This window comes from Oryctolagus cuniculus, chromosome 8, assembly GCF_051225735.1.
Source record: "Oryctolagus cuniculus isolate XC-2025 breed Fujian yellow rabbit chromosome 8, ASM5122573v1, whole genome shotgun sequence".
NCBI classification, from domain to species: Eukaryota; Metazoa; Chordata; class Mammalia; order Lagomorpha; family Leporidae; genus Oryctolagus; species Oryctolagus cuniculus.
The window spans coordinates 12637640-12857645 of NC_142874.1; the positions used below are offsets into that span (position 1 = coordinate 12637640).

The following is a 220006-nucleotide window of genomic DNA, read 5'->3' on the forward strand; positions in this document are numbered from 1 at the left end:
AAACCCCGGTCGGCTTGGGGTAATAGACGTTACTTTCATACAAGGAAGGCTCCACAAACAACCCCAGAATCTTTTTTTTTTTTTTTTTTTCCCAGACGCAGTGTCAGGGGTCTCGCCTCGCGCCCGCACCGGGACCTCAGCGGCCAGTCACCTGCCGCGCTCCTGGCTCAGAGCCCGGGAGCCCTGCCCTGCGGGCTCGCCCCGTGCGCGCCCCTGTCCAGTGGTTCGTCCTGCAGCTCCCCGGGGCTGGGCGGCGGTAGTGCAGCCCGCGGAGCCGCGGCGCGCCCGCTCCTCTGGGGGGCTCCCTCGCGCGCGCGCCGGCGGACACTCCCTCGGCCCCGGGGAAGGTGAGGCGAGAGGAGGCGGGTGCGGAACCGGCCGCCCCCCGCCGCGCCGCGCCCGCCAGCTCCGCCCGGGACCCGGCAGACAAAAGAGGCGGCTGCGGCGGCTGCGGAGCGAGCGATGGCCGGGCGGCGAGGCTGCGCGCTGCTGGCGCTGGCCGCCTGCGCTTGTCTCCTGGGCGCCCAAGCCCAGGAGCCCGGGGCGCCCGCGGCGGGCATGCGGCGGCGCCGGCGGCTGCAGCAGGAGGACGGCATCTCCTTCGAGTACCACCGCTACCCGGAGCTGCGGGAGGCGCTGGTGTCCGTGTGGCTGCAGTGCACCGCCATCAGCAGGATCTACACGGTGGGGCGCAGCTTCGAGGGCCGGGAGCTGCTGGTCATCGAGCTGTCCGACAACCCCGGCGTCCACGAGCCGGGTAAGGGCGCCGCCCCCGAGGGGCGTCCCGGGGGTCGGCCCCGTGGTGTGTGCGAGGGGGAAGTGGGCTCGGGATGTCCGGCTCCTCGGCCCCCAGGCCACCCTTTGGCCGCAGGGGCTGCAGGGCTGCGGGTGGCAGCTCCCGGGCCGCGGATCCCGGCGCGCGCGGAGCCGGCGGCCGTCGCCCTCACCCCCGGAGAGCAGTGGTGGGTGGCGGGGAAGGCGTTGGCCGCCCTTGCGCCCCGGGGTCGGGAGGGACGAGGGACAGGGAGCGATCGTCGGTCTCCGGATCCCCCGAGGACCGGCGCCCCGGGTCCTGCGGGCTCTGCGGAGCCGTGCGTGCGCCCGGGAGGCGCGCTCAGGAAGGGGGCCGTCCAGGCCCGCAGCCCAGCCCGGTCAAAAACGGTGCCCCAGTTTCTCCGCCTGAAGCGGTGGGGATGAATGGTGTAGGTTTTTATTCCCGCATAGCCCTGGCGCGCATCCTGTCTCCGACTGCCTGAAGGCGCGTTGCACGGACTGTGTGCTCAGTGGGACCCGTTGAGTATCACTAAGGGGCGTTTGGAAAAATGGCCTTGGGAGGTTTTTTTTTTTTTTTTTTTTTTTTTTTCATTATGTTTCTGCTCTTTTTACGTTTTGCAGCCTCATCTTCGTTCTGATTAGCAAAGGTAATGCAGGAGTGAGCTGGGCTGATAGTACCAGCAAGGAATGCTTCATTTTTTTTTTTTTAGGGTCAAAGCAAGCAAGAAAAATAGGCTAAAAACTCTAAATGCAGGCCCAGAATAGGCGATACACAGAGACATTTTGATCTTCGTATGTGTAGCTATAGGTTGTTCAATAACAGATCTCCAGGAAGTATTTCTCTATTTCTCACATTCAGGTAATGTTAAGTGAAAGGATTTGTGTAAGTTTTCGGTCAAAACCCTAAAATCCGACACGAGAAAACGTTTCATATAATGCACTCCAGCAGGCCTCGGCATATAGAATTAGAAATTTTTAAAATCAGTTTCTTTTTTGTTATCTGAAAATAAAAATTTAAATGTGACACTAGAACCAAGTCCAATAACCGAACTCAAGACATCCCAGGAACAGGGAAGGCCAGTCTAAATATTTGAGACTGCTGCTGCCTGCTTAATTGGAACGCGTTGTTACTCTTGTTCTGGATTGCTCCTGAGAGTTGTTTTTTTAACTATTGCTACTTCAAAGAGGTTATGTGAAAGCAGATGTTTAACTTTTTTTTTTTTGGTCTGATTTCAACTTCAGAAATAAAATCATGCTACTGTCTGAATGTGATATGCTTTTGAAAGTAAAAGCAATGCTCGAATATCTGGAATGTATAATCTATCAAGAATTGTAAATCCCGCTTGTAGACTGCAAGCCTGGGTAGGTAGAGCACCCAGCAGGCCTGAATACCCATCATGGAATAATGCACATTATGGGAAAATATACACTATGTAATATGGGAAAATGTACACTATGTAATATGGAAAAAGTGAATCACTCTGTAGCTGAATAACACAGTGCCGTACATAAAAGGTCTTATTCCTTGGACACATACATAGAGTTCATTTTACAAAGAAGAATTCAGAAATATACAACACAGGCTTTACAGTTCATTGTTATGTGAGGGAGACTTTCAGTCCACGTATGACTTATAACAGGATGCAAAATGTTTATTCATTGTATTTTTTTAAAGATGTTTTTAAAAAATTATTCATCTGAGAGACAGAAGAAAGGGAGAGAGACAGAGAGAAAGGTCTTCCATCCACTGGTTCACTCCCCAAATGGCTTCAAGGGCCTGCGCTGAGATGAGCTGAGCTGATCCAAAGCCAGGAGCTTTCTCTGGGTCTCCCACATGGGTGCAGAGGCCCAAGCACTTGGGCCATCTTCCCCTGCTTTCCCAAGTGCATTAGCAGGGAGCTGGATAGGAAGTAGACCAGCCAGGATTTGAACCAGCACCCATATGGGATGTGCTCACTGCAGGTGGAGGTTTAGCCCACCATGGCACAGCATTGGCCCCTACCCTTTTTTTTTTTGGACAGGCAGAGTTAGACAGTGAGAGAGAGAGATAGAGAGAAAGGTCTTCCTTCTGTTGGTTCACCCTGCAAATGGCCGCTACGGCAGATCCGAAGCCAGGAGCCAGGTGCTTCCTCCTGGTCTCCCATGCAGGTGCAGGGCCCAAGCACCTGGGCCATCCTCCACTGCACTCCCGGGCCACAGCAGAGAGCTGGCCTGGAAGAGGGGCAACCGGGACAGAATCCGGCACCCCGACCGGGACTAGAACCAGGGGTGCCGGCGCCGCAAGTGGAGGATTAACCAAGTGAGCCGCGGCGCCGGCCATCCATTGTATTTTTAAAAGCAGAAGTAAACTGTTATGAACCAACAATAAGAAAACTACAAGGGTGCTTCCCCTCACCGTGCCACGTTTTAGGAGGGGTGACTCAGAAGTCTGCCGGGAACTAGCAAATGGTGAGGTCTCATCAGTCTAGGACTTTGATGGGACCTGAACAGTTTGACCTAACAAAGTCTTGGATAAAGGAAAATGCGTACCATTCTTAAACGGCATCCACATTCCGTTTAGACTAAGATATACCAACAAATGGAAAACGGACATCCACACCCATTCTGAGGTAGACACAGGCTCCTTTCACATTTTGAGCGACTGTGCTTTCAATATGGGCCGAGTTTTCTGGATTGCACAGTGGTACTCGGACAGCTTTGCCCTTGGCTCCAGCATTGGGAGTTTAAAGGGCAGCTGAAGGGTAAGGAGGGCGGCAGGCAGGATTGTGGGAAGGACACAGAGAACACGGGGTCAGGGGGACGAGGTTACTGAAGGAAGGATGGGACACGTACAACCGATGGAGGTCTACACGTTTCAACAGAGCTGGTGTAAATACGCCTGAGAGGCCTCCACTTTTGAAAGAAGGCAGCTGTCCTAACGAATCTCACCTCAAAAATACCCTTTCGGGTTTGAGCTAGCTTTTTTGACCCAGCTTTAGGAAATCACATCTGGCTTAACACATTTATTTATTTGACCAAAAATCTGATAATGAGGTTGCTGGTATTCATTTTATTTTCCAGCAACAGACAGAGGTCAAGTTTGTTACTTTTTAAAATTTAGACTCTTTTTCTGAACTTTGAAAAGGAGTAGCTGTTTTATAAGGAGTTAGTTATTGTAATAGAAATCAGCAAATCAGTGACTATGAGAGGGTACTTCAAAACGTCATGGGAATTAAAAGATAAGTTAAAATTTTAAAGCCCATATTTAGGAGTGTTCTTCAAAAAGTCTTTGGAAATGTGTTATGAAAAAATATGCATGGATTTCATTTTTTACACCAAAATATACTTATTTTTAAATCCCACTTTTCCACGATTTTTTAAAAATAGTATCCTCACACATATAAAACCCTCCATTGTGGTAGAAGTGTCAAATGAGAGGTTTACTTGGTTAGATGAGCAGTTGACGGTCAGGCATGTTTGTTGACACCAGAGGCTCTCTTCCTGAGCAGAAAAAAGTGATCTTTATCCTTGTTTGGTGTAGACTGGGCTTGAACTTCTGAATGTGTTTCTCTCAGTCAGTCGTCGACATTTGAATTCATCAAAGTTGCATTGTGCATTGACAGAGAGGACTTTTCCGACCTCTTGTGTGATGTCCCGGTGGGCATCAGCTGGTTCTTGGCGAGTTGGATTTTTAGTCATCCTTTGGTATAGCTCTAGAGATCTGCAACGCTCAGCTGGAGCAAGGTTGAAGGTGTCAGCCAGCCTCAGCGAGCAGAACCCCGAGCGGTTTTGTCACCTCCCTGTCCTCACACGACAGGAGTCTGGATCCCGGTGGGTTTCCTAGATGCTGGGAGTTGGCGTTGTGGCCCTTTTGGGACTGGGGTGAAGGTTGTGTTCTGACTGGGCCAGTGGTTGCCTCTGAGTGCTCAGATGTGTTCCCACCAGTTCTGATACCTGCCAGGCGTGACTGTTTGCCCCAGTTTGCTTTCCTTTTACTTGTATTTAATGCTTTGCTTCATATTTCTGCACAGAAAGACTCACGTGTTCAAACCCGGGCACATGCTTTCCTAGGCATACATATACATCATTGCAATACTCATAAAAGAAACCTTTATTAATTTATGTGTCAGTAATAGAATCCATATTCCCAGATGATTCCTCCCAGTTAAAGTTAGCTTGTTTAAAATATTGTTTTTTAAAGTTTCACAAAAGGCTTATTATTTCAAAAAGCTTTAAAAACACAGAAATATTGTTAGCAAAATACAGTGATAAAAACCCAACATATTCTAAAGACAAACTGCTTTGAGATACTTTTAAGTACATTTTTGAAAGTTGGAAACTTTTTTTTCTTGCTTTGTTTTGTTCATACTTCCTTATTTTTTATAATTGCTTTTACTTATATAAATAGAACAGATTTTAAGCATTTTATAGGTAAAAATTTTAAGAATGTAACAATACTTCCCTACTTTCTTCCCTCCTCAAAATACTAATTCTTTTACATGTAGTTCAGAACTGCTTTTGGAAAGTAAATCTGATTTATAGCTGGACTGCTATCTTCAAAACATTCTTTAGTGCTTAAATTTTTCTTTCTCAAATGCCAGAATGATTATTTTGGATCTTTTCCTCCAAAAATCTGTTAAAATTTAAAGAGTATGAATGCCAATGTACATTTGCCAAATATTGTGATGGAACATTTAATGCTGGCAAAAGTCCTTCACAACTTGAAAAAAAGAAGTGGAGATTGGAGCATTTGTATTGGTTCTCTTCCTAATAGGTTACTATTGTGTTCTGTGAAGTGATTACAGCTGAGTAGTGCCTTATGCTTGGTGAAGACAGATGTGGATTCTGGAGAAAACTCTAGATCTACCACGCTTGGTCAAGAGTTATTTTTAGACCTGAGTGAGTCATCACGGCTTTTACCAAAAAGAACCTCTTGATTGACTTGTGGGCTGATGGAGGAGAGGGGAAGTTGGGCCTGCCCCTGACACTGGGTTCTGTGTTCACACAGAAAAGGCAGTTTTCTATGAACACGAACTTGGAAGTGGCAGAATAATCATGGGCTGGCTTACTCCCTTAGGGCTTACGATTGGGGTAAATTCCCCACCTTTACGGACTTAAAAGGACCCTTTTAGTCCATGTAAGGTGTGACACATAGTCCAGGTTTTCCCAGAGTATATTCAATAGAACATTAATTCAGTAGGGTTTGATAGGTTTGTTTCAGATCTCCAAATTAGATGTATCACGGAGGGGCTTCACAAAGTTCAAGGAAAATGGAATTAAAAGGGAAGTTTATTTTTGGTACACAAAATTTGGAAATCCATGCATAGTTTAAAAAATACATATTTTCCATGAACTTTTTGAAGACCTCCCTCATAAGCATGGATTTCAAGTGTTTTTGAACTCAAGTAAACGAATCTTTTAATTCTACTTTCCCTGAACTTGTTGAAGTCCCCGTGTATACTATACAGTATTTTCCTATCTTCTTTCACAGTGGAATTCATTTTTTTTTTTTTAAAGAGTTTGTCTTGGAACTAGTGTTACACTGTCTTGAGAAACAGTGCCTTAGCCCCTTGTCATTTGTTACGTTATTAAGAATTCGTTTGGCCATTCTCTAACAGGGAGTCTCCTACAGGGAGTTCTTCAGGAGTCAGATCATATGTTTTCCTGTTTTGCATGTGAACAGCCAGCATGGAGATTATGTCGAGTCAACTGATTGACCTGAGACTGATTCTGATGACCAAGGAACTAATTTCAGTTGGAAAGATGAAGCTGAGACACACGTATTCCAACTCTTATCGTGAAAATGGGTCTATACTTTTAGCTTTTGTTTCCTTCTTTTTCTTGACTATAAAATGAAACTACTTTAAAAATTCACACCCCACTTTGGCTGAGAGGCCAAAGTAGTAACATATGAGGGTACTTACAAAGGTTTGCGGAAAATTATGCAGGAAAGAATTTAGCGAATAAGCTTGCCTCTGATTATTAAGAAGATGGACTAGTTTGTGGAATTGTTTCCTTTCTTTCAACTGCCCTGGGAAATGTGCCTCACAGGCCTTAGGCTGAGTCAGCTGTCTTGGCTGTGTCCACTGTGAGATCTGCTTCCGCTTGCCTCCAGCCATGGTGTTGTGTGGGCCTGGTTTGGAGCCCTGAAGGGTGTTTTCCCTCCCATTGTGTTTTCTAGTTCACAGATGTTTGCCTTTGATTGATTTCTAACATGTGGGGCAGTCCTGCTTCTTTTGTGCCATCTGTTTGCCTCACCCAATGGGAACAGACTGTTCATCATGGGGGCGGGGACATTTGCTGCAGTGGTAAGACACTGCTTGGGAGACAGGGTTGGGGCACAGAATGATGTTAAGTCATCGTTGGGGACATCTGCCTCCAGTATGGAGTGCCTGGGTTTGAGTCCTGCCTCCCCTTCCTGGCCAGCATTCTCACTAATGCACCCTGGGAGGCAGCGGATGATGGCTCAAATGACTGGGTCCCTGCCACCCACGTGAGAGACCAACATTGAGTTCCTGGCTTCACCCTGGCCTGGCCCCAGCGGTTATAGGCATTTGGGGGAGCGAACCAGCTGATGGAAGATCTCGCTCACACTCTTTGTCTCTGTGACTTTCAAATAAAATGAAAAGAAGTACATAAACATTTTTAGAAATTGGTCGTCATTATGTGAGAATGTCTTGATGATTGGTCCTTGAGATAATTAAATCTAGGGCCATTCCAGTGTTTTCACTGGCCATCTAACTGATCTAAGGAATTTGCGATGAAACTGCTTAGGAACTGGCTTTGTGTTGAGCAGATGTGAAAGAGCTTCCGCGTGTCCTTTCAGTCTCACTCTGCCCTGACTTCCATGCCCCTACCGTGTCTCCGCAGCTCTTGGGAGAATCATCGTGTAAAGAGGTTTACGGTGCAGGCTTTGATGCAGGGAATTTGAGTGCAGATTCTGGCACGCTGTTTTTCATTGTGCTCATGGGCAAGTCAGTGAATTTCTCTTTTAAGTCCCAAATTCGTCATCTCAGAAATGACAATACCAAGACGGTTAAATGATCTGACAATGACAAAGTTCTTAATAAAGTACATGTGGCATTTTCCATTGTTGATTGAGGTGTTCTATCAGTGAACTGTAATCTTCTTGTGCTCAGAACTTACTCACGAGAACTTAAAGTTCATGAAAATTGGAATGCAAAGATACGTTTATTTTGGTACAAAAAAAATCGAAATTCACACATACAGCAGATTTTCAGAAAGTGCACAGAAAATATGTATTATGAAGCAGACTATCCATAACTTTCAAAATCTTTGTGTCACAAAATAAACATCTTTCAGTTTCGTGGATTTCATTCAAAGTCACACATCTTCACATTTTAATTGTTCCTTCTCTCATGAAATGGTATTCACATTGTACTTGAAAATGCCACGAAAGCAAAAATTTATCCAAGAGCTGGCTGATGGGTCACACGGGCCTAGATTTGAAAGGTGTTTAAATGTACTCGTTCTTTCCCTTCTCATTAATTATTCAAATTGCTCTGAGTCCATTGTTCTATGAATGTTCCTTTTATTTTAAAATTCAGGAAATGGTATTTTCTAAGTGATCTAACAGCCAGCTCATTCTCATAAAACATGGCTGAAGCGCAGAATCTGTGTGTGTTTTCAGAAACTTTTATTATTTTCAGACGATCTGTCTCCAGCTTTAACCATCCCCAGTTGAGTAACTCTTGAAGGATATGGGGACAAGTAGAATATATAGGGTTGACTCTTGAACAAAAATAAATGAGTTAATTATGATAATATTCCCTGGAACAACTCTGTACTGCTAGGAAAGACTTTGTTTTTTATGGAAACCTGTTTACCATAACATCACTACTAATCATCATTGTTCTGTAACAATAATAAAATCTCTTCATTTAGAGATATTTCAAGGGCTGCTTACCTTCTTTTTTTTTTTTTAAGAAATATTAATTTATTTAAGAGGAAGATTTACAGACAGAGATGTCTTTCATCCACTGGGTCACTCCCCAAATGGCCACAACAGCCAGAGCTAGGCTGATCTGAAGCCAGGAGCTTCCTCCAGGCCGCCCACGTGGGTACAGAAGCCCAAGCACTTGGGCCATCCTCCACTGCCTTCCCAGGCCACAGCAGAGAGCTGGACTGGAAGTGGAGCAGCCGGGACTTGAACTGGTGGGACTTGAGCTGGCACCAGAGATGGAGGCCTAACCTATTACTCCATAGTACCGGCCCCAGGGCTGCTTACTTTTAAAAAATGAGTGCAGGTCCTTAATTTTTTAATGATGCTGAATATAACTTTTAACTGAAGTTCAGGTTGCTATAAAAGTCGATTGCTGTGGTTTTGCATGTCAGGATAGTAGGGAGAGGCCACGATTATCGCGTTCATTGGCTCAATGCTGGCAGCTCCTCTTAAGTTCAGATCCTAGAGTGATGCCATCTGATTGGATTCACCCTATTCCTCTCCCTACACCACCTAAAACAAGTAAATCAAGAAAAATCTTTGTATCACTACACAGGTTCTTTTCACCACCAGTATATAAATTCCCACCCCAAGAAAGTCTTATACAAAGAGCTGAGTGCAACAACTTACTCAAATCATAACCTTTGCTTTGAGTTTAGGAAAACATCAATATAAACAGTGAGTTATCACCTCCCTGACCAGATCCCTAACAACCTTTTTCTTTGTCCTGTTTCTAGCCAAAGGGGTACACCCTTTTATCCTAACCATTATAAAATTTTACAATGTGGCATTCCATGCTGCAAATCAGCTTTCTAAAGTGAAAATAAAACATAAGGCTTTGTTAATATACCTAATGCTTTCAATCTGATTTAGAGAACGCTTAAAGGATACCTGCTATGGACAAAGGCCTTTCAAAAAGATTGTGGAGCAATGGAATTGGAAGATAAGTGTATTTTGGAGCAAAAAAAAAAAAATTGAAATCCGTGTGTTGTTTTGTCATCATACACATTTTCCATGAACTATTTGAAGAGCCCTAGTATATTGTATTTTACTTTGTCTGCCAGTCACCGTTTAGGGCAACACCCTTGCATAACTTGAAGTGTATTACATTTCTTGCTTTGGCATAACTCTTTTACATGTTGAACTTAATTTGCATACTGAACAACTGGTGGGCACATTACTTGATTCTACAAAACATCTGTTGCATGTAGATGCAGGGGTCTCTCTCTCCTCTTCTTGATACAGCAAATGTAAAGACAATGCCTATAAGGGAAACTATGACAATATTAAAGATATTTGCATAATAAAATGTTTTTTGCCCTTTTTATCTTATAGATTGTGGTGTTAAACATTTGATTCTGACGTACAACAGTCCTGTTGAAAGAGCTGTATTTGTCTGAAATCATAACATTGGTCAATTTTTCAACCTAGATTTTTTTTCTTAAGTTTACTAGAGGAGACCAGGCTTATTCATTGTGGGAACTTCAATGTCAAGTCAGATTCCCGACATAATCGGCAACATGGGGATTGTATTAACACACTTTTGGAAACTGCACTCGCTCCACAAAAGCAGCAGGACCTTTATAGAGCTCACACAAGAAAATCTGCTCGTTCAATGTACTTTATCAAGAGCCAAATTCAGTTTTTGGAAAATTCCAAAACTATAAAAACTAGATAATTTTCATGTGGATATTCCATAGACATGTAGTGGATATTACTATGTGAACATATAGACTAAAATACTATGACATTTTGTCTCGGTTTTGTTTTCTTAGTTATTTGAAAGAGAGTGAGTGAGTGAGTGAGTGAGCTCCCTCCCCAGCTGCTGGATCAACTCTCCAAATGCCCTTAATGCCTGGGGCCAGAGCTGAAGCTGGGAGCCAGGAAATCCATCCAGGTCTCCCAAGTGGGTAGCAGGAACCAAATTACTTGAGTCATCCCCTCAGCCTATCAGGGTTTGCAGTATCTGGGAGCTGGAGTCAGGAGCCAGAGCCAGGAATGACCTCCAGGCACTCGAATGTGAGACATTCGACCTCTTAAGTTCTAGGCTAAATGCCCCCTCCATGTCAAGGCCTTGATGATGGCAAGATAATTGTGAATGCAGAAATTATCCCAAATTATTTCCAGTTTCCAATTGGGTTAAGCTTCTGTATTTAGGGATTTTATTTGCATCGATAAAATGACTTCATTTTTGTTTTGACATCTGTTCACAGCTATTATCAGTAACTGGAGAGTTTTCTCTTTTGTTTAAGTGGTTTATTCCTTTTAAAAAATCGTTCTGCAAAAGTTTTTCCTTTCAGGAAGTTTTCTTGAGTGAGGAGTGTCTTCTCTATGTGTGGTCAGATATTCTCCCAAGGGGCCGGCACCGCGGCTCACTAGGCTAATCCTCCGCCTAGCGGCGCCGGCACACCGGGTTCTAGTCCCGGTCGGGGCGCTGGATTCTGTCCCGGTTGCCCCTCTTCCAGGCCAGCCCTCTGCTGTGGCCAGGGAGTGCAGTGGAGGATGGCCCAAGTGCTTGGGCCCTGCACCCCATGGGAGACCAGGAGAAGCACCTGGCTCCTGGCTTCAGATCAGCGCCGTGCGCCGGCCGCAGCGCGCCGGCTGCGGCGGCCATTGGAGGGTGAACCAATGGCAAAAGAAGACCTTTCTCTCTGTCTCTCTCTCTCACTGTCCACTCTGCTTGTCAAAAAAAAAAAAAAAAAAAAAAAAAAAAAAAAAAAAAGATATTCTCCCAAGGGTTTAAGTAGTTGGGCTGAATCTGCTTTTGCCCTTTTGAGGAGATGGCAGGGTTTGGGCCAGTGGATACTGATGTGGCCCCACGTTTTCTCCTCTGACTCCCTGTAGAGGTCCCCCTCTTCTGTGGATACTCTAACAACAGTGGTCCAGTGCCGGCATGTGGTGAAGCGGCCGCCTCGGACGCCTGCATCTCACCCGTAGCGGAGTGCTGGTTCCAGTCCTGGCTACTCCACTTCTAACAGATGGAAGATCTCTCTCCGTCACTCTGCTTTTCAATTAAAATGTAAAAAAGAAATCTTAAATAATGGATAGTGGCTGACTACCAGTTGGGAGGGTTTTGTCTGATAAACCTGTGTCATGAGCACACTGGCTGTGTGTAGGCACATTGGGCTGTCAAATGTTTACCCATAGCTGACCAGCTCTATAAGCCACCTCCAGATGATCTTAAATTCTTAGTTCTTCTGGCGCCATCACAGCTAAGGAATTAGATAACGAAGGGGCTGTTGTTACGGCTCAGCGGGTTAAGCTGCCGCCTGTGACATCACACTTGGCTGCTGTGCTTCTGATCCAGCTCCCTGCTACCGTACCTGGGAAGGCATTCGATGGTGGCTCAACTGCCTGGGCCTCTGCCTCCCCTGTGGGAGATCCAGGTGGAGTTCCTGACACCTGGCTTCATCCTGGCCCGGCTCTGGCTTTTCTGGCCATTTGGGGATTGAACCAGCGATGGAAGGCCCCTTTGTATCTCTGTCTCTGTCAGTGTACCTTTCAAACAAAAAAAAAAATATTTTTTTTTTAAAAAAAGAAGTCTTCAAAAGAAACATCAGGCCGGTGCCGTGGCTCAACAGGCTAATCCTCCGCCTTTCGGCGCCGGCACACCGGGTTCTAGTCCCGATCGGGGCACCGGATTCTGTCCCGGTTGCCCCTCTTCCTGTCCAGCTCTCTTCTGTGGCCCGGGAGTGCAGTGGAGGATGGCCCAAGTGCTTGGGCCCTGCACCTGCATTGCATGGGAGACCGGGAGAGGAACCTGGCTCCTGGCTTCGGATCGGCACGGTGTGCGGCCATTGGAGGATGAACCAACGGCAAAAGGAAGACCTTTCTCTCTGTCTCTCTCTCTCTCACTGTCCACTCTGCCTGTCCAAAAAAAAAAAAATATCAAATACATACATTTCCTTCTTTTTAAAAGAACATTTTGTCACTGTGAGTTTAACTTGTTCCCTGTAAAAATACACATAAATTACTCTTATTTTTATGCACTACGAAATCTAAGTAAATATACTAAGGAGAGTTATGTTCCAAGGAGGACAGGTAAACTTGAGAAGTTGATTTCTTCAAGAGGCTGTTTTTAAGAGGTTTCATGGAACTGTGCAGGAACAATCTGAACACGGAGCTAGGCACATTTTGGCTTGCTCTCCATTGCCATTGTTTGTCACACAGGGGCAGCCTGCTCTCAGCTACATGGAAGAGACTAATTTCTTTTTTTACCAGTGTCTTTGCACTCTCCATGTCATTTCTGACAAAGAACGTTCGTAAAATGAGGCTTTAAAATATGGCTGTAGGTTCAGTAAGAAGTAAATAGTTTGAAGCATTGCTTGTGCTGGAGTTTTCTTTCTCTCTGGAGAACCATCCTTCTCGTTCATTTCTTAGCCAAACATAGGAAACCTCTTAGAAGGTCCTGGTGACTTATAACCATTTATAAATTAAACACTATAAAATTATTTGGCATATAAACATTATTAGAATGTCACTAAAATCATAAATGAACATTAGTACAAACATTTGATGAGAATCATAATTTCAGTTAAATTTAGCATGCATTTTTATAATGTCAGTGCTTGATTTTCACATTATCAAATTATCAAGTGAAATGCCCTCTCTTTTTTATTATTTATTTGAAAGTCAGAGAGAGAAGGAGGTAGAGAGAGAGAGAGAAAGATAGATCTTCCATCTGCTGGTTTACTCCCCAGATGGCTGCTACGGCCGGAGCTGCACTGATCCGAAGCCAGGAGCCAGGAGCCTCTTCTGGGTCTCCCACATGGGTGCAGGGGCCCAAGGACTTGGGCCATCTTCCACTGCTTTCCCAGGCCATAGTAGAGAGCTGGATCAGAAGTGGAGCAGCTGGGACTAGAACTGACGCCCATATGGGATGTCGGCACTGGAGGCAGTAGCTTTACCCACTACGCCACAGCACTGGCCCTCATCTCATTTCTTAAGGAGCAATTGTTTTGGATTGTCTGTGTATTCCTGGAACCAGGATAATGGCTGCTCTTTTTGCTGTAGACTGTACCGTGTATCTGCAGGCTCTGTAGTAAGTCACCATGAATTACTGAAAGTGATTAATTGTAGCGGTGCTGTGGCGCAGCTGGTAAAGCCGCCGCCTGCAGTTCTGGCATCCCAGATGGGTGCCAGTTCAAGTCCTGGCTGCTCCACTGCCGATCCAGCTGTGTGCTGTGGCTTGGGAAAGCAGTGGAGGATGGTCCAGGTCCTTTGGCCCCTGCACCCAAGTAGGGGACCTGGAAGAAGCTCCTGGCTTTGGATTGGTGCAGCTCCGGCCGTTGTGGCCAATGAAGATAGTAGCATAAGGAAAGCGTTCATACCTCTGCCAACTTTTCCAGAAGGCCGAGGAGTCTCACTTGTAGACCATTCTACATATTCCATGATGTTCTCTTTTCTCAAATCAAGGCTCTGAGAATGCTTCATTGTAAAAAAGGCCCTGCTAACCACATGCAGGTATAAATCACACTCATTGGACAGATCATCAAGAAAAAATACATTCATTCATGCAGCAGGCATTTATAAATATGAGATGGGAATTTTTTTTAAACCAGTTCACATTCAAAAATCAAACTGAGTAGTAAAGGGGAGAACCTGAAATACTGTTTTCCTCATTCCAAATGTTTCCCCGCGTTTCTTCTGCATGACTTACTTGTTAGCATCAATACCTAAGTGTCTCCTCTTTGAGTGCTGTTTTGCAAACTGAAGAGATATTTCAAAAAGGATCAACTAGCAGCAACGTTTTCCCAAGGACTCAGTAGGAGAGTGTTAACTCTAATTCTACAGGAAGAGGAGGGCATTTGGCCTAGTGGTTGAAGACATGGGTTGGAAAGCCTGAATCCCATGTTGAACTGACAGTTTAAGTCCCGTCTCTACTCCATCCTAGCTTCTTGCTAATGCGTACTCTGGGAGGTCATAGTTAGGGCTCAGATTCTTGGTCCCTGCCACTCATGTGGGAGACCACGCGAGTTCTGGCTCCAGGCTTCGTTGCAGTCCAGCTCACACTGTTGCAGGCATTTTTTTTTTTTTTTTGACAGGCAGAGTGGACAGTGAGAGAAAGAGAGACAGAGAAAGGTCTTCCTTTGCTGTTGGTTCACCCTCCAATGGCCACCGCGGCTGGCGCGCTGCGGCCAGTGCACCGCGCTGATCCGATGGCAGGAGCCAGGTGCTTCTCCTGGTCTCCCATGGGGTGCAGGGCCCAAGCACCTGGGCCATCCTCCACTGCATTCCCGGGCCACAGCAGAGAGCTGGCCTGGAAGAGGGGCAACCGGGACAGAATCCGGCGCCCTGACCGGGACTAGAACCCGGTGTGCCGGCGCCACAAGGCGGAGGATTAGGCTAGTGAGCTGCAGCGCCGGCTAGGTTGCAGGCATTTGGGGAGTGAACCAGCAGATGGGAGCTCTCTGTCTGTCTCTTGTATCTAAAAAACTTTCTAGAGGGGATTGAGAGCAAGAGAAGAGAGAAAGAGGCCATCGAAAGAGGGCTTCAGAAGGAGGGGGGAATTTGAGCATAACTTAAAAGATTAATACAATCTGTAAAGTAGAAGAGAGGACTTATTTTAAGTCAGTAAAAGATCATTCACACTTCTAATTTTTTATGTTTTCCCCAATGTGGTGACATATAAACATCGAATATATGTTGTGCCAGTTAGTTACACTTCATTAACATGAAATTTTCATCTTGTTAGAGAACATAGTTTTTTTGGATGTTGTTCTTTGGGGTCAATCTCCTTGATCAAGAGAGTAAAACTATTTGTGATGGAGAGTGTACTAACATTCTCTCTCTCTCTCTCTCTCTCTCTATATATATATATATGTATATATACATATTTACATCATATAGAATATGCTAAATTTTATATAGATATACATGTTTAATATATAACATGTATAGTTATGTACACATTTTATATATAGAAAAGTAAGCATATAATATGGCTATCTTATATAAGTATATTAAGCATATAGCTTTTATTGTGGTAAGCAACACGTGATTACTAATACTTTTCCCCGCTAGGTAAACATTATTGAACACTCTGTTAGTGATAGAGTAACAACATTTAGTTAATTTCAATTTTGTTAGGCAAATTTCCAGCAGTTAAATATAGCTCAATTAGTGTTCTGTTTTGACTATGCAATTCAAAAACTATGAATAAAACAAAATAACCAAAATAAGAACCACAAAAACAGTGACTTGGTGTGAGTTATGGGAAGAGAATTCCACCCATGGCTTTCTTCTTTGCGTTGGCAGCTGTTTGAGGCATTAATCCAGCTGCCTTTGTCTAATACTTGCATAATGATCATGTAGCTTGTCAGATGCTTTGGGGAGAGAAATTCACTGTGGCTAAATATTTTGAATTTAATTTTTTCAATTATAGGTTTTTGATTAGGGTAAATTTATTTGGAATTACTCTGACTGTTAAACTCAGTTTTCATTCGTGTTCCGTAGAATTGTGAAGCATTTGGGTTATCGGTTTCTTGTTTCCTCGCTGGAAGGAATACTCATAGAGGATGAGGTTGAGACTCAGAGAGGGGTTAAGTAAGCTACTCAAGGTTATGAAGCTAGGGACCTCGAACCCGCTTCCTGATACACAGCCAGGCACTCCTTTGTAGAATGTTTCCCCTCGCAGTGGACATCACCATTTTTCATGTGGTCATGGAGGGTCATGAGTCGTTGACATGGCGTGGAGTCTGTTAGGGAGCTTCCTGACCCCAGTGCTGTAAGTGGCTACGGGTATCTGGAGGTGGACGGACAAGGCCTGGGGTGGCAAAAATTCAGGAAACGACTGAAATAAATCACTCCAGTGTGCTCTAAGTGCATGCAGAAGATGTTATTTTTCTTGGCAGTAGAAGCCACTCTCTAAGAAGAAACAAGCTTTTGTTGGATGCTTACTCTGAATAATGCTTTGGAGGACTGGGCCTTCAGGGTTGACAAATGAGCCCAACTGACTGAAAAGGAAAAGGACGGATTCAGAGGCCATGGAGAGAGAGAGAGAGGGAGAGGGAGAGAGAGAGAGAGAGGGAAAGAAGCACTGAGGGCTGGTGGTGCAGGAGAAACTTTGGGGAATGACAGAAATGCTGGCTGGGACATCAGCAGGGTCTCTGTGCTGTGTGAAGGTTATTACCTGAGAGTTGAGATGAAGGCCTTGATCTTGGGTCAGTGTAGGTGTGAGCAAACCCAAGACTGTATGAGGACTTGTGAACACATCTCAGACAGCCACGACACCCCCGTGCTTCCTGGAACACACGGGGGTAATTTTGAGGCCAAGGGGATAGAAGTCAGGCACCTGCCATGTCACTGACCATTTTCAGTAGTCTTGTGATCAAATATTGCAGTTGCACTCCTGGTTCCAGGACATCATGAACCCTGGGAGATGGCCTGTGGGAGGGTTGTGTACACCTTGCAAAACAAACCATGTGCTGTGTTGTAATGGAGAGTATGAATAATCAAAATTGGGTGAGGGTTCCTTTTAGAAAATTGTACGTGTGTTTATTTTCCTCTTCAAGTGCGTCGCCATCTTATCTTGATTCTATAATATAGAGGACTTCAGAACATTTATGGACAAATTGAATTAAAAGTATGTTTATTTAGATTCAGAAAAGTTTTGAAACTCATGCTTGGTTTTTCATAATACAAATTTTATGTGGACTCTTTGAAGACCAACTTATTTCCAAACATTTTAGATTGTCTGCGTTTTCACCAGGTTGAACAAGATCACCTCTCTTTTGTGGGACATATGATCATTTCAACTTAAAGATGAAACGGAATTAAAAAGATTTATTTGTATTTTGAACATTCATACTAGATAACTTAAAGGCTGTAACACTCAAAATATTCTCTTCTTGGCCGGTGCCGCGGCTCACTAGGCTAATCCTCCTCCTGCAGCGCCGGCACACCGGATTCTGTCCCGGTTGCCCCTCTTCCAGGCCAGCTCTCTGCTGTGGCCAGGGAGTGCAGTGGAGGATGGCCCAGGTGCTTGGGCCCTGCACCCCATGGGAGACCAGGAAAAGCACCCGGCTCCTGCCATCGGATCAGCGTGGTGCACCGGCTGTGGCGGCCATTGGAGGGTGAACCAACGGCAAAGGAAGACCTTTCTCTCTGTCTCTCTCTCTCTCTCTCACTGTCCACTCTGCCTGTCCAAAAGAAAAAAAAAAAAGTGGAAGGCAAAATTGCTTTTCAGGATACCCAGATTTGAGGTCAGTGTAACAAATTTGGGTTGTTACTATTACTGAAGTAGCTGATCGTCAAGGCTTGGAGGACTTGAGATTTTATGCTGGGTAGCTCATTTGCCTTGAAAAATTCAACACTTTCCTGAAGCAGGTGTTGCCATGGTGACAGAAAGTCTTCACCACTGAGCACGGAATTCATTGGTTGAGTGTCTGCAGACTCGCTTGTCTAATAGCATTAATATATTACCTCCTGCTGGGTTTTATTGAGGAGACCATCTGGCATGAGCTGTATTTAAAGGTATGGTTCTGTCAGGCAAAGAATACCAGGTGATACACACTGAGGTGTTAAAAATGGGTTTTGCAGGAATTAGTTGTTTTAACCAAGCTGTGTGTAAGAAGTTTCACATCTAATTGCTACCTGTTATAGCCAATTAATTCATGATTCTAGGCTTTGACACTAGGAATTAAATAGGTTTGCTGTTGAGCTTACTTATATTAAAAATTAATTGCCTAAATATATTCCAATACATAATCATATTAATCTTGATGTGCCTAAAAGTACACTCAGTAAACTGTTCTCTCACAGTACATATTCATAAGCCAAAATTATATATATATTTAAATATTTTATTTTATTTGAAAGAGAGGGAGGAGAGAGCTTCCGCTTGCTTGTTCATTCTCCAGATGGCTGCCAGAGCCAAGGCTAGGCCAGGCTGCTGCCTGGAGCCAGAGACTCCATCTGGATCTCTCATGTGTCTGCTGCCTTCCAGCTATGTTAGCAAGAAGTTGGATTGGAAGTCCAGAGTAGCAGGACTTGAAACTGGCATTCTGATATTGGATATGGGCTTCCCACGCAGTGACTTGACCCACTGCACTGCAACACCAGCTCCAGAGATACACTTTTTTTTTTTTTTTTTTTTGACAGGCAGAGTGGACAGTGAGAGAGAGAGACAGAGAGAAAGGTCTTCCTTTGCCATTGGTTCACCCTCCAATGGCCGCCGCGGCCAGCGCGCTGCAGCCGGCGCACCACGCTGATCTGAAGGCAGGAGCCAGGTGCTTCTCCTGGTCTCCCATGGGGTGCAGGGCCCAAGTACTCGGGCCATCCTCCACTGCACTCCCTGGCCACAGCAGAGAGCTGGCCTGGAAGAGGGGCAACCGGGACAGAATCCGGTGCCCCAACCGGGACTAGAAACCGGTGTGCCAGCACCGCAAGGCAGAGGATTAGCCTAGTGAGCCGCGGTGCCGGCCCAGAGATACACTTTTAAAATGATTATTGAGGATGTTTGATATTACAGAGAATAAATAATTTTTCTTTTGCATTTGAGGCAATAAAAATCATGTATTTTAACATAAGATATATACAGATGTCAAATACATCAACTATAATAATTGTGACTATTGATTCAAAACAATAACTACCCGTTTTGCATTTATTAAAAGAAGGTTATTTTTTATTTGGGAGGGAGGGAGGAAGAGAAGAAGAGAGAGAGAGAGAGAGAGAGAGAGAGAGAAAGAGGGAGAGAGAGATTGAAAGAGAGAGAGAGAGTGATCTATCTGCTGGTTTGTTCTCCAGATGCTAGCACTGGCTGGGAATGGGGCCGTTGGCCAGGAGCTCAATCCAGGTCTCCCATGTGGGTGTCAGGAACCCAACCACGTGAGCCTTGATGAGATGTGGAACATCTATCTGAGTGGGGGAGGGTGCGTGTTTGGGGAACATGGAAAGGCACGCTTTTATATTGTTAAAGACTGAGTGGTGCCACAGGACGTGGCCCTAAAGCTGTGGCTTTCACAGCAGCACTCTTTCAAAGTGTCTCACGACGGGTTCTAGTAACTTCTCAATAGGGTGATCTTTTGTCTTGCTTGCTCCAGGGTCATAGTCAGTGGCCCTGAGGTATTTGTTAATATAGTCCTCTTTTATTTTCAAAACGAGCCTGGTTTGGATGATAAGTTGAGTCTCCCTAGTTCTTAACCACCAGTTGTAATGAGCAGTTTTCAGTCTTCACCTTGCTTTTCTTGCTTTATGCAGTTGATCACTCTTTCATGATAACTTGAGACTCCACTTCTTGATTTGTGCTGGATAATTCTCCTGGATCTCACCTTTTGCCTTCTCGGACTTCTTTTGAGGTGCTGCTCGGGACTCTGTTCTTGGTTTCTTCTCACCGCACACCTTCTCTTTAGACAAGCTCACTCGTAATGATAGGTGCAGCTAACTGTAAGCAAAACTCGATGTGAATATCCTTTGCCTCGTGGGTGTCTTTCCTATAAGTGAGGGTCAACACATGGGCAAGAATTCGAGGGTTGGAATAAGGCCAACATAGGTCATTAGCTCTGCTGTTTTATAGATTAGAGACCTTGCAGGAGGTCTCAGTTTCTATTCTGTAAAGTCATGAAACTGTCACCTAAAGTTTATGTGCGGGTAAAATGCAATGCATAAACATACACTTAATAAATGATAGGGATTATTGCTCCCTAAACCTTAGTCTCCCCTAATGGTTGCCTGCCTTGATGAGATGTGGAACATCTATCTGAGTGGGGGAGGGTGCGTGTTTGGGGAACATGGAAAGGCACGCTTTTATATTGTTAAAGACTGAGTGGTGCCACAGGACGTGGCCCTAAAGCTGGGCGGAAGGATTCAGACACAATGATGGGCAGCAGGGGCTTCTGTTGTCTTGTGAGTGCAGAGGACTCTCTGGAAAGTAATGTTGTGATAAGATTAGCTATTTTAATAGTAAGCCAGATATATTAAAAATAAGGCAGGGAGGTTGGCCAGGAGGCTGTTGAACTCATACAGGCATAATTTTGACATTTTATTTATTTGTGAGGTAGAGAGAGAGAGCGAGAGGGGGAGAGAGGGAAAGCGCTACCATCTACTGGTTTGTTCCCTAAAGGCCTGCCATGATCGGGGCTTGGTCAGGCCCACGCTGATTCCACCAGAGACGGCAGGCTTCCAACCACTTGAGCCATCACCTGCTGCTTCCCAGGGTGATCATTAGAAGGAAGCTGAGACTGGGGACATGGCCAGGACGCAAATCCAGGCGTTCCCATGCAGGATGTGGTCATACCACATACCAACTGCTACACCAAATGCCTGCCCCGATTCTGGCATGATTTCATGCGAACTTTGAAGAGGATGGTGACAATGCAAGGAAGAAGGTAGATAGATAGATAAGGAAAAAGGATAGATAAGGAAAAAAAGATACATGTCCAGTTTGTTTTATGTTTCGTATCAGTTCTCTCTTTGAGTTATGACTCATTTTCATCAAGAAGATATGCTTAATACATGATAAAGCTTCTTTTTTTAAGATTTATTTATTTATTTGAAAGTCAGAGTTACACAGAGAGAGGAGAAGCAGAGAGAGAGAGAGAGAGAGAGAGAGAGAGAGAGGTCTTCCATCCGCTGGTTCACTCCCCAATTGGCCGCAACGGCTGGAGCTGCACCAATCTGAAGCCAGGAGTCAGGAGCTTCCTCCAGGTCTCCCACATGGGTACAGGGGCCCAAGCACTTGGGCCACATTCTGCTGCTTTTCCAGGTGCATTAGCAAGGAGCTAGGTCAGAAGCAGAGCAGTCAGGACTGGAACCAGCACTCCAGTATACAATGCTGATGGCCCAGGCGGTGGCTTACCCAGCTGCAAGACAACACCGAGCATTTTTATCGCCTGAAAAAGAAACCTCTGTCCATTAACAGTCACTCTTCATTTCCCCATTTCCTCCCAACCCAGCCCTAGGCAACCAGACTGACTTACCTTTTGTCTTCACAGAGTCACCTGTTCTAGACATTTCGTATATATCCAACCACCAAAATGTGTCCTTTAACTTATTTAGGTTAGCACAGTGTTTTGAAGCCTCATCCATGTTGCAGCATGTCTTAGTACTGCTTTCATTTTTGTGGCCAACTAATATTCCATTAAATGAGCTGGCTTCAAAAAGTTTGTAGAAAATGCATAGAATAGGGGACCGGTGCTGTGGTGTAGTGGGTAAAGCTGCTGCCTGCAGTGCTGGCATCCCATATAGGCGCCGATTCGAGTCCCGGCTGCTCCACTTTCAATCCAGCTCTCTGCTATGGCCTGGGAAAGCAGTAGAAGATGGCCCAAGTCCTTGGGCCCCTGCACCCATGTGGGAGACCCAGAGGAAGCTCCTGGCTCCTGGCTTCAGATGGGTGCAGCTCCTGCCGTTGTGGCCAATTGGGGAGTGAACCAATGGAGAGAAGACCTCTCTGTCTCTCCTTCTCTCTCTGTGTAACTCTGACTTTCAAGTAAATAAAATAAATCTTTAAAAAAAAGAAAATGCATAGAATAGAAAAACTGTGCATGATTTTTAAAATGTTTTTTGCAGTCAAACATTTTAAAGATTTACTTTTTGGGAACTGGTGCAGTGGCATAGTAGGTTAAGCATCCACCTATGGCACCGTCATCCCTTATGGGTGCAGGTTCGAGTCCCAGCTGCTCCACTTCCCATTCAGCTCCCTGCTAATGCACTGGAAAAGCAGCAGACAATGGCCAAAGGGCTTGGGCCCCTGCAGCCACCTGGGAGACCCAGAAGAAGCTCCTGGCTCCTGGCTTCGGATCAGCTCAGCTCCAGCCATTGCAGCCATTTGAGAAGTGAATCAGCAGATGGAAAACTCTCTCTCTCTCTCCTTTTTCTGTCTATCTCTCAAATAAATAAATAAATCCTTAAAAAATTTTTATTTATGTACTTGAGAGACACACAGGTGGGGGAGAGAAAGAGATCTTCTATCTACGGGTTCATTCCCTAGATGGCTGCAACAGCCAGCGCTGAGCCAGCCTGGGACTCCATTCGGGTCTCCCACGTGGATGGCAGGGGCCTAAGCACTTGGCCGTGTTCTGCTGCTGTCTCAGGCATATAAGCAGAGAGATGGAGTGGGAGTGGAACAACCAAGACTCTAACCAGTACCCAAAGGGGATGCTGGCATTGCAGGTGGTAGCTTAACCCGCCGATCCACACAGCTGGGACCAGCAGCCAAAAATCTTTTACTTTATTTTTTTCCCACAAGCTTTTCCAAGTACCCTCATATAGATAGATGTGCCATATTTTAATTCTCCATTCATCAGTTGATAGACATCTGGATTTTTTCCAAATTTTGGCTCTTTTGAAGAATAATATACAAGCTTTTGTGTGGAAATGTTTTTATTTCTTGAGTACACACCCATCAGTGCCATTTCTGGATCATATTGTAACTGACATTTTCAGGAACTCCCAGGCTGTTTTCAAAACTGACCACACTATTAACCTTGTCATCATTAGTGTATGAAGGTTCCAATTTCTCCACATACTCACCAGTTTCTTTTGGTTTTAGCTGGCCTCTGTGTTAAAGTGATATTTTTGTGGTAGTTTTGATTTGAATTTCTCTGATGCCTAATGATACCAAGCATCTTTTTATGTGCTTATTGGTCCCGTGTGTGTGTTCTTTGGAGAAATGTCTATTCATTTTTTTAAAAGATTTATTTATTTATTTGAAAGTCAGAGTTACAGAAAGAGAGAAGGAAGGGCAGAGAGAGAGAGAGAGAGAGAGAGGGAGAGAGAGAGAGGTCTTCCTTCTACTGGTTTACTCCCCAGTTGGCCACAATGGCCAGAGCTGCAAGGATCCAAAGCCAGGAGCCAGGAGCTTCTTCTGGGTCTCCCACACGGGCGCAGGGGCCCATAGCAGAGAGCTGGCTGGAAAGTGGAGCAGCCGGGACTCAAACCAGCGCCCATATGGGATGCCAGCACTGCAGACAGCAGTCTTACCCACTGTGCCACAGTGCTGAGTTAACTTTTATATGTGATGTGAGATAGGGATTCAACTTCTTTCTTTTGCATATGGATATCCAGTTGTCCCAGTAAAACTTATTTAAAATTATTCTTTTAAAAACCCACCCCCAACACAGTATATTTTTTTACCTGTCATGAATTGGTTTTATTGATTTCCCTAGATATCCAGACTTTCTAAAAACTCAAACTGCAAGGTGTGAAGAAAGTTATCTCTTTCCAACTGAGAGGAGTTACTTGGCGAGTGATTGCTATAGTGTAAAGCTTATATGGGTATCATAACGTATTCCCAAAAAGTATGGCAGAATTTGGGAGAATTGTGGGATATTGCTTTCTAACAAAGAGTGAAATTCCTACCGTGACAAAGATATAGCAGGGATTTGAGGTAAGAGGAGGGTCCCTAGAGACAGCAGTCAAGATTACTGATCTAAGCTCGTCCCTCAGTGATGTTTTCTGTGGCTTCCTCCTCACCCATTACCCATATCTATGGTGTCTGTAGGTGCATTGAGGTTTCCTTCCAAATGGTTGCATCCATTCTTCCCTTTCCATTCAGTTCAGTTTTTGTCAATGAGTGACTAGCTCCGGGCAGCAAAGTATTTTTAGACTGTTGGCTCAATACCAGGGGTTGAAGATACAACATATGAGGGCAGTCACCCTTTTTGAAGACATGTTGTATGTTAGGCATTGTTTAGTATTCTGTCCATTTCATAGATGGGGAGAGAAAACTTAGAGATGGCGACTGACTTGCTTAATGTCGTCAGCTAATATGTGGTGCTCTATGAAAACTTAAAAACTTCAGGCCGGCGCTGCAGCTCACTAGGCTAATCCTCCGCCTTGCGGCGCCGGCACACCGGGTTCTAGTCCCGGTCGGGGCGCTGGATTCTGTCCCGGTTGCCCCTCTTCCAGGCCAGCTCTCTGCTGTGGCCAGGGAGTGCAGTGGAGGATGGCCCAGGTGCTTGGGCCCTGCACCCCATGGGAGACCAGGAGAAGTACCTGGCTCTTGCCATCAGCTCAGCGCGGTGCACTGGCTGCAGTGCGCTGGCTGTGGCAGCCATTAGAGGGTGAACCAACGGCAAAGGAAGACCTTTCTCTCTGTCTCTCTCTCTCATTGTCCACTCTGCCTGTCAAAAAAAAAAAAAAAAAAAAAAAAAAAAACTTCAGACTGTCTGCTTCCGAAATCTATGCTTATTTCAATAATTCCAATCTTGAGTCTGCATGAGAATTATCTGGAGAACTTGTGAAAATACAGTTGCTGGGGCCCCACCCTGTGAGAGTTTTAGATTCAGTGCATTTGAGGTGTGGTCTGAACGTTTGCATTTGAGGTGTGGTCTGAACGTTTGCATTTCTACCCAGTTCCCAGGGCTGCTATTGGTGCTGCGTGGGGGGCCACACTCTGGGAGTTGTTGTGTTGCACTGTGATGAGCTTCCAGGAAGGGAGTGCAGAGAGGGAGAGCACAGGGGAATAATGTGAAGGCAGTCATTGTTACGGGGGCTACGGGTGCGCAGAGGAGGAAAACATTAGCTCTGATTGGAGGGTTGGGAAAAGCTTCTGTGAGAGAAATTATGGGAATGGAGTGGTTTATGGATAATATCAAGCCTTTTTTTCCGACTGATAAAATCACAGCACAGCAATGCCCTTTCTTCGTTTTATATGCCCTTTTTCCCAAATATGCCTAAAGCAGCTAAGCTCTCGAGCGCATGAGCCAGGTCACTGTGAGGGAGGGGGAGGTTCTGAAACGGCTGACGTGAGAAGCGTGGGGAGAGCAGCCAGGTCACTGACTTGATGCTATTTGTATGAGAAACAAAAAATAAATAATGAACTTAAAATTGAGATATTTTTGACTCTGAGGCTTTCAATGTGCAAATAGCATCTCAATAAGTAAAACACCAGTAGTGCAGTATACCAATGCTTTCCTAACAAGCTGTGAAATACTGTGTTGATCTCACTCTGGAATAAATGTGTATAGGCCAGTCTTTATTGCAGTATTTTTTTTTAAAAAAATACCACTTATTTATTTATTTTGAAAGTCTGAGTTACAGGGCGAGGGGGAGAGATCTATCAAGTGGTCTACTCCCCAGATGGCCACAATGGCTAAGGCTGGACCAGGCTGAAACCAGGAGCCAGGAGCTTCATCCAGGTCTCCCATGTGAGTGGCAGGGGCCCGGGCACTTGGCCCATCCTCTGCTGCTCTTCCCAGGTGCATTAGCAGGGAGCTGGTTTGGAAGTGGAGCCGCCGGGACACAAACCAGTTCCCATATGGGATGTGGCATTGCAGGCTGTCACTTAACTCGCCATGCCACAATGCTGGTCCCTATTGAAGTATTTTATATTGTAGAATATTTATACTTTAGTCTCACTCAGAACCCTTCATATTGTTGAATTCTTTAAGATACCATTGCAGGTCTAGTGTGGATGGGATTTAGAGAGTCAGAGGATTGTGTACTGGTCCTCCCCCTTTCTGAAGCACTTTTGTCTGTCAGCCACAAAAGTTTATTTATTTATTTATTTTTAAATCAGAGATCTTAATGGGTCAGTCTTGAATTTTACAAACAACTCACTCGGAACAACCTCAGTTTATAAAAAGTGAAAAATAGTCACTGGGTCCCCCAGCCAGAACAGGCTCCTTTTTGGTGTAGCGTGATTATGAATGGTCCTATTCACGGCTCTGCCCAGAGGAGAAAATCATACCCGCACTTGGGTGAGTAAATGAAAAAGACCAGAAGGCTCTCAGCTGCCAAGGACCCGGCTATTAATGGCGATTTATTTTTATTACGCATTTGGAATCTGGTCATCCCAGAAGGTCCTGAAATAAAAGCTCCGCAATACTTAATTTAAGAGGCAGAAAGCTTACAATTTTGTAACTATTATAGACAAAGAAAGAAATGAAAAGATAACACAAGGGAGGGGATCGCGTTTATCTTTGCACGTGTTCCTATCCCAAAATGGAAAGTAGAAAAATTTATTAGAAGGTAGTTTAAAGACCCAACTGAACAACTTAGATAAGCTGGGGGGAAGGAGAAGATTTTGCTTAAAATTAGTTTCTTGGGGCTAGCATTGAGACACAGCAGGTTAGGCCACAGTTTGCGATGGTAACATCCCTTATCAGAGTGCCGGGTCAAGTTCTGCCCGTTGTGCTTCCAGTCCAGCTCTCTGCTGTGGCCTGGGAGAGCAGTGGAAGATGGCCCAAGTGCTTGGGCCCCTGCACCCACGTGGGAGACCTGGATGGAGCTCCTGGCTCCTGGCTTTAGCCTGGACCACTCCCAGGCATTGTGGCCATTAGGGGCGTGAACCAGAGGATGGAAGATTGACCTCTCTCTCTCTCTCTGTCACTCTGCCTTTCAAATAAATAAATATTTTAAAAATCAGTTTTATCTGCTCCCTCCCCCATTTGTGATACTGCTGTGGCTGTTATATTTAGCAAGGGAAGCAGGGTGGTTGTGAGTGCATGCGTGTGTACATATGTGTATGTGTGTGTGCAGGCGTGTGTGTGTGTGTGTGTGCTTGCACTGTGGGGTTTCCTTTCTGTGGATGCTTCAGGATGTGAGTTAAATGACAGTGATTTGTGGAGAGCCAGGTTTCAGGGGATGTCACAGGTGACTTCCTGGCCGCACTGCTGATAAATCCAAGAGTGGAGAGAGCGGTCCGCGGAGGACCTGGCAGGGTCTTTCCTGTCCTAGAGGAAAGAGAGATGCGATTGTTTCAGTCTTGTGAACTGAAGAGGGAAATCTGGCTCATGATTTCTGAGCTGGCTTCTTTCTCACCTCCAAAGCAATAGTCCCCGTTTTTCTCCTCTATGGAGAGAAAGTATTAAAACAAAAAGACATTGTTGGAAAAGGCGTTTTTAAAGCAGTGTCAGGCAGGCACCCAGAGCTTGTTTATTGAAAATGGACTCCCCATCGACTTCTTCCTTTCATCTACTGTCTCTGTCTCTCTCCCCCCTGCTCTTCCTTCCCTCCCCTCCCTCCTTCTCTGATCTGTTGTTGTCTTTACTTTATCTCCTTAGAGAGCTCACAGCTGCCTGGTAGCTACACTCAACATTTTGCACACTTTGCAAACCAGTGCCATAGACATTGCTAAATGGTCCGGCCAGGAACAGCCTTGGTCAACGAATGCATCCTCCCCTTCTCACTTCCTGTGGACTGCAGATGGAAACCAGCTGGCTTCTCTCTTGTGGCCATGGCCATTTGAATTCTACTCTGTATGGTCTTCATGGAAACCCTGGGCTGTGCTTGAGGGTGTTTTCTCATGGGTATCTAGAAACCTGTGAGGGTGTAGGGTCCATGGCAAACAGGTTTTGTTTATCTCATCCAGTGATGAATACAATACAAATTACAAAAATCCAAAGTCCAAAGTGCGCTCTTATTACAGCGTGTGGTAAATAGTTCAGCGGGTTCTGGTTTTGCTCAAGGAAACACTACCCCTGCTGCTGCGATGTAAGGAGAAAACCTTTCTTTACTGGAGAATGGTGTGGGAGGAGACCAGGGACACAGTGTCTCTCAATTCCTCCTGGAGAGTGGAACCGTCTCTTTAATATGCAAGCCCTTCTGTGCACTAGGGAACCAGTGCTTTTCTTTGGTGTGGTAAATCACTGCTTAGCTACTACCATGGGCTGAGTTACAATGTCTTTCAAAGGTGTTGAACCTACATGCAAGGCAAGAACCAAGTTCAGAGTGGGACAGCCTCCATCTACAAGCAGAACAGGCTTAGGAGGCTGTAGGGGGCATGCAGATCCCAGCCAGCCTGCAAGTTAGGTTTATGTACATGTGCAACAGAACCAGTTGTGTCTGAGATGGTAAAACCCATTATGGGAAAACCGAGGAAGAAACTAAAAAGAGAAATGCAAACTTGTCTTTTCATTTTTTAAAAGATTTATTTATTTATTTGAAATGCGGAGTTACAGAGAGGTGGAGGCAGAGAGAGAGAGAGACAGAGAGGTCTTCCATCTGCTGGTTCACTCCCCACATGGCCACAATGGCCGGAGCTGGTCTGATCCAAAGCCAGAAGCCAGAAGCTTCTTCTGGGTCTCTCACGTGGGTACAGCGGCCCAAGGGCTTGGGGTCATCTTCTACTGCTTTCCCAGCCCATAGCAGAGAGCTAGGTCAGAAGTGGAGCAGCCAGGACTCAAACCAGTGCTCTTATGGGCTATAGCGCTGGCCCCAACCGCAGCGGCCATTGGAGGGTGAACCAACCGCAAAAGGAAGACCTTTCTCTCTGTCTCTCTCTCTCACTGTCCACTCTGCCCGTCCAAAAAAAAAAAAATAAATAAATAAAAATAACACACACACAAAAATATGGTCCATGTGACGGTGGGGGAATTACAGACATTAAACATCTTTTACAGTTATGTTGAAACTTTTAAACTCTGAAGTCCTTACAAAACATTTGTGGACAATGGAATTAAAGACCAGTTTATGGCCAGCGCTGCGGCTCACTAGGCTAATCCTCCGCCTTGCGGTGCCGGCAACCCGGGTTCTAGTCTCAGTCAGGGCGCTGGATTCTGTCCCGGTTGCCCCTCTTCCAGGCCAGCTCTCTGCTGTGGCCAGGGAGTGCAGTGGAGGATGGCTCAGGTGCTTGGGCCCTGCACCCCATGGGAGACCAGGAGAAGCACCTGGCTTCTGCCTTCGGATCAGCGCACTGGCTGCAGCAGCCACTGTGGGGTGAACCAACGGAAAAAGGAAGACCTTTCTCTCTGTCTCTCTCTCTCTCACTGTCCACTCTGCCTGTCCAAAAAAAAAAAAAAAAGAAAGAAAATCAGAGTTACACAGAGAGAGGAGAGGCAGAGAGAGAGAACAGTCTTCCATCCGATGGTTCACCCCCTAGTTGGCCCCAACGGCCGGAGCTGCACCGATCTGAAGCCAGGAGCCAGGAGCTTCTTCTGGGTCTCCCATGCAGGTACAGGGCCCAAGGACTTGGGCCATCCTCCGCTGCCTTCCCGGGCCACAGCAGAGAGCTGGATCAGAAGTGGAGCAGCCAGGAATAGAACCAGCACCCATATAGGATGCCGGCACTTCAGGCCAGGGCATTAACCCGCTGCACCACAACGCCGACCCCCCAGCCATTTCCTTTCATGGCGTCACAACCAGAGTGATTTCTCTCAAACACAAAATCTGTTACCTGGGGCCTGCGTTATGGCACAGTGATGCCGGTGATGCCAGAATCCCATGTGAGCACCTGTTTGAGTTCTGGTAGCTCAACTTCCAATACAGCTCCCTGCTAATGTTTCTGGGAGGGCAATGGAAGGTGGCCCAGTGCTTGGACCCCTGCACCTACGTGGGAGGCCCAGCTGGAGTTCCAGGCTCCTGGCTTCAGCCTGGCCCAGCCCCAGCCATTGCAGCCATTTGGAGAGTGAACCCAAATGTGGATGGAAGATTTTCTCTCTTTCTCTGTAACTCTGCCTTTCAAATAATAAAAATAAAATTTTTTTTTTTAAAAAAGCTGTATGTTTCCTCTGCTTAAAACTCTCTAGTTATTTATTTGTAGACTTAGGCCAAAACCATAACTTCTTAACCTGCTCTTGGGATTTTTCTCAGCGGCCCTGCAGCCTCACATCAGGCCCTTCCTTCTCTGAGCTCTTGTCAGAGTCTTGTTGACTCTGTCCTGTAGCAGCAGGTCCCTCTCTCACCTTTCCTCCCCTCAAGCATTCTTCCCTGTCCCTCCTCCCTCCCACTCAGCACTTTTTCTTGAGTGGCTCTTCCTGCTCCTTCTTTGGGTCTGCACCTGGATGTCATTGTCACTGCATGACCATCCCCGCCCTCCCTGGCATGGGCACCCCATGGTGATGGTGGCAGAGCACAGGGGGAGGCAGATGGAGGATGGGGGTCTTGTTTCACTCAGCTTTCTCCAGCACCCAGCACAGTGTCAGAGAACGGACAGTCAAATCAGTGAACGGACAGTGGGAGGGAAAGTGGGAGACAGAGAGAAAGAGAGAGAGATGGAGAGAGAGAGAGAGATCTCTCATCTACTGGTTTACTCCCCAAATGACTGCAACAGCTGAGGCTGGGCCAAGCTGAAGCCAGCAGCCTGGAACTCCATCTGGGTCTCCCACATGGGTTCAGGGGCCAAGTACTTGAGCCATCTTCCACTGCTTTGCCAGCATAGTAGCAGGGAGCTGGATCAGAAGCAGAGCGACTGGGTCTTGAACTGGCACTCCGTTGTGGGATGTTTGTTTTGCAAGCAGTGGCTTCATCTGCTGTACCACAACATGTGCTCCAATAAATGTCTTTTTTTTGACAGGCAGAGTGGACAGTGAGAGAGAGAGACAGAGAGAAAGGTCTTCCTTTTGCCGTTGGTTCACCCTCCAATGGCCACCGCGGCACCGCGCTGATCCGATGGCAGGAGCCAGGTGCTTCTCCTGGTCTCCCATGGGGTGCAGGGCCCAAGCACGTGGGCCATCCTCCACTGCACTTCCTGGGCCACAGCAGAGAGCTGGCCTGGAAGAGGAGCAACTGGGACAGAATCCGGCACCCTGACCGGGACTAGAACCCAGTGTGCTGGTGCCGCAAAGCGGAAGAATTAGCCTAGTGAGCCGTGGCGCCGGCCTGTCTTTTTTTTTTTTTTTTTTTTAAGATTTATTCATTTTATTTGAGAGGCAGAGTTACAGAGAGAGAGGAAGACATAGAGATAGAGATTTTCCATCTGTTGGATCATTCTCCAAATGGCTGCAATGGCCAGGCCTGGGCCAGGTTGCAGCCAGGAGCCAGGAACTTCATCTGGGTCTTCCACATGGGTGCAAGGGACCAAGTCGTAGGCCATTTTCTGCTACCTTCCCAGACACATTAGCAGGGAGCTGGATTAGAAATGGAGCAGCCGGGACCTGATCCAGAAGCACAGTCTAATGAGAAGTCCCAGGAGCTTGGGAATCCAATTGCTCTTAAGTGAATTCTGGCTTTATCGTGTCCTACCTTTGGGCTTTAAGTAGATACCTAAGTTTTCTGAACTTGCTTGCTTAAATAAAATCTGAGATCACTAAAATGCCTTGGAAATTGTGTGTGGAAAACTGACTTCTAAGCAGATAATTGGAAGTGTTGTGATATCAGCACAGAGTCTGTGAGAACACAGAAGAGGGGCAGGTGACACAGCTCCAGAGTTGCACCTTGTGATGGAGGCCTCCTTGTCTCAGAGCTTCGGGCACGGACATGACATGCCGGGGGGAGATACCTGAGCATCGGGCAGCTGTCCACCTTTCTGGAAATGCTCAGTCAAAGGTCTTTCTGAGCGCAGGGAGAGGGCAAGTGATCTTCCATTCATGAATATTTATGATTCTATTCTAAGTTGAATTATTAATAGCATTTGAGAAATAGTCTATTTTAATGTGGACAAGAGAATGTTCAGTCTGAAATATTTCCTGAGCTTATTTATAGTGTACTGGGGGAAGAAATCTTGGTTTTGTTGTTTTCTCAAACTGTTTATATGTTTTTTCTTGTAAGTGAATAGCAAAAAATAAAATCCATGAAGGATTTAGAATCTTTTTAAAAAAATCTTTTAATTTTTTTATTTAAAAAAATTTTAAATTTATTTGACAGAATTATAGACAGTGAGAGAGAGAGACAGAGAGGAAGGTCTTCCTTCCGTTGGTTCACTCCCCAAATGGCCGCTATGGCCGGCGCTGCAACGATCCGAAGCCAGGAGTCAGGTGCTTCTCCTGGTCTCCCATGCGGGTGCAGGGCCCAAGCACTTGGGCCATCCTCCACTGCACTCCCGGGCCAGAGCAGAGAGCTGGACTGGAAGAGGAGCAACCAGAACTAGAACCCGGCACCCATATGGGATGCCGACACTGCAGGCAGAGGATTAACCAAGTGAGCCATGGCGCTGGCCCGGGATTTAGAATCTTTAAGACGATGTAATTCATGTTCTAAGCATCTACTCTTTGCAAGCTACTAAAATGATGTGATGAACTGCTATCTGAATAGAATTTTAATCTATCAAATTGTTCAGATTGAATTTATCTTACAAATAATTCTGCATCTTTGAGTAAAATCTATTTTATTTCAAAGGAAGATTTTCTGTGATAAATATAAAAAATATAAACCACGAATAATCTTATAATGACTAGGATAACCTCCTCCTAAAAGAAGGGTGAGTTTAAATAATATGGGTATGTTTTGACACACCTTAGAGCTGGGTATTCTTATTTGAAACACAATATTTATTATGCTGCTTCTTTTTTTTTTTTTTTTTTTTTGACAGGCAGAGTTAGAGAGAGAGAGAAAGGTCTTCCTTCCGTTGGTTCACTCCCCAGATGGCTGCCACAGCTGGTGCGCTGCGCCGATCCGAAGCCAGGAGCCAGGTGCTTCTTCCTGGTCTCCCATGCCAGTGCAGGGCCCAAGCACTTGGGTCTTCCTCCACTGCACTCCCGGGCCACAGCAGAGAGCTGGACTGGAAGAGGAGCGACCGGGACAGAATCCGGTGCCCTGACCGGGACTAGAACCCGGTGTGCTGGAGCCACAGGCGGAGGATTAGCCTAATGAGCCGTGGGGCTGGCCCTTATTATGCTTCTAATCATGGTTTTCTTGTATTAAAAGCAATGGGGCAGGAGCCATGGCACAGTGGGTTAATCCTCTGCCTGCGGCGCTGGCATCCCATATGGGCACCGGTTCTAGTCCTGGCTGCTCCTCTTCCAATCCAGCTCTCTGCTATGACCTGGGAAAGCAGTAGAAGATGGTGCAAGTCCTTGGGCCCCTGCACCCACATGGGAGACCCGGAAGAAGCTCCTGGCTCCTGGCTTTGGACTGGCGCAGCTCTGGCCATTGCAGCCAGTTGGGGAGTGAACCAGTGGATGGAAGACCTTTCTTTCTCTCTGTTTCTCCCTCTCACTGTCTGTAACTCTACCTCTAAAATGAATAAATAAAATCTTTAAACAAACAAACAAACAAACAAAAAACAATGAGGCAGTCAGAAAGCCAAGACTATTTCTTATATAAATTGTAAATGCGTATGTTCACAGCCTGGGATAGTCTTCCCTGGTAGACTGGCTCCATAATTATGGTAGTTTGATGAACATCAACAGGTTACACAACTTGAAAACGTGCTGAACAAAAACAACATATATATATGATATGTATATGTATGTATGATATATAGTACAGTGTAGTACATAAAGTATATACACACATGCACACAAAGGTACTTACAGTTCATGGGAAACGGAATTAAAAGTTTTATTCTGGCACAAAAAACAATCAAAATCCACGCATACAAGGGATCATCAGACAATTCATGGAAAATGAGGTTAAAGTTGGTGCACAAACTTTTCCATGAACTTTTTGAAGTGCCCTCTTGTATACGTAAAGTAATTCAGAAGAATACATTCCAGACTAAAGTGAAGCTTATTTCTGCAGGGAGAGCTGGTCATTTCTTTAGATATGTTTGCATTTTGAAGTGAACCACAGTACTTCGCAAAATGCCGGGTTGGGAGAGCAGGAAGCCACCTTTAAAAAGTTAATACCAGAAATATGAGTCTCTTTCGGTCCCCTACCCCCAGCTCTATTTTATTTTATTAAAAAAATTAACAAACTTCAAATTGTGCGTATTTATGGGGCATAATATGATGTTTTGTTACATGGGTGTGTTGTATAATATCCAGTCTCAGTAAAGGTATTTATCCTTTTAAGCTTTTAACGTTTCTTTATAATAAAAGCATCAGAAATTCCTATCTTCTAGGTTTTTATAAATAGAGAAGTATACAGTGTGTTAACATTATCTACAGTAGTCCTGCTGTGCCATGGAACCCCAGGATTTCTTACTCATGTCTAGCGATAACCTGGTATGCATCAGTCAACCTTTCACCAACCTTCCTTCCCCACTGCTCTTCCCAGCCTCTTGTTGCCACCTTTATATTTGTAGCTTCTATGTGATGACCTGTGTTTTAGATTCTCCGTGTGACTGAGATCATGTGGTACTTGTCTCTCTGTGTTTGCCTGATTTCAGTTGAGACAGTGACCTTGGTTCCATCCATGTAGTTACAAACAACAAGATTTCATCCCCTTTTATGCCTGGATAATATTCCGTTGTGTAAAAGTACCACATTTTCTTTATCCATTCATCAGTGGATGGACACTTAGGTTGTTTCCATTTGTTGACTATTGTAAATAGAACTGCAATAAACTTAGTAGTGAAGATGTCTCTTTGACAAATGGGTTTCATATGTGTACACACACACACACACACACACACATTGTTTTCCACAATCCACATTTATATTCCCACCAACGGTTTCAGGAGTTCCCTTTTCTCCATATCCTCGCCAACACTTGTTATTTTTTTCTGTTTGATAACAGCCAGTCTTTCTGGGGTGAGGTTATATCTCACTGTGGTTTGACTTGCTTCTTGGCGATGATTAGTGGTGTTGAGCATTTTTTCAAGAACCTGTTGACCATTTGTACATCTTCCTCTAAAAAATGTCTGTTTAGATCTATTGCCTTTAAAAATTAAAATTTATTTGCTACTTAGTTGAGTTCTTTATATATTTTAGATATTAACCCTTTGTCAGATGTATAGCTTTTGGCAAATATTTTCTCCCCTTCTGTAGGTTGCCTCTTATTTTGTTGGTTGTTTCTTTTGTTGCGTAAAAAAGCTCCTTAGTTTGTTGGAATCCCTAAGAAAGCTCTTTAGTTTAATGAAACCCCTATTGTCTACTTTTGCTTTTATTTCCTATGCTTTTGGGATCTGATCCAGAAAATTCTTGCCTATTCCAATGTCCTGAGTGACCTGTGTTTTCTGGTAATAGTTCCAAAGTCTCTAGTCTCACATTTAGAATTTTAATCAATTTTGCATTGATTTTTGTGTCTGGTAAGAAATGGTATCTAGTTTTATTTTTTTGGTGGATATCCAAATTTCCCAGAACCATTTATTAAGAAGACTATCCTTTTTCCCATGCAGTTTCTTGGCAACTTTCTCAAAGATCAACTGGGTGTATATGTGTGGGTTTAATTCTAGGGTCTCTATTGTGTTCTGTTGGCCTGTAGATCTGTTTTATGCCAGGGCCATGCTGTTTTAATTACTGTAGCTTTGTAATTTATCTTTTTTTTCAGTACCAATAAGTCTTGACTTATTCCTTGTATTTCCCCAGGGAAAGGAGAAGGGATGGGGAGAATCAGCATATGTGTCACAAAGCAATTAGAAAATGGGAAAAGAAGTACCCAGTACAGCAAAAATCAACCTTCAAATAAACTCACCCCTGTGATGGGGTCACCAAACCCCAGGGGGCTTAGTCTCCTGCAGTTCAGGAATGAAGGGTGGGGTCAGTGAAAGAACAGACTCAAGCTCTCCTCTTCTCCCTCCCTGTCTCCTGTAAATTCAAGATTTCACACAAAGCTTTGGTTTCTAGCAGTAAACATGGCGTTACATTCCTCTGTCTCCTATCAAACAATCTTGCGGCCACTTTGACATAAGTTTCTTGTAGCTGCATAAAAGTTCCTGAGTGACTTGGATGTACATTCATAGTTCCCTTCTTGGTCTCCAAACCCCATTTTCTACACAGAAGGTTCCCAGTAGCCTCTCTTCTTTAGGATATAAATTGAGGAGGTTTGACCCATCCAGATATATCTGTGTCTCAAGTCTTTGGCATGAATCACTTCAGGAAATGGTCTTGACCCAGGAGGTTGCGAACAATGGGTTGGAGGCTTCCTATTTTCTTCAGGATTTTTACATGAATCCTTTAGATGTGTGAAGACACCCGGCAATTAAATGTTTACGTGTGGGTATGTAGGTTTCCTTTTGCGGATGGGGGAATGGAGAAGAGGGTAGGGTGGGAGTCAAATTTTAAAGATAGAAGATCCAGGAATAGGATAGGGGAAGGGGAACGTGAAAGAAAAGATGGTTTAAGATCCCCACTTCAAGAGCGAGCTCCCCCAAACTTATGTTTCAGATCCTTTAGCCTGGTGCAGAACCTTCTATCTAAGATGCTTTGGCTGTTTTTCTCTCAATACTAAAGAAAGTTTATAAACAATAAAACCTCAAAAGAACATGGAGAAAGACCAACACATTATATTTACACAAACTAGGCCACCTGGCAATCACCAAGTCAGAGACTCAGTGAAGTCCTACAAAGCCCATAACTAAAGGGGGCAGCGTTTGGGGGAGAGAGGCACCCAGGACCAGACACATCACCCAGTGTGTTCTATTGCATTTGTCCCGTTTTAACACAGGGAGGCAGGTTTGCGGTGATCTCTCAGCGTGTAAGTGAAACCCCCTTTTTCTCCTTTAGTTACCACGACACAGTAATCACTGCAGTCACAGGGCAGTGCAAGGTGTCCGGTGCATAACGAATCTTCCCAGGCAGACGAATCAGTTAATTCACAGGCTTTTATTGGGGTTCTGCCCCCGGGCGAGGTTCCCCGGTCCCAACAGAGCAACAAGAGTGGGGGCCGGGGAAGTCGCGCATCAGAGATTGGGAGGGCTCCTTTTATAGATTCAGGGCATGGGGGTTAAAGGTTGAGGCGGATCTGATCCTCACTGGTTGACCTTTAGGCACCTGAGGGACCTTGACAAGGACTTTCTTGCCCGGAAGTACAGGTAGGGACTCTCCATTCCCGGAAGTATAGGCCTTCCTCCTTGCGGATCCCAAAGCTACCAGGCAGGACACTGGCTCTGGACATGACCGAGGTCCTCACTTATGGATCTTCCTGGAAACCAAGAATTTGGAAAGGAGTTTTTGGTCCTTGCTTCTTGTTTCTATCCCTGTACAACACAGAATGGGTACAGGGTTATTGGTCTTCAGATTCGTCCTTGCCAGCTCTCATTTTTCACATACATTTTTTTTCTATTTTTTTTTTTTATTTTTTGACAGGCAGAGTGGACAGTGAGAGAGAGAGACAGAGAGAAAGGTCTTCCTTTGCCGTTGGTTCACCCTCCAATGGCCGCCGCGGCCGGCGCGCTGCGGTTGGTGCACCGCGCTGATCCAATGGCAGGAGCCAGGTGCTTCTCCTGGTCTCCCATGGGGTGCAGGGCCCAAGCACTTGGGTCATCCTCCACTGTACTCCCGGGCCACAGCAGAGAGCTGGCCTGGAAGAGGGGCAACTGGGACAGAATCCGGTGCCCTGACCGGGACTAGAACCTGGTGTGCCGGCACCGCTAGGCGGAGGATTAGCCTAGTGAGCCGCGGCGCCAGCCACATACATTTTTGACACACACACACACACACACACACACACTTGGTGTGCATAGCAGGCCTTGCCTAAATCTGGTGAAGGATGGCTCTGTTAAGTGAAGCAAAAGACCTGTGTCCTAGGATCAGGCAACCCTGACCGTGGCCTCCTCTCTGGGCCTTTCACCTGGCGTGGCCTGCCTGAACTTCTCTGCACCACCTTCTCCTGTCCAGACTAGTTTTCAGTCTTCCAGGAGGAGGAGATTAAGTCATGAGAAAACCCCATTAACACTTTGTCTCCCATAAAACATTTTCAGGGTGGAGAGGGTTTCAAGAGGACACTGGCAACAAAGCCAGCTCTCATTGGCAAAATGTGGTGATTCAATAGGCCGTGCACTCCAAATAGTTGCTCTCTGTAGTGAGAAAAACAGCAAAAAGCTTTCCTGTTGTGCAGACCTGGAGCTGCTGCAGAATCATCCCAGAGATTGCTCATGGACCTGAGAACACGGTGCAGGAATGCGGGCCTTTGATGAAAATATACAAACATACACTCCCAGACTATTTATACTAAGAAAAACAAGTTCAAATGCACAAGGTGTGTCCTTCTCTTACAGTTAGTGCGGTTTGCATCCTGGAGGAAGTGGGACCCAAGGCGCAGCTATCCAAGGGAGCAAATACGTCAATCACATTGGCCCAGAATGGGGTCAGGAGTGAGCTCAGGAGCAGCGGGTCTGCGACTGTTCCCCTAGCCACCCTTTTTGCCCATCGTCACAACCCATTGCTTGGGACAGTTCCCAGCACCCTGTCCCAGGATCGAGTTAGGAAGAAACAAGATGTGGGAAACATCAGAGACTGGGGGCGGCACTTGGCAAGATGAGTCTGACCTCCCCGGAGCTCTGTTCTCTGCTACCAGGCAAGTCTAGAGGTTCAGTCTGAGGCATTGGCGGCCCGGGCTAGAGGCCTTTGGGCTTCATCAGGTGCTGGATCTCAGCACCAGAGATCCAGCTGTGAGCTCTGGGCTCTGAGTCACCGCCTAAGCTCCCTCTCCCAGCCTCTCTGCTGGCAGCAGGTGTACGGGTACAGGATGGTTGGCTGTGGAGGCTCCAAATATTCACTCCACAGGTGTGGTCTTGGGCAAGGACTTGGGCACTCAGCCTGATTTTTTTTTTAATATTTTATTTATTTGAAAGGTAGAGTAATAGACACACACACATGCATGTGTGTGCACACACACGCTGATTTTATATCCACTGGTTCATTCTCCAAGTGGCTGAAATGGCCAGGAGCTAGGATTCCAGATCTCAATCCAGGTCTCCTGAATGGGTGGCAGAGGCCCAGGTACTTGGATCATCCTCTGCTGCCTGCCCAAGTGCATTAGCAAGGAGCTAGATTGAAAGTGGAGCAGCTCAGACTCAAAACTGTACTCAGTAATATGGGAAGCTGGTGTTCTAGGCGGTGGTTTAACCCACTGAGCCACAACACTGGCCCCCTGAGGGAATGTTTTCTCAGTGGGCCTGACACTAGGATTCAGCTCCCTCTCCCTCTCCCCTGTGGGAGGCGACTCTATGTGTTGTTCTTTGGGACAGGGAAGGAGTGACATGGGCAACTCTTTCCTTAGTGACTTAGTGTCTTAGTGTGTGAATAGCTGTTCACTCTGGTGGCTCTGTGGGGAGGTGGTCACGGGAGGAACTTACTCAGCCAGCATCTTGGTTCTGATCAAGACTTTGGATTTGACTCTTGAATTTATTTCATCTTTAGTCTTGCTGCTAAATAATAAATAGGCAAAGTTAGTGAAGATGTTAGAAGTACTACTTCTGGAAATATCTCTGGACCTAGTGGTGTATGGAAAAAGTTGTGGGAAAGCTCTTTCCTGTTTCCATGGTGATGAGTTAATCTGTCTGTTCTTTAAGTCTGGGGGCAGCAGATGGTGAGATTCCTCTGTGTCACTGTGTGGGACTTGTTGTAATTCTCTAGCAAGCTGTTGTGTAAAAACTGACTTGGATTACCTTTTATTTTATTTTATTTTATTTTAAGATTTGGTTATTTATTTGAAAGAGTTACACGGAGAGAGAAGGAGAGGCAGAGAGAGAGAGAGAGAGAGAGAGGTCTTCCATCCGCTGATTCACTCCCCAATTGGCCGCAATGGCTGGAGCTGTGCCGATACGAAGCCAGGAGCCAGGAGTTTCTTCCAGGCCTCCCACGTGGGTGCAGGGGCCCAAGGACTTGGGCCATCTTCTACTGCTTTCCCAGCCTATAACAGAGAGCTGGATCAGAAGTGGAGCAGCTGGGACTCGAACTGGCGCCCATATGGGATGCCAGCACTGCAAGCAGCAGCCTTACCTGCCATGCCACAGCGCCAGCCCCCAGATGATCTTTTAGAACTTCTCCTACTGGAGGGTATTTTTTCATTTGAATTAAATTGAGTGAAATGAAGGCAGCATTATGCATAGGAGCCATTACCATAATCATTAATATTTTCTGGGTACTATTCTCCCTTAAAGTATGTTTTGGGACAATTAATAATGACAAATGCTTAAGCTTTCATCATGAGTTATAACTTTTTAGTCAACAATCACATTTTATGTCTCCCTTTTGTTCCTTATTATCACCTTATTTTTGTCATAACTCAAAGGTGTATAATTTAAAATATGTAGAAATGTATAGGCCAAAATTAATATAAATATATCCAGATGGTGATATATTTATTGTCACATTCAATCTCTCACTGTCTCATTTAGGTAATGTGGGAGAATGTACCAAACATTGTTATGCTGTACATCTAATCCTCAGATGAGACAGGTCTTTTTTTGCTTGTCTTTAGTTCAATTTTCTATAGGATCTAGATGCAGTAGAGGTGAACATTCAGTGTGAAATGGGGAGTTAGAACCTGGGGTTGAGTTCTCCAGTTCCAGGCGTGGCATTCATGCTTTTGGAAACTCTGGTCCTGGACTAGACCAGAGATGTTCCTAGTTATACTTCTCTGCCAACTCAGCCCGTCCATACTCCTGTGCCAACTCACCGTAACTTTAAATGAGACTCAGTCATTGCCTTCATGTGGGGCATTAGGAATCTTTCTGGCCTCCTAAATAAAACTCAACTCAGCTTCCCAGGTTGGCTCTGGAGGGAGAAGGTGCGTGGGGAAGTGTTAACTAAGCCTCTGGCCCTGACGCTGCCTGCCTTCCCTCCATTCACCTGCCCCTCTGGGAGTGCTCGAGAGTTCGCACTGTCACTGTTGCGCTGCCTGGGGAGGAGGACACGACGTTCCTCAGTGCTTTTCCCCTTGTGGGGATGGGGGTTGTGTCAAATACCATTTTCAGTTTCCAGTGGCTTGACTCACAGCGGAGTGAAACACACAGAAGAGTCCTGGAGGCTTTGGGGTCACAGACTGGGAAGCAGCGAGGCTGAAAACGCAGCAGACAATTTATGCTCAACCCAACTTGCTTGGTCCTCAGAGCCCCACACTGGCCCCTCCAGGCTTGCACATGCTCTTTTCTCTGCCCAGGCCCGACTTCTCCATTCGTCTGGCTCTGTTGCTTCCATTCACTGGATCTCACCATGGGTATCACGTCCCTCTGCCTCTCCAGGCCTTGGTTAGGTTTGTCCCTGTAAGGTCCAGTGTCTCCCCTGTGCCTCCTTGTCACTCTGTTTCGTGGTTGTTTATGCGCTTAAGCCATAGACTCAGGGGTGGTGAGGACCTTGTCTGTATTTGCACACTGTGTTCTCAGCACCACAGACAGTGCCTGGCACACAGTGGGCGTTCACTCTTGCCTGTTGAACCACTGAATCAATGAGTGGGATCCCAGGGAAAAAGGAGTCAGAATTCTATGATTCAGCTTCCATTCACCACTTGGGATGCACCTTCCCGTGTAACCTTGCAGGGCTGGGGTTGGGTTTTATTTAGAAAGTTGGTAGGTTTCCTTGCAAAAGGTGCAAATTAACCACTGGGTTTAGGCAGCAGAGAGAAGGGTCATTTTCTCAGATTGGAAAATAATGTGTAATTGATTAGGCTGTGGAAGAGGGGATGAGGGTAGGGCAGAGTATCAGTGGGGAACAAATGTACTGATGGTTAAGAAAATTGGCAAATTGTTCAATTTTTCCTACTTTGGGCTTCTTTAAAAAAGATTTATTTATTTGAAAGGCAGATCAGCAGACAGAGGGGAGTGGGGATAAAGAGAGAGAGGGAAGGATGGATAGAGGAGGAGGAGGAGGAGGAGAGAGATCTTCCATCTGCTGGTTCACTTTCCAAATGATTGCAACAGCCAGGCTTGGCCAGGTCAATGCCAGGATAGCCAGGAACTCCATCTGGTTCTCCCACGTGGGTGGCAGGGCCCAAGTATTTGAGCCATCTTCCACTGCTTTCCCAGGTGTATTAGCAGGGAGCTGGACTGGAAGTAACACAGCTGGGACCTGACAAGTGTTGTGATATGGGGTGCTGGCATTACAGGTGGTGGCTTAACCCACTACCCACTGCACCACAACACCAGCCCCTGGACCTGTTTTTTTTTTTAAACAAATGAATTTACTAGAAGTCAATATCCAATTTTCCTTACTTTTTTAATAAATGAATTTTCCAGAAGACAGATCTAGCCATATAAAGTACTTGGGTTAAGTTAAACATGATTTCCTTGATGTTATTGGATGCCTCATGACTCAGAGACAGAGCTCTTCATTACTGAGCAATTTCTATGGGTCAGGCCTTCAGAGGGATTTTCTCCTTTAACACAACAATGAACTGAACTAGGAATTATACTTCCAATTTACAGGGCAGGAAATGGGCTTAGAGGGATTTATGAACTGCAAGGGTTGTAAAACTAACAGTGTGGAGCTGGTAAATACCCATTCATTCATTCATTCCAGAAATATTTATTGACAATAGCTGGTTTTAATCATTGTCTTTCTATTTTGATAGTAATACTTTTAATTTAGAATTATGACTTTAATACAGAGAAAACTATGTAGATATATAATTATAAATGTGAAGTCTCAGTATTTTACTTAACCTACAGTGTCTGAGGCCTTATGTTCAGTTCTTTTTATTACAACTTTAACATCTTGTCTGTCCTTTTTTCCCTTTTAAACCACTGAATCTCCAGCCCCTGAAATGGTGCCTGGAGCCTGCTGGTCACTTAATAACTTAAAGTGGACGATGGGGTGGGCTTGTGGTGCTGTGTTAAGCTGACTCTAAGGACATCAGTACCCCATACTGAGTTCCAGTTCCAGTTACTCTGTTTCCTGTCCCACTCTCTTCTTGTGCATCCTAGAAGGCAGCAGATAATGGCCAAGGTGCTTGGGCCCTGCCACCCACATGGGAGGTCCAGATGGAGCTTCAGGCTCCTTCTTTAGCCCAGCCCAGTCCTGGCTGTTGCAGGCATTTGGAGAGTGAACTCCAAGATGGAAGATCTCTCTTTCTCTCTCTCTGTCTGTCTCTGTTGCTCTCACTCTCACATAGATGTACATAAATAAATAAACATTAAGAAATAAGGTGGATGAGAGAATTATGGCTTTTGTTGTTGTTCTGTGTTAAGGGCATTTCGCAGGTCCGGCGCTGTGGCTCACTTGGTTAATCCTCCACCTGTGGTGCCAGCATCCCATACGGGTGCTGGGTTCTAGTCCCGGTTGCTCCTCTTCCAGTCCAGCTCTCTGCTCTGGCCCGGGAGTGCAGTGGAGGATGGCCCAAGTGCTTGGGCCCTGCACCCGCATGGGAGACCAGGAGAAGCACCTGGCTCCTGGCTTCGGATCGGCGCAGCACCAGCCAGAGCGGCCCTTTGGGGGGTGAACCAACGGAAGGAAGACTTTTCTCTCTGTCTCTCTCTCTCTCACTGTCTATAACTCTATCTGTAAAATAAAAAAAAAAAAAGGGAATTTCGCTAACTCTTAATTATGAAGGACTTCAAGGACTAAATTCATGTGCCACTGCTATGCTCAACAATTGAATTCTTTTATGAAGAAACGTGTTCATTTTATCTATTTGAAAGGCAGAGAGACAGAAAGAGATAGCTTCCATCTGCTGGTTCACTTCCCAGATGCCAGCAACAGCAGGGGTGTGCTGGGCCAAAGTTTGGAGCCATCCTAACTCCCCTGTGGGTGTCAGGGACACAGGTACTCAAGTTGCCTTCTGTTTTTCAGAGTGTTCAATAAGGAAGCTGGCTTGGAAGCAGATCAAGGACTCCAGTTCAGGAACTTGGATGTGGGAATTGGAGTGCCCGAGTCACGTCCTAACAGCTGCGCTAAGTGCTTTCCCATAGAATCCAAGTCTTAGGGCATCTGAGAGTAGCTTGAAGAGAGACGACAGCAGATCCTCACGCAGAGTAGTGTGTTCAGCAGTTGAATAATTGTGTTGTCTTAAAACACAAGTATCAGCAGCCAGTGGTGAAGCAAACACATTTTGTGTGAAGGAGAATGTAGCTCTCTGATTGATATTCAAGGCCTGTTAGAAAAATGAGGAGGGGCCAGCACTGTGGCATAGCAGGTAAAGCCACTGCCTGCAGTGCCGGCACTCCAAACGGCCGCAGGTTTGAGTCCTGGCTGCTCCACTTCCGATCCGGCTCTCTCAATGACCTAGGAAAACAGTAGAAGATGGCCCAAGTCCTCGGGTCTCTGCACCTGTGTGGGAGACCCTGAAGAAGCTCCTGGCTCCTGGCTTTGAATCGATGCAGCTCTGGTCGTTGTGGCCATCTGGGGAGTGAACCAGCAGATGGAAGACTGTCTGTCTGTCTGTCTCTCTCTGTAACTCTGCCTTTCAAATAAATAAATAAATCTTAAAAAAAAAGAACGAAAGAAAGAAAAATGAGGAGACAAAAGAGCTCGGTGAGCTCAGAGTCAGTGAGCTTGGAGCAGCTCCCCAGAACCACAGAAGGCCAGGAGGTGGGGAGGAAAATGCCAGACAGCAGGATGTGCAGAGCAGTGCACAAGCCAAGAAATGTCCTATTTGGCCCTGAAAGAGGCAGATGGCAACAGGAAGTGTTCCGTGAGGGGAGATTCCGCTAAAAATCACAATGATGTAAAATTCCCCATCTGCAGCTCAAGGTTTCGGGGAAAAATTAAAACTCTTTGCTAGAATTCCAGGGCAGGGTGATAGGACAGAAACAGAATATTAAGTAAGTGTGTATTTGTGGCAGGATAATCAAAATGTGAGGTGGATTATTCCATTAGAATACAAGTTTTGTTGGCTAAGAGATTGTGACCAAAATTATAAGAAGTGCTTTGTTTTGTAGAAAAGCGGTAGGATTTGTATGAAACCTGTTCCTTTCACAGTTTGGATGGAAAAAAGAATTCCCTTACGGATGTTAAGAAGTTGCTAAGGTAGCATTGATAATTTCTGTGCTCAGTCCATTCTTTCTTTCTTCTCCTTTTTTTTCCTTTTCCTTAGAAAGGCCTTTGGAATGGGCTACTATGAAAGAAATAACAATGTTGAGCTTTATGGTAAATAATCTTAATTTGAAAATTGAGAAGAAAGTATAACAGAGAAAACCTATTACTTGGAATGGCACGGGGGACATGTCAAAAAATTCAGTGTAAATGAATATATAGAACTGGGTTGGGGTGTAGTGGACCTAGTCTTCTGTGCTTGAATTTTTTTAAAGGCTGTGTTTCTTTTCTTTTTTAAAAGATTTATTCATTTATTTGAAAGTCAGAGTTACACAGGAGAGGAGAGGCAGAGAGAGAGAGAGAGGCCTTCCATCCTATAGTTCACTCCCCAATTGGCCACAAGTGGCCAGAGCTGTGCTGATCCGAAGCCAGGAGTCAGGAGCCTCTTCTGGGTCTCCCATGTGGGTGCAGGGGCCCAAGGACTTGGGCCATCTTCTACTGCTTTCCCAAGCCATAGCAGAGAGCTGGATCGGAAGTGGAGCAGCGGGGACTAGAACCGGCGCATATATAGGATGCTGGCGCTTCAGGCCAGGGCGTTAACCTGCTGCACCACAGCACCAGCCCTTTGTGCTTGAATTTTAATTCAGAGCTCCCTTGTTTTCACATGACCGCGTCGTTCTTCACAACTCAAGCCTCTTCTAGCCCATGGAACCATTTCTTCCATGTGCTTGAATGTACATCTCTGATTTCATGCATCAAAAATATTAGGTGTTCCCTTTTCTTCTTTAGAAGAAACAGTCATTTAGTATGTTGGGTTCTAATCTGTTTTTGTTGTTTTTTCTTAGCTTTGTAACCACATGTACTTAAGAGTAAGTTTTATATTTTAAATGTAAATGAATAAACTATTATGCTGGGAGGTGGGTTGTGTGGTGATACCCTTTTCCTTGAGCACTGAAGGCAAAACATTAAAAATAGTATACAAATTTGTTATACTTAAAATTTTTATTTATTTGAAAGGCATGCGTGTGCACGTGCACACACACACACACATATACACACACACATGTATCTTCCATAAACTGGGTCGTTCCCCAAATGCCAGTAATAGCTGGGGTTGGGCTGGAAACTCGATCCTAATCTTTTATGTCCATGGCAGGGATCCAGTTAGTTGAGCTGTCACCTTGTTGCCTCCCAAGATGGGCATGAGCAGGAATCAGGGACAGAGCCAAAGAAACTGGATTCAGGAGCAGAGCTGGGACTTGATCCTGATGTGCACCGTGGACAGCTTAGCTGCCAGGCCAACACCTGCCCCTTCGCAGCAGTCGAGGAACAAATGAGTTCCACTGCTTTCCCACGCATGTTAGCAGGAAGCTGGACTGCAAGTGGAGCAGCTGGGACTCAAACCGGTGCTCAACTAGGAAGCTGATGTCACAAGCTGTGGCTTAACCTGCTGTGCGATGATGCAGGTCCTGAGTTGCATACAGGAATGCTCACCACTGATTTGACTTGGGCTAAACATTTGTGCTCACATTTTCATCCAGCTCATAATTCTACTTGCGATCATATCCTGATCCTTAACCTACATTACATAAGTAAGGTGACACATTTGTATAGTCAGTGCTCCCTTAAATTAGGGTCTACTATTTTAAATAATGCACAGCTGTGCCTAGAATTCCAGTTTAATATATTTTTCTCTGTTCATTACTAGGTCCATTTTATTATTTCTGGTAATTAGTTATTTCTTCCTTTCTTTTTTCTTTCTTTTCTTTCTGTTTTTGTTTTTTTTTTTTAGTAGATTTGCCAGGGATTTGTCTCAACATTTTGCAAGCTGTTCTCAGAGTACTAAAAAAGGCCAAATAGGCTTGGGAAATTGTACCAAGTACTCTTCTTGAGGACATATTAACATAAGAAAAGATTCACTAAGTCTTAAAGTGGAAGGGAAAACTTTTGAAGTCTCTTTAATGGTTAAAAGAATTTAATTTATGTGGAGGAACACTTGTTCTTGGCACAGCTGTTACTATTCTCTGGGATAGATTTTGATTTTCTACCATCCATTTGAGAAGTCTATTTCATTATCATTATTATTACTCTAAGTAAGGAGCATTGGAATTTATTTATTTGTTATTTTCTTTTTTATTTATTACTTTTACATTTATTTTAAATTTCTTAGCCTTCTTAAGAAGATCTTTCCATTGTTTTACAACTTAAAATTTAGTTTGTTTACTCTTGTGTTTCAACAGAAAAAACTTAAAGCTTGACAATATCTGAGTATGCCTTTGACCAATCATAAAGATATGGACATTTAACAACCTCATTATTGCTGCTTTATGAACTATCTTGAATTTTTTGTTTGATCTATTTTTTTCTTTTTTTTTTTTTTTTTTTTTTTTTGACAGGCAGAGTGGACAGTGAGAGAGAGAGAGAGAGAGAGAGAAAGGTCTTCCTTTGCCGTTGGTTCACCCTCCAATGGCCGCCGCTGCAGCCGGCGCACCGCGCTGATCCGATGGCAGGAGCCAGGATCCAGGTGCTTTTCCTGGTCTCCCATGGGGTGCAGGGCCCAAGCACCTGGGCCATCCTCCACTGCACTCCCTGGCCATAGCAGAGAGCTGGCCTGGAAGAGGGGCAACCGGGACAGAATCCGGCGCCCCGACCAGGACTAGAACCCGGTGTGCCAGCGCCGCAAGGTGGAGGATTAGCCTAGTGAGCCGCGGCGCCGGCTGATCTATTTTTTTCTAAATAAACATTTAAGAAATTTGGATTTTATGCCTCTTTAATTTTTTTTTAATTTCTAGTTCCACTATGTAGTTATTAGAGAATTAATCTTTCTTCTTTGTAAAATTTTGCTCTTTAACATTTACCAGAATTTCTCTTTGACCAAGTTTGCAGTCCGCTGCTATGTTTCATGTATATGTCACAGGGTGAATCCCCTACTTCTAGATTATCACAATGGATATGTTTTGTTGATTTTATTTTTCTTTTAAAATTCTGGGTTGTCCTTGTTTCTTCTGCTTGACAGGTGAAGGCAGTGTGTTTCTTGTAATTGCGTTGATTATTTTATTGTTTGATTTGTTACTATGTAAGTGTGTGTCTTAACTAATTGTTGATTATATTCTGTTTATACTTTCAAAGGTTTTGTTGGATGTATTTTCATGCTTCAGTATTTAGAGTGATTTACGTCCTAGATATTGTACTTTTTCATAATATAAAATGCTCCTTTTCATCTACTTAGTGTTTTTAAAAAATCATTTTTGCATAAGTGTTTTTCTTTTCTTTTGACAGGCAGAGTGGAGAGTGAGAGAGAGAGAGAGACAGAGAGAAAGGTCTTCTTTTGCCGTTGGTTCACCCTCCAATGGCCGCCACGGCCAGCGCACCACGCTGATCCCATAGCAGGAGCCAGGTGCTTCTCCTAGTCTCCCATGGGGTGCAGGGCCCAAGCACTTGGGCCATCCTCCACTGCACTCCCTGGCCACAGCAGAGAGCTGGCCTGGAAGAGGGGCAACTGGGACAGAATCCGGTGCCCTGACAGGGACTAGAACCTGGTGTGCCGGTGCCGCTAGGTGGAGGATTAGCCTAGTGAGCCGGGGCGCTGGCCAAGTGTTTGTTTTTTTTAGTTTTTGTTTGCATTTTACTTTTGCTTGATATGCAAGTATATATTTGAATTTCTTTTAGTTCCATGTCATTTTATTTTTGGTCCATTTATGAGAAGTAGAAGAATGTGTTATTGTCTCATTGGGTTTTAGTCTTTTCTCCTTTTGATGGGAAAAATACAGTTATTTGGTATCTTTATATTGATTATTATTATACTTATTGTATATAATTCATTATAATTATATAGAATTTATAATATTTTATACTACATATACTATATATACTATATAATTTGTTATAGTTATATATCAATTCATATTATTTTTACATTAATTTTTTATATTTATTGCTGTAATTACCATGCTTGATCTACTTAGTTTTATGCTTTTATTTTTGTTAGTTTGCTTTCTATTCTGCATTTTGTGATGAAGGCTATCTCTTTTAGTGTCTGTAATTATTTCAAATGTAGAAACCTCTTTTTCATTCCACTCTTGCTTACTAGAAAGATTGTACAGGTTTAGATTATAATCCCCTGATTATTATGAAAATAGAAACACTCTCTGAACATTTGATTGTTCTTTATACTTAGAAGTTTTTCTCTGATTCATAAGACATTATGAAAAACTGGAACCAGTCCTACTTTACGGCACCTTCTGCTTCGTTAATCGATCTCTTGAGTCTGAGAAATTTATGGAACCTCACTCAAGCCGTATTTTGTATCAGTCTTCCCTTTAGGTGCCAGCTTCCTGTTTAGAAAAACAGAAAATTAGAGCTGCCTGTTTCTTTGCTGGATAAAGAGGAGCAACAAAGAAAACAGGTCTCCGAGTTTGAGTTTTGGGCCTCTGGCTTCAGCTTCAGCCAGCCCCGCTGCTTCCGGCACTTGGCAAGTGAAATCAGTGGGTGGAAGATCTCTGTCCAGACGTCTTTCCAAGAAATAAAATGAATGAATTAATTAATTTTAAGAAGTCTGACAGAGTTACTAGTTATTGGCAATACATTAAAATCATCCTTATAACGAATTAAACTCACCTCTGTTTAAAAGCGGTATTTCCTCAAAAAATATTTAATTCCAAGTGAAGTCCAAGAAGAAAGTTTTAGATCAGTGGTTCTCCACTGGGGAAAGTTTTGCTATCCAGGGCACATTTGGCAACCCCTGGGGAGATTCTTGGGAGTCCCACCCAGTGGTGGGAAAGCGAAGGTGTAACTGGCTGCTGGTGGGAGCGGCCATCCAAGCTGGCACTCACTTACAACAAAGTATGATCTGTCACAAATGTTACCGGTGTCAAGGTTGTGCCTGTTGTGGCTTACGTAACACCTATTTTTTAAAAAAAAAAATTATTTTATTTATTTGAAAGGCTCAGTTACAAAGAGAGAGAGAGAGATCTTGCATCTGCTGGTTCGCTCTCCAAATGCCTACAATGGCTGGGGCTGGACCAGGTGGAAGCCAGAAGCCAAGAGCTCCTTCTGGGTCTCCCACGTGGGTGCAGGAGCCCAAGCACTTGGCTCATCTTCCCGCTGCTTTCCCAGGCGCATTAGCAGGGAGCTGGATCAGAAGTGGAGCAGCCGGGACTCCAACTGTTGCCCCTATGGGATGCAACATCACAGACAGTGGCTTTACTCAGTACATCACGCCACAGCACTGACCCTAAGTAATACGTATTAATGCTGGATGAATTACTAAAAGACTTCAGCAATACACTTTTTATGGGGATTTCAAAAAGTTTGTGGAAAATTGAATTAAATTGAGTTGCTTATTTTGGTGCAAAACTTTTTGGAACCCATGCCTAGTTTCTTCATCTTCCATGAACTTTCCTTTGCATGAATTTCAAAATTCTTTTGCTCCAAAATAAGCTTATCTTTTAACTGCGTTCTTCATGACTTTTTAAAGTGCCTCATATATTGTTCTCTGTTTTTTTTGGCGCTCAGGACTCTCACAAATTGTGATCTCAAGTCTTCAGTCAAAACAAAATAACTCATGATTTCCCACACTGAAAAAAAAATCTCTAGGGGAGTGTTTCCCAACCCTAAAAGTTCAAAGATCTATTCTTAGTAGTTCAAGGAAAAGCTTGTGTAAATCTGTAAATACTCTTCCTTCAAGAAGGAGAGGGCGCAAACTTCATCTTCGTATTTTTAGAAAGTAAGAGGAGGTGAATGATTGGCCTAGTGGTTAAGACAGAGTTGGGGTGCCCACGACCCACAGTGGAGTGAGCGCCTCATTTCCGCTCTTGGCTCTGGGATTTCAGCTTCCTGCTAGTGCGGATCTGGGGAGGCAGTGCTGATGGCTCAGGTTCTTGTATTCTTGTTACCCATGTGGGAGACTTGGATGGAGTTCCCCGCTCTCGGCTTTGGCTTGGCCCAGCTCTGGCTGTTGTGGGCTTTTGGGGAGTGGATCAGCTGATGGGAGTTTGCACTTGTGTGTGTGTGTTTCTGCTTCTTAAATAAATTAATTAAGAACAAATTAAACGGGGGCCAGCGTTGTGGTATACTGAGTTAAGCCACCGCCTGTGATGCCGGCACTCCGTGTGGGCGTGGCTTCAAGTTCCAGCTGCTCCACTTCGCATCCAGCTCCCTGCTAATGCGCCTGGGAAAGCAGCAGAGGATGGCTCAAGTGCTTGGGCCCCTGCACCCACATGGGAGACCTGAAAGAAACTCATCACTCTTGGATGGCCCAGCCCTAACCATTGTGGCCATTTGAGGAGTGGACCAGTGGATGGAAGATCTCTCTGTGTCTCTGTAACTTTCAAATAAATAAATAAAATCTAAAAATAAATAAATAATAAAAATAACCCTGAAAATCAGGTGTTGGAACAATTCTTTTTATTCAATTTCAGTTTAAAGTTAGCCTTTTTATTTTTATTTTTATTTATTTATTTTTTTTATTTTTTGACAGGCAGAGTGGACAGTGAGAGAGAAAAACAGAGAGAAAGGTCTTCCTTTGCCATTGGTTCACCCTCCAATGGCCGCCGCGGCCAGCACACCGTGCTGATCCGAAGTCATGAGCCAGGTGCTTCTCCTGGTCTCCCATGGGGTGTAGGGCCCAAGTACTTGGGCCATCCTCCACTGCACTCCCTGGCCACAGCAGAGAGCTGGCCTGGAAGAGGAGCAACCAGGACAGAATCTGGTGCCCCAACCGGGACTAGAACCCCGTGTGCTGGCGCTGCAAGGCGGAGGATTAGCCTAGTGAGCTGCAGCGCTGGCTAAAGTTAGCCTTTATATATAGTGACATACTTTTGTTTAAAGAGGGGAAGAAATGCTAAGCAAGCATCCATTAAAGCAATTAAGTCCTCCTAGGTGACCCATGACAGATACTTCTTGCTTCTTTCTATGTTGCTTACCCTCTTACGGGTAGCATCCACAATGCCCAGAGCTTGCTGGACATGCAGGTGTGGGCCCCAGCCTAGACTTACCCAGTCAGAATCTGCATGTGTGCTAAAAGGTCTCCAGGTGACCGTCATGCGTGTTCACATTTGCAATGCATCTCTTTTGGCCTTGGCTTTATTTTCAATTCAGGTACTCTATTTTATGTAATGTAAAGTCATCTAAGCTGCCTCAGATTCTTTTAGAAGTAGGAAAAGGCAAATATCTTTTGTGTTTGTCTGAAGTGGGCTATTTTGATGTATGAAAGAAATACAGAGGTGTTTGAGAAAATTCAGAAATTACTAGTCATTCAGCCACAGCTAACTATCTTTTTGTCCTTTTTCTAAACACACAAAGGATATCCAAGATGTTCATGAAAAATGCATATTATGGGAAAAGCTGCATAGATTTCAAAACTATGTTACCACAAAATAAACATCTTTTACCTTCATTTTCCATTAACTTTGGAAGTACTCTTTTGTGTGTATGTATATGTTATAATTTTGTCCTGCCTACTTAAAGTATTTTTTTTTGTTTTGTTTTGTTTTTTCTTGACAGGCAGAGTGGACAGTGAGAGAGAGAGAGACAGAGAGAAAGGTCTTCCTTTGCCACTGGTTCACCCTCCAATGGCCACCGCAGCCAGTGCGCTGCGGCTGGCACACCGCGCTGATCCGAAGGCAGGAACCAGGTGCTTCTCCTGGTCTCCCATGTGGTGCAGGGCCCAAGCACTTGGGCCATCCTCCACTGCACTCCCGGGCCACAGCAGAGAGCTGGCCTGGAAGAGGGGCAACCAGGACAGAATCCGGCGCCCCGACCAGGACTAGAACCCGGTGTGCCGGCGCCGCAAGGTGGAGGATTAGCCTAGTGAGCTGCGGCGCCGGCCCTACTTAAAGTATTGGATCATAAACATGCCTCAACCATTTTCTGTAGTTATTTGTAAGATATTTGATGGTTGCATAATATTTCATTTTATGGATGTAGCTTATTTATTTAGTCATTTTATAGGTTATATTTTCTAAGTCAAAAATAGAAAAGTAAGAGCAAGTCAGTGCAGGCATTGGAGAAGAGCCTACACTTTATTTCCTGAAAATGAAACCCTGCAAAGGACAGAACTCCCTGTTCATGATGCTTCACTCTCCAGGCTCCGTCAGAAGTCACCCACCGAGGAGGGGATGCAATGCTCACTGTCTCCCACGGGATTTCCTCTAGAAACAGGGGAGACTGCTTTCCACGTCCGTCAATCTCCAGGCGTAGTCCAGTTCCAGGCACCCATACCTTGCACATTTGATATGTATTTTAAAAGTGAAAATCATGTGAATGTGTATTGTGCTTTATAATCTAAAAATAGTGTTCTTTAGCACTTCCTAGTGAAATCAACAACTTCTTAAATTCTTCTTAAAATTTTGTATTTGGGGGCCTGACCTTCTGGCATAGACGGTTAAGTTGCTGCCTTAAAAAAAAAACTTGTGGTTGGCCGGCGCCGCGGCTCACTAGGCTAATCCTCTGCCTAGCGGCGCCGGCACACCGGGTTCTAGTCCCGGTCGGGGCGCCGGATTCTGTCCCGGTTGCCCCTCTTCCAGGCCAGCTCTCTGCTGTGGCCAGGGAGTGCAGTGGAGGATGGCCCAGGTGCTTGGGCCCTGCACCCCATGGGAGACCAGGAAAAGCACCTGGCTCCTGGCTCCTGCCATCGGATCAGCGCGGTGCGCCGGCCGCAGCGCGCCGGCCGCGGCAGCCATTGTAGGGTGAACCAACGGCAAAGGAAGACCTTTCTCTCTGTCTCTCTCTCTCACTGTCCACTCTGCCTGTCAAAAAATTAAAAAAAAAAATTTGTGGGTCCGGCGCTGTGTTGTAGTGGGTAAAGCTGCCGCCTGCAGTGCTGGCATCCCATATGGGTGCTGGTTCGAGTCCTGGCACCTCCACTTCTAATCCAGCTCTCTGCTATGGTCTGGAAAAGCAGTGGAAGATGGCCCAAGTCCTTGGGCCCCTGTACCCATGTGGGAGACCCAGAAGAGGCTCTTGGCTCCTGGCTTTGGATCAGCACAGCTCTGGCCGTTGTGGCCAACTGGAGGGTGAACCAGTGGATGGAAGACCTCTTTCTCGCCCTCTCTGCCTCTCCTCTCTCTGTGTAACTCTGGCTTTCAAATAAATAAATAAATATTTTTAAAAAAAGGTTTTGCATTTTTATGTGAGAGGCAGAGACGGAAAACCAGAGAGAGAGAGAGAGAGAGAGAACGTACTAGGTCACATCAGTTGGTTCACTGCTCAGGTTTCCAAAATGGCTCTAGTTGGGGCCAAAGCCAGGAGCTAGGATCTCAATCCAGACCTCTCACATAGGTGGCACGAACCTAATTGTTTGAACTATCACCACTGCCTCCTAGGCTGTGCATTAGCGGGAAGCTGGACTTAGGAGCAGAACTGAGTCCTAAGTCCAGGAACTGCTGCAGGACGCAGGCGTCCTAACAGCTAGACTAAATGTCTGCCCACATGTTGTGTGTTCTTAAACTTCTTATCAAGGTTGAACTATTCCCAAGTGGAAGGATTGATCTTCTGCTCGGGAAATACTTTGTTCTTTTCCATCACAACATAAGGACAGCTGGTCTCCCGTGTGTGTGTGTGTGTGTGTGTGTGTATGTGTGTGTGTATGTGTGTGTGTGTGTGAGAGAGAGAGAGAGATACAGAGAGAGAGAGACCTATTGTACTTATTCCTTGTGGATTCTGTGATGCAAACCTGGTGTTTTTTTTTTTTTTTAAGATTTATTTATTTATTTGAGAGGCAGAGTTACAGAGAGAAGTAGAGACACAGAGAGAGGTCTTCCATCTGCTGCTTCACTACCCAAATATCCACAATGGCCAGAGCTGGGCTGTAGAAGCTTCTTCCAGGTCTCCTATGTGGGTGCAGGGACCGAAGCACTTGGGCCATCTTCCTCTGCTTTCCCAGGCCATAGCAGAGAGCTGGATTGGAAGTGGAGCAGCTGGGATTAGAACTGGTGCCTGTATGGGATGCAGGCATTGTAGACAGAGGCTTAACCTACTATGCTACAGTGCCTGCCCTACTTGGTGGTTTAAAATAGTAGAAGAAATTCTCCACAGTTCTAAGGCCAGAAATTTGAAAACAGTAACACTGGGCTAAATTACAAGGGGTCTTCAAAAACTTTGTGGAAAATGCTTATTATTAAAAACCTATGCATGGATTTCAAATTTTCTGCACCAAATATACTTTTGTCTTTTAATCCCACTTTTTTTTTTTTTTTTTTTTTTGGACAGGCAGAGTGGACAGTGAGAAAGAGAGAGAGACAGAGAGAAAGGTCTTCCTTTGCCGTTGGTTCACCCTCCAATGGCTGCCGCGGCCGGCGCACCGCGCTGATCCGATGGCAGGAGCCAGGTGCTTCTCCTGGTCTCCCAGGGGGTGCAGGGCCCAAGCACTTGGGCCATCCTCCACTGCACTCCCTGGCCACAGCAGAGAGCTGGCCTGGAAGAGGGGCAACCGGGACAGCGCCCCGACAGGGACTAGAACCCGGTGTGGCGGTGTCGCAGGTGGAGGATTAGCCTAGTGAGCCATGGCGCCGGCTTAATCCCACTTTCTAAAAATTTTCTGAAGTCCTCTTCTACAGATATTGTCAAGGCTGCTCCTCCCTCGGCTCTTCCAGCTGCTGGTGGCTGCTGTCATTTCTTGTCTCAGCCGCTGCCTGTGTGTCCTGTTGCCTTCTCTGCCTGTGTGATCTCCCTCTTAACAGATACATGTGTTTAGTTAGGGCACACTCAGATAACCCAGGAGCGCCCCTCATCTCAAGGTGTTTAACTTCATTACATCTGTGAAGGCCCTTTTGTTTTTGCCGTGTAATGTTCACTGTATTCAGGATGAGGCTGTGGATACCTGCCGAGGAGCCATTTCTCAGCCTATCACATCAATCTTTACTCTTTCTTCTAGCCAATCCTGTAACTCTTCTGTCCTGTATCAGGCATTAGTTGTCTATTGCTACCTAATAAATTAACCCCAAATACTCAGTGGCTTAAAAGAACAATACTTTGATTTCTTTTGTCATAATTCATTGGTCAGCAACTTGGGCTTGGCTCAGCTGGCCAGTTCTGCTAATCTTGCCTGAGTTCATTTGGAAGCTGGCTGATTTGGGGGCTTCACTGTTGATGCTAGTGGCCTTACCAGTGGGCCAGAGGGGGCTACACAAGGATGTGCACTCAGGGAGTTATGGTTCCTTGGGAGTAATTAGTTTAATAACTTCTAGAATCTCTTATTGCAATATTTTTGGAAATCCAGGTCTATACAACAGCATTTTCAGGGTAAGTATATTAGGAAGATACTTTTAACATTTTTAATGTATTTATGGGGATGGGGGCATGGAACTCCCATCTGCTGGTTCACTCTCCAGATGCCTTCAACAGCCAAGACTAGGCCATGCCAAAGCCAGGAGCCCAGAACTCAATCCAGGTCTCGAACATGTGCATCAGAGACCCAAGTACTTGAGCCATCATGGCTGCCTCCCAGGGTGTGCATGAGCAGGAAGCTGGAGGCAGGAGTGGGGCTGGGTATTAAACCTGGGTACGGTGACATGGGGTGTGGGGATGCCAGCTGGCAGCTTACCTGCGAGACCAGCACTCTCCCCACGTTCTTTAAATATATGAAAGGGCTTCCAAAGAGTTCTAGGAAAGTGGGAGTAAAAGATCACTTTATTTTGTTACAACCCATTTTGAAATCTGTGCTTAGTTTTTTTTTTTCTTTTTATCAAATGCATTTTTCATGAACTTTTTGAGGACCTCTAGTGTTTTCAGAATTATTAAGCTTCTTTCATGTTGCAAATACTTCAAATTTATAGGAAAGATTAAATGCACCTATACAGAATACCAAGCAAGCTCACGTAGCCAGGAGACATCTTAAGTCCTTGCTTGTTTTTCCTGTGTGTTTGGACTACGTTTCCATGCTGTATACATGACTAACTGTTAGGTAAGAAGAATTTATGATGAACGTGTAATCCTCAGGTGTGTCATGTCCTCTGTTGGCATGAGCCTAGCCATGAAGGTGTTGGGAGTCTTTTTGCAGGTAATGTCCATGTACCCAGAGAATGTCTGATTGTTTGAAAACTGAACGGAAATATTGAAGAAACATAGAAATACTGCCATTATTGTTACTGTGCTGTGAAGTGGATTGATTGTAATCTTGTTTATTTTTTGCCAATTTTAATGGCTATAGAAATCACGTAGCCTGAAGGCAGTTTTCATTTTTTTTTTAAATCACTTCTTGCAAGTAACCATATGTGGCCAAATGGATTGCATGTGTCGACTGTTTTTGGAAGAAGTAATGTTAGTCATACTTACTACAAGACCTTCTTGTTCCCTGAGGAAAATGTCACTTTGGGGAGTACGCACACATTTTTTTTTAAAGTTGTGCCAAACAACATGTGACAAAGTAACATAAAAATGTGTTTTTGTCTTGATTTTCCAAATGTAAGTGCTTGTGTGGGATTTCAGAATGATGTTCATGGATGTACTCCACAGGGTCCTGTGACACTTTGAAGGTAACACACTCAAAGTGTTGTCAGCTAAAATTTAAGCCTCACTGTTTCTGGCACAAATCCCAAAAGGAAGATGAGAAGGGCTTTCTGGAACTTACTATATGATTGATGGTTGGAACTGTGTGGTAGTAAAATACACAGTTTTCATCCTGTGTTGGAATTTGAAAAAAAATGTAAATCTATATGCATGTGATTTTTATTTATTATGAAATATGCTTTAAAAGAAATGTAAAAAAAGTTATTTAAGGATACAAGTCGAGTATCACTTTTTAAAAATATTTAGAACCAGAATATTTTGAAATTTTGATTTTGGAATATTTGCATATACCTAATAAGATATCTTAGGGATGGGACCCAAATCTAAACACTAAATCCATTTATTCTTCATTTACATCTTATACAAATAGGTAATTTGATATAATATTTTTGGTGCACTTGCATTTAAAAAATATTTATTTATTTATTTATTTGAAAAGCAGAGTGACAGAGAGAGGGGGAGAGAGAGAGAGAGATCTTCCTTCTTCTAGTTCAACTCTAACTGCTTGCAAAGGTCGGAGCTGGGCTAGGCTGAAGCCAGGAGCCAGGAGCCCCATCTGGGTCTCCCATGTGGGTGGCAGGCGCCCAACACTTGGGCCATTTTCTGCTGCCTTCCACGGTGCATTAGCAGGGACCTGGACTGGAAGCAGAGCACCTGGCACTTGAACTGGCGCTCCAGTATGGGAATTGGCGTCACAGACAACACCTGACCCCACCGCACCACAATGCAGGGCCCTGGGCTTGCATTTTTAACTGTGACCTGTCACATGCGGTCAGGTGTGGAATTTTCCACTTATGATGTCATGTTAGCCTCTGAACGTTTTAGATTTTGGAGCATTCTGGATTTTGGATTTTTCAGATTTTTGAGGGATGCTTAACCTGTACATACTTTTAAGACCTACTATGAGGGAAATTTAGGGTGAGGAAGTTGTATTTTTTGCTGTCTATAGGATTCTTGATTAACAGTTTTTTCTTCTCCTGCTTTAAATGCATCGTCCCCTACGTCCTCCAAAGTTTTTGATGATAAATCTATGATCATCTTATCCAGGATTCTGTGTACCTCATGAGCCTGCCTCCCAGGCCCTGCACTGGCTGGAATCAGGGATTAGAACCAGGACTCAAACTCAAGAACTTTTACTTTTTTTAAGACTTACTTTATTTATTTAAAAATGAGAGTTATGGGGGGGTCTTGCATCCCGTGGTTCACTCCTTAAATGTCTGCAGTTGTTAGGGCTGTGCCAGCAGAAGCCAGGGGCCAGGAGCTGCATCCAGGTCACCCGAGTGAGTGTAGGGCCCCAAGCACTTGGGCCATCCTCTGCTTCTTTCCCAGGCATGTTAGCGGGCAGCTGACCTGGAAATGGAACAGCAGAGACTCGAACTGGGGCCCATGCAGGGTGTTGGTGTGGCAGGAGGCAGCCTAACTCACTGTGCCACATCACTGGCTCCAAACTCAGGCACTTTTATATGAGGTTCAGGCACCCTAACTGGCATCCTGTTAGGTCACATGTCTGCCCCCGAAACATACTGTAAGTACTGAAAACCCAAAAAGCTGAGTGGTGGAGGAAGATTTGTGTGGTCTCTTCTGACCCTTGGAATGCTTTGTGAGCATAGCTATGTGCCCAGTCATTTGTGCTGGGCTTAGATAACAGATGTGTGGGCAAGAAAACACAGCAGGAGGAGCTGAAATGAACTGCAGAAATTTTGGAAAACCTTCTAATAAAATAATTTCAATAGGCAAATTTTGGAGAATGGAATGTGAATTCGAGTTATGCCTCCCTGTAATAAATATGTTCCAGGTGGCTTTTTCTAAAGTTCATTGTCAGTTCCTGCTCTGTCCTCCTAAACCTGTTCATTCTTTGCTTCTGTACTGCCTAAGAAGTGCCCCCGAAACTCCAGATGCTTCTCCCAAAACACCAGATCATTATTCTGGGGGCATCTTTCTCACACCAGCCATCACCAAAGCCTGGCAAGTCCACAGGGTTCTTTAAAATGTTTATGGAAAAACGGTTGTTATGAAAAAAACCATGCATGGGTTTTCATTGTTTTTGCACCCTTTCATTCCATTCTTTTCTTATGGACTTTAAAGAGTCCTCTTGTATGTCATGCATTTTCTTACATCTGCCTGCTGCTTCTCCTGCCAGCATTTCCTGCTTGGACTCCTGCAGTGTCTCTACTTCCCCTCCTCACCTTGTTGGGCTCTCTGAGTCATTATCCTCACCAGCGGTCACCAAACATTTTCTGTGAAGGAACAAATCACAGACACGAGGGGACTTCAACACATTCATGGAAAATAGAATTAAAAGCCAAGCTCACTGTGGTGCAAAAATGTATGAAATCCATGCGTGCTTTTCTCATAATATGCATTTTCATGATTTTTTTTTAAAGGCTCCCCATCCTTCTAGCTGTGTAAGTATCAACTACATAGTCCTGCCACCTGGAGACAGCAGCCATGGCTAATGTCTCACAAACAGGTGTGGTGCGGTTTCAGAGAAACTTGATTTTCCAAAGAGGCGTTTGTTGCCCTGGTCACAATTTGCTGGGGGTCCTTGCTCTGCATTGTAGGTAGTGAACCTTCCGAAACGCCAGTGAGTCCCTCAGGCTGTTACTTCAAGCCGAATTGTGTGGCTCCTTCTCACGGCTGCAGGGCATACACTGGCAAGGGCTGCCTCCCTCAACCTGCTTCTCTTGAGCCCTCCTTTCTTGTCCACTTTGCGCTTGTCCTGGTGGCCTTGTGTGCTTCAGTTCTTCGAGAGTTCCTCCCTGACTTAGGGCTGTTTTTTCTTCTTCCTGAAAATTTCCTTTTCTGAACTCCCACTCAACCTTCTGTTCTCAACTTAAAAGTCACTTTCTTAGGGAAACCTTCCCCACCCTTTTAGACTGACTTAGGTTCTTTCTGTTGTGAGGGTACTTTAAAAAGTTCATAGAAATGGTATTAAAAGATAAGCTTATTTTGGTGCAAAGTTTTTTTGAAATCCGTGCTTATGAGAAGTTTTCAAAAAGTTCATGGAAAATATGAATTATGATAGAGCTATGTGTGGATTTCAAAACTATTTTTTAAAGGTTTATTTTTTTTATTTGTGAGGCAGAGTTATGGGGAGCAGGCAGAGACAGAGAGAGAGGTCTCCCATCCGATGGTTCACTGCCCAAATGGCTGTAACACAGGAGCTGGGCTGATTCGAAGCCAGGAGCCAGGAGCTTCTTCCAGGTCTCCCACATGGGTACAGGGCCCAAGCACTTGGGCCATATTCCACTGCTTTCCTAGGCCATCAACAGGGAACTGGATTGGAAATGGAGAAGCCAGGACTTGAACTGGCGCCAATATGGGATACTGGCATAATAGGAGGCTTAAGCTATTATGCCACAGCGCCAGCCCCTCAAAATTATTTTGAATCAAAATAAGCATTTCTTCTAATTTCATTTTCCATAAACTCTTTGCAGTACTTCTATATGGTTTTTCATAACTTTTATTTCAATTTTAATTAAATAAATATTTTTGGGATTGTTCTAACATTTAGTCCCTTGCCAGGTAGTAAAGATCCAAGGTCACATCTGAGTTTCCAACTGTGAATTTTCAATATTGAATCCAGTGCCTTGTATAGTAAGCATTTAGCACACATTTAAGCTATAAATTTTATGTGTGATGTGAAAGGCAGTATTAAAGAAACAGTTTGTTGGAAGTTCGCAAATTGAGGTGAATTACAGAAAGTGTTCAATGAACAGCCATGGAGGACATGCAGCTTTTTCAAGAACTTATGGCTGAACCACATGAAACTGCCTGTGTGAGGGACTCCAAAAAGGTTGTGGAAAATGGAATTTAAATATATGTTTATTTTGATGCTGAAAAAAATGAGATCCTTGTATAGTTTTTTTCATAATATGCATTTTCCATGAGTCTTTTGAATACCACCTTGTATTTGACCATGCGTCATGACCTACACATTTCATGTGCCTCATTCTAATACCAAATGTCAGGTTATCTCTTCCTTTTGCTGTCTGACTTCTAGCATCCAAACAGCTCGATGGAATGCTGAACACTAATATGGGACACAGCAGACACCTGGGACATGTTGTGTGCAACACTGCATTCAATAAACTCTTGATGGAGGTGAGATCCTGGAAGCAAGGAAGAGAGAATCAGCCAGGAGCCAGGCCATCAGCAGAAACAGGAGCTGCATTAGCACCTGGTAGCTGAGTGTGTGATAACAAAGGATCTTCACAGGCGGTCACCAAAACTATAGGAAAAAGGCAGAAAAGCAATAGTTTCAGTAACTTTTATAGCGCCAGTGAAATGAAAGGGAACCATGATTTTGCACATGGTGGCTTTTTTGAGAGAGTTGAAATACTAATGTCTCTCAGGCTGCAAAAGAAAGCAGATCTTGGACAAGAGTGTAGAGAAGCAGCAGGGGAAAGAATGAAAGCTTGAAATGGGGTTTATAAGAGCAGATGTGAAATTAATTTATTAATGGAGCATGTTCTAGGTTACTTAAACATTGGAAAATCATTATAAACACGATTTAAAACAGTACTAAAATTCTGGAAAACAGAAAAGTTTCCATATAGTAACTGAGTGTGATTCTTAGGATATAAATTGCGTGACCTCTTATGCACCATTTTAGTTCTGGGATTCCATAAAAAGGTACAGAAAGGAAGCAGAACATAATTTACACCTTAATAGTAACATATTTTGTATTCCACAGATCGTACTATTTATACTTCTCCTGTCAAAGCAAAAAACCTAACTCGGTGTTAATCCTGGTTAAAGTCAGCCAGGGGTCTTTGAGGTGGTCCCAGGTCACACACAGTTGGGTTAGATGAAGACATTCCCCAGGGTGAGCTCCCCTTGATAAGGAGCTGTGAACACGCGACACAGCGGAAGCTGGGTTAAGGTTCTGCCCGAGAGGAGAGCAGCGGTCAGTCCTCCCCTTCACCTTTCTGATATAGAAAGCCCCCATCCCCCATTACAAAGCTACATCTCCACCCCTACCTCCACGCTGCATGGGACGCATGTAGTGTGCCGTATTATCCAGCAGGCCCACGTACCTGTCTTGTTTTTCATATGCACGTAAGCTGTTCAAGAGCTTCTTCACAACCTTTGAAAAATGTTTAACTTGCTGGAAGGAAGCCTTAAAAAACTTGTAACTCCTGGCTGTTTGGAAAGCCTGGTTTTTGGTCATGAGACCACCTTGCTCTTGGCGTGGCTAACCCAAATAAATTCCTCTCTGCTTACAGCTCTAACTATTGTCTGGATGTTTCCATTGGCAAACACGCTAGACAAGAACCCTCAGGTTTTCTGCCCGATTACACTAAGTGTTCTGACATTTATTTAATTTGTTATGTATCTTGTACATGTGAAGTACTGATGTGTCATTATACTGCTCACCCTTTGTTTCTGAGTTTGCACTTTCCTTCCTGACTTGAATCAATCCCAACAGGGCTTTTGCTCTTACTATTCCATTAAAGAGTGTTGTTAAACCAGAACTCTTGAGATTGACATTGGTTGGCCCAGATGGACTTAAATCAAGGTTTCAGCTTACTCATACATCCTTCCGGATTGCCCAGAGCTGCTCTCTTAACTCTTCCTCCTCCGTCCTCCTGCTGTTATAATTGAATTTAGGATATTACAGGTTTCTTTTTTTAGCACTAGCATCATCGTCATTCTAAGAGAGTGATTACAGTTCTCACTACAGTACCTGGGTTCTAGTGGACCCTGTTGGTCATTCTTCCTTCTTGAAACAGGGGTTCACTTGGTTTCCTTCCAGGTTCTCTTCCTACCTCTTGGCTGGTTCTCTGCTTTCTCTGATAGTTTCTCCTCACCACCCAAACTCAAGATTTTAGGGACTCTAGGGCTCAGTCCTTGAGCCTCTTTGTGTGTACACAATTCTTAGCTCAGTGACTTTCAAACTTACTTTGATGCCTTTGTGCAAAAAATACATTTTATTTCACAGCATTCCCCAACACACACACACACACACACACACACACACACACACTGGGTACAAGTCCTCACAAAGCTGCACTTTGATCTTTCCCTTTGTCTCTTTTTTCTTCTACTTTCCCTCCTTCCCTCCGCTTTCCTTCTTTTTCCTAATTTATTTTAAAAAATTCCTCTTCGCATCACTAAATTGATTTCCTCATCCACTTAGTGGGTCACAATTGCAGTTGAAAAAACATTTTTGTAAGTGGTTTAGAAGCCAGATTTATGCTTATATATATTTATATAAGCAAATTCTGCTCTGCATGACAATGTGTGACCGTAAAAACAACTTTGTCACATAGGAACTGTGCAGAGTAACCTTAATAATCAATGGGAAAAGTTATGATTGTTAAATTTTTTGTTCAAACATTAAGAACTTATGTACTGGTGTAGTTGTGACCCAATAAAACTTTATTCAGAAAAGCAGGTGGTCGACCCATGGACCGTGGTTTGCAGAATCATTTTAGACACAGAAAACTCTGTTTTCAAATAAATCTTTGGACTAAAGAGAAAGCTTTAATAATCTACTTTAGACCATCTGTCCTAATTTTGCAAGCCCTATGGTTATCTACACTGCTAACCTATATCCACAAGTACAAAACATCCCACTTCTTTTTGTCCCTTTCAGTGTGTCCAGAAGAGATCTATTTATCACCTATTTCGTGGTTTTTTTTTGTTTTTTTTTGTTTTTTTTTGTTTTTTTTTTTTTTTTTCCCAATTGTCGTAAGAATTATTAAGCTGGTCACCTGGCTTTTGTCCTCGAAAGAAAACAGTTGTGTTCTCTCATGTGATATTCTTTCTTCCAAAGTGAAATGAGCTCTGTGACTTTTTCTGAAACCTAAGTTTCCACCGCGTTCTTCGGTTTTGTAGCCTTGGTTATGCAGTGCAACATATGGTAGAAGTTAGTATTTGCATCTCACAAGTAAACAGGACGCTTTGTGTAGAGCCAAAGTAAATGCTTTCCAGTTGTGTGGACACTTGGCATTTTCAGAACAACAAACTGGTATAGCAAGAGCATCTACTTTCGGGATAGGAATCTGGATTCTGGTACTGCAGCTTGCCAGCAAAGTGATCTTGAACAAGTCATGCCCCGTGGTTTTCCCTTTCTTGTCTCTCTGGTCCGATTGTTAATTCCAGGTCTGTACCATCACAGGCCTGTGGAAGGACGGTGATGATCAAATAAGAAAATAACATATTGAAAACACTTGAAAAGCATGATATAAATATAAGTTTTTTCTACTTGATTTCCTTAACCTGTGTGTGCTATAGGCGTGGTGTACCAGAATTACTATCTTTATTTCTCTACAGTTTACCAGTAGCCTAAGCATTACCAGCTTGTTTTCTGAGTAAAACCAATTCAACTACTGACTGCTTTCCTAACCTGAGATGAGAGGCCCTGCTCTGCCCCTAGTCTAGGCCCCCATCCCTCTGTACAGGGATGTCAAAGAGGAAAGATATTAAGCCAGCGGGTTCTGAAGACTTTGTGGTACAGGTGCCTATAGTTACACACATCACAAAAGGCCCCACCTTGTATCTGGGAGTTTTGTAACTTCATCCCTCAGGGTAGTGTCTGATGCTTTTATTTTGCTTGAAATGTCCCAGACATTTCGTCTGTTTCTTATCATAACACGTTTAGAGAATAACATTACGTAGTATTGGACCAGACTTGTGCAGGGCCTGGCCAGTTTCCTATTTGGTCTGTTTTAGAGACTGCCAATGTAAAAGTAATTTTAATAATTTATAGAATGGTCCTGTTTTGTACTTCAAGTGAAGTAGTTCTCTAGAGAAATTCAAGGATTAAAAATACAGTTTGTTTAGACTTCAGGAAAAATTGAAACCTTCACTAGTTATTATTCAGTACTACTTTGTAAAAATAAGATTCATTTATTTATTTGAAAGACAGTGATAGAGAGAGATAGAGTGGGATCTTCCATCTGCTGGTTCACTCCACAGATGGCCACAACAGCCAGGGCTGGGCTGGGCTGAAACCAAGAACCAAGAATTCATTCAGGTCTCCCATGTGGGTAGCAGGGGTCTAAGTACTTGGGCCATCTTCTGCTGCTTTCCCAGGTTCATTGGCAGGGAGCTGTATTGGAAGATCAGTAGACAAGATTTGAACCAGCACTCTGATACAGGATGTGGGCATCCAAGTGGTGGCTTAGCCCACAATGCCAGCCTCTCTCTACTACTTTTGGAATTCAAAGTGGGACTAGTTATGGAGTTTCATAGCTCAAGTGATTTATGTAAGTTGGACATTGTATTGGAATTCTTATAGCAAGTGACGGACATTCTACCACTAGAGAAAAAAGTAAGTATAATGGCTCACAGAAATGAAAAGTGCCGGGAAAGAACTAGCTGAAGGCATGGCTGGATCCAGAGTGGAGTTCTTGAAGGCCTTGGCCTTGAGGACTCCGGTTCTCTGTGTTACCAACTCCTTTCTCACACAAGCATTTCTCCTAGAAGAATATGTTCCCATGAACATCCTTAGTTGAGTTTTATTGGTGTGGTGTGCATCACATGCTTGATTCTGAAACAGTTGTTATGGTCAGAGAAGAGGAGAACATTGGTCGGGCAGTCCTGGGTCATATGGACCAAGGGTGAGGAAGTCACAATGTAGTCACTCAACAAGGGGAAATTGATTCCAGTCCAGCAAAAGCTTCACATGTCTGCTTCAGATGTCATTGAAGTACCATTTTCAGGCATCTTTATTTAGGACCTGGCTCCTGGATGAGTCAGCTCTATTCTGCTGGCACCTAGGTCCTGAATCTCACCTGAGTTTATAATTTTCTAAGGGCCTGGGGGTAGGGAAAACATTAAATAGAAACCCTTCGGGCCAGGCACTTGTTAGTATTTCAGGCTGTCTGTTGGACCCTGGAGATACAAAGATGAAAGGGGAGAGCATGGCTCTGACTCATGAGGCCATTCTGTCTGAAAAAGGACAGGCCAACATACAGATTCACAGCGACCCAATATCTGCCATGATAGTTAGCATCATGCCTTGGGTATCGTGGGAGGAAAGCCATGGGACCATCTGGGAGCAAAGAGTGGAATATGGAGAGAATTCTGGGAAGGTTTCCTGGAGGAGCTGATGTCTGAGCTGAGCTCCGGAAGACGGGTAACCTTTTCTGGGGGAAGAAGGGGAACAGGGCCTCTCTCGGGGAAGGAACATGATGCAGCGCAGTGGAAGTGAGACAGAGCAAGGTGTGGATGACAAGGGACAAATGGTTTGCTACAGCTTGAGGGCGAAGTGTGAACCAGGGAGAGGCTGGGGGGCTGTGAATCACTCTAAGATACTTATTGCAGTTTGGGGGTGGGAGATAAAGTGGGAGGGAGGGAAGGAGAGAAAGAGAGAGAGAGAGAGAAAGTGTCCCACCTGTTGGTTTACTAGGGAAAGCCAAATCCAGAGGCCAGGAACTTAATCCAGGGCTCTCATGTGGGTGGCAGGGACCTACGTACTTAAGCCTCCCAGGGTGCACGTTGGTGGGAAGCTGGGATGGAGAGTGGAACCAGATCTTGAACCCAGGCACTCTGAAATGGAGTGTGGGTGTCCCTGAGTGGTGGCTTACTCTCTGTGACAAATACCTGTTCACCCCTTCCCATACCCCACCCCACATGTTTTGGCCTAGAAAAAGCACAGGTTTAATTGGGAGTTCAAAGAAGCCTCTGAGGCAGGAGTCATGGAAACAACTGTGCACTTGTCCTTCCTTGGGGACACCATGGTGCTGAATCACGTCCCCTTCCCCTGATTCGGTTCATCATTGGAGACACCATGGTGCTGAATCATGTCCCCTTCTACTGATTCGGTTCATCATTGGAGAGAACATGGTGCTGAATCATGTCCCCGTCCACCGATTCAGTTCATCATTGGAGACACCATGATGCTGAGTCATGTCCCCTCCCACCGATTCAGTTCATCAGTAGGTTTTTACTGAGTGTCTTCTGTGTCATTGTCTCTGTGAGGAGACTAACAAGACTAATAATGAACAATGCAATTATAGCCCCTGCTCCAATGGAGCCTGCAAATTGGTGAGGAAGTCAAACGGGTAATTTAAAACATGGCAAGTGTCACAAAATTGCTAAAATAAAAAGGTATTTCAAAAAATTTGTAGAAAATCGAATTAGAAGATACTGATTTTGGTGCAAAAATTTTGAACTCCAGACATAAAAGGGATCTTCAGACAGTTCATGGAAATGCATAGTATGAAAAAACCATCTGGGGATTTCAAATTTTTTGCACCAAATAAACTTATTTTTTAATTCAATTTTCTCATGATTTCTCAGGAAGTACTCTTGTGGAATTGGTTTTAAAAAGATGGAATATTCTATTGAGGTCGGTGGGTTCATCCTGGCTTTAAGGGTAACATGTATTAAAATTGTTAAGGTGTATGCCAGTATGTGTGACTGGGAGAGTACATGGAATAGATTTTGGATTTCTTGGGATTCGTGAATGGTGGAGTTTATGAGAGATTTTCAGGAAGTGCTTTCTCAAAGGATGGGCACCGGTGGCCAAAAACAGAGGTAAAGATCCTTAGTAAATGCTGGTCGTTGAAGTTCAGCAGCCTGGTGCAAATGCAGAGTGAGGCAAAGCAATCCTGACTGATGAGTCCTTGTGTGTGTTTTCCCCTCCAATAAACCTTTTATTTAAGGAATACAAGCTTCATGCATTTCATGACTACAACTTTAGGAATAGAGTGATTCTTCCCACCAGAGCTGCCCTCCCACTCCCATCCCTCCTCCTCCTTCCTCTTCCTCTTCCATTTGCAGTCCCATTCTCCACTAAGATCCATTTTTGTATAACTTTGTACACAGAAGACCAACTCTACACTAAGAGTTCAACAATTAGCACACACACACAAAAAAACTGTTGCTCAACAGTCCATACAGTGGCTGTTCAAAGTCATTGTATCTTGAAGTTAATTTCAGTTCTTCTTCTTCTTCTTCTTTTTTTTTTTTTTAAGAAAATTAACTTTATCAAAGCACCCAAGAATGATACATCTTTTGGGAGCACTTAGACATAGTTATAATACAACTCTTTGAGGACAGAGGTCCTACATGGGAAGTTAGTGCACAGTGACTCTTGTTGTTAATTTTTTAAATTAGTTTTTATTTGACAGGCAGAGTTAGACAGTGAGAGAGAGAGAGAGACAGAGAGAAAGGTCTTTCTTCCGTTGGTTCACCCCCAAAATGGCCACTACGGCCGGCACTGCGATGATCCGAAGGCAGGAGCCAGGTGCTTCCTCCTGGTCTCCCATGAGGGTGCAGGAGCCCAAGCACTTGTCTTATTGTTAATTTAACAATTGACACTTTCACATATGATGTCAGTGATCACCTGAGGCTTTTGACACGAGCTGCCTAGGCTATGGAAGCCTTTTGAATCCACAAACTCCATCAGTATTTAGACAGGGCCATAAGCAAAGTGGTAGTTCTCTGCTCCCTTCAGAGAAACGTACATTCTTCTTTGATGGCCACTTCTTTCCACTGGGGTCTCACTTACAGAGATCCTTCATGTAGGATTTTTTTTTTTTTTTTTTTGCCACACTGTCTTGGCTTTCCATTCCTGAAATGCTCTCATGGGCTTTTCAGCCAGAACAGAATGCCTTAAGGGCCGATTCTGAGGTCAGAGTGCTACTTAAAGCTATTGTCATTCTATAAGTATGCTGTGTGGACTGCTTCCACATTGGAGCATTCACTCCTTTTTAATTCTGTTATTATCACTAAACACCTAATCCCATGAATATGAAAACTTTAAAACTTAGGATGGTATTTTTACCACCCAGCTTAAGGGGATTTGGAGTCTCGGTCAAATTTTTAAACTGTACCATTAGAAATAAGTCCATAGGGATGTATGCAGAACTATACAGCTTTACAGTTACAAACTTCATAAACCTCATACTCATAACTTTAGGAACATGGTGATTCTTCCCACTCTGCCCACCCTTCCACCCATATTCCCACCTCTCTTCCTCCTCCCTCTCTTATTCCCACTCTTATTTTTGACTGAGATCTATTTTCAATTGACTTTAAATATATATATATGTTTAACTCTATGTTAAATAAATAGTTCAACAAATAGTATAAAAAAACTATTCATCAACAGTCAAAACAAGGGCTGTTCAAGTTACTGCTTTACAAAGTGTCAGTTTCACTTCTACAGATTGACTTTTAAGTGCTCTATTAGTTATCACAGGTCAGGGAGAATATATGGTATTTGTCCCTTCGGGACTGGCTTATATCACTAAGTATGATGTTTTCCAGATTCATTCATTTTTTTTTTTGAAAATGACTGGATTTCTTTCTTTTTTTTTTTTTTTTACCACTGTGTAGTATTCTATGGTGTACCTGTTCCATAATTTCTTTATCTAGTCTTCAGTTGACAGGCGTTATGGTTGATTCCATGTCTTAGCTATTGTAAATTGAGCTGCAATAAACATGGGAGTACAGATAACTTGTTCATATGCTGATTTCATTTCCCTTGGGTAAATTCCAAGAAGATGGATGGCTGGGTCATATGGTAGGTCTATATTCATATTTCTGAGGTATTTCTCCACACTGTCTTCCACAATGGCTTTACCAGTTAACATTCCCACCAACAGTGGATTAGGGTACCTTTTCCCCACATCCTTGACAGCATTTGTTGTTTGTTGATTTCTGTATGAGAGCCATTCTAACTGGGGTGATGTGAAACCTCATTGTGGTTTTGATTTGCATTTCCCTGATGGCTAGTGATCTCTTCATATGTCTGTTGGCCATTTGGATTTCCTCTTCTGAAAATTGTCTGTTTAAGTCCTTTGCCCATTTCTTAACTGGGTTATTTGTTTTATTGTTGTTGAGTTTCTTGATCTCTTTATATATTCTGGTTATTAATCCTTTATCAGTTGCATAGTTTGCAAATAATTTCTCTCGATCTTTTGGTTGCCTCTTCACTTTCCCGAGTGTTTCTTTTGCATACAGAAGCTTTTCAAATTGATATGATCCCATTTATTAATTTTGGCTTTGATTGCTTGTGCTTCTGGGGTCTTTTCCAAGAAGTGTTTTGCCTGTGCCAATATCTTGCAGGGTTTCTCTGATGTTCTCTAATAATTTGATGGTGTCGGGTCATAGATTTATATCTTTAATCCATGTTGAATGGCATTTCTCTTGTGCATATTTTAGAATCTTTTATTTGTTTTACTGTGGGGAGTTTGATTACAGTGTGTCATGGTGAAGATCTTTTCTGGTCATGTCTATTAGGAGTTCTATGTGCTTCCTTTACTTGGATGCCCTTTATTTCTCCAAATTAGGGAAGTTTTCTGTTATTATTTCACTAAAAAGGCCTTCTAATCATTTCTCACTTTCTACACCTTCAGGAACTCCTAGGACCCGTATATTGGGTCATTTGATAGTATCCTCTAGATTCCTACAGTGTTGTTTATTTTCTAGTTTCTTCTTCTTGTTTTTCATGTAACTGTATAATTTCCTGCATGTGTCTTCTGTGTTGGATAATTCTTTCTTCTGCTTCATTGATTCTGTTGTTAAGGCTTTCCACTTCATTTTGTATTGGTTCTATTGAATTTTTCATTTCTAGTATTTCATTTTGATTTCTCCTTTTTTAAAAAAATTTTTATTTATTTGACAGGTAGAGTTATAGACAGTGAAAGAGAGAGGCAGAGAGAAAGGTCTTCCTTTCGTTGGTTCACTCCCCAAGTGGCAGCTGTGCTGATCCAAAGCCAGGAGCCAGGTGCTTCCTCCTGGTCTCCCATGCGGGTGCGGGGCCCAAGCACTTAGGCCATCCTCCACTGCCCTCCATCCTCCCCTGCCCTCCCGGTGCCACAGCAGAGAGCTGGACTGGAAGAGGAGCAACCTTGACTAGAACCTGGCACCCATATGGGATGCCAACACTGCAGGCAGAAGATTAACCAAGTGAGCCATGGTGCCGGCCCCTTGATTTCTCTTAAAGATCTGAATTTTGGGGCTGGCGCCATGGCTCACTAGGCTAATCCTCTGCCTGTGGTGCCAGCACCCCAGGTTCTAGTCCTGGATGGGGCGCCGGATTCTGTCCTGGTTGCTCCTCTTCCAGTCCAGCTCTCTGCTGTGGCCTGGGAAGGCAGTGGAGGATGGCCCAGGTCCTTGGGCCCTGCACCCGCATGGGAGACCAGGAGAAGTACCTGGCTCCTGGCTTCGGATCGGCACAGCACTCCGGCAGCAGCGCGCCAGCCATAGCAGCCATTTGGGGGGTGAACCAACGGAAGGAAGACCTTTCCCTCTGTCTCTCTCTCTCACTGTCTAAAAAAAATCTGAATTTTGTGGGAGAAATTTTCTTTCATATCAAGTAAGGATTTCATTAGTCTGTGCATTTGCTTCTGATTACTTCTAAGTAATCCTATGATCAATGTTTTGAATTCCATTGCTGCTGTTTCTTCAATCTTCATCTTCACGATCTGATATTGAAGTGTTGTATTGTTTTGGGGGCATCATGTTGTTTTCCATATTCTTGTTTCTTGAATTGGTGCATTTATTATTTGGCATTTGTGGAGATACTCGTTGGTTTCTTCTTTGTTTTTTTTTTTTTTTTTTTTTTTTTTTTTTTTCGCTGTGACAGGTTTTATCTTTGGATTATGCCTCTGTGAATCAGTGGAGTGGTTTTTATTTATTTATTTTTACAGTGAATACCTAGAGGTTTGAGGTGGGTGTGGCCAGGGAGCTCCGTTTGGGGCTCCAGGGTGAAGGCAGTGTCTAAGGTGACACACCCAAGTGGGGCCTGGTAAATCTCTTTTTTTCTAACTTTTATCAGAGGGGAGGTTTGTTCTGCTCTGTTGGCATAAACTCTGCTCACCCCCTCTCTTCAAAGAAGACCAGTGCCTGGATGCTACCCCCAGTGGGTAGAATATTCATCTGCACTGCCACAAGGACCACACAAAGGATCTGTGCAATCCTTGGTGGGAGCACAGATTCTGCAGCAATGTCCCTCACCAGGAAACCAGGGAGCTCTGAGCATGTGGAGCCTCCCACAGTGACTGCCCAAAGTCCCAGCCACACCCTGAGCCCTCCCACGCAGCCTCAGTGTTTTCACAGTCCTGGCACGCAAGCCTCCCACAGTCACAAGCACCCAGTCCCTTGTTAGTTCGCCCCACCAGACTCAGGAGTTTTCCACTTGTCTGGCTGCTGGGCACAGACAGAAGCTGGCACAGCTGTTACGTATGTCCAAAATGGTGCCCACTGTCTATCAGCTTGTTATGGGGACAGCATTGCAGGGTGATCAGGTGGAGAGAAACGTGTCCCCCGTTTTTTTCGCCTCTAGTTCGGCAGTTACATTATCTCCCACAGGGCTCCAAGCTGGATTCCCTCCATGCTCTTCCTGCAGCTTTATTGCCAGTGGCTTGGGCTGCTACAGTCTGGTCTCACCTCACTTTCCAATGCTGGTGTGGAAGCTCTTGGCTGCTGGGGTCCTGAGCTGTGGGTATCTATGCCCTCCACGTAGGTCCACTGTGTTACTCCAATTTGTGTCATTTCCTCTCCTGTTTTCTCCCTAACTTTTCCCTGACACTGCACGCCATGTTTTTAAAAACTATAGCAGTAGGCTCCCTCCTTACTCCTCTACCTTAATTCAATCTCCCAGTCCTTGTATTTTTTTTAAAGATTTATTTATTTATTTGAAACACAGAGTTACAGAGAGAGAAGTAGAGACAGAGAAAGAGGTCTTCCATCCACTGGTTCACTCCCCAATTGGCTGCAATAGCTGGTGCTGCGCCAATCTGAAGCCAGGAGCTTCTTCCAGGTCTCTCACATGGGTGCAGGGGCCCAAGGACTTGGGCCATCTTCTACTGCTATCCCAGACCATAGCAGAGAGCTGGATCAGAAGAGGATCAGCCGGGACTAGAACTGGCACCCATATGGGATGCCGGCGCTTCAGGCCAGGGTGTTAACCTGCAGCGTCACAGCACCGGCCCCTGTATTTTAAAAGCCTGAGTGTTAGGACAGACGCTGTGGTGTAGTGGGTTAAGCTGCTTTCTGCAGTACTGGCATCCCACATGGGCACTGGTTTGAGTCCCGGCTGCTCCACTTCCCATCCAGCTCCCTGCTAATGTGCCTGGGAAGGCAGCAGAAATGGCCCAAGTGCTTGGGCCCCTGCACCCACGTGGGAGACCCAGAAGAAGCTCCTGACTCCTGGCTTCAGCATGGTCCAGACCTGGCTGTTGCAGGTCATTTGGGGAGTGAAGCAGTGGATGGAAGTGCGCGTGCTCTCTCTCTCTTTCTCTCTAACTCTGCCTTCACATAAATAAATCTTAAAAAAAAAAACAACAAGTGTTGTTTTGAGAGGTGTCTGATTTGTAGTCACGAAGAGGCTCAAGCCTTCAGACAATCTGCCTCGTAGAATTCTGACTTAGAAAAAGGGGAATAATGAGAAATATTTGATTTTGCTCGTTGAAGTTGCTTTTGGATAAATGGTCTAGCATCCTATTCAGAAAAAACAACCAGCAACCCACCAACCCACCCAATATTAACAACAACAATAGTACAAACAAACAAACCCCACATTTTTTGGTAGTTGCCAGAAAATGACCTTAGGTTGAACCAAGTGTAAAATTTGGTAAGGCAGCAAAAAGCTCATGTGAAAGGAGATGGGAGGTAGAAGAGGAGGGGCAAAGGGTGGAATTAACTGAGGGACGGATAATAGACCATGTCTTGGTTGTTTATAATTTTGACTTATAAATCAACAGAAATTCACTTCCTAGTTAAATTGCTAGATATAAATTATTCATAGAACAGCCATCTGTGCTTTCTACTGCTAATTTATCCACATAAAAGAAACAATATGTTGTGGCAGAAGTCTGTTGGAGCAATTTTTGTAAAATGTGACTCATATCACTTTAAAGATTTCCTGCAGTTTCAAACTTTCATCTCGGTGACAAGAGATTCTTTCTGTGTTTCTTACACATCAGATGTCAGAAAGACTAGTGATAAAAGCAGGATACCGTTACTAAGGAGATGCGGTGTGTTTTCAATTGCTGCTAGAAATTTCTATATTTGAAAAGATTGAGGTTGGGGCAGCAGTTTGATCAGAAAAGAGGAGCGGCTGACATCAAATCTAGGTAGTATCAACAGATGAAAGAGTAAGAGGGGGTAGATGTTTTGTGTGCAGTGACTAATATGCTGCTTGGGACACCAGCAACCCATAGCTAAGTTCCTGGTTTGGGTCTTGGCTCCTCTGCTTGGTTCCAGCTTCTTGCTAATGTGTGCCCTTGGAGGCAGCAGGGTATTTGGGTCTCTGCTATCCACATGGGAGAGCTGAACTGACTTCTGGGTTCCTGTCTTCAGCCTGGCTGAGCCCTGACTGTTGCATTTGAGGAATGATCTAGAGGATGGAAGATCTCTCTGTCTCTCTTCCTTTCAAATAAAATGAAAATAAATAACAAACATTTTTAAAAAGAATAAGAAAATCTTCTAGATAAAAGATTGTTGAAGGTGATGGGGGAACCTATGGAAATATGAGGGGGACTAAAGCACTCCCCAGATTAACTCATTAACCCAACGAGTGAGCAAAATGCAAGTCACTTGCTTATAGGGTTTACTTCTCTGATTTTCAGATTTTTAAAATTTTAACACCTTGCTCAAGGCCTGTCATTTGTATAATGCAGTTATTCAGTTATGCTTGCACAGCTTCATGTAAGACTTCTATACCACCATTCTTGCTCACGGACGTGTGTGTGTTTTCTGTTTCCACTCTCTACGAATCTCCTCCAAGTTTTCAACATAGTGTGAAACCTTTAATCAAAAGGCTCCCAGCGTTCTGCCAGTGGGGAATCCCTGGGAGGCAGGGAGAATGGTGGTTTTGAAGTTTGTCTTCATCTTCACAGAAAATAACTGTGTCTCTAATAATCTAGAAGTTAGATCAGTATAGGTGTTCACAACGTGGAAATGTATACGCGGTATTCATTTGCAGCAGAAATTAACCCAAAAAAAGCTTCAGAATCTCCCCCAATGATTCACTCCGTACTTTTAAGCTATGATTTCTAGAGCAGTGTCCTGATTTTCAGGATTTGGAGAAATGCCACTTGATGTCATGATTCTTGTGAGCATCGTGGGAATAAACAAGAGTAAACTTCTGTAATAATGTGTGTATTTAAGCCGTGTCCACTTTATAAGACTTCCTCCCTATACGCTCCCCGCTGAGCCACACGTGAGCGTCCAGGCTGCAAGAACTCTAAGGAGTCAGCTGGAAAATGCGACTGCTGCTGCTGTCTCTGTGATCTGGAAATATTTTCCTTGCAGAGTTTCCCTCCGTGATATATGAGGCACTGATGGGAGGCATCAGCCAGGCACTGGCTGATGAGCACTGGAAGGTTCCCTCCAAGACTTGGGCCTTCTCTGTTGGCTGGACACACGGGTGTGCTCCTTCTTTCATGTACGACATCAGCAAATCTCATTAGGACATAAATCTTATGCATTCAGCTCTGACAACCTCATCCCAATAATAAAAGAATAAAATGCTACAGCAGGATGTCACTGGGTGGTGAACTCATCAGTGCAAATACACATCCAAAGGGTAACAAAGAGGGGGACAAGGGATTGAGACATCTCTGACTGTGCCCCTGAACCTTGCTGCCAGATGCCCCGTGTTGCTAGGTAACCACATGTCCTTCTGTGCAGAGGATGGTCCAGGCTATACCTATTTCCTGCATCTCAGAACACCGAGACCCTTCATGCTCTCACGAGTCCTGCTTTGCTTGGTAATCTGGTGAATAGTAAAGTTGTTTTCAATGACTCAGCATAAAGAAACTTTGGGGATTGTGGATGTAGAAGAGGTGGCTCGTATGTATCTCCTTAACGCAGAGGCCAGCTTGGCAGCACTTGGCGGCCTTGGCACTCCTGTGATGTAGCTCCATTTTGCTACAGGAGGGGGCCATGAATCGAATGTTCTGCTGCAGCTGCCTCTGGAGCAGGTGCAGTCCTTGAGTTTTTGGAACTCTCTCAAGCCAGCCTGTAGGCCAGGTAACCCATTTTCCTAGTAGTGTTCTAGAACCAATAATGATGACTCTCACAGTGGGGCATTTTCCCATGCCATCTCAGTTTGAGTTTCTTCCAATGATTTATTCCATCATATCTGGGCTTTCCTTTATAACTCCTCTTTTTTGCGTTGTCTCTGAGGCCGTTGACAATTTTGGGCCATCGTTTGAGGATGTGTGGGCATTTTGACCAAACCAAAATGACCACTGTTGCTCCAGTTTTAATGTTGCGGCCCTAGATTGTGAATGTAGATACCTTTCAGGTAACCCCTGTCAATGCTTCTCATCATGATTGGTCATCTCTTCCACTGATAATGGGGAGTAAGGAAGGCATTCCATATTTTCTATAAAAGACAGCATTCATTTTGTAATTCCTGTTGATTAAATAGCATTTATAGTTTGGCAGTCTCTTCTGATTTTTCCCCTAAGGAAAGTTGTTTCTTACAGCAAAACAATGAGTTTTCTTTCCAAAATGTAATTGCAGCTCATGCTGGTGTGCCCACAGTGCTACTTCCAAATTTCCTACTGAAATTCCTCAAACTTGACTCTCACACAGACAATTTGTATAAAAGTGCTAAATTCCAAATTTCCAGATTATAACCAAAAAATGCATAAATATAAAGGGTTAGAACTGTGGCAGCCACATGCATCTGTTTAAATTACTTGAAATTAAATGTAACTAAAAATCCAGTCCCTTGGTCACACTGGTGGCATCGCAAGTACTCAAATGTCAAAGATACAGAAAATGGGCACCCTTGAACAAAGCTCTAATGGACAGTGATGAGTGTTGAAGAACAGGCAGACTTTGTAAAAATATTCTTGTATCCTTCTGGTGAAAATGCAAGTGAGGCAACCTTCAGTGTGCCCCAATTGTGATGCTGTGTCATTGTCATCACAGCTCTGGGAGAGTCCTTTGGGTCACCATGAGGAGGAACAGTGAAACCTTGAAGTTGTGCAGCCAACCCAGAACGCAGAGCTCAAGAACTGGAAGGCTTTGTTTCAAGAAAGTAAGATCCAGGTCTATGTTGACATGGTTGGCCCTGTTGTAACCCTGGGGCCTGGCCCACCAAAGATACTCAAGGCCAATTAAAAGGGCCTGGCTAGAAAAACATGAACATCCCTGAGGTTTAGATCATTTTGGGGGCTCCTTGGGGATCATAAGAAGGAGCAAGCAATAGAAACTAGCGGTGTTGTCAACAGAAAAGCCGGCACAAGGAACACAGTAAATTCCATTCTCAGTGGCTCCTCTCTTCTTCTCTCCCTTTCCCTCCTCCAATCCCAATGCCGTTTCAAATAGCTAATTTTATTGGGCATTTATTTATTAAGTAAATTTATTATTTAATACATGACTTCAATAAATATTTAGTAAATAAAATTCAATCTTTAATAAATAAATTTAAGATCGATTAAATGCCAGCCACTATTCTAAGTTCTTTTAGTAGGTTTAAAAAAATCTGCCCCAAACTCTATTTTATTAATTTCTTAAGGCTACCATAACAAATACTGTAGACTGGGTGGCTTAAACAACAGGAGTTTGTTTTCTTACAGTTCTGGAGTTTAAGGTCAAGGTGTTGGCAGGTCTGGTTTCTCCTGGGGACTCTCTTTTTGGTTTGTGGACAGCTGCCCTCTGTCTGTGTCCCCACATCTTTTCTCTGTGCCTGGGCATCACTTTCTGTGTTCCAATTTCCTCATCCTTCAAAAGCTCCAGTCAGATTGGTTTAACACCCCTCTGGACGGCATCACTGTATGTTGATTACATCTTTAACAGCCTTCTCACCAGATATAGTCACGTTTTGAGGAACTATGGGTTAGGGTTTTGCTATCATACTCATTTGTCTTCTCCCAACACAAAATGTGTTGAAAACCTAATTACCTGGCTTGCTAACATAGGGGCCTTTGGGCAGTGATTGGATCATGAGGGTGGAGCCCTTATGAGTGGGGTTAGTGGTCTTACAAAGGAGACCCCAGAGAGCTTCCTTGCCTCTACCATGGTGTGGTGACATGGCTAGAGAGCACCAATTGTAAACCAGAAGGGGGACCCTCAGCCAACACCGAATCTGCTAGTGCCTTGATCTGGGCCGTGAGTAGTGAATGTGCGCTGTTTATAAGCTACCCCAAAAATGGTATATGGTGATAGCAGCCTGGCTGGGCACAGAGAGTCTTCAGCTGGGACATTCTGTGGGCTCTCCACTCATAACACCTGTAAAGAAGCTATGGCCCTGAGTCACATTAGAGTTGAAGAAGCTGAGGATACATGGCTTGCCCAGAGTCTCACAGCCAGCAAGTGTTGGGAGGCAGTTAGAAATCTGACCTGCCTGCTGTCAGAACTTGGATTTTTAACCACCAGGAGAGGTACTGGACTTTCTGTTGATAGCACCTTTGGGTTTGAAGCTAATTAGGAGCAGATACAGCCACACTGAGGTGGCAAACTGGGGGTGGCGATGGCCAAGATGGGACATGGAGACAGCCATTGTTGCCACTGGTTCCACTGTCCTTCCTTGGACTTGACCCTCCTAAGCCCCAAAGTTCCTGCTACCCCAGGCTTAGCCTCTCTCCTTGGCCTCTTTGCCCCCCAGTTTTCTCTGCAGAGGGAGACTTCTCACAAGGGGGGGGCTGCATCCTGTGCTGTGGCGAGGTTCTCTTGTAGCAGAACTGCATTCCTCAAAATTGGAAGTTGAATGCTTTCCATACTTTGGGTTCTTGTTTAATAATGATAAGAAAAACGTATCCTGACTTCCATATCTATGGTCCTGTTTCCTTTTTTAATAGTATATAAATTTATTTTATTTCTCTCTTTTTTTCTTAGGCATGACAGAGTTATTCTATTGTTTTGTATTATTGATGTTATTTATCTTTTATACTGTTTTTCATAATTCTTAATAATATTAATTTTTTTCTTTTAGCTTTTTAAATCTTTGCTCCTATCTTCTTTTGGCTGATTTTGGTATTTTCCTTGAACTTGAAAAAAATAAAAGACACAACAGAAAAGTTAACAGCTTTTAAAAATAGTACTAACAATAAATTATATATAGAAGTGGAAAAATGTTCTTTCACAATTGTATAACTAGAAATAGAGTTAACAAAAAAGATGCAACACCTATGTGAAGAAAGATGTATGTTATTGACAGAACTTGAATAAATGGAAATTGAATTCAGAAGAAGACTTAAAATTTGTGAAAACATAAATTCTACAAAAATTGATATTTTCATTTAATGAGATTCCATAGGCTTATGTGTTTTTGAAATGAAAAAGATTATTTCATCTTCGTTTGAAATAACGAATGTATAGTAATTATGGAGAAGATAACAGAAAAATTTCTTACATTGAATTACTAGTCCCACCAGCTATGAAAATCTAATTTCAGGGCTGGTGCTGTGATGTAGAAGGTTAATAAGCTGCCACCTGCCTTGTTGGCATCCCATATAGGCGTCGGTTCAAGTCCCAGCAGCTCCACTTCTAATCCAGCTGCCTGCTAATGTGCCTGGGAAAGCAGTGGAAGATGGCCCAAGTACTTGAACCCCTGCACCCACGTAGGAGACCCCAAAGAAGCTCCTGGCTCCTGGCTTTGGACTGGCCCAGCTCCTGCAATTGTAGCCATTTGGGAAGTGAACCAGCAGATGGAAGACTCATTCTCCCCCCCCCCGGCCCCGCCCCGTGTATTTATGCCTTTCAAATAAATAAATATATCTCTTTCTTCAAAGAATAAGTACAGATTGACTTTTTGATTTCCGCATAGGAGGGCGAATATGCAGTACTTGTCTTTCTGTGTCTGTATTATTTCACTTAATGCAGTGAGCTCCAGTTCCATCCACTTTGTTGCAGATGTCAGAATCTCATTCTTTTTGATAGCTCAACAATATTCTACTGTGTGTGTCTGTCACGTTGTCATTACCCACCCATCCCTGGTAGACACCCAGGTCGACTCCTTATCTCGGCTGTGGTGAGTCATACTGCAGAGGACGTGCTTGTGCTGGTACCGGTTCCCTTCTTCTTCTTCTTCTTTTTTTTGGGGGGGGGCTATTTATTTATTTAAAAAAGGATTTATTTATTTTTTTATTTAGTAAATATAAATTTCCAAAGTACAGTTTATGGATTACATTGGCTCCCCCCCCCCATAATTTCCCTCCCACTCGCACCCCTCCCATCTCCCGCTCCCTCTCCCATTCCATTCACATCAAGATTCATTTTCAATCATCTTTATATACAGAAGACCGATTCAGTATATATTAAGTAAAGATTTCATCAGATTGCAGCTGGTACCTGTTTCTTACACGAACTTCATTTCCTTCAGCTATATAACCAGAAGAGGTAAAGCTGTTTTAGGGAACTCCATGCTGTTTTCTATAATGATTTACTAATTTACATTCCTACCCACAGTGTATAAAGGTCCACTTTTCTCACACACTCACCAGAACTTGTTAGTTTTTGTCTTTTTCTGATATTAGCTATTCCAGCAGGAACGAGATTACACCTAGCTTTGTTTTGCATTTCCTTGTGGCTAGTGGTATTAAGCATTTTTGCATCTATTTATGAGCCACTGATATTTCTTCTTTTGGGAAATATTTGTATCTTTTGCCCATTTCTTTTTTTATTTTATTTACTTATTTTAAAATGTATTTGAAAGGCAGAATGGCAGACAGAGAGGAAGAGAAATAGATCTTCAATCTCCTTCCCAATCATCTTCATCAGCCAGGGCTGGGCAGGGTACAGCCAGGATCCAGGAACTCCATCCAGGTCTCCCACATGGGTGGCAGGGACTGAACCATTACCTGCTGCCTCCCACGGTGCACAGTATTGTCAGGCAGCTGGATTGGAAGCAGAGGTGGGACTTCATCCCAGGCACTCAATATGGGATTCAGAGGGCCCAAGCCATGGCTTAACCTGCTGCTCTCAATGCCCGTCTCCTTTTGCTCATTTCTGAACTGGATTTTTTATTTTTGTTGTTATTTGAGTTTATTATATATTCTGGATATCAATCCTTTGTCAGATGACTAATATGCAACTGTTTTCTTTCTGTCAGTTGTCTCTTTGTTGATTTTAAAAAAAGATTTATTTATTTATTTGAAAGAATTATAGAAAGGGAGAACAGAGAGAGAGAGAGAGAGAGAGAGAGAGAAAGAGAGAAATCTTCCATCCACTGGTTTACTCCCCAGGTAGCTGCAACAGCCAGGACTGAGCCAGACCAAATTCAGGAGCCAGGAGTTTCTTTTTTTTTCTTTTTTTTTTTTTGTTTTTGTTTTGGCAGGCAGAGTGGACAGTGAGAGAGAGAGACAGAGAGAAAGGTCTTCCTTTGCCGTTGGTTCACCCTCCAATGGCCGCCGCGGCCGGCGCGCTGCGGCCGGCGCACCGCGCTGATCCAATGGCAGGAGCCAGGAGCCAGGTGCTTTTCCTGGTCTCCCATGGGGTGCAGGGCCCAAGCACTTGGGCCATCCTCCACTGCACTCCCTGGCCACAGCAGAGAGCTGGCCTGGAAGAGGGGCAACCGGGACAGAATCCGGCGCCCCAACCGGGACTAGAACCCGGTGTGCCGGCGCCGCTAGGCGGAGGATTAGCCTAGTGAGCCACGGCGCCGGCCGGGGAGCCAGGAGTTTCTTTAGGGTCTCCCACCTGGGTGGCAGGAACACAAATACTTGGGCCATCTTCTGTTACTTTTCCCAGGCCATTAGCAGGGAACTGGACTGGAAGGGAGGCAGCCGGGATATGAACTGGTACCCATATGTGATGCCGGCATTGCAGGCAAAGGCTTTATTGGCTATGCCACATCGCTGGCTCCCAGTCTGTTTTTACTTTGCTGTGCAACTTCTTAGTTTTATATAATCACGTTTGTCTACTTTTCGCTTTTGTTGCCTTTGCTTTTAGGGGTCTCATTCAGTAAATTGCTTGGCATTTTGAAGTGTTTCTCTTGTTTTCTTCTAGTATTTCCATAGTTTCAGGTCTGATATTTAAGTCTTTGATTCATTTTGAGTTGATTATAGTATGGGATATACTATACATAGAAAGAGATAGGAGTCAGGCCGGCGCTGCGTCTCACTAGGCTAATCCTCCGCCTTGTGGCACCAGCACCCCGGGTTCTAGTCCCGGTTGGGGCTCCGGATTCTGTCCCGGTTGCCCCTCTTCCAGGCCAGCTCTCTGCTGTGGCTCGGGAAGGCAGTGGAGGATGGCCCAAGTGCTTGGGCCCTGCACCTCATGGGAGACCAGGAGAAGCACCTGGCTCCTGGCTTTGGATCGGTGCAGCGCCGGCCGTGGCAGCCATTTGGGGGGTGAACCAACGGCAAAAGGAAGACCTTTCTCTCTCTCTCTCACTGTCTAACTCTGCCTGTCAAAAAAATAAAAAGATTATTTTGGTGCAAAAATTTTTGAAATCCTTGTATAATTTTTTCATAACATGCATTTTCCATGAAATTCTTGAAGAGACATTGTTGGAAGAAAATAACAGCATTTCTTAATCTTGAAATTGAAATACATGGTGAAAGTATCTATACGGATAGAACTATATAGGCTTTTGTTTATGTTTGTTTGGCTTGGCTTTATGCAAGTTCACGTGGAATTTTTCTCATCATTTTAAATACATTGTTTTTAAAGGTTTTATTTATCTCCATTTTATTTGAAAGAAAGAGATAAACAGAGAGAGAGAGAGAGAGATCTTCCATCTGCTGGTTCATTCCTCAAATGCCTGCAACAGCCTGGGCCAGGCTGAAACCAGGAGCCAAAAACTCAATCCAGGTTTCCTATGTTGGTAGTAGGGACCCAACGAAACCATCATCTACTGCCTCCTAGAGTTCACATTAACTGGAAGTTAGATTGACAGCAGAGGGGTGGGACGTGAACCTGGTACTCTGATATGAGTTGTGACTGTCCCAAGAGATGACTTACCTGCTGCACCAAATGGCCTCCCCAGAAAATAAATTCTTTTCTCTTGCTAAGCTTTGGGTATGGTTATTTATCTTTTTCTGAGTTGTTAAGCCATTAGAAAATCTTTTAAAATAAGACTGATATTTTCAATGATTTTTATCATCAAGTTTGAAAGCAGACAGTTCTTTGTTTTTTTTTTTGTTTTGTTTTGTTTTGTTTTTGTTTTTGTTTTTGTTTTTTCACAAAGAAATGTTTCAGTAAGGATCTTTTTGACAAGGTATCTTAAGCCATCCAGGTTGGAATCTTATATGGTTTTAAAAGAATCTCAACCGCCATAATCCAAAAGCTGCACCTATGAAATTTATATTCATTAAATAAAAGTTTTCTAGGCTGGCGCCGAGGCTCACTAGGCTAATCCTCTGCCTGCGGTGCCAGCACCCCAGGTTCTAGTCCCGGTTGGGGCTCTGGATTCTGTCCCAGTTGCTCCTCTTCCAGTCTAGCTCTCTGTTGTTGCCCTGGAGTGCAGTGGAGGATGGCCCAAGTGCTTGGGCCCTGCACCCACATGGGAGACCAGGAGAAGCACCTGGCTCTTGGCTTCCGATCAGCGCAGTGTGCTGGCCATGGCAGCCATTTGGGGGGGTGAACCAACGGAAAAAGGAAGACCTTTCTTTCTCTCTCTTTCTCTCTCTCTCACTGTCTAACTCTGCCTGTCAAAAATAAATAAATAAATAAAAGTTTTCTAAAAAACAATCACAAACTTATTAGCAAAAACAATGACAATGTTCAGCATAAAATTTTATGTTGGTGTTAATGTTTACTTTGGAAGCACATGAAATTAAATATTAGTTAATATTTAGTAATATAGTAATTCTCTATTTCTTCATTGAAGTCAGGTGCCTTATATTTTATTTAGCAAAATATTTCAATATTTTAAATTTTGAATGGCTGTAGAATGTTTAAGTAATAGAGATCCATTAGTGGACCCCTAAGGGGAGGGACAGTTGGAACACAGTAGAAACTAATAAAAAGTATTGTATGTTCAGAAATCTCAGGTCTTTGTTAGGGGCTAAGTTTATCTGTTTAGTTATCTACTTGACCTTGTGGGAGATTTTGCCTTTCACGTTACTACTTTCTTCTCTTCATAGAAACAAATTTCTCTAAAGGTCTCATCTTAGTCTCCAGAGAAATAAATGAGTAGCAGAAAATGGATGAGACTGAGTGGCAGATAAAATTAGAATAATTGCAGTCAGTAAAAATCTTGAAAGTACTTTAATGAGGAAGCCACAAACAAAATATGATACTGATACTCTATGAGGATCCATGATTACTCATAATTTATTCATAAGTGCATTAAAAATATAAAGCCATGCATAATTATTTAATGTATATTTAAAATTTAAATATAGAATTTAGAAATGAGATGAGCAAAACACTGCATTCTGAATAGTCTGGAGCATTTTAGGGTTATATTTCAGGAAACTCTATAATATTCTCCCTGCCTCGGATTTTATATGCATTAGCAGATACTGGTTTTGGTCATGCAGTTTGGCACACAGAATGAGTCTCAGATCTGAGGCCATTTAACTGCCCTGAAAATGATCCCATGTCACTTGAGTGCTTAAATTGGTTGGAATAACCAACCATAGGAGAAGAACTCAAGGCTTTGTGTTTTTTTTTTTTTTTACCATCTATTTAAGAGTAATATTCTGTCTCTCTCTCTCTCTCTGCTTCTCTGTAACTCTACCTTTCAAACCAACAAATAACTCTTTAAACACAATGCTCCAAGGATCTTCTGGGAAGAGATGGTTCACAGTGTTTACATTGTTGGTTTTGTCGCAGGTGGTTAACACTGTGACCTCTTTATCTGCTTGTTATAATGCATCTGTCCATGCTCTAACTGACGTTTTCCACCCACACAGGTTCTGATGACATCACTTTTACTCATCCTCTTATGTACTTAGTTTTGCATGGATGAGCTGTTCATTCGTGGGCACAGAGTTGGTTGGTAGCAATAGACGAGTGTTTTTCCACTGCTTTTGTAATCACGTCTTAGGTGACTGGTGAACTGTTTTCTCACTGTTTCAGAGAAAAGGAAAAAATGTCAGCTGACCTTTATTGAGAACTATTACATATAGCACCACCTTAGACACTTCAGTCCCAACAGTCAGTCAAACAGGAGTTGTAGGCCCTGCTCTGATAGAGTTAACGAGATGTTTCAGAGGTTGTCCTGTCAACTTTAGGGCGTGCCTCTTAGCTTTCTGCTTGTGGGGGAACTAAAGGCTTCCCAACAGCCATCTTTCTTTCCTTCTTTTTTTTTTTTTTAAAGGATTTATTTATTTATTTGAAAGTCAGAGTTACAGAGAGACAGAAGCAGAGAGAGAGAGAGAGAGAAAGAGAGATCTTCCATCCACTGGTTCACTCCCCAGATGGCTGCAGTGGCTGGACTTGGGCTGATCCAAAGCCAGGAGCCAGGAGCTTCTTCCGGGTCTCCCACGTGGGTGCAGGGGCCCAAGGATTAGGGCCATCTTTTACTGCTTTCCCAGGCCATAGCTGTGAGCTGGATTGGAAGTGGAGCAGCCGGGCCTCGAACCAGCGCCCATATGGGATGCCGTTGCTGCATGTGGCAGCTTTAGCTGCTAGGCCACAGCGCCGGCCCCCCTCACCGCCTCTCCGTCTTTCAATAGCTCTGAATGAAAGAGTCTGTGCTTCGGCTCTCCTGCATGCTCCCTCTCTGGACCTTCCAGTTCCTGATGCTGGTTTTGTCCTCTGGAGCTTTGCAGAATGAATCAAATCCTTTTCCGCACAGCCACCTTCAGCAACCTGAAGAACCTTCCACCTTAAGGAGCTTGATGCTGCCCACAAACCTTCCCAAGCTATGCAATGAACTCTTCATGGAAATGACTCTGAAACACAACTCACAACCAAATATGCTAATGTCAGAATCAGCTGAGACCCGAGCCGGAATCACTGTGTATGAACCGGGTCCATTCATGCTGCCTTCTCCCCTTCCAGTGGCAGCTCATTTAGCTCTGCTTATTCTTCACCCCTTAGATAAGTCTATCTTTACATTTTGTCTTATTTTGCTCAATAAGAATATTAATTAAAGACAGCAGAATCTGCTGAGAGAATTACCTAAAATAACTAGAAACAAATATTCTGATACCATAAGCATTCCGATAAGCATTTGAAGTAGACAGTAGCTATTATAGTACTTTTTTTTTAACTTTTATTTAATGAATATCAATTTCCAAAGTACAGCTTATTATAGTACTTTTAAAAAAATAATGCTTGGTTTTTCTGGATGGCTAATAGCTACAGAAAGATTTCAAGTCATGAAATTATCATTAAAACAATCTCTATCTTGGCTAATATACATATATATTAAAACTGATCACTTGAGATTTTCTTAAATAAGTCAAAGTTCATCTTATTTTTCTTTTGCATCTAAAGGTGTTCATAGGCAGCTTCTCCTGGGATAGTAAAAACAATGCATTTCACATTACTAATCTTAAGTAACTAATTTCTTTGAATTTTTAATTATGAATTTGTGTATAGACATAGAAATGACATTGCCTTTTCCATCTCAAAGATGATCTTTTGGGTCAACATTGTGGAGAAAACAAGAAATTTCAAATACCTGATAGTATTGCTGATAAACATTCCAGAAAAAAGGACTTAATAGGTTCAAGTAAAATTTCTTCATTGAATTTTTATAGCTGATTTTAGAGCAAAGGGTGATATGATCTGGCGAATCAGTAATTGCCAGAATAATTAGCAAAAAAAATCTCTGAAGTCCTTTTGACCTTTGGTTCCCCCAGTAGAACTGATCATGGTGCAATGCTTTACAAAACAGCTTTATAACTACACAAGAAAAAAGTAAAAGCGCAACCAAGCCAACCTCTTTTGATTCTTTCAGCATCAAGTGAAATATTTTTTAGAAAGTGGTATTGTAAAGGCTAGTCTAGCTCTATTTCTGTGTTTGAGAATTCCCCAGATTTTTGAGAACTTAGTTTCCCCTTTGGAGACTCTGTGGTGAAACTGAAAGCTATTTATCCCAAGAGATTGTTTCCATGTGCAGTGGTGTGTTGGAGTAGACTTGCGCTGGCTTGTGAGAATCTATTTTTTCTTTTAAATTATTTTTGTTTGTTCATTAAATTTGAAAGGCAGAGACACACACAGAGAGAGAAAGAGACAGGGAGAGCAAGCTGCCATTCACTGGTTCACTCCCCAGATGCCCACAACAGCCTGGGCTGAGCCAGGCCGAAGCCAGGCGCGGGGAGCTCACTCCAGATCTCCAGCATGGATGGATGGCAAGCACCCAAGTACTTCAGGCCACACCTGCTGCCTCCCAAGACGTGCATTAGTGTTGGAGCTGAGCAGGCACTCGAACCCAGGCCCTCCAGTGTGGAATGTGAGCGTCTTAACTGCTAGGCCAAGTGCTTACTTCAGAACCTGTCCTTGACTTTCAGGAAATGTGTGAGCCAAGTGACCTCACGTTGGCAGTTCCAATTTGGCTATGGTGCGAGTATTCACACCATGGGAGCAGGCAGTGCTGCGAATCAGAACTGATTATTAAACATTTGCCAGTGTACACCACACTGTGTGGGTATTTGTAGTCAGTTCCCAGCATACTTTTTGTAAAGGCTCCAAATAGTTTGTTTAAAAAAAATTGAAGCTGTTTCTGTGAATAGTGGAACTGTGACAAATTGTTTACAAACTCGTGAGGCTGGAAATCTTGTTTTTTTTTTTTTTTTTTTTTTTTTATATCTCTTCAATCATAATCTTATTGTCATTTATTAGAGAACATTCAACTTAGAGAAGTGGCTAATTTAAAATTAAAATTTTCAAAAATAATTCTGAAATATGTCTCTGCAGAATCGTTGTGTGCTGCATGCCATTTTGACTGCCCATTAAAAAAAAATCAGATGCAGGCTTGGCCTCTGGCCTAGTGGTTAAGGTGCCTGAGTCCCACGCAGTGCGTCTGGGTTAAACACCGGGCTCTGCTGTTACTTTCAGCTTCCTGCTCGTGCAGATACCGGGAGGCAGCAGGTGACGGCTCGAGTAGGTGGACCCCCGACGTACACCTGGGAGATCTGGATTGAGTCTCAGCTCCTGGCTTTGGCGTTTGGGAAATGAACCAGCAGATGGGAACTCTTTTTCTATAGCTCTTTCAAGTAAATACCTAAAAGTCTTAAAAATAATATGAAAACTTCATTTTTAAAATGTTAATTTAGTTGCTTTAAAATATGATTCTGAAGGAAGGAGAGGAGAGAATATGATGCTTTTTTACATTGTAATTTCTTTTGCAACGATTTTTTGTTTTTCTTGGCTGTTTCTTGGTTTCTTTTCCCGCCTTCTCTATTTTTTTCTCATTTCTTCTGGAGAAAAGGAATCTATTTTTATAACCATGCCCAGCCTCTTCCATTGTTTATTTGACCCCTGGAGAGTGGCAGTTCCTTGAGGAATACGCTCAGCGTTTTAGGCTGCTCGGATGTGCTAAAACATGAGCCAGTTAATGACGTGCTTATTGACAAGTTCTAGGAAGCTTGCAGAGTTCAGTTTTCTGTGGGGCTGGTTCACGGGCTATAACAGATTAGAATGTCAAACAGATGGAAACAATTAGTTGCACTAATGTCTTAACCCCAGGTTTACCAGTGAGGGAGGAAGATCATTGAGTAAAAGGCCCGTCTGTTTCAGAGATGTTTCCGACTCGCTTGCATTTAGTGGTGCGTAAGTCAGATCAATTCAGCAGTAAGCTTCTTTGAATAGCCGTTCACTGTTTATTTCTCAATTTCATTGCTCATGTGCTTATCACGACGTTATTGAGAAATGGAGTTTTATTTGGGATCCTATTGCTACCTAGTACTATGTTTAGCATGAGTGGACTTCAAAAAGTACCGAAAAATGGAATTAAAAGAAAAGGGTTTTTTTTGCCAAAAACATTGAAATCCATACATATGAGGGTCTTCAAAAGTCCATTTAAAAATAAGTGTATCATGAAAAATGCCTTTATAGATTTCATAAATTTTTGCACCAAAGATAAACCTATATTTTATTTCGCAAAAGCTTTTTGAAGTTCCCTGGTATATTACTTGTGGCAGGAACATGTATTTTGAAAGTGCCAACAGCTTTGAGAATTGTGTAATTGGGGGCTGGCATTATGGCATAGTGAGTAAAGCCACCACCTGTGACATTGGCATCCCATACGGGCACCGATTTGTGCCATGGCTGCTCCACTTCCATTCCGCTCCCTGCTAGTAGCCTAGGAAAGCAGTGGAAGTTGGCCTGTGTTTGGGCCTCTGCACCCACATGGGAGATCTGAAAGAAGCTTCTAGCTCCAGCCTGGCCCAGTGCTGGCCTTTGTGGCCACCTGGGGAGTGAATGAGCAGTGGAAGACCTCCCTCTCCCTCTCCTCCTCTCCCACTCACCCCCTCCTCCTCTCACCGCCTCCTTCCCCCCTTCACCCTCTCTGTAACTCTGAGTTTCAAATAAAAAATAATATAAAGAAATAAATCTTTTTAAAAATTGCATAATCAGTGAGTTAAATATATACTTTCCAAATTTGTTAGGGTACTTACATTTTGACTAAAGCTTGATGTTGGAGGAAGAACATATCCATTTCAGTGTGAGACTCCTTTCTATTTTCAGAAAGAAAGATGGGGAAATTCTGTTACTAAAATCAAGTTCTTTCTTAAAATATCCTTAACCTACTTTTTTTTTTCTAAATGACGATGCCGTACTTCTTGCATAGAATTTCACAACTCACTTTCTTTTTTTTTTTTTTACAGGCAGAATGGACAGTGAGAGAGAGAGACAGAGAGAAAGGTCTTCCTTTTTCCGTTGGTTCACCCTCCAATGGCCCCTGCGGCTGGCGCACCGCCCTGATCCGAAGGCAGGAGCCAGGTGCTTATCCTGGTCTCCCATGTGGGTGCAGGGCCCAAGCACTTGGGCCATCCTCCACTGCACTCCCTGGCCACAGCAGAGAGCTGGCCTGGAAGAGGGGCAACCGGGACAGAATCCGGCGCCCTGACCGGGACTAGAACCTGGTGTGCTGGCGCCGCAGGTGGAGGATTAGCCTTGTGAGCCGCAGCGCCAGCCACAACTATTTGTTACCTCATTTTCCTTTAGCGATTTTTCCCTCTGGTGTTTTCTTGCCATATGGACGTCATTGAATGACTGACTCTAAGATTTAACAGCGGTCCTTGGGGCCAGCGCTGTGGTGTCGTGTGTAAAGCCGCTGCCCGCTATGCCGGCATCCCATATGAGTGCTGGTTCGAGTCCCAACTGCTCGAATTCCCATCCAGCTCTCTGCTATGGCCTGGGAAAGCAGTGGAAGATGGCCCAGGAGCTTGGGCTCCTGCACCCGCATGGGAGACCCGGAAGAAGCTCCTGGCTCCTGGCTTTGGATCAGCGCAGCTCTGCCCTTTGCAGCCATTTGGGGAGTGAACCAGTGGATGGAAGACCTCTCTCTCCCCCTCTCTGTAACTCTGACTTTCAAATAAATAAATCTTTAAAAAAAAAAAAAAAGAGCAGTCTTCAAAGCTAACTGATCAGTTGCTGTATTTAGTGTTTAGCCTGCCTGCTATGTCCAAGAGGAGAATATATTGGAAAAGGAGGTAGACTAAGCATTGGGCCAAATAATGGAGTGATATGGTCTCTTTCATGGTAAAGATGGACAACGGCCCATTTCTTCCAAGTTCAGCCTACTGAGTCCATAGACCTATGCATTAGGAGCTCTCTGATGTCTTTAAGCTATAAATTCTCTTTACCATTTGGGGACATTATTAGCTTGCCTTTGGCATTAAACTTTATCCACATGGATGTGGGTTTTTGGGGGTGTAAAATATGAGCTTTTTATTTTTATTTTTTAAATATTTATTTATTGGGACCAGCACTGTGGCATAGTAGGTTAAGCTTTTGCCTGTGGCACTGGCATGACATACGAGTGCTGGCTAAAGTCCTGGTTGTTCCTCTTCTGATCCAGTTCTTTGCTATGGCCTGGGAAAGCAATGGAAGATGGCCCACGTGCTTGGGCCCTGTACCCACATGGGAGACCTGGAAGAAGCTCCTGGCTCCTGGCTTCAGATCAGCCCAGCTGAGGCCACTGTGGCCATTTGGGGAATGAACCAGCAGATGGAAGATCTCCCTGTCTTTCTCTCTGTCTCTCTTAAACATTTGTTTATTTATCTGTCTGAAATCTCTGAAAAATTTATTTATTTGAGAGGTAGAGTTACAGACAGAGAGGGAAACACACACACACACACACACACACACACAGAATCTTCCATCGGCTGGTTCATCCTCTAGATGGCCATGTCTAGGGCTGGGCCAGGCTGTAGCCAGGAGCCAGGTGCTTCATCCGTATCATCCGTATTCCCATATGGGTGACAGGGACCCAAGTACTTGGACCATCTTACGCTGCTTTTCCCAGACCATTAGCAGGGAGCTAGATGGGAAGAGGAACAGCCAGGCCTTAAGCTGGTGGCCATGAGGGATGCCGTCGTCACAGGCAGTGGCCTTACACACTATGCCACAACACCAGCCCATGAGCATTTTATTTTTGAGGCGTCAGATGTTTCTCTTTCTTAAAGTAGAGGTCTTTTATTGGATCATGGTAATACCACACATCAGCTCCTACCGGGATCTGGTTTCTGTAGCTGGACAACGCTTAGCTCCTACCGGGATCTGGTTTCTGTAGCTGGACAACGCTTAGCTCCTACCGGGATCTGGTTTCTGAAGCTGGACAATGCTTAGCTCCTACCGGGATCTGGTTTCTGAAGCTGGACAATGCTTAGCTTCCATTTGTCAGCGTGCTGAACTGTTCTTTCTCCAGAGATGCCATCCACACGCGCTGACATCCTTGTTGCTAACCTCTGTGGCTTGCTGCTTCGATGCAGCTGAATTTGAAGCCAGGTCAATGTCATTCCCTTCAAGGGCTAGCTCATCTCTCTGAGCTTGAGATACCAAACAACCAACACCTGGCCTCAACCGAACCTTGCAGATACGTTTTTCACCCAAGAAATTCTGGTTTCCAGCAAGAGACCCATTCTCCTGATGAAGGCAGTGAGGGGGAAGTGAGTGCACACAGACCTCATCCAGTAACAGAGGCCGGTGTAGCACCCTTGATCGTGTTTGGTCCTCGACTCCAGACAGCGCGCAAGGTAGTCAGGGCCTTTCTCCTTGCCTGCCACTCGTCAGCCTGCAGCCTCTTTTTCTTTTCAAGGAGCCTGATCCTACGTGGATGTGACTGAAGTCTCAGCTACCGCGAGTGTGTCCCTTTAGGGCCATGGAGACATTTCCTGGAACACGGACAGTCTCATTGCTTTGCTGACAGTGGTCTTTCTCACAGTAGCTGTGGCAAAGAATGGACCTTGCTTTAAGTTTCTTTCTTTTCTGATTGATTTATTTTGTGATCTTTATAATATATAAGTTGGGCAAATTGAGAGTTAATTTGTACTTCAAATTCTTTGCCCACTGGAGTTTGGAATTAGTGTTGTTATTTCTTCATGAAAAGTGTGGAGCTAATTTTAAAAACTTAGAAATTATTCTTATTTTGTTCTGATGGGAAGGCAGATCCAACCAGGTCCATTACCTGTTCTGAACAGCATATAAAACTATAATATCCGGCCCCGCTAGGCTGGGCTGCGTTTGTCAGATGATTGCTCTGTGTCACGGGAAGTCGCTGGAAGATCACGACATGACATTGTGGGGAGATGGATGCAGGGAAATACTCTTCCTGCCTAGCCACGCACCCTGTGCAAATAGGACTCCTCCTCCATTGCCAGATCAGCATCAGGATTACTGTGCAAGAAGCAGAGGTGAGGTCAAGAGTGAGCGAGACCACACATGAATGCACAGACAGCCGTCCCCAAGTGTCCCGGGAGCCCGGCTTCTTGCTGCCTTTTGCTCCCGTTGCCAGGAGAGAGATGCGCTAGCTCTGGACTGCATGCATTGCCCAGTGCCTCCACCAGCAGTGACGCACCTGGCAGCTGCAGCCCTGTGGAACCTGGGGTTTGTCCTTCTGTAAACACCGTAAACAGGAAGGCATACGTCAGCCATCTCTCAGCCTGCTGTAAACCCGCTTTTGTAGCTGCAGAAAAGAACATTAGGTGGTGATGAAGAGCTCTCCCTTTTTAAAAAAAAATATTTCAAATAAACGGAAGGGACACGGACAGAGAAGGGGTTCCCTCAAAACCCAGTGTCTTCCATTCGATTCCTATTTGTGGATTAAGGATGCTGCAGCAAAGTCTCTTTGGAGCTCATTGTTTAGAATGTACAACAAAAATAGCCTCCGAGAGCTGCTTGCCAGGAGAGAGGCTTTGCCGTGACCATGGAGATTAATCTTCTTCGTGGGAAATCAGCTGTTCACAGCACCGCCACAGAATGGCTCTTCCTGCCTGGGTGTTCCGTGGAGTGGCCACTCCTGGGCTGTCGCCCCCTGATGCCCAAGTCCCTTGCACTGTTCCAGGAAGGCTGTCCATGGCTGTGGCCATGGCTGGTTGGGGTGGGGGAAGCCAGACTTCTTCATTTATTCATTTACTCGTGAATTTACTGAATCATTGTCTGTGGCGCTCTCACTATGTTCCAGACTACGCTGGGCACAGGTGACACATGAGTGAGCTAAAGCTGACGCCATCCCAGTGCTGAGGGTCCTTGCAGTTCTGGGGGGGTCAGTAGGGGAGCCAGATGGCCCCATCATTAAATGTATGTTTGCAGATTGAGGTATGAGAATTGGCAAAGGGGCTGGAACTAGGCGACAGTTACTCTGAGGAAGCTGTATGTGTGCGGTATTAGGATCTGAGGGCAGGGTGTGTGTCTGAGCAGAGAACATTCCAGGCAAGAGAGGAGGGAAGGCATGGGACCTCAGGGGCGACAGGAATACCCCAGGCCAGACTGAAGAAGACAGGCATAGAAGTTAAAATTGATTAGGTTTGTGAGCTGTTAGACCACGCCTTCGGCATGCCCCTGTGTGACCGCATGCCCATAACTGGCCACACCTGAGCGCCCACCGGCCAATCAGGTTAATTAACCACTCCCCTTTGAAAGTGAATTAAAAGTCTGGGACAGGGTGTGTCCAGCCACTTACCTACTGGCCTCTAGCCGGTAGGGGGCTGGCTGCAGCCCTGCGCCTCCAGGGTGCGAGGCCCCACCCGCCCCATGCTTCCTGGCCTAGATGCTTTTCCACGTGGCTGATTCCTGGTACTCGGTATGAACCCAGATCTACCTCTCTCTAATAGATAAAGCCCTCACTCTCCTATGCATCTTTTTTTTTTTTTTTTAAGATTTATTTTATTTATTTGAAAGAGTTACAGAGAGAAGTAGAGACAGAGAGACACAGAGAGGTCTTCCATCCGCTGGTTCACTCCCCAGATGGCCGCAACAGCCAGAGCTGAGCTGATCTGAAACCAGGAACCAGGAGCAGGGGCCCAAGGACTTGGGGCATCTTCTACTGCTATCCCAGGCCACAGCAGAGAGCTGGACTGGAAGAGGAGAAGCTGGGACTCGAACCAGTGTGCATATGGGATGCTGGCACTGTAGGCCAAGGCTTTAACCCACCGTGCCACAGCGCTAGCCCCTCGCCTATGCATCTTTTGCACTGAATAAAAGCTTAAAATGTACCATGCTGCCTCATTCATTTATGCCAGTATTCAGAATTCTCTGAATATTAGGCAAGAACATACACAGGCTTATTAATATTGGGAACTTATTAATAAGCATATGGTGATATTGTATGGCACCCCAAATTCCAATAACATGTGGCACCCCAGATGGGACTTTCAGGGAACTTTAAGGGACTACATTTTGATACATATTTTAGGGGGCCAAATTCTGATATCAAGACCATGTAGCAGTTAGAGATCTTGTAGAGAATTTTGTGTCAATTGTGAAGGCAAGTGGAAGGTTAGTGATGGGTTTTCATGTACCAGTGACCTGATGAGTGCTGTGTTTTGTAAAGATAACTCTTGCGGGGCCGGCACTGTGGCACAGTGGCACAGTGGGTTAACGCCCTGGCCTGAAGTGCTGGCATCCCATATGGGCACTGGTTCAAGACCCGGCTGCTCCACTTCCCATCCAGCTCTCTGCTACGGCCTGGGAGAGCAGTAGAAGATGGCCCAAGTGCTTGGGCTCCTGCACCCACGTGGGAGATCCGGAAGGAGCTCCTGGCTCCTGGCTTTGGATCGGCGCAGCTCCGGCTGATGTGGCCAATTGGAGAGTGAACCATCAGGTGGAAGAATTTTCTCTCTCTGCCTTTCCTTCTCTCTGTGTATAACTCTGACTTTCAAATAAATAAATAAATCTTAAGAAAAAAAAAAGATAACTCTGGCTTTGAGGGAAAAGGGGCCTGGAGACAGTCCTGAGAGGCAGGTGGAACACTGCAGCTTAACACCGTGGGACTGGCTAGTTTCGGATCCGACGTTGCTCGGTGCTCCCTCCCCTCTGAGCAGTGCTCAGGTGCTATGGGTCCTCCCCCAGACCCTGTATTCCTTGCGTTTGGAGACACACCTTATTTGCTCTTGGGGCTTCTGTAGCGTCCTGGACACCAAGATTTGCGTCTACTCTGTGTGTCTTACAAAATGCCGTATTTAAACAACGTGGCTAAGTGACTATGAGTTTGGTATTTCTTCTTGAAATGATTTTCAAACACTTGCTCCCAGAGAAGTAATAGGCAATGTTCAGTGTGCTCCTCTCGGCTCCTGGGTTGTGGGCCAAGCTCAGAGCTGCACCAGCCTCTCCCGCCTCCCTGGCTGCTTGCTCTCCCTTTCTTTACATAAAGGGCTACTGCAACTCCTCCTGTGCCTCAGTGAAATTAATACATTGGGGGGAGGTGGTACAAAGTGCGTGAGAGTCACAGGAAGAAGAGAGTTACTGTCACTTCTGAACTCAGAAGCCAAGGAACTGCTTCCTGTCATGCCTTCTCGTTTGTTCTCGCACCTTCTGGGCGAGTCTGGTTTTACTAAGAATCTCTCCGTCCAAGTCAAATCCGAGGGGGTATAAATAGCACTGCTCCTACCCCCATCTGACCCGCAGATGAAGATTAGCATAAACTCAGCTGGAGAGGTCAACAGGAGGACGAGGGCCTGGGTTCTGGGTTAGTAGCCACTGAAATCAGACACTCAGAATCTCAGGCGAAGAATCTTTAGATACCGGGGCATTCGCGGGAGAAAAGGAATTCCGGCTTCTTTGCTCGTGCCAGGAGCAGGCGGTCCCAGATGGGAGAATCCTGGGACTGCAGAGGCTGGGCCTGTGGGCTGGATGAGCATGAAAGGAGCAGAGTGCCAGGGTTACCTTGGGCCACTTCGTTCTGCGCTCTCATTGCTCCTGCAAAACCGCGTCGGAAAGCAGCAGAGACAGGCGACTGCGATTTGTGTTTGGGTGCCGAGCCCTTCAACACAACCTGTGCTCTTCAGGCAGCCTTGGAGCCATAATGAAAACACAGTCCCTGCCTTCCATAGTTCAGTGAGCTGTTGTAAAGATAAACTAGATTATGTGTGCTAAAGCACCATGCAACGACAAGATAAAATGGGGGAGTAATAATACCATGATACCATGGAAAACAAGCGCAGCAAACACGTAGCTCTTGCTTATTGCCAGGCACTGTTCTGAGTTTACATTCACGATTTCACTCAGTTCTCACTGTAACCTTTTGAGGGAAAAGTCTGTTGCTATCTTTATATTTCAGATAGGTGATGAGAACCACGGAGACCTGGAGGAACTCTAAGTAAGCCATCCAGGAAGGACTGGTGCTAGGATTTGAACCCAGGCTGATTCCTTTTAACCACTATGGTTTAGAGGGGAAAAAAAAAGCCACAAAAGCATAAACTTTTGCCCACACTAGAAGACCAGCATTTGAATCCTGGCTTCACGGGCTGTGTTGTGTGGTCAGACTCTTAGGCAGCCTGGCTCTCATCAATGAAAACACTTGTAGATGTTTGGTGGGGATCAAATAAGAAAACATGCCAAATATAGTGTTTAGCCAACAGGAGTCATGTTAGCAGCTTATTAATAGATTTTGGTGGTGGGGTAGCCTGGTCAGACGGTCATTAAAAAAGAAATACCACAGCCCAGGTGGATTGAACAACAGGTTTATTTTCTCATGGTTTTGGAGGCTACAAGTCCAAGATCAAGGTGCCGCTGAGTGGGTTTCCACTGAGTGCTGAGGGCTCTTGTCCTGGCTTGCCATCACCTTCCTGCCATGTCCTCACATGGCCGTTCCTGTGTTGAGTGGAGGGAGGAGAGAGAGGGAGGGAAGGAAGGAGGGAGATAGAAATAGAGAATAGAGTTATCTTTTGTCTCTTCTTCTAAAGACATCAGTCATGTTGGATTATGACCTCACCTTTATAACCTCAGTTAACCTAAATTACCTCTGTAAATGCCTTATCTCCAAATTACAGTCACACTGGGCACTAGGCCTTCAACCTATGAATGTCGGTGGACACAGTTCAGTCCCTAGCAGGTGGGAAGCTGAGGAGAGAGGGCTAGGAGAGAAAGGATGTTTCTAGAGATTTAATGTGCAAGGTAGATGTCTCAGGCATCGCCTCAGGGAGAAAGGAAGCTGTGGCTATGTGTCGTCCGGCAGTAGGGAGAAGAGATCGTCACCAGTGTGTGCTATTTGCTTTCTCTTTGGTATTATGGAAAACGTCTTTCTATTTTCTATTTTTGATCTTGCCAGGTGAGCCTGAATTTAAATACATTGGGAATATGCACGGTAATGAGGCTGTTGGAAGGGAACTGCTCATTTTCCTGGCCCAGTACTTATGCAACGAATACCAGAAGGGGAATGAGACAGTCGTCAACCTGATCCACAACACCCGAATCCACATCATGCCTTCGCTGAACCCCGACGGCTTTGAGAAGGCAGCATCCCAGGTGGGTGCCCGGCTGGTCAGGTGGGGCTGGCCTTCCTCGTGATCCATGTGCTTGTACGTATGTACGCAGCTGTAAGTAATGCTGTCATCTGGAGTTTCCACAAGGCTCACTGGAGAGTAAAAGTGGTACAGAATTCAGCTGGCTGGTAAGAAAATAAGCCAAGAATGTGAGGGGTTAAAGAATTTCTTCTTCAGCAGAGACTGAATGAGAAGTTTTGTTAATCAGTTAATTTTTTGATAATGTTTTTCTTGTGTTGTTAAATAATTCCGATTAATTCATCCTCGTTTGTGACTAGATAAATTTCCTTCTAAAAATTTGCCAGTATGAAAAATACTGCTCTGTATTGAAGGGGAATCCCTCGGCTCGGTCTGGATGAGTCAGGGACACAGCGCCCTCTACCGAAACCAAGGAGGAAGAGCTTCTGGCCAGACCAATGTTTTAATAGCTGTCTAATCTTTGTTTAATCATGAGAAAAATTTAAAAACACAAATAAAACAGAGGCCAGCACCGTTGCACATTAGATTAATCTTTCGCCTGCGACGCTGGCATCCCATTTGGACACCAGTTCTAGTCCCGGTTGCTCCTCTTCCAGTCCAGCTCTCTGCTGTGGCGTGGGAAGGCAGTGGAGGATGGCCCAAGTGTTTGGGCCCCTGTACCCATGTAGGAGACTGGGAAGAAACTCCAGGCTCCTGGCTTCAGATCGGCGCAGCTCCATCTGTTGTGGCCATTTTGGGGGTGAACCAATGGAAGGAAGACCTTTCTCTCTCTCTCTCACCGTCTGTAATTCTACCTGTCAAATAAATAAATACAAATCTTAAAAAAAAAAAACACAAATAAAACAAAAAATAACTCGCCAATAAACTAAAAATAATGTGATAGACTTTGGCTGTTAGAGAGCTAGAAATGAATGGTATTTAAGAGAAGCTATAGAGTGTATTCTCATTTTGATTGGACAGGATTGGGGATATAATATTTGCGGTTTTCTTCAGTTTGAAATAATTTTTCTATTGTATGGGAACACAAGTAAAGCTTTTAATTTTTATTTTTTAAAGTAAATATTTTTGTGTGTAGCTGCAATTAAGAAAATCCAGGGACCCAGTAGTTTGATATCTACTCACAAAGTGAATTTCTGTAAATAAGTATAATATTGATATGCTTTCCAAAGTTATAGGAGAAAAAATCTAGTAAGAAAATTAAGTTATTTGATGTCTTAATGTGATCTTGATCTTATAAGACAGATGAGTAAAAGATTATCATGGTTGTTTGGTGTCTTACAGATTTTTATTTCTCACAGTCTAAGGTATATAGGAGTACATGACTTAAAAATCCATCATAGATTTGAAGTAATTTGATCATAAAACAAAATTCACATTATAACATTAAACCGAGTATCTTGGAAATTCATTAAGTTTCTAGGTTGTAGCACAGTGAAAGGAAGCATTTAAATTGGACAGAAATTCCTCAAATCGCAAGACTCTAGAACTTTTGTTCTAGAGCTTGTTTTTCTTCTTGAGGACTACTGGAAGGAGATGTGTTATTAAAACATGAATTATTCATGTTGGACTTATTTTAAGCTTCTACTCTTATTTAATGATTCTTTTAAATATTTAAAAATAGTTTGCTATGATTTAGAGGCAATGAATATTTTAGTTAAATCTAAATACAGAATGTATGCTATTATTAATTAATATATACTGAATTTTTGAAATTGAATGACACATACCTCTTAAATACTTATTAACACTTAAAATATGATTCATCAAAAATATTTTCACAATATCCAAACAAGTACCTTAAATCGATACCTTCATTCTTTTGTAAGTAAAATGCTGAAAATTGCATTATGGGAGGATATCATTGAAACGAATACTTAATCCTTATTTTAAACTTATTTTAAAAACCATGAATAGAGACCTTATAGTTACACAATGCCGAATAACTGAGCATCTTTGTGATTTTTTTTTCTTTTTTTTAGCCTGGTGAGCTCAAGGATTGGTTTGTGGGTCGAAGCAACGCCCAGGGAATAGATTTGAACCGGAACTTCCCAGACTTGGATAGGATCGTGTACGTCAATGAGAAAGAAGGCGGCCCCAATAACCATCTGCTGAAAAACCTGAAGAAGATTGTGGATCAGAACGCAAAGGTCGACCATACGTGTCGTCGTCGTTTTCCGGGCTGTGTCCTCTAAGCTAAGGCGATGGGCCCTCACGTGTTTGTTCTTCCTGAAGGATGCAGGCGTGCGGCAGGCGTCTGCCCTGTCACCTGCTGTGGTTTCAGTTACCCACCACCATCTCAGTCCAAAACGATTAAATGGGCAATTCCAGAAATAAACAGTTCACTAAGCTTTACATTGCGAGCTGTTCAGAGTAGTGCGATGGAACCTCGGGCTGTCCCACTCCATCCTCCCTGGCTGTGAGTCGTCCCTAGAGCATCCACACTGTATCTGCCACCCCACCATTCAGTGGTGTCTCTGTTAAAGAGATCAGCTGTCATGTTGTCACAGGGTTTTGTTCAAGTCATTCTTGAACAGTTTCCGGGACTGGGACCCCGATGTGTGAGAATAGTGACGTTGGCTATTTTATTACAGTATATCATTATAGCTCTATTTTCTTGTGAGTTATTGTTAATCTGTGACTGTGCCTGACTTACAAATTAAACTTTATCAGAGGGATGGATATCTAGCCAAAAGCATCTTATAGAAAGGGCTTGGGAGTACCTGCAGGCATTCACTGCAGGTCTCAGAAAAGGGGCGAAGACTGTCACGTGTGGAGTAGTTAACTCTGACATGAAAGTCATGGCCAGCGGGCTGGTGCTGGACGTGAGTCCTGCTCTCTGGAATTGGGTTCAGGGGTGGGGACAGAAGGGAGGAACCCAGAATGGGCATCTCAGTCACCACGGCTCTGGATCTGTGTCCCTGTAAGTTCTCTTCAAGGTCTCCCGGCTCCATCGCTCTAGCTCCAGACCTTTGGTGGAGCTCCATTCTCAGTTTCACCTGCTCGCTGGGTCCCTTTGCCCAGTGGAACCCAGGGCCGCAAGCTTAGCTTCTCTGGAAGCAACGATTTTCTCTTAGAGTCACTATTCTTCCATTATCCTGATCATGAAAACCTTTGATTTTTCTGCTCCCCGCCCTCACCAGCAGTGAGTTCCCACAGCTCCCACCTCGGCAGTCTCCTTTCCTTTGCAAAGACACCCCACGGCTTTAATTCAGGTCCCCACGGTCTGCTCTGCCGGGTGAGACTCCTACTCTTTGTGTCTAGCCTCTCTCCATTCTATTGAATCTTCCCAGAGTCCTCCATAGTGAACCTCTCCACCTCCCCCACCCCCAGTCACTCTTTTGCTTCAGACCTTGCCAGTGGTCCATAAACTGAAGAATGCTGACAGAGTGAAAAGCCAGTATGGGAGAACAGTGTGATGGTGAAACTCGGAGACCCTGACTCAAGTTCTAGCTCTGAGATTTGCTGTGTGAACTTTGAAAGGTTACTTGACATCTCTGTGCTTCAGTGTCTTCATCGGGGATGTGGAGACGGTAGCAGTGTCCATCTCATCAGATGCTCATAGAGACTGAAAGAGTTAACACGTGTAGGGCGTGAGGTCGGGAGCCAGAACTCTTATCATCTCCGTGTAATTTCTCAGCGCTTCCTGTTAGGGGGGTACTCAGGACTAGATGGACACATACTCACTCAGCACTGGTGTCTTCAAACCAACATTGTTTTCAGTGCTGCAGAGAAGCTGAGCCCACAAGGAAGAAGCGCAGGAGGCAGCTCTCAGTTCCTGCTTGGTTGCCGCAGGCAATTCTTGCTCTAAGTGGGAGGGGGAAAGAGCCATTTCCCCACCCGTTATAGCTTCAGGGTCATTCACAAGTCCCTTGGCCCCTGGAAGCTGCCAGCTGGCTCACCCCGTAATCTGGCTTGGATGCTTGGTACAACCACACCCTCTCCTTGTTCCCGGGATTTTGTTTTCTGACAGTTCAGTGCCTGGCTCTGAACTGTCCCCAGGCCTGGGATCCCTCGCCTTTGCTCCCAGGTCCCCCTCGGGCAATGTCTCTCTGCTCTCAAGGATGCGTCCTGAGAAGCCTTGCTTTGTGTTCTCCAGGGCGGTGCTCACTGTCGCGGGAGCATTCCTCCTCTCACCGGGATTTGTTTATGTGGCTGCCTTTCTCCATGAGTCTGCATCTCACCCCCTTGTTCCCAGGGCCTGCTATGACTGAAGGTGCAATCCAGTCCCACAAGCAAATCTGAAAAATGTAGGATGTGAAAGTGCAGTCACAAACAATCCAGGCTGGGACACTGGGGAGAGGGTCCTCAGGCAGAGGGTCCCAGATTGTTGACCTAAATTCTCGACATTCTCCTGCCTGTGTTTAGGATTCCTCCCAGAAACCTGGGCTCAGCCTACAGGCGGAGGCTGGTCTGCCTCTGGGCTGCCAAGGGCTAGGCTCTGGCCAGACCTTCTAAGTGAGTGACCAGAGCTTCCCTGCCTGGGAGTCACAGACACACTCGCTGCTTCTCAGCCCCCCTCCCCCCAAAGTACCTTTTCCAGGGAGAGGGAGAGCTGGACAGGTGATGGCCAGCAAAGAGGGTACAGACCTGTTAGTATGACTTCAGCAGAAACAAAACGCTGGCCTCAGACTTTCCCATCTTTGTCTTTGTTGAACCTGCCTTTGTTACATCTGAGAAACAAGGAAAATCATTTCTGGCACCTGTCATGGAAGAATTGTGAACTAAACTCATGTTGACCAGATGTGTGATTGGCAACTTTGTGCAAGTGACATTATTTCCAGCCTGCACCACCTTCTCCATCCCAGCTTTAACCGGGATAATATTTGTGTAATCTCTAGATAATTTTGTATTTCTAGCTTGGGCAATATTTGCTTAAATGATGCATGCTTATTGGTATTATTATTATTTTTTCACTTAAAAGAACATCTTTATTTGACCTTTATTATACAATATTACCTTTAATTTATAAAAATCGCATTATGGAGGACATGACTGAAAACCAATTTAGGGGTAGTCAGTGGGTTCTAATTTAAAATGTTAGAGATGCAGATTCCAGCTGATACGGCTCCATGGAGTCTGGGGTGTGTGCTGTGGCCTTGGTGGTGGAAGGAGTTGACATTCTCCACGAGCCCCTGGTGCTCCGGGGGGCCCCCCAAGACGGGCTGTGAGGCCGACACTCTCCTGGCCCCTCTGAGCCTCTCTGCATAGAGCTTCCTCTTGCTCTTCTTCCTACTGGGTCATATTTCTCAGCCGCTCTTGAACTGTCGGTCCAGCTGCCTCCCCTGTCATCCAGGCTCAGTGGATGGAAATGCATCCCATAATTTGTTGAGTTTATACTTACCTTTAATGGTTACCGTTGTGAAGAAACCTAAATCAAATGAGGAACTTCAAACAGTCCATGGAAAAATCGGGGAGCAGCTGTTTGGCCTAGCACCGTGCCTGGGTCCCACGTTGAAGTGCCCGAGTTTGAGTTCTGGCTCCTGCTGCTGGCTCCAGCTTCCTGCTAGCATGCTGGAAGGTGGCAGTGATGGCGCAGGCGATTGGGTCCTTGCCACCCATGTGAGAGACTCAGACTGTATACCCAGCTCCAGGCTCCAGCTCTGGCCCAGCCCGGCCTCAGTTGTTGTAGGCATTTGGGGAGTGAACTGGAGGATAGGAGGTTTCTCTCTCTCCGTCTCTGAAATAAAGAAACAAAAAAATGTTAAAGTTTATAGAAAAGTAGAGTTAACAGATATGTTTAATTTGATGTAAAACTTTTGAAACCATGCGTAATCTTTTTATGGTATGTATTTTCTATACATTTTTAATACCACTCCTAGAGTTTCAACTTATTTTGGGAGCCAAAGTCATCTAATGATACAGCCTAATATTTGAGCTGCATTTACAGTCTTTAAATGGAAGTTTAAAGTTAATTAAGTATTTATTTTTATTTGAGAGACAGAGACAGACGCACATAGATATTCCTCCTCAAACGCCCTCAGTAGCTGGGGCTGGGCTGGCAACTTAATCTTAGTCTCCTACATGGCTGGCAGGGAGCCAAGTCCTTGAGCCCTCACCTACTGCCTCCCAGGGTGCACATTAGCAGGAAGTTAGAAATGAGAGCAGAGCCAGGACTTAAAGCCAGGCACTCTGACGTGGGATGAGGGCCACTCAAGTGATATCTTGGCCACCGTAGCAAATGCCTGCCCCCAAGTGCAGGCTGTAAGGATAGGCCACAGCTGCTTTTAGGTTACACAAGGGGCTTGATCTTAGGGGTGTCTTGGTGTCTTCTCGGTGGGCCACTTAAATGTGAGGAGTTCTCACAAAGTTCTTTAGGTAGCAAAGTTATGAGTAATTTTAATTTTCTTGTTTGTGACTATCTGTCCCCTCTACAGTTTGTGCAGTGAGCATTTGTTAATAGTGAGGGTAAAATCCACCAACCAGACAAATAGCAAAAATAATACCCTAATCTTTTTGTAACCAACATACAATAAGTTCACGAATTTTTGGAGTATGGTATGATAATACAGCAAACACATTGTGGGGTGATCAAATCAGGGTATCTACTGTTTCTCTTTCCTTAAACATTTACCATTTCTTTGCATTGAGAGCCTCTGGACTCCTTTTTCTAGTTCTTTATACAACATGCAATAAGTTGTTGTAAGCTATAGTCACCCTGCCATGTTGTAGAACATTACAACTTATTCTTCCAGTTAGCCATGTTTTGCTACCCCTTAACAATATTCTAAATCACCCTTTTCCACAGTTCTGAGTAGCACATGTGAAGAATAGGAGCGTTTTCTGCAGTGACGCTGACATACTAAGAGTAATGTGTGTCTTCTGGCTCCTGCTTTGGATTGGAATCCTCACCTGTGTGGGCTTGTGCATGGTATTTCACACCCCCAGCATCAGATTCTCCCCTGGGAAGTGGAGCTCCCTGTCTTTGTATATCCAGTGAGGTGTTATGAAGTGCAATAAAATAGCATATATGAGAGCTGTGCATCAGCCAAACTGGGATACACGAATACATGATCTCACCCTGACCACCAACCCATATGGATGCCTTTAGAATTGCTGTCCCAAAGAACAGTACAGATCACATCTCCAGGGACAGCTTTTTTCTTTTTACCACAGAAATACTTGGAGTTTTAGAATCTCCCCTACTGCTATTAAAAGCTCATCATATAAAAGTATCAAGCTTTTGGCTCCAGATTAATTTTTTGGTATAAATTTTTCTCCTTTGTTTTGCTTCCAAGATATGAGGGGATGTGAATCATTCAAAAAACTCAACATGAATTCCTGAAACGTGTGCTTTTGTTTGTAAATTTAAGATGATCATTCCAAAGTAAACTGAGATTTTATAGGTACCTCTAAAATAGACCCAGACTAATATTCTTTTATAGGGACAGTGTTTGAAGTAGTAGAAGAAAACTGGAAAAACAGTAAGCCAAAGTTGGAAATAAAAATCTACCACGTGTTTGAAGAACCTTAGATGAGGAACTCTGCTCTGCAGCCCAACTGTTATCTTCTCTCCTTATCTTATTCTTAACTATTACGAGCCGAGATGCATGAGCTATGACAGATCAGCTAAAGCTGTCCCGACATTTGTAACTGATTTGCAGGTTTGTTTTCAATTTACCAAAGAGAGAAAAACGGACAGAACTTGTAAAGAAATTTAAGTGCTATTGAAATATTTTTATTACACATCTGAGAAAGATAGATATGGGGGCTGCTGCTCTTACAGGAAACTTTTTCCCAATGAAAACAACTGCAAAGTGGTTGAAATAGGACCAGGTTCCAGTTTTTTTTCTTGACCTTTCCTATGTCTTTGCTGTCATGAGAGCGTACCAATGACTCCAATTCATAGTCCTTTTCCCCTCCAATCTTTCATATAGCTTGCTCCTGAGACCAAGGCTGTCATTCACTGGATTATGGACATTCCTTTTGTGCTCTCTGCCAATCTCCATGGAGGAGACCTTGTGGCCAATTATCCCTACGATGAGACCAGGAGTGGTAGGTATTCTTGCCTGTCCAGCTGGTTCATGGTTTGCAATGACTATGCTCAGTGAGGGTATATAGGATGACTTGTGTGATACTCTGTTAGATAACCAGTCATTAAGTGATAGACATATGTATTGTTTAACAGGAACATCCCCTAATAATTTCATTTAGCAGTGGCACATCTGTTCGACAGAAAAAGACTGTAATGTTTTTTCAAAGCTTAGGTGAAGAGAAACAGGATTTTTTTTCAAAGGTGTATTTGTTTAACTTGAGAGGGAGAGGAAGAAGGAGAGGAGAGGCAAAGTGGCGGAGGGGAAGAGTGAGTGAGTGAGTGAGAGAGAACCTTCCTGTTCACTGGATCAGTTCCAAATGCTTGCGACAGGCGGGACTGAGTGAGTGGCTGGGGCAGAGCCAGGAGCCAGGTGTGCAAGTTCAGTCTCCCACGTGGGTAGCAGGAACCCAATAACTTGAGAGATCAGTGCAGCACTGCTGCCTCCAGTGTCTGCATTGGCAGGAAGCTGGAGCCAGAGCCAGAGTTGAACTCGGGCATTCTGATGGGGCAGCCAGTGTTCCAATGGCTAGGCTAGATTCCTGCCCCCGCCCCCAAACATGATGCCGATAGAATACTTCTGAAAAGAAAAGAAGACAGAAGTCAAAGTTGGGTCGCTCCTGGTCACTGGTAAAAGGGAGCGATTACAGAAATTACATAGGCTTGTGCGCCAAGGACTTCCACACAGAGACAGCCTCCTGGTGCCTGGGCAGGGCGCCGTGACTCTGTGCATCTTGGTGTGTGCTCTTTCTGGGGATGCCAGGAAGGGGAACTGTTGCTTGGTCTCCTCCATGAGTTTCAGTTGCACCGCAGGTAGCGCAAGCTTTAGCTAGTTATTTCAGCTTAATTTTTCTTGCTCCTGCATCGTATCCATTCCTGGGGGCCTTGAAAGAGTTAGCACTTTGTAAACATGCGATGATGCTTTTAGATATCAGGAAGCTTTGGGAGTTGAAGAAAGGTTAGCAAAACAAAATTGTTAAATAAACTTAGGAATTTTGTAGCTTGTCAGGAGCTGGGAAATTTGTAGGCTAGGAATACAAGGGGAGCTCCAAAAACCTCAAAAAACTCCAAAACGTGCAATTGAAAGATAAGTTTATAGGAAATTTGGAATCCATGCATAGTTTTCACATAATACAGTTTTCTGTGAACCTTTTGAAGTCCCCTCATATTTTATAGTACATAAGTAAGAATTCAAAGCATAAAATTGATATGATGTATTTCTTCAATGTACATAGGAGATTTAAAACGAAATCTAAAGTAGAATACTGAATAGCTTGTGTGAGAGTGGTTCATAGAGTCAGTGAGGTTTGTGCAGGTGCATTTTTAAATAGCATTTAATCAGCAGGATTGTCTCTGTTATCCTTACCTGAGTAAGAGTCCATGGGAAATGCATATGAAAAAACTATGATTGCCAAATTTATGGCCTTACCAGCTTTTCTTGTGAAGCTCCAGTTAGTAAGTGGCATATGCATTCTATCCAACTTCTCCATGGCAGTGCTAGGAGTGGAAGTTACAGAACCTAAGCACAATGGGTAATAGTTTAGTACTTCACCCTTTACCCCACTTCCCCTGGTGACATAGCTGGAAAAAAAGTACCAGTAAAAACTCAACACGGAATCGCTCCTTGGAAAAACAAGCAGGGTATTTTGATCAGTGTCGAGTCCTTTCATCTTGAGAATTATTTTTGCAGGAAGTGCTCATGAATACAGCTCCTGCCCAGATGATGCCATTTTCCAAAGCGTGGCTCGGGCGTACTCCTCTTTCAACCCAGTCATGTCTGACCCCAACCGGCCACCCTGTCGCAAGAATGATGATGACAGCAGCTTTGTAGAAGGCACAACCAACGGTGGTGCCTGGTATAGTGTGCCTGGCGGTGAGTTTCCAATCTGATCTTTGTTTATGTGATGGTTGCTTATTGACAGTTACCACTGAGAGTCAGCCATTCATCCTCCTCCATTGTTATAGAGTACATTGAATTTACAATTCTACCAATAAATTTCCTGTCTATTTTGTGCAAATTTTTTGGTTACTAAGGCATACTTTTTCATAATACCTGTTTTCCATGAATTTTTTTTTCTCATTTGAGAGACTGAGAGAGATACAGACAACAGAGCTCCCATCTGCTGGTTTATTCCCCCAAAGCCTGCAATGGCCAGGGTTGGGTGGTTGCTGCAGCCAGGAGCCAGGAACTCAATTCATATCCTCCATGTGAGTGGCAGGGACCCAACTAGAGCCATCACCTACTGCCTCGTAGGGTGCATATTATCAGGAAGCTGTAACGAGAAGCAGTGCCAGGATTTGAATCCAGAAACTCCAATATGGGATGCGGTTGTCCAAATGAGCTTGAATCTTTTACCTTGTTGTCTTTCTTGAAGCCCATTCCAGAAGCAGGGAATGTGGGTAACACCTGCCTTAGCACCCTACCTCAGCAATGCATTAAGCTAAATGATCGCTTAAGAACCTAGGAGAGTTGGTGCTTTAAGGGTAGTGACTGTCTTTTCTAAGTGTGTTTTTCAATCACTGATGGTAGGAAGTTTCCTACAAACTTCCTCAAATGCACCAGTTGGTGTATCTTTTGCTTGGCCCTCAAGGTGGCAGAGTGGCCTGTGTAGAGTTTTTTTTTTTTTTTTTTTTTTTTTGACAGGCAGAGTGGACAGTGAGAGAGAGACAGAGAGAAAGGTCTTCCTTTGCCATTGGTTCACCCTCCAATGGCCGCCGCGGCCGGTGCGCTGCGGCCGGCGCACCGCGCTGATCCGATGGCAGGAGCCAGGAGCAGGTGCTTTTCCTGGTCTCCCATGGGGTGCAGGGCCCAAGCACCTGGGCCATCCTCCACTGCACTCCCTGGCCACAGCAGAGAGCTGGCCTGGAAGAGGGGCAACCGGGACAGAATCCGGCGCCCCGACCGGGACTAGAACCCGGTGTGCCGGCGCCGCCAGGCGGAGGATTAGCCTAGTGAGCCGCGGCGCCGGCCTCTGTGTAGAGTTTTAATCACCATGAGAGTATTTGATTTTCCATTTGGTGCTTTGGCAGGGATGCAGGACTTCAATTACCTCAGCAGCAACTGTTTCGAGATCACAGTGGAGCTCAGCTGTGAGAAGTTCCCACCCGAGGAGACCCTGAAGAGCTACTGGAAGGATAATAAGAACTCCCTCATCAGCTACCTTGAGCAGGTAAATGCAGTCCCCAGCATGCAATGGGAGATTCAGGAGCATTTACACTGGTGTGCCACAGTCTCCCAAGAGGTGTTCAGCCCGAGGCATCCATCTGCCCCAGAATGAGGCTGTCTTATTTGGAAGACAGGTGCTGGCCATGGGTTAGTTAGGCTTTCACTTGTCATAGCTTTTGTGCTTCATGACTATTCACTGAGAATGTCTGCACTGGAAAGTTGTGGAGAAGTGAGGTAGAACCTTGTTTTCATCCGTATTATTCGAAACGAGCAATCCCGGACTCTCACCTTCCCTGAGCCCCTTCGGTGTGTGGCACCCCAGGAGGCCAGGGGCTGAGTAGGGAAAGTGAGGCCCACAGGGTGCACTTCACTCTTGAGCTCATGCAAGTGTAGCAGCAGGACTGCGAGTGAGTTTGTCCTTGACTGTATGTCCTGCATCCCTCGCTTGTCTCAGCCTAGCTCAGCTGCATCATGGGTAATCACGATCATGGCAGCTTACACTGGCTGGGCACTTACTGTTTCCCGGTCATTATCCTAAATGACTGGCATGTAACAATAGTGGCACTTCATCCTCATGACAACCCTGTGAGGGAAGTTACATCAGTACTACCACTACCACCACCTCCACCACCACTACCACCACCACCATCACCTTCCTCAGTGTGTGAATTAAAGATGAAGAATCAGCTACACAGGGAGGTCACACAGGGAGGTCCTTCAGTTGGAATTTGAATCCAGAATCACTGTGCTCTATGCCTCTTATGACATAGCTGGGACAGTCACCAGAGAGTCACTGATGCAGCCCTTCTGGTGAGATCCGTGTAGAATTGCAGAGGTTCTCATCCTCTGCCAGCACTTCACTGCCTAAGACCGGGACAGCCCCTTGCTGCCTCACTCCCTGTATAGGCTGTGACATTGGTATTGGGCATGGGCAGTGGAAGGACGTAGACGCCATTCCTTGCCTGAGTGCCTAGACAGTATTTGAATTCCGTTCTGAATGTGGTCATTTACACCTAAAGTCCAGTAGAGTGATGTCAACATCCATGACAGTAGAAACACACATTTATTAGCTAATCTGATACGAACAAAGGCTGTTAATATTTAGTCACTTACATATATACATGTGTTTGTATAAACACATGTATATATATATGAAACCAATTCATTTTCCAAAAATCAAAGTCAGCTTAGCAACTCTTCTACACATGTCAAACATCTGTACAGCCCTACTAACAAGGACTATCATGGACTAGAGCCACTGGAATGGACCCGATTACAGAATGCCCATTCCACAGGATTTTTTTTAAAGCTTTTATTTATTTATTTGAGAGGTAGAGTTACAGACAGTGAGAGGGAGAAACAGAGGGAGAGGTCTTCCATCCATTCGTTCAGTCTCCAAATGGCCGCAATGACTGGAGCTTTGCTGATTCGAAGCCAGGAGCCAGTTGCTTCTTCCTGGTCTCCCACGTGGGTGCAGGGGCCCAAGGACTTGGACCATCTTCTGCTGCTTTCCCAGGCCACAGCAGAGAGCTGGATTGGAAGAGGAGCAGCTGGGACTAGAACCGGCGCCCAAATGGGTTGCCGGCGCCGCAGGTGGAGGATTAACCTACTATGCCATGGCGCTGGCCCCATTCCACAGGATTTTTTCAGTCAGGGGATTCCTGTTGCAAATTAGCATAAAAATATGTTTGAACCACAAAAGCTAAGGATAAGTAGCCATGTTCCAAACCCAAGATCAGGTTTGGTGGGAACCCTATAGGTCTTCTTTGAAGACAGCTGTGTTTAGGTGGATTTTCTAAGATCAAGGTTAACTGAGGCTGGCGCCGCGGCTCACTAGGCTAATCATCCGCCTTGCGGCGCCAGCACCCCGGGTTCTAGTCCTGGTCAGGGTGCCGGATTCTGTCCCGGTTGCCCCTCTTCCAGGCTAGCTCTCTGCTGTGGCCCGGGAGTGCAGTGGAGGATGGCCCAAGTACTTGGGCCCTGCACCCGCATGAGAGACCAGGAGGAAGCACCCGGCTTCAGATCCGCACAGTGCGCCAGCCGTAGTGGCCATTTGGGGGGTGAACCAACCGAAGGAAGGAAGGAAGACCTTTCTCTGTCTCTCTCACTCTCTAACTCTGACTGTCAAAAAAAAAAAAAAAAAAAAGAAAAGAAATCAGCTGAAAAGAGGGATGAAGTTATGTACTCTGTTGGAAGTCACTTGGACAGGGGTTTGCTCTGTGATCCCCATGACCTGCCCTGACACGGTGCTGGTGTTAGGGGTGCGAGCTGTGTAGCAGCAGATACAGTGGTCTTTTGTAATGAACAGGCTCACACAGCTGACACCATAAACACTCCGTTTAGGGAATCCGAGGCTGATGAAAGATCAGGGAAGACCGCCAGGAGCTCTGCCTTGATGCGGTGTTCTTGACAGTGGTGGTGACTACTGATTGAACACCTGGGCCTAAAATCTAGGCCGGGACCAGTTTGCACTTCATGGAAAGTAGGTGATTAGTGGCGCTAACTCTGGTTGGTTGGGAAGGAATCTCCTGCAGGGTTTTAAAGGAATGTTTGCAGGAACTGAGACCTGTGAAGCTAATTAGGTAAACGGTGTGCTGAGGAGCAGTGTCTCCCACTCAACAGCTTTGGAAAGGTCTATTACGAAGATTCTCAAGGGATCTTGCAGGACTGGTTCATGGATACCTGTATCAGAATCATCTGAGTCCTTAAAAATGAATTTCTTGTCTCATGTGGAGTCACACTCTTTCAAAAACTCTTCTTTTTTAATGTTTATTTATTTGAAAGGCGGAATTACAGAGAGAGAGAGAGAGTGCAAGCGAGAGAGAGAGAGAGAGAGAGGCAGATACTCTATTCACTGGTTTACTCCCCAAATGTCTGCAACAGCTGGAGCTGGGCCAATCCAAAGCCAGGAGCTTCGTCCAGGTCTCCCATGTGGGTGGCAGGGACCCAGGGACTTGGGCCATCTTCCACTGCTTTCCCAGGTGCATGAGCAGGGAGCTGGACTGGAAGTGGAGCAGCCAGGACTCAAACCAGCACCCATATGGGATACTGGTACCACAGGCTGCGGCTTTACCGGCTATGCCACAGCACTGGCCCCTCAAAAACTCTTTGGGTGATACCTAAGCACATAAGAGGTTAGAAGCTACTGATACAAATAGTCCCAGCAACAATGGAGAATCTCCTGGATGCTTTTTAAACTCTGGTTGAAATGGAAACGCCCTAGAATCTGGGTAGAGATGATTAGAGGGGCAGGGGTCATGAACAGCCTCTCTAAGTTGTGAGTGAAACTAGAACTTCTGTGATTTCCTTCGCAAAAGCCATGCAGTGATAGTGTTTTCCAACCTGAATTCATGTGGGGTTCTGACAGCCCATAACCCTTCTGTTGGTATTTATTACTGCAGTGGAATCGTTTAAACAGAAAAGTTGGCATATCAGAAAAAAGAATAAAGAAAAAATAAAATTGAAAGGATAAAAGAGAGAAAAATGCTGCCCACAATTGGCATAGTAGAGGGGAGATGCTTTCAAAAAAGATTTATTCATTTATTTTAAAGGAAGAGCATTGGGGAGAGTGACAGCGAGAGAGCGAGAGGGAGAGAAAGAGAGAGCGAGAGTGAGAGGAATGGCTGCAGCTGCCAGGCCTGGGCAAGGCTGAAGCTGGGAGCCTGAACTCCCTATGACTGGCAGAGGCCCAGGCACTTGGGCCACCCTGTGCTGCCTTTCCAGAGCACTAACAGGCAGCCAGGTCTGAAGCAGAACAGCGTGGACCTAGAATAGCACTCCAACACGGGATGCCGGTGCCACAGGCAGCAACTTAGCCAGCGGCCCCTGATACTTACCTACTTACCAGGGTGTTGATTTGTACACTGTAGTAAGTCCTGTGACTTTACAAATATGAAAAACTTTATTTATTCTAATCCAGAAAGTACTTCAAGGTCTTTAAGGTCTTTCTTTAACTCAGAACAAGATACAAATTTTCAGGAAGCTACTTGTCATTTCCTTTTGGTCATGCTTTGATTTTTTTGCCACTTTTATTTAATAAATATAAGTTTCCAAAGTACAACTTTTGGATTATAGCAGCTTCCCCCCGTAACCTCCCTCCCACCTGCAAGAGCCAGGTGCTTCCTCCTGGTCTCCCATGCAGGTGCAGGGCCCAAGCACTTGGGCCATCCTCCACTGCCTTCCCGGGCCACAGCAGAGAGCTGGCCTGGAAGAGGAGCAACCAGGACAGAATCTGGTGCCCCAACCGGGACTAGAACCTGGGGTGCTGGTGCTGCAGGTGGAGGATTAGCCTAGTGAGCCGCGGCACCGGCCAAGATTCACTTTCAATTCTATTTATATATAGAAGATCAACTTAGTATATACTAAGTAAAGATTTCAACAGACTGCACCCACACAGATACACAAAGTATAAAGTACCATTTGAGTAGTAGTTTTACTGTTAATTCGCATAGTACAACCCATTAAGGACAGAGATCCTCCATGGGGAGCAGGTGCACAGTGACTCCTGTTGTTGATTTAACAATTGACACTCTTACATATGACATCAATCATCATCTGAGTCCCCTGTAACTGACTAGTGAGATGGCATTGGTACATGCCACCTTGATGGGATTGCATTGGAATCCCCTGGCATGTTTCTCATGCTTTGATTCTTTAACACTCAGGATCGACAGTATTTCGCTAGAAAATAAGGAATGCTTGGCATGGAACATTTGGAAGGCCACTTACTACAGGAATGTTTTGTTTGTTCTTGACTTTGATAGATACACCGAGGAGTTAAAGGATTTGTCCGAGACCTTCAAGGTAACCCGATTGCCAATGCAACCATCTCCGTGGAAGGAATAGATCACGATGTTACATCTGGTGAGTGTCTGCTCTGACCTGGAGCCCAAGGTACAAAAAAGCCTACTTCTCATTATCGTAATTATAATCTTACACTCCTGGCCTCCTTGTCTCTTTCCACTGTCTCTCCCTTACTTTTGACCTAGGCCCATTGCATTTGTGGGAGCAGGTCAGGCACAGTGAAACGCAGGGTGGCTGCTGTGCCTGGAAGTCAGGGTGCAGCAGGTGGCGCCCTTTCTTCAGCTGTGTCTCCCCAGAGCTGCCCAGGAAAGCAAAGGGAAACAAAGCTGGCTGGAGTTAGCATACTAGTGTCTTTCCTAGTCTCTGCAATGAGCTGTGAAGGGGTCTAGAAGGGTAGGGTAGAAGGTAACTGCTGGCATAGAGTGTGTCTGGAATTTGCATTTATTTCTTCACTTACTCCGTATCATAAATGCAGAGTTATTCAAGGTGAAACTGGAGGCTGTAGGATTCAAGTGGGATGTTATTTATTTCTTGGTTTAAAGCCCCACTTCCAGTTTCCCAGTTTGGGAAAAATGTTCTATTTTCCTGGCACTTCTCTGCACTCCTGCTATTAAACTCCTGTCAAGTTCATTTTAGGTTAACTGTCATCTGCTGGGATCATTGCAACATTTTTTTTTAAGTCATAAGGTTTTTATAATTTTTCTAGGTCTAACGCATAATTAACCTTAATTTCCCAAACTGGTGTATATATCACTGTTTCTTAATCTTCACATTCACTGCTTGGATTTGTTTTAAATCTATAACATCTGTCCTCTTAAATGCCATTTACTCACATGCCCAGCAGTATTTATCAACACCCCACTGAGGGCAGCATGCCTCCAGAATCTGGGCCAAGATATGGTCCTCTTACCTCTTAGCAGGGCTAGAACTCCGGCTTGGGACCCTCTGGCTCCAGGACACCTCTTCTGTCTGTGAACCATTGGCTGCCATACAAATATTACTTTCTCTTCATTCCATCATATGAAAAGTTTAGGAAACTCTGACCTAGGGAATCAAAGGGAATGAAATCTGAGGACTGGACTCTTGGATACTCCAGCTTTTCCTGTTTTTTTTTTTTTTTTTTTTTTAAGATTTATTTATTTATTTGACAGAGTTACCCAGAGAGAGGAGAGAGAGAGGTCTTCCGTCCGATGGTTCACTCCCCAATTGGCCACAATGGCCGGAGCTGCGCTGATCCGAAGTCAGGAGCCTGGAGCTTCTTCCAGGTCTCCCACGTGGGTGCAGGGGCCCAAGGACTTGGGCCATCTTCTACTGCTTTCCCAGGCCATAGTAGAGAGCTGGATTGGAAGTGGAGCAGCCGGGTCTCCAACCGGCACCCATATGGGGTGCTGGAGCTTAAGGCCAGGGTGTTAACCTGCTGTGCCACAGTGCCGGCCTCTCCAGCTTTTCAAAGTCAAGGTGATAAGGAAGGGAGAACAAACAATGGCCTCCAAAGCAGAAGGAAAACAATATGCATTGTCCTGGAAGCCTGGGGGTGTTTCAGGAAGGAGGGGGTGATAAGGAATGCCAGCAAGAGCAGCCTCGTGAATGCATCGCTGGAGTTAGCCACGTCATTAGGGGCACAAGTACCATGCATTTTATTCCAGGTTCTTGCTTGCCTAGAGATAGGAATTCAAAGCAGAGACATAAACATGGTACACATGTGAGAGATTTATTTAAGGGAGACGGTGAATATACATTCATGCCAGAGTGTGGGGGACCCTACATGGAGAAATGCCCATCAGGAGTGGGCCAGAGGGTTGCCTATGAGGAGAGATGGGAAGGAGGCCAGAGGGCAACCCATGAACATGGCCAAGGGCAAAAGAAGGGTGTCTCCACATGTATCTGTTTTACGGTGAAGTGCCCTAATAGAATATACAAGCGAGGTGGAGTTTAGTGTGTATGAGGCTTCCTGGGAGTTCCATACCTCCTCCACCTGGAGCTTAACTTCCATGTGCCCATCATGGCATCTCCTCCTTCCTGGTCTCAGATGAGACACTGGAGCATCATGGGAAAGTGAGCATACTGGATTGACAGGTAAGGGAGAGGAGTTACAATGCCTATGCGAAAATATTCTGGCTCAACTCTTCTTGACACCCTGCCCAGTTCCCCTGTACCGGTGTGGGTAGCTGTGACAAGATCTGTTTCCTGTGGAGTGCATAAGCAGAACCTGATTGGAGAAAGTCCAGGAGAGAGTAGGAGGAGAATCATCAGTAACAGAGAATGCGGACAGATCTTTCCAGAACTTTGGTTATCAACAAGATACAGGAGGCACTGTCTGAAAGGAGATGTGGGGGTCTGGAGACAGACGGGACGATGTGGTGATGGGGGCTTCACCTGCCCTGGTTCGATCTGTTTCACCGTGAGATAAGATGGGAAGTATGCCCTGAGAGAGCGGGTGAGGAGGATGTGTGGCCCAACTCAGGAGAAGGAGGAAGTGTGGCTTGTCCTGGAGGACCTCCTGCAGAGAGTGCAGCTCCTACCACAGCCTCAGCACCACCCTGCAGAGGCAGAAGGCCCCCATCTCGGGCCCACCCAGAGCCAGTGCAACGGATTGTGCATTTTGTCAGGTTTTCCAGGAGGCTGATATCCACCTAAGTTTGAGAAGCCTTGATGTAGGAAAACAGGAGATTGGAAGAACTCAGGAGATCCACCTGCTCTGAAATCTTTAGGAATCGGAATTTCTAACTAGATCCTCGGGAGTTGTGGGGATGCCGCCCTTGGGCTGCACTCTGCAAACCCCCGACCTGGACTTGCACCATCAGGTCTTCACCTAGCATGAATCAAAACGTGCTGCCAGGTGCTCTGACCTCCCCACTCAGGACTTGATAGATATCTTTTTTTTTTTTTTTTTTTTTTTAGATTTATTTATTTGAGAGGCAGAGTTATAGAGGGCGAGAGATAGAGAGAGGGAGAGGTCAGGTCTTCCATCTGCTGATTCACCAGCTAGGCTGATCCGAAGATAGGAGCTTCTTCCTGGTCTCCTTCGTGAGTGCAGGGCCCAAGCACTTGGGCCATCCTCCACTGCTTTCCCAGACCACAGCAGAGCTGGATCAGAAGTGGAGCAGCCAGGACTAGAACTGGTGCCCACATGGGATGCTGGCACTGCAGCCTGATGCTTAACCTACTGCACCATAGTGTCGGCCCCACTGTAGACGTCTTTTTACCTGTATTTCTCCTGGTGCAATCAGAAGAGCCATGCTCTTAGATGTCTGCTAGATAACAGTAATGTCTGTAAAGCAGCTGTAAGAAACGAGCATATTGGGAGAGCGTCTTTCCCTTTTCAAGAGAACTTCTTCAAATTCCCTGTATATTTATTTTAAAAATAGGGATCGGAGTCTAACCAAGCAATGGTAGGTATTTCTTAGATGGCATAACTATGCGATCCACATGTGTGCCTTGTGATTTGATATTTTGTTTTCCTACAGCGAAAGATGGTGATTACTGGAGATTGCTCGTACCTGGAAACTATAAACTTACGGCCTCAGCTCCTGGCTATCTGGCAATAACGAAGAAGGTAGCAGTTCCTTATAGCCCTGCTGTTGGGGTGAGTAAACGTAAGAACTTAGCATGGCAATAATAGCGAACCTAGTAAAAACTAAGTACCACCCATTGTCAGGCATATTCGAGTGACTTACATTTAATCTTCATAATAAACCTATGAGGTGGGGAGTATTAGCCCCATTTAATAGATGAGAACACTGAAGCCTAACAATACTAGATGATCTGCCCCAAATCTCATTGAATGATTTACCACCGGTGTTACCATTTCTCAGTTTCTTAAAGATACATGAAAAATTACAATTTTATTTGCTAACCTGAATTTCAATCTACATGGAATTTTGTTCCTTTCTGTCTTTATTTCTGGCACATAGCACAATGCTTTACTCACCAAATATTTAAAAAAAAATGATGCCAACTAGACGATTTGGGGCTTTAACTAAACATTTGTTAAGCATACACCATGAGCACGGCCCCTATGCTAAGTACTACTGAAACGTATATTTTATTCAAGCAGATACCATTAATTTTGCTAGAAAGGAGATGGTGATGAGACCACAGTATTTCCAATTCAAAGGCTTACCTGAAATAAATGTATTGTGTTTTATTTGTGCACCCAAAGTTTGGAGTATTAAAGTTTGTTTTCGGCAAACAAAATATATCGAGTTTTTAACTTATGCTTTGGTTTTGGCTGTGTGTGCGTGTGAGTTAGGTTGTGTATACATTAAAATAAGGAGGCAAATTTTCAAAAAGTAAAAAAAAAAATAGCCCCAGGAACAGTCCGTAAAGGTTCAACCATTTTGATCCTTAACTTTTCTGGCTGTCTTGGTTCCGGGATATGTAATCACATTCTAGAACAACCAGGGGTGCAGGTGGCCACATTCAGAACTCTTGGTTTCATGCGGAGCGGGGCCTGAGGGTTGGGGCTGAGTGCTGCGGATTTTGAATAGGCTCTGTGCAGGAGGCCGCCTAGACCTGACGAAGCTCCCACATGACAAGGGCAGTGGTTTGGAGATACGTGTTTTCATTCAGTTCTTCAACAAACTCAAGACTTTGGAAGGCAGAACTTGATGGCTGGGGACAACAGCACATAGAACTGTATTCTCCCATATGTCTCCATCTAGTAAGAGAAAGTCCAAGCTGGCAGGGAAAGCTCATTCAATAGATAAAGGCAGAATATTAACTCCAAGTGACACCTTTTTATGAGGGAAAGAGACTGGGGCAGGAGGTTTTCTTGAACTATACCTGCCTTAAAGTGATTTGAGCAAAACACATTTCAAACATAATGACTTTCGATTTTTCTCCCCGAGAATATCTCTTGTTTATTATAAGAGATTTTTTGAGGATCTACTTTAATTTGGGTGACTGAGTTGAGATTGTTATTTAAGCAATGAAACTGTTCATTTTTATGTCTATTTTTAAAAGCAATTTGATAAAAATAAGTTCTTGATTTTTCTCCCTTAGGTTGATTTTGAACTGGAGTCATTTTCAGAAAGGAAAGAAGAGGAGAAGGAAGAGTTGATGGAATGGTGGAAAATGATGTCAGAAACTTTGAATTTTTAGAAAGGCTTCTAATTAGCTGCTTCTAATCTGTCTATATAATGTAGTATGATGTAATGTGGCCATTTTATTTTAGGTTTTGTGCAGTTATTTAATATTGATTTTTGATCATTTAAATATTAAGCAAAATACATAAATAGACTTTTAGGCAAAAATATAAGAGCTTTATTTCACTCTCTTATAGCATTTGTTTTCCTACATCTGCGGAAAGGACTGTAGAAAAGATTTATGTCATCTAGTCATCTTAGCCAAACGCAATATTCTAGGTGTTATTTACAATACAGGACTTTTTGAGTAATTTTAGCTTTTAAAATTAGTAGACTTATTTTAATGTAACTGGTGAGCCTGTCACATAATGAATGCCATTGAAAAGATCAATGGACGTTGCTTGGAGTTGTGAGCACTCTATCGCAAGACTTCAGTAGTTCAGTAGAAATTATTATTTGTCTATTGTGCTGACTAGCTACATAAGCATGATGTTGTTAATGCATTTTTGATGGAAAAAACACATACATGTTTACCAAGAGATTTTATGAAAGGAATAGAGACCGACTTCTTGCTTGCACACATAGGGGCACTATTATATCATTCAGCCTGTTAACACTACGTAAGAATTTAGCATTTTCTTTTGGTTGTAGATTGACTCAAAAATGCATTCTGAATGAATAAAGGTTACAAAAAAATCTTCCTGGTGTGTATTTTGATTCTTCATTGTTTTTGGTTTAGAGCTGAGTTCTTGTAATGAAAAAAATATATTCCCTTAATAGTGACTTCTTATTTGTTCATCTGCATTTTAAAATGCGTGGACTTCTATATGCCAAGCAAGGTGTTGGCATTGTGTATATTATCATGCTGGACAAAAGGTTCTGATTCCATGGATCTTATGGGCTAGCTGTGGATACAAACTTTAAACACACACAAAAATTAATACGTAATTAATGCATTCTGGTGAGTAAATCAATGGGAAAGAATAGAGTGTGGAGAGTAAGAATAATAGACAAAATTAAATTCCACTGGGTACGAGAGTGAGGCCTTTTATGCACATAAGCCCAGACTTAAAATATGAGTAGATGGGAGCCCTGCAGAGTGACTGAGTGTGTGTGTGCATGTGCGTGTGTGTGTGTGTATGCTGGTGGTAGTATGATTGCTCAATGTCGCAGGTACACATTTTTGTTAGGATAGTGCTAAATGTTGTAGCAGTGAATCTTCAGATACGCAAAGGATCTTCCAAAAGTTCATGGAAAATAGATATTATGATAAAATTATGCATGGATTTCCATTTTTTGTACCAAAATAAGCTTGTCTTTTAATTCTATTTTTCCATGAACTTTTTTAAAAAAGACTGTTATATGTTAGCTTAGAACATAGTATATTTCTTGGTCCAGGGACCTGTACTGGGAAGAAGATAGATAAGGTGCCTTTTTACCACACAGTTGGGGACACATCCTGAATCTACCATCTTTTTTTCGTTCAGAAAATTTTTTTAATAAATATAAATTTCAAAAATACAACCTTGGATTATAGCGGTTTTTCCCCCCCATAACCTCCCTCCCACCCACAACCCATCCCATCTCCCACTGCATCTCCCATCCCATTCTTCTTGAAGAATCTACCATCTTCTGCATGTGCCCACCAGGATTGCATCAGTGGTCATCTCTATCGCTCCCAGCGGAAGAGAGGAAAGAGCGTGGTGAAGCATGGAGGGGATGTTTCACTGGCCAGGCCTGGGAGAGGGATAGATTCCACCTGCTCACCTCACATGCCTGTGGTTACATTCCTCAGCCACAATAGCTGCAAAGGAGTCTGGGAAATATAGTCCAACAGTACATATAGGTGGGGGAGGAGAATGTGGACTTTGATGAACCTCCAGCAGTCTGCTGGCTAGAAAGATCAGCAGGTGCAAAGGAATCAGAGCAAAAAAGAATGTTTCTGGGGGACTAAGGACAGAATGAATGGAGCAGGGAGATGTGAGATATGGGAATTAAAACCTGGGAGGTGCACAGGAAAGTATCATGCGGACCTCATAGACCAGATGTGAAGACTGAGGATTGAGTTCTTAGAATTACTGAGTATCTGTAAGCTAGAAAGGGACATGATGTAACTTAGGTTCTAAGGAGTATTCTCATTGCTGTGGAGAGAGTAGAAGCAAGAGCACAGAGCAGATAAGAAGCTATTACAGGAGTCCAAGAGAGAGGTGACTTGGATCAGGTGGTGGCAGTAGTGATAAGAAGAGAGTTTATATGTGAATATTTCACAGGTAGAATTGACAGGTCTTGATAATGGATTGGATGTGGTGACAAGGGAGAGGCAGCTATCGGAGATAATACTGTGTTTCCAACTTCAGCAAGTGGGTCTGTAGTCTATGGCTCACTGGAGAAGAAGCAGATTGGGGAAGGTGAGAAAATAGTAATTTCAGTCTAGGAAATGCTAAGTTGGAGGTGCCTATACTTGAGAATATGCAGATGGAGGTGTGTGGTTGGATCTTCCATGTGGGATGCTTGAAAAAGGGGCCTGGGATTGGAGGTGGAAAGTCAGGTGAAATCAACATGCAGATGTTTCCTTTAATTTAATCATCCAAACTGTGGCCCTTTAAAGAATGAAAGGGACATAGCTGATTATGGGAGGGCATTAGGTATAATCTAGCATTTTGGGGGCAAAGTTTGGTACAATGGTCATCTTTAAGACCACAGGAATATACAGATTCCCCTAGGAGGAACTCAGAGCGAGAAGAAAAACAGGATCTGGATTGAACTCCAAGGAACTTCAAAGTTCGCTCCTTGTAGTTCTATATAAAACAGGATATATTAGGTTGTGCTATAAAGAGAAGCAACCCCAAACCTCAGTGGTTTAACCTAATCATTTGTTTCCTATGAGAAGTCTGTAACATCCATGCAACTCTCCAGGAAACTTGTTCCGCACATAGTGACCCAGCGATAGGCTGTCAGCCTTGTCACCCGGACAGCTAACCCAAGGTTCTCTCAGTCTCATTCTGGTCACACAGAGATAACTGAAGTCACTGCTGCCCATAGCAGAAGTGCCCATGGGCAGAATTAGTCACACAGCCCTGTTTAACCACATTTGTTGGGCAACCGTATTGCTGCCACAGTCCTCTCTCCTGGTCGCTAACAAGACTTTGCTCTCGGTTTTCCAAACATAGGGTTCACTCCACAAGGGGGCAACTTAACGTCACATCAAACCATGGTTTTGAGTTTCAATTTTGGGATTTCTGAGTGATCCCACACTAGTGTCTACATCAGCTCTGAATGTTCCTGCTCTTGCTCCAGACACTTAGGAACTAAAGAGAGAGAGACCAGTCAATGTGTCTATCAAACACAAGGTTCAGTGGTTGAGAGGTTGTGTTTGAGGCAAAGTCAGTAAACACCCCATTTGAAGTGGCGAAGAATAAGCAGTACAAGCACTCATCAGTATGCAGCAACTCTGAAATCTTGCCAAGTAGATATTTTATAAGCCTCCTGTTTGGGGGATGGAAAACATTTCTGATCTCAGAATTGGGTCTACACTCTGTGAACAGCTTGCTTCTCTTACTGGTTTTCATGGTCTGACTTTGCACTTTTCTTTAAAAAATTTATGTATTTATTTATTTGGGAGGGATGGTGAGAGAGAGAAAGAGAGAGAGAGAGAGAGAAGAGGGAGAGAGAAAATATCTCCCATCTATTTGTTCATTTCCCAGCTGCCCACAACAGTTGGGGCCAGGCTATGTAAAAGTCTGGAGCTGGGAGCCCAATCTGGGTCTCCTGTCAGTGGCAGGGACATAGCTACTTGAGCTGCTTCCCAATTGCACATTAGCAAGATGCTGGAACTAGAAGCTGAGCTTTCAGCTGGATTCAAACCCGGGCACTCCAACGTGGGATGCAGGCACCCTAAGCAGTATCTTCAGTTCAGCGTGACTTTGCCCTCTTCCTCATTCATTCAGGACCTAGGTTGATCCTAGGTTGATGAAGGTCCCACTCTGCATAGCTGTACCATCTAGAAAGTGTGACTTCCCGATCCACTGAGGAAAAGACTAGAACCAAGAGCAGAATTGGCATTGCCTTAGTCTCACATGCCAGCATTGCTCCTATTTCCTTTGCCAGGGCTAGTCACATGGCCTTGCCTAACTGAACAGAAAGCAAGGAAGGTGAGGGAGCACATACAACGTGCCTCTCTGCCAATGAGCCATACAGACCAGCTGAATTACCCATACAGCTGTTGGAAGGAAGGTATTAATTCCCTGCAGTCTTGCTCTTGCAACCATTTGGTGAGCTATATGGCCTTGTGTTCTTACAGTGTACCAATTTTGTCTAATGGGGAGTGCAGGTTAAGTGCTCTTGGGAGGGAAGCTCCTTTTCCCTGGGTTCGTGTCTGTGTAGAAGGACCTCTCCTAGAATAAGACTCTTGGCCTTAGTCCCACTCCTCTCTCACTCCTCCCTGTAGAGAAGTCAGTCACCTAATTACGAGGAGAACATGGTGCCTTAATTGGGCAGAACAAGTCTATCAGAAAACTGTAAACTTCCCCTTCCCCTCCCTAGAGCCAGCTCCAAACTCTCTTAGGTGCTGGCATAAGCTTTGGGTGCCTGGGGACAAAAGTGGTAGTTGACTGGCACAGAGTACTAATGGGATCTTGGTCCTCAGATCTAATATCACTTTCTCGAAACAGATTATCAAGAATACAGTTGACAGCTTAACTTGTCTTTACTTTTCTACTGGTTCTGAACTCAAGAACAGGAGAAATGGAAGCTGAATCTATAGCTTCCTTAGGAGATATAATTCATTAATATTTTAGATGTGGCCTTTGCAGAAGCACCTGTCTTACTGGAATACTGTCTTTCTCTTAAGACAGTTCAAGATGATGCTTACATTTTTGGAAATGACATCAAATTGTTGATTCGTGTAAATTTAGCATAGATGAAAACTCTGATTTAGACTTTTGGTTTAGAACTGAAGGTTAGAGCAAGCAAGGACTTGGGCGATATGTAAGTTGAGGATTAAACAAATCTGAATTGTGAAAAAGAGGGTCAAATTTATTTTATTTTATTTTATTTAGGATTTCTTTATTTGAAAGGCAGAGTTAGAGAGAGAGGAAGAGAGAAAGAGAAAGAGAGAGAGAGAGAAAGAGAGAGAGAGAGAGAGAAATCTTCCATCTGCTGGTTCAATTCACAATGTCCACAATAGTTGGAGTGGGGCTGTTCCAAAGTCAGGAGCCACGACCTTCATCTGGGTCTCCCTCGTAGTGCAGGGGCCCAAGCACTTAGGCAATCTTCTGCTCATTTTCCAGGTGCATTAGCAGAGAGCTAGATTGGAAGTGGAGCAGCTGGGACTCGAACTGGCACCCATATGGGATGCCAGCACTACAGGCAGTAGCTTTACCCATTATGCCACAGTGCCAGACCCAAGGTCAGATTGTTTTAGGGAATTAAAATCAGCAAGGAAGAGGACTGTATAATTGATTGTAATTAAATAATACTTTTTGAACATTACTATTTCTTCTCATTGATGATGGAAACTAGACACATTACCATGGAGGGAATAGTTCATTTTAATTCATATTTTTATGTCCAATTCTTCGCATAAACAGAGATAGAGTATTTGCAGAAAGGGAACTATGAGCTTTGAAATTCATATTTTATTTATATACTCAACCTCTGAAATCTTTCCATGATTTGGTGTTGTGGGAGGCTAAAAACCTATCATTCACTCCAACATATTACTCAACTTCTCTTTTTCAAAATTCTCACGAGGATTGTCTTCTGTGGTTAGGACTGGATGACATTTCAAATTTTCGCCTGAAAAATGTCAAGATACAATATGCCCAGATTTTTTTGTGCTTCACCTTATAAATAAACTGCATACTGACTTTGCTATTCTTAAACATCATCTAACATACTTACAAATGCTATGATTCCTTACCCTTTATTTCTTTCTACTATACAGTCATAATTGAATCCACTTATCATGACTTGAGTTTCTACAATAGGCTATAATGATAGTTTTATGTGATTAATTTAAATCATTGCAAAATTCCTGAGAATGAGTATTTTCAAAGACAGGACTAAGATTTCTCTTTGCTGGGGTAGGAGCCATGCATGTGGACCAAGCTGAAAACTGTATATAGTCTATAAGAGAAATCAGGGCAAGTGTTTGGCCTAGTGGTGAAGACACCATTTGGGTTGCAGATATTTCATAAGGAGTACCTGGCTTTGAGTCCCAGCTCTGCTGATGTGCACCCTGAAAAGCAGCAGGGATGGCTCAAGGCCTTGTGTCCCTGCTACCCACGTGGGAGACCCAGATTAGGTCCTGAGTCTTGGGTTCAGCCTGGCCCAGTCCCAGCTGTTGTGGGCATCTGGAAGGTGGAATAGTACATGGAAGCTCTTTGTCCCTATGTCTAAAAATAAAATAAAGACAAGAGAAGAAACATCACCTTGATGAAACTTACTGGAACACCTCATGATGCCAGGGGGCCCAAGGCAGTAACTTTGTAGAGTGCTGTACTTTCTCCTGCTTCTTTTTTTTTATTGGACAGGTAGAGTTACAGACAGTGAGAAAGGTATTCCTTCTGCTGGTTCACTCCCCAAGTGGCCGCAACAGCTGGAGCTGCACCGATCCGAAGCCAGGAGCCAGGAACTTCCTCCTGGTCTCCCATGCGGATGCAGGGACCCAAGCACTTGGGCCATCCTCCACTGCTTTCCTAGGCCATAGCAGAGAGCTGGACTGGAAGAGGAGCAGGCGGGACTAGAACTGGCACCCATAGGGGATGCCGACACTGTAGGCGGAGGATTAACCAAGAGAGCCACGGCGCCAGCCCCCTACTTCTTTTAATCTAAAGCTGTCTTAGTTCTTTGAGGATGTTCTCTTACCTTTTCTTTTCTCCCTCCTTTTCTTTTGAAGATTTATTCAGCAAATACAAAACGCTCACCCCATGTTTTCCCCCAGGAAGGTGGCCTGTGGTCCTCCCCATCAATGCTGTCATCACTGTCACTATCACCCTTACCTTTACTGAGAAGTGTCTTGTGCTACCCTCTGTGCCTGACACTTGAAATGCAGTATTTTGAAACTACAGTTACAATATTTTAAGGTTAGTAGTGCTGGGTCCAGTGCTGCGGCATAGTGGGTAAGCTGCCGCCTGCAGTGCTGGCATCCCATATGGGCACCGGTTCAACTCCCCACTGCTCCACATCTGACCCCGCTCTCTGCTATGGCCTGGGAAAGCAGTAGAAGATGGCCCAAGTCCTTGGGCCCCTGCACCCCTGTGGAAGACCTGGAAGAAGCTCCTGGCTCCTGGCTGCTAATTGGGGAGTGAACCAGCAGATGGAAGACCTCTCCCTCTCTCTGCCTCTTCTCTCTCTGTGTAACTCTGACTTTCAAATAAGTAATAAATCTTTTCTTTAAAAAAAAAAGTAGTGCTACAGTCTTCCTATGTAACAGATGAAGAAAGATATTCAGAATTTAATTAAACTGCTCACTTCACACAGCTACTAAATGGCAGAGCGAGAGTAAAACTCATGTCTGCCTGCCCTTGCGCCAATCCTGGCTCCACTGTACCTCACGTCTTTCGTATGACCTAGAAAGAACTGTAGTCTTAATTAAATGTATCCTGTTTTATATTGTTTTTTGACTTCCAATATGTGGGTTGCTATACTTTGGGCTTTGGAGTAGTATTTATTACTTATTCTGAAGGAAGGCCATTTAAAGGTAATTTAAGAACCCTTTTCAAATCAATTCAACAAAATTTTTTTGAATAGTTTTTTTTAAGATTTATTTATTTATGCGAAAGGCAGAGTTACAGAGAGACAGAGAGAGAGAGAGAGAGAGAGAGAGAGAGAGAGGTCTTCCAACCGCTGGTTCACTCCCCAAATGGCTGCAATGGCTGGAGCTGCACTGGTCCGAAACCAGGAGCCAGGAGCCTCCTTTGGGTCTCCCGCGCCGGGCGCTTCTGTTCCCAGTGGGGCCGGTCTAGGAGAGCCTCATCCGTAACTCCGCTGTGGGAGTCAGCCGGGATGGAGTGCTCGACGTTTTGTCAAGAAGCGGCGGCTCCTGGAACGGACAGGCTTTCTGGAAGGAAGAGAACAGCCCCCTGGGCCAGTCTCCTCCTAAGTTGCACTCGGACTCTCCGGAGACAGGGGAGGCTCCTGCAGTGGATGGCGCTGGGAATACCCCTTCCCTCTCAAGAAAGGAGACAGGGGCCTGCAGCACTGGGTCAGAGCAGTCCCTGGAGAAGAAAGCTGCGTGTCTGTGTCCTGGCTGCCCCCCGCCCCTCCCCAGAAGGCCCGTGCTGTCGCTGGAGGGAGTTCCAGGGCGCCTTTCCGAAGATTAAGAGCCGCCCCACTGGCTCCCAGAAGAATGTCGCCCAGAGCCCACGCAGGCTCACTCAGAGAACAAGTTCTCCCGGAAGTTGCAGAGGACGATGGTGGCAGTTGGCTGTGAGATGGTGGGCACGGGACCCAAGGGCGCGGCAGTTCCTTGGCTCCATGGAGCATTGTCAGCATCACAGTGTTGTGGTACCCAGAAACAGCGCATGGCTAATGCTACACCCTTCAAGACTGCTCAGAGGCAGATCTTGAAGCTACCCACTGGGGAGGTGTGGTGAGGAGTGCCATCCCCAATGACTTCAAAGCCCTCCAGGACGTTCAGCCCTAACCCGGGACGTCTCCCATATCCCCTGCCCGCCTCAACTGGAAAGCCAACTTCCCAGAGAAAGCCACCTTGTCTCTGAGGCATCTCACCCAGAAGCTGCTGCACTGGGACACACAGGTCGGGAACAGCCGACATTCCCCTGTGGAAGAAGCTCAGGCCACCATGGAGCTTTACAAGTTGGTGGAAGTTGAGTGGGAGCAGCAGCTGGCCCAGAATCCCCCAAAAGACTAGCAGTGGTGGGAACACTGGTGATGTGAGCAGGCAGAGGAAGCCCCCAGGCAGAGCCAGGGCAGTGGGCTACGGATGGACGCTCCACCAGCTCTGCACCGTTGGAAGCTAGATTTTTTTGGGAAGAGAAAGGCGCCACCCTAGACTTAATATCCATTGAAACTTCACCTGAAAAAAAGAAGAACCTCAGGTGAGATAATGCTGGTAGATGATATGAAAACCCAGGTATCAGAAGAGGGGTGGTGTAATACTGAGTCTCTGTTAGGCCAAAATGAGCTCAGGCGCTTGCAGGTGACTTGAGCTTGCTGGTGGTATTTAGTGGAGAGTGGTGACAAAGAGATAAGGCAATCCTAGACTGCATGATAATAATTTCAGTATCAACTATAGTAGTATTCCTTAAAAATTATTTTTAAATGATTGTGTTTTTTCTATTGATGCTGCTTAATCAGCAACTGCTGAATATATATTTTATTGTTATTAAGAGGCAGAGAGACAAAGAGATCTCTTATCTCTTAGCTCTCTTCCCAAATGACTGGGTTAAAACTATAAGCCAGGAACTCAACCCAGGTCTCCCATGAGAATAGCAGGAACCCGATTACTTGAGCTGTCATCACTGCCTCCCAGGCATGCACTAACGTGAGCTAGAGATGAGCATTGAACTCAAGTTCTTCCATGTGGAAATCGGCACCCAAATCAGCACCTTAGCCTCTAGACCAAACACTACCCAGTCAACCACGGAATATTAAGGTCAGAATGATAATGTGAAAAAAGAGAGAGAAAAGCATAGTGGGCTTATACCTCAAGACTTGTGAGACTGGTGTCTACCTTGCATTGTTAAAATCTGCCTGGATCGGTTGGTGCTTCTGAAGGGTTATCACCTAAGCATCCATGTGGAGATGACAGTGACACAAAGTGGAAGGACTCTGCCCAGACATTCTGGGTAACTAGGATAAATGTCTACCTTTAGATAAGAGGGTAACTCAAACAGTTCATGGAAAATGGAGTTAAAAGATAAGGTCATTTTGTCCAGAAATTGAGATACAAGCCTAGTTTTGTCGTAACTCACATTTTCCATAAACTTCTTGAAGATCCTTTGTATGCATGGTTAGAAAGCTTACTGGGAACTCAACATGATGGAACACTCACTACTCTTCCTTTTTCATTTTAGAAACAGAGTTTACCTGCTATAATTGCTACAAAACTGGGAGAAATGTGGTCATTTTCTCATTTATTTTCTTTGTAACTTTTCAGAATTAAACCATTATTAACTCTGTGATGCAAACTGATCAAGCTGAAATCCTATTCATGGACTTAAGAAAGAAAACTGGCCTGGTGGATATCATTACTGAATTACTGAGAAATCACTGGCTGATGAGCATAAGACAAAATACAGCACCCCGCAGAGTGTGTAAATCAGAACATGAAGAGCCAAACCAGTGGCCGAGTTTGTCCTTTTGTGAGTTTGAAAATTATAATAATGCATTCTTCTTATTGTCCTGACTGCAGGACTTAAAATTTTCAGTGAACCCTCTGGCTAAAACTGTTCTTCCCTCTTACAATGACACTAATATTTATTCTAGAAATTCCTGAAGATTCAGCTTTGCCACTGCTGAGCCCACTTCTATTCCCTACCCTTGCGATGGTGCAGCTGGCAAAAGTCGTTTGCCTACCTCTCCCTTCTGCTCCAGAAATGTCACTGCAGCTTTTCCCCTGGGTTTATTTTAAACTTTCGATTTGAAGAGCAGGATGGTGAGAAAACGGCTTTGAGTCTAAGCACAGCTTCATAGATGTGTTTGTGATGGCTTATCTGGCTTCATGAACCACTGCTCTAGGATTTGGGTCTGGGTAGGGAAGATTAAACTGGGAGGTGGTACAGCTTTCTTTGCTTAAAACCTAAAGCACACTTCTTGCGCATTGAACACACAGAGGCATTTCAAAGCCAAGTGTGTGTGAAATTGAGGTAATAAAGTACCAGTTCTGTGGGTGTACCTTAAGCTCCAGGCTGCCACATGTGCTCTTTGTCAAGGTACAGGTGCCAACAAGTAGGACTGATGGGCAGATATGAAGAGAAGCACTGGAGGCTGGATGTTTGGTTGCATCTTCTGCTAGGTGAATGGTCCAGCAGGCTCCTGCCTGCATAACCCTGAGTGTGCTGGTCCTTTCTTTCATTCATGAATGCAGAAGTGAGGATATGGGCCCCATAATCACAACCCCAGCCTCCAAACTCCAGCTTCTCACATGGGCTGTGGCGAGCCCTCATGCACCTAGGCTGGTGGTGGTATGTGGCTTATAGGTACATGGGTGGCATGCCAGGGACTGCCATCCCAGATTCTCTGGAATGACATCAAAACATATGAAAAATGGAAAAGCAAGAAAGTCATTTCTCTTTTCCCATTCAGGAATCACTTTCAAACCCAGTATTATTATTTAGGAGCTTTTATAACGTAAAATATGGCACCCCATTTCACTTGCATTTCTACTTTGTTTTCTAATCACCTGTCATGTATGTTCTTTTTTTTTTTTAAAGATTTTATTTATTTATTTGAGAGCTGGAGTTACAGACAGTGAGAGGGAGAGGCAGAAAGTTCTTCCTTCCGTTGGTTCACTCCCCAAATGACCGCAACAGCTGGAGCTATGCTGATCTGAAGCCAGGAGCCAGGAGCTTCTTCAGGTCTCCCTCACTGGGTGCAGGGGCCCAAGGACTTGGGCCATCTTCTACTGCTTTCCCAGGCCACAGCAGAAAGCTGGATTGGAAGAGGAGCAGACAGGACTAGAACTGGTGCCCATTCGGGTTCTGTCCCGGTTGCCCCTCTTTCAATCCAGCTCTCTGCTCGTGGCCTGGGAGTGTCGTTCCCCATCTTCCTGGAGGAACGACACAGGACCCTGCGTTGTTCTTTGGTCTGCTCGGCCCTCCCCGGGTTTGCTGCTGGTTCTTCCTGGGTTGGCTACCGTCCCTCCCACCTCCGTGGAAGGGCGGTTCCCCCTGCCACTTTCCCCACTTCCGTGGGGGAGCGGCACACCGCCGGCCAGCTCTCTCGGGGGCTGCACAAGTGTTCCTTCAGATAGATGTTCCCGGTGCATGTTGTCTCTCTCCTCCTTTATAGTCCTCTTCCACCAATCCCAACTCTGCTACCCACACGCCGAGTACACTGCTCTCCTCCAATCAGGAGCAGGATCAGCTCCTGCAGGTTATTGGTTGAACTGGAGGCAGCTGTGTAGAAGCTGTTTCCTCCTCTCCCAGCGCCATATTGTGGGAGAGCAGATGCATAGAATAAGTCTTAATTCGAGTAACTTAGTCTAGTCCAAGCTGCTCCCCACAGATCCCCCTTTCTTTTTATTTTTGGCGTTGATACACGCCTGTCTTCGGTGTCCCGCGGCACACACTCTGCTCTACTTGCTAGAGTTGCCCACAGGTGCTTACAAGCCCTACCAATCAGGCAAACCGAATCCGGGTCCTCTCTTCGCCATGTTGTGAGGAGGTTTTTAGGCGCTGATGCGTGCCTGTGTTCGGTGCCCTGCAGCGCATGCTCTGCTCTGCTAGAACTGCCTGCAGGTGCTTACAAGCCCTATCAATCAGGCAAACTGAATCCAAGCCTTCTCATTGCCGTCTTGTGGGGAGACTTATTGGTGCTGATAACGTGCCTGTCTTCGGTGACCTGCGGCGCATAAGCTGCTAGCCGCCTGCAGGTGCTTATCGTCTTACTAATCAGGCAGACCGAATCCAAGCTCTCTCATTGCCGTGTTGTGGGGAGGCCTTATTTTTCTCTATTTCTCTATCTCTGGGCATTCCTATTTCTCCCATTTTACTTCTATCTGCCAGCATTCCTATTTCTCTCATTTTACTTCTAAACTTGTTTCTCTTATCCCCGCGGCTTCCCAGCACCCGCCCCGAGGCTGCTTCTTGGCGCCTCGCCCCCAGGCGGCTTCCCGGCTCTGAGCCGCTTCCCGGTTTCGCACGCTCTCCGCGGTCTCCACGCCCTTCGCGCCCGCACCACGGCCTTCGCGCTAGCCCTGCGTTCCCTATCTATTCACGCCCCGTGCTCTCTCTGCACGCGGTGGCTTCCGCGAATCACACAGCCTAGCTCACGTTTCTGCCACCGGTATTCAGTCTAAGCTCCCCGGGCTAACCTGGCGAATTCAACCTAGCTCACGTCTGCACCTTTCGGTTTGGCTTCCCGTCTTTTGCTCCCCGGGCTAATCTGACGGATTCCAACCTGGCTTACACGTCCGCCTCTAGTTTTAGCTTTTCGCCTTTTGCTCCCCGGGCTGACTTGAAGAATTCCAACATAGCTTACGTCTCCGCCTCGGCCTGCCCTCGCGGCTTCATCCTCCCTAACATATTTTTCTCTACCCGGTATGTTTCCTAACTTTTCTTCCAACAATATTCCCCTCTCATTTCTCCTGGCTTCTCCCCACAGTCCGTATCCAAGTCTAAGTTTCTTCTAGGTTTCACTTTCGCTTTCAATCTCCTAGCTTCCCCGCCATAGTCCGCATCCGAGTCTATGAAAGCTTTCACTTTCGCTTTCAATCCTAACTTGTTTCCCACAGTCCATATCCGAGTCTATGCCTAGGCTTTCAATAGCTTCTTCCGGCACCTTTTCCGTCCGGCTTTTCCCTAGGCTCTTTGCTAGTCTCTCTCTCCGGTATTTTCCCACTTCTTCCCGTTTCTTCCCTCCTAAGTTTCCTATCCGAGTCACGGCACCATTATGTCGCTCCCCCTCTTCATGGAGGAACGACACGGGAGTGCAGTGGAGGATGACTCAAGTGCTTGGGCCCTGCACCCGCATGGGAAACTGGGAGGAGGTACCTGGCTCCTGGCTTCGGATCGGCACAGTGTGCCGGCTGTAGCAGCCATTTGGGGGGTGAACCAACGGAAGGAACACCTTTCTCTCTGTCTCTCTCTCATTGTCTATAACTCTATCTGTCAAATAAACTGAAAAAAAAAAAAAACTGGATTCCATATGGGATGCTGGCGCCGCAGGCAGAGGATTAACCTACTGTGCCACGGTGCCAGCCCCTGCCATGTGTGTTCTATTCATTCAAACTTCCACACTTTTCCTTAGCCTCTCTTCCTTCTCTCTCCTTCCTCCTTTGCATGCTCTACACTGACTCTCTAGACATCTCTGGCTCATAACTGCATTTTGCCAGGAAAGTGACTGAGGTCAAATCGTATAGACTCTCCTCTTCCTCCTTTTTCCCACAGGCTCTCCCTCAGTAAGGGACCCTCTAAAGTAGAGCATCTTCCTCAGATCCTGTAGCTCTCGGGGGAGCTTGCTTTCTAGAGAGCTCCCCCTCCAACCTGTTCACCACCTTATAATTCTCCCAATCCAGTCCCCAGTACCAATAGCCAGGTCCTGACTCTGGGCCGGGCGGAGGCCTCCCTGAAATCAGGTCTCCTGCATAAACAGAGATTGAGTAGAGTTAGATTGTTTCCCTCACTGTTGACAAATACCTGAAATTGCAGCTGACTAACTGGGAGTCACGGAGGAATCACCCAGATTAAGAGCATGGGAGGTAGGAAGGGCCCTGGGTGGGCTCAGAAGACATGAGCAGTAGGTGGAGCTGATCTCATAGAGGGGCTGGCTGCTTTGGGAACCTCAGTCTGCTTGTATGAGGGTACATTGAAATGTTGGTGGAGAGTGGAATAAAAATATAAATTTATTTTAGTCCAAAAATCCTCTTGAAATCCATGCATATGAGGAGTCTTCAAAAAGTTCGTGAAAAAAAAATTGCAGATATTTCAAAACTTTTTGTGTCAAAATAAATTTATCTAATTCCACTTTCATGAACATTTTGAAGTATACTTATATTTAGCTTGAAGGTATAGAGCTGCCATGATGATATTTTTTAAGGTTCTTTTCCTAATAATCTTCTGACTCTTCAAAGGAAATTTCTTTTGGAAAGTAAGAGGGTCAAAATGGAAGGTAATAAAAAAATCTTTACCTTGTGCTGGTGAGTATATTTTGGTTAAAATGTACGCTCAGAAACAGCTTTCTGTTGCCCAGAAAAATCTGTTCATGACAAATGCTGTTGTTCCTTAGAGCCTGGACATTGGCCCCCTGCGCAAGACAGAGAATCAAGTCCATGGACTTGTGACATGTCTTCCTGCTGCCACACCCCTCACAGAATGGATCTTGGGGTCATAAAGAAGCTCCAGCACGAGATATAAGAGCCTTGGGGAGGAATCAGTGAACACTGGTGCGGATATTGGAAGACAGGAGCAAGGACAAGAGGGAGAGAGCAGGATAGTGGGACAAAGGAGGTAACAGACAGGGATGCTCTTGTTGGCATCAAATCTAAACCATGGGATGATGCTCTGAGTCCAGCTATATCCTTTGAATCAGGAGGTAGACCTCTGTCAAGAGCTACACCCATATCTGTGTGTCTCTGTATCCAGCTAAGCCTAGGAGCTATTGGCACCTCATTACCAGTCACTTCCACTAGGCAGACCAGAACCTTGGTGGGATCTCTGAAATCAGAGGACATGGAAGAGGATTGCTGCTCTCCCTTTAGTTCTCTGTGTTAAATATGAACTTACTTCAAAGAGGTAGTGGCTAAATGGCGTTAAAGATAAATTTATTTTGATGAAAAATATTTCAAAATCTCTGTTTCTCATAACACACATTTCCATGAACTTTTTGAACCCCCTGCATATGCATGGATTTTGAATCTTTTGCATCAAAATATAATTTTAATTCCATTTTCTCTAGCTTTTCAAAATGTCCTTATAGAATTACTTTCTGTTTTTAAGAATGCCAGAGTTTTAAGCTGAAATACACTGTCTTAAATCTCTCCATAGTTTAGGAAGCATGTTGACATAGTTTCTGGCTTGTTTATCACAGTAATGCTGAGGTACAGATGGGATTACATGAGAATTCTATGCTGTTGATATGGATGGGATCATGATGATCTATCTTTCCATACGTTTGTGTGTGCCCAGTAATAGAAAAATAGTTCAGATGCCATGGGGAGATTTGTGCAGGATTTCTGCAGAGAAAAGTTATCTTGAATTTTAAAAGGGACATTAACTTCATCAGAGTTTTTTGCTCAAGGACAAAAGTGAGTGTATACCAGTGTCCGAGTGAGAAAACGACACTCTTCCCTGGCTGTTTATGGTGACTTGTAGCCGCAAGCATTCCTCATGGTATAAGCACCCTTTGTGGAGTTCAGATCATGTGATCTTTGAGCTTCAAAGCATTACCATTTACATGTACTTCTGATAATTTTGAATGTCAGGTTTTGTCCCGGCCTTGCAAGGTTTTTTTTTTCTTTTTCCTTTAAAGGCCAGTGCTTAGGAAACAAGGCCATGGGAGGCTGCTCAGCTAGTGACTAAATATTGCAGGATGCCAATGGAAACCTCAACCAACAAGGCCTCCACTGATGGGAGGTAGCTTTGGGCTCTTGACATTTGCTGGAAGTCAGACTCCAGAAGGAATTCCTCCCACTCTTCTTTTTTTCCCACCCTTTCCACGTGTACAAATGTTTGTGATCTACAGAAAGTGCTTAGCACAGTGCCTGGGTCATAGTAAGTACACAAGTGCCATGTGTTAAGTCCGTCTCTGGTTTATTAGAGGCTTTGGCATACTTTTTTTTTAAGATTTATTTATTTATTTGAAAGTCAGAGTTACACAGAGAGAGGAGAGACAGAGAGAGAGAGAGAGAGAGAGAGAGAGGTCTTCCATCCACTGGTTCATCCACTGTGCTGTCCAAAGCCAGGAGCCAGGAGCTTCCTTTGGGTCTCCCACCAGGGTGCAGGGGCCCAAGGGTTTGGGTCATCTTCTACTGCTTTCCCAGGCCATAGCAGAGAGTTGGATGGGAAGTGGAGCAGCCGGGACTGGAACCAATGCCTATATGTGATGCCAGCAGTGCTGGCGGTGGCTTTACCCACTACGCTACAGCGCCAGCCCCTTTGGCATACTTTTAAAAGAGAAGCACAGTATGTGTAAATACTACCGAATCGGTCAGAATAAGCCTTGGCTGTAACCTAAGGCCTTGAAGGAATTTAGACAGGAGAGAAGGGACGCAGGTTGTGGCCCGCTGAGAACACCAGGGAAAGAATGTTGCATTCTTCCCTCTCCAGCCTGTTTGGGTTTGGGTCAGCATAGTTTTCTGTGGAATCTCCTTTCGAGACAAGCAGAGTCCATTCACCCTGTACCTGTGCTGTCAGGTATTTCTGCCCTTGAGTTCTAAGACCAAGTTGGGAGGGTGGGGGCAAGCAGCCAATGACAGGCCAGTGTTGTGTCATAGTGGGTTTAACTATATGAGATTGCTGGATTGAGTCCCGGCTGCTCTGCTTCTGCTGCAGCACCCTGTTAATGCACCTGGGAAAGCAGCAGCAGGTGGTCCAAGTGCTTGGGCCCCTGCCACCCTCATGGGAGACTCAGATGGAGTTCCAAGTTCCTGGTTTGGCCTGGTCCAGGATGTTGTGGTTATATGGGGAGTGAACCAGATATTGGAAGATCTTCGTCTCTCTATAAGTCTGCCTTTCAAATAAATAAATAAACCTTAAAAAAAAAAAGCATATTAAAAAAAGGGAAAAGTTGCAGATTTAGTAGCAGGACAAGGACTGTTTCAAAACCTACCTTTATTTTATATTTTTATATTAAAATTGTTATATATAATTTTTAAAAGGTTTCTTTATTTGAAAGGCAGAGTCACAAAGAGGCAGAGGCAGAGGCAGAGAGAGGTCTTCCATCATTTGGTTCACTCCCCAAGTGGCTACAATGGCTGGAGCTGGGCTGATCCAAAGCTAGGAGCCCAGAGCCTCCTCCAGGTCTCCCACATGGGCGTAGGGGCCCAAGGACTTGGGCCAACCTCTACTGCTCTCCCAGGCCACAACAGAGAGTTGGATTGGAAGTGGAGCTGCCGGGACCCGAACTGGCGCCAATTGGGATGCCAGCACCGCAGGCAGTGGCCCATATATATATAGTTTTAGAGACAGAGAGAGAGAGCACTCCCATCAGCTGATTCACTCCTCGAACTCCTGCACTGGCAAGGACTGAGCCAGGCTAAAGCTGGGAGCTGAGAACGCAATGGCAAGAATCCAGCTACTCAAACCATCACCTGCTGCCTCGTAGCATCTGCACAGGCAGGAAGCTGGGATCAGGTACCTGAGCCAAGATGGGACCCAGATACTCTGATGTGAGATGCAGGTGTCTTAACCTGTGTCTTGAGTGCTAGGCCAAATATCTGCCCCTCAAAATTGTTTTCAAAGCTCTTGGAGAAGGAGAGTTTAGTGAGAGAAGTGAACACTCTTCATCAGGTTTTAGCTGTAGAAGTGTTAGGCAGAATCCTCCTCTAGGCCACCACAGTCCAACGGGCAATGTTCCCTACAATTACCTGTTAAAGTGCCCTAACATGATTTCTCATTGCTCTTTTTTTTAAACATAGCATTCCATTTTTTATTTAATAAATATAAATTTACAAAGTATAAGTTTTGAATTCTTGCAGCTTTTCCCCCCATAACCTCCCTCCCACCCGCAACCATCTCATTTCCCACTCCCTCTCTCATCCCATTCTTCATCAGGATTCATTTTCAATTATCTTTATATACAGAAGATCAGCTTAGTACATACTAAATAAAGATTTCAACAGACTGCACCCACACAACCACACAAGATATAGAGTGCTGTTCGACTAGTAGTTTTATCGTTAATTCTCATAGTACAACACATTAAGGACAGAGGTCCTACATGGGGAGCAGGTGCACAGTGGCTCCCATTGTTGATTTAACAATTGACACTCTTATTTGTGATGTCAATAATCGCCCGAGGCTCTTGTCATGAGCTGCCAAGGCTATAGAAGCCTTTTGAGTTCACAAACTGTAATCTTATTTAGACGAGGCCATAATCAAAGTGGAAGTTCTCTCCTCCCTTCAGAGAAAGGTACCTCCTTCTCTGATGGCCCGTTCTTTCCACTGGGATCTCACTCACAGAGATCTTTCCCTCAGGTCATTTTTGGCACAGTGTCTTGGCTTTCCATTCCTGCGAAACTCTCATGGGCCTTTTAGCCAGATCTGAATGCCTTAAGGGCTGATTCTGAGGCCGGAGTGCTGTTTAGGGCATTTGCCATTCTGTCTCATTGCTCTTTTCTATGCTGAGATTAAGATGCCAGAGATCAGATGCTGATGGGTATCATGAAGAATCATGGGAAGGGGTCAGGCTCTGGAATGAGATGAACCTGGGTTCAAATCCAGGCTTGACCACTGATAAACCATGTGATGTTTCATAAGTTTTTTATCTCCCTGAGGCTTAGTTTTATAACCCCAAAGCAAAAATAAAAATATATCCCTTGCCTAGCTGTTATGATAATTACTTGAGATAAAGGTGCACGAAATCTCTACATATGGAAACCAGGTTTTTTTTCCCTGGGCAAATTCATGATTTGGAGAGAGCAGTCTTCTGCCTTTTTTTACAAGCCCTATGAAAAACTAAAACACAATTAAATAGGTTTGTAAGACCATGTAACCAGCTTAATTTACATAAAAACTAGAAACATTTTCCACATAGTTGGGTAGTGAAAAATCTGGCCAAACCAAAAGAACATCAAGTAGAGGGTAGAGACTTTTTGTTTCTTTTCCCAAAATAAGGAAATGGAGACAGAATCCTGTCTGTCTTGATGATACTTGGTAATTCAAGGATAATGAGATGTCCATTTTTGCCTTTACCTCCAGTTTGATATATTTTTGTGGAAATGGATTCAGGTTGGTTTTAGAATTTTTGTCAAAGATCAGCAATTCATTTTTCCTGCAAGTTCACAGAATCAGGTAATTTTAAAACAGAAAACTCAGAAGTGAGATGAGAGGGTTATTCTGGGACAAATTAGTGATAGGATAGAACAACTAGTAGTAATCACAATGTACGTGCAGTGATGAGGACAATAGTTAACATTACTGAAGAAGTTACTGTTCAACAGGGAATGTGTTAAGCACATTTCGTACATGTCCTACTTTATGGCCAATACAAATGTTCATCCTGTTTTAATATCCATTTCAAAGACAGGGAAACCAAAGCGCTGTGGTCTCCACTAACAAGTCATCATCGAGCGTCTGTGAGATGGGCCATTATAAGCCATCTATGAATGTTGTCTGTTGGGGTAATGTGGATTTGCTCATTGTTTCTACAATAACAAATTATTTTGCCAACCCACATTCCTGGAATATTCCTATAGATTAGGTTTTTTTCAACCTTGACACTATTGACATTTGGACTTTCTCGTGTGTTGTTGGATGTTCAGTGGCATCACTGGCCTTCACCCACTAGAGGTCAGTAGCACCCTTTATGTGTAACAATGGAAAATCTTATATACTGCCAAATGTCTGCTGGGGGACAAATTGGCCCCTGGTGGAGAACCTCTGCTTAGGGTCTTTAGAAAAGCTTCTTATTTCGTCACAAAAATAATTACATACAGTTGAATGATAGAAACGTATTGCTCAGGTACTGACCCTCTAAAAATTGTGAGCAGCATCACGTTCAGGAACATCAGTCAATCCCAATGACAATGCCCTCTCCCGTGCTTGAAAAGTAACTCCTTGCCTCTGAAGGTAGTTTTCCATTGGCAGTATTTCATTTGAATCTCATTAACACATGTATGTTGATGCTGAGTCAGGAACTATCATCTATTGCAAACATGGTCTACCAGTTTTCCATCATTGCTGCAACAAATTACCACAAACTTGGATGGCTTAAAACAATAGAGTTTTTTTTATCTTACAGTTCTGGAAACTCAAAATATGAAGCCAAGGTATAGGCAGGGCTATGGTCTCTGAAGACTTCAGGCCAGGACCCTTTCTTGTGTCTTCCTAGTTTCTTGTGGTTGCTGGCAGTCCTTGGTATTCCTTGGCTTGTGGGCACATCACTTCAGTAGCTGCCTCTGTAATAAAATGGTATTCTTCTGTGTCTATGGATGTCCACCGAGTTTCCCTCTTTGAAAAAGACACCAGTAATTAAATTAGGTGCATCTATAGCCCTTTGGTTATCTTTAAAATATTTATTTATTTGACAGGCAGACAAGTCAGGAGCCTAAAGTTGCATCCAAGTCTTCCACGTGAGTAACAGGGGCCCAACTACTTAGGCCATCTTCCATTGCCTTCCCGAGCTTATTAGCATGAAGCTGGATCAGAAGCAGAGCAGCCAGGGTTTGAACCTGTACCTCAGTATGAGATGCTTGTGTTACAAGCTGCGGCCTACCCCACTGTGTCAGAATGCAGACCCCTACTCTTTTTTTTTTTTTTTTTAAGATTTATCTTTACGTATTTGACAGGCAGAATTATAGAGAAGGAGAGAGGGCCAGCGCCGCGGCTCACTAGGCTAATCCTCCGCCTAGCGGCGCCGGCACACCGGGTTCTAGTCCCGGTTGGGGCACTGGATTCTGTCCCGGTTGCCCTTCTTCCAGGCCAGCTCTCTGCTGTGGCCAGGGAGTGCAGTGGAGGATGGCCCAGGTGCTTGGGCCCTGCACCCCATGGGAGACCAGGAAAAGCACCTGGCTCCTGGCTCCTGCCATCGGATCAGCGCGGTGCGCTGGTCGCAGCGCGCCGGCCGCGGCGGCCATTGGAGGGTGAACCAACGGCAAAGGAAGACCTTTCTCTCTGTCTCTCTCTCTCACTGTCCACTCTGCCTGTCAAAAAATAAAAAAAAAAATTAAAAAAAAAGAGAGAGAGAAGGAGAGAGGAAGAGACACAGAGAGAAAGAGATCTTCCATCTACTGGTTCACTCCCCTGGTAACAGCCAGGACTGGGCTAGGCCAAAACTAGGAGCCCAGGTACATCCATAACTTGATGACATCTGCAAAGACTCTATTTCCAAAGAAGGTAACATTTACATGATCAGAGATTAGGACTTCAACATATCTGTCTGTTACACTGCATAAATATTAAGGGGTCCTGGGAGACAAAGTAGAAGTTGTGTGGTTTTACCTTCCTGGCTTCTCTGTTGTCTGTCCTCCTCCTTTTCTGTCTCTGGCAAGGACACTTGGCACTGGATTGAGGGTCCACCTAGATAATCCAGGATAATCTCCTCATACCAAGGTCATTAATTTAAATACTTCTGTAAAGATCACTTTATTTTTCCAAATTAGATAACATTCTTGGCATTAGGGTATGGACGTATCTTTCTGAAGGCCAGCATTTAGGCCATCACATAAATGATTGAATTTAAAACAGAGTAGACTTTGACTTGTCTGCAATGGATTTGGTGTAGTCCTGTCTGAAGTGGAGTAGATCAAATTACCCACCAAGGTTATTTTTGATTGATTTAATTTAAGAATTCTGTGAGCATGTCAGAGTTTTGGTTTTCAAGACCTTGGTTAAACAGGAAGAGATAACTGTAGGCAAATCTATCATGAGTAAATCATACACCAGGGACTCTTTTCGATAGATTCAAATTCATAAACATTTTGTATTCAGGACAATATGCAAAGGTACTTCAAAAAGGTCATGGAGAAATGAATTAAAAGATAATTTTGGTGCAAAATGTTTAAATTCATATATACTTTTTCAAAATCCATGCATACTTTTTTCATAGCACACGTTTTTCATGAACATTTTCCTGTGCATTTTCCATGATCCTTGAGTATATTCATACTCAACTTTGGAATAAGCAATTTTCTTAACATTTAGAAATTTATTAAATGATGTAAATTTTGAAATGGATCAAGTTAAAGCCTGAATTGGTATTTACTTAGCATTAATCTTCCCAAATCATTTGTGCTATATAAGTCAGATTTGGATGGTTAGATTTAAAAGATATAGGGCCAAAAACAACCCACAATATATGACATATTACCACAGAATATAGAATATATAAAGGATCCTTGTTCTAAATTTATTAAATGATGTGAATTTTGATATTTCTATTAAACATTAAATTATTAAATGTTGAAGATGGGCCAAGTTAAAGCCTGAGCTGGTATTTATTTGACATTAATCTTCCCAAATCATTTGCTGCTTCTTGTGGCACCGAGAGCTGCAGGCTTTTGAATTGTGTGGTCTAAGTACTGGGAGAGTCTTAACAAACCTCCACACCTTCTTTGGTCTGTTTGGCTTGTGGAGGCAGTGAGGTCCCAGCATATTGGAAAAGAAGTAGGAGCTGGCTGTTAACGCCGAAGGAAAACCCTCCCTGGCTGTCTGGCCAGCTTGCCAGTGCAGGAAAGGAGGCAGAGCGTGAGGGTGCTGCTGATCGCCGCAGCTGGGCTATTTCTCAAGGAGGGAAGAAGAGCAAATGAGGCCAGCATCAGGTTTCATACCCAAGGCTGTGTCTGAGATCCTGAAGGCCCAGTAGGCACGTGGGAGGATGGAATCTCAAACTCAGCAGTCGGGGAACTGCGTATTCTCAAAAATCTTCTGTCTGTACCTCCCAGCAGGTGTATTTATGATTGAGTACGTGCTGAAGAGAGATTACCTAACAAATGTTTTAACGCTACTAAACCAATACAGGAGAAAACATTTGAAAGTACTGTGGAGAGATGAAGCAGAAAATTCAACACTCCACTTCTTAGTTCTTACAAGCTGCAATAACAACATACCATAGATTGGGTGGCTTATGAACAATAGAACAACTTTTTTTTTCTCACATTCTGGAGGCCGGGATGTGCAAGATCAAGGTGCTAACTGATTCAGCATGGTTTAGCACAATTTTCTTGCTCTGTCCTCATATGGTAGAAAGGGTATGGGTCTCTTTGGGACCTCTTTTATAAGAACACTAATCCCAATCATGAAGACAGAGCTGCTTCAAATCACAGCCTCAAAGTCCAGCCTCTTAATACAGCCACACTGGGCTTTAGGATTGTAATACATGAGTTTTTGTGGGGACAGAAACACTCAGAATTACACTTTGTATTGACACATTAGTCCCTTTCTTCTTCTGTACATTACTGAAATCCACTGTCTTGGGGGTACCTGGAGGCTTTACTATTCACTAAATTTTGACTTATGAGTATTTTCATATACATATATATTTGTCATGATTTTTAAACTCAATGACATTCAATTGATTTAACAATAAGCTGTGATATCACACAAAGCGAGTACGCTATCTTCACAAGGAAACCAACGCTTAGAGAAGTTAGACTACCTGTATGACACCACACAGCTAATGAGTGCTTAGAACATGGCTCTCCTGCCAGTGGTTGGTACAGTGGATGTCTCACCACAAGGTACTGTACCCCTGACAATGGGAGAGCCTGTCTGAGGACATGATGCAATCAGAATTATCTTTGGAAAATGGGATTTGTGGTGGGGGCCATTTGACAGTATTCTGTCAGACAGAGAAGCTACCTCATTCTAGTAGAAATGAAGAGTTTTTTTTTTTTTTAATTTTTACTAGCTGGGATTTTTTTTTCTAAATATAGAGGATTACAGCATTTCTTCATGAATTAAGGCTTGAAAGTCATAGGGAAAGTATGACTACGTTTATTTTACAGATGAAAAAACACAGGCTTAGAGATGTTACGTAGTTCACAGTGGAGTCTGGACTTTGCCTGTAGCTTCTGGAGAGAAATTTGTATCATAACTATCTGGAATGTTTTTATTTGAGAATGTGGCTGGCCATGACTGATAATCTTCAGATGAGAGCAGACCACACCAGAAAGCTCAGCCATGTGATTTTAGAATTGGGTCTTTGAATCATGTGGTATCAGTTAACCTGGAGGCTGAATCTCAACTACAGAGGCAGTCAGTCAATCCATCATGCTTACCTAATAGGACCACAATAACAGCTCTGCACACGGGGAGACCTGGGTCAGCTTCTCTGGTTGGCAGCACTGCATGTGTGGTTATCACCCACGAGTGCCGAGAAGGCAGTATGTGCTAGGGGCATGTGGAATCCTCTGTTCCCCTGCATTACAATTGGTCATCACCAGGTGTGTAACAGCCTTCCTGATTACTGTGGGCCTTTCTCGTGAATTAGCAAGCACAAGGGTAGTTTTGGGAAACTACTGACTTTTAAGTTGGTGCAGAAGTCAGAGAAATCTTGTATGAATTTTCCCTTTTTACTTTGTAGCTGGACTGTAACTCCTTGCAGTGGGTGTCAGAAATGATCATGCACTCAAACTATAGTTTGGCTAACTCCACGTTAGTAACCAGAGCCAAAGCCTGAAATGGAACCCAAATGATTGTAACACAGGTGACACACAAGTGCGCATACAATACTACAATACTTTTTTTTTATTTACAAAATAGTGTTAATCAATCACCATAGTGCGTCCTACCAGGAATATCCAAACCAGTGTAGAAATTGCTGAAACAAACTTCAGTAGAAACGACAGTAACCAGAGCATCTGGAAAGTGGGGTGTAGTGGGAGGTAATAGGAAGGAGTCAGTCTGCTGGGGCACAAAGCAGCAGAACCCAGTGAGAACTAGTTCCTAGTTTTTGGCTTTGGCTTGACACAACCCCAGCTATTGCAGCCATTTGGGGAGTGAACCAGTGGATGGAAGATCAATCTCTGTCCCTCCTTCTCTCTCTATAACTGCCTTTCAAATAAATAAATCTTTTTAAAAATCACTTTTAACTTTTTAAATTACTTTAAATTTTAATCATACTTTCTATAATGCAAGTATATCGTAAATAAGTGTATTTCACATTTTATTTGATTTGCATATTAAGCTATATGTTCATCCTCATAGGCTGGCTTTAACCAATAATACAATCAGCTAATGATAACAGAAAGCAGATGATCATATTGTCAATTCATATGCTACTCAGTGGAAAAGCAGTGGTGTAGATTGCAAATCTCAGGCTTCAGTTGAAATTCTTGTTTGTTTCATCCATGACCGTTTGATAGCCAGGCCAAATTTCCTTTACCTGAACATCTGCATGGGTCATTTTCACCTAAGAGAAGCAAGATATTATGACACTCCCTTTGCAATTTGTACTTTTTTAGGCAAGCCAAGACAGTGATTCTCAAGTTAAAAACATTTAGAATCAGATCACATGATAAAGTTGACAGCAAAACTCATTAAAGGAAGAGAGAGATTCTAATACCACTTCAGTAGGGGAAAAAACCTATGTGCACTTAATCTGTTCCACTGATTATATAAATTTTCCAACAGTTATTTTAAAAGTTTCTTTCATTTTTAAGATTAGAGATCAGATACTTAAAAAGCAAGTTGATAGTTTTTTTTCTATAACAATTTATTAGGAGCAAATAAACAAATTGATAGTTTATTAAGTTGTCCTAGAGACTTAAATTTCTTTGAAATCTTACAACCATGCAAAGATGTGCATTTGGAATCATGGGATCTGCATGCCAAACTACTTCTGGATATTCAGTTTTGCAAAAAGTTAAAGCCAGAGAGATGGTTTTCATATCAAATGGTTTCATAAGAGCTGAGTTGGTTCCAAAGAGGACCTCTGCTCTCGGCAGTAGTATCAGGCCTATGTTATCTGGCTTCGCGACTTGTAATTGCTGATATGAAGCTCACAATTAGTACACAAGGCCTTAATATAAGTGATATAATTGATTTTCAGAAAAATCATTTTATTCACTGACCTCTTTTGAAGAACTGGAATTTTTACCATTCCAAATACTCTGAATTCGAACTAAGCAACTATATTTTACTCACAATTGTGTTAACATGTAAGGAAATACTTTTATGATTTTTTTGTAGTCTGAACAACTCAGAAACTGAACTCCCTTCCTAGATCTACATACTTGATTTTCTTACAAAAATAACTTGTTATTATGCAATATTAATATGAAAAAGGCAGTCTCTGACAGTAAACCAATAAGTGGAATAACCCCTGTTTCATCATGAGCTAGAGTGAAACATTTTTCACTGTAAAATTATTCTTCTTACCTGAACAAAAAAGAAATTATTTTTAGTTTATAGTCGTCCAAAAAAGGCACAGGTTGAAACACAAGGTCTGGGTAGTAAAAATGTATTAGAAAGATGCTACAAAAACCAGCAATTGTATAGGGAACATTTTTATGAAAGCAATTTCAGAAAATAAGTGAACACATTTATCTCTAAAATCTTCTCTTGCCTTTTTTTTGGGGGGGGCAGGCAGAGTTAGACAGTGAGAAAGTTCTTCTTTATGTTGGTTCACCCCCCCCACCCCCAAATGGCTGCTATGGCCAGCGCACCGCACCGATCCGAAGCCAGGAGCCAGGTGCTTCCTCCTGGTCTCCCATGCGGGTGCAGGGCCCAAGCACTTGGGCCATCCTCCACTGCACTCCCAGGCCACAGCAGAGAGCTGGACCGGAAGAGGAGCAACCGGGACTAGAACCCGGTATGCTGGCGCTGCAGGTGGAGGATTAGCCTAGTGAGCCACAGCGCTGGCCAAAAATATGAAGTCTTCTCTCTGTCTCTCTCTCTCACTGTCTAACTCTGCCTGTCAAAAAAATATATAGTCTACTTTGATATATTTGTGATACTCTACAATGCCCAATGAATTGCTATACATTTACTTCTGATACAGCAATCATTTATGCACTTACTGTTGTAAAAAAGTACTCAATTTGAAAATTTAAAAGTATTTCTTGAACTTTTATAAGTGAAAGAAAAACAAAGAATCTCTTTATGTTAATATAGCATGAAATCGCTGTATCTGTTTATTTTGTAACATCATGAGCATTTTTAAAAGAAAAAATATAATCAGAATATTTAAGTTACCTCTGTTTCGGCCAGTCACAAAACTTCCAGTGAAAAAGTTCACTTTGTATATCTTAGACATGTATGTAGACAATAGCAGAGAAGGCTGTGGTGGAGCCAGACACCCAGAACCTCATTTCTAGGGGACAGCAATCTACAGCCAATGGACTAAATTTGGCCTGGGGCCTGTTTTTGCATAGCGCTAAGAATGCTTTCTGTTTCTTTAAAGGGTTGTTAATAAAATAAACCACCAACAAAAGAATATACAACAAAGAATGGTCTCTAAAGCCTAAGATACTTATGATGTGGCCCTGTACTGAACAAGTTTGCAAACCATTTCTACCAGTGTTTTACAGAATTCAGAGTGGAGCTACAAACCAAGATAATGTTTGTTTATTCCCACCATGATGATATATTTTAAATCTCTATAAATCCTATCTGGTTGCTTAATAATTTAGACTAACAGTGACATTGAAATCTGTCTTCCATTATCACCTTTCTTGCCATTTCAGGTTTCAAAAAACTTCAGCACTGTTTTTGGGGCTGAAACTACCTTTATTTGATTAGTAGTTGGAAAAATTAACAAGTACAGGGGAAAAAAATTAGTCCACTAAAGAGAAGCGGGAAATCAAGCTCCACCTTTAAGATTGGCAACTTCTCTGTGAGGGAACCTGGACCCAGTGAAGAGAAAAAGCGCTGTGAATTAGAGCCAGAGCCTGCAGGCCAGGTGAGAGAGATTATAGCACCTTCCACAGATTCTAATTGCCTCAGGTGTGAAAACAAAGTCCTATTGACTTAGCTCATCTCTGGAAACAGGTACTGATATAGGTAGAAAACAAGTGATGTGGTTATCTTTTACCAGAGATAAAGTGGGAATTTCTAAAATGAAACTTCAATCTCAATTTTTTTCAAACACTACTTTTTTTTTTTTTCACAAGCCAATACACATTCTGAAGGGTTGGCAAATATCGGTATTATGCAATGCAATTATACCAAAACCACATTTAGCCTGGGGTAGATATATTTATTTTTGGTAACATACATTAAGTGGCACTAATTACACAGGAACCATAAGGTAACAAACCTGAAACCACAGAGCTGTAACTCTGCCACAGCCGCATGGACTTGGGTCTTGCTGGTTGAGTCCCCACTCCCCCCCTTTTTTTGAAACAAACTGGATACCCAGAGGTACACCAATGAGATCTGCTAAGGAGCAAAGCGCCACAGTGGTAACACATCAGAGTACCCTGCAGCTGCCAGGTGGGATGCTGGTTTTAAAGTAGTTCCAACCCGATTCACAGGAGACACCTGCTTTCTCTTTCAAGAAAGAAGCAAGAAGTGAAGAAATTCACAGCACCTGCTGTGTCAGGCAGGGTTAGGGTACAGGGCAGTGGGGGGGGGTGGTGGTGGTGGTGGTGGCCGAGTTGGATGTCATTGACCATGGTTGACTAATAAACGCTGTAGCAAGGTGACTTCTGGTTTGCAGTCTTTGGTAAACTACTGATAAATGAAAAAAAAAAAAAACACGCCAATAAGCAGACAGGAAGCCCGGCGAACACGCCACTCGCACCGAGCCGCAAGGTTTCACAGGACCAGGCAGCCCCACCTCTTCTTGCCGCGTCTGGCGTGCAGAGCAGCCCTCGTGGCCATCTCAAACACCTCCCTCACGCCCTCTTTGGTCTTCGCCGAACACTCCAGGTAGCCGAAGGCGCCAATCCTGCTGGCCACGTCCCTGCCTGCCTCAGGCCGCACGGGCTCCTGCTTCCAGGCCGCCAGCGCCCGCCTGGTGCCCGCGTCGTTCCGCAGGTCCTTCTTGTTCCCCACCAGGACGAGGGGCACGCCGGGGCAGAAGTGCCGGACCTCCGGGGCCCACTTGGCCGGCACGTTCTCCAGGCTGTCCGGGCTGCTGATGGCGAAGCACAGGAGCACGACGTCGGTGTCCGGGTAGGACAGCGGCCGCAGGCGGTCGTGCTCCTCCTGGCCGGCCGTGTCCCACAGCGCCAGCTCCACCCGCCGGCCGTCCACCTCCACGTCGGCCACGTAGTTCTCGAACACCGTGGGCACGTACTCCTCCGGGAAGTGGTCGCGGCTGAACACCACCAGCAGGCTCGTCTTGCCGCAGGCGCCGGCTCCCACCACCACCAGCTTCTTCCGGAGGGCGGCCATGGCGGAGGGAGGCGCCGCGCCCGCCGCAGGCCCAGCCCGGGCGCCAGTCCGGGGCGTCGCGGAGGCTGACGAGGGAACGGACGTGCGCGAGCCGCTCGGGAGGCCTGCAGCTCCGGGAGCGGGAGACGCGGCGCGCTTTCCCTTCTCCCCGCCAAGTGAGGGCAGTGTGAGGACGGCGCGGAATGGCCGTGTGGAGACGGCGCGGTGCGGTGTGTACAACGGCAGGAATGACCGGAAGCTGTGTGTGGACCTCGTATTTATAACCACCATGATGGCAGCATGGAGATGGTGCGGTGCGGTGTGTACAACGGCAGTAGTGACCGGAAGCTGTGTGTGGACCTAACATGGCGGCGTGGAGACGTGGCGCGCTTTCCCTTCTCCCGGCCAACTGGGGGCAGTGTGAGGGCGGCGCGGAATGGCCGTGTGGACACGGCGCGGTGCGGTGTGTACAACGGCAGGAATGACCGGAAGCTGTGTGTGGACCTCGTATTTATAACAACCACGATGGCGGCATGGAGATGATGCGGTGCTGGTTTTCACAACAGCAGGAATGACCGGAAGCTGTGTGTGGACCTAACAGCGGCGTGGCGTGGACACATGGCGCCTTCCCTTTGCCCTGCCAAGTGAGGGCAGTGTGAGGACGGCGTGGTGTGGAGACAGCGCGTTTTTCACAACGGTAGGAGTGACTGGAAACTGTGGACCTCGTTTTTGTAGCAACCGCAGTGGCAGCGTGGTGACGGCACGCTTCTGGGTTTCACCTCCAGGTAGGAACGCGGGCTGTGCAGGTGGCATGGTGCCACCTTGCACACCAGCAATGTGGATACTATGCATGCTGACACAACCCGAGTTTAGGGCCTTGAACCCTGCTCTGAGAATTAAGTTAGGTCGGGTTGGGTTTCTACTCTCTGGCCTGCTGGCTGTGCGAACTTGAGCAAGAGTTTTTACCCCAGTGGTGTCCTCAGGAAACATACTCATGCAGAAAGGGAAAATGGAAACTGTTTAATGATGTTTGAGAATTTTTGATGCAACAGTTTAGTTTTATACATCCCTATACGTTTTTCCATAATACATCATTATATTTTTAAATTAAAAATTCATTTCACAGGAGAAAGGAGGAAAGGGTAAATGCATCCCACTTATGTCAGGATATTTTAATTAATAAGTTTTTTTTTTTTTAAGCAAAAACTCCATCCCTTGTATACCATAATCTGAAATTTCCTCATCCCAGCAAAGACACTCAAGGATAGAATTTTGATGGGGAGGTCCCAGTAGAACAGAAACTCCCCCCACGGCAGATTTGAGTCTCTTGTGCTCAGTGTTATACCTTCCGTACCTGGAGTGCTTCTGGCCTAGAGTCTCAATGACTTAGAAGGACATCCTTTTGCAGACAAAGGAGTCTATGAAGATCTAGGCATTTGGTATTAACTAGTTGAGAGAAAGGGTTAAATGAGGTTCAGAAATGGAGTTTGAAAGGGAGAATCTGACTTAAGGTCTAAGTGATAGAATTCATTGTTGCCGGATCTTAGCATGCCACCCTACTGTCTGTTTTTAATACATACCACTAATGTCATAGAGCAGGAGCCATTTCAAAAGGAAGCCATGAGTGTGTTGTAATATGTATGCAGTCAAGATGTAGTGCAACACAAACCTAGGTGTAAACTATATAACAGACAAAAGAAATGTAAGTCAAACTAATAGGTGTCTTACATCTGTTAGAAAAAGGGAAAAATACTAATTTCAGAAACACTGATTGTAAAATGACTTTTTTCTTGGAAAGGGACAAGGAATGATTATACAAATCATGTTTATTAATATTTGTTGAACTTTGAGTTCTAGACATCTGATAAGGATGAAAAAGTTAACTGAATCACTAAAAATACAGATCAGCATAACTCATAAAGTTTAGATCATGTCTCAGAATTTATTTACATTACTAAAGTAGTAATCCTATCGGATAATTTGATTTACTATATCTATGAATTTTGTTTATAATAAGCAATAGTGTGGAATGGTGTGACAATCAAGACTTGGTAGTAGAAAAGTGTGTTTTGGTGCTGTGTTGTTCATTGTTTGAATAGCTTTGGGCAAGTCAATCTGGGTCAGTTTTGTTTTCTGTAAAATGGGGACAATAATACATACCTTAGCAAGTTGTAGTAAGGACTATATGAAGTAGGTAAAATAGCTGGATCAGAAGTGAAACAGCTAGGACTTGAACTGGTGATCATATAGGATGTTGGTGTTGCGGGTGGTATCTTAACCAACTGGGCCACAATGCTGGCCACTGATGAAGCAGTGAAGCACTATTAATCAGTTTCCATAAATGATACAGTTTGTGTTAGTTTCTGAGACCAAATCCATTTCTAAATGTTCTGGTCTTTAGAGTTACTGTGTAATTCATGTCATATTTCCTGTTTGATCTAATATATGTAATATTTTGGCATTTCTTTCTTTTTTTTTTTTTTTTTTGACAGGCAGAGTTAGACAGACAGAGAGAGACAGAGAGAAAGGTCTTCCTTCCATTGGTTCACCCCTCAGATGGCCGCTATGGCCGGTGTGCTGCACCGATCCGAAGCCAGGAGCCAGTTGCTTCTTCCTGGTCTCCCATGCGGCTGCAGGGCCCAAGCACTTGGGCCATCCTCCACTGCACTCCTGGGCCAAAGCAGAGAGCTGGACTGGAAGAGGAGCAACCAGGACAGAATCCGGTGCCCAACCCAGGACTAGAACCCAGGGTACTGGCCCCGCAGGTGGAGGATTAGCCAAGTGAGCCGTGGCACCGGCCTATATTTTGGCATTTCGTCAACAAAACACAACAAAAACAATTCAAAAGAACGTATTCAGTACTTTACATCTGGAAATGTAAGGGAAATTGACTTATGTCATACAGTGGAGGCACCATTGGAAATTATGGGGTTTTCTAGGGATACTTCATACTTTCATGTCCATTTGTAAAAGCTAGTGGAAAATTAGCGCGACTAAAGCAGGGTACTAAGGATTCAGACCCATCAGGCCTGGAGGTTTTCTCAGCCTGTCAGGACTACTCAAATAGTCTAAATGCTTGGGTATGCCCCAAATTCTTATGTTGGACTTCTAATCTCCAAGGAGGAGGTGGGGCCTTTTGGAGATGATTACATTTAAAATGTAGCCCTTATACATGTCATTTACAAGAAGAAACAGAAAGCCGCCTGTCCCTCCCGTCACGTGAGGACATAGTGAAATGGTGCCTTGTATTAACAGGAAGTGAGCCCTCACCAGAGAGGAAAGCGGTTGCTACCTTGACCTTGCACTTCCCAGCCTCCAGAACTGTGAGAAATACCTGTTATAGCACCCCAAACAAACTAAGACACCAAACAACTGAAGTCCTAGTTAAGGGCAAACAAATCATGGAATGGAAGTTTTAACCATCAAGCATAAGCCTCTCCTCCAAGTTTCTAAGTTTTAACAATTTCACCCTTTTCCCTTTGTTCCCTCAAGCCTATGGATAAAAACTGTTTCTTGCAGTTGCTACCTCTTGTCTGTACTCTTTCAGTGAAACTATTTAATAGTTTTTTATTTAGTTAACTATGTTTTATTTGAAATTATATGGTTTGACTTTCAGCATTTTCAGTTATCGATAGTCAGCTGTGTTCCGACAATACTAAATGGAAAATCCAGAAATAAGCAATTCATATTTTAAATAGCATTGTATTTTTAATAATTGTTAATTTTGTTAGATTTTTTTAGAAATCTCTTGCCGTGACTAATACGTAAATGAAACTATCACAAGTATGTATGTCTAGTGAAAAGTATCCATGGTATATATATATGGTACTATCTATGATTTCAGGCATCTGCAGAATGTCTTAAAACATATCCTTGGTTGATAATGGAGGACTATTGCATCTCTGTGTAGTTCATACTTTTTGAATGGACACTGATATAGTTCTCTTATACAACATTTTCCAAATGCAACTCCATGGGCTTCAGTCTTATAATTTTATCCTGTTTTTTAAAACTTGAATGGAGCTTAAGTAGTGCCATCTTATATTCCTAATTATTATGTTAGACCTTCCAGCACTGTCCATAGATTAGCTTGTCTTCATTGGTGTCATGGATATCAGAATGTAGGACTTGGGAATCTACTGAAGATTCTTGCACAGGGGCTGGCATGAGAAAAGCAGTTTAATAAAGATTTATGAAAGGTTTTATGGATGGTGTAGAAAGCTAGGGGAGAGATCACAAACAGGCAAATTTCTGTGTTGCAAGTTATGTTCAATATAATACCATTTGTGTTGGGGTGGTGGAAGTGGGAATAAAAGTGAAGACTCAATCAAGAGCTATTGTGGAAGAAGAAATCTCCGTGACAGTGGACTTTAGACATGAACTCTGGTCCTACCTGCCAAGCTACTACCGTATGGTAATGGGAGTCAGGGTTCTCCGTGAGATCTTGCCCATGCCTACCACTGTGTTTGCATGCACAGAGTATTTGCCGAACAAAACAAAAAATAAGCCATTCAGTAAGGTTGAACTCAAGAATCAGATTTCTAGGCCAGCACCCGAAATTAATTTAGGGTATTTCATAAGCTAGGCCATAGCAGAGGCAGCATACAGAAAGCACTGGGATTTTCTCAGTATTTTTGTCACACTCTCAGATTTCAGTAGCTCTTGTGAGATCCGATATTTGTCCTTTGGTATTTGGAGTAAGAATTCTAGTGAGGAGAGAAACATTACTTGATACTCCTGTTTCAACTTTAGTCTTGGGGAGATTGTATGTGCCTGAATCTGGGGGGCTGGACTTGTATAAAATTTCTGATCTTTCCCAAATCGTGTGCTTCTTGCTGCTGCTGGTGGGTCTGGAGTATGGTGTGTTCCCTGCATCTCGGCAGGGACAGAAGAGCATGGCCTTCCATCCGTGCAGTGTCTTGGGTTGGTGAATTTCTTGCTTGTCTTCCCCACACACTCCCACCAGCAGCAGTTGCCTTCAGATAGCTATCTTTGAAGGATGTGGGACCTGCTCTTCCGTCATTTTAGGTGTTGCCTACTGGTGATAATAAGGGGTTATTTGCAGACAGGTTTGTTGGTTTTCCCATGTAGGATTCCCCCCAAAGTAAATACCAAGGTTTGGGGGCTGACTTGAACTTCGAGAAAAGCAGATAATTCATCCAAATCTACCCATAGGTCTTGGTAACTGGATTCTTCTTATAGATGAGTTACAGTTTATTTCATCTTTACTTCTGATGTTTCTGGTTTATTTTCATATTGCCCCGCTCTGACTTGCACAAAGTCTTAATGAACTTTTTACTTGAAAAAATTTAAAATTTCTCAGTGATACATGAATTTACTGCATTACTCTTCATTTGCAAACATTTGAAAGTTGGATTATTTATTGGATACATTTAGATTAAACTAAAATTAATATTTTAAATATTTAATGTATAATTAAATATTTAAAATATTTGCTTAGAATTTAATCAAATAACAGTATTTTAGAGTTTTAAAATTTTATTAGTGGGATAGGAAGAGGTGGGAAAGAAGGGAGATTTTTGTAAGTGCAGTGTTTAGTTCTGAGGAAGTAAGGTGCGTGAGGGTGACAATTCTGTGCTTCTGAGAAGGGCAAGGTGGTATTCTGTGATGAAGCATGACAGATGGAAAATTATTTTACTCTAGGCTCATTTGAAGGCTGCATATGATGAACACAAGTTCACATTTGAAGATTTCTGAGGCAGCCAAGGTTAAGATTTTAAGGCCACTTAAGATTTTAACTGATTTCTTAGAAGGATGACTTCTGCCCTGTGATTTATATCCTGTAGTGTATGACTGTTTTTCTGTTAGTAATCTTCCGGTGAGTTTTTTTTTCTGACTTTCCTTCAAGACACTTGTTTCTACTACTTGGATCATGCTCTGGGTCACAAATTTATGTCTTGAGAAGGCTGTTGCACAATCTCAGGCTTCAAGAAATAGTTCTGTGTTTCTATTTTATTATATCTCTGCATGTATATGAGTAATTTCCATAATAAAATCAAAGCACTTTTCTTTTTGAGAGAGGTAAGAATACATCAATCTGAAGAAATAATAAATGAGTCCCTGCCAGTTGTGCCTGTTTTCTAAAGTAGAGATCTCATCATGACTCATCATCCTGTCTTCCACGAATTCCATGATTCTATAGATGGAATGTGAATTCTCCAAATTCATATATTGAAATCTAATCCCTAGTATGTTGGTATTTGGAGGTTTTTTCTTTCTTTCTTTCTTTTTTTTAGCATTTTTGAGATATGTCCATGAAATTTATTTTTATTTTTTAACCTAGAAACATTTTATTTAAGGCATACAAACTTTATGCATTTCACATTTACAAATGTTGGAACATAGTGATTCTTCCCCTCCTGACCTTCCTTCCACCTGCTTCCCACCCTTCTTCGACATCCTGTGTTAAATTTACTCCAAGGCATTTGATATTTTTTGTAGCTATTGTGAATGGGATTGATGTTAAGAGTTCTTTCTCAGTCATGGCATTGTCAGTGTATACAAAGGCTGGTGACTTTTGTGTGTTAATTTTATATCCTGCCACTTTACAAAACTCTTTTATGAGTTTCAATAGCCACTTAGTGGAGTCTTTTGGATCCCATATATATAGAATCATGCCATATGCAAATAGAGATTGTTTAACTTCCTCCTTCCCAATTTGTATGCCTTTGATTTCTTTTTCTTGCCTAATGGCTCTGGCTAAAACTTCCAGGACTGTATTAAATAGAAATAGTGAGAGTGGGCATCCCTTTCTGGTTCTGGATCTTAGTGGGAATGCTTCCAACTTTCTCCCATTCAATAAGATGCTGAGCATGTGTTGATCATAAATTGCTTTGATTGTGTTGAGGTATGTTCTTTCTATACACAATTTGCTTAAGGTTTTCATCATGAAAGGATGTTATATTTTATCAAATGGTTTCTCTGCATCTATTGAGGTAATCATATGTGTTTTTTTTTTTTTTTTTACAGGCAGAGTAGACAGTGAGAGAGAGACAGAGAGAAAGGTCTTCCATTTGCCATTGGTTCACCCTCCAATGGCTGCCGCAGCCAGCGCGCTGCAGTCGGCGCACTGCACTGATCCGATGGCAGGAGCCAGGTGCTTCTCCTGGTCTCCCATGGAGTGCAGAGTCCAAACACTTGGGCCATCCTCTACTGCACTCCGGGGCCACAGCAGAGAGCTGGCCTGGAAGAGGGGCAACCGGGACAGAATCTGGTGCCCCGACCGGGACTAGACCCAGTGTGCTGGTGCCGCAAGGCAGAGGATTAGCCTAGTGAGCCGCGGCACCAGTGGGTTTTGTTCTTTAATTTGTTAATGTGATGGTTCACATTGATTGATTTGCAAATCTTGAACCATCCCTACATGCCAGGGATAAATCCCACTTGGTCCTGGTGAATGATCTTTCTGATGTGTTATTGGATTCTATTGGCTAGTATTTTGTTGAGGATTTTTGTGTCCATGTTCATCTGAGAAATTGCTCTATAGTTCTCTATTGTATCTTTTTCTGGTTTAGGAATTAAGGTGATGCTGGTTTCATAGAAGGAGTTTGGGAGGATTCCCTCCCTTTCAGTTGTTTTGAACAGCTTTAAAAGAATTGGAGTTAGTTCTTTTTAAATGTCTTGTACAATTCAGCAGTGAAGCCATCTGGTTCTGGACTTTTCTTTGTTGGAGTGGGGGAGGGGAGGTCTTTATTACTGATTCAATCTCCATCTTGGTTATTGGTCTATGTAGGTTTTCTATCTCTTCATTGCTCAATTTAGGTAGGTTGTATGTGTCCAGGAATCTATCCATTTCTTCTAGGTTCCCTGATTTGTTGGAATACAGCTTTTTGTAGTAGTTCCTGATGATTCTTTTTATTCCTGTGGTATTTGTTGTTACATATCCTTTTTCACCTCTGATTTTATTGATTTAAGTACTTCTCCCTCTTTTTTTTTAATTTTGACTAAAAATGGCAATTTTTACTGGTAAGATGTGTTTCTTGTAGGCAGAGAAAAGATGGGTCTTGTTTTTTAACCCATTTTGTATCAGTGTGGTTTATTTTTTCAAAAACCAGCTTTTTGTTTCTCTGATTTTTTTTGGTTCAATATTGTTTCTTCTCTAATTTTAATTATTTCTTTCCTCCTACTAATTTTGCATTCGGTTTGTTGTTTTTCTAGGTCCTTGAGATGCATAGATAGCTCATTTATTTGGCACCTTTCCAGTTTCATCATGTAGGCACCAACTGCTATAAACTTCCCTCGTAACACTGCTTTTGCTGTGTCCCATAAGTTTTTTTTTTATTTTTTTTTTATTTGACAGGTAAAGTTATAGACAGTGAGAGAGAGAGAAGGAGACAGAGAGAAAAATCTGCCTTCCATTGGTTCACTCCCCAAATGGCCGCTACGGCTGGCGCTGTGCCAATCTGAAGCCAGGAAGCAGGTGCTTCCTCCTGATCTTCCATGTGGGTGCAGGGGCGCAAGCACTTGGGCCATCCTGCACTGCCCTCCCAGGCCACAGCAGTGAGCTGGATTGGAAGAGGAGCAACCGGAACTAGAACCTGGCGCCCATACGGGATGCCGGCGCTGCAGGTGGAGGATTAAGTGAGCCACAGCGCCAGCCCCATCCCATAAATTTTGATATGATGTATTGTTGTCTTCATTTGTTTCCAGAAATTTTTTATTTCTCTTGATTTTTTTCTGTGACTCACTGTTCATTCAGAGGCCTGTTGTTTAGTCTCCATTTGTTTGCATGTTATCTAGAGATTCTTGAGTTGTTGATTTCCAGGTTTTTTCCATTGTAGTTAGAGAAGATGCATGGTATGATTTCAATCTTTTAAAATTTCCTGAGACTTGCTTTATGGCCTAGCAAATGGTCTATCCTAGAGAAAGTTCCATGCACTGGTAAGAATATGTATTCTGCCACTGAGGGGTGCAAAGTTCTGTAGATATCCTTTAGGTTCATGTGGTCTATAGTGTGGATTAAGTCTGTTGTTTCCTTGTTGATTTTCTGCCTGGTTGATCTGTCCATTGCTGAAAGTGGGGTATAGAAGTCCCCATTACTGTTGCATTGGAGTCAGTGTCTCCCTTTAGATTCATTAACATTTCTTTTAATTAGCCAGGTACCATTTAATTGGGTGTCTATACATTTATTATAATCACATCTTCCATGTTGAATTGATCCCTTAATCATTACATATTGCCCTTCTTCATCTCTTCTAACATTTTTTATGTTAAAGTCTATTTTCTCTGATATTAGGATGGCTACACAAGTTCTTTTTGGTTTCTGTTAGCATGGAATATCTTTTTCCATCCTTTCACTTTCAGTCTGTGTTTATCTTTGTTGGTGAGATGAGTTTCTTTTAGGCAGAAAATAGATGGGTTTTGTTTTTTAATCCATTTAGCCAGTCTGTATCTTTGAATTGGAGGGTTGAGGCCCTTTATGTGGAAGGTTATTATTGATGAGCACTGACTTGGCCCTGCTGTTTTTGCTCAGATATCCCTGTTGTTTACTTTGGATTTATATTATACCTTTACTGGGTTATTTTCTGCTTCTCATTCTTTCATAGTGATAACCATGTTTCTGTGTTTTCTTTGTGTAGCACATCCTTAAGCATGTTTTGTAAGGCTGCATGAGTGGCAACAAGTTCTTTCAATTTCTGTTTGTTACGGAAGGTCTTTATTTCACCTTCACTCATAAATGAAAGTGCTTTGCATGGTACAGTATTCTGGGTTGACAGTTTTTTTTTTTTTTTAAGACTTGGACTATCTCTTGCTTTACCTTCTAGCCTGTCGTGTTTCTGATGAGATGTCAGCTGTGAGTCTACTTTGAGATCCTCTGAAATTAATCTGGCGTTTCTCTTGTGCACATTTTAGAATCTTATCTTTAGGTTTTACTTTGGAGAGTTTGACTACAGTGTGTTGTGGTGAAGATCTTTTCTGGTCGTGTTTTTAGGAGTTCTCTATGCTTCCTGTACTTGGATGTCCCTTTCTTTCTCCCAATTAGGGAAGTTTTCTGTAATTATTTCACTAGAAAGGCCTTCTAATCCATTTTCTGTTTCCACACCTTCAGAAACCCCTAAGACCTGTATGTTGGGTAGTTTGATAGCATCCCATAAATCTCCAACACTGTTTTTAAGTTTTCTGTTATCTTCTTGCCAGTCACCTTACAGAGTAGGAAAATTGATGTTTTGAAATAACACCTTTTTAACCCAGAGTTTTATACAACTTGTGTGATATTATTCAGAGAACCGAGTCTCTGGGAGTCCACAGATTTCAGGTGTATTTACTATAAGCAACTATAAACCAGAGACATCCTGCTAGAAGTGTACCATAGATAAGGGTGCTTCCTCTTACCAAAGATCACTAGTCTACTTGCCTCATGCTCTGGTGCTATGGATTGAAGGTATGTGTTCCCTCAAATTCATATGTTGAAATCCTAACAATATTAGACAGTGCAGCCTTTGGGAGATGATTGAGTGATGAGGGTGAAGACCACATGAATGGGGTTAGTGCTTTTACAAAAGACCCCAGAGAGCCCACCAGCCCTCTTTATGCCATGTGAGAACACGGAGAACAATCATCTATGATGCAGAAAGCAGGCCCTTAACAGACACCAAATCTTCCCTGAAGAATATTTTTTAAACCACCCAGTGTATGATATTCTTTCATAGCAACTTATAAACATGTTGTCTAGATATCTATGTTTAAGGAGCTTGGATTAGGTGACTAGCCATACCTTGTTCCTCTGGGTGTATTTCCATAGTAACCAAGAATAGAATGGGGCCGGTGCTGTGGCTCAATAGGCTAATCCTCCACCTTGCGGCGCCAGCACACTGGGTTCTAGTCCTGGTCAGGGTGCCAGATTCTGTCCCGGTTGTCCCTCTTCCAGGCCAGCTCTCTGCTGTGGCCAGGGAGTGTAGTGGAGGATGGCCCAAGAACTTGGGCCCTGCACCCCATGGGAGACCAGGAGAAGCACCTGGCTCCTGCCATCGTATCAGCACAGTGCGCCGGCTGCAGTGCACCGGCTGCGGCGGCCATTGGAGGGTGAACCAGCGGCAAAAAGGAAGACCTTTCTCTCTGTCTCTCTCTTTCTCACTGTCCACTCTGCCTGTCAAAAAAAAAAAAAAAAATAGAATGGATCATATGCCAGCTGTCCTGATTCTGTCCCCTGCAGGTTGCAAATTAGTATTTTACATGCCATAATTAGGAAAGTAAACATAGGTAGTGAATGAAAGATCCAGAACTGATAGATGTCCCCAAGATCCATGATTTTTAGCTACTGCATTTAATAATCAACATAGGTATTTCAGTTAACTAAATATTTTTTGACAAATGACTTAATTTTTTGTCAACACAAACAAAGCAAACATGGTCTCTACCATCAAGTTTAAACTGAAGAGAAAATATTGTAAATGAAACTTAATTAATTAGGAAACATTCAGTGAAAGAGTTACAAGACTGAGATGAAAAATTTTTGAGAAATTCAGGAGAAAAAAGGAAGAGGGCAAGGTTGGCTTCAAAGAATGCCATACTGGGGAGAGATTCCAAGATGGCAGATTAGGGAAAGACGTACTGCACTAGACTAAGGATAAAAAAGTGTACTGAGATGGTCATGCTCAAAGTCTTCACAGGTGAACTCAAAAGGCACATCTGATTATTCCTGAAGTCAACTGAGGATCTTAGATATCTCTTCAAAAACAAAAAGATTAGTGAAGCTTTTGCTTTTGCTGTATCAAGACTGCTGCACCTTAAGGCAGACATGCTGTACCTGCCTCCTCTTTTGATTCTGTCTGGGAGCTGCTATTGACAATAAATTCCTTATTAGGTTCTTTTATTATAATCCTCTACACTCAAGCTAAATGGTTTTATACTCTACATAAGGGTAGCCTATCACCACTCACTATCTGGAAGTCTGTAAGATAAGTTCTTTCTATCTGAAGGGGCACACCACTTGCAGTTGGCTTTGTTCCAGTTTTGTTCATGCTAATTAACAAACTTAAATGTTTCAGAACTCAACAACTTCTAAGAACAACTGGCCATGCAGGGAACACAGCCATTGGTGGTGACCAAAAATTCTCCAGCTCATAAAACAAATTCATTAGATGAGATAGGCGAAGACTTCCAGACCCAGGGCAGGCAAGTCCTGCACTACGCCCCTAATCAGCAGGAAGCAGCTATAGAAGATATAGTGATTTGACACCCTCCAGAGTCCCTTAAGATTACAGTCTGGAATTTCTCTGAGGGGGGAATGATGCAGGCAGGCAGACAGGATAAAACTGATCAGATTTGTAAGCTGGAGACCACGCCCCCTGTGTGATGTCATGCCCCTGTTGATCTCACCTGGACACTCACCTGCTGATCAGACGATGTAACCACCACCTTTGGGATAGATAAAGGGCCTGGAGCATGGTGGGTCCCTCCCTTTTTCGGTTGCGCACCCCTATTGCACTGCACCTCTGAGGGCAAGGCTTTATGGCCTCTGCCCTGCCTCTGCTTTCCTGCCTGCATGCTTCCTCATGCCAGCCTGCTCTTTGCATGGTATGGACCCAATCTAGCTTCTAGACTTCTTTCCCCACTAATTAAAGCCCTCTCTTTCCTGTGCATTTCTCTCTCTCTGAATAAAAATCCTTAAAGAAACTTTTTAAAAAAAGTGTAGGAAGTGCACTCTCACGGGAGAATTGGAGAGAAAACTGCACTGGAAATCCTACAAAAGGAAGAACTCCGTGGACCTGTGTGGAGGATGCGGACACACAGCACGAACACAGACAACTGCAGCAGCTCAGAGCCAGAGCAGGTGGTAGTTTGGAGACAGAGGTGAGACCAGACGGTAGCAACCCGTGGTGATGTAGCTGTAGAGAGAGCATGGCATGAGTCCATTGTGGAGCCCTGGGGGTCAGTGGTTCCTAGTAGTTGCTAGTGGTTGCCCAGTGAAAGAGAGACGGCACATTAATATTGCCCCAACTTCCCCACAGAATTGCCCGCTGCCCAGCTGAGAAAGGGCAGGAGCCATTTTGGGTTTGGGCAGCAGCTGTAGAAGCCTTTGTGTGTGTACACAGCAACTGGCTGAGACAGAACGTCTTCTCACCAGTGCTGGTGGCAGTGGTGGGGAGGGAGCAGATTCAGCCAGTGGCTCTTTACATGTGTGTGATTCAGAGATTCTAGTTATAGGGAACAATCCTCAGTCCCCACTGACTTTGAGTCTGGCTTGGAGATGGCTGAGCAATCTTACCACTTGGGAGGGTAAGGCTCCCGTGGCCTCCGAGGATCAACATGCCTATGTGAAGCCATCTTGGTGAACGTCAGCCTCTGTTTACTAGACAGACTGGCAGGGCAGACAGAAACCTCTGGACCCAGCCACTGTGGGAGCCTTGTGTGCTCAGACTGTAGGGACTCAGTAGTTACACGACAAAGTGCAGAGTGTAGCTGGGTACTGAGATTTAGCATGCCCAATTTTTCTGTTACCGTGGATACTCGCCTTGTCCTGGAGCAATGACCAGAGCTCCCTGGCCACACCCACACTCACCTCTTGGTATTCACAGAAAGTGCAGAGATTTCACTAAGCCACAGAGGCACAGCTCAAAGTTAAAAGCCAGCAGAGGAAAAATACAAAAATCAACTCCACCAATGCCTGAAAGCAAACACAGAAATTCAAGACACAAGAATAAGAAAGACAAAACATGATCCCCACAAAGAAACACAATAACATTCCAATATTAGAATGGGAAGATGAAGAGATTGAGGACATGCCAGAAACAGAATAAAAACAGTTAACCATAGGATTACTCAAAGGCACTCAGAAGGAAATCCATGAACTGAAGAAAACATATATGACATGAATGAATATTTTTCCTGTGAAATTAAGATTTTAAGGAGAAATCAAAATGAAATATTAGAAATGAATTCAATAGATCAAGTAAAAAATGCAATGGAAGGCCAAAATAGCAGACTTGGTGAAGGAGAAGAAAGAATATCTGAACTAGAAGACAAATCATCTTTGTAATCTTCTGGTCAGATAAAAAAAAATAAAAGGTAACACACACACACACACACGAAGAGAGTTCACATAAAAATATGGCAGTCATGTGTGTGGGACATTGGAAGCCATTTCAGAAATGTCTGCTGTGGACACCTGCTATGATCTATTTTCTGTGAATACATCATCTAGTGTTCCACAAGAAACTACACTTAAGGGGGCTGGACTGTGGTGTATCAGATTAAGCTACAGCTTGCAGCGCTGGTATTCAATATGGGTGCCAGTTTGTGTTCCAGCAGCTCCACTTCTGATCCAGCTCCTTGCTACTGTGCCTGGGAAAGCAGCAGAGGATGGATAAAGTCCTTGTGCCCCAGCACCCATGTGGGAAACCCAGAGGAAGCTTCTGGCTCCTGGTTTTGGCCTGGCCCAGCCCTGCCCATTGATGGCCATTTGAGAAGTGAACAGATGGAAAACCTCTCTGTGTCTGACTCTCTCTCTGCCTTTAAAAATGTTTAAAAAATTTTTAAAAAGACTTAAAAAACAGTTCTTCTAAACATTGCTCACGACTGTTTCTTCTCCTTTAATTATACACAGAGTTGTCCTTTTGCCCCTGACATTTGAACTGATTAATTTTCCTACCTGCCGTTGCTTCTCTCCTTTGCTCCTGAAATAGTTCTCCTGAATCCTGCTTCTTCAAAGACATAGTGGCTGCTTATTCCTAAGTCTGCACTGTTTCTTAACCTTAAAAGTCACATTTCAATTTAGCGATTGATTTGAGAGGTAGAGTTACAGACAGAGAGAGGGAGAGACAGAAAGATCTTCCATCCAGTGGTTCCCTCCCCAGATGGCCTCAATGGCCAGAGCTGAGCCAATCTGAAGCCAGGGGCCAGGAGCTTCTTTTGGGTCTCCCACATGTGTGCAGAAGTCCAAGCACTTGGGCCTTCTTGCACTGCTTTCCCAGGCTGTAAGCAGGGAGCTGAATTGGAAAAGGAGCAGCCAGTACATGAATCAACGCCCTGTATGGGATGCCTTTGCTGCAGATGGAGCCTTAGCATGCTATGCCACAGCAGCGGTCCAATCACATCTTCTTTGATGAGTGTAAATCTTGTATTTTCCTTTAATATTAACTGAAATTTCAAAACTGTAAATACTATGATATGGAGAAATAAAAACAGTGTTGCTTTGTTCTGATTGGCTTTTGAGTTGAAAGTCATTGCTTGCAGGGCTGGGGAACCTTTGTTCTGCCAAGGTCCATTTGGATATTTATAGCATCATTTGTGGACCACACAAAATTATCAGCTTAAAAATTAGCCAGCTGTAGGTTTATTGAATTTCAGGTGCCACCGGCTGTTGCCTGGGCATGGCCAGATCAAATGATTTCACGGGCCTTATATGGGAAATGGGTCAGACATTCTCCAACCCTGGTGAAGGTTCCAATTCACACTATTTAGTCAAACCTGCAAAGTCCCCCACAATCCAGCTCATTCTCTCCTTAGTGTATAACCTTCCAGTGCTGTCTGCTGGGTCTGGCATTAGTTGTAGAATGGTTATGAGCCTTTGCTCCTTTATTACAAAGTGTTTAAACTTGTCTGTAGACTTGTCAAGAAGACTCATGGTTGATTCCATTTGGTGGGGATGACCTTTCAGAGGACACAGAATGGATGCAGAAAACATTCTCTGAAATGCTACAAAGACTGCAGGTATTTATTCTCTACTGTGTTAGTCACAGAAGGAGGTGAAACATGAAGACGAAAATTAAAAAAAAACAAACACAACTTTTGGGGCTGGCATTGAGGAACAGCAGGCTGAGCCACTGTGTTTTATGCTGCCAGGGTTCCGTATCAGAATGCCAGTTCCAGTCATGGCTGCTCCACTTCCAATCCAACTTCCTGCCAATGCACCTGGGAAAGCAGCAGAAGAGGCCTGGGCCTCAGCCATCCATGTGGGAGTTCATTGTGGAGTTTCTGGCTGCTGAGTTCAGCCTAGCCAGACATGGTGGTTGCCACCATTGTGGGCTGTACCAGTGATGGAAGATCTCTCTCCCTGTCTCTCTCTCTTGCCCCACCTTTTAAATAAAGAAGTCTTTTAAAAACCTACATTTCCCTGAAATACTTTAATAAATGGATGCCAGTGATTTAATTACAATCTCCTTAGTGTTTAAGTTCAACTTTATTTTAAAATTTTGCTAACAAAAGTAGAATTAATTAGCTATATATTACTAAATAACTATTTAAGTAGAGATGGTTTATTCTCTTCTTTTGGAGTTTCCATAAACACTTTGCTCACTGTTTCTCATAAAAACATACAGAGCACATGCAGTATCCATAATTGTAATCATCCTACTCACAGGAAGCACGTTTCATGCCCTTGAATGAAGAGAATGAGAAGTTCTTGCGTCTCTGATGGAAAGAGGTTGCTAGATTGTGAGGCCTACATCGCCATGCCCTGCTGCATCATGTAGATGTCTGTCCCTTCATCTGGAGAGGTTTTTCGTGCAGGTTTATCCTATAGATCTTTCCCTGCCAGACATTAGCCAGATAAGGTGATCCTGCAGGTGCCCCCCCCATTCGCTTTCTGTTTATATGGAAAGCAGGTGTAAGTGAACGTGTTCCATTTCTCTATCATTTGATGTTTTTCTTTCCCTGTTGTCCTTTGAAATGAATGTGGGAATGATTGAGGAAAATTGAAGCCAATCAAATAGACAAGTCGCCTTTGTCATACAGAGTATGTGTGGTGAGAAGTAAAGGTAAACCAGCCCACAGTTTAGGCTGATTTGGCAGAGAAAAATTCTCCATAAGTTCCATGGACAGGTCGTGTAGGGTGTGTTAGAGTATACAAGGGATCACCAAAAATCTCATAATAAAAATGTGAATTAGCTTTTTTTTTTTTAAAAAAAAAGATTTATTTATTTATTTGAAAGTCAGAATTACACAAAGAGAGAAGGAGAGGCAGAGAGAGAGAGAGGTCTTCCCTCTGCTGGTTCACTTCCCAATGGGCCGCAACAGCCAGAGCTGCAATGAGCCGAAGCCAGGAGCCAGGAGCTTCCTCTGGGTCTCCCAAGTGGGTGCAGGGACCCAAGGACTTGGGCCATCTTCCACTGCTTTGCCAGGCCATGGCAGAGAGCTGGATCAGAAGTGGAGTGGCTGGGATTTGGTGCCCATATGGGATGCCAGCACTGCAGGTGCTTTACCCACTACACCACAGCACTGACCCCGTGAATTAGCTTTTAATTCCATTCTCCAGGAACCTTTTGAAGCCTCTTGTATTGCAATCCTGAAGATGATATTTTGAGAGGGGAGTGTTTGAATAAAAATTTTGTATTATCCACAAAAGATACATAGCCACTTGCAATTGCTATAGTCAGCTGAATGTAATAATATGCATTTTTAGGAGTTAAAAAATTTTATATTCATACAACTCAGCTATTTTATGATTGTTGAAAAACAGAACAAGGTCTGTGCTCACAAACATTTAAATGGAAAGCAGTTGCCTTCAGCTTGCTTTTTCTCCCAAAGAGATTTTTTATTTAATGAGTACAAATTTCATAAGTACAAATTTAGGAATATAGTGGTTCTTCCCCCTATACCCGTGCCTTCTTGCCCCCACTCCCATCCCACCTCCTCCTCCCTCTCCCATCCCATTCTCCATTAAGATTAATTTTTAATTAACTTTATACACAGAAGAGCAACTCTATGCTAAGTAAAGATTTCAATAATTTGCACTCACACATGCACAAAATATAGAAAACTGAGAACAAGTTTTACAGTTAACCCTCACAGTACAACTCCTTAAGGACAGAGGTCCTGCATGGGTAGTAAGTACACAGTGACTCCTGTTGTTAATTTAACAGTTAACACTCTCATGTGTGATGTCAGTGATCACCAGAGGCTCTTGACATGTGCTGCCAAGCCTATGGAAGCCTTTTGAGTCCACAAACTCCGTCAGTGTTTAGACAAGGCCATAATCAAATTGGAAGTTCTCTCCTCCCTTTAGAGAAAAGGGCATCTTTGTTTGATGGCCTCTTCTTTCCCCTGGAGTCTCACTCACAGAGACCCTTCATGTAGGACTCTACCGCCCCCCCCCCCCCCAACAATGTCTTCGTTTTCCATGCCTGAAATTCTCTCCTGGGCTTTTCAGCCAGACCAGAATGCCTTAAGGCCTGATTCTGAGGTCAGAGTGCTGTTCAGGGCGTTTGCCATTCTATGAGTCTGCTGTGTGGACTGCTTCCCATGTTGGAACATTCTCTCCTTTTAAATTCTATCTATTGTTATTATCAGACACTTGATCTTATTTATATGATCCCTTTAACACTTAATCCTATCCATATGATCAGTTACACACTTAAAATGATCACTTTAACACTTAGATGGTGTTATTATCACCCAGTTTAATGGGATTTGGAGTCCCATGGCAAGTTTTTAGCTTCACCCTTAGAAGTACATCTGGGGGCTGGCACTGTGGCACAGTGGGTTAACGCCCTGGCCTGAAGCACCAGCATCACATATGGGCGCCAGTTTGAGACCCAGCTGTTTCACTTCCTATCCCGCTCTCTGCTATGGCCTGGGAAAGCAGTAGGGGCCAAGTCCTTGGGCCCCTGCACCCATGTGGGAAATCCAGAAGAATCTCTTGGCTCCTGGCTTCGGGTCAACGCAGCTCTGGCCGTTGTGGCCAACTGGGGAGTGAACCAATGGATGGAAGACCTCTCTCTCTATCTCTCTTCTGTCTGTGTAACTCTTTCAAATAAATAAATAAATCTTTAAAAAAAACCAAGAAGTGTGTCTGTAGGAATGTATGCAGAACTATGTAACTGCTCCCTCTCTAATTCTCACTCTTATTTTTAACTGGGATTTATTTTCAACTGACTTTATACACATATGGTTAATTCTATGTTAAGTAAAGAGTTCAACCAATGTTATTAAGAAGGAAAAAAAAAACCTGTTCCTTGACAGTCAAGACAAGGGCTGTTCAAGTCATTGCTTCTCATAGTGTCGATTTCACTTCTGCAGGTTACCTTTTGGGTGCTCTGCTAGTTATCAGTTACCACAGATCAGGGAGAATGCATGGTATTTGTCCCTTTGGGACTGACTGACTTATTTCACTAAGTATGATGTTTTCCAGATTCATCCATTTTGTTGCAAATGACTGGATTTCATTTTTTACCACTGTGTAATATTCCATAGAGTACATATCCCCTAATTTCTTTATGCAGTCTTCAGTTGAGAGGAACTTAGGTTGATTGCATGTCTTAGCTATTGTGAATTGAACTAAAATAAACATAGGGGTGCATATAACTCTCTTATTTGCTGCTTTTCATTTCTGTTGGGTAAATTCCAAGGAGTTGGATGGCTGGGTCACATAGTAGGACTATATTTAGATTTCTGAGGTACCTCCAAATTGTCTTTCATAGTGGTTTTATCAGTTAATATTCCCACCAACAGTAGGATACCTTTCCCCAAATCATCGCCAGCATTCATTGTTTTTTGATTTCTATATGAAAGCCATTCTGTCTGGGGTGAAATGAAACAATCATTGTGGTTTTGATTTGCATTTCCCAGACGGCTAGTGATCCTGAGCATTTTCTCTTGTGTCTGTTGGCCATTTGGATTTCCTTTTTTGAAAATTGGCTGTTTAAGTCCTTTGCCCATTTCTTAGCTGTGTTGTTTGTTTTGTTGTTGTTGAGTTTCTTGGTCTCTTTATATATTCTGGTTATTAATCCTTTATCAGCTGCATAGTTTGCAAATAATTTCTCCCAGTCTTTTGGTTGCCTCTTCACTTGCCTGAGTGTTTCAGAGCTTCTTAATTTGATGTAATCCCATTTGTTATTATTATTTTTTTGGCTTTGATTGCCTGTGCCTTTGGGGTCTTTTCCAGGAACTCTTTGTCTGTGCCAGTGTTTTGCAGGGTTTCATCAATACTCTCTATTAATTTGATGATATCAGGTCATAGATTCAGGTCTTTAATCCATTTTGAATGGATCTTTGAGTAAGGTATAAGGTTGGAGTTCTGCTTCATGTGGAAATCCAGTTTTCCTAGCACCATTGTTTGAAGAGACTGCTCTTGTTCTAGGGATTGGTTTTAGCTCCTTGGTCAAATATAAGTTGATTGTAGATGCTTGGCTTGATTTCTGGTGTCTCTATGCTGTTCCATTGGTCTTTTCATCTGTTTTTGTCTCAGTACCAGGCTGTTTGATAGTAACTGCCTTGTAGTATGTCTTGAAATTTGGTATTGTCATGCCTCTGGCTTTTTGTTGTGTAACATGGCTTTAGCTATTAGAGGTTTCCTGTGTTTTCAGATGAATTTCAGCTTCATTTTTTCTAGATCTAAGAAGAATGTCTTTGGTATTTTGATTAGTATTTTTTTTGTTTCAACTTTTTTATTTCTTCTCTGATTTTAATTATTTCTTTTCCCCTACTAGTTTTGGGTTTCGTTTGCTGTTGTTTTTCTAGATCCTTGAGGTGCATTAATTGCTCATGTATTTCCAATTTCTTGATATAGGCACCAATTGCTATAAACTTTCCTCTTAACACTGCTTTTGCTGTATACCATAAGTTTTGGTATGTTGTATTGTCATCTTCATTTGTTTCCAGAAATTTTTGGATTTCTCTTTTGATTTCTTCTATGACCCACTGTCCATTCAGGAGTGTGTTGTGCAGTCTCCATTTGTTTACATATGATCTGGAGATTCCTGAGTTGCTGATTTCCAGCTTCATTGCATTATGGTCCAAGAAGATGCATGGTATGATTTTTTTCATTTAATTTGCTGAGATTTGTTTTATGTGGTCTATTGATCACTTAGCATGTGGTCAACCCTAAAGAAAGTTCCATGCACTGTTGAGAAAAATGTGTATTCTGTGGCTGTAGGATAGAAGGCTCTGTAAATATCTGCTAAGTCTGTTTGGCCTATGGTGTCAATTAATTCTTTTGTTTCCTTATTGATTTTCTGTCTGTTTAATCTGTCCATTGCTGAAAGTGGGGTATTGAAGTCCCCCTTTACCATAGTGTTTGAGTCTATATCTCCCTTTAAATCAATTAACATTTCTTTCAAATAGCCAGGTGCCCTGTAATTAGGTGTATATACATTTATAATAGTCACAGTCCTGCTAAATTGTTCATTTAATAATTACATAGTCTCCTTTGTCTCTTTTAATAATTTTTTAAAGATTTATTTATTTGCTTGAAAGGCAGTTACAGAGAGGCAGAGGCAGAGGCAGAGGCGGCGATGTGTGTTGGGGGAGATCTTCCATTGGCTGGTTCACTCCCCAGATGGCTGCAACGGCTGGAGCTGCAATGATCCGAAGCCAGGAGCCAGGAACTTCTTCTAGGTCTCCCACGTGGGTGCAGGGGCCCAAGGACTTGGGCCATACTGTGCTGCTTTTGCAAGCCATAGTAGAGAGCTAGATTGGAAGTGGAGTAACTGGTACTTGAACTGGTGCACACAAAGGATGCCAGCACTGCAGGTGGTGGCTTTATCAGCTACACCACTTTGCTGGCCTCTCTTTTTTTTGTCTCAACTAAACTGATCTTTTTTAACTTTTATTTAATGAATATAAATTTAAAGTACAGCTTATGGATTACAATGGCTTCCCCCCCACCCAATGACGTCCATCCCACCCGCAACCCTCCCATCTCCCGCTCTCTCTCCCCTTCCATTCATATCAAGATTCATTTTCAATTTTCTTTATATACAGAAGATCAGTTTAGTATACATTAAGTAAAGATTTCAACAATTTGCACCCACATAGAAACACAAAGTGAAAAATACTCTTTGAGTACACGTTATAGCAGTAAATCACAATGTACAACACATTAAGGACAGAGATCCTACATGAGGAGTAAGTGCACAGTGACTCCTGTTGTTGACTTTACCAATTGACACTCCTGTTTATGGCCTCAGTAATCTCCCTATGCACCAGTCATGAGTTTCCAAGGCTATGGAAGCCTTTTGAGTTCACCGACTCTGATCATATTTAGACAAGGTCATAGTCAATGTGGAAGTTCTTTCCTCCCTTCAGGGAAAGGTACCTCCTTCTTTGAAGACCTGTTCTTTCCACTGGGATCTCACTCACAGAGATCTTTCATTTAGGTCGTTTTTTTTTTTTTTTTTTTTTTTTTTTTTTTTTTTTTTTGCCAAAGTGTCTTGGCTTTCCATGCCTGAAATACTCTCATGGGCTCTTCAGCCAGATCCGAATGCATTTAGGGCTGATTCTGAGGCCAGAGTGCTGTTTAGGACATCCGCCATTCTATGAGTCTGCTGTGTATCCCGCTTCCCATGTTCAATCGTTCTCTCCCTTTTTTATTCTATCGGTTAGTATTAGCAGACACTAGTCTTGTTTATGTGCTCCCTTTGACTCTTAGTCCTTTCATTATGATCAATTGTGAACAGAAATTGATCACTTGGACTAGTGAGATGGCATTGGTACATGCCACCTTGATGGGATTGAATTGGAATCCCCTGGTATGTTTCTAACTCTACCGTTTGGGGCAAGTCAGCTTGAGCATGTCCCAAATTGTACATCTCTTCCCTCTCTTATTCCACTCTTATATTTAACAGGGATCACTTTTCAGTTAAATTTCAACACTTAAGCATAACTATTAATTACAGAATTAAACCAATAGTATTAAGTAGAACAGACAAAAAATACTGAGAGGGATAACGTATTACATTGTTCTTCAACAGTCAGGGCTATGGCTGATCAAGTCACCATTTCTCATAGTGTCCATTTCACTTCAACAGGTTTCCTTTTTGGTCTTCAGTCACTTGTCACTGATCAGGGAGAACATATGGTATTTGTCCCTTTGGGACTGGCTTATTTCACTCAGCATGATGTGTTCCAGATTCCTCCATTTTGTTGCAAATGACCGGATTTCATTGATTTTACTGCTGTATAGTATTCTAAAGAGTACATATCCCATAATTTCTTTATCCAGTCTACCGTTGATGGGCATTTAGGTTGGTTCCAGGTCTTAGCTGTTGTGAATTGAGCTGCAATAAACATTAGGGTGCAGACCGCTTTTTTGTTTGCCAATTTAATTTCCTTTGGGTAAATTCCAAGGAGTGGGATGGCTGGATTGAATGGTAGGTTACATTCAGGTTTCTGAGGAATCTCCAAACTGACTTCCATAGTGGCTTGACCAGTTTGCATTCCCACCAACAGTGGGTTAGTGTCCCTTTTCCCCCACATCCTTGCCAGCATCTGTTGTTGTTAGATTTGTGTATGTGAGCCTTTCTAACTGGGGTGAGGTGAAACCTCATTGTGGTTTTGATTTGCATTTCCCTGATTGCTAGTAATCTTGAACATTTTTCATGTGCCTGTTGGCCATTTGGATTTCCTCTTTTGAAAAATGTCTATTGAGGTCCTTGGCCCATCTCTTAAGTGGGTTGTTGGTTTTGTTTTTGTGGAGTTTCTTGATCTCTTTGTAGATTCTGGTTATTAACCCTTTATCTGTTGCATAGTTTGCAAATATTTTTTCCCATTCTGTCGGTTGTCTCTTCACTCTCCTGACTGTCTCTTTTGCAGTACAGAAACTTCTCAATTTGATGCAATCCCAATAGTTGATTTTGGCTTTGACTGCCTGTGCCTCCCGGGTCTTTTCCAGAAATTCTTTGCCTGTGCCAATATCTTGAAGGGTTTCTCCAATGTTCTCTAATAACTTGATGGTGTCAGGTCGTATATTTAGGTCTTTAATCCATGTTGAGTGGATTTTTGTGTAAGGTGTAAGGTAGGGGTCTTGCTTCATGCTTCTGCACATGGAAATCCAGTTTTCCCAGCACCATTTATTGAATAGACTGTCCTTGCTGCAGGAATTGGTTTTAGATCCTTGATCACATATAAGTTGGCTGTAGATGTTTGGGTTGATTTCTGGTGTTTCAATTCTGTTCCATTGGTCTATCCATCTGTTTCTGTACCAGTACCATGCTGTTTTGATTACAACTGCCCTGTAGTATGTCCTGAAATCTGGTATTGTGATGCCTCTGGCTTTGTTTTTGTTGTACAAGATTGCTTTAGCTCTTCGAGGTCTCTTGTGCCTCCATATAAATTTCAGCACCATTTTTTCCAGATCTGAGAAGGTCTTCGGTATCTTGATTGGTATCGCATTGAATCTATAAATTGCTTTTGGGAGAATGGACATTTTGATGATATTGATTCTTCCAATCCATGAGCATGGAAGATTTTTCCATTTCTTGGTATCCTCTTCTATTTCTTTCTTTAAGGTTTTGTAATTTTCATCGTAGAGATCTTTAACGTCCTTGGTTAAGTTTATTCCAAGGTATTTGATTGTTTTTGTAGCTATTGTGAATGGGATTGATCTTGGAAGTTCTTCCTCAGCCATGGCATTGTCTGTGTATACAAAGGCTGTTGATTTTTGTGCATTGATTTTATACCCTGCTACTTTGCCAAAATCTTCTATGAGTTCCAACAGTCTCTTAGTAGAGTTCTTTGGGTCCCCTAAGTAAAGAATCATATCGTCTGCAAAGAGGGATAGTTTGAGTTCTTCCTTCCCAATTTGTATCCCTTTAATTTCTTTTTCTTGCCTAATAGCTCTGGCTAGAACCTCCAGAACTATATTGAATAGCAGTGGTGAGAGTGGGCATCCCTGTCTGGTACCAGATCTCAGTGGAAATGCTTCCAGCTTTTCCCCATTCAATAGGATGTTGGCTGTGGGTTTTTCGTAGATTGCTTTGATTGTATTGAGGAATGTTCCCTCCAAACATAGTTTGCTTAGAGTTTTCATCATGAACGGGTGTAACTGAAATGTGATCCCTGTTAAATATAAGAGTGGGAATAAGAGAGGGAAGAGATGTACAATTTGGGACATGCTGAAGATGACTTGCCCCAAACAGTATAGTTAGAAACATAGCAGGGGACTCCAATTCAATCCCATCAAGGTGGCATGTACCAATGCCATCTCACTAGTCCAAGTGATCAATTTCAGTTCACAATTGATCATAATGAAAGGACTAAGAGTCAAAGGGAGCACATAAACAAGTCTAGTACCTGCTAATACTAACCGATAGAATAAATAAAGGGGAGAGTGATCCAACATGGGAAGCGAGATACTCAGCAGGCTCATAGAATGGCGGATGTCCTAAACAGCACTCTGGCCTCATAATCAGTCCTTAAGGCATTCGGATCTGGCTGAAAAGCCCATGAGAGTATTTCAGGCATGGAAAGCCAAGACACTCTGGAAAAAAAAAAAAACACCTAAATGAAAGATCTCTGTGAGTGAGATCCCAGTGGAAAGAACAGGTCTTCAAAGAAGGATGTACCTTTCTCTGAAGGGAGGAGAGAGCCTCCACTTTGACTATGACCTTATCTAAACAAGATAAGAGTCGGCGAACTCAAGGGGCTTCCATAGCCTTGGAAACTCATGACTGGTGCATAGGGAGATTACTGATGCCATAAACAGGAGTGTCAATTGGTAAAGTCAACAACAGGAGTCACTGTGCACTTACTCCTCATGTAGGATCTCTGTCCTTAATGTGCTGTACATTGAGACTTAATGCTATAATGAGTACTCAAACAGTATATTTCGCTTTGTGTTTCTATGGGGGTGCAAACTGTTGAAATCTTTACTTAATGTATACTAAACTGATCTTCTGTAAAAAAAAAAAAAAAAGAAGAAGAAGAAATTATTAATCCCCAACTTGACTCTCGCTGGGATTAAACATGACAATAGGTCTGATCTGATTTCATCATCATTTAAAAAAATCATCTATTATTTTTCACTTTATGTTTGTGTGGGAGCTAACTGTTGAAATCTTTACTTAATGTATGCTAAACTGATCTTCTGTATATAAAGAGAATCAAAAATGAATCCTCATGTGAATGGAAGGGGAGAGGGAGTGGGAAAGGGGAGGGTTGCGGGTGGGAGGGACGTTATGGGGGAGAAGCCATTGTAATCCATAAGCTGTACTTTGGAAATTTATATTCATTAAATAAAAGTTAAAAAAAAAGTTCAGTAAAAAAAAAAAAAAAGAAATGCAGGATGTATAAAGTTAAGTTTTCAAGCTGTGTCATCCTTGATATTGGCTAAGCTCTTTCAGGAAGTATTCATAAAGCTGAGAACCAGATCCAAAATCTTAGCTAGGGAAACACAAATATTCAGTGTGATCTCTGAGACTAAATTTACAAAGTACTTGAGAAATGTGGATCTCCCAGAATGTTCACAAGTTTTTGGTATAACAGGATAACAGCGAATCCATCTCTGATCCATTTAATATGATTATAAATATGGATATGGAAGGTGATGTTTATTTTCATTCAAGTATAGAATTCCAACAATATGTGACTTCGCTTAGCCATTAACTGTCTGTTTTCACTGTAATTAGTGGAAAAGGATAAAAAGCCAAATATGGGAATGGACATTTGGTACAAAGCTGGGTATGGTTAATATACTGTGACAAATCTGAGATGTTAATAAAGTAAATGGGTATGTAGGAGCTCATTGTGATACTATCTCATGACTTCAGTTTTGTAAATTTAGAATTAATAACAATAAAGGGAAAAAATTAAAAGTGCCAGAGTTCAAGCCCTGACTCCATTTGCACTTCCAAGTTAATGTTAAAGTGCATCCTGGGACACTACTGGTGATGGTTTAAGTCTTGGGTCCCTGACACTCACACCAGATACCTAAGTTGAGTTGCAGTCTCCTGACTTCAGCCTGGCCCAGTTTTGGCAGTTGAGAAGCAAAGCAGTTGATGGGAGATCTCTGAGTCTCCCTGTGTTTCTGTCCTTTGCTCTTCCTTTTCAAATAAATACTAATAAAGAAATAAAATTTAAAATGTAAGAGTACCTCCTTCTGTGTTTCAAAGGACACCACATTTTTCAGGTGTTAGCCACTTTTCCAGAAGCCTTTCATTTGTGAGTCTGCTACATGGCACTCTAAAATGACCCAGAATAACTGTATCAGCAAGGATATTTTAAGGTAGCTTTGTGCATTTTCTTCTGCACCTGGGTTACAATAGGACGAAAAGGTGTTTTCAGTTGAAACTGACTCGGCACAAGTCTAAAGTAGCAATATAAATAAAGAAATAAGGTCAAGGAAGACATGAAGGAGAAGAAACCTGCAAACTTTGGGTGTCTTTGTCTAATTTAGAACAAAGAAGAAAAGCAGATTAGGGTACCCATGACAACAGATATTCAGGAAAGTACATTTTGAAACACAATAAATGCGTACTAAACCAAACTCAAATAGTTGAGCAAACTCAAACAGTTGAGTTGTCTTATTAAAAATGTCAGCTTCTGTCAAAAGGACCAGTACATCAAGATGTGTTAAGTGATCTTTTATAAAATTTTAAAATAGGAAAGGGAACAAAGGATTATGTTGTAGGAAGCTGCATTCCATAGAAACTCAAATGCAATCTTTTATCTTTAATGGATTAATTCATGACGTGGTGAAGGTCCTGATTCTTCCAAGGAAGAGACAAGAGGTGTTTATTAAGGCTGCAGAAGTCTGGGGAAAGCCGTCTTTTCAGAACTCGTGGTGTGTTAGCATGTTTTAGCTGGCCATTGCATTGAAAGATAGGCATAGCAGGTAAAGCTGCTGCCTGCAGTGCCGGCATCCCATTTAGGCTCTGGTTTGAGCCCCAGCTGCTCCCCTTCCAATCTAGCTCCCTGCTAATGTGCCTGGGAGAGCAGTAGAAGATGGCTCAAGTGCTTGGGCCCCCCCTGCACCCACCTGGGAGACCTGGGTGAAGCTCCTTCGTTAAGGATGGCTTCGTTAATGGCTTCGTTAAGGCCATTTGGTGAGTGAACCAGTGGATGGAAGACTTTCTAGTATCTCTCTCTCTCTTTCTATATATATATATATATATATATCTTTTTCAAATAAATAAATCTTTTTTTTTTGACAGGCAGAGTGGACAGTGAGAGACAGACAGAGAGAAAGGTCTTCCTTTGCCGTTGTTCACCCCCAAAATGGCCGCTGCGGCCAGCATATCACGCTGATCCAAAGGCAGGAGCCAGGTGCTTCTCCTGGTCTCCCATGCAGGTGCAGGACCCAAGGACTTGGGCCACCCTCCACTGCACTCCCAGGACACAGCAGAGAGCTGGACTGGAAGAGGAGCAACTGGGACAGAATCCGGCACCCCGACCAGGACTAGTACCCGGGGTGCCGGTGCCGCAGGCGGAGGATTAGCCTATTGAGCTGCGATGCCGGCCCAAATAAATAGATCTTTAAAAAAAAAAAAGAAAAAGATAAGACATCTAACCTTTCGGATGAGAATTAAACTTTCACTAAATAAAGGACAGTGTATTTGCTGAGCCAGGAACATAGGAGGAGTCTCATTGAAAGGATTCTGGCAAGGAAAGAAAGTGAGGTCCCATCTCCTAGGGCTATGGAAATTGCAGACTAGGTTTCAGGGTTAGAGAGCAGAGGGGGGCTTGCAAAAGGTGCTTTTGGGTGAAATTAATTTCACCTGCTGATTGTGATACTTAAAGCTGCCACATCGTCAGATGTTGCTCTTCTGTCTGAATATGGGGTCACACTTAGATGTCATGAGAACTATTTAGAAATAATGGAAAGCACAATGCAAAGCCAAGAATCAACAGAAACAACAGAAAAAGCACCGCTGTGTCACATCTATGAGGTTTTAAGGATCTCTAGAATTAACATCATTTGTCCTTTACCTCTGTATTTTACTCTGTTTTCGTTCTCTTTCTATTTGGAGATAACTTGAGTATTAAAATGGACAGTTACTCACCAGTCTAGTTTTATTGTCTCTTTTTATCTTTGTCCATTTTATTATATATATGTATATGTATATATAATTTTGTTTGAAAGGTAGAATGACAGAGGAAGGGGGGTGGGTATAGAGAGTTATCTTCCATTTGCTAATCCATCCCCAAATGGCCACAGCTGCCCGCTGGGCCAGGCTGAAGTCAGGGTCTCCACGTGGGTGGCAGGACCCTAGCACTCAGACCATCATCTGCTTTTATCCCAAGTGCTTAGCAGGAAGGTGGATCAGAAGTGGAGCAACTGGGACTCAAACTGGTGGTAATATGGGATGCACCACAATGTCAGCCTCTATTTTTGTCCTTTTATAAATTGTTATTTTAGTGGCAGTGAAAGAAAGAGACAGACAGACTTAGAGCTCCCATCTGCTGGCCCAATCCCTAAATGCCCGCAGTGGCTCTTACTTGGCTGGCTGAAACTGGGAACTAGAAATTCAATGCAAGTCTCCCATATGGGTGGCAGGAACCAAATTACTTGAACTGTCACCACTGCTTCTACATTAGTTAGAATCTGGAGTCAGGAGCCAGAGCAGGGAATTGGATGTAGTGTGGGCATGGTGTGTTTTTGTTTTTGTTTTTTGTAAGCAAGATTTAAGTCAGAGACTTCCAGCCAGAGTGGCCTGGAGGGGGCTCTGAGAGAGACAAAACCCAAAGGGGCTAGTGATACTGGGGTTTCTAAGCACAATTTGGGGGAAGAAGAAAACACTTCTCAGTTTGATATTCAGTTACAAGGCAAGGACAAAACCCATCAAAAGACCTGATCGTAGCTTTTTATCCTGTCTGGCTTGCTCATACTAAAACAAGAGTCATCAGAGGGTGGGATACCTAATTTGTTTTACAGTAAACTGGGAGCTCAAAAGGGTGGAATCACCACCCCCTTGCTATTCTCAAAAGACTGGAAATTCTCAATGAGTGGGGCAGGCACTTTTGACCTTGCTAAAAGGTCTGCACCCTCAGTTTCCACTAGGAGCAACCCTGGCTGCCCATGAACCCATCTGATTCCTCACATTCCTCCCCCTGAAGAATGGACCCTAACTTCTGTTAGGGGTATGGGATGATGACCACTCTGGCTTCTTCAAGCTGAGTATGGGCAAGGTAGGGAATAGCAGTTGAGAGGGTTCCAGCAGGAGGGGGCCTCTTGAGGGGGTGCAGTGCCAGCTCGCAGAAACTGCTTCCCCCTGAGGTTTCATGTTCACGGTGTTTTAACTGATGTCTTAACCACTGGGATAAATGCTTGCCCCTAGTTTTTCTTTACAGATCTACACTGAATGTGTGCCTATAGCTTTTAAGCTAATTATTAAAACAATTCTCCCTATTTTATAAATGGGAGTAGATGCTCATTTGGGAATAAGCGAATTGCTCAGAATATACTCAAATATAAATATATTTGTTGACAAAATATTTGCTTAATATATGAAGAGTGCTGAAATTTAAAAAATTTATGTGGAGATGAATTACCTTTTTATTCAAGTACCTGACTTTTGGTTCCATCTGGAAAATCAAATAATTGCCAATCAGTTAAAAACATCCTATTAATTTATCATGGCTTAAAAGTAGATATTAAACTGCAAAGATTTTTCTAGCTAGGTTATTGTTTACATTAAATGGACATTGTAAGCAGATACAGATCTTGGGGGCCATATTTCCTCTTTCTTGAAGAGTTTGTATTGACAATGCACATGGAAGAGCTATAGTTTTAATCACAGAACATGACGTGAGCCCTCCTGAGCTGATAAAAGGAATCATCGCCAGGCTGCCAAGTTAGGTTGAATATTGCGTCTCTGCATCCAGTTAGGTATCTAAGTCCCCATCAGACTGCTTTCAAACCTTATCTCCATCTTTCCATTAAGGAGAAGACATTCAGTGTGTCCTCCTGAGCAATGCAGCGCTGACCTCTTATCGGTTATGCCACTTCCTGGCCTCAGATAGTTTCTTTAGTATCAAGCAGTTTCTTTTTTTAAATTAAGCTCTTCTTTATGGGCTTACGTTTCATGCTTAATTTCTAAGTAGATTATCTGTTTCAAAAGTAATGTCTTCATACATGAAAATTTTCAAATATTATATATACATAATAAATTAGTTTGCTGCTATTCCTAGGTTGGCTACATGTACATAACTTTCTATAACTCAGGAGAATTCAGAGGGTTTTTGATTATCTGCAAGAGTTTTAGTTCTAGTATTATTCAGAATTCTTTTTGGAACTTATCTCTCACTGTAAGTTCAGAAAGTACATAGTGGCTATTTCCATCAGTGTATTTTTATATTGCATATAGTTTCTGGTGGATAAAAGGTAATTATAAGGTTCAGTAGTATATAATAAGTTTAATATTTTGTTGTTTAGTAGGACACATTTAATAGGATGAAGCAGCTGATTGATTTTTTAAATTTAATTTAATTTTTTTTGACAGAGTTAGACAGAGAGAGAGACAGAGAGAAAGGTCTTCCTTTTCCATTGGTTCACCCCCTAAATGGCCTCTATGGCTGGCGCGCAGTGCTGATCCGAAGCCAGGAGCCAGGTACTTCCTCCTGGTCCCCCACGCGGGTACAGGGCCCAAGCACCTGGGCCATCCTTCACTGCCTTCCCGGGCCACAGCAGAGAGCTGGACTGGAAGAGGAGCAACTGGGACAGAACCGGCACCCCAACCTGGGCTGGAACCTGGAGTGCCGACGCCGCAGGCGGAGGATTAGCGTAGTGAGCTGAGGCACCGGCGGCTGATTGATTTAACATACAATTATCAGAAGAAAGCCAAGAATTTATTGTAATTTTATGTGGGAGAGTCTTCATCTATGAAATTCAGATGGAGAATTAAGATAGTTTACTGATAATAGGAACTTTCAATTTACCATACATTTAAATTTTTATGAATTTATTTAGAAGTCAGAGACAGATATTGAGGGACACGTAGTGAGACACAGATTGAAGGAAGGGAGGGAGAGAGACAGGGAAAGTATGAATGAATCAGACACATCCTCTGGTTCATTCCTCAAATGCCCACAACACTTAGGTCTGGGGCTGAGGCCGGGACCTGGAGCCGAGTTCAGGCCAGGTCTCGAATGTGTGTGATAGGGACCCAGCCACCTGAGCGATCACCTGCTGCCTCCCAGGGTCTGCATTTGTGCAAGTTTGAATTGGGAGCTAAACTGAGACTCAGACCCAAGGCCTCCAATATGAGATATGGGTGTCTTGTGTGGCATCCAAACGGCTAAGCCAAACATCTGCCCCCATCACCCTAAATTTATATCCATATTTTTGAACACTAAGCAATACAGACAAAGATGATTATTTCAGCACCGTAATGTCTGAGTGTGGTGACCATTGCACTTCTGTGCTGAGAATCAGTCTCAGGCTCACCACGGGTGGGGTATGAGGACCTATGTGCGTGTGCTTAGTGATCATTCAGCATAGTTATGATTGTTGTTATCAAGGCTTGTTTCTGCACACTCAACTGAACTTTTAGTTTCCTATCTGCAAATGAGGAATAACACTTCACTCATAGGTCTGGTGTGAAGATTAAATAACACATATGAAGGTTTGAGGATAGTGCTTAGTCCATGGAAAACAGAACAATAATGACAACTTCCAATAATGTGCATCATTAGGGCAGTGTAACTCCTTGACTTCAAATTTTGGAAAACAGTATAAATTGTTTTGTGTTTTCACAGGATATTAACTTGAGTGCTTATTTAAGCATATTAGCCTTTCAGAATGTTTAATGTTAATTACTGTAGTTGTAGACAATTCTTTTTCATTTTAAACATCTTACATTAATTCATGACACTCTGATTTAAATTCCTAAATTAATAATGATGCTTATTATAATGATGATGTCATGATACCGTGATATTACTAAGAACATAAGCTGCAAGTAGTTCTGAACTAAGCTGAACCCCAGAAACATTAAGGCTGCCTGAGTATCTCAGCTACGCATGAACAATTAAGAAATGAAATCACTAGCTGTAATTGAAGAAATCATGTTTGGGTATAGCAGGTTTCACAGGAAACCAAAGAAGGTGAATGCAAGGCAACCCCGAATGATAAAATAGTCTGCATTACCTCTTTAGCATCTTAAGAGATAATGACAGTTGAGCTCTGAAGTGTGTTTTCCAGAAACTACATAGAAATACAGCACTATTTTTCAAAATTTCACTTAAGTGAAGCTCTTTTAAGGCCTTTTTATTCTGTGGTAATTAATGAAACTTAAATAACCAGTATGCAAGTATCTTAGTAGATAATATTCTATTCTTATTGCTATTTTAAGCTTTAGTTTATTTATTTGAAAGGCAGAGCAACTGAGAGAGAGAGAGAGAGAGAGAGAGAGAGAGAATGAATCCTGCACTCACTAGTTCACTCCCTAGATCTCTAAATGGTCATGAGAACAAGGCCTGAGCCAAGGTGAAGCCAGAAACAAGGGTCTCCGTCCAGGTCTCATATGGGCGGCAGGGGCCCTAGTATATGGGCCATCTTCTGTTGCCTTCACAGGCACAGTATCAGGAAGCTGCATAGGGAGCGGAGCAGCCAAGCAGCCAGGACTGAAGCCTCCCTCCAGCAGGGGGTGCCAGTGTCACAGGCAGCTGCCTGACCTGATGTGCTGCAGCACGGGCCTCCATTTTCATTCTTACAAAGCTGGACTGTATCAGCCATTAGCACATATGCACTCCAGTGACTGTGGTGACGAGGTCTCAGGGTTGACTGAGCGTACTGTATCTGTGGGGACGAGAGGATCTTAGGAATTGCTCAAGTCTATCATGGCATGTTCCTGGGGAAGATGTCCAAATTCAGTAGTGTTGTGCGTGGGGCTGGTTAGCTTCCTGTCCCACACATCATCATCTGCCACAACAAGGCAGCTTCCAAGCTGCAGCCTTCACGTTCTTGTGTTTTTTTCTATTATTTGCGCCCAGTTTGCTGCACTCAGCAGGACCACCGCTTCCATTTTATGCCTCTAGAGTCCTGACACTATCCTCATGTTAATGAACAGTGATATAATTATCTGCTAATCTTTATGTTGCTTAATTAAATCATGTGTACAAATTTGAACACTTTAGCTTGGCTTCATATGACTGCTTCTCCCCCATAACCAAAATCTGCTCTGAACTCTTGTCATCATTTAACATGTCCCATTTAGATTTCTTGGACTAGTGAATTTGCAGTGTTTCCCAGCTTCTTCCTCTTCTTTATTGAGACTTTCTGTTTATTTATTGAAATAGTTCAGCAGTTGCTCCTTTTATAGTAAGTGGTCTTTAAGTGCATGCACAGAAAAACCAGCCCTTGGCAGAGTTCAGCAGGAAGGAAATGACTGTAGAAACTTCACAAGATCAAAGGAATAGCTAACGTTGCTGGTGCTATACACAGTCCAGCTACAAACTCCTGAGTGGAATCTGACTGGTGGAACTTAGGTCAGATGCTCGCTTTATGTCTAAGGTGGTTTCATCTCTATCCCTGGAGTGGAGGCACTGACCCGAGGAGCAACGTCCCGAAGGGGAGGAAGGATGCTACAACAAGGAGGGGGAAAGGCTGCTGGGAGATCGCTCCGTCCCTATGGAAAACGCTCTGCTTCTGGCCCAGTCCTCTTTGTCTCTCCATTCTCTAACCCACTGGAGGTGAGTGTACATTTTCAGATGGGGGCAGACATCTGGCCTACTAGTTAGAGTGCTGGTAAAGACCCTGATGTGCCATCTCAGAGCGTGTGGGTCCTGGAACAAGCTCCAGCCCCTGAGCAGCTCCAGCTGATCCAGATCCTGGCAGGCAGTGGTGAAGGCTAGTTGGCTTCCTTAGGGGAGCCTGGGTTGAGTTCTCAACTCCTGGCTTTCCCTTGGCTCAGGCCCTGTTACTGTGGGCATTTAGGAAGTGCACCAGTGGATGGGAGCTCTGTCCGTCTGTCTCTCTGCCTGTCAACAAATGAAAACAAATAAATTTTAAAAATCTCCAAACTAATTTTAGTTTTATAAAGTAAATGTTTTTGCTCTTTTCTGCTATTTTCACTTAATGATATGTTTTTTTTTTTTTGATAAGCAAGTCATTCACTACTCCTACAGTATTAAAACTCTGTGTGTTCTTATACTTTGGTCATAGTAACTGTGATTTTTATGACCTAATAATGTTATTAAGAAATAAAATGTTTTAGTAAAGTAGAGGGATATTTGTGTTTGGGGGGGTGGAGATAAATAATATCAAGCAGATTTATTCTTTTTCCTCTCAGAATATGTGCAAATGTCTTTATTAAAATAGCTTGTACAATTAATTCAGAATATTTAGGCCATAATAAATACATTCATTCTATTCATCTCACCTTTTCTTTTTTAAAAGTTTAATTATTTTATTTGAGTAGAGTACTTCTTCAATAATTAAATGATGGGGTAAACATATAGCTGAGTGATTTCTCTGCCAGTGAGAAATTCTGTATCCCACATTGGGGTACCTGGGTTCAATTCCCTGCATATTTTCTCTCTCTCTCTCTCTCCTTTTTTCTCTCCCTCTTTCTTCCTCCCTCTGTCACTCTGCCTTTCAAATAAATAATTGCATCTTTAAAAAAAAAAGAGCTAGCCCCTACCAAAACTATTAAACTATTTAGGTACAAATCATAAATCCAATTATTTCAGTTAGACAAAGCTGATGGGCTTCTATAACATACACTACCAAAAACTCACAGATGCATTTCTAAAGAGCATCCTTGTCTCATTTTTTGTTAATACATTTCATTATGTTGGCCAACGCTCAATACATTGAAATAAACAACCAGTCATAGCAGACCAGTGAGATTAATCTGTGCTTGCAGCCAAGAAACAAAGCCAATTATCAAGAAATAAATTTAACACAGGCCATGTGAACAAAATATGGTTATCTGAACTGAGTAAAAATGTTCATATTGCTCAGAGATTAAGAATAACATGCATTAAAAACAAAAAAGGTGATCAGAATTAAGTAGAAATGAAATGAGATTGGGTGTACATGAAAAGGATTTAACCAGAGAACCAAAAAATTAATCAATGTCTCTGTCTCTCTTTGTCATCCTACCTAGTTTCTTTCTATATACTTAGGTAAACAGCATTATTAAATCACACTAAAATAAAAAATAAGAATTTTAGTGAATGTGTAAAACAGAATAAAAATAAGCTCTAAGAAATGATGTGATATTGGAGCACAGAAGGGACAGGCCGCGAGGTCAAGAGGAAACCAAACACAAGGACCTATGTCAAGTTGAGGGGATGAATGACTCAATGAGTGTGTCACATGTGTTCCGCAGGTTGAACCTGAATGGAAACCGCAAAAAAAGTTGATAATATCTGAATGTTAAAAATAGCACATAAAATATATGTACAACGAGTGTAATAGAGGATTAAAAAATCCATTCTTACATTTATTAAACATAAAATAATGGGGAAATACAGAGGCTAAAATTCACAAGCATGCCAGAGGGAGGGAAAGATGATGTGGCTTGCTGCCTATAGCATTCTACATGACATAAATATAGAAGAAAACAGAGTCCTCTTTTTAAAATTAATGGGAAGCAAATTACCACCCAAAGTTAAACACTCATTTAAATTATAATCTGAGAGCATGGGAAATAATTACAGATCCACGAAGAGATTTTTTCACCCTCCGATCTCTTCTGAAACAACTACTAAAAGGTATACTTGGAAAGAAAATAAAATAAAATCTAAGGGTAGAGTAAAATGCAAAGGAAAGTGATGAATTTGGGTAAATTACTGAAATTGGTCAAATATGTTGGGGAATTTTGACTCTAAAAATATGAAGAGAGAGATGGAATCCATATGCCTAATGTTTTGAACCTAACAAGTCAGAAGCACAATGCATTTGCCATCTGTAGGTAGCAGTTGGTAAGTAATTAAAGACTGCTAAGATCCAGAAGTGTTGGGAGAATCGATGGTGAAAGCATACTCTTTTCTTTGTATAAAGAATTAACTCAGTCTGTAAAATGTGCCATTGTCAGTGATAATGCACCATCTATGATCTGGCGCTTCGTGGCTGCACTTTGCCCAGTTGATTGTTTCTATGCAGTTTTCCCTAGAACCAGAACTTCAGACTTTTCGCTGGGTGCATGGCTTCCTAGATGAAAATTTAAATTTCTTACTCTCCTTGGAAGCTAGTGTAGCCATATGACTAAGCTCTGGCCAAATGGAATGATATTGAAATGTCACATTTATCCTTTGGCAATTGTATATAACCAGAACTCAAGGGTTCCTAATGGACCATAAATACTAAGCCAGTTGCCAAGAATGACAGAACAAGATAAGGGTGGCCTGAGGCTGCGACACCATATAGCCTCATTCTTTTCCCAGACAGCTTAAATTTCTATTTTATGTAAGGTTACAATGATTTTGTTAAAACCAAATTATTTCTATCTTACATAAGTAGACTTATTCTTGAGAGATACAAATCGTTAGTCAATTAAAAAATTTAAAAGGAGTGGGATGAAGAGAATATTACCACTCAATAGCATGTAGCAAAAGAGAGAAATAAATGCCTGGTAGATAAAACAGAACATAGGAAGACAAAGAGTTCAAGCATGTGGGGATCAGAAGAAGTATAAACATATTTGTTGAAAACAAATCTAGATAATTTTTTAAAACCAAAGATCTAAAACAACACATCATTTTGATAATAGATAAATGATATTTACCAGTAACAAGACAAAGAAAGAACAGGCATTATCTAGTGACGAAAGGCGTTCTTTTCCAAGAAACGTCAAGTGTCGTGAGGTTGCACGCACCGAGCTACATAATCTTTGTTCCACCATGCAAACATAGACAGAATTAATGAGAAAATGTATAACAACTGCAAGCATGACGTGGAAACAACCCATTGCAATCAGAAACACTGCAGAGCAAGTAGATGATGTTCCAACTTGTGAACAATGGGAAGAGGTTGTTCAGAACGGGGTGGGTTACGTAAGTAGGAAACCTGGCCTTTTCCTAGGGAGTTGGTGAAGACTTCCTTGATGAATGACATTTCAAAAAATATGTCGAGAATAACTAGGAATTAATCAAGGTGAGGGGGTGGACAAAGCCAAGGCAGAGGAATGTGAATGATTTGATTAGAGACAGAGGAGAAAAATTACACGATTGAAGGCTGGGAAATTCCGCACAAATCATATCATATAAGCTCTTCTCTGATCCTCTCCAGTTTACCTCAAAATGTCATATTTGAGAAAAGAAAATATCTTCAGCTCAAAAATAAAAGCCAGGAAATTTGAGAAAGACAGCAGATGCAGGGACTTACTTTTCAATCAATGTTATATACTTTTTTTTTTTTTGACAGGCAGAGTTAGACAGTGAGAGAAAGAAAGAGAGAAAGGTCTTCCTTCCATTGGTTCACCCCGCAGTGGCCACTACAGCTGGCGCTGCGCTGATCTGAAGCCAGGAGCCAGGTGCTTCCTCCTGGTCTCCCATGCAAGTGCAGGGCCCAAGCACCTGGGCCATCCTCCACTGCACTCCCGGGCCACAGCAGAGAGCTGGACTGGAAGAGGAGCAGCCAGGACAGAACTGGCATCCCAACCGGGACTAGAACCTGGAGTACTGGTGCCGCAGCCGGGGGATTAGCCTAGTGAGCTTCGGCGCCGGCCAATGCTGTATACTTTCAAATAAAACAGGATTAAATTTAACCGCATGATGAATGATGTTCAAAATGTATACAATGTTTAGATGCAAAATAGTGTATTATAATCAGCTATCGCCATTCACTTTTAGAGAAATTCTTGCATTTTAGTCCTTTCCTTTACCTTTAGTAATAGCAAACAGTAGATTTTGGAATTTGTGATTTGCCACTAATGATACTAAAGTGTGCTTAGTGCTATTATCAGAATTATTCAGAGACTATGTCTAAAATTTTTTTAAGATTTATTTTATTTACTTGAAAGACAGAGTGACAGAGAGTGGGAGACACAGAAAGATAGGGACAGACAAGAGGGAGAATGATCTTCAATCTACTGGTTCACTCCCCAAATGGCTGCGTTGGCAGAAGCCGGCTGGATGGAAGCCAAGAGCGAGGAGCTTCTTCTGAGTCTCCCATGAGGGTGGCAGGGGCCCAAGTACCCAGGCCTTTTTCCACTGCTTTCCCAAACACATTAGCAGGAAGCTGGAATAGAAATGGAGCAACCAAGACTCAAGCTGGTATTCTGATCTGGGATGCAGGTGTTGCAAACAGTGCTTAACCCACTGTGCCACAACACAGGTCTCCAAACGTTTGTATGTAACAAAGGAATCACTCCAACATCATCTTTTGTGTCTCAGAGAGATTCCACTAGGCAGGGTCTTTCCAGAGGTTTTTCCTTATGTTACTATCTTAAAGAATTCTTTTTAGAGATTGTATAATATTCTTTAGTACAGTTGCCTGACCATCTGTTTGTTGCTGAGGGTTGGGAAGTATGGTGTGGTGTGGTGTGGTTAGTGACCTGACATATACGACAGGTAAGCTATTCCAGCATTTTCACTGAATTGCGTGAGTTCACATGGGAGGATTATCCTCACTGTTCCTTCCTTCCCCGTGTCCTGTGACTACTTAACCTTAACGCGGCGCCACACACCTTCAGCATCATTTGGTTACGTATGTTGATTATGTATGTGTGTTCTTACACTTTGAGTGTAAGAAAGGATGAAGAGGCTAACTATATTTTAAAAACACGAGCTTCGGGGAGATGTACATTTTGGGTGTACAGCTTTGGAATAATGTGCTCTTGGTCAGCAGTTCCTGGCGATATGACTGTTGTGAAAGGCTGTACTTCTGCCTTTGGTTGTAACAGTTCTAAGAATCACACGTGCAAGAGGAAACCCTTGCATGATCAAGTAAGTAAGTTTCTGTCAATGCTAATATTAATTATTTCATTAATTGATTTGTATCTCTGTGTGTATATATATACATATATATGTCATGTGAACAGATAAATATCAGTTCTAAAGTAAACCTGTATTATACTGCCATTGCTTTAAGCTTCAAAAAGGCCTTGCCCACATATTAATATATTCAGGGCTACAGATGTAGTGGATTTTCACCTTTTGGCTTGCGATTCTGTCAGCCTTGCGATGTCTGTTGTCATTGATGTACAGTTATGGTAGCTTGGCTCACTGGCTAATGGGGAAATTTGAAGCTTGAAGCCCGGGTGAAACCTTCTGGAAATGGGCAGGGTTACCTAAGGGGGTGAAGAATTTTCCACACCAGTCATAAATGAGTGAGTGATCACTGAACACAAGATGGAAAAATGTGGGCTAATTTAGCCAGAGGATAAAAAGGAATTTTGAAATCTGTTATCTACTCACACCTCGTCCACTCCTAGAGGACCGTCCACATAGCTTTCTTCCCACCCTGTTATCCCCAGTCATCCAGCCTTGTGCTTTCCTAGGCCCTAATCAGCCCCCAGGTAGATTTTTATGACATAGACATCAGTCTAGGAAAGTAAGAATTTGTAATTCTGCCATGAAAGAATAAGCACAAGTTCAAGCATTTAAGAGGCAAAAATGATAAAATATAGTTTTATAAATACAAGTTTTTTTAAATTGCATAATATACTATTAGATGGATTGTTAAGACACAGCTAATTACACTGTTCAAATCCAACTGAAGAACATTTTCATATCCATTTTTTATGTCTTGCCTATTGATGATCTCAAAGCTTGTTCCTTGACATGTACTTGTTGTGTCACAAGGAGCTTTCAGGGCATTTAATACATACTTTAACAAGAAGAAATGAGTAAAATTTTTAATTCATAACATTGCATGTTATTTAATTCTGATCCTTTTGCACGATTAAAGCTGCTCTTTTTACCTGGAAGTAAAAAGAATGCTTTTGGAAATAATTTAAACAGTGAATGCTAAAGTGATACTTTTGATAGCTTATTTTTAACTTTTCTCTCTTTTTTTAAGAAACCTTTCATTTTCATTTGGAATTTTTCAGAAATCAGCATACTGGTAGGTATAGGTGCCTCGGCCCTTTGCGAGGCTTCCATCATCTACGTCTCTCAGGACACATTTTCAAGCAAGTGGCTTGTTTGTGCAGGGTCAGGAATAGCATGCCAGCCCGAGTCTAGTGCCATCTAGTTCTTCAACCAGTAAGTAGGAGTAGGTAATGAAAGGGATTTTAGTGGGAATTATGCACAAAGGTGTGTACAAGGGGCCCCTCAAGGATAGGTGAGGCACCCACCCGGGGTCTAGCAGCGAAGAAAGTTGTCACACCTTGTGTCTTAAGAGACATGGGGGACCCAGTGTAAATTGTAACCATGGGACAGTCTCAATCCCGTAGCCGTGATCAGAGACTTGCAGAATGGAGTCTCCAGGAGAGAAAAGGTAGACATATATTTTGACTTCGTTCTTCCAGTCCCTTTCGAGAGGGGAAGGAATCTAAGATGATACATTTCAAAAACCTCTGACTGATAGCACAGAGCAAGACAGAGATGGCCTGTGTGTGCAGAGAACGTCCAGCCCAACCTGCTGCCTTTCCCTCTCATCGAAGAGTCTTACCTTTTCTCTTGTTCTTTTCTCCAGATGTGAAAATTACTAAGTCCTGGGGACCCCATCACATCACTGGGAGAGACTGCCAATTTTGTCACCCTCCTTACAGAACCAAACACAGAATATTATCCACCACCAGTTCTCTTCATGTATGGTAGAGGAGGAAAATGGAGAATAGGGAGAGGAGGAGGGGAGAGGGAGAGGAGAGGGAGAAGAAGAAAGGGAGAGAGGAGGGGAGGGAAGAGAGGGAGAGGGAGGACAGGGAGAGAGAGGAGAGGGAAAAGAAATGATCGTGGAACCATTGCTACCAAAAGGCTCTTCTCTGTCAAGAAGACTGCATAGTTAGCCGTAGCCCCCTATTTCCACGTCCATTCCTGCCCCCTCCACTCTCCTGAGTGCTCGCCCATGACTTCTGGTGTGTCTGATTACTCCTTCCTTCTTTAACCTCGTGTGATGCTGCAAATACTAATTCCCGAAGGCTCTCAATGATGTCACCACCTTCATTTGGTGGTGGCAGGAGCCAACTGAGCAGCATGTCAGATAATGCAGCCTGGAAGACCACCCAAATGGCTCCTCTGGTTTCCAGCCCCAGTCTTCATGTCCATGATGTTGTGAGAGGCCGTCTGGGCAGAAGCATCCGGGATTCCAAGGGGCCGAATAGTTCCCCTGAAGCAGTCTCATGTTGGAAGCCCTGCAAGGACCTCTGGTCTTGGCAGTTTGGGCCTTGTGAGGCGAAGGGAACACCATTGGTTAGTATGGGCTGAACGGAGAACTGCTTAGCGAGTTCTGTGTCTCTGTACATGTCACCACGGTTACAGCACACGAGGACTTGCTGAACAAAAACTAGGAAAACAGGAGGGAAATCCTTGGAGGACTAGGTAAAGAGCTACCAACGTCAGGGGACTGAGAACTCTCAGTGGCACTTAGCAGAGCAAGATTATCTGCTCATTCTGTGTCACAATATTCCTCCCACTGAACTCCTGTCCAAATCATCCAGTCTTACTCTTTCCAGATCAGCAAGCCCGTATACGCCCACCGCCCACGATGTAGAGTCCGCCCGTCACTCAGGACGTAGCTCCCCTCCCACACAGTGGTTGATGGTGTGTAATAATGGAATGAGTCTACGTGTTAGAAACTGCCCCATGTATAATGAGCCAGCTGTGCCTGGTTGTTATTGATTTTCCCTGATCAGGCCCTGGAGACAAGTGGAAGAATAGACAAGTCGAGAATAATTGACAGCAAAAGAGGGTATGGTTTCACATGAGAACGCTAGGTTTTTGGACTATTAGGGATTGGATTGTAAGGTTCAAGTACCAGGCTGTGTGCGTCTCAGCTTAGATCTGTTGTCAGAGCTTTCCTTTGCTCCCTGCCCTACTTAGAAATTCAGTGCCGTGAGTTACACAGTAGGGGGGTCGGGGCAGCCCATCCCAATGAGGTGGGGCTGTCATACTGCTCTCCACACTGACAGGCTCCTGGAAGCTTTACCAGTGTGACAAGCCTGACAGTGTGTGCAATGTTTATCTCCTATTTTTGATAAGTAAATGAATTACTGAGTTGTAGAAGAATATCACGGTAGTCCAGGTATTGTTCTTATTAGTTTTATTATTAAAGATAAAGCCTAATTATAGGATAAGTAGGGTCCAAGGGACTTAAACAGTTAAAATGTCCATTTTAATGATTGTGACATTGAGAAAGATGTAGGTATGACCGTGCCTGGTTGTTTGGATGCTCTGTGGGTTCCTGTGTGCCATAGTTATCTTGTTTGGGTTGCTGTTTGGTGCCCCCTGGTGGTGACAGTGTCAACACTGGATTGGACTCATCTGGATCATCTGTCAGTGCCTGGGCATTGACTGTTCTTACTCCACCATTTCTTCCCACTCCATCAGACCGATTTTGGAGCATACTTCCTTCATAGTCGTTTTGCTTGTATTAGTGGTTAATAGTCAAGTGTGTGCAGGGCTGCGGGGAACCTGTGCTCTGGTCACTGGGACAGAGGCCTGGCCACACACAGCTCTGACCTCTCCCCAATGTGCATCTTGGAGGCCCACTATCTCACTGAAATGGAAGTCTTGGAGTGAGTGGCTATTGTAGGCTAAGTCTGAAATTGTTCAACGTTGCATTCTTTATGCTCTACCAATTGGAACTGAGCCACAGGATTGCAACTCTTTAGTAAAGGAAGCCAGAGAATGTGACTAGATGATGTTTTCAGGTAAAGAAGAAATGGCATTGGGTAACTGCCAGTACATCCCTGAGGTGTGTATGTCCATAGTGTGCAAATAAATGCCTTTGTGTCTACAGGTACAAAGATTGGAGAAAATATGATTTGTGGTTTAATATTTTTCCATCAAAAGTTTAGAATAAAAAATGCAAATATTTTAAAATAGAAAACTGTACATTGGAGTATCGAGGGAACAGCAAGTACACAAGCTATTTTGTTTATCATATATTATGTAAATATAATTTTATACACTTAATGTTCTTATAAATTCATGATTATATAATGTGTATAATAGATATGATATACCTATATATTTATGTGTCTGTTAGTAACTACAATAAGTGGAAAAAACACAGAAACCAGTCAGTTTGCATCATTTTGCCAGAATCCTGAAACTTGTTTGCAACAGGAGTCAGGTTCATCTCTTCTTTTGGAACAGAGGTCTCAGTAGAGGCCTCCAATGTCAGAGGCAATGAAATGGGTGTCAGAGACCTGGGGATTTGAAAGCCTAAAGCAAAACGCAAGCCTACGTACTTGGACAGTGCACAGAGATTGTGAAATTGCCTTTACCAGCTTTCACTCTTAAATTTTTTTAAGATTTATTTATTTATTTGAAAGAGTTACACAGAGAGAGAAGGAGAGGCAGACAGAGGGAGGACTTCCATCCGCTGGTTCTCTCCCCAAATGGCCCAATGGCCGGAGCTACGCTGATCCAAAGTAAGGAGCCAGGAACGTCCTCCGAGTCTTTCCATGTGGGTGCAGGGGCCCAAGGACTTGGGCCATCTTCTACTGCTTTCCCAGGCCAAAGCAGAGAGCTGTATCAGAAGAGGAACAGCCGGGATTCGAACCAGCACCCATAAGGGATGCCGGCACTGCAGGCGGCGCCTTTACCCACTACGCTACAGCGCTGGCCCCCACTCTACCTTTTAAAAGAGAAGTAATCAGTGATGAAGGCCGATTAGAGAGAGTTGGCCTTCCTTGTAGAGGGTCTGTGCGTGCTGTGGTGACCATCCTCTTCTCTCCACACTTGGTGGTGGAAGGAAGGAGAGCTGTTCTCTGTCATTTCGGTGAGTTTCCTGGTAGGCCCTTTATCCTCAGTGACACGAGGACTTGCATTGCTGTAGGGCTGCCTGTCCTAAGGATAAATGCCCACAGAAATTTCTGCCTCTGGGTCTAGCAAGGTAAAACTGAGGTGTCTCCACTGAGCTGGAACAGACCTTCCATCGAAGTTCAGGCTCATGCCTGCATTGACTAGGCACTCTGCTGGCAGGAGTTAGCATAGACAGCTGGGGAGGAGAGAGAGGATCCCAGATGAGAGGTGGATGATGGGAGGCAGATTCTCAGAGGAGGATGGGCAGCCCAGAGTGGACATCCATGGGGAACCCGGCACGTGTGGAGAGGTGCAGATGAGTCTGTTCTGCAGGACAATGTCCACAAGAACCACTGTGGTACTGAAGGCCTGGCATCCTGCTCCACTATTTTTTTTCTTTTAGGCCAATGGCTCTAGAAATGATGGAGAATAATGAATGAGTACAGGATAAGAGGGAGAAGACACAAACTTTCCTTTTTCTACTCCAGAAATCTGAAATTGAAGCAGGACCCCTGCTGGAGAATGAGTGTAAAATATGGACTTTCTAAGTTGCAGAATAATTAAACTGTGCTGGGTGGGTAATTCATGTAAAAATAGTTAAAGTTACTCTTTGAATTTTTACTTGAAAATGGGAAATATTAGCCTCAAGAAACAAATTTAACATTGCAGAGACCCTGAGAATTGAGTGAAGCATCAAGTTTTTCCTTGCACTCTATCCAAGATCATACAATATGCAAGTTACATATTGATATCAGCAGAAGAAGGTGAACTGGACTGTGTGGGAAAAGTGCAGTCTTGTCAGTTAGTCTATACATTTGTTTACTTCCCAAGTCTCCAAAAAATAAAAATCTCCTTATGAGTTCCTTAATGGCATAACAATAGCAACTGTACAATCTAGTTTATAGTTTAATTCCATGATCAGATACTAATTGAATAAAATAATTTGATTTAAAATTATTTGGGTAGGGGCAGGCGCCGTAGCTCACTTAGTTAATCCTCCGCCTGTGCGCCGGCATCCCATATGGGCGCCAGGTTCTGGTCCTGGTTGCTCCTGTTCCAGTCCAGCTCTCTGCTGTGGCCTGGGAAGGCAATGGAGGATGGCCCAAGTGCTTGGGCCCCTGCACCCGCATGGGAGAATAGGAGGAAGCACCTGGCTCTTGGCTTCGGATCAGCACAGCACCAGCCGTAGTAGCCATTTGGCGAGTTAACCAACGAAAGGAAGACCTTTCTCGCTGTCTCTGTCTAACTCTACTTGTCAAATAAATTTAAAAATTATTTGGGTGTTAAATCTTTCAGCTACCTCCTGATTCATTTTTTCTGAGATGGTGGTAGATTGGGCATATGGGAAGGAGAAGGGTGAACTTAGCTCTGTTGGCTACAGGCTGCTAATACCTAACATGGCCCCTATGTATCCCACTGACCCTACTCTTCAGCTCTGGGGACAGAGTCACCTCACCGTGCAGTTTGGATCTCATGACAAATGGGGTGATTCTTAAGCTGGTGATTGTGCTGCGTAGGAACTAGGGGTGGCCCTCAGGGTCCAAGCAGAGGGCACCTTCTGACTGGGCAGCTGTCCTACCAACACCGCTTTGATGTGTCAGTGTGGGAGGATGTTATGGGTCAGTCTGTGTGGTGGTGTCTTTGTTCCCAGTGTCCTCTGTTTTGAAGCCCAAAGGAAGAGAAATAAGGACTTTGCTATCTGTTGCTTCTTTTTTTCTCTCATTCACTTTTTTTTTTTTTTTTGGACAGGCAGAGTGGACAGTGAGAGAGAGACAGAGAGAAAGGTCTTCCTTTGCCGTTGGTTCACCCTCTATTGGCCGCCACGGCCGGCGCGCTGCAGCCGGCGCACCGCGCTGATCAGATGGCAGGAGCCAGGTGCTTCTCCTGGTCTCCCATGGGGTGCAGGGCCCAAGCACTTGGGCCATCCTCCACTGCACTCCCGGGCCACAGCAGAGAGCTGGCCTGGAAGAGGGGCAACCGGGACAGAATCCGGCACCCCAACCGGGACTAGAACCCGGTGTGCCGGCGCCGCAAGGCGGAGGATTAGCCTACTGAGCCGCGGTGCTAGCCTCATTCACTTTTTAAAAAATATTTATTTATTTATTTGAAAGAGTTACACAGTGAGAGAAAGAGAGACAGAGAGAGAGAGAGAGAGAGAGAGAGAGGTCTTCCATCCACTGGTTCACTCCCCAATTGGCTGCAAGGCCGGAGCTGTGCCATTCAGGAGCCAGGAGCTTCTTCATGGTCTCCCAGGTGGGTGCAGGGGCCCAAGGACTTGGGGCATTCTCCACTGCTTTCCCAGGCCATAGCAGAGAGCTGGATTGGAAGTGGAGCAGCCAGGACTCGAACCAGCACCCATATGGGATGCTGGCATCACAGGTGGTGGCTTACCCACTGCGCCATAGTGCCAGCCCCCTCCCCTCATTCACTTTCTGGCAGAAAAATGACTATACTTTTGTTCTTCTCTGTTTCATATCTTTTTTCTACTATGTGTTAGACTGAAGGAGATGTATTCCATATCATAGTTTACTGCTAGTAACTTAGTCTCCCAGACTCGTTGTTGGTGCTTTAAATTAGGTCAGTAATGGAGAAATTTGAATCTGGAAGAAAACTTTTTTCATGTCTTACCTCTCAAAATAGGTGAATTTCGCGATTTCAAAATTGAAAATGTCCTGGTTCCTTCTTGTGCCTAAGTGGCATATCTTGCCCCCCCCCCAGGAAAATTATATACACGGTAGTAAAGATTTTGAGTTCCAAAAGGTGTAATGCAAATCAACAATTTCCAAGTTTTTTGTCTGTTATGTAAGTTTTAAAGTTGCCTGATGATGTACAGCAGTATAGTGTCCTTTGTTCTTTAGCCTGATTTCCCACTTGATAAATCTTGATTTAAGGATTTCATGTTTCAGCTTGGCTGTGACATTGTATCTTTCTACTTATGTTCTTTTTATTCCCTAATATCATAGTCAGAAATTTAAATTTATAATATTTGCTATCAAGTGGTACTTCCACAGTTAGCATCTTAGCCATTTGACCTGCTGCGTCTGTGATTTTGGGTATCACCTGTATTGGGCTATAATGATTTAGTCAGCTCTAATTGGTTCCTATTAACATCCATTAACTATCCCAAGTAAGTGACTACAAATACTTTTTGAATACTTTGAATCTTTGTTTAACTATCTTAGTCTACAAAATTTCCCAGCATCTTTAATTATCTAAGTTGGCCACTTAGTGATTTTGGCTGCCTGATATGGCCAACCATTGATTTGATAGATCAATGTGATGGGTTTAGCCCCTCGGTAAGCAGCAATCAGAAAGTGTGCACTAGTGTATAGTGCAGATTAAGACTGAGTGTCAAAAAAAATTGAGGTCATTTGATTTAGTTCTCTGAATAATGAGAGGCTTTAACCTAATCACATCTAAGTAACTGACAGTCAATAAAAGCTTCATTTAACAACAGTCAGATCATTACTTCGCAAAGCACTGGTTTTATTAAGCAGTGACATTAGTTGGCATTGACAAACTGAAGGCTATGAGAGATCCAGAACGCTCACTTCCATGCCAGGTGGACTGTGGGTTCTACTTTACTAACCGGTCTGTTAGTAACGCATTTGGAGTTCTGCACAGGCAAGATCTACCTCTTGAAAGAAGAAATATTTGAAAAACGTTTAGAAAACTTTCGTTCATAAAACATTTGCTGCATCCCATAAGGGCGCTGATTCTAGTCCCAGCTGCTCCACTTCCAATCCAGCTCCCCGCTGATGGCCTGGGAAAGCAGTAGAAGATCACCCAAGTGCTTGGGCCCCCGCATCCATGTGGGAGACTTGGAGGAAGCTCCTGGCTCCTGGCTTTGGATCGGCATAGCTCCAGCCATTGCAGCCATCTGGGGAGTGAACCAGCGCATGGAAGACCGACCTCTCTGTCTGCCTCTGCCTCTCTATATTTCTGCCTTTCAAATAAATAAATAAATCTTTTAAAAATATATATTTAGTTATGAATCTTAATACTTTGTATTAGTCAGTGTCATTGATTCTAAGTCTTTTTTTAGAGACTTGCTTTATGTATTTGAAAGAGAGAGGGCCGGCGCCGCAGCTCAGTAGGCTAATCCTCCGCCTTGCGGCGCTGGCACACCAGGTTCTAGTCCTGGTCGGGGCGCCGGATTCTGTCCCGGTTGCCCCTCTTCCAGGCCAGCTCTCTGCTGTGGCCAGGGAATGCAGTGGAGGATGGCCCAGGTGCTTGGGCCCTGCACCCGCATGGGAGACCAGGAGAAGCACCTGGCTCCTGCCATCGGATCAGCGTGGTGCGCCGGCCACAGTGCGCCGGCCGCGGCGGCCATTGGAGGGTGAACCAATGGCAAAGGAAGACCTTTCTCTCTGTCTCTCTCTCTCACTGTCCACTCTGCCTGTCAAAAAATAAAAAAATAAAATAAAATAAAATAAAATAAAAGAAAGAGAGAGAGAGAGAACAAGAGAGAAGGATCTTCATTCCGCCGGTTCACTCCCCAAGTCACGTAATAATTGGGGCTTGAGCAGGCTGAAGCCAGGGTCCAGGGACTGCACCTGGGTTTCCCACATGAGTGGCAGCAGCACGGACACTTGGGCCAATCCCTTTCCACCATTAGCAGGGAGCTGTGTCAGAAGCAGAGTGGATGGGGCCTGAAACATGCTTGGCTGTGGGATGCTGGTGTTGGAGGTGGCTTTACCTGCTGTGCCCCAGCGCTGGCCTCAGAGGTCTTAGTTTTAAATTCAGGAGTAAGTTTTAAAATCTGAGCATATGTTTTCTTTCCACTTTTATAATATTCATATCGCAGTTAGAAACTAGTCTTTTGTGGACACTCCCAGTATGATTTCAGTTTTGGGAGATGAGATTTAGATCTCTATTCTCTTTAGCATCCTTAATTTTAAAGTAATTTTGTCTATCTGCAGTGATCAATGCTTCCCTTTTAGAAGAGCATCCTTCATTGATGGGGAAGAATTGATTTTTGGTATCTAATTTTAATGATGGGATTTGTCACACTACATTTTGGATTGCATGCTCTGCCGCTCTGAGGCAGTTGATGGAAAAGACCCTCAATATTGTCATTTTACAAAAGGAGATTTTTTTAAAGGACAGTGCTTCAGAAAAAAAAAGAACTTTTTTAATGGAAGTAGGATTTACATAGCATAAAATGGAACTTGTTTAAATGTACAGTTTGATAGATTTTGATGAGAGCGGATACCTGCTTTAACACCACCTCCATCAGTGCTCCTCCTGCATTGCCAACCCTGCCCCACACTGTGGTTTTCATGTGTGTGTGTGTAACCATCTCGTAGTAGCTTGCAGAGGAAATATATCTGTGCTTTTAGCATCCCTGTGTAAATCTGTTTGGTGATGAGCTTCATTGTTCTTTTAGAATGATTTAATGTGACAAAGACTGTTTTTACTTTTAAATTGAAAAAAAAAAAAAAACCCTCAAGAAACAGTTTATTCTGACTGAACACCAAAAAGGAAACCTCCTGAAGTGAAATGGACACTATGGGAAATGGTGACTTGATCAGCATAGCCCTGACTGCTAATGGACAACTTAATATATTATCTCTCATAGTATTTTTTTTTGTCTGTTCTACTTAATATGACTGGTTTAATTCTGTAATTATCACACAGTTATTCTTAAGTGTTGAAAATTAACTGAAATGTGATCCCTGTTAAACATAAAAGTGGGAATAAGAGAGGGAAGAGATGTATAATTTGGGGCATGCTCGGGCTAACTTGCCCCAATTGGTAGAGTTGGAAACATACCAGGGGATTCCAATTCAATCCCATCAAGGTGGCATGTGCCAATGCCATCTCACTATTCCAAGTGATCAATTTCAGTTCACAATTGATCATAATGAAAGGACTAAGAGTCAAAGGGAGCACATAAACAAGTCTAGTACCTGCTAACACTAACCGATAGAATAAATAAAGGGGAGAGTGATCCAACATGGGAAGCGAGATACTCAGCAGACTCATAGAATGGCGGATGTCCTAAACAGCACTCTGGCCTCAGAATCAGCCCTAAAGGCACTCGGATCTGGCTGAAAAGCCCATGAGAGTATTTCAGGCATGGAAAGCCAAGACACTCTGGCAAAAAGATCTCTGTGAGTGAGATCCCAGTGGAAAGAACAGGTCTTCAAAGAGGGAGGTGCCTTTCTCTGAAGGGAGGAGAGAACCTCCACTTTGACTATGACCTTGTCTAAACAAGATAAGAGTCGGAGAACTCAAGGGGCTTCCATAGCCTTGGAAACTCATGACTGGTGCATAGGGAGATTATTGATGCCATAAACAGGAGTGTCAATTGGTAAAGTCAACAACAGGAGTCACTGTGCACTTACTCCTCATGTAGGATCTCTGTCCTTAATGTGCTGTACACTGAGGCTTAATGCTATAACGAGTACTCAAACAGTATATTTCACTTTGTGTTTCTATGGGGGTGCAAACGATTGAAATCTTTACTTAATGTACACTAAACTGATCTTCTGTAAAAAAAAAAAAAAAAAGAAATTATCAATTCCCAACTTGACTCTCACTGGGATTAAACATGACAATAGGTCTGATCTGATTTCATCATGATTTAAAAAAAAAATCATCTATTATTTTCCACTTTATGTTTCTGTGTGGGAACAAACTGTTGAAATCCTTACTTAAGGTATACTAAGCTGATCTTCTGTATATTAAGATAATCGAAAATGAATCTTGATGTGAATGGAAGGGGAGAGGGAGTGGGAAAGGGGAGGGTTGTGGGTGGGAGGGACGGTATGGGGGGAAAGCCATTGTAACCCATGAGTCGTACTTTGGAAATTTATATTCATTAAATAAAAGATAAAAAAAAATAAAAAAAATAAAATACCATAAAAAAAAAAAAGAAACAGTTTATTTAGGAAGTAATGAGTTTAGAGTCAAAAGCTCGCCCTTCTGGGCAGCGATGCCGTGTCCTAATGCAGGGCTCGGAAAACGAGTGTGCCTCAGCGTGGGCCAGGGATCCCCACAGCGGGAGGTGGAAGCTCAGGGCGGGTCACCTCCCAGCACATTTTGCAAAGGGTTAATAGCTGTCACTAAAAGTCTAAATGATAATGACCACATATAACGCATTCTGTGCACCTGGACATAATCTAAGCACTTAACACACAAACCTCCCAGGTAAGTTAAACCGCAGAGTTGTAGTTTGCCATTGTATGTGTTGGAATTAGTAGCTAAATTTCTTCAAATTACACCTCCCCCTTCTATCCTTTTAGAAACTTAATTGTCTTTAAAGAAGAACTCAAGGATGGTACATCTCTTGTGAGCTCTTAGACATAACTAACTTACGAGACATAGTAAATGGAGGTGATTCTTAAGAACAAGTTTTACTATTAAGTCTCACAATACAACTCTTTGGGGACAGAGGTTCTTCATGGGAGGTTAGCACACAGTGACTCTCGTTGTTTATTTAACAAATAACACTCTATGTATGATATCAGTGATCACCTGACATGAGCTGCCTTGGCTATGGAAGCCTTTTGAACCTACTAGCTCAACAAGGCCATAAGCAAAGTAGGAGTTCTCCCTTCAGAGAAAAGTGCCTTCTTCATTGGCAGCCATTTCTTCCCACTGAGGTTTCACCCACAGGGGTCCTTTATGTAGGACCTTTTTTTTGCCAGTGTCTTGGCTTTCCATGCCTGAAATGCTCCTGGGCTTTCCAGCCAGACTGGAATGCTTTATGGACTGATTCTGAGGTTGGAATGCTACTTGAAGCAGTCATCATTCTCTGAGTCTGCTATATGGACTGCTTCCCATGTTGGAGAATTCACTCCTTTTTAATTCTGTCTATTATTGTTTCCACTTAGTCCTATTAACATGATCACTTTAACACTTGATATCTATATGGTCACTTTGCCACTTGTTCCTATCCATTTGATCTTTATAACACTTAAGCTGCTATTTTTATCAGCCAGCTTAAGGGATTTTGCTTATTGATTCTTTCTGAGTCAAACTTCTAACATTAACCAAATCATAGGAATATTTAACTCTAATACTGGAAAGAAAATTGAAAATATAAATCCTTATGAGGCAAACTCAGTGCCATCATTTTATCTGTCTAATAGTAGAATAGAAAGTGGAAGCAAGTGAAAAAAAGTAGATTTTCACTTGTAATCCATTTTGCTAGAAGGCATCTATTTCATAACAGAAACAATATTAGCACTTATAATTTGAGAAGTTTGGGGGACAATACAATGTACTTACAGAGAAAAAAGAATAAGGGGAAGCTATTTTAAAACATTCATCAACAGTAGAATAAAACTCTGCCTAGTAAGAGCATTTAGATTTTCCATTAATTTTGATTTGTCAATGCAGTAGTCAGTTGAATTTAACAAACATTCTTAGGCTAGAGCATTATTGAAAAAAAATGATATTTTGATACTTATTTATTACACATTAAACTGATCCAGCAATTGGATCTGAACTTGCTGCTAGTGGAGACCTCTTGTTTAATGCCTGTGATGAGTCAGAGTTGGAGCAGAGGTTTTATACCTCTGAAGTAATACTAAGTGTCGAAACTAAGAAAGTCACTCCAAAGACTTGCAGCTACATTTAATCACATTTAGCACCACAAAATTGGCTGTCAGAAGTCTAATTAACTATCAGGCATTAGCTCTCTTTTCTATGCTGCTCACTCACACAGCCTTTCGTTATAACATCTGGCAAGTTTAAAAAATTCCCTTGAAAACCACTTCTTCCTGGAGCTTTACAACATAGAGTTATGGTGAAATGAGCAGTTGTCAGAACAACAAAAACATATTTAATGTTTCATTGTTGAGCCATCCTAGGAGACTGTTGACATATTGGGGTTCCTGGTTAATTCATTTTGTGGGTGATCACGCAATTAAGATTCAAGAGACATTTTAGCAAAGAATTGGTGGATACATATTTTGATTTTACTGTTTAGTCATGTGATTTATTTTTCCAGAATTTTTCCAAATTGCAGTCTCTCGGGCTCAGAGTTTACCTGCTTTTCAATCCTGAAGAATGTTCAAGTTAGTCTTTCTTTTCCTGATTTTTTTTGCAACTGCTAAGAGCACTTTCATCACCTAAATATACTTTGTTATCAGTTGCAATTCAAGTGTGTATTTGCTTATATGCTTGCTATAATAGCGACAGATAAACCTACCAAAACACACCAAATTTTGATGATAAACTATTGTAATATCTGAGAATAATGCAAACTGAGTTTTATGTATGTATTTTTTTTTCAGCTTACATAAGAAAAGTCACATATTTGTATATACAAGCCCAATCCCAACAATTTTTAATACCTGGAAACTTCAGTCTAAATAAATTACATAGGAACTCCTTACTCTATTCAGTAACATTTTTGGTTATATGCATGTCTTCTTTTATATTTTAATCTTTAATTTTAAAGGACAGCTCCAAATAATTGTGAAATTAATTTGAAAATAAATTGCATTTTTTCTTTCAATTCCTTAGCCACTCACTTCAAACTTGAGAACTGCCACTCGACTAAATGTGAAATAAACTAGATTTATAAAAGAATAAATGAAGAGTATATGTTTCATTTAAAATCACATCAGATAAAGTATAAAATCAGGAAATTGTGGTAGGGGTTTAGCCTAGTGGTTAAGTCAGTGGTTACAACACTGTCCCCCATGTCCAAGTGACGGGGTTCAGTTTCAGCCTGCAGCTCCTGATTCCAGCTTCATACTGATGTGGGACCTGGGAGGCTGCAGAGATGGCTCAAATAGTTGGATCCTTGCAACACATTTGGGAGACCTGCATTGAGTTCCTAGCTCTTGGCTTCAGTCCTTTCTTGTATGGTTGACATTTGGGGAGTGAAACAGCAGACGAGAGATCGCTATTAAATAAATAAGAATAAATCAGGAAATTATAGTAAAATATGTATGTAAAGTAAAGCAATGTGAATGTCATTCTATGAATGCCCATCTTAAATTGCTGTGTTCAGTGGCTAAAAGCATGCCTCACATTCTGTTGTGAATGTCTTGGGGCCTAAAGGTAAGAGAGAATATAGTTATTTACAACATGCATCAACTGAACTGTCTTTCTTAAATAGAAAGTTCTATTTGCTGACAGGCTGGTGCTAATAATGGTCATTTAGCTTGTTCACTTTTAAATTCAAGACTCAACCTTTTGTAAAATGTATGTGAATCTTTGAAGAAAGGAAATAACTTTTACAGTTGTATTTTACTAGCATTGATCTTGAAGGAAGGGTGTATTTTGTTCTGATAGTGATTGTTGCTAATGTCTGTAAAATTTAAAATTATATTTTGACGACTCTTTACTGATACATTTGAAATTGGGTAAGTAACAATGCTGACATCTGTACCCAAGGGCCTCTTTGAGTCCCGGCTGCTCTACTTCGAATCAAGCTCCCTGCTAATGTGACTGGGAATGCAGATGATGGCTCAAATACTTGAGCCCTGACCACCCCCTTGGGAGTCCTGGATGCAGTTTCTGGCCTTAGCCTGGTCCATCCCTGGCTGTTGTGGCCATTTGAAGAGTGAACCAGGGAATGGAAGCACACCCTGTCTCTTTCCCTTTTACTCTGCCTTTCAAATAAATGAAATAAATATTTTTTTAAATAAAAGCAGCTTTGGGACTAGCTAGAAAGAATGATTGTTAGAAAAGATTTTGTTTTAGCTTCTTATTTTAATTAAAAAAAAAACATATAATTGACTCAGAGTGATTGTACGTATTGAGAAGGTTCAGGGTGGCATTTCAGCAACATGTACACTGTATGCACTGATCAGAGCCGTCAGCTCAAATATTTATTATGCTTTTGTGCAGGAACCTGCAACATACCCTCTAGTAGCTCCTTTGAAATATTAAATTAATTGTTGTCAACCGTAGGCATCCTACTGTGCTATTCTCCCCACCCCCTTTTAAGTGAAGTGAAAATAGCAAGTTCTTCTTCCCACCCAACTTCACCCCTGTGTCCTGTAAACTTCCTCTCTATCCCCTGACCATTCCCAGGCCCCGGTAATCACTATTTTGGTTTCTATTTTCCTGAGGTCAACATTTTAGCTTCCACCTGCGAATTAGAACCTGCAACATTTGTTTTTCTATATCTGACTTATTTCACTTAACATCGTGTCCTCTAGTTCCATCCATGTTGCTACACTTGATAGAATGTCACTCGTTTTTATGGTGGAATGGTTTCCCCCATGACTATCTGTCCATTGGAAAGGTGTGCCATAGGCAGCAACTCCCAAGTCAGCTGAATGAACTCCCGGCTTCCACGCATGCATGTTTCACCGATGTTGACATCACAGTAACTGCATCTCTCTTAATTAGTATTTGCCTGGAAAACTTTCCCTCCAATCCATTTATTTTAAACTCAATTTTATTATAGTTTAGGAGTAGCTCCAAAGATCCCTTAGATGCATCTATAAGCCCAGTCTAAGATTATTTATTTTTTGCTGTTCCATGCATGGTGATTTATTTTTAATGTAATAACTATCATTTCATTATTAAAATATCTCTATTTTGCTGTGTTATCATTTTTTCTTGGCTTTTCACTCCCTTTTTCTGTGTCGTAATGGATTGATTCTGTTTTATTTAGTGCCTGTTAACTTTTGATAGGTTAAAAATTATGAAACATATTTTAGTAATTTCCTTTGGATGTTTAAGTGGACTGCCAGCCTAACCTGATGAGTAAGTTGCTATATATCATCCTGGAGAACGTGAGACCTTTGAACCCTTTTACTCCACATCTTTGATAACCAAGCCCCCTCACTGTTTTACTTTACAAGTATTCAGTGTGTAATGATAAAATCAGATTAGTTAGTATGTTTGTGGAAATCCTCACTTCTCCCTCCTCACCAAAGCTGTCATTATTTCCATCATGATTTTTACTGACACAGCCAAGTTACAGTTCTCAACTCTGCCACTTCCTTGGTTCATCACTGCTTCCTATTGTCTCTCTTTGCCTTAGTTCTCATGGGCAACTTCTTTCTATTTGTTGACATATGCAAATTGGTGCTATAATTTTGGTAGTAGTTATCTGTATATAATTTTATTTCCCAGTCACTCTTAAATAATAATTTATATCAGTCTGGAATTGTGATAATTATTTTTCCATCAGAATGAAGATACTATTTCATGCTGTTTTGTCATAGTTGCCACTAAGAAGTCTGTTCTCAGTCTGTAGCTGTTCTCAGTAAGCAATCTATTTTTTCAATTTATTTCATTTCAGTGTGTTCTTTTCTCATTTATTGTTTTGAAGTCTCAACACTTATGCTTTGGTAATGAATTTATTCTTAATAACTATACTCACTAATCATGTTAACCACTCTGGAGGAATTTAATAATTATATATTATTCATCCTTACTGAATTTTTATCCTCATGTATTTTAATGCTTAAAATTTTTCTATAAGTTCTATTTTACATATTTTCATGTCATTTTTTACTTTTTGTACTTTTTATATTTAATAAAGTATTTTGTACTCTTAATTTATTAGCATACTTAATATTTATATCTGATTTTTAAAGGAATGTTTTGATTTCTTGACATATTCACTTTTTAAGTTCCTTGATTTGTTGAACTCTCACATAATTACTTGTTTCCCAGTGTGATTTCTAAGTTTTTACCTGTGATCATCTGCAGTTATTTTACTTTGTCTTCTCTTCTTATTTTTGTTTTTGTGAGGGTTGTGTCCTGGTTTGTGCAAACTTTTTTTTTTTTTTTTTTTTTTGACAGGCAGAGTTAGAGAGAGACAGAGAGAAAGGTCTTCCTTCCGTTGGTTCACCCCTCAAATGACCTCTATGGCCAGCACTGCGCTGATCCGAAACCAGGAGCCAGGTGCTTCTCCTGGTCTCCCATGGGGTGCAGGGCCCAAGCACTTGGGCCATCCTCCACTGCCCTCCTGGCCACAGCAGAGAGCTGGACTAGAAGAGGAGCAACCGGGGCAGAATCCGGGGTGCCGGCGCCACAGGCAGAGGATTAGCCAAGTGGGCCACAGCACTGGCCTTTTTTTTTCTTCTGTGCAAACTTTTGACAATCATATATTCTTATTTTTGCTTTTCTCATAGCCCTAGGATTTCTAAACGACTTTGACTATTTTCATTAGTTTATTTGCTTGAAATTTTTCCATAATGAAAGTAAATGTAATCTCAAATATCAACACCAGTGTTTTTCAAATCTCCAGAACTGAGGTGTTACACCATTTTATGATCATTTTTATATATCTCTCTTTTTTTAAAAGATGTATTTATCCATTTGAAAGTCAGAGTTACACAGAGAGGGAAAGAGAGGCAGATAGAGAGAGAGGTCTTTCATCCGCTGGTTCACTCCCCAACTGGCCACAAAGGCCAGAGCTGTGCCAATCCAAAGCCAGGAGCCAGGTGCTTCTTACAGGTCTCCCATGAGGGTGCAGGGGCCCAAGGACTTGGACCATCTTCCACTGCTTTCCCAGGCCATAGCAGAGAGCTGGATCAGAAGTGGAGTAGCTGGGACTAGCACCGGCACCCATATGGGATGCCGACATTGTAAGTGGTGGTTTCATCTGCCACTGCACAGCGCCGATCCCAGTCATTTTTTCTAACCACAGTATATGTATGCACTTACAATTTTCCATTTATTTTTGTCAGTTCTGCATTTAAGAGAGAGGCTCATCAGAAATCCAGGCTGGAAGCAGAGTTCTTGCCAGCTCCCATTCTTCCCATCAGCCAAGGGGGCACATAGTGCCCTTGGATGCTTGCTAAAAAATCCAGATTCTTGACTGTCACATATGATTTTTCTTTCTTTAATTCTTTTCCAGTTGTTGGCTGTGTATTAATGATTTTTGCTTTATTTGATTTATCATTGTTGTGTATTTGAACAGACAATTGAATGTGGAATAGTTTCCCAAGTAAATATGATACAAAGTAAATTAGTTATATAAAATCAAAAGGGACAAGAGTCATTGTGGACATAAGCACAGTTTACTTGGCTGGAGAGAGAAATGTAACAATTTATCTGAAATAATAACTCATTTTGGGGAGAAACTGCCTAAAGCTTAAGATGGTGCAACATCTTTTTATAGTCTTAAAATATGTGAGACTTATGTCTTCAAGTCGTCTATCATACTCTTTTATGCTACAATTTTTATGGATTCATGCTAATATTTCCTCAAAAAGCAATTTAAAATGTTGCTAGTAGGAAATATAGATGTCCCAAAATTACTTAATCTTCCTCATGTTTGAGGAATAAAAAGGGTATTGAAGAAGTATGTGTTTTTACTTACAATAAAATTGAAATGCCCCAGTAATTTCTTGTAACACATTGCAGTACATAGTGAGATTGTGAAATTGTCTATGCACTACCACATATATAACATTAGAAATTGCAAGAATGTGTATTTTAAGCCTACGAATTGTATATATATAAATTACTTTTATTTTGTTTCTATAAATTTTTCCAGTGTTCAAGCCAGATTTTGTTATGCTCATTTCCCTTATTCTTTTTTTAAGATTTATTTATTTATTCGAAAGCTAGAGTAAGAGAGAGAGAGAGAGAGAGAGAGAGAGAGTTCTTCCATTCACTGGATCACTCCCCAAATGGCCACAATACCCAGGAATGAGCCAGGTTGAAACCAGGAGCTAGGAGCTTCATGAGTGAGAACCACATGGGTGCAGTGGCCCAAGTGCTTGGGCCATCTTCTGCTGCTTTCCCAAGTGCATTAGCAGGGAGCGGGATCAGAAGTGGAGCAGCCAAAACTCAAACTGGTGCCCATATAGGTGTTGCATGCAGGTGGTGTCTTAACCATGTATGCATCAAAGCTGGCTGCAGTAAATCACTTTAGGATGTAAATCAGTCATAGTGCTGAACTATTGCCGGTGCTCAAGCTCAAAAAATAAGTAAGAGGTGTCTTCAGAAACTTCGTGGAAATTGCACGTTAGGGATAAGATTTGCATGGATTTCAAAATACTTTGCACCAAAATAAACTCACTTTTCATTTAATACTTCCATAGCTGTTTGGAGTTCTCTCGTCTGTCTGTATTTCAAATGCTTACGTTCACTAAGCAGCTTCTCAATTTCACCTTCCCTGTTTGCCTCAGCCTGATACGTGTTAATACTGGTGACTTCTGCTTCAATCACTCAAAGCTTTCTCTTTACTTTGCCCCTTCAGTACTAAGTTTATGTGCAAGCAATGTACTTCTTTCACAGACCCTCCTAAAATAAATTAAATTGGTATTTAGATGGTTTAAGGCCTTACAGCTAATGGACCTCCAACAATGCTAATGTTCTATTCCATATGCAGCCCTCTCACCTGCACCCACAAAGTGGGGATATGCTGTTGACTGGAGCAACATCAGTATGCTCTTGACACAGGTGTGCTTCTTGGAAAGTTAAGCATTTCTATTTTAACCTCATGCAGTCTACTCTTAGTTTTCTATTGTAATTTTGAAAGCAATAATATGGACATTTTAGGTTTCCATAGGACAGGGTCCTGGTTTTGTAAACCATGTAACTGACCTCTCAGCAGGCAGTTATTTTAAGCGTTTACCATGATTACCATAGGGACTGAACTGAGGCTCAAGTGACATTATGTGTATTGTATTAGTCATACACAAATAGAGCCCAAAGCGGGCTGTCATGTGTCCGTGAACACTGACTTCATAAACAGTTGAAAAACAAGACCGCATGCAGGAGTGTGCAGACTACTTGGAAGAAAGCTCTGCTGATGGAGAACATGTGTGTGATTTCTAGCAAAAATAATCTGAAGCATCACTTTATGCATGTATCGATGGGGAGGAGTAACAAAGACACACACCCCAAGGATCCCGAGAAATGGCTGTGAGCAGTTGAAAGAGTGCAGTGGAGCATGGGCCTGTTGCATTGTGGGAAACCAGGGAGGCAGCCAAGCGAAGAGGCAGACCTAAGACAGCACAGAGAGCTATGTTTTAAAGGCCTAAACATGAATGGACAGAAAGAATAATTAAAGGGTTTTCCAGAATGTATGTTCTGCATGAAAGTGGTAGTAGTGCTTTAATGTGAAGTGTAAGATGTCAGTCAGATTAAACAGATGGTGTGGAGGTTCTGTGGAATGGTTTTCTCAACTGAAGAGGTATCAAAATTCTGTTAGGCCCTAACTAACAGTGCAACAACTGAGCTATTCAGAGAAGAGGAAGAAGCCTAGGAAACTATGAGAATGAACGCTCAGAATGAAAACCAAAGAGGCTGTGACAAAATTCTTTTTGCTTTATCTGCTTGTTTTATTATATTGCATATATCAATACTATTTCATCATATATCAATACTATTTCATCAGTTTTTGGAATCTATGTGTTCTGTGTTATGGATAATATAAAGGTCAATTGATCATATGACATCATTACAGCTACTCTCAGTTTCACCTAAAGCACAGCAAACTGGGTTCTTCAGTGGCAAATTATATAGACTTTGTAATTCCAAGTTTTGGGGTTTGAGTGCTTATTCCACTAGTCACTATTGGTACAAACTAGGACATGGCACTTGGGCTACAGTTTCCTTGTCTCCAAAACTGATGTAACACCTATTTCAGAGAATGGCTGCAGGAATATTTTACATATAAACAGAAAAGAGCTCTACCAGGACACAGCAAACACTGCATGAATTGAGATTGTCACCTGCTCATATTATATCGCATTCAAATCCTTAGAACAGATGTGTTTTAGAACTTTGAAACTTTGTGTTGTCAAAAGGCAATATGATTTATGTATATTATAATTTAAATGGTTGTCATCTGAAAATGACTTGTTACTGTTTTTAACTTAAGATGGTATAAAAGTGATATGCATGCAGTAGAGACTCTACTTTGAATGTGGACCTTCTACTGGCCTCACATCATGAGGTATTGATCCTCCCTTGCATTCAGGGAGAGGCTGTAGCTCCCACTCTGCAACATGGAGTCATGAAGGGAAGTGGCTGATTCCCTGTATGCTACTCTGGTGCTAAGCTGCGATGTTTGATAGGCTGTGCATGTTGAATGCATTTTGGACTTAACAGTTTCAATTTACTGTGAGTTTACCTAGACATACCCTATCCTAACTCAGGGAGCATCTGTATATGATACCCAATGCATGTACTGTAAAAACAAATTCTAATGCTGCAGCACATCACCCTGCAATAAGATAGTCATCCTTTGGAAGCAAAACACAAACTACGTTAAGCATCATATTTTGTGTTAAGGCATTATTTTTCTACCATAGATTTTCAAAAGTGCACACACTTCTCTGCACAAGAAAACAAAAACAGAAACTTTGATTTGCCAGAGCTTTCTCTATTTGTGATTATATTTTAGAATTTTAAGAGATTGAAACTCTGAGACCTAAGGACTTTGGGGCCATCTCCAGTCCAGTGTAGAGGATGCACATACAGTCCATGTGGAGACTCTGAGAAAAAGATTCATTATGATTTAAGCACCCAAGCTCTTAGAATTTCAAGGAGATGGGAAAGAGGGTGATGATTCCAAGAAAACTGCTCTTCATTATTACGTGCCTAGTATGAGCAAAACCTAGGAGATGATGCTAAAATTCTCTTTTCCCATCCAAACTTGGGTTGTGGGAGAGGATAGGACAGCTGGCTTTAAAAATAGGTTTTCCATCTTAGAGTATGCTATCAAACTAAGTAAGCACTCTAATAATGTCATCAGTTTGTAAGATTTTGTTTTTAGTGTATAATCTTTAATGGTGTCCACCAAAAGCACCTCTTTCACCCAACCTGTCCTTGGAGCACTAGATTCAGGTACACAGGCGACCTCTGTTTATACTGTTAAGAGGTTGCAATGCGCTTTCATTAGTGTATTCACAACCAAACTCTCTGTATTCACTTTTTCCTTGCCACTGAAATCTCCTACTTCTTGTTTAGAATCACTCTCAATCACCATTTCTTTTTCTGACCAATTTCCTCATATTCATTGATTAGGCCCTGGTGAATCTGTCTCCATTCTAATTTTAGAATGTGTCCTCTCCTCTCTGTCTTAACACCAAACTTCCTCGGACCAGATTCCTATCCTTTCTGTCCTGGACATTTGATTCATTTCCCTTTCTTATCACGTCCACCCAGAGTATCTCCAAACTCTTGTATGTGATCTTGCCACCATGCGGACCTGATAGTGTCTGACTCCTACCTAAAATAATGCAGTGGCATGGCAATCACTATAAAGTAAAATTCCAAAAAGTAACAAGCTTCCATCTGCCTTTTAAAGTGTTTCACAATACCGACAACATATGCATTTTGTGTTCTGTTGGCCTGAATAGGGCATTCTTTTCCAAAAGTAATGCATTTATAGAAAGAGAAAGAGAGAAGTCATCTATCCACTGGTTCACTCCACAATGTCCGCAATTCCATGGCTGGGTCAGACTGAACCTAGGAGCCAAGCCATGAGCCTAATCTGGGTCTCCCCCATAGGACACAATTACTTGAGTGATCACCTGCATTACCAAGAAGCTGGAATCAGAAGCAGAACCGGGACTCTAACCCAGTAACTCCCAGATGGGATGTGGGCATCCCAAATGGCATCTTAACTGAAGCCAAATACCTGCCCCTTGGGGAAGACTCGGCACAGCCATTTAAGCTGCTCACTGGGATGCTCACATCCCTAATCAGAGCGCTGATTTGAGTCCCAGCTGCTCTGCTTCTGATCCAACACCTACTGATGGTTTTGAGAACCTGCAGGTTACGGATCCAGTACTTGATTTTCTGCCACCCACGTGGGAGACCTGGATGGAGTTCCTGGCCCCTAGTATGTACCTGGGTGTCATGGTCATTTGGAAAGTGAACCAGTGGATGGAAGATATGTCTCTTTCTTTCTTTCTCTCTCTCTCTTTCAAACAAATAAATATTTTTATAAAATTCAATTATCTGCCCGTTAGCAGTCTATCCTGATTCCATATTTATACATTTCTCTTTCAATAAAAATGTTGACTGTAGATGACAGAGTCCATTCCATGTAGGACATCTGGTGCCAAAACCGTATGCTAAAATGCAATAATCAACTTTCACAACAGCATGTGACATAATTTAGTCTAAATTTTCATTTTGTTGCCGATTCTTACAATTTAGAGATTACTGGTTAGCACCATTTGGTCTTTCAAAACCCTGAATCAAAGATATTAGAATTAAGTTTGTCAAGTAACTGAGAATTGTTTCTCTGGAATCAGCTGAGCTAGGATAATGTCTCTAGTTAACTCCACCATGCACTTTACCTAGTGTGATTTAAGATCACTGTAGCTTAGAATCACTAGTATTTGATCTTTTAAAATTCAGGCTTGTGGTCAAGCACTGCAACTATCCAGAAATGACATTGTGCTTTTTAGGAATGCCATACTACACCATTAAAGTTTCTCTGAGTTCTTGAGACTGATATTAATCCTGCTTTTACACCATAGTGATGCCAAGTATTGCCTTTCCTGCTCTTAACGCCACCTATACAAACTGATAATTCATTTGGTGTGTTGAGAATGCACTGCCAAACTCCATTTATTATCTTTCTTTTTAAAGATTTTATTTATTTATTTATTTGAAAGAGTTAGAGAGAGAGGTAGAGACAGAGAGAGAGGTCTTCCATCCAGTGGTTCACTCCCCAGTGGCTGCAACGGCCAGAGCCATGCCTATCCTAAGCCAGGAGCCAGGAGCTTCTTCTGGGTCTCCCACGTGGGTACAGGGGCCCAAGGAGTTGCCCCATCTTCCATTGCTTTCCCAGGCCATAGCAGAGAGCTGGATCGGAAGAGGAACAGCTGAGACTAGAATCAGCACTCATATGGATGCCAGGGCTTTAACCTGCTATGCCACAGTGCCGGCCCCCAACTCCTTTTGCTATCCAAGTTTGCATTCTTGACCTGCTGTTTGCATCTTCAGTCCTTAGTCTTCTGGATCTTCTCCTCATGACATAGGTCTTTTCTTACAGTATTCAGTTTTCATTCACATTCATTTTCTGTCCTGCCCAACCCCTACACAACTTTGCCGACTCAGACATTTTGTCCATTAGCAGCTGAGTCAGGCTCTATCCTTGCTAACTCATCATGGTCTGGCAGTCAGTGAAGAACTCTAGACTAAAACAAAGCATTTTGATTCAAGAATGTGGGAAACTCCACATCATAAATTGAATGAAGCTCAAAAGTTAAATTATAAGTCAGTTGTTTGAAATACAGGCTGTATTTTTCTGAAGCAAAACCAATGCCATAGTATTTGTTAGGTCTCCAGGTTAGTGTACCTCGATCAGAAAGAGTATAAAGACTGGGATAAAGAGAATATGAACAAGTGAACTCCAGTGCAGGTGAAACATTTCCAGAGGTAGTTTTATTGGATGCTTGAAAAAAATCTAAGTAAATGATGCAGAATAAGTAAGAGATGTTATGTTGAGAAATCTGGAAAGAAGAGATAGCAACAGAGTGAGGTGATAAGTATATTCCAGGCCTCTTTAAGACACAGGATTGATTCTAACCTATGGGCTTCAGCCAAGAGGAAATTGGTTGTGTTATTGTTATGATTTCAAGAATAAAATTTTGAGCATCTGTATTTACAGTGTGTGGTGTTTTGTAGTTTTTAAGTTGTCAATAGTGAGAGTTCTACTAAAAAATACAGATGGCTAAAATTACATGCACGCTCATTGTAGATCCTAACAATAGGTCTGATTGTTCCTGCTGCTGTTTTTCTATTGTGTTTTTACCTTCTTACAAATAATTCTCCACTTATTTGTTATTTATGCAGAATTTTGTGTAAAACATTCTCATGAAAGTCTTTTTCATGTATGAGATTTAGTATAATCTTTCTCTTTTTAACATATACACATTTTTGAGTCCCCAGTTTCTATTCTGAGATATAACATTAGTGGTGTAATAGGATTTTTAAAATTTATTTGACAGGTAGAGTTATAGACAGTGAGAGAGAAAGACAGAGAGAAAGGTCTTCCTTCCGTTGGTTCACCCCAAAAATGGCCGCCACAGATGGTGTCACACCGATCTGAAGCCAGGAGCCAGGTGCTTCTTCCTGGTCTCCCATGTGGGTGTAGGGGCCCAAGCACTTGGGCTATCCTCCACTGCACTCTCGGGCCACATCAGAGAGCTGGACTGGAAGAGAAGCAACCTGGACTAGAACCCGGCACCCATATGGGATGCTAGTGCCGCAGGCGGAGGATTAACCAAGTGAGCCACAGAGCCGGCCCAGGGGTGTAATAGGATTTTGACAACCACCCAATATAGATTATGTGAACAAGGAGAAATAACCAAGATACTAATAGTCTCCATTCAAGATATCATAGCATTTGTTTAACAATGATGTTTTACATGCAATGTTTGTGTTTTAAAATGAAAATATTTCTTTTCATTTTCAAAATAAAATATCCTATCTTAAATATAATCAAGGTGAGTATATTACATATATTTGTGTATAGTACAGAGTTTGTCAGCCATTATTTGTTAGAAAAATCCAAGTTTAGTTAATTTTTTGAATCAATCTCAATAATTAGATCTCAAAATGAAGATCAGGAAGTGCCTTAAACATGCTTAACGCCTTCTAAGCTGTTTTGTACTTTTCTATGTTGTCCGTCAGTGAGATTCTATGATTTTTAGCTGCAGTGGGTTGATGAGAATTTCTAAATTATTGGTGGTTTAAACTAACATAGGATAATGAAAATGTTCTAGCCTTTTGCATTTGCATAGTGATCAAAGTATATTCAACATTTTTAGAAAATAACATTTAATATAGCTTATTTTAATTTTTGAAGCTACTTTGCAGCTACAAGAAGCTAATTTATCAGATCATTGTTTATTTTAGCAAATGGCCAAAAATCCAAACCTTTCTTTAGTATGGAGGAGATTGAAATGTGTATGTTACAAATGGATACATTTAATGTCTTGACCATTTTATTGTGGTAAAACATGATATTGATTAGATAATATTTCATCAACTATCAGTGTTAATATTCCTTTTTAAAAGATTTATTTACTTCAAATGAAAAGTGACAGGGAAAAAGAGAGAGTGAGTTAGTTAGTTCTTGAATCTGGTGGTTTACTTCCCAAATGCTTGCAGCAGCCAGGGCTAGAACAGGCTGAATTCAGGAGCCTGGAACTCCGTGGAGGCCTCCTATCTGGGTGGCAGCGGCCCAAGCACTGGAGTGATCATCCATGGCCTCTCCAAGTGAATTGGAAGAAGAGCAGCCGGGACTCCAACCAGAACTCTAATATGGCATGCAGCTGTCCCAAGACGTGGCTTAACCCACTGCGCGTAACACCTGCTGTGCTATTTGTTATTTTAAATCTCATGCTTATTTAAAAGCTTAAACAAGAGTTTTGCATGCAATTACTTTGTATCTTTTAAACAAAAATGCATTAATTTTACATATATTGCTATCCATATTTTATTAAGTTCATCAATAATCAAATTATATTCACCTTATTTAAGTAAGATTTAACTCATTTAAAGCTAAAAATGGTTTGTGCATAACAGATGTCAGTTTGAGTTTACGCAAGGTTTAATGTCTGAAGGAATTTGACTCAGATCCACCTTTTATGCTCCTGGGACAACCCAGAGCCCTTCTAAATACCACTGTTTCTGCATATTCCAAATGCATATTTTTCTGGTCATCCTGGCTCTATTTTTACTCATGCCCTAGAATGTTTTCAGTTTTCCATCTTTCATTTCTTCTCTCAATTTTGGCATGGACCCAACTGTACTCTCAATTCCTTTCCCTTATTTATACCAACTCCCCTTCCAACAGTCCCTTAACAATCAGTCTCAACGAAACATCACTGACCATAACCAACATGGATTACCCATAGCAGTATTATTCATAATACCCAGAAATCTTTAACACTCAAACTTATCATTCACTAATCTATAGATAGGTAAAATGTAGAATATCCATACAATAACATTATTTAGCAAAACCAAGAGGATAGAGTGTGCAGAGTGAAAGATGATGGACACAACAGACCACTTGCTTTATGATTTGATTTATAGGAAATGTCCAGAATAAGCAAATCGATAGAGACACAAATTAGACTAATGTCTGTTTAGTAATAAGAGGGAAGAGAGTGAGAGGTGATAACTAGAAGATACATTTGAGTTTTCTGCTGGTGAAAATATTTTAAATTGATTGTAATGTTAGTTTCTTTTTTAATTTACTTTTAAAGGCTTATTTATTTATTTGAAAGGCAGAGGCAGAGAAAGAGAGAGAGAGAGAGGGAGAGTATGTGTGTCTTCCATCTGCTGGTTCACTCTCCAAATGGCCATAGTGGCTGAAGCTGAGCCAGTCTGAAGCCAGGATCCAGGAGCTTCTTCCAGGTCTCCCACACAGGTGCAGGGGCTCAAGCACTTGCGCCATCTTCTACTGCTTTCCCAGACCATAGCAGAGAGCTGGATCAGAAGTGGAACAGCCAGAACTCAAACCCAGCCCATATGGGATGCTGGCACTGCAGGCAGTGGCTTTACCACAGTGCTGGCCCCAATGTTAGTTTCACAATTGCAAATATAACTAAAACCATTGATTATAAATGTTATATGAATGAATTGTAGAATATCTTAACTTCATCTCTATAAAACTATGACAAAAATTATCAATGTGAGCCGGCGCCGTGGCTCACTAGGCTAATCCTCCGCCTAGCGGCGCCGGCACACCGAGTTCTAGTCCCGGTCGGGGCGCCGGATTCTGTCCCGGTTGCCCCTCTTCCAGGCCAGCTCTCTGCTGTGGCCAGGGAGTGCAGTGGAGGATGGCCCAGGTGCTTGGGCCCTGCACCCCATGGGAGACCAGGAAAAGCACCTGGCTCCTGGCTCCTGCCATCGGATCAGCACGGTGCGCCGGCCGCAGCGCGCTGGCAGCGGTGGCCATTGGAGGGTGAACCAACGGCAAAAGGAAGACCTTTCTCTCTGTCTCTCTCTCACTGTCCACTCTGCCTGTCAAAAAAAAAAAAAATTATCAATGTGTTACATAGTATTTGTGTTGGCAGAGACCTAGAAGAGGTTTACTTGAAGAAATGGAGTTCAATTATTAGGCACAAATAATCTAAAAATGAAGATGCGTCATCCTAGTTGTTGCTGTGATGCTGTCAGACCCCAAAATTCTGTTATCCACTTTTCTTGGACATCCAGACACTCATTAATCCCCAGTGATATCCGTTTGGGTTTTTATCATTTTTCTCTGTCCACCGACATCTAACTATAGGGAAGGGAAAAACGGATTGTAGTTCTTCACTGATATAAAATACTGTAGTTGCACATCCCCACTTTATATCTCCACTTCAAGTGTTACGACATTGGTAGCAACTACAGAGAGTTGTGGTCTTAAAGTCTGTTTTGATTATACTTTATTTGATCATAGGACTCCATGCATTTTAGCTTCTGCATAGAATGAAGGAGATTAACTGCAAACACTGAGTCCGGGGCCTAGAAAAAGCATCTCTTACCAGAGGAAGAAGGTGAAGAACAGTTACACGTCAATGTTGTGGAAGTTACTTGCGACCACTGTGTTTGACTAGAGTAGATACCTCCCCTGAACAGAAATTGGTTTTAACATTTTCTGCGCAATTTCTGTCTTTCTTATTTTCAGCTTTAGATCCAGCTAAAGATCCATGCTTAAAGATGAAGTGCAGTCGCCATAAAGTATGCATTGCCCAGGATCCTCAGATGGCACTCTGTGTTAGTCACCGGAGGCTTACACACAGGTAAACATGGCTAAATTAAATGCCGCTGATAGAACAGTACTCCTTAGCACAAACAAATGTGAAACATAAATATTTGGTAGTGTCTGCTAATCTTGTGTACAGAGTTTTACTGAAACAGTTTCAGAAGCTTGACTAAACCAATTCTGATTCACCTGGATTAAACACTGCTATAAATCAGAATCACTGTGGATTACAGAATTTAAGGCATGCATTTACTGTTGACTAAAGGAAATTTTTCAAATATTGTATTAAAATATTTTTCTATATATTTGTGTTTTTTAAGGTTTAAAGAATAATTATAGTTCTGGGACCCTCTCAATATTTTTTGTGGCTACTCTTTCCCACAGGAAAGGGTTAGAAACAAATTTAAAGGGTAGAAATAAATTGACTGATGTTTGTAAAAGAAATAAGCTAGCAATTGCATTATAGAGATTTGGGGCTGGCATTCTTTGGGATATCTTCCTTAGGAAGCACAAATATTGTTCTTTGGGGGCTGACAAAAAAGGGGAAAGAAAGGATTTCAAATGTGTGTTCTAACAATCAGTAGTGTTCCTGTAAGGTAGGCTGTGTGGTTTTTTTTTTTTTTTATTTTTCTCCACAAAGAAACCTTTTATTTAAGGAATACAGACTTTATGAATTTATAAGTACAATTTTAGGAATATAGTGATTCTTCCTACCATATCTACCCTCCCACTCACTTTCCCACTCCTTCTTCTCCCTCCTCTGCCTTTCCCAGGCCCATTCTCCACTAAGTTCCATTTATGATTAATTTTATACACAGAATATCAACTCTGTACTAAGTAAAGAGTTCAACAATTTGCATGGTGAAAAAAAAAAAAAACCAAAAAACAAAAAAGCAAAGCAAACAGAAAACAATCAAGATAAGGGCTACTCAAAGTCATTGCATCTTGAAGTTAATTCCACTTTTCCTTTTTTTTATTAATTTAATTAACTTTAACAAAGCACCCAAGAATTATACCTCTTTTGGGAACACTTAAACATGGTGATAATGCAACTCTTTGAGGACAGAGGTCCTGCATGGGAAGTAAGTGCACAGTGACTCCTGTTGTAAATTTAATAATTAACATTCTTATGTGTGAGGTCAGTGATCACCTGAGGATCTTGACATGAACAGCCTAGGCTCTGGAAGCCTTTTGAGTCCACAGACTCCATCACTATTTAGACAGGGCCATAAGCAAAGTGGAAGTTTTCTCCTCCCTTCAGAGAAAAGTACATCTTTATTTGATGGCCACTTCTTTCCACTGGGGTCTCATGCACTGTAATCCTTCATGTAGGACATTTTTTGCCACAGTATCTTGGCTTTCCATTCCTGAAATGCTCTCGTGGGCTTTTCAAGCCAGACCAGAATGCTGTAAGGGCTGATTCTGAGATCAGAGTGCTATTTAAAGTAATTGTCATTCCATGAGTCTGCTGTGTGGACTGCTTCCCATGTTGGAACATTCCCTCCTTTTTAATTCTATCTATTATTAATACCAGACCCTTAACACTTAAGATGGTATTTTTACCACCCAGCTTAAGGGGACTTACTTTAAAGTGTTTAAAGCTTAAGGGGCAAGTTTTTAAACTGTATTCTTAGAAGTAGCTCTGTAGGAATTAATGCAGAACTATACAGCTTTACAGTTACAAACTTCATATACTTCATATTTACAGGAACATGGTGATTCTTCCCACCATGCCTACTTTCCCACTCATACTCCCAACCTTGTTTCCTCCTCCCCCTCTTATTTTAACTCTTATATTTTACGGAGATCTATTTTTAGTTGACTTTCTACACACATGTTTAACTCTATGTTGATGGAAGTATTCAACAAATAGTATTAAAAAAGAAAAAAAACCAAAACTGTTCCTCAACTGTCAAGACAAGTCATTGCTTCTCAGAGTGTCAATTTCACTTCTACAGAGTGGGTGGGCTGTGTTTTGAGAAGGATCAGAAATTTAAGA

At 43.2% G+C, this 220006-nt stretch overlaps 2 protein-coding genes and 1 pseudogene across 3 annotated transcripts; 2 read left to right on the top strand and 1 right to left on the bottom strand.

Moving 5' to 3' along the window:
* The first annotated feature begins 424 nt into the window (after window positions 1-424).
* On the top strand, window positions 425-119853 carry CPE (carboxypeptidase E). Its single transcript, XM_070048202.2, has 9 exons — window positions 425-757; window positions 98039-98235; window positions 100211-100378; window positions 106106-106223; window positions 107951-108133; window positions 109291-109430; window positions 114190-114289; window positions 117697-117815; window positions 119234-119853. Exons 1-9 carry the CDS (start codon window positions 463-465, stop codon window positions 119330-119332), a joined length of 1419 nt encoding a protein of 472 aa, XP_069904303.1. The 5' UTR covers window positions 425-462; the 3' UTR covers window positions 119333-119853.
* Window positions 119854-120480: 627 nt separating this feature from the next.
* Window positions 120481-128191, top strand: LOC127487129 (interferon-stimulated 20 kDa exonuclease-like 2 pseudogene; annotated as a pseudogene).
* A 19548-nt stretch (window positions 128192-147739) lies between these two features.
* LOC149124828 (transforming protein RhoA-like) lies at window positions 147740-149648 on the bottom strand. Of its 2 annotated transcripts, XM_089301929.1 has the most exons (2): window positions 148381-149648; window positions 147740-148274 (listed from the first exon to the last, which is right to left on the bottom strand). In XM_089301929.1, exons 1-2 carry the CDS (start codon window positions 149208-149210, stop codon window positions 148223-148225), a joined length of 882 nt encoding a protein of 293 aa, XP_089158055.1. In that variant the 5' UTR covers window positions 149211-149648; the 3' UTR covers window positions 147740-148222. The 2 variants fall into 2 exon arrangements, with proteins under 2 accessions (XP_089158055.1, XP_089158056.1); XM_089301930.1 differs by lacking the exon at window positions 147740-148274 and having other exon boundaries at window positions 148330-149642.
* Between the last annotated feature and the right edge of the window lie 70358 nt (window positions 149649-220006).

Bases quoted from the DNA above. Each gene is read 5' to 3' on its own strand.
- CPE (XM_070048202.2), top strand. From the start codon at position 463: ATGGCCGGGCGGCGAGGCTGCGCGCTGCTGGCGCTGGCCGCCTGCGCT. The intron at 109,431-114,189 runs GTAAATGCAGTC...TGACTTTGATAG, and splicing joins TCATCAGCTACCTTGAGCAG to ATACACCGAGGAGTTAAAGG. The intron at 114,290-117,696 runs GTGAGTGTCTGC...GTTTTCCTACAG, and splicing joins AGATCACGATGTTACATCTG to CGAAAGATGGTGATTACTGG.
- LOC149124828 (XM_089301929.1), bottom strand. From the start codon at position 149,210: ATGGTGGTTATAAATACGAGGTCCACACACAGCTTCCGGTCATTCCTG. The intron at 148,275-148,380 runs GTGGGGCTGCCT...TTCATTTATCAG, and splicing joins GCCAGACGCGGCAAGAAGAG to TAGTTTACCAAAGACTGCAA.